We start from the raw sequence: 288,358 nt of genomic DNA, 5'->3' as shown, positions 1-288,358 counted from the left end.
AGATTTGGCAGGAAGGATATTTATTATTGATTTATTGATTGATTGAGATGGAGTCTCACTCTGTCCCCCAGGCTGGAGTCTAGTGGCACAATCTCAGCTCACTGGAAACTCCACCTCCCTGGTTCAAGCAATTCTCCTGCCTCAGCCTTCTGAATAGCTGGGATTATAGGTGCATGCCACCACACCCAGCTAATTTTTGTACTTTTAGTAGAGATGGGGTTTCACCATGTTCGCCAGATTGGTCTCAAACCCCTGACTTCAGGTGATCCACCCACCTCACCTTCCAAAGTGCTGGGATTACAGGTATGAGCCACTGTGCCCAGCCTTTTCTTTTTTCTTTTTAAAAATTGCATATATTTATGGAGCATAATATCACCTTTTTTTTTTTTTTTTGAGATAGAGTTTCGCTCTTGTTGCCTAGGCTGGAGTGCAATGGCGCAATCTCGGCTCACCACAACCTCCACCTCCTGGGTTCAAGTGATTCTCCTGTCTCAGCCTCCCAAGTAGCTGGAATTACAGGGATGTGCAAACACGCCTAGCTAATTTTGTATTTTTAGTGGAGATGGGGTTTCTCCATGTTGGTCAGGCTAGTCTTGAACTCCTGATTTCAGGTGAGGCACCTGCCTCAGCCTCCCAAAGTGCTTGGATTACAGGCATGAGGCACACCTGGCCACAATGTTTTGAAATATATGCACATTGCAGAGTGGCTAAATTGAACTAATTAACTCATATATCACCTTATATATTTATCTTTTTTGTGTCAGATGAGAATATTTAAAATCTGCTCTCAGTAATTTTCAAGTATGTAATACATTGTTGTGAACTACAGTCCCCGTATTGTACAATGGATCCCTTGAACTTATTCCTCCTAACTGAAATTTTATATTGTTTGTTTTTGAAATAAAAGTGTCACCCAGGAGTGGAGGCTCACACCTGTCATCCCAGTACTTTGGGAGTCCAAGGTGGGTAGATCACCTGAGGTCAGGAGTTTGAGACCAGCCTGGTCAACATGGTGAAATCCCATCTCTACTAAAAACATGAAAGTTAGCCAGGTGTGGTGGCATGCGCCTGTAGTCCCAGCTACTCAGGAGCCTGAGGCAGGGAAATCACTTGAACCCGGGAGACGGATCTTGCAGTGAGCCAAGATCACACCATTGGACTGCAGCCAGGGTGACAAAGGGAGACTCCATCTCAAAAAAAAAAAAAAAAAAAAAAAGTGTCTCCCCCCTGTGGTACACATGGATCATGTTTCCTTGGCTTTTTTTCTAATATAATTCTAATTGCCTTTTTCTGCAAAAAGCAGAGAAAGAAAATGAGGCCTGGCGTAGTAGCTCATGCCTGTAATCCCAGCACCTTGGGAAGCTGATGCAGTAGGATCACTTGAGCCCAGGAGTTTGATAGCAGCCTGGGCAACACTATAGGACTCTGTGTCTACAAAAAATAAAAAATTAGCTGAGTGTGTTTGCACACACCTATAGTCTCAAGCACTTGGGAGGCTGAAGTGAGGCAATTGTTGAGCCCAGAAGTTTGAGACTAGACTGGGCAACACATTGAGACTCCACGTCTACAAAAATTTTTAAAAAATAGCTATGTGTGGTGGCACCCACTTGTAGTTTCAACGACTCAGGAGGCTGAGGAGTTCAGCACCAGCATGGGGAACATTGTGAGACCCCCATCTCTACAAAATACTAAAAATTAGCTGAGTGTGGTGGTGCACACCTGTAGCCCCAGTAACTAGAGAGGTTGAAGCAGGTGGATTGCTTGAGCTCAGGAGTTTGAGGCTGCAGTGAGCTGTGATTGCACTGCTACACTCCAGCCTGGAAGACAGAGAGACCCTGTCTCTCTCTCTCTCTGTCTCTCTCTCTCAAATATATATGTATATATATTTGGTTATATATATACATATATATATTTGGTTATATATATATACACATATATATATTTGGTTATATATACACTTGTTTATATATATACACTCATTTATATAAACATATATAAAAAACATATATATATAAACAAATATTTTAACTTGGGTACATTCTCAAACCTTTTAATCATTCACCTTTGAAGTACTGGTTTGTCATGTTCTGAAGCTCCCTGTAATGGGATGGGTTTCTGATCACCCTTGGGCTGTATTGGGCTGACATCATTTAAATATCCCTGCATTTAGATTGGTTCCTGATAGGGAAACTTCATGTTTATTTCACGTGTAGGCTAATCGGTCTGTCTGTGAGCCCTGAGGAATTATGAAGGAAAACCATGCCTGTTTCTTCTTTCCCACTAGCAGTGAGAGAATTCCTGGGAGAGAGGCAATCCCTGGGGTGTTCATTACCAGCCTCAGCCACTGACGCACTGTCAGCCTGCAGGGAAGCCCTGGGGCTTCACTAACCACAGGCTGGGGCTGCCACACACCAGCTCCAGTGAGATCGGGGTTTTCATTTTCATCCAACACTTTCAATCCAGTTTCTGATGAAAGGACTTCTTACAGTCACCAGAAAGTGATTTTGTATATTCTTCCTCCAGAGCATTGCTACGTGGTTCACGAGTAGGGCTGCTTATGACAAAATATCAACTTTGGCAGTTTTGCAGAAAAAGAGCAAATAAAATAATGCATTCCTGGGAGAGGTGTGCAGCACATGGGCTGCGATGGGTCACAGGGACGGGTGCCTGGAAACCAGGGATCAAAGATGAGCCTCTGAAACCTTGGCTGTCTTTCTAGTCTGCACTAGACTGCACTAAAGGAAGAGACTTCACTGCTCTTCCTTTATAAAGATACCAAGTCTGTGTGTGTCATTTTAGGAACTGTGGCAAACACTGGGCACAGTGGCTTATGCCTGTAATTTCAGCACTATGGGAGACTGAGGTGGGAAGATCACTTGAGGGCGGGAGTTCAAGACCTGCCTGGCCCACATACCAAGACACCATCTCAAAAAAAAAAAAATTGTGTGGCAAAGTATACATAAGACAAAATTGACCATTTTAGCTATTTTCAAGTGTACAGTTGAGTGGCATTAAGTGCACTCATATTGTGCAACTGCCACCACCATCCATCTCTGGAAATTCTTTATCTTCCATACTGAAACTCTGTCCCATTAAACACTAACACCCTGTTCTCTACTTCCCCACCTCCTAGTAACCACCATTCTACTTTGTCTCCATGAATTTGCCTATTATAGAGGTACTCATATATGTGAAATCATACAATATATGTCCTTTAGAGTGTATTTCTTTTTAAAAAAAATGACTTTTATTTTAGATTCAGGGGGTTCATGTGTGGGTTTTTTACATGGATATAATGTATGATACTGCGGTCTGGGGGTTGAATGATCCTGAAGTGGCATCATTCATCTAGGGTGACACCTGAGGTTCGTTGTCTCACACTGAGGAAATCAAGGACAGGGACACAAGGAGTGAAGTTAAGGGAGGAAGTTTAACAGGTGAAGGAACGAGAAGAGCTCTCTTCTGCAAAGAGGGGGTCCTGAGTGTGTTTTCTGGTCTGCGACAAAACGTAATGGTTTTATAGATGAGCTTGATGACACCGTGTCTGATTTAGATTGCATGCAAGAGATTGGTTGGACCAGGTGTGTTATTTGCATAGGGTAAAAAAACTGGTTAGGGCTAGGCATGCCATTTGCACAGGGCACCAAAACCTGGCCACCTTCACCCTAATCTTTAATTATGCAGATGGATTCTCTACCTGGTTGGCACTATGTTGCCTGTTCCTTTAAGGTACACGTTGTGAAAAAGAAAAGGGAAGATGGAGCCTCCATGTTGAACGTGCCTGGCCCCCAGGTAGCCCTTTTCTATTGGCACAGCTGCCGGCATTCACCTGTGCAAGCTTCCGCCTTGTTTATCTAGGTCTGCAGCATGATTTTTCAGGCTGCTCTTTGTTAGAAAAGATATGATTTTGGAGCTTCCTTTTGTTAAGAGAAATTCCACCGAGGACTCTTTTACCCTCACTATTTGTCTGAATAATTTCTTTCTAGCTCCTGTATGAATCTCATCACCCAGGTAGTGAGCATAGTACCCAGGGGGTACTTTCCCAGCCCTGTCTCCCTTCCTTCCTCTCCCCTCTAGTAGTCCCCAGTGTCTATTGTTCGTATCCTTATGTCCATGAGTACCCAATGTTTACTTCCCACTTTATAAGTGAGAATAGGCCATCTTTGGTTTTCTGTTCTTGCATTAATTTGCTTAGAATAATGGCCTCCAGCTGCATCTTTGTTGCTACAAAGGACATGATTTTATTCTTTTTTATGGCTGTGTATTCCATGGTGTATAAGTACCATATTTTCCTTACCCACTCCACATGGATGGGCACTAGGGTTGATTCTGTGTCTTTGCTATTGTAAGTAGAGCTGCAATGAACATGTGTGTGCAGGTGTCTTTATGTCAGAAGGTTATATTTTTCCTTGGGTATATAAGCAGTAATGGGATTGATGGGTCTAATGGTAGTTCTGAGTTCCTTGAGAACTCTCCAAACAGCTTTTGACTGCTGGTGAATTAATTTACATTGCCATCAAGAGTCTATTTCTGTGTTTAGCATCCATGCTTTGAGTTTGCCAGAAGATGATGGATTTGATTCTACCCTGGGAGTAATGGTGCATGTATCTTATTCTTCCACTTCCAATGTGTACACTGGAGCTGTAGTTTTACACTTGGCAATGATGACTGAGGGCCAGATGAATCTTGGAATTTGATCTCAGAATGTGGCAGAGGCTACATCCTCATGACCCAGCAGGAAGAACATGCCTCCTGCATCCCATGGCTGAGGAGAAAGTGGCTTTTACAGACAGTTACAGGCACCAATTGTTCCACTTCCCTGAGAAGCTGCGTATTTTTTCATGCTGTTCTGAAGTATAGTTGCTGGAGGATTTGCGTAGACCAAAATGTAAGCTTATATTAGGTTGGTGTAAACATAATTGTGGTTTTTACAGCATTAAAATGGCTAGACTGGGTGTGGTGGCTCATGCCTGTAATCTCAGCACTTTGGGAGGCCAAGGTGGGTGGATCACTTGAGGTCAGGAGTTTGAGACCAGCCTGGTCAACATGGTGAAATCCCATCTCTACTAAAAATACAAAAATTAGCTGGGCATGGTGGTGCATGTCTGTGGTCCCAGCTACTTGGGAGGCTGAGGTATGAGAATCACTTGAGCCCAGGGGGGCCAAGATCATGCCACTGCACTCCAGCCTGGGCAATAAAGTGAGACTCCATTTTACACACACATACACACACACACACACATGCAGACAAAAATGCAATCACTTTTGTGCCAATCTAGTATAATTGGGGAATTGTTTGTTTGTTTGTTTGTTTTAATTCCAAAAAAAGCCTGTTCCCACTGGGGCAATGTGCCAGAGGAGGGGGAGGTTAGAACTGTTAAGCTTCAAGATGACCCTTATATCCTGTGAGTGTCCTTGGTATTCATTCTGCAGGTCATTATCAGTCTTGAGGGGGCTGCTACAACATTCTATGGAAAGAGTGAGCATTGCTGTGTCAGGAAATACTTACTATTTTTTTCTGCCTCTTTCTCTACCTTAAAAGTATATGCTCAGAATGAGTCGAAATATGGCCATTTCTTTTCCCTGAAATTGAGAGCCCATTGTTTACTTGGAATCATTCAATGTCTCCATTTGTTTTGGGTTAGATTGTTTGAATGGAGGATTCTACTACCAAACACTCATAAGATGGCTTTGAGCAGAAACAAGGTTGATCAGCCAATGTGTATACATTTCATGGCTTTACAATATTTCTTGGGATATTCTTGGGTTTAAAATATTGCCACACCTCTGCAGTGATAGATAAAAGAGCCTCTGTCCCAGACCTCAGGTCTCTGGATGTCACACACCAGATTGGGACTCCCAATCTTCTCATGCTGGTGATGCATTTTGACAAGGATCCTTCTCCTTAGTCAGTTCCTGTATCTGTTATTGAATATTTTGAATAGCATTAAATATTTTGTTGAATATTGAATATTTGTTGAATATACTGAATATCTTGAATAACATTCCAAGCAGAAATAAATATTGGGACACTGATCTGGCTGACAGTCTCAGATCTCAGTTCTGACCATATGAGTCTTGGGCCATTCATCATTGTGAAGACCCTACAAAGTAAGATGGATGTATGGTGAAGAATAACAAAAGATAAATAAAGGTGCAGTCTCGAAGTGAACTTGCCATGTCCCATGGAAGCATGAATGTGGTAAGCCATTGTTGTTTAACGTGGTTCTAGGCTAGGTGTGGCTCATGCCTGTAATTCCAGCACTTAGGAAGGCTGAAGAGGGTGGATCACCACGTCAGGAGTTCGAGACCAGCCTGGCCAATATGGTGAAACCCTGTCTCTACTAAAAATACAAAAATTAGCTGGGCATGATGGCATGCACCTGTAATCCCAGCTACTCAGGAAGCTGAGGCACGAGAATTGTTTGAACCTGGGAGATGGAGTTTGCAGTGGGCTGAGATTGCACCACTGCACTCCAGCCTGGGTGACAGAATGAGACTCCATCTCAAAAAAAGAAAAAAAAATGAAAGAAGAGAAAATGGTTCCAGCGTCCCCAAGTCTGCCCTTGAGAATGTGGATTGAGAGGAAAGGTGAATTCTTTCAGTGGTGTTCACAGAGTAATTGAAACGTTGGATTTCTCAGAGTGAGATAGTTTACTAAAGCCTACATATTTGAAAACATAAACGATTTCTTCATCAAATGTGCCCTTTAAGCCAGAAACAAACTCAGCTACCAACCACCAAACCCACCAACAAAAACAAAACCAAACCACTGCAGAGGTGTTTCACATGAGTGAAAGAAAGTGGTGATGGTGGTAACGACGATATGATCAAAACTGCTGTTGCTCCATGGAAAGACCTTTGAGATGAGTACGTGGCTGTGCAGTTTGCAGGGTATTTGCCTAAAACATCATCTGGCTACCACATGGAGGAAGAACACTGTTTGCTTTCCTGGCCTTTGTTTTTATAATTCTTCATTTTCTCTTTATGCTCTTAAAAATTATACATAATACCACTTTTAACATTTCATTCATTCTCCTTTTTTTTCTCTTAGAAAACAACAAGGGTTGGCTGGGCTCGGTGGCTCATGCCTGTAACCCTAGCACTCTGGGAGGCTGAGGCGGATGAATTACAAAGTCAAGAGATCCAGACCCTGTCTGGACTAAACCGTGTCTCTACTAAAAATACAAAAATTAGCCAGTCGTGGTGGTGGGCACCTGTAGTCCCAGCTACTCAGGAGGCTGAGGCAGGAGAACCGAGGAGGTGAAGGTTGCAGTGAGCTGTTATCTGGTCACTGTACCCCAGCCTGGGTGACAGAGTGAGACTCTGGCTCCAAAAAAAAAAAAAAAAAAAGAAAAACGGCAAGGGTTGTCATTAAGAAATAAGTCATATCACTGCAGGAGAACAAGTACAACTCTTAACAGGTCTCTCTCCCTCCCTCTCTCTCTTTCTCTCCGCAGGCTCGGGGTGGAGGATTCAAATGAAATTTTTCTTGAGAAACTGGCCTGCTCACTTGAGAAAATTGAATACTTTATTCAAAAAACATTAATTCTGCAGAACCAATTTGGCACACCTTTACATCGTTCACACTACCTTCCCTGCCCCGTTATTTAGAGAAATCTAAGAAATACAATCTATACATGCACACAAAGTTGGGAACAGTAGATACTAGGGAATACTAGAGGGTGGAGAGATGGAGGGGCCAGGGCTGAAACACTACCTGTGGGGTGCTATGCTCAGTACCTGGGTGATGGGATCATCTGCATTCCAAACCTCAGTGTCACATGATATACCCATGAAACAAACCTGTACCTGTACCACTCAAATCTAAAATAAAAGGTAAAATTATATATAAAAAAGGAATATGATCCACAGAATGTATCAGACAAAAGGTGTCTGTTATGGTGGCTAATACACTCGGGGTTCAGAAAGTCAGTGGTGGCCACACATGGTGGCTCATGCCTGTAATACTAGTGCTTTGGGAGGCTTAAGAAGGAGGGTTATGTGAAGCTAGGACATCAAGACTTCACTGCTACAAAAAGTAAAAACAAAAATAGCTGGATGTGACTGTGCACACTTGTGGTTCCAATAATTAGGGAGGCCGAGGTAGGAGGATCACCTGAGCCTGGGAGGTCGAGGCTGCAGTGAGCTATGATCGCACCACTGCACTCCAGCCCAGGCAATAGAGCAAGACCCTGTTCTTTTATTATTATTATTATTATTATTATTATTATTATTGTTATTATACTTTAAGTTTTAGGGTACATGTGCACAATGTGCAGGTTAGTTACATATGTATACATGTGCCATGCTGGTGTGCCGCACCCATTAACTCGTCATCTAGCATTAGGTATATCTTCTAATGCTATCCTTCCCCACTACCCCTACCCCACAACAGTCCCCAGAGTGTGATGTTCCCCTTCCTGTGTCCATGTGTTCTCATTGTTCAAATCCCACTTATGAGTGAGAACATGCGGTGTTTGGTTTTTTGTCCTTGCGATAGTTTACTGAGAATGATGATTTCCAATTTTATCCATGTCCCTACAAAGGATGTGAACTTATCATTTTTTATGGCTGCATAGTATTCCATGGTGTATATATGCCATACTTTCTTAATCCAGTCTATCATTGTTGGACATTTGGGTTGGTTCCAAGTCTTTGCTATTGTGAATAGTGCCACAATAAACATACGTGTGCATGTGTCTTTATAGCAGCATGATTTATAGTCATTTGGATATATACCCAGTAATGGGATGGCTGGGTCAAATGGTATTTCTAGTTCTAGATCCCTGAGGAATCGCCACATTGACTTCCACAATGGTTAAACTAGTTTACAATCCCACCAACAGTGTCAAAGTGTTCCTATTTCTCCACATCCTCTCCAGCACCTGTTGTTTCCTACTTTTTAATGATTGCCATTCTAACTGGTGTGAGATGGTATCTCATTGTGGTTTTAATTTGCATTTCTCTGATGGCCAGTGATGGTGAGCATTTTTTCATGTGTTTTTTGGCTGCATAAATGTCTTTTGAGAAGTGTCTGTTCATGTACTTTGCCCACTTTTTGATGGGGTTGCTTGTTTTTTTCTTGTAAATTGGTTTGAGTTCATTGTAGATTCTGGATATTAGCCCTTTGTCAGATGAGTAGGTTGTGAAAATTTTCTCCCATTTTGTAGGTTGTCTGTTCACTCTGATGGTAGTTTCTTTTGCTGTGCAGAAGCTCTTTAGTTTAATTAGATCCCATTTGTCAATTTTGGCTTTTGTTGCCATTGCTTTTGGTGTTTTATACATGAAGTCCTCGCCCATACCTGTGTCCTGAATGGTAATGCCTAGGTTTTCTTCTAGGGTTTTTATGGTGTTAGGTCTAACGTTTAAGTATTTAATCCATCTTGAATTAATTTTTGTGTAAGGTGTAAGGAAGGGATCCAGTTTCAGCTTTCTACATATGGCTACCCAGTTTTCCCAGCACCATTTATTAAATAGGGAATCCTTTCCCCGTTGCTTGTTTTTCTCAGGTTTGTCAAAGATCAGGTAGTTGTAGATATGTGGCGTTATTTCTGAGGGCTCTGTTCTGTTCCATTGATCTATATCTCTGTTTTGGTACCAGTACCATGCTGTTTTGGTTACTGTAGCCTTGTAGTATAGTTTGAAGTCAGGTAGTGTGATGCCTCCAGCTTTGTTCTTTTGGCTTAGGATTGACTTGGCTATGCGGGCTCTTTTTTGGTTCCATATGAACTTTAAAGTAGTTTTTTCCAATTCTGTGAAGAAAGTCATTGGTAGCTTCATGGGGATCGCATTGAATCTATAAATTACCTTGGGCAGTATGGCCATTTGCATGACATTGATTCTTCCTACCCATGAGCATGGAATGTTCTTCCATTTGTTTGTATCCTCTCTTATTTCCTTGAGCAGTGGTTTGTAGTTCTCCTAATTTATTGAGAGTTTTTAGCATGAACAGTTGTTGAATTTTGTCAAAGGCCTTTTCTGCATCTATTGAGATAATCAGGTGGTTTTTGTCTTTGGTTGTGTTTATATGCTGGGTTACATTTATTTATTTGCATATATTGAACCAGCCTTGAATCCCAGGGATGAGGCCCACTTGATCATTGTGGATAAGCTTTTTGATGTGCTGCTGGATTCGGTTTGCCAATATTTTATTGAGGATTTTTGCATCAATGTTCATCAAGGATATTGGTCTAAAAGTCTCTTTTTTGGTTGTGTCTCTGCCCGGCTTTGGTATCAGGATGATGCTGGCCTCATAAAATGAGTTAGGGAGGATTCCCTCTTTTTCTGTTGATTGGAATAGTTTCAGAAGGAATGGTAGCAGTTCCTCCTTGTACCTCTGGTAGAATTCAGCTGTGAATCCATCTCATCCTGGACTCTTTTTGGTTGGTAAGCTATTGATTATTGCCATAATTTCAGAGCCTGTTATTGGTCTATTCAGAGATTCAACTTCTTCCTGGTTTAGTCTTGGGAGGGTGTATGTGTCGGGGAATTTATCCATGTCTTCTAGATTTTCTAGTTTATTTGTGTAGAGGTGTTTGTAGTATTCTCTGATGGTAGTTTGTATTTCTGTGGGATAAGTGGTGATATCCCCTTTGTCATTTTTTATTGCTTCTATTTGATTCTTCTCTCTTTTCTTCTTTATTAGTCTTGCTAGTGGTCTGTCAATTTTGTTGATCCTTTCAAAAAACCAGCTTCTGCATTCATTGATTTTTTTTTGGAAGGGTTTTTTGTGTCTCTGTCTCCTTCAGTTCTGCTCTGATATTAGTTATTTCTTGCCTTCTGCTAGCTTTTGAATGTGTTTGCTCTTGCTTTTCTAGTTCTTTTAATTGTGATGGTAAGTTGTCAATTTTGGATCTTTCTTGCTTTCTCTTGTGGGCATTTAGTGTTATAAATTTCCCTCTATACACTCCTTTGAAAGTGTCCTAGAGATTCTGGTATGTTGTGTCTTTGTTCTTCTTGGTTTCAAAGAACATCTTTATTTCTGTCTTCATTTCATTATGTACCCAGTAGTCATTCAGGAGCAGGTTGTTCTGTTTCCATGTAGTTGAGCAGTTTTGAATGAGTTTCTTAATCCTAAGTGCTAGTTTGATTGCATTGTAGTCTGAGAGAAAGTTTGTTATAATTTCTGTTCTTTTACATTTGCTGAGGAGAGCTTTACTTCCAACTATGTGGTCCATTTTGGAATAGATGTGGTGTGGTGCTGAAAAAAATGTATATTCTGTTGATTTGTGGTGGAGAGTTCTGTAGATGTCTATTAGGTCCGCTTGGTGCAGAGCTGAGTTCAATTCCTGATATCCTTGTTAACTTTCTGTCTCATTGATCTGTCTAATGTTCACAGTGGGGTGTTAAAAAGTCTCCCATTATTATTGTGTGGGAGTCTAAGTCTCTTTGTAGGTCACTCAGGACTTGCTTTATGAATCTGGGTGCTCCCATATTGGGTGCATGTATATTTAGGATAGTTAGCTCTTGTTGAATTGATCCCTTTACCATTATATAATGGCCTTCTTTGTCTCTTTTGATCTTTGTTGGTTTAAAGTCTGTTTTATCAGAGACTAGGATTGCAACCCCTGCCTTTTTTTGTTTTCCATTTGCTTGGCAGGTCTTCCTCCATCCTTTTATTTTGAGCCTATGTGTGTCTCTGCACATGAGATGAGTTTCCTGAATACAGCACACTGATGGGTCTTGACTCTCTACCCAATTTGCCAGTCTGTGTCTTCTAACTGGAGCATTTAGTCCATTTCCATTTAAAATTAATATTGTTATGTGTGAATTTGATCCTGTCATTATGATGTTAGCTGGTTATTTTGCTCATTAGTTGATGCAGTTTCTTCCTAGCCTCAATGGTCTTTACAACTTGGCATGATTTTGCAGTGGCTGGTACCGGTTGTTCCTTTCCATGTTTAGCGCTACCTTCAGGAGCTCTTTTAGGGCAGGCCTGGTGGTGACAAAATCTCTCAGCATTTGCTTGTCTGTAAAGTATTTTATTTCTCCTTCACTTATGAAGCTTAGTTTGGCTGGATGTGAAATTCTGGGTTGAAAATTCTTTTCTTTAAGAATGTTGAATATTGGCCCCACTCTCTTCTGGCTTGTAGAGTTTCTGCCAAGAGATCAGCTGTTAGTCTGATGGGCTTCCCTTTGAGGGTAACCCGACCTATCTCTCTGGCTGCCCTTAACATTTTTTCCTTCATTTCAACTTTGGTGAATCTGACAATTATGTGTCTTGGAGTTGCTCTTCTTGAAGAGTATCTTTGTGGTGTTCTCTGTATTTCCTGAATCTGAATGTTGACCTGTCTTGCTAGATTGGGGAAGTCCTTCTGGATAATATCCTGCAGAGTGTTTTCCAACTTGGTTCCATTCTCCCCATCACTTTCAGTACACCAATCAGACGTAGATTTGGTCTTTTCACATAGTCCCATATTTCTTGAGGCTTTCTTCATTTTTTTTTAATTCTTTTTTCTCTAAACTTCCCTTCTTGCTTCATTTTATTCATTTCATCTTCCATCACTGATACACTTTCTTCCAGTTGTTCGCATCAGCTCCTGAGGCTTCTGAATTCTTCACGTAGTTCTCAAGCCTTGGCTTTCAGCTCCATCAACTCCTTTAAGCACTTCTCTGTATTGGTTATTCTAGTTAGACATTCATCTAAATTTTTTTCAAAGTTTTCAACTTCTTTGCCTTTGGTTTGAATTTCCTCCTATAGCTCAGAGTAGTTTGATCATCTGAAGCCTTCTTCTCTCAACTCGCCAAAGTCATCCTCTGTCCAGCTTTGTTCCATTGCTGATGAGGAACTCTGTTCCTTTGAAGGAGGAGAGGTGCTCTGCTTTTTAGAGTTTCCAGTTTTTCTGCTCTGTTTTTTCCCCATCTTTGTGATTTTATCTACTTTTGGTCTTTGATGATGGTGATGTACAGATGGGTTTTTGGTGTGGATGTCCTTTCTGTTTGTTAGTTTTCCTTCTAACCGACAGGACCCTCAGCTGCAGGTCTGTTGGAGTTTGCTAGAGACCCACTCCAGACCCTGTTTGCCTGGGTATCAGCAGTGGTGGCTGCAGAACAGCGGATTTTTGTGAACTGCGAATGCTGCTGTCTGATCATTCCTCTGGAAGTTTTGTCTCAGAGGAGTACCTGGCCATGTGAGGTGTCAGTCTGCCCCTACTGGGGGGTGCCTCCCAGTTAGGCTGCTTGGGGGTCAGGGGTCAGGGACCCACTTGAGGAGGCAGTCTGCCCCTTCTCAGATCTCCAGCTGCGTGCTGGGAGAACCACTGCTCTCTTCAAAGCTGTCAGACAGGGACATGTAAGTCTGCAGAGGTTACTGATGTCTTTTTGTTTTTCTGTGCCCTGTCCCCAGAGGTGGAGCCTACAGAGGCAGGCAGGCCTCCTTGAGCTGTGGTGGGCTCCACCCAGTTTGAGCTTCCCGGCTGCTTAGTTTACCTACGCAAGCCTGGGCAATGGCGGGCACCCCTCCCCCAGCCTCACTGCCACCTTGCAGTTTGATCTCAGACTGCTGTGCTAGCAATCAGTGAGACTCCGTGGGTGTAGGACCCTCTGAGCCATGTGCAGGATATAATCTCCTGGTGCGCCGTTTTTTAAGCCCATCAGAAAAGCGCAGTATTAGGGTGGGAGTGATCCGATTTTCCAGGTGCCATCTGTCACCCCTTTCTTTGACTAGGAAAGGGAACTCCCTGGCCCCGTGTGCTTCCTGAGTGAGGCAATGCCTCACCCTGCTTTAGCTCACGCATGGTGAGCTGCACCCACTGTCCTGCGCCCGCTGTCTGGCACTCCCTAGTGAGATGAACCTGGTACCTCAGATGGAAATGCAGAAATCACCCATCTTCTGCGTTGCTCACACTGGGAGCTGTAGAGCAGAGCTGTTCCTATTCAGCCATCTTGGCAGCCCCCTCCACATGGACAAATTTCAATAGCCAATTTGATCAAGTGGAAGAAAGCGTATCAGTGACTGAAGATCAAATGAATGAAATGAAGCAAGAAGTTTAGAGAAAAAAGAGTAAAAAGAAATGAACAAAGCCTCCAAGAAATATGGGACTATGTGAAAAGACCATATCTACATCTGATTGGTGTAACTAAAAGTGATGATGAGAATGGAACCAAGTTGGAAAACACTGTTCAAGATATTATCCAGAAGAACTTCCCCAATCTAGCAAGGCAGGCCAACATTCAAATTCAGGAAATACAGAGAACACCACAAAGATACTCCTCAAGAAGAGCAACTCCAAGACACATAACTGTCAGATTCACCAAAGTTGAAATGAAGGAAAACATGTTAAGGACTGCCAGAGAGAAAGGTCAGTTACCCACAAAGGGAAGCCCATCAGACTAACAGTGGATCTCTTGGCAGAAACTCTACAAGCCAGAAGAGAGTGGGGGCCAATATTCAATATTCTTAAAAGAATTTTCACCCCAAAATTTCATATCCAGCCAAACTAAGCTTCATAAATGAAAGAGAAATAAAAGCCTTTACAGACAAAAAAATGCTGGGAGATTTTGTCACCACCAGGCCTGCCCTAAAGGAGCTCCTGAAGGAAGCACTAAACATGGAAAGAAACAACCGGTACGAGCCACTGCAAAAACATGCCAAATGGTAAAGACCATTGATGCTGGGAAGAAACTACATCAACTAATGAGCAAAATAACCAGCTAACATCATAATGACAGGATCAAATTCACACATAACAATATTAATCTTAAAGGTAAGTGGACTAAATGCTCCAATTAAAAGACACAGACAGGCAAACTGGATAAAGAGTTAAGACCCATCAGTGTGCTGTATTCAGGAAACCCATCTCACGTGCAGTGACACACACAGGCTCAAAATAAAGGGTTGGAGGAAGATCTACCTAGCAAATGGAAAACAAAAAAAAAAAGCAGGGTTGCATCCTAGTCTCTGATAAAACAGACTTTAAACCAACAAAGATCAAAAGAGACAAAGAAGGCCATTACATAATGGTAAAGGGATCAATTCAACAAGAATTTACTATCCTAAATATATATGCACCCAATACAGGAACACCCCGATTCATAAAGCAAGTCATTAGAGACCTACAAAGAGACTTAGGCTCCCACACAATAACAATGGGAGACTTTGACACCCCACTGTCAACATTAGACAGATCAATGAGACAGAAAGTTAACAAGGATATCAGGAATTGAACTCAGCTCTGCACCAAGCAGACCGAATAGACATCTACAGAAATCTGCACTCCAAATCAACAGAACATACATTCTTCTCACCACCACATCACACTTATTCCAAAATTGACCACATAGTTGGAAGTAAAGCACTCCTCAGCAAATGTAAAAGAACAGAAATCACAATCAACTGTCTCTCAGACCACAGTGTAATCAAATTAGAACTCAGGATTAAGAAACTCATTCAAAACCACACAACTACATGGAAAGTGAACAACCTGCTCCTGAGTGACTGCTGGGTACATAATGAAATGAAGGCAGAAATAAAGATGTTCTTTGAAACCAATGAGAACAAAGACACAACATACCAGAATCTCTGGGACACATTTAAAGCAGTGTTTAGAGGGAAATTTATAGCACTAAATGCCCACAAGAGAAAGCAGAAAAGATCTAAAATTGACACCCCAACATCACAAGTAAAAGACCTAGAGAAGCAAGAGCAAACACATTCAAAAGCTAGCAGAAGGCAAGAAATAACTAATATCAGAGCAGAACTGAAGGAGAGAGAGACACAAAAAACCCTTCAAAAAAAAATCAATGAATCCAGCAGGTGGTTTTTTGAAAACAATCAACAAAATTGATAGACCACTAGGAAGACTAATAAAGAAGAGTCAAATAGACACTATAAAAAATGATAAAGGGGATATTACTACTGATCCCACAGAAATACAAACTACATCAGAGAATACTATGAACAGCTCTATGCAAATAAACTAGAAAATAAAAAGAAACGGATAAATTCCGGGACACATACACCCTTGCAAGACTAATCCAAGAAGAAGTTGAATCCCTGAATAGACAAATAATAGGCTCTGAAATTGAGGCAATGATTAATAGACTACCAACCAAAAAAACTCCAGGACCAGATGGATTCAGAGGAGAATTCTTCCAGAGGTACAAAGAGGAACTGGTACCATTCCTCCTGAAACTATTCCAATCAATGGAAAAAGAAGGAATCCTCCCTAACTCATTTATGAGGCCAGCATCATCTTGATACCAAAACCTGACAGAGACACAACAAAAAAAGGCAATTTTTGACCAATATCCCTGAACATCGATGCAAAAATTCTCAATAAAATACTGGCAAACCGAATCCAACATCACATCAAAAAAGCTGATCCACCACAATTAAGTTGGCTTCTTCCCTGGGATACAACACTGGTTCAACATATGCAAATCAATAAACGTAATCCATCACATAAACAGAACCAAAGACAAAAACCACATGATTATCTTAAGAGATGCAGAAAAGGCCTTTGACATAATTCAGCACTCTTCTTGCTAAAAACTCTAAATAAACTATGTATTGATGGGACATATCTCAAAATAATCAGAGCTATTTATGACAATCCCACAGCCAATATCATACTGAGTGGGAAAAAAACTGGAAGCACTCCCTTTGAAAACTGGCACAAGACAGGGATGCCCTCTTTCACCACTCCTATTCAATATAGTGTTGGAAGTTCTGGCCAGGTCAATCAGGCAGGGGAAAGAAATAAAGGGTATTCAATTAGGAAAAGAGGAAGTCAAATTGTCCTTGTTGCAGATAACATGATTGTATATTTAGGAAACCCCATCATCTCATCCCAAAATCTCCTCAAGCAGGTAAGCAACTTCAGCAAAGTCTCAGGATAAAAAATCAATGTGCAAAAGTCACAAGCATTCCCATACATCAATAACAGACAAACAGAGAGCCAAATCATGAGTGAACTCCCATTCACAATTGCTTCAAAGAGAATAAAAAACCTACAAATCCAATTTACAAGGGATGTGAAGGACGTCTTCAAGGTGAGGTCAATGAAATGAAAGAGGACACAAACAAAGGGAAGAACATTCCATGCTCATGGATAGGAAGAATCAATATCATGAAAATGGCCATACTGTCCAAGGTAATTTATAGATTCAATGCCATCCCCATCAAGCTACCAATGACTTTCTTCACAGAATTGGAAAAAACTACTTTAAAGTTCATATGGAAACAAAAAAGAGCCCGCACTGCCAAGACAACCCTAAGCCAAAAGAACAAAGCTGGAGGCATCACACTACCTGAGTTCAAATGATACTACAAGGTTACAGTAACCAAAACAGCATGGTACTGGTACCAAAACAGAGATATAGACCAATGGAACAGAACAGAGCCCTCGGAAATAATACCACACATCTACCACCATCTGATCTTTGACAAACCTGACAAAAACAAGAAATGGGGAAAGGATTCCCTATTTAACAAATGGTGCTGGGAAAACTGGCTAACAATATGTAGGAAGCTGAAACTAGATCCCTTCCTTACACCTTATACAAAAATTAATTCAAGATGGATTAAAGACTTAAATGTTAGTCCTAAAACCACAAAAACCCTAGAAGAAAACCTAGGCATTACCATTCAGGACACAGGCATGGGCGAGTACTTCATGTATAAAACACCAAAAGCAATGGCAACAAAAGCCAACATTAACAAATGGGATCTAATTAAACTAAAGAGCTTCTGCATGGCAAAAGAAACTACCATCAGAGTGAACAGACAACCTACAAAATGGGAGAAAATTTTTACAATCTACCCATCTGACAAACAGCTAATATCCAGAATCTATAAAGAACTTAAACAAATTTACTAGAAAAAAATCAAACAACCCCATCAAAAAGTGGGCAAAGGATCTGAACAGACACTTCTCAAAAGAAGACATTTATGCAGCCAATAAACACATGAAAAAATGCTCATCGTCACTGGCCATCAGAGAAATGCAAATCAAAACCACAATGAGATAGCATCTCACACCAGTTAGAATGGCAATCACTAAAAAGTCAGGGAACAGCAGGTGCTGGAGAGGATATGGAGAAATAGGAACACTTTGACACTGTTGGTGGGACTGTAAACTAGTTCAACCATTGCGGAAGACAGTGTGGTGATTCCTCAAGGATCTAGAACTAGAAATACCATTTGACCCAGTGATCCCATTACTGTGTATATACCCGAAGGATTATAAATCATGCTGCTGTAAAGACACATGCACACATATGTTTATTGTGGCACTATTCACAATAACAAAGACCTGGAACCAACCCAAATATCCATCAACGATATTCTGGATTAAGAAAATGTGGCACATATCCATCATGGAATACTATGCAGCCATAAAAGAGGATGAGATCATGTCCTTTGTAGGGACATGGGTGAAGCTGGAAAGCATCATTGTGAGCAAACTATTGCAAGGATAGAAAACCAAACACCACATGTTCTCACTCATACATGGGAATTCAACAATAAGAACACTTGGACACAGGGTGGAGAACATCACACACTGGGGTCTGTCATCGGGTGGGGGGAGGGGGAGATGGATAGCAATAGGAGATAAACCTAATGTAAATGTCGAGTTGACAGGTGCAACACACCATCATTGCACATGTATACATATGTAACAAACCTGTACTTTGTGCACATGTACCCTAGAACTTAAAGTATAATAAAATAACAAAGAAACCATCAGTCCCAGGTGACTTACCTGGTCATTTGTACTATATGTTTAAAGAATTAAATCAGTACATAGATCCCCTTTAACAGCAGAGGAGGGTATGCATCCCAGTCTTACTATGAATCAGGGACACGTTGTTGCCAAAATTAGAGAAATACCCACAGTAATAGAGATATAAATTAAATTATAGCAGATATAAAGGATAACGATACTTCATGAGCAAGTGGGGTTTCTCTCAGAAGTTCAAATTTGGTTTAGCCTTTAAAAATTTATGTAATATACCATATTCACATAATAAAATAAGTGCCATAAGCTCATGTAAGAAGGTATTTTTTAAAAATGATATTTGAGGGCCAACACGGTGGCTCATGCCTGTAATCCCAGCACTTTGGGAGGATGAGATGGGAGGACTGTTTTGTCCAGGAGCTACAGATCAGCCTGAGCAACATGGTGAAAGCCCGTGTCTAAAAAAAGTACAAAAATTAGCCGGGCATGGTGGTGCAACTGTAGTCCCACCTACTCTGGAGGCTGAGGCAGGAGGATCATTTGAGCCCAGGAGGTGGAGGCTGCAGTGAGCCAAGACCACACCTGCACTCCAGCCTGGGCAACAAAGTGAGATACTGTCTCAAAAAAAAAAATTTTTTTTGTAATTCCATACCCATTTACAAGGAAAGTTCTCTGCAAAGTAAGAACAGAGGGGAATTTCCTCAGTTTGATGGAGAACATTCTGAGAAACACCTACAGCTGACTGTTCTGAGAACAGTAAGGATGATACCATCCTTACTGGTGAAAAACAATGTTTTTCCTAATGTTGGAACTGTTTGCAGTCACTTCTTTTTATTCTTTCTTTTTTTTTTTTAAGTAACCTTTATTGGCTGGGCACAGTGGCTGTCACCTGTAATCCCAGCACTTTGGGATGCCAAGGTAGGCAGATCATGAGGTCAGGAGATGGAGACCATCCTGGCGAACATGGCAAAACCCCATCTCTACTAAAATACAAAAAATTAGCCAGGTGTGATGGCGTGCACCTGTAGTCCCAGTTCCTCAGGAGGCTGAGGCAGGGGAATCACTTGAACCCGGGAGGCAGAGGTTGCAGAGAGCCGAGATCACACCACTGCACTCCAGCCTGGCAGCAAAGTGAGACTCCGTCTCAAAAAAAAAAAAAAAGTAACCTTTATTACTGAAGTAGTACTCAACATTTTAGAAAATTAGGAGAAACCAGTAAGTAAAAATAGAATGTAAAATAATCACATTTTCACTACCTGAAGAACAGATCTTTTTTTATGTGTACATGTTTATATGCACAAATACATGTACACACCAGTCTGATGGTCAGGTTTATGTGTCAGTTTTTTGAAGCTACACTGCTGGATGACTCAAAGAAGCATGCACCCAGGTGCTGGTGTGGCAGTGTTTGGTGGATGCTGCTCTGATCTGCAGCATGTTGGACTGAGTCAAGCCAGATGTCCCAGGTGGCGTGATGGGCTTGACTCAGGCTGCAGAGAGGCCTTGGGGTTAGAACCAAGGCTCCTACCCGAAAGCCTGCCCAGCATTCCCACAGTCGTGTGCAGCAGTTCCTCACAGTAAATCTCTCAACATATACCACCTACTTAATCCATGAACTCTGACTGATACAAATATGTTATAATGTATATATTTATGTTTAAAAAATCTATTTTTTTATTCACCTTTCCATTTCAGCAAGCTTCTTTCTGTTTCCTCTAAAGTCCAGACCAAGGAGAGGCATGCCATGGGCCCAGCACTTCACTCCAGCCTCAGCCCACCTATGTGTGCTCGGTCACCCCCTGTAGGTGGCCTTTCACCCAGCAGAGCCTTTTCTTCCTCCTACTAAACAGCCATGGAGATTGGGCCATTTGCTTTGCAGAAAGTTCTCTCCTTCCTATTTTGTCGTGTTACTTTCCTATTTTGTCATTTAGCTTGTTCTCTGTTTACCTTATAGATAATTTAAAATAAAACTCATCTTTGACTTTTTTATCTCTGTTACATTTGCTTTTTATGTTCTTATATTTCTCATGTTTTCTTTCTGTTATATTCTAATTTTTAGAACTTGTTTATTTATGTGCTTTCTAGAAACAAGTATAAATACTTTTCCCTCTAAGAACTGCTTCACCTGAATCTCCCAATTTGCTATGTAACATCTCTGTCATTTCCAATTTTAATATTTTTAATTCCCACCCTGTTCTCCCCTTGTCCCTCATAGTTAGAAATGCATTTCTAATTCCCAGATTTGTCGTCATGTTTTCTAGGCACCCTTCCTCCCATCTGAATTGCATTGTTATTTCAGAAGATGACTCTTTAACAGTTTTTAGGCTAACTCTATAGTTCTGTGTGTGGTAAAGTTTTGATGACTGTTCCCTGTGACCCTGAAAAATGGTGATTTTTGGATGATTTGGATTATTTTATATGTGCTTGGTATCTCAAGCTTGGTATTGCTTTCAGATCTTCTCCTTCTAGATTTGGTGGGGTTACTTCCTTGGTCTGTTCTCTACTGAAAGGCACTTTAATATCTGCTCCGTGGCTGAGGCTCATGTTCTCTGTTCTGTTGATTTGTTTTCTTCTATTTTGAGACAGATTGGTTCTGTCACCCAGGCTGGAGTGCAATTTCAGCTCACTGCAACCTCTGCCTCCTGGGTTCAAGGGATTCTCCTGCCTCAGCCTCACAAGTACCTGGGATTAAAAGCACCCACCACCATGCCTGGCTATTTTTTTTTTTTTGTAGTGTTAGCAGAGATGGGGTTTCACTATGTTGTCCAGGCTGGTCTCCAACTCCTGACCTCAAGTGATCTGTCTGCCTTGGCCTCCCAAATTGCTGGGATTATAAGCTACCATGTCTGGCCTGTTCTGCTGATTCTTGCCCTTTACTCAGAGGCTTTCTTATTTGCATAAATGTTTGGATCGTCTTAGTTCTCCTAGGAAAGAAACTTTCTGCCATATTATAGTGGCTCATTTTATCTCCTGAAATGCATTCTGGCCTCAGGTCTGTACCCGGCATTGGTAGAAGAAGCCCAGTCTGATGTGTGCAATATGTGCCCAGTTTGTCTTTTCTGAAATGTTTGCCAGTTTTCATGGTTTAGGTATCGCTTAACTCATGCTGCGCTAGCTGGGTTAGTTTTTCCATTCCTGTCTGACAAACTTTGTCTTTAAATTGGATTTCTTAGTGCATTTCCTTTTTTTTCCTTAGCCCATTTATGCTGCTATAACAATGTCTGAGACTGGGTCATTTATATAGAACAGAAATTTATTTCTTACAGTTCTGGAAGCTGGAAGTTGGAAAGCCTGGTGCCACTGGAGGGCCTGGTCTCTGCCTACATGTGGTGCTTGGTGCTGTGTCCTCCCATGGCTGTAGGGACAGAGGAGTGAAAGGGGACTGCCTCCCAGGTCCAGCCCTTCATAGCAGTGCTCATCTACCCCTAAGGGCAGAGCCCCCTAAGCGGGATACTAAGGGAGAGCATGGCATTGAGTCTTTTGGTGAGTGCTGCTGCTCCAGCCACCTCTGGCCTCACGTCTGTCCCTCTACTGTGTTCCCATGCCCTCGTGCTTGGGAGCTCTTTGTTCTTCCCAGTCTGAAGGTGTTGGCAGCTCCCAGCATGTGTGAGGGCACTTTCATTTCTGGCCCTCTCTAATCCTGGGGGCCTCGGCACAGACTGTCTTCCTATATGCTTGCATTTTTCATCGTGGGCTTATCCTCCAGATGCTGAGGCAACGTTCAGGAGGAGGCTTTATTCGTGGGTCATCTTGACAGATGGGATTATTTTATCCTCAAGAGGATAAAATCAATGTCGGTCAGTCCAGACACACAGATATTTTCCAGGAGTGTGCAGACAGCAGTGGGCTGTGTTGGCTCTGATGGGGTCTGAAGTTGATGGTCCTGCCTGGAGGGCTGACCAGGCATTCACAGCAAGGGAGTGTCTTTGGATGGTTGCAGCTACCATCTGTTTGTTTGCAATGTGGAAATAATACCATCTGTTAGCTGAGGCTCATTAGAGGCTCCAAATAAAATAACATATGAAAGTAAAGCATTGTGCAGATGTAATTTGAAATGGATAGTTAAGCCTTAGTCATGACTTAGGGCTGGGAAACTGTCCTGAGTCAGGGTTGCTTGTGTGTGCTCAGCACACACGGTGCTGTGTGCTCCTTCCAGAGCACAGTGCAGACCCCAGGGATTGTTCCCAGTATGCAGACGAGGAGATTGAGGCCCAGGAAGTCCTAGACTTACAACTTCAGTCGGGAGCAGAAAGTGTGGGGGCTGGGCTTGAGGAGCAGCTGGCTGCCTGTGCCAACTTTTTTATGTCCATAATGTGACCCTGGGTTCAGAGGGTTAGAGCTGGCCCTGCATGGATGGGTGAATTCCCCACACCCCAAACAGCTTGGAATCCTTAGTTTCCCCTACTCTGTTGGTCCACAGGAGCAAAGAACAGAGCCTCATGACCCGTGAAGCATAAACTGTGTAAGACACTGATGACAGAGACAGCTGCAGGGAGGTGCACCATGACTGTGTCTGCCCTGTGACTTCTTAGTTGGAAGCCCTTCCTTGGAAAACGTGAGCTGTGAATCATTTGTAATAAACCTGTTAGTCTTTATCTGAAGGTAAATGGTGGTTTATGGATGCTTCTCTTTGGGAAGTGACTGACCAAATTCAGACCCTTTGCTGCTTTGTGTTTTCTGACAGGTGAGGTTCTGAACTAGGTTAATTCTCTGGCAAATCCAAGAGTAGGCATTGTGTTCTCTGTGGTACCCTTACCATCCTTCTAGTCAGCCTCAGGCTCTGTCTCATTTGCTCATGCATGCACACATACACTATGTGTTAGGAATGCCTGTGTACCCTGGCTTTTAACAGATTACACTGAAAAACACAAATCTGAGCTGATTTTTACTTAGAAATAGTTTGCCACAAATTCAGTTTAAGCAATTAAGCGTTGGAGCTTATAATTAAATGTTGATTTTCCCGTCTTTTGGGGAACATAGGTACTGCTTTTAAAAAATGCACTTTGGGCCAGGCATGGTGGCTTGCACCTGTAATCCCAGCATTTTGGGAGGCTGAGGCTGGTGGATCACATGAGGTCAGCAGTTCGAGACCAGCCTGGCCAAAAAGGTGAAATCCTGTCTCTACTAAAAATACAAAATTAGCCGGGTGTGGTGGCGGGCATCTTAAATCCCAGCTAACTAAGAGACTGAAGCAGGAGAATTGCTTAAATCCAAGAGGTGGAGGTTGCAGTGAGCTGAGATCGCACCACTGCACTCCAACCTGGGTGAGACAGCAAGATTCTGTCTCAAAAAAAAAAAAAAAAAGAAAAGAAAGAAAAGGAATTAGGCCAGACATGCTATCTCACGCCTGTAATCCCAGCACTGTGAGAGGCCAAGATAGGCAGCTCACATAAGGTCAGGAGTTGGAGACCACTAGTTTGGCCAATATGGTGAAACCCTGTCTCTACTAAAAATACAAAACAATTAGCCAAGTGTGGTGACACACACCTGGAATCCCAGCTACTTGAGAGGCTGAGACAGGAGAATCACTTGAAACTGGGAGGCGGACGCTGGGCTGCAGTGAGCTGAGATTGTGCCACTGCACACCAGCTTGGGCGACAGAGCAAGACTTCATCTCAAAAAAAAAAATGCACTTAGATTTGCAAACAGTCCTGAGTACATAATTTTTATGGGTTTTGCATCCTGAGTTCAGAATTATGAAGCATGTAAATGACGCCTGTTTTCAGATCTGTGATATGAGCCTCTTTCCATTCTCCTTCCCATTCTCCCTCTGGCCACTCCTTTGTCACCTGGATGTAAAATATTGCAGAAAAGGCTCTGTGAGGGAACAAAAGCTTGGTTATTCTGCAATAATTTTTTCATGTCTTAACATGCAATTGTGTTTTTCCTTGGAGTATTTAGTATGTAATTATAATGAGGACTGTAATGAGAACTATATCTGTAGGGCCCACAATAGATTTTTACACTATGAAACATCAAGTTTGTTTTTTCTCTTGAGAATGTCAGCTCCTAATTGGGGATTTATTCACCTAGTTTTCCATCTAATGCTTCAAAAAGATGATAGTGAAGAAGTAAGGAAAAGTCATATCCTGCTTAAGCACCTGGAGTACTGGAAGATCTGACTGCAGGCGGCAAGGAGTTCACATGGCTTCTCCCTGCTTTGTCTCTCCTCATCCTTCACCTTGATAATGTTGGGCCATTAATTTTTGCAAACCTGGTCGAGAGTATTGCTGGTTTATCCTGGACTAAATGCTGTCTTCCCAAAGCCTCAGCATCTCTGGGAAATTCAATGTTTTCCAACTCTCAGGTGAAATGGATTGCGTTCTTCAAAGACAGAAACTGGTTCTGAGGTCTGAGCCTGGACTGTCACTCTACTTTACCAGACATGCTTGATATTCTGCCTGGAACCTTTGCCCAGGCAGTTAACCTCATCTTTGTCTCTCTTCTGATGGAGATCTGCCTGTCAGTACCTGCATTGCACTTTGAGGCCCAGAGGACCAGAAGCCGAGATCTGGAAAGGCCCTGAGAGAGAGGACCAATAGCCCATTGAGGTATGAGGCAGAGAGTGGGAAGCAGAGCTGTGGCTGGTGAATGTACAGCACTCCCATAGGTGGGCTGTGGCTGCTGTGGGCTAGTCTGCTGTTGCCAGATTCGGCCATCTCTTGGCCATTTTTTGTCTGTGCACATGTTTGTGCAGAGTTAATCTAAAGACCTTATTTAGCTTTTGTAGGCATGTGATTATGCAGATAAATTGGTATGTGAGGGGGATTAAAGCTATGTTTGCATATGTTGCATTGCCTCCAGGGTTAGCAGTGGGATTTAGGGGTTGGGTGGGGTGGAAGAGGTGGTGGTGTGTGTTCCTTACTTGAATCTGGAATTTATGCCATTGTTCCATTTTTACATCTTTCAGAAATCAGCTGGTGTCACTGTACATATGTTTAGAGTCGTTGCTAAGGTGAAAAGCCCAGCAGCCCACACAGGGTTTCTGGAAGGCTGGGAAGCTGCGTGGCGGGGTCTGTTCACATTGGGGCCCCATCCCTCCAATCTGTGGGAATCTCCTGTTCCAACTTAAATTGTCTGCTTCCTTTTGTTTGATTGCCTGATTACCTAATAATTAAAAAAGAAAAATTGTGTGGCATATTTAATACAGAGAGAAATAGTCCCACAGCATTATTTCCAAACCGTGTCTCCTTTCCATGATTGAAATAGCAGTTCAGTGTTCTCAGCCAGTCTTAACTATCTCACTGAGGTTAGAAAAAAGCTGTGGACTTCAGGCTTTTCCCAGTGGAAACCTTGATTTATTTTCTAATATTGCATATAAACAGCAGTCCACATTACTTGAATTATGACTCATTATTTTTTCCTGAGTATATGTTAAAGGATTCTGAAGTCAATTATATTTAAAAAAATGTTCTTTCCAGGTATGTTGGTGAGTCATTCGTCTGCTTTGGAAGGTAGAGTGTCCATCCACGGTTCTGTCGGCTGTTGGCTGATGTTCACTCCCACATTGCTGCCCAAGTTTGGAATTGAAAAAATGCCTTTCTAAAGTTTTTTTGGGTCTGGACTCTCAGATAATTTGGTAAAAGCTATGGATCCTCTCCCCAAGAAAACGCAGATACTTGTACATTTTCTATGTGATTCCTGGGATTTCAAAACTCTCTGGGTCCTTGTGCCTCTTCTGAGATGCTCTTTTGCCAATGGAGAGCCTCCTGTTATTGCCTGAGTTTATAGTTTTTATTTAAATGAGATTTGTTAACTATATTTTCTGTTTTTGTAGAATGTAATCTTGTGACAGAAAAAGAGTATATGCAAAGTACTGTTTCCCCTTTTCCAACCAAGATCTCTTGATAAAAATTTTGTAACATAAGACATCTGGCCTAATAAGAAGTGAAAGAGGACATGTTTGTGAATGACCATACAGTATGACACTTCATCACATTTTTTACAAAGCATTTACACTTTTTTGCAGTTCCATTTCTAGTTGTAAACCTTAGATATGGATATGTAAAGAAACAGACAAATACGTATTTAGTGTTATATTCACAAAAAAGTTGGAAAAAATAAATGTCAGTCAACAGGAGGATGGATTTTTCAGACAATGAGGAGCACACTGCAATTGTCATAAATACAGTAGAACTGCCTGTATCTACACAGATAAATCCCAAAGCACAACTTGGAGAGAAAAGGTATGGCAGGAACTGTACACTATGTTACCTGCAAAGACATCAGCTGTCCTTGGTGTAGGCTTACCTGTAGTGTGAGTGCAAAAGTACTGATAGGAATGATTAGCTTCAAAATCAGATTTGCACTGTGGAGGAACTAGAGCAGGATGGGAGTTATATAAGGGGCTTCGAACATTATGTAATTTTTAAGTATTAAAAATCTAAAGCAAATATGGCAAAATGAACGGATGGCAGATGTGTCTGTATTATTCTTCATACTTTTCTGTGTGCTTGAAAAATTTTAAAGGAAACATTAGCTATTGTTAATTTGTTATAAAATGATATGGTTAGAAAATATTTTCTATGTAGAAATCATAAAACATAATAACCCATTCTATAAATTCAGGGTTTGTCTACATTCTGGAAATGGTTTGAAAAAGAGCCACCTTTACACTTGACTCTTTACAGACACTGAGTGCACTCAGGGCAGGTTGGGTTTCTTGGACCATAGCACTTTCACTTCTGACCCGTGCCGTGCTACCAACCAGTTTTCCCAGTTTTCAGGTTTTTTTTTTTTTTTTTTTTTTTAATTTCACTAGTGTAAGCCTTCAAGCAAAAGTGGGCTCTTCTTACTCCTTTGGTTGTACCAAGGAGGAATTCTTACATCTCTTGGTCCTTTTATTGCCTGATGCACGATTTCACCTAATTAGCAAAAACTTCACCTTCATTATGATAATGAACTGAAAAGTAGACCTTTTGGCAGGCATCAGAGAAAGAAGTTTCTAGATGGGATGTGGGTTGTGGTCCTGGTGTTCTTGAGAACCTGTAGTTACAGGGATCCTGGGGGTGCAATACGTACCTATCCGCAGTTACCCAGGACGTCTGTCCACCTGGTTTAGAGGGTTATGTCAGGAGCATATGGATACATCATTTCTCATTTCTACCTTGGTTCTAAGTCTGATGGTGACTTTGGGGGAAAGGAGGTTCCCATATGCTTTCATTGTGGGTTTATATCTGGGTGATTTAGTTGTTACTAATTAGGCTTATTTTGCTCCAAGTATTCACTTTGCAAAACTTAGAGGGCAACTGTTGTTTTGCTTGACTGATTCTCTAAATGGTGAGAAGAACAGAGATTTGTTATTTTTAACCTGTTTTTTCAAAAGCTCTTCTATTTCTTGCTCTGTCACCCAGGCTGGAGTGCAATAGTGAGATCTTTTGCAACCTCCACCTCCCAAGTTCAAGCAATTCTCCTGTCTCAGCCTCCTGAGTAGCTGGGACTACAGGCGCCCACCACTACACCTGGCTAATTTCTGTGTTTTTAGTAGAGACAAGGTTTCACCATATGGGTCAGGCTGGTCTTAAATTCCTGAACTTAGGTGATCCACCTGCCTTGGGCTCTCAAAATGCTGGAATTACAGGTGTGAGCCACCATGCCCAGCCCTATTTTTTTTTAAACAGAGTATGTGTGAAGTACAGGATTTCCACTACAGACAGGCCTTTTTCAAACCAGTGTTTGCATTTTGCAGGTAGTCAGTATTTGTCAGCGCCCCTATAAACCTGTTTTTGCAAAAGCATGGGCACTGAGCCGGCTGCAGAGGTAATGAAGCTGGTGCTTGGGGCCATGCCCTGGGATCCTGATAGGCCAGCATCCTGGGATGGCCATATTGGTGGCCCCTGGGGTTCCTGAATGGCACAGTGACATGGTGGTCCTGGTGTGTAGGGAGTCACTGTGATAATGGCACCAATTGACAATGGGAGGCAGGTCACAATGTTGCTTGTCACCCATGGGATAGTGAGCTTGGAATTCATGCTCAACAGGTGTTTGCAGCCTCGGAGCTGTGGTCCTAACTGAGGGAGATTCAACACACAGTAGAGTAAAAGTCAGGGTGAACTGTTGGCTCTAAAGAGAACAGAGGGAGAGGAATAGGCATTGCTTGGTTCAGCTGACTCCAGCCCCAATTTTGCGACTTGGTCAAGCTTATTTTGTGGTGCCCATCCACTGAGGAAAGACCTACACATTGTCTGCATGGTTAGAATTGCTTAGCCCATGTTAATATATTGCGCAGTAGAGTTAAAAATGATGAAAACTGAGTGAATGATGACAAATCCAGTGAGACCTATCACTTTGCTGTGCTTGGTCACATGGTGCTGTTGAATCCAAGCCACCTGAAGCCCTCTCCTTTTTGACATTTCATACAGAGCATTTGGCATGGCACTTTAATCCATTGATCTGTGTGTTTTGGAATTTTAATTTGCATTTGGGTTTTTTGTTTTTATTTTTGAGACAGGGTCTCACTCTGTTGCACAAGCTGGAATGCAGTGGTGTGATCTCAGCTCACTGCAGCCTCTGCCTCCCAGGTTCAGGTTATCCTCCTACCTCAGCCTCCCCAAAGTGCTGGCATTACAGGCATGAGCCACTGTGCCTGACCTATTACTAGATGTTAAGAGAAGTACACTGAATGCCTTTGGTAATGCTGAATAATAAAATCTTAATGGCCACTTATATGACAAATACTTCCTGAGCATTTCAAAAATACAATTTTGTGAAACTGGCAAAAAAATTTGAGGAGGTAAATAACAGTGTCCTTATATTATCAGTAAATTCAATGAGTCTGTGCTGTGTTGTTTTGAAGAGATTCAGCTTGCACTTATTACGGTGGCATAGTCCAACACTTGGAGATGGTAGTTGAAGTGTTCTGTAAAATTGCCATGAAGAAAGATGCAACAGGAAGGGGACACATGTGCACGTGCATACACACACAAACACAACACCCAGACACAGAGGAAGTGAAGAGAACCAAGGAGAAAAATTGCAACAGGTAAGAGGCAGCAACTTTTGTAGAGAAGAGGAGTCTCCTTAATAGGGTGCAGCCAGGGATTCCCTTCTATCAAATGACATTTGAGCCTAGACCTGGGAGAAGTTGAGGGAGTGAATCAAGTGGTTATCTGGAAGGGTGAGTGCTCTAGGCAGAAAGACAAAGAGAAAAGTCTGAGGCAGGAGTGAGATTTGCATACTTAAGAAACAGTGAGGTGAGAGCACAGCTGAAGGCAAGATATCAAGGATGCACATTCTAAGAGAGAAGGATGAACACTCTAAGACAGAAGGTTGAAGATGGGGTTAAGGGGATAGACCAGTCACTTGGCTTCTTGTCCACCATTGCAAAGACTTGCCTTTTGTTCTGAGAAAGGCAGGATGCCCCTGGCAGGCTTTGAATAGAAGAGTGACCTGCTCTTTCACTTATCTCTTTGAATGCTCTACTGTATGCTATGATCTGAATGTTAGTATCTCGCCAAAATGTGTATATTGAAACGAAATTCCCCATGTGATGGCATCAGAAGACAGAGACTTTGGGAAGGGATTATGTCTTGAGGGTTCCACCCTTATGAATGGTATTAGTAGCTTTATAAAAGAGATTGAAGGGAGTGTATTTGCCCTTTTCGCCATATGAGGTCACAGAAAGAATATGACATCTTGGAAGCAGAAATGTAGTTCTCAGGAAGCATTGAGTCTGCTTGTGCCTTGATCTTGTATTTCTAGTCTATCACTACTGTGAACAATAAATTTCTGTTATTTATAAATTAACCCAGTCAAAAGTATTAGCAGCATGCATGGACTAAGACACTGTGTGAGGAATAAACAGGTATAGGGACAGACTCAGGGACCAGTTGGGAAGTCACTTCAGTATCTAAGTGAAGGATGGAGGTGGTGGCAAGGGTCTGATTGAGGATACATTTTCAAAGTATAGCTGAGTCTCTCAGGAGTTGAAAGTCTGTCAGATCATAGGATGATACTACCACCACTCCGCAGGCAACTGGTGGCTATGGCTTCCTTGTGGCTTCAGACCATTGTGGAAACACCAACCTAATGGGTGCTAATTGGATCCTCTAAGTGTCCGGAGGGAAGGGCTGCATGATCTATCTGATAATGAAGAGAGAGGAAGCCAAGTATTTACTTGAAGCCACCATTATATTTTCTTTCTGTTATCTCTGTAGATTTCATTTTCACCAGACAAGCTAAAACTGCTAGATCTTCCAGCAACCTTATATCACACTGTTTTCCAATATGTATTCTGTGACAGTTAGTCACTTCATCATGGTAGGGAAATGTAGAAAGCCTGGCGTTTTCACATCTCAATGGATTATGTATCTGTAATTTGCAAAATAATAAATCACCAAGCCATAAATTGTTACTGCTATGTGCTGTTGACAAGAGATTTGAATCATAGGATTGCATTATTGGAAACTTAATAAATGGCAGTTTGTTTTTTCCCAAAGTGCAAGACAGATTGATTCCATACTAGATAAGTTAGAGAGCTATATTTTACTCAAAGTGTTTTCCATGAAAGTACTGGATGGCTTTGTTAGTGAGTCATTATTTTCCTTTTCTTACAGTGGTTTGGTAGCCAGTTCTTCTCTACAGAACCACAAATAGACTTGCTTTGACCATAATCTTCAACTTTGTAGGGATTAGGCTCATCTCAATTGTTTTGAGCAGCAGGAGTAACAGATCTTGGAGAAGGTCTGTTACCTTCTAAATCAAGGTTCAGCATAGCCAACACGTGCGCGCGTGCATGCACACACACACACACACACACCCTACACAAGAGCTCAATTGTTCTGAGCAGCAGGAGTAACAGATCTTGGAGAAGAGACACTAAATCAAGGTTCAGCATAACACACACATGTTGTGGGAAGTCAGGGACCCCGAACAGAAGGATGGGCTGAAGCCATGGCAGAAGAACATAAATTGTGACGATTTCATGGACATTTATTAGTTCCCAAAATTAATACTTTTATAATTTCTTATGCCTGTGTTTACTGCAATCTGAATATAACTTGTGAAGATTTCATGGACATTTATCACTTCCCCAATCAATACTCTTATAATTTCCTATGCCTGTCTTTACTTTAATCTCTTAATCCCATCATCTTCATAAGCTGAGGATGTATGTTGCCTCAGGATCCTGTGATGATTGCGTTAACTGCACAAATTGTAAAACGGGCTGGGCACGGTGGCTCACACCTATAATCCCAGCACTTTGGGAGGCCAACGTGGGTGGATCACGAGGTCAGGAGATCAAGACCATCCTGGCTAACACAGTGAAACCCCATCTGTACTAAAAATACAAAAAATTAGCCAGGCGTGGTGGCAGGTGCCTGTAGTCCCAGCTACTCGGGAGGCTGAGGCAGGAGAATGGCATGAACCTGGGAGGCAGAGCTTGCAGTAAGCCTCTGTACTCCAGCCTGGGCGACAGAGCGAGACTCCGTCTCAAAACAAACAAACAGACAAAAACAAATTGTAAAACGTGTGTTTGAACAATATGAAATCTGGGCATCCTAAAAAAGAATAGGATAACAGCGATTTTCAGGAAACCAGGGAGATACCCATAAGGTCTGACTGCCTGTGCGGCCAGGCGGAACAGAGTCATATTTCTCTTCTTGCAGAAAGCAAATAGGAGAAATATCACTGAATTACTTTCCCAGTAAGGAATAACCCTGGGGAAGAAGTGCATTCCCAGGGGTAGGCCTATGGATGGCCGCTCTGGGAGTGTCTGCCTGATGCAGTTGAAGATAAGGGATGAAACACACCCTGGTCTCCTGTAGTGCCCTGAGGCTTGCTAGGATTGGGAAATTCCAGCCTGGTGAATTCTAGTCAGACTGATTCTCTGCTCTTAAACACTGTTTCCTGTTAAAATGTTTATCAAGACAATACGTGCCCAGTGGGACATGGAACCTCATCAGTAATTCTAATTTCGCCCTGGTCTTGTGATCTTGCTCTGCCATTTGCCTTGTGATCTTTTATTGCCTTTTGAAGCATGTGATCTCTGTGACCCACTCCCTATTTGTACACCCCTCCCCTTTTGAAATCCCTAATAAGAACTTGCTGGTTTTGCAGCTCAGGGGGGCATCATGGAACCTGCTAATATATTATGTCACCCCCGGAGGCCTAGCTTTAAAATTTCTCTCTTTTTACTCTTTCTGTTTATTTCTCAGACCAGCCAACACTTAGGGAAAACAGAAAAGAACCTACGTTGAAATATTAGGAGCTCGTTCCCCTGATACAGACACACACACACACACACACACACACACACACACACACACAGAGCAGCTCAGTTGTTTTGAGCAGCAGAAGTGACAGATCTTGGAGAAGAGACACTAAATTAAGGTTCAGCATAACACATACACACACACATCCCAAAACAGACACTAAAGGTCCAGCATAATGCACAAACCAGCATAATGAGATTGTCTTGTAAGAATTTTCTACAGGATTCATCTGGGAGAAAAAAAAATCTGTTTTTTAATTAGAGTTGTCAGATTTGCTCTGCTTTTGCTAACATAGTGTGTTAGCCACCCTGATTACATTTAATGTTACTCTGACTAAGCTGATTAAAAGCTGTGTGTTTTGGCACACATTGGAAAAGGCTAAAGTGTTGTAATAGAAGACAGTAATGAAATAGAGCACAAACTTGTTCCATGTCACAGAATATCATGGTTCCTCCTAACTCATGACTACAATGACATGAATATTCATTTCTCATCGAAATCTGGATTTTTTAAAGACAATGTACAGACACATTTTAAGAGGCATCACTCTTTTATCTTTTTTTATTAGAGAAAAATGTACTTTTCCATGACTGTATTTTCTACATTTTTGGAACTGATGAAGGTTCACAGGCTAAACCTAAAACTAAATTATATTTAATGTTTAACAGATCACAGAAATGAGGTCTGGCACTTAACTAACAGACAAATAATAGATGATATATACTGATTACAGAATTATCAAAACATTGTCATGGTTTAGTGTAGCTCAAGTTATGCTTGTATCATAGAAAGTAGGTTCAAGTTATTTCTTCGGTCATCAGAATAACAGAGGTTGAAGAGACAACTGAATAAGTGCTAACTCTTCCTACAGCTGTTTCAAAAAAAAATTAAGTAATGTGATACACATTTCTGCAAATAAAGTATTCCAGTGCTTACATCAATCCTGAGTTTTTAAGATTAAATATGCACTACTTACAGTTTCTGACACAAAACTTTGTGATAATCCTCTTCAAAGCCCTTGGCAGCCTAAAAGAAAAAGTCTAGTCCACTAGCAAACCACCACTTTACATCTCACGTTTTAAACAGGGTTAATTAAATGTCAAAAGGAAACAGCTTTTAGTATTCAAAGGACGCTTATTTATTTCAAATTGAAAAAAAACTGTAATCATTACATGGAGCTCCAAATACCCACTTAAATTTTTTAATGCCAGATTTCAGTGAAATATTATTTTAGCAGGTCCAACAGTCTAATGTACTTTGCTTGGATAAAATGGGTTGATGAACATCTTAAGGTCAAGATGGAGCAAAGACCAAAAAAGATTGGCAGTCTTATGTCATGAAATATATTTTTTCACTGGGTAGTGACCCATTTAACAACAGACTATGTAACATGGCTTCCATTGAAGGGATAAGATAGTCAGTGATATGGCCTCAAATTAGAAAAAACTTAACTGTGTTTGAAAATACATACTATTTACTCAACAAATAGTTCAACAGTTCCTACTCCCTAAAATGTTGTATGTATTTGACTTAATCTGTGTACACTAAAAGGAATGAATAGAACTGTTTCTCATCCAGTGTCTTCCAATATCCCCCAAAGAATTAAATTTCCACGTGTATGAAAGGAAAGCCATCCCTCTGGCTTCAGCATTATTACAAGCATTCTTACATTCCACATCAACAATTAAAAAGGTAAGAAAAATTTGTCAAACAAATTACATTAAATACTTAATGTTAAATGCTATGTATGAAAAGAAGGCATTTAAAACAGTCTTGTCCTCCACTAATTCATATAACCTACTGTAACAGTTCCAACGAAGTTATAAATACAGATGTTTGACACGAGCATTCGTCTTAGATATCTACCCGAGTTGTCTGAGTTTGAGTTTGGGAAACTTTCTTTATTCCCTACATTTTCAGGGGAAAAGTTAATTTACTTTGACTTTTTAAAAAGCGTGTTTGGTGTTGTTAGGTGTTCAGCTATTTTGGAGGAGGTATGTCATGAAATCTAATTAGGAGAATTCAATGCCTCCACAAAAGGCTCCCAGGTCTTGGCTATACTAGTTTTTGTAAATGCAGCTGGACAGATGCACCCGCGGAGTTTTGTTTTTTTTTTCCGGTGGTTTCTTTTTTTTTGTTTTTGTTTTTGTTTTTGAGACGGAGTCTTGGTCTCTCGCCCAGGCTGGAGTCCAGTGGCTCGATCTCAGCTCACTGCAACCTCTGCCTCCAGGGTTCAAGCGATTTTCCTGCCTCAGCCTCTGGAGTAGCTGGGACTACAGGCATCTGCCGGCACCCGGCTAATTTTTGTGTTTGTATTTGCATTTTTTTAATTTTATTTTTTATTTTTTTTGAGACGGAGTGTCGCTCTGTCGCCCAGGCTGGAGTGCAGTGGCGCCGTCTGGGCTCACTGGAAGCTCCGACTCCCGGGTTCACGCCATTCTCCTGCCTCAGCCTCCCGAGTAGCTGGGACTACAGGCGCCCGCCACCACGCCAGGCTAATTTTTTGTATTTTTAGTAGAGACGGGGTTTCACCATGTTGATCAGGCTGGTCGAACTCCTGACCTCAATTGATCCACCCGCCTCAGCCTCCCAAAGTGTTGGGACGACAGGCTTGAGCCACCGCGCCTGGACATTTCCGGTAGTTTTAATGAGCCATCTGCTGCCTGAAGACAGAGTGGGAGTCTAGTTTCCCATCCCCCATCGCTGTCCATCTCTTCTCACCCTGAGCCTCTGAAGTATTCTCAGTGACTGTCAATCAGGTGTGCTGCTAAGAGGCATAGTCTTCAAAAAGAACGCTTGATCCCCTGCCTGACTACATACACAAACCAAGTTACATGAGGGGACTTGTTGGCATTGGCTTTCTTACCTCCTCATAGAAGTCGCATTAGAAGTAAAAGTGGGTGGGTCTTGTCAGCCCTTTAGTAACAAAACTGTGTACCTTATCACTAGTAACGAAAACACTAAGTATCTCTACCACTGGGATACCTTTGCATAGTTATGCCTTATTGCACGGTTGTGCCTCACTGGAGTCTGGCATTCAGGGCAGATGGTTAAGAGAGTCACACTTCACAGAACCACTTATAGTTCAAGGTGGTTGAGCAACTTGATGACTGTATTTGATGATTCTTATAAGTTCTATTTCTCTAAGCCCATATGATGACCATGGGGTAGCAAATGCACGTGTGGCATGATTGTATAGGCTAATATGAATGCCCTCCAGACACAAGGGTATACATTCATGGTCATGGGTGTTGGACAGCCAACGAGCAGAGGGCGTCTCCTATGGGCCCTCCTAGGGCTCAGAGTAGACACATGCCAGTTAATTCATCATTTAGTTTCCAAGTGTTTCTGACCCTCCAGGAAACTGGAAACTGTGTCACTGTTGGAAACGGTGAATAAATTGTTTCAAGTATTACAATTTGACTGAGGCTCCTTTTAAAAACTCAGTTAAGTATGTGTGCTTTTAATACATGGGTTGGTGGTGAGGGATGTCGATGTTCTTCTGGAAAGAAAGTCTTCTTAAGAATTTTGGGGGGGATTTTTTTTTTTTTTTTTGAGATGGAGTCCACTCTGGGTGCACACGTGCATGGATTCTTTTGTATTTTGCACTGTGTGTTCTCCTCCACCATGTTTTGTGACATTAAATCCCTTCCCTATCCGGGCTTTTTGGGTTTGGTTTTTCCATCACAAGTGCACAAACTGCAGCCTATGACCCAAATCCTGCCAGTATTCTAGAATCCACAAGCTAAGAATGATTTTACATCTTACTTTTGTTCTTTGTTTTTGTTTGTTTTTTTTTTTGTTTGTTTGTTTTTGTTTTTGTTTTTTTAAAGATAGGGTCTCATTCTGTTGTCCAGGCTGGGATTGTATTTTCACTTCAGCCTCGACCTCCTGGGCTGAGACTACAAGTGCACACCACCAAACGTGGCTAATTTTTTAAGTTTTTGTAAAGATAAGATATCACTGTGTTGCTAGGCTAGTCTCCAACTCCTGGGCTCAGGAGATCTTCCCACCTCGGCATCTTAAAGTGCTGGGATTACAGGTCTGAACCACCTTACCCAGCCTTAAAGTGTTTTTAGAAATCAAAATTTAAAAAAAAAGTTTTTCCTGTCATGTGAATATACATGAAACTTAAATGTTAGTGTCCACACATAAACATTGATGGGAAATGCAGCTATGTTGTGCACTGCAGCCTAGGTGACATGGTAAAACCTGGACTCTAATAGCTTGCACCCTGTGGTCATTCTCCCTGCTTCTGCTTTTCTCATTTGTGTGCATAGGTGCCTGTGCACACAAGCATGCATACAAAGCTTTCAGCATATCTTCTTCCATGTAAGTCTGCATGCAGAATTTTTGGTGTATTCCCAACACCCGTATTGGTGCACTTTTAAATTTTTGTTCTTCAAGCTTCCTCTGAATGATCAGGTGAGCTTAACATTCTAAGAATGAGTGTAGGATAATGTGGAAGAAGCCAAAGGGGGCCTTGGGAAGAGCTCCTTCTCCAGCTCTCCTTCCTATGCTTTCACACTTCTCTTTCCTCGTGCACACAGAGGGAGATGTGGCCACTGAAACTGTCCCAAACAACAGATACAGGGGGATGTAACCGCTGGAACTGTCTCAGGCATTTCCTCAAATTTACATTCCTATCTGTGCAACCCTTAGTTGCAAAGCCAAGGTCTTTCCAGGGATATGTACTGTAACTTGCGGTGCAAAACTGGTAAACAGAAATGAACAGTGTCTTTATCTGTGATTTTATAACAGGGATCAGCACAGGGCAGCCCTCAGGACAAATCTGGGCCGCATCTGTTTTTGTAAATAAAGTCTTATTGGATTACAGACACATCCATTTCTTTATGTACTGCCTGTGGCTGCTTTTGCACTACATTAGAGTCGAGTGGTAGTTGCAACGGAGACCACAGTGTGGCCCATGATGCTAAAAATATTTACTATATGTTCCTTTACAAAAAAAGTTTGCTGACCCATGGTGTATGTTGTAAATAAAGTTCAAGTGCCGCAAAAGAAATAGCACTTGAATATAAAATTTTCTTTTTAATTCTCAGCAAGGCAAGGTACTTCTATAGAAGAATGGGCCCTTACAGATGGAGCAGTGGTGAGCACACACCTGGACAAGGGAGGGCAAGGGGTTCTTATCCCTGATGCCCGTGGCCCCTGCTGCTGTGTTGTTCCCCTATTAGCTAGGGTTAGACCACACAGACTAAACTAATCCTCATTGGCTAATTTCAAGACAGTGATGGGGTGAGTGGTTTGGTGGGAAAAAATGGTTATAACAGAGCAGGTAATTGGATTGAGTCAGGGTGGAGCAGGTAATCGGAATGAGTCAGGGTGGAGCAGGTAATTGGAATGAGTCAGGGTGGAGCAGGTGATTGAAATGAGTCAGAGTGGAACAGCTAATCGACAAAGGTGGCTTTATGAGGAAGTTAAGTTTAAAAATAGAAGACAAAGAATTGAACCTACTGACATACTGATTCCTTGAAAAGAAATTTAGAACTTGTATCTAACAATCCCTCCTTTTGCATTTCCTTACAGCTCTTTCATTTCAAACTTTTTAATATGTCTTGGCTTAGTTGTTTTGCTTGGTTTTCCAAAAGAAGCAGCTTCTCTGGATAAGGCAGAGGATAGTTAGGGGAGGTTTTAGTAAGTGTTGAGCCTCTGCACCAATCCATGGATGCATGATATGACACGGCACCCGACAAGAATAAGTATACCCATTACGGTTGTGAGGGAAGTAAGAATTAAGGATATTACCTTTTTCCATGTACCGAATCACTATTGTAGTCATTCTGTAAAGGGGTCAATTACCCCTGAGTTTTTGGCAAACACATTGGACAGAGCAGTTAGACCTTGCAATGCCTTTGTTATACTTCCATGAGGGACCATGTTGTTTGGGATGAAGGTGCAACACTGAGTTTTAATCATGATGAAAACTCCTCCTCTTTCTGCTAATGTCATGTCTAAGGCTATCCTATTTTCCCAAGCCATCTGGCTATTACCCCTTAATTGCTCAGTTATTCCCTTAACAGCATCTCTAGTGTAGTTAATAAATCGCTGTTGGTTTGTAGTAGATGTAGTCTATCCAATCTATATTTTTATTAATTGTCGCTTAGCAAAATATTGACTCAAATCCTGCAGCTATTTGATTTCAGGCTTTAAATTGACTGGTATTCCCCATGGGACCCTAATTGTGTCTAAATAGATATGAGAGTCGAAGGACCCATAAGGGGCTTCTCTCACTTTACAGTGTCTTATTCTTTCCTTCCTCTTGTTGATGAAATGCCAGGGTGAAAGGGATAGCCAACTGGACTAAAGCACAAGTGCCAATCTAGTTATTTGGCAGAGTGTCCAGTAAAAATCCACTACAATACCACCAAACATCTGCTCAGGGACGAACAAGGGCTGACTGATTGATAAGCTCTTGAAAATTCTTAAGCTCACTGCATTCCTTCAGGTCTCCAAGTAACACAAAGTTTCCTCCCTGTCTGAGAGACACGAAATGAACTTAGTGTTGGGAGACGGAGGCTTGTTGGCCCTTGGGGGCTGACCTGCAGGGTGCCAGACTTCAGGATACAGTGAGAGAGAGCTTGGCATGACTTATTACTCCAGGCTGTAGAATCCAGGAAAAGAGCTACCATACAGCCCACACCCAGTCAACTGGAGGACCACCCTAGGGGAAAGGGGACAATCTGGGCCTCTGGCCTGCCATTCACCCAAGCATAACAATTGCTGTTGTTTAACATGCAGAAGGAATATTGGATCCATCCCAACTAGGCATTTGCATCTTGGTATCCTGTCTTAATTGCCAAAGTTTAAGTCTGTAAATTTTATGATAGCTATCTTGGTCTTGTCATTAGATGGAGGAGGAGCAATTTTTCTATCACGAGGGGTTTTGAAAGAAGGCTTAGAGAAAGGTTCAGGTGGTGGGGGATCAAAGTAACATATTTCAAAGAATCTAACGAGGTCTGCCCTTGGAATCTCAGCCCCCATACCATAAAACCAGCTTAAAGAAGGGAACCGGCTTAGGAATGGGGAAGAACTTTGAGGGTTTGAGATAATAACCTGTATAGAATTACACTGGTTTAGCTGACGGTTAGGGAGGGCTGTTCCTCTAGTAAAATGAATGTATGGTTTTAGGAAATTACAAAAACTGGTTGGGGCAGTCCATTCTTGCTCTTTAATGGTCCACAGATCATTGGACCAACTATGGCATAAAAGCTCTACATGGGGGAGCAAGACTCCTGGCTGACACTGAGGCCTTTACTGAAATCTCTCTGGATTAAATGGTCCCAATACACTAATGCTCGGTCTGAGGAGAGTCAGGAGGGACAGAGATACCTTTCTGAAGTAGAGAGCTGTCTCTGACTTGGCAAGTCCCCAAGGGTATAACAAGGCAAGCATTAAATGCAATAGTTTGAGGCAAAATTGACTAGGTTATGTTAATAACTAGGTCAGCAATAGAGCAAAGAAGAAAGAGAAATAGAATAGATGAAAGAGTTAAATTTTTCTTAGCTTTAGTTTGGTAGGGTTTTCCCCTGGGACTACACCCCACGACTCTGGAGGGGGTGGCGCTTTCTTGACTCGGGTGTGATGAATCCATCCCCTTCCACTGTATGAACAGGAGTCTCCGTGGTTAGCAGCACAAAGTAGATTCCTTCCCAGGCTGGCTGGGGTTTTCCTTCTTTCCACCCTTTGATGAGAATGTGATCCTCAGGCTGGTGCTGGTTTACCAGAAATTCTAGGAGTGGTACCTGTGCTAAAAGACTTTAGTTTTCAGGAAAAGGAAAGTGGAAGATAAACTAAGTATGTAATTTCTAAGAAATTGACCTTTTGTTTTAAATGTGGGGACGTCAGCAGTGGGCTTTATAGTCCTTGGTGCCTTCTTACTGAGAAATTTCCTTTAGCACCTATTTTTATCCTACCCCTTTACCTTTCAGTTCTCTTTTCCTCTGTGCCATTTTGTTTCTCTCCTACCTTAAGCATTTCACAGCTAACGGTTGTTACCTTGGTAATGTTAAATACGAATTCTGAATTCTAAATTTATCTTCAAAGAATATGTCAATGTGTTTAATTCTTTGCCTTCTACTTTTGAACTTAACTTCCATGTAATGCAACCTTTTCCAATTACCTGCTCCACCCTGACTCATTCTCCACCCTAACTCATTCTCCATCCTGACTCATTCTGATTACCTGCTCCACCCTGACTAATTTCATAGACATTTTTCCCGCCAAACCACTCATCCCATCATTCTCTTTAAATTAGTCAATCAGAACTAGTTTAACCTGTGCGGTCTAACCCTAGCCAAGAGGGAAACGACACGGCAGGAGGCTATGGGCCTCAGGGATAAGAACCCCTTCCCCTCCCTTTTCCAGGTGTGCGCTCACCATTGCTCCATCTGTAAGGGTGCACCCTTCTATAGAAGTACCTTGCCTTGCTGAGAATTAAAAAGAAAATCTTATATTTGAGTGCTATTTCTTTTGCAGCACCGAAACTTTATAATAATAACATGATTGTGAGGCCCTCCAGCATGTTCTGTGATGACCAGTGACTCCTATGAGCCATCAGTAGAAATCATTGTCCTCTTCCCTGACAAGAATCTCTGAAACTATTGTTATCCATAACCATGAGAATACATTTTCTCTGAAATACATAGCTGATATATTTTGGGTTGTTCAAGCCCAGTGACTGTATCTTATTTGTGTTATTGCCCAAAGCCATGTAGTAACCCCTCAAAACCAAACTACTTAATGGAGTGCCTTTGTTTTTTCACTGAGACCCAGTGGAGGGAATCCACCATCCCAGAGTGTCATTTCCTTTTCCACCTTTTCCCAGCAGGAACCTTTAAAAGCTCTCTCCATTGGAACACCTTAGAGGACATCCCATTTCTGAGACAGAAACATAGCTGATCTCCCTTACTATCCTGCAATTAACTGCTTGTTCCAGACATGACAAATGACTCTCATTTCCTTTGAGCAGTCAGAAGCAGATTTACGCATTTCCCTTTCTGTTTTCATCCTCTTATCTTGGCTTCCAGGTAAGTGGCCAAAGCTTTGTTTTTGAGAAGAATGATTTGGTTTTCCTCTCTCAGGTGTAAGCTGGGCCTGGACCACTCCATCCCCCACTGTGTTACCAGGTACCTGCCCCTGCTGCTGGTCCTCATGGTCAACCCCATCCTGTTCAGAAAGACAGTGATTGCAAGTAAATAGTAGGGAGGCTCTCTGGGTACACAGCCACTGGGAGTGGCTATGCCTTGGGCTCAGACAGTGACATGTCCTCCTGGAATTATCTGAAACCATTGACTTCATTCATCGTCCTTCAGAGACATCAACAGAATGCAGCTGCAGAAAGCAAGCAGGTTCAATAAATAAAATGTAAATGTGCAGCCCTCTGCCAGCACAAGTTCTGTGCCATTGCTTGTTAGCTCAGCACCAGGACTAAGTGACTTTTCATTTCAGTGCTGGGACCCTCCTGGGTTTGCTGCAGGACTGCCATTGGAGCTCCGTGGAGGTGTGTGAGGAACAGGAGAGGAGAGAAAAGAGGGAAGTCCAAAACTGAGTGAGGACTGAAGAGGCTCTAGTCCATAATGCATTTAGCTGATGTCTTTTCTCAGGAAAGAAAACAGGAAGCAGAGCATAGCAAATGAGTCAAGGGCAATGGTTAGAAAAGGTTAAGAGGAATGGAGTCCTTAACAACATGCTTGGAAAAGCCTCCTGGGCTGTGGCTGGGGAAGTGCAGTCCAGCCCCTACTTCTTCCTCTAGGAAATGAGTCCTGGAGTGAGCCGCCCACCTCCTCATGTTAGCAGTGGTGAATCCACATAGGTCTGAAAGATCCTCACTTCTTGCCTCCTTAAAAGAAAGAATTCCACTGAGAGGCATAAGGGAGAGTGACAGACTGAGCCATGTTTCAGAGCAAGAGGGAAAGTTTATTAAAAAGCTTTAGAAGAGGAATGAAAGGGAGTTAAGTACACTTGGAAGAGGGCCAAGCAGGCAACTTGAGAGAGTCAAGTGCACTGTTTAGACCTTGATGTCGGATCTTATATGTTGCCACGGTTTCTGGGGTCTTGCATCCCTTCTTCCATGATTATTCTCTTGGGGCAGGCTGTCTGCATGCAATAGTGGCCTGCTACCATTTGGGAGAGGCCACATGTGCAGTGTTTCCTGGAGTTTTGTGCATGCTCACCAGCTCAGTGTTCCTAGAGGAAGGTCATATGCCAGAAAGATTCTTCCATCTTGCCTCACATTGTGCATACTTGAGCCCACTTTCCCAACCCCTGAGATTTTATGGGGAAGCTGCTGATCGACAGTTTCCGGTGTTTCTATCTATTTGGAGACTGCCTTCTGCTGGTAGCAGCTGAAACCAATAATTATGTTAGAGAGACAGTTTACCAACCACCTGAGAATAACTTGATGGTCGCCTCACATTCCTGGGGACAGAGACCTTTTCCTGTCATACTCATATGTGTCTGAAAACCTACTGTAACAATCAAGAGATGCGAAAAATCTCTCAGTGGTATTGGAATTAGAAGAAGAAAGCTTGCTTTAACTAAGAGGTCCTTTGAATATCATCTGTTGACTGTAGAACTTTTTTTTCCTTTTTCCTTTCAAAACAGCATCTCACTCTGTTGCCCAGGCTGGAATGCAGTGGGACAATCATAGCTCGTGGCAGCCTCCACCTCCTGGGCCCAGTTCATGCTCCCACCTCAGCCTCCCAAGTAGCTGAGATTATAGGCATGTACCACCACACCTGGCTAATTTTTGTATATACTTTTTTTGTAGACATAGGCTCTTGCCATGTGTCTTAGGCTAGTTTCAAACTCGTGGGTTCAAGCGAGCCTTCCACCTTGACCTCCCAAAGTGCTGGGATTACAGGCTTGAGTCACTGTGCCAGGCCTGATTGTACAAGTTTTTAAAAACATTGTTTTATCCAGGCGCTGTGGCTCATGCCTGTAATCCCAGCACTTCTGGGAGGCCAAAGTGGGTGGATCACATGAGGCTAGGAGTTTGAGACCAGCCTGGACAACATGGTACAACTCTGTCTCTACTAAAAACACAAAAGTTAGCCAGGCCTGGAGGTGCATGTTTGTAATCTCAGCTACTTGGGAGGCTGACTCACAACAATCACTTGAACCCTAGAGGCAGAAGTTGCAGTGAGTAAAGAAGCCAAGACTAAGCCTGGGGAACAGAGTGAGACCACGTGAAACAACAACAACAACAAAAACAATTGTTTAAAGTTCCCTATCACTAGACATAAAAAATTACTGTGTTTCTTTGGACTAACCTCCTTGTACATACATTTAAATATAGTATACTAAATACAGCTTTTTTTAAAAAAACAAAATCTCAGTTATTCAAACTCATCAAATAAAATGAAATGACTTATATATGGTAAGATGTTAACAGTGGTTGTCTCTGGGTGGAGGGACCATGAGTCATTCATACTTCTCTAAAGTTTTTTATATTTCCTGACTTTTCTATAAGGCAAAATTATTTTCCACATTTTAACAAGTATGAATTATTTTTATAATAGAGAAAATGAAACTTTAACAATATAATTTCTGGACTAGAAAATTCAAATAATAAATACTTCTAAAAAATAATAAAAAGAGCCACCATATGACACCCCAGCCCAGAGTCTGTTTGAAAAGAACCGCAGAAATCACACACAAGTTTGCTTGAATCCATGACATCCTCATAAACAGTGGGTGACCTGGTGAGAATCAAGTCTTTTTTGTTTTTTTTTTTTTTGAGACAGAGTCTGGCCCTGTCGCCCAGGCTGGAATGCAGTGGCGCGATCTGGGCTCAGTGCAAGCTCCGCCTCCCGGATTCACGCCATTCTCCCGCCTCAGCCTAGTGAGTAGCTGGGACTACAGGCGCCTGCCACCACGCCCGGCTAATTTTTTGTATTTTTAGTAGAGAAGGGATTTCACTGTGTTAGCCAGCATGGTCTCAATCTCCTGACCTCGTGATCCGCCCGCCTCAGCCTCCCAAAGTGCTGGGATTACAGGCGTGAACATAATGTGCCCGGCCAGAATCAAATCTTTTTGATGTGCCACCAGCCCCCTCTAGCAGGAATGCTGCTCCAGAACTGCAAGGCTTCTTTAGAAGTTTTCCCAGCTGGTGTCTTGGCTCCAGGAAAGGCAGGTTTACCACCCTAGCAAAACCAGCTCTCCACCATCCTTGTCAGCCACCCAGGCTCTCCTCAAAATCTGGCTGTGTCATCCATGGCCAGTCCTCCCCCATTGCTCAATCTCTTTACCCACTGTTTGAGCAGCTCATCACACTTTCTCTGAGTTAACTCAGACCAAGATTCCTCCAGATTCACCTTAATCCAACCCTGGGAGGAAGATCTGAGTGCCATGTTCTCCCACAGCCCATAGTGCATGCGTATGTTTCAGAGACACAACAGTATTGCAGTTGCCTTTTTTTTGAGGTAGGATCTCACTGTTGCCTAGGCTGGAGTGAAGTGGTGTGATTATGGTTCATTGCAGCCTTGAACTCCTAGGTTCAAGCAATCCTTTCACTTCAGCTTGCCAAGTTACTGGGACCACAGGTGTACACTGCTACAACTGGCTTGTTTTAAAATTTTTATCATAGAGATGGGGTCTTTCTGTATTTCCCAGGCTGGTCCTGCATTTCTGGCCTCAAGCGATCTTCCTGTTTCAGCCTCCTAAAGCACTAGTTAGAGGTGTGAACCACACTTGCCTTCTTGGTAAAAGGCAATATTGTTATTGCCTTAAAGTGGCAGGACCAAGCCTGGCTCAGGCTTTCTTAGTTCTTTACAACCACATCTCTCATAGTGCCACAACTTCTGACTGCCTCTTTTCCATATAACTCTCATGTTCTTTTTTTCCCCTAAAATATTCTCCCAAACTCTGCATGTATCTCTTTTAAAATTGAGCTTGTTACTACCCTTCTTTGTACTCATATCTTAATGAGTGCTCCAAAGTAGTAGTGCTGCATCCCATTGCTGTCAGGCACTTAACATGACTGTACTGACCCATTCCCCATGTTGATTGAGCACCCTCTATATACCAGGTGTTATCTGGGGCATCGGGTACAGTCACTATGACACATTCCCTGTCCACTGAGACTCTCCACTGTAGTGGCAGAGACAGAGAATGAAAAACACAAATAATGATATGATATTCCATCCAGGTAATGGGAAGTGCTGTGAAGAAAAATCAGGGACGGTTGGGAGCATGATTTTAGAGAGGTTGTCCCAGAGTCTCCCTGAGCATGAGGTAACATTAGCATTGAGACCCGAATCAAGTGTAGGAACCACAAGAAAATCAGAAGAGCCTTACAGACAGAAAAATAGAGTTGCAGAGGCCCAGTGGCAGGACCAAGCCTGGAGTGGGAGGGAGAGAAGCAGTATGCCTAAGGGTGTGAGGAAACAGAGAGGGACTCATAGGAGGTTGTGATTGTCAGCAAGCCCCAAGGGTGGAGGGCTTTGGAGGCTCTTTGGAGGCTTTTTGGGGTCATTTGCCCTGTCTGTGGTTGGAAAGGCAACCCTCCTTCATGTTTTCCACCTCTGTATTCCCCACACACAGCTTGCAACCTGGGATGGAGCAAGTATTCTAGTATATTTGGGGATCGGAAGAATAATTCTGACAGTGGTTTCAAAGGGTCTAACAGAAAGAAGGTGTATTGCTGGAATGATGACCAGTGCCCAAGATTATTCTTTTGATGGGATTCACATTAGCTCTCACACTGCTGACTGATGCTCACATTTTTTTCCTTTTGTTCTGTATCCTTTTAAACCATGTCATATTCTGGAAGAACAACATGGGGAAATTGATTAATAAATGAAACAGGAACTAAAGGAAAATGATAATGAAATAGAAAGCCAGCTAGAATTAGCCCCAGATAACTATTTAAAATGGATGGTAGTTTGGCTTTGAGCTTCTTAGCAGGGGAGTAAAGAGAAAAATGTGAGCAATTATTAGACTCTTAATTATTTTCTAGAAAATACTGCATGCGAGAGCAAAACCATCCTGAAATCCACACCTGATAAAAATGTCTCATGAAGGAAATGCTGAGCACATTGGGACAAATACATTCCTGTATTTACAAAAACATTATTTGTCACTTTATCATCTTATGTAGGGTCATGATCGGAATGAGCTCAATTTCACAAAGGGTTACCAGGCATGTAGTACTGTGTATTTAAATGAGGCTGGATGTGTATCCAATTTGGGACTTGAGATGACAGTTTTCCATGAGTAGATGCTGATGGGGAGGAGCTGCTTGCTATAAACATGTGTCATTGCCCATGAAAACACATTGGGAGGTGGTGTAGTTTTTCACAGTTGTGGTCTCCCTCCCTTCCAGCACTTCCTGGAGTTGAGTGTAGGTAGCCAGCCAACCATAGGGTCCCTGTTGCCTGAGTTACCATCCCTAGTAGAAGCTGTACCAGCTGTCACAATAGCGCTCTCTGCTCCTAAATTAGAGAGCACACGTCCTGGGTCTCTAAAACTTTCCTAAACCAACAGTTTTTTTGCCTGCACATCTGTGCCATGATCAGCCATTAACTGGCCTAGAAAATTCTGTAGGACTTGTTTCATCTATTGTAATGATTTAATAAAATGTAGATGGAAAGATGGTGTAGGTTTTTTTTTTCTCATAGATGAAATGAATGCTGCAATTTTGACCAAAGTTGCCACATGAAAAACTCAGTGCAGTGAGTACTGAGAGCATTTTCCGAAGCTGAGGACAAACTGGCAAAGAGATGGACACTCACAATTTTTGTTTTTTCCTCTTCAGGTTCTGATGCCAGCACATTTGAAATCCATACTGCAAGTGAATCCTGCAACAAAAATAAGGGTGACCCTGCTTGCCAAACCCACAGAAACCTGTGAAGTGGATGTGCCAAGGGTCCAACCCCCATATTCCTCAGACTCTTCTATTGTCATTCTTTAGAACTTTGTTCTCATTTTTTCATCACTGCACTGCCAAAGTGTAGCAGCCCCCAGACATTGCCCTCATCACCAGTTACATGATCTTCTCGAAGAGCTTCTAGGATAAGAGAAATGTTTCATGCACATGCATGTGGTAATGGAAGAGCCCCCTCCGGACCACTCTGCTGCTTCTCTAGCCTATTAGTTGTCACTAGGAAGTTTTCTGAGGCTGGCTATAAAGCTGAGTGCAAGATCCATGTCCTTGGGAAAGTAGTTAAATAAAGTAATTGTGACTGAGCTCTCAGCCTCACTTGAATGCTGTCTTAACAACTGTTGTAGCCAAAGAAAATATATGCATAGCTTAATACTAAGGATGAGTTTTGAGAAGTGTGTCATTATGTGATATATAATGTTGTATGATACCACACAGTGTACTTACACAAACCTAGATGGCACAGTCTACAGCACAACTAGGCTAGATGGTAGTGCCTATTTCTCCTAGGCTGCAAACCTGACTGTACTGAATACTGAAACATGTGACTGTACCGAATACTGTCAGCAACTGTAACACAATGGTATTTGTATATCAAAACATAGAAAAAGTGCAGTAAACATGTGTTTTCTAGAGCAGATGCCCTCGACTAAGCTTACTGATGTCGCCAAACAGCAGCAAGGTAGAGAAGCAGCAAGATAAATAGGGAACCAGGGCCCCAGTGGAGCAACAGCAAAGCCTGGGCTGCTAACACCCACTAGAGGGCAAAGAAGGGAGAGTGGCTTTCTTTTTTTTGAGACAAGATATTGCTTCATTGCCCAGGCTGGAGTACAGTGGTGAGATCTTGGCTCACTGCAGCTTCTGCTTCCCAGTTTCAAGCTATTCACCTGCCTCAACCTCCCGAGTAGCTGGGACTACAGGCATACACCACTATGTCTGGCTACTTTTTGTATGTTTTGTACAAATGAGTTTTTGCCATGTTGGTCAGGCTGGTCTCAAACTCCTGATCTCAGGTGATCTGCCCACCTTGACCTCCCAAAGTGCTGCGATTACATGCATGAGCCACCTTGCTCAGCTGGGAGTGTATCTTTCATCATGAATTTAGCCTTTTGGTCCCAATGCTGTCCTGAATAACAACATAGTCTAACTGGAACCTGATTAATGCCCAGAAAATTGCCTGTGTTCTCATCTTTCCATCAGTTAAGGAAAGGAACTTCAAAAAGTCCATTAAAAAAATAGAATAAAAATGGAAATAAAAAATAGAAACTTCATTTCTCAACGTTGATAAGCTCATCAAGTTCAACACATTATGTAAACGACAGCAGCCATTTAATCCAACCCTAAAGAACTGAAGGTCCTCAGCACTTAACCATGTCAATGCAGTCTTTTCTACACTAACAACTGAAAAAAAAATACAAAAAAGATGCCCCTTAAAGATTAAGAAACAAGAGAAGTCAGAAGGAACCACATCAGGACTGTACGGTGGATGCCCAATGATTTCCCATGGAAACTTTTGCAAGACTGCCCTTGTTTGATGAGATTAATGAGCAGGAACCTTGTTGTGCTGGAAAAGGACACCCTGGTGAAACTTCTGGGCATTTTTCTGCTAAAGCTTTGACGTTCTCAAAACCATTTTTGTATAAGCAGATGCTATCATTCTTTGGCCCTCCAGAAAATCAGCAAGGAAAATGCCCTAAGCATGAAAAAAAAAAAAGGAAAAGAAAAGAAAAGAAAAGAAAGAAAGAAAACTGTTGTCATGACCTACTGACCACTCTACTTATGCTTTCACTTGGTAGCCATTCCTTTGAGTGTGCTTTGCCTTCAGGATTGTATTGATAAAGCTGTGTTTGGTCTCCTGTTACAATTCTTTGTAGAAAGCCCTCAGGATCTTCATCCCACTTGTTTCAAATTTCCACTGAAAGCTTAACTCTTGTCTGCAACTAATGTGGGCACAACAGTTTTGGAACCTGAGTGTAAAGTTTGCACAACTTGAATGTTCCAGTCAGATTGTGTAAGTTGAACCAGTTGAGATGTCTGTGGTGCTAGCTGTTGTTTCTGCTGTTAATCACTGGTCCTCATCAATTAGGGCATGAACAAGAATTTGTTTCTTACAAATTGATGTGCATGGTCTGCCACTGCAGGCTTCATCTTCAATATCATCATTCCTTATTAAAACAAGTTATCCATTTGTAAACTGCTTATCTCTTTGGGACACTGTGCTCATAAACTTTTTATAAAACATCAATGATTTCACAATTCTTCCCCCCAGACTTCACCTTAACTTTGATGTTATTGTTTCAATTTTAACAAAATGTTGCTCTGCTTTAATCAAACTGATGTCTCACACTTTATAGTGCTTCAAACTAGATACTATTCAAACATGTTGTAACAAGTTAGCATGAGCTTATTTTGATGAAAAAAGTGTTGTGAAATCCACTGCTTTTTCATATGTATGTTCTGAACTTTTTGAAGTTCCCTTGTGTGTATGTATAGTATTATTGTTTTACATTTTACAAAAATGTTGCAATATGCATGGGGATTATAAACCACCAGTAGGTATACAGAAAAGCAAGACAGAATATTTTCTCAGGATACTGCAGACAGCTCTGCCATGTGACACCTCCCTTTGTATCAGGAATATCGAGCGCAGGAAGGTTCTTCATGTGTACTTCTGGAGTCACAGGGTTGCAGATGGATTCTGAGCACACTATAAGGTAGTGCCTGCCCAGGGCTGCCCCAACTCTCTCCATAACTGTTTCTTCACCCTCCTAAGGGTCAGCCTGGGCTAGACTTCACACACCTTGACCAAAAGTATCAAGGAAATGTGAACACATTTTAGATTTTCTAGGGAAATGTGCATTCTTCATCTCAGTAGGGGCATTCTGTCTCCACTCCCCTGAGCTCCCAACATCAGAAGGCCTTCCTCTATTTGGGGATATCTTCCTACCTGATGAGGCACAGCCCTACCCCCCAGTTCAAAAGCAAAGAGGCTTTTATAGCCTCCCTTGCAGCTAGAGCAAGGCATGTGACCTGGCAGAGCCAATTAGGCACCTCTCTCAAGTTACCAGCTCACGTCCAAGGGAATGAGCTGCAGAAAAGCACTTCTGGAGAGGCCACGGCAGCAGGCAAGCCCACTCTGGGAGGCAGCGTTGAGTGTGCCTCCAGAGCCAGTCCAGCCTTCAGGGTGTGGGCAACACCCACTGCCATATCGATGATCTTCATGAGCCCAGTGTTGCAGCCTGCTTTTGGCAGTTCTTGTCTGTGTGCCCTCTGAGCCTCATTCTCCAATTTCTCAAAGCTTGCCAGTATCAGGCCCATTTATTCCTTTGGGCTTACATTAGCCAGAGTCGGATTTTGAAGCTCTCCAACAAGAATGCTGAGAACCGATTATTCAGCCAAGATGATGACTCCCAGTTGAGACACCAAGCATCACCAGCTGATACTCATGCATGTGGCTTTGACCTGAAGAGCACAGCTAAGTGAGAGGGTGACTGGATGCCTTGTCAAGGTGACTTGACAGGAACTGGGCCAAGCCTACGTACTGGGGATGGAAAAATGATCATCAGGATGTGTATTAGGGCAACACAGGAAATGAGGAGACAATTGGGCAAACACATGAAAAGATGAGAAGCTGGCCAGTCTTGGTTCTGAGTGACTTCCCTGTAAGACTGTTTGCTGCAGAGAATTTGGCTTGTTTTGTTATTACTGTTTTGAAGATGGCAAGTGCTCAAGTCACGTTTTGAAGATGGCAGGTGCTCGAGTACCTTGGGGGTGCTACAGGAATGACGGAGTGGAGAGAAAGTAATGGTGATGATTGCAGGAAAGTTCTTGAAGAGGTATGAGGGAACTGGAATGTACAGCAAGAAGTGTAGGTTGGCCTGTGAGAAGGAGGTGACAACAGAGGTGTAGCTTGGAGTGAAGATGACTGTTCCATCAGAGGGATTGTATTTGATTTTAGTTTACTGCCTAGTTTATCTGCCTCAACATAAAAAAAGTGTTTTGCTTTGTTTGGCAGGATCTCACTCTGTCACTTAGGATTAAGGAAAGTGGTGGTCTTGTCATGGGTCACTGCAGGCAGCCTCAACCTCCTGGGCTTAATGATCCTCTCACCTCAGCCTCCCAACCTGCTGAGATCACAGGCACTCGACACCATGCCTGAGTAATTTTTTTTGTAGATATGTGGTCTCACTATGTTGCCTAGGCTAAAAAACTTTCTTATAGTCTACTCATTTCACCCCATTTCAAAGTGAGACTATCATCATCATCATGTGCAGATATTGTTACAGAAGAGAGCATACTCCCACCTGTTTACTTCCTGCAGAGTGTCTCTAAATAAGTATCTTTTTCATGAGGATGTAACTATTCCTAACAAAAGCCCCGTTCTACAGAGAATTCACCTCACATTCTACCTGAAGGTTGCTCTTATGAATATCCTTCATTTCTGTCCCTGCTGTTCCCTCTCTCTGTTCTCCGGAAGGGAATGATAACCTCTTCTTGCTTTGCTTAACATGCCTTGGATGAGACACTCCAGAGACAAAGAACCCAGACTGGAAAGAGTGTTTGTTAAGCAAACTATTTGTTTCTTAGCTACCTATGACCTGGAAGCCCCCTCCCTGCTTCACCTGTGCTTCAAGTTGTCCCACCTTTTCTGGACTGAACCACTGTTCATCTTACACATGTTGGTTGATGTCTCATGTCTCCCTAGAATGTATAAAACCAAAGTGTGCTCTGATGACCTTGGACAAATGTCATCAGGACCTCCTGAGGCTGCCACAGGCATGCATCCTCAACCTTGGCAAAATAAACTTTCTGAATTAACTGAGACTGAGGCCTGTCTCAGATATGCGGGTTCTCAGATCTTTCCCAGGGAACCACCCATAAAAGCCTCTGCACCCCCAGCCATTTGCTTTGTCCTTGTGTGGAACAAGCAAGATTAGAGGGAAATGACTGACTGACTCACCTGCACAGTGAAACCTTAGAGTAAGCCATGTCTTCACCTCCTAGAATCTACTGCCTCCTTCATAGAATGCAGATGGCAATCAATATCCATTAATTAATTACATTATATAACAGCCACCTATTAAACTGGCATAAACAGAAACATGCACAGAGCAAATGTCAGTAAATGTTTGCCACATATTGGTCTGCACTGTGCAGAAGTCCATGCCGTAAGTTGCCCCATCCTGTAACTTTAGGTTCTTCAAATTACTCATGGCTAATTTGGGAACCCAACCAACCATCCCGCTGAGAGAACATTCATTTGCTTTAACTTTTCCCAATAGGTAGCCTAAATAAAATAGTGAAAAGGAAACACACTAAAAAGCCTACCTTTCAGCCAGAGGCTGCTGTCAACACCACATCACTGCATTCCGCCCCCTGCTCTCTATCTCACACAGCAATCCTGGATAGAGGTATGCAAAGTATTTCCTTCTGGAGAAAATACAGAACTCTGTCTTCATTCACTGGTGTCAACATGGGCCTAAGAGCTCCAGAGGGAGAGGAAGAAAGCACACCCACCAAGTTCTTCAGTATCAAAATAGAGCAATTTATTCATGATGCCAAATATGATCTGTTGATTCTGTCTTGAAACAAATGAGCTACAGCACACAAGGTGATTTTCTTTTCCCAAAGGGTGTAAGGGTGAGGTGGTGGGGGGAATGAAATGGGTTGATGTCATCTGAACAGAATCTGAAAAATGGGGACAGAGAACATGTCCGGCTATATATCTGACACACAATGCAAAACTTCACTGATTGCCAGAATAAACATTTCTGCATTTGACAAGAAATGTAAGATTGGTTTTTGTTAAATGATGGAAAAAAAGGTTAACAAACAGAAAATGAGTAACAAGCGGACCCTTACATTTGACAAAGTGCACTTCACTTGGCTCCATGACCTATTTCTTAAGAAGACAAAAGTCACGTCCTACATTGTCATGAGGGGTCAGAGGGTTTCAGCCTGTAATGTCCTACCCTTTTGGTCCCCCTTGGACAAGGTGTGTCATGTCTGCCTTCAAGGTCAAATTTGGTCTCTATGACTTAGGCATTCCTCACTGTGTTTTAAGAGCTGTAAACAACATTGAACAATAGCATTCCGCTCAGGCCATTCCTTGGTTACAGGGATGGCTCTACTAACATTCCAGCAGCACACAGGGTGAGGAGTGATGTGCAAACACTGGAGGCTATGGAAACAGCTGTCCATGGTGTTGTTCTGATGAGAACTGGGGTAGATGTGGCGGATGCTAGCTGCATTCTCATGCTTGGTCCTGCATGCAGCCACAGGAAGGACCTCTCTGGCCTCAGGCTAGAGAAGCCAGTGATGGAGCCTGGGGTCCAAGGCCTCCCAAACCAGGCTTCTACCTAGCAATTCATCCAGACTAAAGCCAATCCTTGGAAGAGACCCTGGCTACTGACCTTCATGTGAAGATTGTCTAGTGAATCGCTTGCAACACATCCCACCATTACTATTGCACAGTTGTTTCTGGTTTGTCAAGCCTAAGTCATGTCCTGATGACAGGCTGACCTCTGACAGCTGATGCTCTGCAGAGATGGATGTATTTTTATTTGGGAGGCATAAAGACAGTGTCATTTGGTCCTTGACAAACCATACCCTAACCCCAATGAGTCCCCGGGAGGGGAAATCATCACCTCATCTGTGGATACCAGCTCCTTCAAAGATGGGTGTTGTGAAACCACTACATCACTGTGGCCTGCTTTGCTAACTGTTTTGGAAATACAGCCCAAATAAGATACTCACCTTGGAAGCAGATATTTTGGTCTTCTGAGGCTTGAATAATTCACATATCCAAGCAAAGGCCAATCAATGATCTAGAATGATCAACAGACTCTGGCTTTTGTAGGGGTTGTGGTGAATTCCAAGTTCCATAGGAAGCCCTGGCCCTTCCCTGATGTCTGATTTTTGGCTCTGCAGATGGACACCACCCTCACAATAACACCCTGTCTCACTCCTGGAACACACGCAGCAGACTGCAACACTGCCAGTGAAGAAGCAGCCCCCACAGGCCAGGCCAACTTCCTCAGCCCTTCTTCTGCCCACAGGAAAAACAAATGGGAGAAGAGGCCTTTGTCTTTGATACCTTTTCGCCCTTGCTAATTAAAAAAATAAGTCAGTGTTGGGTTATGACAATAAGAGGACAAATGTCACCTGATACAATGAAATGAAGCCCTTCAAGGAACACCATTTTTAATTTTCTTTAAAAAAAAGTACGAAGATTCATTAAAAATATATGTGTGTATATATATATATATTTGTCCTAATCTTGATGAGAGAAAGAAATTATAAAGACGGCAGAAAGTGTTAGTGTCATTCTAAGTCAATATTTCCCTTCCAGGACTAAAATCTTCCTTCCACATTCATTTTTGTCATCGTTAGACCAAGTGACATGCAGGAGCCTCTGCAATTACTAGCCAGGCCAGCTCTTGGAGAAATGACCATCACTCATAACATGGCTGTGGCAAAGATGTAGCCAACAGGCCAAATCCAGCCAAGCTGTCAGTTTCTAGGGCTTCGGCAGTACCTTTTTGTTCTGCCAACACTCCCTTGAGGCTAGAGAGCATGTGGTCCTTCACTGCTTTCCTGACAGCTGCCAAAGTATGCACACACTGAAGGATGCAAGGTTCTTCTTCCAACTGGCATGGCTGGGACCTCCCTCACTGGCTACAGAGCAATCTCACTGCTGACCCCTAGGGGTAACCCTTGTCCACCTGGAGTTTTCTGACCACCTTTCCTGAGACTGAGGGGAAAGCCAGGGAATCCTTCAAGCCCCAACTGTGGCTTCTTCAGTTCTTTTTAAAACATAAATCAAACAAAGCTCTTTCTGTCTGATGGCCATTTTAGGATTTTAAAATCGCTTTAACATGAATTTTTTTTTCCTATAAGTATTCCAGGCTCTTTTCTCTTATAAGGCATTATTTTTCTTCTGTTAAAAAGTCCCCTGTCCTACCTTCTACATAAAGCACTTATTATGCACCAGTGTGTCCTTGACACCTAAGATCTGAAGCAACCATGACAAAGGTACAGAGGGAAGGAGGGAAGGGGGAGAGAGGAAGGGGGAGAGAGAGAGAGCGTGAGAGAGCAAGGGAAGGGTAGGATGGGAGAGGGGAGAAGGGGGAAAGCTGTCCATTGGAGATTTTGTCTTCACGTCCATGTGGCTGCATCTCTTGAGGGTGCACTGAAAAACCAGACCTCATCGAAAGGTGGAAGGGGGGCAGGGAGCAACAGAGGAAAAAGACAGGAAATGCAAAACAGTTTCCATCTCAGATATAAGAAGGCCCCAGATGACAGAATTCCAACTGATAGAAAAACCAGCCAACAAAGAAGATGCTGGAAAATGGAAAGTGTTGGGATTACAAACTCGCACATCTTATTGGTATACAAACTGGTCTTTGCACATCCTTTGTGAGAGCAATGGTGCTGTCCAGATTGTTAAGGAAAACAAACCAGAAAACACCCCAAGGAAGAGGGCTGGTGTTTTTTTTTTTTTTTAATTCCCTGTTTGATCAGAAGCATTTGCTTCTCTTTTTTTGGCACAACTTTTAAAATTTCTTTCTGACCAGCCATCACAGAGCCTCTTCCGTCACCTCGAGCTGCTGACTTGCTGCTTCCTGGGCTAAATGTCCTCGGTGGAAACCATTCTCTCCCCCTTTAATAGGACTGTTCATTTGCTTCTGTTTTTGTTTGCTTTTTAAAACTTCTTGAGGCCAGGCATGGTGGCTCACACCTGTAATCCCACATTTTGGCAGGCCAAGGTGGGTGGATCACCTGAGGTCAGGAGTACGAGACCAGCCTAACCAACATGGTAAAACCCTGTCTCTACTAAAAATACAAAATTAGCTGAGCGTCATGTCCGCATGCCTGTAATCCCAGCTACTTGGGAGGCTGAGGCAGGAGAATCACTTGAACCCAAGAGGCAGAAGATGCACTGAGCCGAGATCACACCACTGCACTCTAGCCTGGGCAACAAGAGCAAAACTCCAACTCAAAAAAAAACAACAAACTTCTTGATAAAGATTATGAAACATATACACTCCTGTGGCCTGGGACAAGTTGGTTTCAGAATATACTCTAACACAAGTCAAGTTCACACATTTTGGAGCTGATAGAATTGTGTTTGAACAGAGCTGCAACCCCATGCATTCAAGGCAGGTCATTAGAATTCTTTTCTTTTTTTCTATATTTTGTGTTTACTTTCACAGATCCAGAACACACACCTGGAAGGAAAGACAAAGTACTTGTCATCTTCAGAAATAACCCAAAGATGCCTTTAGAGTGAGAGGTCAGCAAACTACGGCCCTCATGCCCAGTCTAGGTCTCCACCAATTTTTGTGAGTAAAGTTTCATTGGAACATCGTTATGAAGGATCAGAGAAGCTCTCATAACAGACTGGCATATGGACATTGGACCAATCAAACCAAAGCAAACAGCACATAGCAGAAAGGCCAGGTTAAGAACAATTCTAGGAATTAACACAGTGGGAGAGACAATTGGCAGGGGTCCCAAAACAGACACCTGCAACTGTGGGGCAGATGGCAACACAAGCCCAAATACATGATCTCTGACGATATTTGGGGGCTACACTGATGCCTGGACAGTCAGCCAGACTGCTGTTGCCTCAGAGGTAAAGGCAATCTCAAGTCCAGGGGCAAATAAAAAATCCAGATGCCCCATGGGAGAAGAAGAGTGCCCAGGAGACCTGCTGGATGGCCACCAGAGGCCCAGACTTCTCAGCCTCAGCATGGATGAAAACTGGGACTGCCCTGTTCATGGTAGGAGTTTTAGTAGCATCACTGAGCTCTGCCCACAGGATGCCAGTGGCATCCCCAACTAAGCAGTCATGTACCACATAATGACCATTCCATCAACATACCTCACAGAACACGGTAGTCCCATAAGATTATTATATCATATTTCTGCTGAATGTTTTCTGTTTAGATAGGTCTAGATGCACAAATGCTTATCATTGCATTACAGTTGCCTATAGTATTCAGTACAGTCACCTGCTGTTCAGGTATGTAGCCTGGGAGCAATAGGCTTTACTGTACAACCTAGGTGTGTATAGGTCTTATCATTTAGGATTGAGTCAGTTTACTCCATGATGTTCAGACAAAGATAAAAGCACCTAACGATGCATTTCTCAAAACACACTCCCATCATTACACAACACATGACTACAGTGACAACTTAAAATTCCTCCACATATTGTCTAATGTCCTCAGAGGTGCAGAATCACCTTGGTTGAGAACCACCAATTTAACTGAGAAAATGTTAATTAGAAGGACATTCTGGAAGGGACAAGGAGAAGGCCATTCCCAGATGGGATCCATCCTAAAAGCTTCCCTCAGCACTGGGCTAGACCCTTCAGGACATGAGCAACACACATGCCCCTCACTTAGGCATCAGCTGCCTGACTTCACTTAGGCATCAGCTGCCTGATTTCACTTATCCCCCTCCCCCAACACCCTGTTCCCTGGTAAACCAGAGGTGTTGCTTACAGAGCCATCAGACGCGCTGGCGCCCACTTTATCTCCTCGGGCGTTCCAGCACACCTCGAAGATACCGCCAGTGCCTTGGTAGCTGTGGACGAGACTTCCACTCTGCAAGGCAAGGTAACTAACTATTACTTATAGTGAGAAGGGCACCTGCAACAGATGCAGGTGTGGAATGTGCACTTCTCCTGCCCCTAATATTTGATCATGAACATTTTCAAGCATGGTGAAATTTAAGGGTTTTTAATAAGTGCTCTGGGGGATGCAGAAACATGTCTTTTGGATTTCCCACAACAGGAAGTGAATCTGATTACTACTGCCCACAGAATCCACCATCATATTCAGATATTTGGGTGGATTCTGAGACTGTGCCCAGCGAGGACTGATGGAGGTGGGAGAACTCGACAGGTGTCTGGGAGTCATCTGTCACCTAGGCTGGAGTGCAGTGGCGCAATCTCAGCTAACTGCAACTTCAACCTCCCAGGTTCAAGTGATTCTCCTGCCTCAGCCTCCCAAGTAGCTGCGATTACAAGCATGTGTGACCATGCCCAGCTAATTTTGTATATTTAGTATAAAAGGGGCTTCACCACGTTGGTCAGGCTGGTCTCGAACTCCCAACCTCAGATGATCCACCCACCTCAGCCTCCCAAAGTGTTGCGATTACAGGTGTGAGATACCACACATGGCCAGCTCACGGACTTCCTATAGACCTGTAAGGCCAGGGGTCAGACTGACTTTATGGTCTGAGTTCTTCCTTCTCTAGCTCTTTCCCTGTTTCCATCACAGCTGTTTCTCCCAATAAATCTCTTGCCCATCTAATCCTGTCTTGGTGTCTGAATGAATACAATTGACCTGAATGAATACAATTCACCTACCAGCAAGGGAATTGACAGTAATTCATCATTAAATGTATTAACATGTTGGAAATTGAAATGTAATTTTATGTTTGAAAGAAAATTGCGTAACATATGTGTAACAGAAAACATTCCAGACCTTTGCTTCTGGTTTAAAAGAGCATTAACTTGACATATTCAAGAGGTGAGGAAAATAGAGGGCTTTGAAAGAGTCAAATAAGGCCAGGTATGGTGGCTCATGCCTGTAATCCCCAGCCCTTTGGGAGACTGAGACAGGAAGATTGCTTGAGCTCAAGAGTTCTAGACCTGCCTGGACAACACGGTGAGACCGGTCTGTACAAAAATTAATTTTAAAAGTTTTTATAAAAAAGAAGAAAGGGTCATATAAGCCTTCACTCATGATTCACTAATGGTGACAGGCAGGATAAATCTAAAGACCAAGACCAGGAGGGCTGTCTCAAAACCTGTTCTCAACTGGGCTCTTTAAAGGTAGTGTCTTGAACTAAGACAGGTGCACACCAACAGTATTATAGATAGATATTTTTATACTTACAGAACATTAAAGTGGGCTTTAAGATTTCTTTTAAGAGAAACGCTAAGCATTTCCTTGATTTACAAGAAACAGCTGAAATGATTCAGTGAGTTCTTGATGATAAGCTCCTCCTAACTGATTGTATCATTTTTTTTTGATGATTGACATATTTTCACAAATCCACCCATTACTATTTCTAGCAAGGATTCCATGAACAGAGACTCTTGCACACTAGTCCCGAGATGCATGCTTCCCGGAGGGCTACCTAGGGCTGTGGGGCTGGGCTTGGCATTGGGTTGGCTCTACGCAGGGTCCACCACTTCCCTTCCTTCCCTGAGAGGATGTGGTTCACATGAGGTCCCTGGGAAGCCTGTGATCTCAGTGGACCCCTTGCCAGTGAACATTGCTCATCACCCATGAGTACACAGGGGGAATGAACTTGAGGATGTAAATGCACCTGAATGTCAACCAAGCCAAAAACACCCAAAATGAAAATGCAGATGAATGGGGGAGGGGCCATGTGATCCCTCCTAAGATTAAAGGGACCCCTTGGTTATTTTCAATAGCTCCTAGAGCATCATCACTTCTCTCTCAGAATAAAATGAAGTGTTGTACAGTCCTTTCCAAACTGCCCTATACAATCCTTCATGCAGTGCAGTACTCGTTCCCATCCCTTTTTCTACTCTTTTTAGTGGGATTCTCCTACCCTCAGGTGTGGCCCAAGATACCCACAGCAGCCAGCCACCTTCACTCAAATCCTATGTCCTTTCAGTCCATGGCAAAAGGACAACCCAACATACACACCTTACTTACTCAAACAGAAACTTTCATTTGAAAAATCTAAGTGGCATGACAACAGCAAACACACATTCCTTCCTACTCCCGGATCTTCTCTATGGTGGAGCTGCAGGAGCTGGTGTGCGTGGAGGATGTTGAGTTGGCCTCACCCCTGTTAGCTGCTCCCCCACTCCCACCCTCCAACCTCAATATCTAGAAAGCAGCATTTTGGTGATAAGTGCTAAGAAGAGGAAGAGGAAGGTGGAAGGTATCGTGCCATGAGCTCAGAAAGTGAACAGAAGACAGTGGCTCCTTCAAGGAAGAACATGTGCCAAGGTGAGGGTTTGGAATCAAATGGCCAAGAGCCCTGAGGACAGCAGACACGATGCCCTTCCTTAGGGAGAAGAGCTGCTGGAGGTGTCTGGTGAGGGAAGAGCTCACAACCCACATGGGGTGCAAGATGGACAGCATCTACTGGGTCTGTCCGGGAAGCCTGGGCTTGCTCTACTCCCTCAAGGGCACTGCTTTGAACCAGAGACACTGGAATAGTGGCTGTTCAGGCATCCCTTACTAAAAGGATTCGTATGGGTCAGGAGCTTACCTGAGTATTCCAGATATGAACATACTTGTCAAAGGATCCACTAGCCAAGTACTTTCCATCGGGGCTGAAAGCTACACTGTAGACAGGCTCTTGATGCTTCATGAGTGTGTGGGTGCAGACACCTTGCTCCACATCCCACAGTCGCACTGTAGAATCAAATGAAGCACTAGGAGGATGGGAGAAAGCCAGGAGTTGAAGACCAGGCTGGGCAACATGGTGAGACCCTGTTTTTCTTTACATATATATATTATATATATATAATATACATAAAAAATATATAACATACATATATAAAATATACATAAGATATGTATATAAAATATATAAAAAATATAAGCTATATAAAAAATATAAGATATATATCATATATAAAATATATATGATATATAAAATATATGATATATAAAAAATATAATATATGATATATATAAAATATATGATATATAATATATAAGATATATATAAAATATATAAGATATATATAAGACATATATATAAAATATATAAGATATATATATAAAAGATATATATATATTCTTCAAGCAACAGGAATTTTTGTGTTTTCTGAGACGGAGTTTCACTTTTATTGCCCAGGCTGGAGTGCAGTGGGGTGGTCTTGGCTCACTGCAGCCTCCGTCTCCTGGGTTCAAGAGATTCTCCTGCCTCTGCCTCCCAAGTAGCTGGGATTACAGGTATGCACCACCATACCCAGCTAATTTTTGTATTTTTTAGTAGAGATAGCATTTTGCCATGTTGGCCAGTCTGGTCTCGAACTCCTGACCTGTCATCTGCCCACCTCGGCCCCCAAAAGTGCTGGGATTACAGGTGTGAGCCATGGCACCTGGGCCAAAACCATGGTAACCTCAAAGGTAGGATGGTTTTGGCCCCTTCAAAGTGAGCTACCACTTTGTTTCCTCTGAAGGGCTTCAACACAGGTGCACAGACACACTTGAGCAAAATTTCTTGTTATCGTTGTGTAGGGCGGAGCTGTACCAGTTGTGCTGCCGGCCCTTACCTTGCCAACATGATGCTGGAGTTTGGGTTGCTGGTGGCAGGCCCGGTGGGGCTCCACTTGATGGTGTAGATCTCTTTGCTGTGAGCCTGAAGATCGTGGACGCATGCATCCTGCTTCATACTCCAGATCTAAAGGACACACCGGCCACAACATGAGCAAAAGCCATTCCTGCACCCGGGAATGATGTGGCATCATTCCTCCGGGGTGCATAAGTGAGGCTAATGGCCCACGGCGGGATATGGGGTGTGCAGTGGTGAGAAAGGATGCGGGGAGGCTGGGATTCTCAGTAGGACGCTGACTGAGAAATTGGAGTTCACCGGATGACAGAGGAAGGGAACGTGGTCAGTAACAAATAATCCTCATGCAAGTGTGACTGTGAGACTGACGTCAAGTGCCCAAGGCTGTCTGAGATTAAACAGCCCACCCCTTGCCATGCTGACTCTACCTTCAATGTCATGTCATCCGAGCAGGACGCCAGCAACATTCCAGAAGGATCCCATTTGATGGCATTGACCTCGTTCTGAAACAGAGCGGAGAGTCTCTTGAAAAATATATCAGGACCTGTGAGTAGATGAGGTCGCCTTCCAGCAGGGGGCAGCAGCGCGCCACCGTCGCTGCAGAAGGTCTTAGGCCTCAGCCTGACATCAAAGAGCACAGCCCAACCAGCCGTCTAGTTTCCTCTTTTTCTCACTTTGCCTTTTTCATTTATGTAAAACCACAGCCCTGTACCACACATCACCAGCTACTCTCATCCATACTTTGTTAAGAAGAAAACCTTCCCTGCTAGGAAGGAAAGCAAGTGAAGAATTCATATACCATAAAACACAGCAAATAAAACCAGTTATTTTAAAAGCTGGGCTTTGAAAATTACTTTCGTACGCACTCTTCCTTTTTTTTTCTTTTTCTTTTTTTTTAACTTTTGAGGCAAGCTCTCGCGGTTGCCCAGGTTTGAGTTCAGTGGCCCGATTCTAGCTCACTGCAGCCTTGACCTGCTGAACTCAAGTGATCCTCCTGCCTCAACCTCTAGCTTGGACTAAAGACAGGCCCTACCACACCCAGCTACTTTTTTTTTCTCTTTTGATGGAGATGGGTTGCTGAAGCTGGTCTTGAACTCCTGGGCTCAAGCAATCCCCACCTTGGCCTCCAATGTAGGTAGCTGGGATGAGAGGCAGGCACCACCACACCCAGCTTTTTGTGTGTGTGTCTGTGTGTGTGTGTGTCTGTGTGTGTGTGTGTGTGTGTGTGTGTGTGTGTGTATTTTTTACAGAGATGGGGTTGCCCAAGGTGATCTTGAACTCCCAGGCTCAAACAACCCTCTGGCCTCAGCCTCCCAAAGTGCTGGGATTACAGGCATGTGTTACCATGCCAGGTCTCCTATGCACTTTAATCTAACAGTTCCTTCCCATGTCTACACCCATTACAAGGCATTGCTCTCCTGCCGGTGAGTGGAGGTGGAGGGAGGGATAAACACAAGAAGTGAAGCCTCAGCTATTGTGGAGCTCAAGCAGGATAAGGGCTGACTCAGGTGAAAGACGGGTGACCAAAATGCACATACAGGCAGACACACATGTGCAAGGGAAATGAGAGGCAAATGCTGAGCAGCAGAAGCCACACAACACAGGCAAAATCCTGGCCAGGGGCTCCTCATCCGCTGCAAACAGCCAAGTACCTAAAAGCACAGGGTGAGCGCTCTAACCCACAGGCTCAGGACACCTGGGTACGCTGAGACTAAACCCTGGAGGATAAAGGCAAAAGTACCCAGGGACCAAGGCAGAAAAGGACACACTGGGACAGACACACATAAAAGAATCACTTGTGCTGGGCACGGTGGCTCATGCTTCTAATCCCAGCACTTTGGGAGGCCAAGGTGGGCGGATCACGATCAAGAGATCAAGCAGTCAAGAGATCAAGACCATCCTGGCTAACATGGTGAAACCCCGTCTCTACTAAAAATACAAAAGTTAGCTAGGTGTGGTGGCGGGCGCCTGTAGTCCCAGCTACTAGGGAGGCTGAGGCAAGAGAATCGCTTGAACCTGGGATGGGGAGGTTGCTGTGAGCCGAGATCGTGCCATTGCACTCCAGCCTGGGCAACAGAGCTAAACTCCATCTCAAACAAACAAACAAACAAAAGAGAACCATTTGCAGCAAAGGTTCAGCTGGGGAACAGCCTGCCCAGGAGAAATGGGGCAGGATCTTTTCTGGGGGGGTGACAATAGGGTCCCATATGCCCCAGACAGCCCAATATCTGATGCCTATTGTCCTGGCATTAACTAATTTCACACTGAAAATTAATTTTCTAAATATTTTCAAACTCCTGAGGGCTCCAATTTGGATGGTAAACTGTATGGTCATGTTACTTTCTAAGGACACAGACACTGAGTTTTGAAGGGTGTGAACGGGACAGTGACAAGCCACCTGTGTGCTCTATGTGGTATGGGTGGCCCAGGAAATGGAGAAACAAGCGTGATGGCCAAGGAATAGGCTGCTGTGAAATCCCAGGGAGGGTGGAGGGGGCTGGCTGGAGAGGGGCCTGACAGAGTGTCAGCCTGCAAAGGTGTCTATGAGAATGGATGTGTCTTCCAGGAGCAGGCTGCTGGGATGGAGGGGAGGGCAGACAAGGCCTATTGAAGAGGGGGCTGTGAGCATGCTTATGTGTCTATGAGCATGGATGTCTGTTCCAGAAGGCTGCTGGGAGAATCTGGAAAGGGTGCAGCAGACCGGTTGGAGAGGAGGCTGACAGTGTGAGCAGGCTTAGGTGTCTATGAACATGGACATATGACCCAGGAGCAGCCTGCTGGGAGAGCCCAGGGAGGCAGAAGGGGCCTGCTGAAGAGGGAGATGAGAATGTGCTTAGTGCCTGTGAGCATGAATGTTTGTGCTGGGAGCAGACTACTGGGAGAGACCAGGGAGGGTGGAGGGGGCCACTGAAGAGGGGGCTGAGAGAGTGAGCATTCTTAAGTATGTGTGAGTGTGAATGTGGGTGCTAGGCTAGCAAGAGTGACTCTCACTGCAGCTGTGGAAAGGAAATCCCACAGGCCCAGAATGTGGAGCTGGTCACCTTGGCCTGTCTGCATCCAAACTCACATAAAGGAACACATTTTTTCTTGAGAGTTGATCCTACAGCCTCCAATCCAAGTCCCAGTTCCTGGGTTGCCTCCAGAGCTGGCTTGTAGGTCTACACTCAACCCCAGTGACTTGGAGCTTTGTTTAGGGCCATCAGCCACAGTATGACCCACTTAAAGGGTCAAGTCCCATGCTGGTGGCAAGGTCTGGAGCAGGACAGTTGGGAACCAGAAACAGTGTGTGCAGCTCTCTCAAAAACTTGAGGATAGTCCAGGGTTAGAGGAGAAATAAATTTAGATCAGAAAAAGAGTCAGTTTGGAGCCAGGAGATGTAAACAGGATAACAAATGCCTGTGCTCTAAAAGTGCCTTCCTTTGGGGTGGGGAACCTTGGCCCAGGGGTGGGGTGAGATGGGCACTAGGGGAAAGAGAAAAATGGAATTTACATCAGTTAAGTTAGTGACATGATGGCAAATCTCCAGGAACGCGATCGTCCTCTCCTGCTTTAACAGGGGATCCCCCAGCTCCTAGCAAGGAAAGATATTCTGGATGCTGGTGAGAGAAAGGCAAGACGCCATGGGCCCTCCTGGGATCACTGTTGATGTGCTCTGCATTTTCTGGGAGAGACAGGCACACAGGCCAACAGCCACTGTCAGGGCTGTGGTATTCACATGGGCAATGAGAGCTCAGGAGGTGCCATGAATTATCCCAGGGGTGTGCACAGGACATGTAAATGGGCCTGGAGGATGGAGAAGAGTCTGTATCAGACTGAGGGCTGCTGTGGGAGTCTAAGTCAGGGACTGTTCCAGGAAGGCCTTAGCATGGGTTGAGGTGCTTGGCTGCACATGTCTTTAGGAAGACAGAGGCACAGGGTGTTTTGGACACTAGCCCAGGAGGCTGAGACTAATAAATGTGTTTAATGGTATACCGGCGATTGCAGAAGTAAGGTAAGAGATCATAACAATTGGAGAATTTGAGAGATATCTGATGAAAAGACCAGAAAGAGCCTCAGAGCCCACAGTAAGGAATTTGTTAAGTTGGCTGCTATTCATATTGTTGTTCCTTGGTATACAACAGGACCTTTTTCAGTCTTTGCTTGCTTTTAGGATTTTCTTTGTCATTAAATTTGATGTTTGATAACCATATGCCTAGGTGGGTAGGTGTGGTTCTGTTCATATTTATTCTGCTTGAGATTTCCTGAGCTTCTCAAATTAAATGATGTTTTCCAACAAATTTAGAAAAAATTGGCCATTATTGCCTCAAATGATTTTCCTGTTTCATTCTTTCTTCTTTCCCCATTATGCACACATCTTTAGGCTGCCTGATATTGTCCCACAGGCCCGTAAGCCCCTATTCATTTTTCAGTCTTTTATGTGTTCTTCAAACTGGCAAATTTCTGTGATCTCTAACTTTACTTCTGCAGTCTTCAACCTGCTAGTAAACCCACTGATGAAGATGGATATTTTTCCCCACCCAAATCTCAGGTTGAATTGTAATCCCAATGCTGGAGGTGGGCCCTGGTGGGAGGTGTTTGGATCAAGAGGGCAGATCCCTCATGGCTTGGTGCTGTGTTCATGAGAGTGAGTTCTTACGAGATATGGTGGTTTAAATGTGTGTAATACTCCACAGCCCCTCTCTTTTGCTCCTACTTTGGCCACGTGAGACACCTGCTCACCTTTTACCTTCTGTCATGGTTGTAAGCTTCCTGAGTCCTCCCCAGAAGCAGATGCTTTCTATACAGGTGCAAAACTTTAAGACAATTAAATATCTTATAAATTACCCAGTCACAGGTATTTGTTTATAGCAATACAAGAACAGCCCAATACACCCACCTACTAAGATTTTCAATTGCGACATTATACTTCTCAGTTCTCAAATTTCCTTTTTTAAAAAATTAATTTAAACAGATCTCACTCTGTTGCCTAGGCTGGAGTACAGTGGTGTGATCGCAGTCACTGCAGCCTCAACCTCCTGGGCTGAGACAACAGGTGCACACCACCACACCTAGCTTATTTTTAAAATTTGTTTTGCAGAGACAGGGTTTTGTTGTATTGCCCAGGCTGGACTTGAACTCAAGCAATTATCTGGCCTCGAGCAATTATCTGGCCTCAGCCTCCCAAAGTACTGGGATTATAGGTGTGAGCCACTGTTCCTAGCCTTGATTTTTAATGACGTATTTTTTTCCATTCATTGCAGATGTGCCCCATCTATTCATTTATTGTGAACATCCCTTCCTTTATGTGCCCTATGTTTTTCTCATAGCTACCTTATAGGCTTTGATGCCAAGTCCACCAACTACACCATTTCCAGGTCAAATGTTCTCAACGCACACCCCAAAGTGGTTGAATCCATCCACCTGAATTGGCCACTATAGCTCAAGCAGCCAAGGGCTGCAGAAGAAATGGTCTGCTGCTGCAGTATATTTTAATTCTAGGCATACAAGAATTGGCTCCCACATCACCTTCTCATGAACTCGAGACCAGTGACAAGAGCTCTCACTTACTGTGTGTCCCTGGAAGGTTTTGACTGGGTGGTCACAGCCGAGCCTGCACACATGGATACACATGTCTGTGCTACAGGAGGCAAAGGTCATGTTGTTCTGCCAGTCCACATCAAGGGCGGGGGCTGCAGCAGGGAGGGAGGACATCTGCAGTTATTCACTGTGTGCATAGCTCTATGGATTTACAACAATGAACAGCAGAGTCAAGAAGCCTCTTTAGTTTACTTATTTATTTATTCTAGAGACAGGGCCTGCTCTGTCACCCAGGCTGGAGTGCAGTGGCTTAACGGCTCATGGCAGCCTCAAATTCCTGGGCTCAAGAGGTCCTCCCACCTCAGTGTCCCAACCTCAAGGAATCCTCCCGCCTCAGCCTCCCGAGTAGCTGGGACTACAGGTGTATGCCACCACACTAAGCTAATTTTAAAATTTTCTGTAGAGATGGGGTCTCCCTACATGGTCCAAGCTAGTGTTCAACTCAAGCAATCCTCCGGCCTTGGCCTCTCATGCCTATAAGCCCAGCATTTTGGAAGGCCGAAGTGGGAGGTTCATGAGGTTGAGATCAAGACCATCCTGGCCAACATGGTGAAATCCAGTTTCTACTAAAAAATACAAAAATTAGCCAGGTGTGGTGGCACACGCCTGTAGTCCCAGTTACTTGAGAGATGGAGGCAGGAGAATGGCTTGAACCCAGGAGATGGAGATGCAGTGAGCCAAGATTGGACCACTGCACTCCAGACTGGCCACAGAGCAAGAATCCTGTCTCAAAAAAACACCAAAAAAAAAAAAAAAAAAAAAAAAAAAAAAACAAACAGTCCCGTGTGTGATCACAGTTTCCTTCCTTCCTTCCTTTCAAGACCTTAAAGACCCTCTCCTGCCATGTTGGCAGGGATGACAAGATGTCCTAGAAAAAAGGCTTCATGACATTTCCTGTGCCCCAGGGCCTGCAGAATCTCCTGCTCCCATGGCACAGATAAGAAGGGCAGGTGAGAGAGCTGCCCTGCCTACTCTGCACCTGGCTGCTTCCAGCAGTATCACTGCAATGAGCTAATTTGATTCTACTTCAGACAGAAAGGAGAAAAAAGGAGAGGAAGAATTTCTTGCCCTATTTTCAAGATACCTCAATATATGTAAAAAAAAAGCCTCCTGAAATCCATTAATGCATCCCACTGACTGGGAGATAATTACAGTCAACAAGAAACCCTTTGGGGATGAAATAGGACATATGCCTCAGGGCCTGTGACCAACACTCTCCCTGACTTTGAGCCTTTCTCAGGTCCAGGTGGTTCAGAACAACGTAAAGCTGAACTCCCGTTGTATAATTACAGCTGTGGGTCTTGTTCTCTCCCTTCTGGTTTCTTTCCTAGGATGGAAACTAGAAATCTGGCAACTTCCCAATGCACCAAAATGTCCAGGGCCCTAGTTAAAAGCCAGGCTCTGGTTCTGTCCTCAGAAGGTCTGACTTCACAATGCTGGACCATGTCCTGAGAGGCACTGGAAATATGGGTGACAGCAAGGGCACTGAAGTCCTAGCAACTGGGCCTCATTCCTCATTCTGCCCCATTACTGACATGCAGCTGCAGGTCAATGGCTTCCTGGAGTCTCAGCTGCAGACGCAGATGTTGCAAGTTGTCCCAGACAAGGGGGGAAATGAGCAAGATGAAGCATCTCAGGAGATCAGCAAAGTGCCCAAGACATGGAATGAGCTGGGGGTGTGGAAGTTCCCATAGCAGGTGCAACCCTGCACTCTCATCCTTTTTTGAGTCTGGGGAACTGTGATTTCAACTGCTCACTCCTATCCTCTAGCAGAGAGTGGTGGGGGTGAGAAGCTGTGGCTGTGAGTGGCTATTTCCCTTCCTCTCAGATGCTCACTGGCAGCAGGGATCACTGGCATTCCTAGGGGCCAGCAGGCATGCTGTGCTCAGATCCCTGGCCTCTCTCCACTGCAGGGGCCATGCCAGCAAAGCACTCCCTAGACTCACTCCCACCTCATGACAGAGAACTGATAAGCAAGAAAAAAGGCCATGGGATGCCAAGATGGGAGGACACAGGGGAAGAGGTGCCTTCTCAAACAATCTCCTCTTTTCCCCTGAAGACTCTGAGCAACCCACTCTCTTATTAAGGATCATCATGAGACTTTTCATATGTAGAGGACCTCTGAACCCAGCTGTGTGCACAAAACCCTGATTATCAAAGGGACTAACTTAGGGATGTGAAAAGTACTGTGTTCAATTACATGTAAAATGCAGAGAAAGGCTCTCCCTTCCTAGGGTTCATGCTAATTAAAGAGGGTAATGCCTTAAGGAGCAGGGAGCTCTGGGTTTTGAGGGCTACCCATCAACATCTGACCAGCTCTTCTATCCCTGTGCTTCCCACACAAGCCAGTGGAAATTACTTTTAGCTACTGAGTGGGCTCCATGATGTACCAGGAGAGAAGGTGGGGTTATGGCAATTCTACAAGAATGCCCAACCAAGAACTCTCATTGGTTTTCCTAAATAGTATGGTCCATTCTGTTGTTTGCCAAGTTATATTTCCCAAGCTAGCTGCAAACACTGAATTAGCCAACACTGAAGAATTGCTTCTAGGGAAAATAGAGGGTTAACTTCTGCTAGGCTCTGGCCACAATGTCCTCAACAACTGACCAATACAGAAGCCCATCTTATGTGTCTTTTTTTTTTCCTTTGCAGATGTGGTCTTGCTCTGTCATCCACGCTGGAGTGCAGTGGCACAATCATAGCTCACTAGAGCCTTGAACTCTTGGGTTCACTTGATCTTCCCACCTCAGCCTCCAGAGTAGCTAGGCTGCTAGTGTGAGCCACCATGCCTGGCTCATTTAAAAACAATGGTTTTTGGCAGAGACAGGGTCTTGCTGTGTTGTGCAGGCTGGTCTCAAACTGCTGGCCTCAAGCAATTCTCCCATGCTGATGTCCTAAAGTGCTGAGATTACAGGAGTGAGCCACTGTGTCCAGCTGTGTGCATTTCTTAAAGGCAGTCAATGCTGAACTGAGAAGAATCCAGCTTTCTCTGAATATCGATTGCCCTGGCCCTTCCTCAGTCTCTAAATGAGAGGTGCGACCCTCCATGAGTTTATTGTCCATTAGTGCAGGGACCCCATTCACTTCCCCATCCAGCTTCACCCCCAGGCAGAAGGTGTGTGTAGGAAGATATGGGTGTCAACAGTAGTCTTTTCCACAGCCGAGATCATCTCTTTCATTGCTTCCTCAGGAGCATGTTTCATGACAGTTCTTGACCCATTTTCCTAGTTCTTGTTTACAACATTGCCTGAGGTAAATGGCAAATTCCTGGTCCAGTCTCTGCTTCAGGCATGCAATTAATATACCTGGAAATGTGACAATGTGGTGAGCAGTCCAGAAGATGGTGACCAGCACTTGATGACTCTCCCATCTAAAAGGAAGGCCCCTTGTCCTCAGGCAGTTGGCCCTACTCTGAGTCAGCTCCAGCAGCCAGGATGCTTGGAACCATATGGGTGAATGGCCAGTAAGAGGGCTGAGCTATGCTGGGGGACTCTGCCCTCCCTGCCATGCATAGGCCAGTGTGCTTCAATAGCCCTAATTCTTCTGGGCCCAGTCCAACATTTTCCTTCGGAAATACTAAGAGATTTACAGGAAGCTTCAAAGGTAACACAGACAGGTCCTCTGTCTCCTTCATCCAGGTTCCTATAATAATTACTTTTTGTGTAGCTGTAGACTTGTATAAAGACTGGAAAGTTGACATTGATGCAATTTGCCTATAGAGTGCTCTGTGTCATTTTTTCACATGGGTAGATGTGTACGGCTGCAATTGAGACCCACAGTGTTCCATCCTCACTAAGATCTCCCTCATGCTACTGTATCAGCAGGCCACTGTTCCTCACACCCTTCCCAAACTCCTGCACCACTGCTCAGTCCCTGGTTTCTCTCTCTCTCTCTTTTTTTTTTTTTTTTTTTTTTTTTTTTGAGATGGAGTCTTGCTCTTGTTGCCCATGCTGGAGTGCAGTGGCACGATCTCAGCTCTTGAACCTCTTCTTCCTTGATTGAGGGGATTCTCCTGCCTCAGCCTCCTGAGAAGCTGGGATTGCAGGTGCCCACCACCAGGTCGGCTAATTTTTTGTTTTTAATAGAGACAGGGTTTCACCATGTCAGTCAGGCTGGTCTCAAACTCCTAACTTGAGATGATCCACTTGCCTCAGCCTCCCAAAATGTTGAGATTACAGGCATGAGCCACTGCACCCAGCCTCTATCATTTTATCATAGTGACAATGTTACATAAATGGAAACATGGGGAAAACACAAGCCTGCCACAGCCACAGAAGGCACTCCTCACAGCTCTTCACAGCTGTGTTCCTCCTGGAAGAGTGAGCTTCTTTCTCTTCATCTTGAACTGCCTGACACCAAACAGCAAGCAAGAAATGCCTAGACATATCCTACCTACTGATGGGAATTGGATCTACCTCGTGGCCAGCCAGATTATAGGTAAGAAGAAGCTCATGCAATTCAGAACATGCAGTTTGTGGTCTTGTTGGGCCAGCGGGGAGAAAATCCTTCCATCAGTCTCTGGGGTCACTTTGGGAAGGATTATTTTCTGCTGAAAGACAACACAAATTCCTAAGATAGAAGAATTAGAGAAACTTGGCCATGTGCGGTACCTCACACCTGCAATGCCAGCACTGTGGGTGGCCAAGGCAGGTGGATCACCTGAGGTCAGGAGTTCGAGACCAGCCTGGCCAACATGGCAAAACCCCATCTCTACTAAAAATACAAAAATTAGCTGGGTGTGGTGGCGGGTGCCTCTAATTGCAGCTACTTGGGAGGCTGAGGTGGGAGAATTGCTTGAACCCAGGAGGTGGAAGTTGCACTGAGCCGAGATTGAGCCACTCTACTGCAGCCTGGGTGATGGAGTGAGACTCAGTCTCAAAAAAAAAAAAAAAGAATTAGAGGAACCTCACTGATGTTTACCTTGGGCATATTTTTCTCTGAAAAACAGAAGTCAGATCTTTCTGCATTAGACATCCCCCCTTACTCCCCAGGTCTGCATGTCTGGTATTCTAGGGATGTGAATTTGTTACGGAACCCTTCCTGTCCGCAAAGGTAGATTTTGACATTTAAGCCATGTGATGGAACTCTAGCAGTAATGGCATTCTCACTAGACAGCTGCTTTGATTTGCACAGTCTAGAACACAGAGTAGCAATTGTCTGGCATGGAGATGACATAGAGATCACAAGCTGTAAGTGGGGTTGCCAGGGGGCAGGGGAAAGACTGAATAGGTAGGGGGTTTCCATTTTAGGGTGAAGAACATTCCTGGATGAGGTCATGCATGTGCTGCCTCCATTTGGAGCCATTTGTCTCCAGTATGCTCAGCACCATCTACCTCATCAATGGTGTTCAATTAAAGCAACACCAATAAAGAATTTCACCAGCAGCCCTAGAGGTGTATTTGGTGTAGGTCCAAAGCTGTACAGGATTGGCCACAGAAGAGATTCTCTCCCTCTCCAGGACAGCAGAGCAGAAACAGTGTCCTCACTGGGTCTCCCTTACTCTCTGAGCTGCCTGTATGAGGAAGCTCATTGAGTCCCTGCTACAGTACTGCGTGGAATAACAGATGTGGACGCCTACACATCATGCCTCAACAGGACTTTTGGCTTATGATCTTGTTTCCTGCAGGACCCATGTCCTCTGCTTGCAGTCCTCCCCAGGCACTGAGATGGGCTACGCCATCTTGGACAGTCCTGGAGGTTACCCTCCCATTCAGAACATCATTTAAGCACCCCAACTGTCCAACAAGAAAGACACTCAGATATCCTCCTGGACCATGCTCCAGGGACAGCTGATAAAATAATCAACTTTTGCTGCATACATTGAGGGATTCCCTCAAGATGGATCAGACATTCGTCATTAATGGAAGTGTCACCTACCCCCTTTTGTCCATTTTAAATCAGTCTAAAGTCATCTGGGTAGCTGAGATTACAGGTGTGTGGCACCATGTCCGGCTACCTCATCGTCCTGTCCCAACCCATCCCGTCCCATCCCATCTCATGTTTTGTAGAGACAGGGTCTTGCTATATTGCCCAGGCTGGTCTTGAACTCCTAGACCACGTCTAGGAGTCTCACTTGAGACATGAGACTCAAGTGGGCCTCACGTCTCAGCCTTCAAAAGTGCTTGGATTATAGATGTGAGCCACTGCACCCAGCCTAATTTTGAATTATTTTCAAATTACAAAACACAAACATAAAGACTCACCTGAATGAAAAGGAAACTGCTGTTTGGCTTCTCCTGTGTGAGCATCCCAAATTATTGTTGTCTGTGCTCCGCAAACAAAGGAAAAGTTAGTAATTACTCCCACAAAGTTTACTCTAGTAACATGTATCATACAAGAAAAGACAGTGAGCCTCTCTCCTTATAAACCAGGACTGTCCAATACAGATAGAAAGCAAGCCTCATGGGTTAATTTTAATTCTCTAGGATCCATATTAAAAGTTAAAAAAAAAACTGGTAAAATTCATTAACAATCTTTTATTTCACTCCCATACGCCTAAAATAATACCATCTCAACATGTAATCAGTGTCAAACTCTTACTGCACTATCTGCATTCTTTTTCTTCCATCCTAACTCTTTGAAGCACGCCATGTTTCACACTTAACAATCTGGACAGCCACATTTGATAAGCCCATCAGCCACAGATGCTGGTGTCTGTTTTAAGGTCAGGGCAAGCCTAACCAATACTTGCAAGAATACCAAAATTGGTGGAGATTCTTCCTCATCCCCAAGTGCAGAAAACTGTTGAAAAACCTAGAACAAATCATCTCTAAAGATATTTTGGCACTTTTCCAAGTGCAGGGCTGCATAAAAGGTCATTTCTAAAAATGCCCTTGCCTGTGATTCCAGGAACTGGGGGCACTAGAAATGGGGACAGAGCCACTGGCTTGCACTGGGGCTGGGCATCAATGTACAGGTCTGTCAGGATGGAGAAAAGGTGATTTCCACCTCAAAAAATGAAGTAGATCATGAATTCTTATGGACTTATACTGATGCTGGGAATATTATTTAGAGAAGCAGTTCAATGAATAGCATTAGAATGTTGTCTTCATCAGCTGGAATTTTCAACTTAATTATAAAGTTTACATCTCTCTGTCAGTCAAGATTTTGCTTTAAGACTGAGTCCTATTTTATGTTGACTGTGAGCATTTTTAAAGGAAACTAAGAAGTGTCTTTGAAACTTGCTAATCTTGGGTTTTGGGTCAGCCCTCAACCAATTAGCATTACTTTATTTGTTGGCATATAACTTAATTTAGCCATGTCAAAGCCATCTAACATTGCAGAGAATATATAAACTCATCATACTTGTGCCTGTGTCCTATCTGGGCAGTACTGGATGAGTTAACGAGAGACAGAGAGAGAGAGAGAGAGAGAGAGAGAAAGACCTTATGAATGAATGATTTCTTAACCTAGTTATATCCTAGTGCAGGGGTCTGCAAGCTTTTTCTGTCAAAGGCCAGGTAGTAGGAATTTCAGGCTTTGAGGGCCATCTGGTCTCCCTTATAACTGCTCACCTCTGCTGTTGTAGCATGAAAGCAACCACGGACAAGTGTCAACAAAGGAGTGTGACTGTGTACCAATAAAACTTTACTTAAAGAAACAAATGAGGGGCCAGACTTGACTTGTGTGGGCCACAGTTTGACAAATGCAATTATGACTTCTCTAGGAGTGGGACAATGTTTAGAGGTCAAGACTGTCATTTTATAATAACTTCGAACAGAAAGCTGTTACTTAAGGTTTTCAAGTTATCCCGAAATCATCACAAAATGCAAAGTCTCGTGGAAGCCTGAGCATTGTTCAGTTGTAGAAACACAAATTGATGTAAAAACAAACATCTTTTATTTTCTCTCTCAATTCTACATAATGATTCTTTTCTGAAGCCATGGCTTAGAATTCTTGCTGAGTCTTGGGAATGCACAACTGTTCCAGGAAGGCTGTTTGGGGTCACCATTCCAGCTAGCCCTGCCACTGGACATAGGAGGAAAGTAAAATCCACAGAGGCCAAGATTTCTGGATAACTCAGATTCAGGGCTGTGATAAAGTCTGCATCCCCTTCCTCTTCACCCTGGGTTCCCACCCTACTGATGGCTTTTAGAGGAACCTGGAGTTAATGCCACCATGGCTCCCCGTAGACCTGCCCAGGGGCACAGCAAGTCAATTCTAAACGGCTTCGTAGGCCATCTGGGGAGTATGCCCTTGTGCCCAGGTTGCTAGATTCCTGCTCTGAGAAATCTACTGTCTACTTTGAGAAGCAGCAGTTGATCAAATGAGGATACCTGAAGCCTGAGAAACACACACAGCCTGTGCTACTCAAGTTCCTCAGTGGGTGAAAGTTCAGGCAGTGCAGGCCTCACATCACATGGCTCCTTCCAGCAACTAACAAATGCAATGTGGAGATCTTCCTCTCTCTATCACTGAACCATGTAGCTCAAATAAAGTGAAGTTTTGCACAGAGGTCTGCAGAACAGCAGAATATATTAAGAGATGATATGCTACATCTCTTAATATATGAAAGATCAAAACCACAAAAATAAAGCCTAAACAAATCGTTTTCATTTCTTAAATGGAAGCACAAAGCCTAAGAGATCCAAGAAGCCAAGATTTTGAGATTTAAAAAAATCATTGGCCAGGCAAAGCGGCTCATACCTGTAATCCCAGAACTTTGGGAGACCGAGGCAGAAAAGTCACTTGAGCCTAGGAGTTCAAGACCAGTCTGGCCAATATAGCAAAAGCCTGTCTCTACTGAAAATATAAAAATTTGCTGAGCATGATGGTGGGTGCCTGTAATCCCAGCTACTCAGGAGGCTGAGGCAGGAGGATTACTTGAACCCTGCTGAGGCGGAGGCTGCAGTGAGCTGAGATGGTGCCACTGCACTCCAGTCTGGGCAACAGAGTGACTCTGTTCCCCCACTCCCCACCCCCCTAAAACAGAAAAAGAAAAATAGTAAATAAGCACCTATAGATAAAGGGGCATATTTTAAGCTAATACTCACTTTGTCTACACCAGCACTCAAAACATAATTCCCCTTTTTGTTCCATTTCAGAGCGAAGATGGGGCCTTTATGTTGGCCTAAGGTGCTGGCCAGGTTACCTGTTAGTAAAAACAAACATGTTGATTCTGTTGTCATGGTCTGTTCAATCAAGGGTTATGTATGGCAGCTCCTCTTACCTGACCCATGCAGGAGGGGTGCAGGACTTACCATTTTCTGTCCATATTCTTGCGAAACCATCATATGAACCCATAGCCAATAGTGTTCCATCACTCTGAGGGCCAGAAAGAGATACAAACTCAGAAAAACAGCTTAGGAGTGGGAGCACCAAAGAAGCTCAGAGAGCCTCTCTCAGGATCCCAAGTCCAGAGGGTTCTTCAGGCAATAGTTGGTGCCATGCAATGTTAGCACACCCTGCTCTTAAATCAAATATGCGGCATGAAGACCAAGGAGACAAGGGAGCAATGAAAACACAATGGAACCATTCACCACTTTGTGTTCTCTAATGAGTGACGGAACTAAAAACACCATGATGAAAGTTATCATGACGCTTTGCAGGAAATAAAAAGCAGTGGAACTGTGTGCATTCCATGTGTCAATGCACATGACACTTGTTGCTGAAATCCTAAGGTGAAGAGGCACCTTTCCTAGACTGCACCTCTTGTCTCCCCAGGAGAAATACCTCATAGCTCCCAGCCTATTTCCCCACCATGAGACCACAGGCTCATTTTGCTAAGACATGTTCACGATGCAAAGATATGGCTACCAAACAACCAGCTCACTGTCTGCCTGACGTGGCCTTATTAAGAGCTGTTAGAAGCCAAGACCACCTCTGTGGCTAGCCCTCCAGGTTGGGCCTGAGTACATGGGACCACCTGCCTCCTATGTCTGCACACATTCCATCACTGCAGCCCATGCCTGGCTGGCAGATTTTACCAATTTCAAAGTGCCCAGGGGGTGGAAGATGCTTACGTTCCAGTCCAGTGAGGTGACATCTTTATTACTTGGGACGTCGTGCCCCCCTTCTCGTATACAATGTCTCAACACGAGCTGGGTGGAGCCCCCGTTGCTATTCTCATTCAGGTTCCATATCCTTGCAGTTGAGTCTCCAGATCTACAGAATAAAAACACAGAAGCCTCCGGTATTTGGTTCAAATGGGATGAGAAGCTCACTGCAGCTTGCTCTCTGGCCAGGTGACATTGTAGGCATGTGCTCTTCTGTCTTTATCATACCAGTGGATCCCTGTTTCCCTCCTTGTCATCTTTGCATTTGGTAAATTTAACTGCCTTGTATTGCTCCTCACTCCATGGAGAAAATGACTCGGAACTAAGGCTTCTTCACAATACGAGACACGTATAGAGGTGGCTCAAAGAGCAGCCCATTCCTGGGTCTGCCCACATTGGGATAAGAAGTGGAGTGCACGTTCCTCAAGGCAGAACTCCAGGGAAGGGCAAGCAGCTTGCGTCTCCCTGACCCTGGAGTGCCCCCATCCTGACTTCCTTACCCAGAGGCTAGCAAATCACTGACAGGGTTCCAGGCACAAATGAACACCTCAGACTCGTGGCCCCGAAGGACTGTGGCTTTGTTGGGTGGAATCTCAACATCCCCATCTATTTCCATTGGCTTTGAGTGATTATCTGTCATAGGAAACACAAAGAGACATATGGCTTACCAATACAAGAGGAAGGCATTTAAAGGGCACTTTTGTTTCCAGAAACACCTTGTTTTTACGTACTAAGTAACACTACCTCTAACGAGTCTAACTAAATTGTGGCTTTTGTGCAGTTTAGCAAACATATCAGGTTGCTTTATAATTTCACAGTCTCTAAACCTCACTGAGAAATAAAAACAGAGAATCTGACCTGGTGTGGTAGCTCACACCTATAATCCCAATGCTTTGGGAGGTCAAGGACAGTAAACTGCTTGAGGCCAGGAGTTCAACACCAACCCAGGCAATTTTGCAGGACCCCGTTTCTACAAAAAAATTGCAAGATTACCCAGGCACAGTGCCATATGCCTGTAGCCCCAGCTACTCAGGAGGCTGACATGGGAGGATTGATTGAGCCCAGGAGGGAGAGGCTACAGTGAGGCATAATTATGCCACTGAACCCAGCCTAGGGGACAGAGCAAGGCCCTGTCTCTAAACTGCCTCTCCAAAACAATTATTTACTCTTTGTGAGTGAGGCCAGCAAATTATAGCTCATGGACAAAATCTAGCCACCAGCTGCTTCTGCATAAATAAAGTGTGGCTAGCAGATAGTCATTCCGCAACTGCTGTTCTCATGAAAAGAGGGGATTAGGATACAGACACCCACAGAGGTACAACCACGTGTGGACACAGGGAGAAGACAGCATCCACAAGCCAAGGAGAGAGGCCTAAGAAAGGAACCATCCCTGCCCTCACCTTGATCTCAGACCTCCAGCCTCCAGAATCATGACAGCAAATTCTTAAACTGCCTGGTCTGTGGCCTTTTGTTAAGGCAGCCTGAGATGACTCTCATAGCTGCTTTTGTACTATGACAGACTTCAGCAGCTGTGACAGGCTGCATGACCCTCAAAGCCTGAGACATTTACTGTCTGTTCCTGTATAGAAAGTTTGCTACCCCCAGTTTATGCTCATGAGAAAGCAGCAATATAGCCTGATGATCAAAGAATTAGCAACGGTTAACAGTTTCACGATATGGTGAGGAATTAAGCATGTTTCGTTATGTCCTTCATCAAGGCATTTTGACTGAAAACTTGGGAAAGAGAAGCAATGTGATCTTAGGTTGGTTACCTGCCACTGAGGAAGGAGTATTTTCTACATTTAAAAAATAAAAAAATCTCTTGCCATTCTGCTTGGCTCAAGAACCCTAATAAAAAAAGTTACGTAACAGTGAAACTCTTCAATGTTGGTGACTCTTTCATTCTCTGAAGGTGTCATCTGGCAGGAAGAGAGGAAAAATGTCTTTCCCCATATAACAGAGTTGTTCATGGCGATGGCAAGAGGGCAATTGGTATACTAGATAGCTATGCAGTGGTTGGGGTCCTGGTAACTGAGAGGAGGCACAGCTGTCAGAGGCTGCACTCTTACCAAAATGCAGCCTTCAAAAACTCCTGCCTCAATAGGCCAGGCTGTGGCTCACAAACAGGGTGCAAGGTCTCATTAGGTGGTCATGGTGGCTGTTCTAGAATTTCTGCCAGGGTGGACTAGTTAGGACTGGCCACATGCACAGGGGAGACAAAGCCAGGCACTCAGGGGTAGCGACTAATGCATTGACACAGTCTAGACAGAAGGTTGCAGGGAGAAGCACTAAGCACCCATCCAATGCCTATAGTTGGGAGTTGGTCTCTGGGGGAGGTATAAACCAGGTAAGCAGCCCATCTGGAGCAGTGGTCAGTGGGACGGCTAATGTTCTGGGCAAGGCACATGTATGTCACAGCACAATGGATTCCAAGCATGGATCCCAGGAAAAGGGCCCGATTGTCTCAGCTGTACTTTTTTTTTGTTTTTGATTTTGGGGTTTTTTTGTTTGTTTGTTTGTTTTTTTGAGATGGAGTTTCGATCTTGTTGCCCAGGCTGGAGTGCAATGGCACAATCTCGGCTCATTGCAACCTTCACCTCCTGGGTTCAAGCGATTCTCCTACCTCAGCCTCCCAAGTACCCGGGATTACAGACATGCAACACCACACCCAGCTCATTTTTGTATTTTTAGTAGAGATGGGGTTTCTCCATGTTGGTCAAGCTGGTCTCGAACTCCCGACCTCAGGTGATCTGCCCGCCTCAGCCTCCCAAAGTGCTGAGATTACAGGCATGAGCCACCGCGCCTGGCCTGCTCTAGTTTTAAATAGCTCTTCTGGTGTGAGAGTTTGTTGGTAGAAGGTGCACTAGGTCTGAGCAATTTTTACACTATGACTATTCAACTGCTAAAAAATAAATTTAAAAAATCCAATACCTGTCTTTATAGGACACCAAGCATCTCTGAGGGGCTGCTGATAAGAAGGCTGAGTGTCCACTTTACACTGGTGTGTAAAGTGACCAGGAATGCTGAACTGAATGCTGCCTTTCTTTGATCTTATGCACAGTGGGTTCTATAGAGGCTCATGAATCACACCTCCTCTTCTACAGGAATCAGACAAATATCATCTAATAACCATGTGTACAAAGGTGGCTTAGGATGACAAGTACCAGCTGGAAGTTTCCTGTGTTTTTGATAAAACAAGACATTTCATTAAAATGTACCTTTCTGTGGCATCGTTTCTGCATGTAGGAAGTTCCCACTGGTAAATACCATCATTCCTTCCAAATGTCCCCTGCCTTCAAACACCAAGCCCATGGGCTCAAGTGCTGTTTTCTTATTGGAGCCACTTTCTTTTGAAAATTTTCTTTTTAGAGACAGGGTCTGTGCTGTGTCACCCAGGCTACACTGCAGTGTCTTGCCTTGATGGCTCACTCCAGCCTCAACCTTCCCAGCTCGAGCAATCCTCCTGCTTCAGCCTCCTGAGGAGCTGGGACTACAGACACATGCTGCTACCCCCAGGTAATTTTTAAAACTTTTTGTAGATACGGGGCCTTGCTATGTTGTCTTGAACTTCTAGGCTCAAGCGATTCTCCCACCTGAGCCTTCCAAAGCAGTGTGACTACAGGCATGAGCCACAGCTCCTGTTCCATATCAGAATTCTCAGTCCAGGCAGAACCACCAGGACTTCAAATTGAAGGAGCCTAACCTGGGAGTGCCATAGATTAATGGTTTTGGGCTCCTGGGTAGGTTCATTTATGATGGAGACAAACCTTAAATGCCATGGTCAGGAAAACCAGCCTGGAAAGTGGCTACTTTTCTCGCAAGTAGCAGGAAAAAAAGTTCTTTCTACTTTTAATTTTTTGAGACAGTGTTTTGCTCTGTTGCACAGGCTGGAGTGCAGTGGTGCTATCGCAGTTCTCTGTAGACTCCACCCCCTGAGCTCAAGTGATCCTCCCCACTCAGCCCCCTGAGTACCTCGGACTACAGGCATGTGCCACCCCACCTGGCTGATTTCTACATTTTCTGTAAAGCCGAGGTCTTTCTCTCTTTCCCAGTCTGGTCTTGAACTCCTAGATTCAATCAGTCTTCTTCCTTGGGCCTCCCAAGTGCTGGGATTATAGGCAAGAGCCACCGCATCTGGCCAAAAAAAAAAAAAAACAGTTCTTAGCCGGGCGTGGTGGCTGACGCCGGTAATTCCAGCACTTTGGGAAGCTGAGACAGGCAGATCACCTGAGGTCAGGAGTTTAAAACCAGCCTGACCAAAATGGTGAAACCTTGTCTCTACTAAAAATACAAAATTAGCTGGGTGTGGTGGTGTGTGCCTGTAGTCCCAGCTACTGGGAGGCTGAGGCAGGAGAATTGTTGAATCCTGAGAGGTGGAGCCTGCAGTGAGCAGAGATCACACCACTGCACTCCAGCCTGGGTGACAGAGTAAGTCTCCATCTCAACAACAACAACAACAACAACAACAACAATAACAACAAAAACAGTTCTTGAGGATTAAAATAAAACTGGACTTCAGGTCTGGCCTCAGACTGCTGAGACATAACAGTGGTGGAGAGCACAGGCTGCCTTGCTGCAATACAAGGGCACTCTGCCAATGGAACAGTGGAAACACTGCAGGTAGCCCCAGGCCCAGGAAATAGAGCAGAAGGTCTATCATTCAGGAAGGTGTCCATTGGAGGAGGAGCATCAGTGGTGGGCACACCGACTATTTATAAATGGGAGTTCCTCTGCACAAGCTGTCTTGCCTGCCACCATGTAAGGCATACCTTTGCTCTTCCTTTACCTTCTGCCATGACTGTGAGGACTCCCCAGCCATGTGGAACCACGAGTCCATTAAACCTCTTTCCTTTATAAATTACCCAGTCTTGGTCCTGCCCTTGACACATGGGAACTAGAGATCTGGGTGGGGATGCAGCCAATTCAAGGTGAGATTTGGGTTGGGATGCAGTCAAACAACCATATCCACTGTGAAAACAACTACAGCCATTTTCTCAATTTTGAGAATCTGAGGGTTGTGCCCCATGTCACTGCATAGTCAGTGTGAAGAACCACATGCAGGTCCTAATGAAACAAAAGCCATCTACCTGCAACTGGCCAACTTGGTTGAAGGCATGTAGGTGTCTCTACTCTGTCCACAGCCAGGGTTAACATGGACTCCACATTAGAGTTTCTGTTTTTTTAAAAATTGGTACAGAATAAAACTGAACTTCAGGTCTGGCCTCAGACTTAACAGTGGTGGAGAGGACAGGCTGCCTTGCTGTATTGAAAATTTCTTCCTTCATAGACGCCAACTTCGGAAACTTCATGAATACAAATTACTTTCTGTGATGTAAGACTGTTGTAATTGTCCGTTCTCATACTGCTAATAGAGACATAGCCAAGACTGGATAATTTATAAAGGAAAGAGGTTTAATGGACTCATGGTTCCACATGGCTGGGGAGTCCTCACAGTCATGGCGGAAGGCAAAGGAAGAGCAAAGTTATGCCTTACATGGTGGCAGGCAAAACAGCTTGTGCAGAGGAACTCCCATTTATAAAACCGTAAGATCTCATGAGACTTATTCGCTACTACCAGAATAGTAGTGGGGAAACTACCCCCCATGATTCAATTATCTACACCTGGTCCTGCCCTTGACACAAGGGAACTAGAGATTTGGGTGGGGATGCAGCCAATTCAAGGTGAGATTTGGGTTGGGATGCAGTCAAACAATCATATCCACTGTGAAAACAACTTCAGCCATTTTCTCAATTTTGAGAATCTGAGGGTTGTGCCCCATGTCACTGCATAGTTAATAAATGACCTGTAGGTACAAGCTGGGTATTCTCTTACTCTCCTTTTCCTGCCCCACAATCATGGACTTTATAAATAAAAAGCCAGAATATCTTTTCATTGACCCAAAGCAGACAACCTTTATGTCACACTATTTTAATAGAAGAGACATTAATAGTCTAGGAGAGCTTTCATTAAATGCTAGATCTGATTCTCCAGCCAGAGAGGCACTTTAAGAATTTGTTCACTGGTGCACACATGTATATACACACCCTCCCACCCACTAGTGCACCATTCATGGAACATTTGCATGCTCTGAACTTACATACATGCTGAAGTGGCTTCTCTATGGGTTTATAGAGCAGTAGTATGTCCAAGTGGGGCAGGTTCTCTGGGTAGAAATTCAGACTCACTGACTTACCATGTACTTGCTGGCAATTACCTAACAGGGAATGATGTTCTGGGATTTTGCAAAGACCAAATAAGCTGATGCTCAGTTTTTGGGGCCCAGTGCCCTCGGCAGGAACCATGAACTCAATGATTATACCACAATTTGGCCAAAAACACTCAACATGGAGGGCTGGAGGCTGAGACTAAATTTGTCCATGAATTAAACACTTTTGTTTATGATGGGCCATAACCATGTATTATAGGAGAGTTCTCAGACTGGCAGTGCACACAATTTCCTGAAATTGAAGATGAGAGTAAAGAAGGTCTGGTTGAAGGGTTGTGATGGAAAACTGGAACGGGAGCTCTTCTGGGTAGATTGAAAGCAAACAATAAAGAGCAGCTACTAAGACATTTATATCAGGTAGGTTTTTAAGAAGGCATTCAGACTGACCCAGATTTAAAAGAAAACAATGAACCCAGAGAGGCCCACCAAACTTCCAGAGCCTGCGCACTCACTGATTTCATGTGCTCCATTCTCTTCCCCGTTCACTGTGGCCTCTCGGTTCTTTGGAGGATTTTGCTGGGAAATAGCAGCTGGGGTCATGGTTGCCGCCTTTGCCATTGCTGATGCCTCTGTGGCTGCTGCACTGGCTTGCTGCTGAGTGAGCTTCTCTCCAAATGCCTGCTGCCGCATCTGCACCACATCAGGAATCACAGCAACTATCAGGGACAGGGACTCTATAGGGCGGCTGTCGAACACTGTGCCATCCTGGGGAAGCAAGCCAAGGGACAGCCATCAGCTCACAAGGGTGAGGGCTCTGGGAATGGTCTCTACTCTCTGGGCAGGAGAGGCACGGGGAAGTGGAGCATAAATAGCTGGCTCCCAGCAGCCAGGGGGCCACGGGGGAAGTAGCATAGACCCTGTTAGATATGAGTTCTAAATTTCTTTTCAAAGAATCAATATGTCAGTATGTTCAATTTTTTACCTTCACTTTTAAACTTAACTTCCTCACAAAGCAACCTTTTTCAATTACCTACTCTACCCTGACTCATTCCAATTACCTACTCCACCCTGACTCATTCAGATTACCTGCTCCACCCTGACTCATTCCGATTACCTACTCCATCCTGACTCATTCCGATTACCTACTCCATCCTGACTCATTCCGATTTTCTGCTCTGCCATAACCATTTTTCGTGCCAAACCAATCACCCTGTCACTCTCTTGAAATTAGCCAATCGGAATTAGTTTAGCCTGTGTGGTCTAACCCTAGCCAATTGCGGAACGACACAGCAGGAGGGGTCACGTGCGTCAGGGATAAGAACCCTTCCCCTCCCTTGTCCGAGTGTGCGCTCACCATTGCTCCATCTGTAAGGGGTCACCCTTCTACAGAAGTAACTTGCCTTGCTGAGAATTAAAAAGAATATTTTATATTCGAATGCTATTTCTTTTGCGGCACCAAAACTTTATATATAACAATTTCGGGGCTCGTCCGGGATTACATTTCCCCACTGGGGACTGTCTCTGACTCTCTCTGGTGAGAAGTCATGCCCCACCCCTTGTGGCGGTCTCAGGGGTGAAAAATCAGAACCCACCCTGTGCGAGGAATAACCTGAACGCTCAGCAACACGCGGGAAAAAAAATTAAAAACTTGCCAGCATCCTACCTTAAAGGATCCTCACATACTGTGGCGATTACTCTGTGCACAGACCAGGGAAAGAAAAGCCAGGGGAGCTGGTAAAGTATTTCCTTGGTGGTCGGGACCACGATGAGAAAGCCGCAGGGGGTTCAGTGAAGTACCCCTTGGTCGGGGGCGGCTTAGAGGTTAAAAAGAGGTGAGACATCCCCACTGTGGGGGACTGAACCTCACACAAACTTCCAGTAGTAGAAAAGGCAAGAAATTTCCAGTGGGGAAATTGAGCCTCAGCCCAAAACACAAGAAATTTCCAGTGGGGAAATTAAGCCTCAACCCAAAAGGCAAGAAATTTCCACTAGCGGAAATTGAGCCTCACCCCAAAAGGTGAGAATTTTTCAGTAACGGACATTGAACCTTGAACCTGACCCCAAAACCATCAAGAAGGGAAATACCCCAAGCAAGACAGGGAGCAGGGAGGATAAAGATGGTAACAAAGATATCCCCCCAATACCTTCATAGGTCTCATGCTAAAACACTGGAAGGATAATGAAAGGACTAAACATAGGAAAAAGCAACAAATGATAAAATAGTGCTCTTTTATTTAGACTCAGGGACCCATCCTCAAATCCTCAATTTTCTGGCAAAAGTTTGGGTCAAACGAGGATGTAATGTGTCAGCTTCTAATCTGACACGTTAATGCTAAAAGTCCAGTGTCTCAAGAAGTAGGCTACGCCCTTTGTTGGAGGCAAGGACTTGCCCTCCTTTTTCCCTTAATAACAAGTAGGGAAGAACCTAATCTGGCACCTCAAAATGAAAAATCAGAGGAGCCAGCTCTCATGCCTAAAGATTCCAGCACATGGGATCCCCTAGTCTATGTTCCCCCATTCAGTGTCCCCAGTCTTTCCCCTCAGACAGCCACGGCCACCTCAGATCCCATTCCAAATTCCCCCTCTACTCACATGAGCCCTCCTCCTCATAACCCTGACTCTTAGGAATTACCATTCCACCAGCCTGTTCTCTCCCAACCTAAATACCCCTCTCTAAAATGACTCCAGCATGAGGTAGATGAATGTAAAAAAGATATTCAGAATTTTCCATTTCCCTCTGTACCTAAGAGGTCAGCTTGGACCCTCTTCCCTTTGAAAGAGGTACCACAAGGCAGGGGAGGGGGTGGGGGGGCAGGCATTGGCTTTGTAAATGCCTCCCTAACCAGTTCGTAAGTCCAGAATTTTAAAAAGGGGCTTAAACTGCTACTAGATGACCGTTATGGAGTGGCAGACCAAATTGAACAGTTCTTAGAACCTCATTTATACACTTAGGTCATGTTAATATCCATCTTGGGTGTTCTTCTTTCAGGGGAAGAAAGAATAAGTAGCTCCACTTCCGCTGGTCCCTCCCCTAGGGGAAGGAGAAGGAGAGGGGAGAACAGCGGTATAAGCAGCTGGTAGAGGAAGCGAAACAACAGCAGAGAGAGAGAGAGAGAAAGAGAGAGGAAGAGACAGAGACACAAAGAAGGGGTCAAACAGACAGAAAGAGAGAGACAGGAAGTCAAAGAAAAAGAAAAAGAGAGAGATAGAAGTAGTAAAGAGAAAACAGTGTACCCTATACCTTTAAAAGTCAGGGTGAATTTAAAACCTGTAATTGATCATAATGAAGGTCTTCTCCATGACCCTGTAACATTCCAACACGACCTTGTTGTCAGTATAAACAAGAGCGTAGCCCTAAAGCACTGAGGCCACTGAAAACCTGTAGCCTTCCTAATCAAAAATCCTTAACCCAGTAAACCCAGAATGGCCCAAATGCATTCAATCTGTAGCGGCAAATGCTTTGCTAACAGAAGAAAGTAGAAAAATACTTTTAGAGGAAACCTCATTGTAAGTACACCTCACCAGTTCAGAACTATCCTAAATCAAAAAAAAAAAAAAAAAAAAAAAAAAGCAAAAATGTAGCTTACTAACTCAAAAATCTGAAAGTTTGGGGCTATTCTGTTAGAAAAAGATCATTTAACATTAACCACTGATAATTCTCTTGACCCAGCAGGTTTCCTAACAGGTTATCTAAATCTTAATTAATTACCATAGAAAGGTCCAACCAGACCTAGGTGGAACTCCTTTCAGGTCAGGACAGTAAATGGTTCCTTCGGGGTGACAGAAGGAAAAAGACATAATGGGTATTCAGTAAGTGATAAGGAAACTCTTGTAAAAGCAGAGTCAGGAAAATTGCCTAATAATTGGTCTGCTCAAACATGTTATCTGTTTGCTCTCAGACAAGCCTTAAAGTACTTACAGAACCAGGAAGGAACCATCTATACCAATTCTAAGTTAATTTGGACTAAACAATCTCATTAATAGCAAAGGATAATTGAAATCACAAACTTACACGGTTTTCAACAAAAGTAAAATTTGCTAAAAGTGAACAGTGTAACATGTATTATCCTAACTTCTAATCTTGTGGCCTTAGGCAGTCTAGAACACAGACATGAAGCAAGTTGCTTGGAAAAGAATGGTTATCAACGTTGAGAAAAAAAAAAAAAAGGCAGGGGGAGAATTTATATAAAAAGGAATGTTATATAGTAAATTCTTGTCCTAAAATAAATTAACTAGTTATTTAAAGAAAGGGATGGATGCAACAAGTCAGAAAGCTAAGGCAGGTCAAAGAATTGTCTGTGAAAGTCGTGGAAAAAAAAAAGGTATAAAAGGGAATTTATGCAAGAAATATTGTATAATTTAAAAGTAAATAGGACTCCTAAACGTGGAACTACAGAAAAAACAGTTTATGTGCAAAGTGTATAAGGAAAGTAAAATATACCTTTGGTAAAAGGATTATAAGGAGGCATAAGAATGTGGATTTTTACCTACATTAAAAGGGTAAAAATATATATATTTTGTTTTAACAGTTTAAGCAAGTTTTGAAACGTTAATTGTAAAGGAAATTCTGTGTGTAAATATATTGGATAAAGTTAAAGGGGTATCATTCAGTTTTTTTGTGAACTGGACATTAAAATAAGAGCACAACAGGTTTTTCTTAAAGCATTAACCTGCTCTTTAACAAAAATCATGAAAGGTTAAGAAGAGTCTATGAAAATCTTACCTTATGGTCAGACATTAAAAATTGAATAAATATGCCTACAAGGTTTTATTAAAACTAAGTTTAACACTAATAACACCCTAATATAAAGGCGAAATTTAGCTTATCTGGTATAAAAACCATACAGGAAGCACTGTCAAATATAAAATGGTGTTTGGCTTTCTTTGGTCTAAAAACTAATAAAAATAGGTGCTAAAGGAAATTTCTCAGTAAGAAGGCACCAAGGACTATAAAGCCCACTGCTGACGTCCCCACATTTAAAACAAAAGGTCAATTTCATACTTAGTTTATCTTCCACTTTCCTTTCCCTGAAAACTAAAGTCTTTTAGCACAGGTACCACTCCTAGAATTTCTGGTAAACCAGCACCAGCCTGAGGATCACATTCTCATCAAAGGGTGGAAAGAAGGAAAACCCCAGCCAGCCTGGGAAGGAATCTACTTTGTGCTGCTAACCATGGAGACTCCTGTTCATACAGTGGAAGGGGATGGATTCATCACACCCGAGTCAAGAAAGCGCCACCCCCTCCAGAGTCGTGGGGTGTAGTCCCAGGGGAAAACCCTACCAAACTAAAGCTAAGAAAAATTTAACTCTTTCATCTATTCTATTTCTCTTTCTTCTTTGCTCTATTGCTGACCTAGTTATTAACATAACCTAGTCAATTTCGCCTCAAACTATTGCATTTAATGCTTGCCTTGTTATACCCCTGGGGACTTGCCAAGTCAAAGACAGCTCTGTACTTCAGAAAAGTACCTCTGTCCCTCCTGACTCTCCTCAGACCGAGCATTAGTGTATTGGGACCACTTAATCCAGAGAGATTTCAGTAAGGCCTCAGTGTCAGCCAGGGGTCTTGCTCCCCCATGTAGAGCTTTTATGCCATAGTTGGTCCAATGATCTGTGGACCATTAAAGAGCAAAAATGGACTGCCCCAACCAGTTTTTGTAATTTCCTAAAACCATACATTCATTTTACTAGAGGAACAGCCCTCCCTGCTAACTGTCAGGTAAATCAGTGTAATTCTATACAGGTTATTATCTCAAACCCTCAAAGTTCTTCCCCATTCCTAAGCCCGGTTCCCTTCTTATGGTATGGGGGCTGAGGTTTCAAGGACAAACCCTGTCAGATTCTTTGAAATGCGTTTCTTTGATCCCCCACCACCTGCAACTTCCTCTAAACCTTCTTCCAAAACCTCTCACAATGGAACAATTGTTTCTCCTCCATCTAATGACAAGACCAAGATAGCTATTGTAAAATGTAAAGACTTAAAACAAACTTTGGCAATTAAGACAGGATGCCAAGATGCAAATGTTTGGGTGGAATGGATCAAATATTCTGTCCACACATTAAACAAAAGCAAATGTTATGCTTGTGTGCATGGCAGGCCAGGGGCCCAGATTGTCCCCTTTCCACTAGGATGGTCCTTCAGTCAACCAGGCATGGTCTGTATAGTAGCTCTTTTCCAGGATTCTACAGCCTGGGGTAACACGTCATGCCAAGCTCAGTCTTGCTATATCCCAAAGCCTGGCACCCTGAGGGTCAGCCCGAGAGCCATCCAGCCTCCGTTTCCCAACACTAAGTTCACTTCATGTCTCTCAAACAGGGAGAAAACTTAGCATTCCTTGGAGACCTGAAGGGATGCAGTGAGCTTAAGAATTTTCAAGAGTTTACCAATCAGTCAGCCCTTGTTCATCCCCAAGTGGAGGTATGGTGGTATTGTGGTGGACCTTTTGTGTGGTGGTATTGTGGTGGACCTTTACTGGATACTCTGCTAAGTAACTGGAATGGCACTTGTGCTTTAGTCCAATTGGCTATCCATTTCACCCTGGCATTTCATCAACCAGAGGAAGGAAAAAGAAGACACTATAAAGTGAGAGAAGCCCCTTAAGGGTCTTTTGACTCTCACATCTTTTTAGATACAATTAGAGTCCCACAGGGAATACCAGTCAATTTAAAGCCCGCAATCAAATAGCTGCAGGATTTTTGTCAATATTTTGGTGGGTGACAATTAATAAGCATGTAGATTAGATCAATTATATTTATACAACAAACAGCAGTTTATTAACTACACTAGAGATGCTGTTAAAGGAATAGCTGAGAAATTAGGGGCTGCTTGCCAGATGGCTTGGGAAAATAGGATAGCCTTAGACATGATATTAGCAGAAAGCGGAGGAGTTTGCTTCATGATTAAAACTCAATGTTGCACCTTCATCCCAAACACCACTACCCCTGATGGAAGTATAACAAAGGCATTGCAGTGTGTGACTGCTCTATCCAATCAGTTGGCCAGCAACTCAGGGGTAAATGACCCATTTACAGGATGGTTAGAAAAGTGGTTTGGTAGAAAGGAATGACAGCCTCAATTCTTACTTCCCTCACAGCCGAAATGGGTGTACTTATTCTTGTTGGGTGCTGTGTCATACCATGCATCCATGGGTTGGTGCAGAGGCTCATAGAACCAGCACTTACTAAAACCTCCCTTAACTATCCTCCACCTTATCCAGAGAAGCTTCTTCTTTTGGAAAATTAAGCAAAACAACTAAGCCAAAACATGTTTAAAAAAAAGTTAGAGAAGAAAGAGCTGTAAGAAATACAAGGGGAGGGGTGGTTAGACATGAGTTCTAAATTTCTTTTCAAAGAATCAACATGTCAGTAGGTTCAATTCTTTACCTTCTACTTTTAAACTTAACTTCCTCATAAAGCAATCTTTTTCAATTACCTGCTCCACCCTGACTCGTTTGAATTACCTGCTCCACCCTCATTCTGATTACCTGCTCCACCCTGACTCAATCCAATTACCTGCTCCACCCTGACTCATTCTGATTACCTGCTCCACCCTGACTCATCCTGATTACCTGCTCTGTCATAATCATTTTCTCAGCCAAACCACTCACCCCGTCATTCTCTTTAAACTAGCCAATTGGAATTAGTTTAACCTGTGTGGTCTAACCCTAGCCAATAGAGGAACGACACAGCAGGAGGGGCCACGTGAGTCAGGGATAAAACCCCCTTCCCCTGCCTCGGGTGTGCACTCACCATTGCTCCATCTGTAATTTGGATGTAATTTGGGTGTAAGGGCACACCTTTCTATAGAAATAACTTGTCTTGCTGAGAATTAAAAGAAAATTTTATATTTGAGTGCTATTTCTTTGGAAGCACTGAAACTTTATTCATAACAACCCAGAGCCCAGGAGCGTGGGGTGAATGATTCCATGGTGGGAAAGGGGAAGGGAACATGGCAAACTGTTAAGAACTAGGTGTGACCACTGTTCGGAATGTCAAACCCAGTTGGGGCATTCAGGACAAAAAGGCCATTTATTCTGGACAAACTGTGGTATCCCTGATGCAGTGATTCTCAGTGAGGGGTGACTATGCCTCCTTGGGGGTAATAGGCAATGTCTGGAGATAGTTTTGGTTGTAACAACTGAGGAGGAGGAATGCTCCTGACATCTGGTGGGTGGAGCCTGGGGATGCTACTGAACACCCTACAGTGCCCAGGGCAGCCCCACTACAAAGACTCAACCAGCCCCAAATACTGAGTGCTGGGGTGGAGAAGCCCTGTCCGGGTGCTTCCTGACTGTGCAAAATCTCTGCAAATGTCCACCCATTATACGGGAGGGTAATGCTTCAGAAGCCCACACCATTCAGGCCTGGATTGGAAGTCCATCTGTTCATGAGATTTAATAAAATAGGCACTTGCTGCTACTTCAAATGACTCGTTGGGTTCAGGGTTAGACTAACTAGAGCCTTGACATAATTAACAACATCATTTCATTCTGATTCACGTTTTTTGTTTTTTGTTTTTAACATTCTTTGATTCTTTGATTTCCATCTACCAGAGAAAACTTTCCACACACATTTAAATATACAGGAGGAAGTTCCTTCCTTGTGCAGCATGCCAAATACTAAAATCACATGAAACTGAATATGCCTTGGGGTAGTGTCTGGTGCACATGCAAAGACGTTTTTATACTCCCCGAACTTGAACAACCTCAGAAACAAGGAAGAATTGAAAGGCTCGTGTTTCAGTTGAAGAATAACTAAATGAAACACCATCCCAGAAGATTTCTGATTACAAGACACTATTTGAAATAAGGAAAGCAATACAACCCATGTAAACAACTAGCCGCATCACCTCAGGCAACCTTGGCTCCTGATTCTGGCCATGGAGTAGGCAATGGTGACTGGTCAAGACACTTTCATACCCTGCTCCTCCTTCATATGTGCACACCCAAATAAACAAGCACATCACAAAATGCAGTAACTGTCTAAGACGGTAAAAACACGTACTCTTTTTTAAACTCCAAGAGCGCACTCTCTCTCTTTCTTTAGAGACAGGGTCTTCTTCTATCAACCAAGTTGCTGTGCAGTGGTGTGATCACAGCTCACTACAACCTCAAACTCCTGGCCTGAAGCGATCCTCCCACCTTGGCCTCCTAAAATGTGGGGATTATAAATTTGAGTCACCTCCCCTGGCCTGACTTTAATGACTAGAAACCACTGAGATAAATGAGATGGTGTTTTATTGGTCCTCAGTGTCCTGGCATCTGGAGTGCCAAGGAATGGAAGCTATGAAGGTTTCTCAACAGGGGAAAGGCAGAAGGCAATGAGCAGAGGAAAATGGAGTCACAGCACCCTGAGACCTGAGATCTTGCTGGCCTCAAGCACGTGTCCTCCTAGTGAGGCAGGAAAATAGGGTGTGCATGCAGAGAACATAAGGCTTATTCACACTTCAGCTATGACAGGAAATTTCCTCTCCATAGCGCATATACTGAGTAAATGACTTGTAACTTTACTTCTTCATCTCCATTTACACATGGTACACACCAGTGGAATCCTCTGGGGGTATTTAAACTTTCAAAAATTCTGTAATGGGGCCCTTGAGCCCCTGTGCTTTCAGGGCCTCTCCTAAACTGTGGAGTGTAATTTCATTTTCAATATATCCCTTTATTCTGTTACCTGGGGGGGCGTCCTTGCTCCCAGAGCTCCCAAGATGGTGGCAGGCCGCTTCCAAAATAGCAGTGGGCCACTTCCAAGATGGTGGCAAGCCTCGTGTTCCCTGACCTGGGGTTCTTGGCCTCACAGATTCCAAGGAATGGAATCTTGGGCCATGCAGTGAGTGTTATAGCTCTATTAGAAGCCGTGGGTCACAGAAGAGAACCATGGAACCTAGTGACTAGTGTTCAGCTCGATTAGGATGAACCCAGGCACTTAGCCGTGCAGGAACAATGGCAAGCCTTTAGCCTGATCAGGAGTAGCAATGGGCACCTCACTGAATCAGAAGCACAGCAGACACCCTGCCAGATCTGGAGGGATGGAAGTCAGCGGTAGGTCTGCGACTGTAGCAAACAGCAGTGGTGGACTGCGAGTGAAAGCTCAGCTCAAGCCATAACACGGACCAGAAGAGTGCACTTGCAAGATTTAATAGAGTGAAATAGAGTGGAAAGAGAGCTCTCATACAAAAGGAGGGGACCCAAAGAGCGTAGCCATTGCTGGCTGGAATGCCTGGGTTTATATCCTGACCACTGCCCCTCCCCCTGTGCTCTCAGGTAATAGATGATTGACTATTTCTTTACCTCCTGTTTTAGCCTAATTAGCATTTTAGTGAGCACTCTTTACTATCTGACTGGTCGGGTATGATCTAAGTTGCAAGCCGCTTAAAGGTGAATGCAGTCACCTTCCCAGCTAGGCTGAGGAATTCTTAGTTGGTCTAGGAAATCCAGCTAGTCCTGTCTCTCAAATCCTTCCTTGCTTTGTTTGTGCATCTTGTCCAATTTTTTTCTTCAATATGCCAAGAACTTGGACACACCCATCAATAATATATTTTGGTGAGCCAGCCAGGAGAAACTCCAGGAGAAGGTAGCCCCAAAGTTTGAGATTTATGTTTCTCCTTCTCCTTTCTGCTCCGTACAAGAGAATCTTTCTCCCTCTCTTTTCCCTTCCAACTCCGGACCCTTGGGCAGCAGTGCCTAAACATGGAAGCAACTGCAGGTTTCTGGCTCTGCCAGTGAAACTAATGGGTTTCCATGTGGAGAAGCCTGACTGCCACTGCTGGTTTGCTTAAGAGACCAGGGTCTTTTTTGTTTTTTTTCCCCTTTCCTTTTCAGTCTTTCAGTGGCTGTTTTTTAGTAGCTCCTTGAAGATTGAGGGCGATTGGCTGGGGCCACTCCCTGCTACTGCCTGAAGGCCTAGGAATGAATGGGAAGTTATAACTGCCCTGCCCAGAAGGGAGATGGACTTTTTTAAAAAAATATTTTCTGGATGTGGTCCTGATCCCTACCTTCGGCATGGCTCAGAGAGAACTTGCATATGTTTCTGGTAACTTAAAGCTTCTTTTCTTATGCTAAATTATTTTCTTCCCCTATTAAACTGGCTAAGGGCAAAAGAAACCCACCCAACCTCCAGTTCTTATCATTAAAGTTCATGGAATGGCAAGCATGGGAAAGTGTGCTAAGTATGCTAAAAGGTGGGGATTACACCTAGGTACCAAACAAATGCTCATAGTAGGCTCTGGAGGGAAAGCAGGCACTGGTGCCCACCTAAGGTCAGAGACATCTGACACTCTTAAGATTGGGCCCCACAGGAAGACACTCCAGGGGATCCTGCAGACCTTAACCTGCTCAAAGGGGACACTCTTGGCAGAGGTTCTGAGGTCTAGTCATAAGCTCTTCTTAGAATTTTCTCTCACAGTTGCAATGCTGCTTGTTTAGAAAACTGTTCAGAATCTGAAGTTTGGTGTCAAATGGGAAAACGGGATGGCGTATGTATCCAGGCTTTTGTGCTGCTGTTGTTAGCAGGGGGCTTGGTTAACATGTGATGCCTCCTTTCATATACTTTGGCCCCAGTGCTCTTTGGAATCTGGGAGGTTTGGACTTTAAAAATCAAACTGCCACAGAGACTGCTTTACCAGAAATTTTGATGCACAGCCTTCACTGGATTATCTATGTAAAAAGTAAAGCAGAGGCTCCTCTTCAAAAACTTTCCTCCCCATCTAATTAGGAATTAATAGTAACTTCTCTTAGAAGCAAAATTTATTCAAAGACCTGTGCTAACATTCTTAAATATCTGCTAGTCCTAATAAAGAAATCAATGTACTTTATGTTCTTAGCTCCCAGAATTTAGCCTAAATATTTGCCCTGGCATGCTTATGCTGGTCCAAGCAAGCATTAGGTCATAGCATGTTCCTCTTCCTTATTTAAACGTCTTTTTACCTTTCTCATCATTCCACAAGTTACTTCTTGCTTCCTTTGTTCTCCTCTACCTTTGCCTCTATTAAAAAGTTCTAAGTTGCTAGCCAATAGGGACAAATATAGAATGTGAGGTCCCATTCCAGCCAGTGGAAACCGGACATGGCAGTTAAGGTGGATGCGTCAGGTTATAAATAACCCTGTCTCCTTTGTTCAGTGTACTCTCATGGCAAAACTGCTGGCAAGTCTACCCTTTCTGCAGAAAGTAAAAAAATGGCCTTGCTGAGGAAATTAAATTTATGTTTATGTGCTATTTCTTTATGGCACTGGGGAACAAGCATTGCAAACATCTATTGGGGCAAAGTAACAATGGCAAGCTTCTATTGCTATCTCATGGCCAAGGTTCTAAGGGATTGGATCATTGTTTATGTATGTGTATCCATGTCTAGATGTGTTTATTTGTATGTAGACTTATTGTTATATGTTGTGTCTACCAAACTGACTTATAAAAGAGCACTCATAAATTAAGTAAATAAGTCTAGGCAATTTTTAAGTTCATGTGACTTAACTGTAACTTTACTAAACAAGCTAGTTTTACAATCATTGGTGGAACAAAAAGAGAAATGCCCTCAGAATTGTCAGCATATATTTTGTCCAAATTTTATGTCTGTCTTTGCTACCTGTGACCTGGAAGACTGAAGCCCTCTCCCTGCTTCAAGGTGTCATCCTGCCTTTGTGGACCAAACCCATGTTCATTTTACATATGTTGATTAATGTCTGATGTCTCCCTTGTTAAACTAAAAATTAAGTACAGTGAATAGGATAATTGTTTTAGGTAAACTTTTAATGTAAATTAAAATTTTAAAAGTTATTTTTGATGATCCTTTAATATCCGAGTTATTTCCAATTAAGACAGGGTCGTAAAATAGGGAAACATGTTTCTAAAATTGTGGAATTGTTCTTATCTATAAATGCTTGCAAGTGATAGTTCAGGATTTCTTGCTTTTTAGGATTTCACTAAAGTTTTAGGTTACTAAGGATAAAAACTCTAGGTAACATGTAATTCTGTATAGAAAATGTGCCAGAAAGGGTTATGTTACTAGTGGAAAAAACAATACTTTTGTCTAATTCAGAACTTATCTAAAAGTTAAGTTCAAATTACACATTTGAAAAGGTTAATTATGAAACAATGTAGTAAGTAATCATTTACAAAGGGATAAAAATGTGGAAAAGGTTGGGTATTTTGGGGTTTTTTTGAGATGGAATTTCGCTCTTGTTGCCCAGGCTGGTATGCAATGGTGCAGTCTCGGCTCACTGTAACCTCTGCCTGCCAGGTTCAAGCAATTTTCCTGCCTCAGCCTCTTGAGTAGCTAGGATTACAGGTGCCTGCCACCCTGCCTGGCTAATTTTTTGTATTTTTGGTAGAGACAGGGTTTCACCATGTTGGCCAGGCTAGTCTAGAACTCCTGACTTCAGGTAATCCACCTGCCTCAGCCTCCCCAAGTGTTGGGATTAGAGGCATGAGCCACCACACCTGGCTGGAAAAGGTTTAAATAATAAAATATTATTTAAGACATTCTTAGAGACATTTGGCTAATTAATACTTTCATAATTAAAGCTTTTAGTCTTGATTACTGGTCATGTACCTAAAGCGAATTTCTCAGTTGCACAGGATGCATAATGATATTGGTGAGCTTGAAGATATTAAATTGTGTGTCAAGAATAAAATATTCAATATGCGGGTTTTTTAAAAGCCTAGGTAACACTGTAGCCTCCCAGGTAAATTGAGTAGGAACATTTAGGTTTGGTCTGCTGTTTGTTTTTGCTTCTAGTTTTCATTCACTTGCTGTCTATTCTCCACAGGCTTTGCTTGAGTGTATGTGTATATGTACATTGTGTGTGTGTGTGTGTGTGTGTGTGTGTGTGTGTGTATCCATGATGTCTTTTAGTTCCTATTGGAAAGCTTCTTTTTCGTTCCGCGAATATTTTGTTTCCTATGTATTTCTAGCAAGTCATCATTTGTTCCATTTACCTTGAATTTCCAAGCTACCTTTATTGGGCCTGCAGAAATTAATGGAGCACACCAGCTTTCGATTCTTAAACTAACTTTTTGGATTTTAGGCCTCCTGATACTTTAAGTGTGTTGAGAATACTCTCATCAATAGAATATAAGTTATATTTCTCTCTCTCTCTGCCTAATTTCTTGAAAATTTTTAAACTATTTGGGAATATTCTTTTTTTTTTTTTTTTTTTTTTTTTTTTTTTGAGACAGAGTCTCTTGCATTTTGCCCAGGCTGAGTGTAGTGGTGCAATCTCAACTCACTGCAACCTCTGCCTCCTGGGTTCAAGCGATTCTCCTGCCTCAGCCTCCCAAGTAGCTGGGATTATAGGCATGCGCCATCATGTGCAGCTAATTTTTTATTTTTAGTAGAGATGAAGTTTCACCATGTTGGCCAGGCTGGTCTCGAACTCCAGACCTCAAGTGATCCACCTGCCTCCAGCTCCCAAAGTGCTGGAATTATAGGCGTGAGCCACCACGCTGGCCTATTTGGAATATTCTGGATTCATGGCATTGTATTTGTTTGCATACAGTCAAGCAGGGTCACTAGAGCTGACCAGAAACCTGCCATGCCGGCAAAAGGGTAAGAATTTCTTACCAGTGAGTCTCTGGTCTCTGTGGTAACTGGTTAAATGAAAGGCAAAAGTCACTGTTTATCTTCTCTGGAAGTTTTAATCAATGCAAAAGAGTTTAATTAATTGATTTAATAATAATAAAAAGCTTAAATCAAATATTTCGTCTGAAAAGTAAAAAGTGCAATGCCTTGGGCAAGGACTTCATGTCTAAAACACCAAAAGAAATGGCAACAAAAGCCAAAATAGACAAAAGGGATCTAATTAAACTAAAGGGCTTCTGCATAGCAAAAGAAACTACCATCAGAGTGTACAGGCAACCTACAGAATGGGTTTACAATTTACCCGTATGACAAAGGGCTAACATCCAAAATCTACAAAGAACTTAAACAAATGTACAAGAAAAAATAAAAACAACCCAATCAAGAAGTGGGCAAATGATATGAACAGACACTTTTCAAAAGACATTTACGCAGCCAACAGACACATCAAAAAATGCTCATCATCACTGATCATCAGAGAAATGCAAATCAAAACCACTATGAGATAGCATCTCACACCAGTTAGAATGGCGATCATTAAAAAGTCAGGAAACAACAGGTGCTGGAGAGGATGTGGAGAAACAGGAACACTTTTATACTGTTGGTAGGACTGTAAACTAGTTCAATCATTGTGGAAGACGGTGTGGCAATCTAGAACTAGAAACACCATTTGACCCAGTGATCCCATTACTGGGTATATTCAGAAAGGATTATATATCATGCTAGTATAAAGACACATGCACATGTATGTTTATTGCGGTACTATTTACAATAGCAAAGACCTGGAACCAACCCAAATGTCTATCAATGATAGAATGGATTAAGAAAATGTGGCATATATACACCATGGAATACTATGCAGCCATAAAAAAGGATGAGTTCATGTCCTTTGTAGGGACAGGGATGAAATTGGAAACCATCATTCTGAGCAAACTATCACAAGGACAGAAAACCAAACACCGCATGTTCTCACTCATAGGTGAGAACTGAACAATGAGAACACTTGGACACTGGGTGGGGAACATCACACACCAGGGCCTGTTGTGGGGTGGGGGAGCGGGGAGGGAAAGCATTAAGAGAAATACCTAATGTAAATGACGAGTTAATGGGTGCAGCACACCAGCATGGTACATGTATACATATGCAACAAACCTGCACGTTGTGCACATGTACCCTAGAACTTAAAGTATGATAAAAAAAAAAATGTAATGCCTTTTACTTAGTTCATATGACTTGAGTAATCTTTGGGAAATAAAGACAATTTTAAAAGTTATTGGTAAAATACAATTCTCTTCAAAATGTAAATAAATATATGGTCTAAATTATGTCCAAATATTAGGTTTGCTAAATGCTTTAAGTTTATAAGCTGCTTCTTTGTCTTTTGAGAATTGTTTAACTTGCCTGCTTTCCAGCTAGGTAAGTCCTGGGGACATGTGGAGTTGGCCACACCCCTAGCTATGCTGGAAACAATCAGATCTTATCAACACCTAGCACATAATTAACATAACAGGTTTTATGTTAAAATTAAATTGCTAAGAATCAACATTGTAACATGCAATTAAGACTGCTAGAAACAGTTTTACATGCAAGGTGTGTAAGAACAGTATAATTTTTTTTTAAAATAAAAGGTTATATGAAAGGTTTTCACTTCTTTAAAATTTCCGAGTCATGATTTTGGCAAAATACATAATTTATGGTAATCTGAAATTCAAAAATCTAACTTCAGTTTCAATGTCTTTCCTAATGCCTGGCTTTTTGGATGGATCACAGGGCCCCTGAAAACATCCAGAAAAGAGGTAAACAGGATTATTTGACGTTTAGATACACAGGACTGCAAAAATGATGTTCAGTCTTTTTTAGGTTATATTTTTGTGAATAACACTAATATATGTTCCAAAATTGTACTGCGTTTGTAAAATTTTAATGTCTAACTATGTTTATTATGTTGTTGTTGTAAACCACAGAAATAACCAAATTTCCTTGTATAAAGCTGCTAACCGAAGCAGAACAAAAAAATTAATCAAATATCGGCCGGGGGCAGTGGCTCACACCTGTAATCCCAGCACTTTGGGAAGCCAAGGTGGGTGGATCACAAGCTCAGGAGATCCAGACCATCCTGGCTAACACGGTGAAACCCCGTCTCTACTAATATACAAAAAAATTAGCCTGGCATGGTGGTGGACACCTGTAGTCCCAGCTACTCGGGAGGCTGAGGCAGGAGAATGGCGTGAACCCAGGAGGCCGAGCTTGCAGTGAGCCGAGATCGCACCACTGCACTCCAGCCTGGGCCACAGAGCAAGACTCCATCTCAAAAAAAAAAAAAAAAAAAAAATGAAACAAACAAACAAAAATCAAATATCAGGAAAATACTTTGTTGGATTTTCATGTTAAAGCAGCTGATACTGAAATTTTTTAAATACGCAATTCGAATAAATTCCACATTCTCAGTCACATTACCTATGATAACCCATTAATCAGTGCTATACACCTAATTTGGAAAAACGTGATATTCAAGAGGATACATCTAATGTTAATTAGGCATGGACTCACGGAGAACCAGGAGGATGCCCACCTTGTCCCTCCTGAGTCCTTAAAGCTCTTATTACTAAAAGTTCTGCATGCCATGACTCAGCATGGAAAAGATAAAATAACCCAAATTGAATACATTGGTGTGGTAACTTACAAATTCTTCAGGTACATTTGGTCAGCTGGTGGGCCATGTTATAAAGGAATTTCATTTAATTGTTATTTTCAATGCATGTTCTGGTTGAAAAGAAGTTTTCCCCTGCAGGAGGGCTGATGTTATAACAGCAAATTATTATGCTACGGAGTATTTTCAGCAGGTAAAGAAAGCTTTTTATGATTTGGATCTTCTGAGAACATCAAAGAAAGACTGCTTTTGCCATCCACACTACAATGTACATTGTGCACATGTACCCTAAAACTTAAAGAACACTTTTACACTGTTGTGTTTGGGACCTCGGGCTTTGGGCTTATGGTCTTGCAACTGAGAAGCGTCCCTCCATGCTCTTGGAACTGCACACCTGTTGGAACTCTTAAGGTAAAACTAACCAGGGAAATTTCTCTCAGGAAAGAGATGGCATCCTTGATGTGAACAGCTTTTCCCAAGTTCACAGATTAAGACTTCTACTATCAAGAAACTCTTATCTTTGAATATTTTCTTTTGCTTATGCCTCTATGAACAACTGGAATGGAAAAGGAGTCTCTTATGTGCACTTACAGGACATACATTTATTTTTGAAGGAGTTTGTAGCCAGCCTTATATATGGATGTTTATCTTTGATAGATAAAGGATAAAGGCCTAATGCAGGTAAGAAACTTTAATGGTACATACTTTGCCTTGTAATCAGTCAAAAACAAAACATTGGTTCACTTCTCTTAATGTACCTCATGGCTTAAAGAGAACACTGCCAGGAGGCCTTCAACTCTTCTAGAAGGGAATCATTTGTTAGGTCCTTTTTCAGGGGGTTAAAGTAAAACACCAATGACTAAAAATGTGTTTCCCATAATAGGCTCTATGGCACATTCTATGGTAAAGTCTACAGTTACACAAGAGACTTTAAATCCTCCTGTGAAAGTTATGCTAAATAATAGAATTGGCTGCACAAAGAATTACGTGTGCAGCTCCTGGCACTTGCGGCCTATGGAGAAATACATCAAATGAAGAGTATACAGATTCAGTGGTAGGAGATTGATGAACGGACTGCTTAGAAAATGAATTGACTATTTAGCTCATTCTTTGATCTACTTGATTTTAGGAGGTTTGGCTTATGGGGACCTTATGTAAAGAACATACTCCAACGTCTTGGTATTATACTCCCAATAGTCATAATAATAGTCTCCCTGATGTGCTGTGTTCTCTCAAAGGCTTTAAATGCTTTCCTGTAGCCATCTCTAGAATGTCAAATGGTCTCTCTTCAACTGGAATGACAAGAACTGAAAGAAAGGTGCCACCATGAGGACAGTATAACCTATGAATAATGTGCTGAGACTGGAAATCCAAAATTATGGTAAATAAGAGTGGTGATAGAGCCCCAGGTTTTGGTCACACTTTTACCTAAGTGAGAACCTGATCAAAAAAGGGAATTTTTAAAACAAAATTCTGGGAGATCATTGTTTTGGACTAAGCTTGTGCAATAGGCCCCAACAGACAAAACCGAACCAAAATGCAGTCATTTGTGCTAAGACTTTAAGGAAACACATAGATCCCAGAACACACCACAAGCCAGTTTTTGCTTTCCTCCTGCAAATCTCTATAACAAACATTCCTGACAGCATAAGTATCCACCCCCTGAAGTTCCCATTATATCTTTTAACCAAATGCATTTCCTCTCTCCTGGAGACCATCAAGCTTCAGATGATCATGCAACAACAGTTCCCTCCACTTCCAGGTGAAGACAGCACCCCTGGCCATTAAGGAGCTATCCTGCCTCCACTAGACACAGCAGGGTGAGAGTTCCATGATCCCCAATAGCTCAGAACTACGGCACAAGCCAGCATGAAGCAGTTACAGAAAAAAGACCATTGGTCCCTCTGCCTCACATAAATATTTATAAGGATCACATTTCTTAGGGGGGAATGAGGCAGGGAAATAGGATCTGGAGGCAGGGAACATAAGGTCGATTCGCACTTCAACTATGACAGGAAATATCCTCTCAATAGAGCATATGCCGAGTAAGTGACTTTGTAACTTTACTTCACCCTCTCCATTTACATAGGGTGTACACCAAGGAACCAATGTATCCTCTAGAGAGTATTTAAACTCCCAAAAATTCTGTAATGGGATCCTTGGGCCCGAATGCTTGGGCTTGGGCTCCCCGACTGTGGAGTGTACTTCCATTTTCAATAAATCCCTTTGTTCCATCCTTGATTATTTGTGTGTTTTGTCCAATTCTTTGTTCAAGACACCAAGAACCTGGACACCTTCCACTGGTAACACTAGGATAAGGACACTGGTTGGTGCTGCGCAGGGTAACTTGAAGATCCCAGGAATCCAATATGAAGAAGGGAAAGAGATGGACGGGTTGCCAGGGAAGAAAGAGCATGAGAGAGCACAGACACCAGAGTTTTTACAGCTATGGCTTTGTGCAAAATGGCAGGCAAAAATGTAAGAAACAAATGAGCTAGGTACAGGGGCTCATATCTGTAGTCCCAGCACTTTGGGGGACAGAGGTTGGCGGATCAGCTGAACCCAGCAATTTCAGACCAGTGTGGGCAACATGGCAAAATGCCTTCACCACAAAAAATACAAAAATTAGCTGGGTGTGCTGGCATGCACCTGTAGTCCCAGCTAATTGAGAGGCTGAAGCAGGAGGATCATGTGACCCCAGGAGGCGGAGGCTGTGGTGAGTTATGATTGTGCCACTGCACTCCAGTTTGGGTGACTGAGTGAGACCCTGTCCACCCCACACCCGCCCCCCACAAAAAAAGGAAAGAAGAAAAGAGAACAGGATATATTACTTTGTGATTTTTCTAAAAGAGGTTTTTAAATCATGAAAAGAAAGCAACATAACATGCTGCAAAGGAGAAAGGTTTTTAAGGGTGAGACCGGTTCCCAGAAAGACAGGATAGAGGGAATCCTGGAAAAATCCAACTGCCAGGTAGAAAACAGAGAAGTTAGGCAGAATCATGCATCTGGGTCAGCGTAGGAGAAAAATGGAGCTGGGGACTGAGGAATCAATAACACGGACTGCAGGCATAGTGGCGCATGCCTGTGGCCCCAGCACTATGGAGGCTGAGGTGGGAGGATCATTTGAGCTTTGGAGGTTGAGACTGCAGTGAACTGTGATAGTGCCTCTGCAGTCAAGCCTGGTTGCAGAGGAAGACCCTGCCTCAAAAAACATTAATTTAATTTAAAAATAAAACAGACACAGGTGAAGGTGGCAAGAAAGAGAGTGGATTCCAGAAGTTCCCAGAAGTTGAGAAGATCTTCACTATAGATTCCTGAGACTACAGCAGAATGGGGCAAGACAGGGAAAGGGGTGTTGTTTAAAACCAAAATTTGTATAAAACTGGCACAATAGCTTATTGTGGTACAATCTAAAAAGCGGGATGGGATACCAGCCAAGTGCAAAATTTTAATGTGGGTTTATGATTCCATCCTCCCACCCCATCAGCTCTACAGCGATCCTTGAGGTTCTCTTTAACACAAGAGCTATCACCTCTCTGCCCTGATGTAGCCTCTGGTGATGCCCTCTGTCAGGTTCCCAGGAAACACAGCTTCAACCTACTCCAAGAAATGAAGAAGACAGAGCAAATCATAGTATGTGCAAGGCAAAAGTCCACTCTGAAGCCCAGAGCAGTTGAGGGTTTGCTGCATCATTTTCAGATGTGGCAATGTAATTGTTTCCATCATTCAGCAGCCAGTGATTCCACGTTTAAATAAAATACACAGACCCATGTGGGAGGGGCACTGGAAACTCGTTACTATGTATACACACAACACATCAATAAGGTGTTAACACAAAGTGGGGTGGAAACGAGTGTTCTTCCGTTATTTATTTATTTATTTATTTATTTATTTATTTATTTATTTATTTTAGATATATGGTCTCACAGTGTTGCCCAGGCTGGAGTGCCCTCGGGTGATCACAGCTCACTGCAGCCTTGACCTTGTGGGCTTAGGCAGTATCATTCTCTCGGCTCAGATTCCTGAGTAGCTGGGACAACAGGTATGTACCAGCACACCCAGCTAATCTTTAAATTTTTCTGTAGAAATGGTGTTTCGCCAGGTTGTCCAGTTGGTCTCAGACTCCTGGCTCAAGTGATCCTTCTGCCTCAGCCTCTCAAAGTCCTGGGATTACAGGTATGAGCCACTGCACCCTGCCGCCGAATTAATCCCAAATGCCTGAGGGAAATGCATTTTAGCTTCTAATGTGTTCCAACCTCTTGCACCTTCCCAGGGCTCTGCTGTTTGGGGGCCAGGCCCAGCAGCTACATACCTTGTTGATGCTTATCTCAGCCTCTACATACTGCAGTCCCTTCTGGAGAATGGAGATGAGGGCAGACGGTGGCACTAGTGTCCCATTGATGTTGGACTGGCTGATGTGGCTCTCGATCCCAAACGTGAAAGCCGAGTGAGAAAAACCTGCGGCAAGAGAGGAAAGCTGACGTTGAGTGAGACCCAAATTGAAGGAGGGACGCGCAGCCATTGAGATCTGAAAGTGGCCTGCAGATTTCAAACACATTTAATTTGTGGGCTAAGACAGCACTGTAGGATGCCCAGGGGCCCTTCTGATTTGGGCTCAGTAAGGTGGAAAAGGGCAAGGGGAGAGGGAGAGGTTTCAGATTCAGGAAGACCAAAATTGGTATCTTAGAACAAGGGCCTTTAATGGTAGAACCACTTCAGTATTGTTAAGAATAAAGCAGAGACCAGGGCAGGCATGGCGGTTCACATCTGTAATCCTAGCATTTTAGCACATCGAGGCAGGTGGATCACCTGAGGTGAGGAGTTGGAGACCAGCCTGGCCAATATGGTGAAATCCTGTCTCTACTAAAAATACAAAAATTAGCTGGACGTGGTGGTGCACACCTGTAGTCCCAGCTACTCAGGAGGCCGAGGCAGCAGAATTGCTTGAACCTGGGAAACGGAGGTTGCAGTGAGCCAAAATTGTACCACTGCACTCCAGCCTGGGTGACAGAGTGAGATTTCATCTCAAAAAAAAAAAAAAAAGGAATAAAGCAGAGAACAGACAATAAAGAGTTTGCTCTGCGTGCCCCAGTTGGACATTCCTGTTAAAGAAATTTGACTCCAGGATCCCCCGACTCCATGGTTCACATGACTTTGCAGAAGGTCATGCTGAAGCTTCTCTGTGTCACCCCCTGCAAGCACACAGGGCACCTTTCTTCAGCCCAAGATGAGGGAACAGCAAACACTGAACCCAAGTGCACTGGGGGCAATTGCATTACAACCCAAAGTCCAAAGACAGAAACAAGCCCGTTGTGCACTGATTGGTGTGGCACTGAATCATTTTCTCAGAATACTGGGAATTTTATCTTTTCTAATAGATACTGGCTCTTTTCCTTTTCTCCCCCAGTGCATCATCTCTTTCACTGCCACTGTAGGAAGCTGCTGATCAATGACGCTTGGCAATTTAAAGGTGTTTTCAGATCAGCTTTGAATAAAGGCTCTTGATGAAGCTGTTGGGGGGCGGGGGGTCAGTACTGAATATACAGAAAGCCATGCCTTGCTCTTGTGGATGATACCTGCTTCAAAGAAAGAAGCCAAGGCCACTGAGCATCTGTGGAAGTCTAGGGGCGATGGGGAAGCTGTGACAGCCCTTCATCAAAGAGAGGGAGGTGGCATCCTACTGCCGGCAAGTCTAGGGTGCTGCAGGGAGTTTCCTAATACAGGCAACCCTAGCTGGCAGGGCTGGGTCACTTTGCCTGGTGCAGAGGTGGTCTGGGGGTGCACTGAAATTCCTCACTGTGTTTTTGAAGGACATAAGCCAAGTTTCTTTACAAGAACCTAACCTTCTTACTTGTTTCTCTCTGTATATTCACCTTCCTTTTCATCTACCCATTCCTACCAAATGAAGCAACCCACCCTTGTATTCACCAATGACTCTACTCCCCGCCATGCTATACCATGTTTCACCTGCAAGCTTTTATCATTGAGGTCTTTGGCAAAGTGTGGAATAGAAAAACCCCCAGTCAATGGATGAAGCAGGACCTCACTGCATTCTTGGCTCAAGACTCCATTGCATGAAATCTTCCTTATCTACTCTGGGCCACAGTGATTCCTCTCTCATAGACATCATGACTCTCATGGCTGATGGGGGGCCACTCAAGTGGCTCCTACTCAATGGGTTTAAGCCTCTCTGCACCATTCTATCACTGCCCCTTTCCCCTTGATAAATCAGGTGTCTGAGATCTTTTGAAGATAACTGACAGCCTCCCATTGCTCAGTTTGTAGGGGTGGGCCTGAGATCCAAGCCAGGGTAGCCAGTAAACACTCTTAGCCATCATGAAACAGCATCAAGAAACATCTACTGAATTCAGAAGAATACAGCATTAGGTGCTGATTACGGCTCCTGAAAAACAAACCTCATGGCTGACAAATCAACTGTGGAAGAAAAGTCTCATGCTTCTCGCATATTTTATTCATCCAGTCTCACTCATGCATTCTTGCAACCACACTGGGCCACAGAACTGACACCTGCAGTCACATGCCCTGTGAAACAGAGCCGATTCTGACCACATTACCATCTTCAACCAAACCTGAGTACTCTGTAAACTATCTCAGTCTTTGCAGTAGCTGTTGGGTGTTGGTACTGTTTTTCTTTCACATAGAACGACAAACACTGGAAACATCAGGTCAAGGTTCATGTGATAAGAAGATGAAACAAAATGTGAACCATAGGCTATGTGACTCCGAGATTACACTTTTTACCTTTCACTTCAAGACCCACAGGCAGAGGAACAAAAATTCTTGAATTCCCTGCATGGACACAGACTCCATTGCCATCTGGCTGTCCAGCTAGAGTACTGGCAGCTCTGAACAGCAGTCAGCCTGGGTGCAACTCAGGCAACTAGTAAAGAATGGTGTGCAATGCTCACTCTAACCCAAGGCAGAGTGTGCCCCTGATTTCTGTCTCATCTGGATTTTTAATGTTGAGTACATGGTTTGGCTGCATACCTTTAATTCTCTACATAACTATGCTCTCCAATGCAAGTTTCATTTCTAGACTGTGTGGACAACGGTATTCACATTCAACTAAAGCTTATTGGAACAAGGAGATGAACCAGCAAAGACGGACCAAGGGTGGGTAGTCTGAGACTTCTGCAAAGAGAGCTGAAAGTTGTCTGCTGGAAGGAATTTCTTGTGCAGATACACAATGACAAATGCGCAGCATAAAGTTATACAGGAGTACTGTTACCTTGAACATCTTTCATCAGCTTGGGTCCTCTTTTGGAAAGGGCAGGTTGTCATGACTGGAAATAGGCACTTTCATAAACACCTAGGGGACGTACTGTTATCAGAAGTCCTCTTATCTGCTGAAATCTTTACTAGTTGTATTTCTTGGAATGCATCTCTATATGGGCTCTAAATCAGTGGTTTTTTCAGTCCATTTGCTTTTAAGACTTTCTTATTGATTTTTGGCCTTGTGATCTTGTGAAGGTAAGCAGGCGAGTGGAATGGAGAAAATGTCAGAAGCAGGCAGGATGGCTGGGTTCTGTCCTTGCTCTACCACTGGGTGCCTGGTCCACATTGCCTCATTTGGCTGCATCTGCATTTTCTCCTCTGCAATGTGGAGATAAAAAGTACCTCGAGGTGCTGATGAGGCACACACAAGGGACAGGAGCCATTCCCCAGACAGGGTCAATCAAGAGAGAAGACCGTAGCAAGTAGAAATGTCACTTTCCCAGGTTTCCTTGTTGGTACAATGAGGATGTCAAATGAAATGGCCACTAGGATATTTTCTAGTTCTGATATTCATTTAGGGACAGCATAATGCCTGCCATGTTCTGGATGTTTGTTTTCCTTTCAGATTTGTATGTGCTAGACAAATCTCTAGAGTGATGGTATTAAGAGGTGGGGACTTCAGGCAGTGATTAAGGCATGAGGGCTTCACTCTCATGAATGGGATCAGTGCCCATATAAAAGAGGTTCAGGCAAGCTCCCCTGCACATTCCACCATGTGAAGACACAGAAGGAGCCATCCCTGAGGAACAGGACCTCATCAGAAAGCAAATCTCTGGCACCTTGATCATGGATGCCTCCAGAACTGTGGGCAGTACATTTCTGTTGCATATGAATTACCCAGTCTAAGGTGTTGGTTACAGCCCAAACAAACTGAGACAATGCCCAAGGACTAGGTAATAGAGGAGGCCTGACCACTTCCTCTTAGGCCTGATTCATCAGCATCTTAGGCTATGGTTGCTGAGGCCAAGTGCCAGGGTGCTGTGGAAGGCACTTGGAAGACACAGCACCTCCACAGAAGATGCTTCTCTTCCAGGGCCAGCCCTGCCTGCACTCCTGCCAGCATCTCACCCCTCCAACTTAGGGTCCAGAATTAATGAACACATTAATTTGCAGTCTGCCAGAGTGGTGAGACTTTGGTGCCTTGTGCCTCCTCAGCTTTTCTGCAACTCTGAACACATCTCTTCTGCCCAACAACACACACACAGGAACACAGATGAGAACAACACACACACAGGAACAAAGATGAGAATGTTAGTGACAAACAAAGCACCCACGACTGCTCCAGCGGCAGGTGCAGAAGTAGTTAAGGGGCAGGAGAATAATCAAAGTGCAAGAGAATAAAGAGCTTGGTGGTACCTCAATGAAAGATAGTGTGAGGGTGATGGGTTGGGTTCCTTAAGTGTCACATCTGGGCTAGGCTGGAGATATTTCTGAAGCCAGCAGCCTTGCCACCCACTTGGAAGGCATATTCCTGATGAATCTCTCTTCAGCAAGGTTTCTCAATCACAGCATGGCTGACTTTTAGGCAGGATCATTCTTTGCTGTGTGCACACAGTCCCATACATTGTAGCATGTTGAGCAGCACCCCTGGCCTCTACCCACCACAAGCCAGTAGCATCCACTCCCATTGTGACAATCGAAAATGTTTCCATCAACCCCACCACGGTGGGGAGGTGACACCTAAAAGGCCACTACTCCCAGCTCTACTCTCCTCACATTTCAGCTTGGTTCTAGGTTGTTGCTACTGAAAAGTAAGCCACTCTTTCCATGCGATTGTGCACAAACCTTAGAGTAAAAGAGGACAATCAGACGAGGTAAGATTATTCCTAAGGAGAAAAGAAGAGTATAATCAAAATAAACTGAGAAAGCCTTAAAATAAGAACCACAGAAAGGATGGAAGGATCCTTCACATAAAGCCCTGTCCATTTGGAGTGAAAGGTGCAATAGTCTCACAAGAGAAGAAATGGTCTTTACAAAATTTATCTCATCTAACGAGGCAATAAAAACAGATTTAAAACAAGCCAAGTACATACTTTGTTTCTTGCAATGATGACACTGCTAAACCATACCACTCAGAAATGGCATCACAAACCATTTCAGTTGTACAGTGAACCACTATACCCAGTTAATGTTGGCTTGATTCATCAGCAAAATCTGCTAAATTACTAGTCACTACTTTTTAGAAATACTGCTTATTTGGCAGAGAAAAGCAGACACCTAATTCTCAGGCAGCTGTCGTGCTGGTTTTGCATCTTCAGCTGAAACAAATACTAAGGGCACCAATTTGTGGCATTAAATCTGGAATTTTCATTAAATATTTAACAGGCATATATAATTGGAGTCTTGATAGCTCATGAAAGCCAGTGAGCACTGTATGCTATTCCTAAATTGTCTACATCATGCGTTTGCAAACTGAGGCCCACAGGCCAAGTTTGGCCCAGTGATTGTGTATCTAAATAAAATTTTATTGAGCTACAGCCACACCCATGAGTTGATGGTTTTCTATGGCTGTTTTCACACTACACAGGGGGAACTAAGTAGGTGCAACAGAAACCACTAAGGTGAAGAAAAGTGTGCCGACCTGCTTTTATATACAGTTGACTCTCCATATCCAATCATTCCACATACACCAACGTAACTCACCATACATAAAAACAAAAAATAGAAAAAAATGAGAAACAATACAATAACAATACAAATAAAAAACCAATACAGTATAACAAATGCAGCATTTACATTGTATTAGGTATTATAAGTTATGTAAAGCTAATTTAAACTTCACAGGAGGATGTACCTTTGATATAAGTTTCAGGTGAAGATAAACATAGTTATCTGTTAACTACTATGCCATTTTATATCAGGGACTTGAGTATCTATGGATTTTGTTATTAAAGGGGGTCTGGGAACCCATCCCCCATGGATGCCCAGGGATTACTGTACACAAATAGTAGCAGTAAACAAATGTCATGCCCTCCTAGACGCCCTGCCTCCATCCTCTCCATATCTCTCCTATCTGCCTTTCTTTTCTCTTTGCTTCCACTCTGGTCCTGGGCCCTCTGTCTACAAGCCCTTTGTTCATCTCTTCTCTTCTGATATGCCTGACAATAATCGCAATAACAATGATAGCTGGTGTCTAATGAGTGCATTCTCGGCATCAGGCAATAGCTTGTGAACTTCACATGTGCTGCCTGATGCAACACAAACCCATTGCAGTAACTTTCCTGATCACCATGAGCTGCCTACTGCTCTCCTTTTCCAAAGCAGCTGAGGGTCGGCAGGCCTGGGTGAGCTTCCTCACCTCAGAATGGCCTTCCAAACCTCATGTACCCCATTCTAAAGCCATGCCAACTCTCACCGTGCTCCAAGCATAAGCCTGCATTCCCATTTGACTTCCAGGTCTGGACCAGTAATTCTCAAGTGAGGCTGGTTTTGTCCCCAAAGGGAAGACATTTGGCAACATCTGGATGAGTGGGTGTCTATGTGCTACAGGCATCCGGTAGGTAGAGGCCAAGAATATGGTTAAACATCCTGCCATCCACAAGGCTGTCTATGTGAAAAAATGATCCAACCCCAGATTTCAAAGTGCAAGGGTAAGAAACTCTGCTTTGGAATTCCCTTGTCACCCCCTGCCCACCTTGCTAGTGATTACAGCTGCAGCCAGCATGCCCTCCTTCACAGCAGCCTTCCTCATGCTCTCGATAGATGTGATGGCTCTCTTCTCTCGGCTCCCCTAGTGCTCCTCACCATCCTTGTGTATTATCATGGTATCATGTGCTACATCCCATGTTTCCCATGCAGCTCCTGGCTTCTGAGAAGGCTAATGCCCCTTGAAGGCAGGGAACCCATCTTAACTGACTTTATATCACACAGTGACCCTCCTCACTACAGCAGCTGGTGCTCAAGATGAATGTGCTGAAAATACTCATGATGAATTGCTCAGACAAATTGGTGAGCCAATGTCAATGAAGGGTGATAAGAAACTGAATAAAACTGAGTCCTCAGTATTTTCAGAATAAATGACTCCCACATAACCATCCTTTGAATGCACACACTCCCATCCCTACTCTGGACTCCCGGCAGCCACTGATCTGGTGTCCACCTGTATATTTTCAGCACCTTAAGCATGTCCTATAGATGGAATCATATAGTCTGCAATCTTCTGACATAGCTTGTTCTTTTTTTCCTTTTTTCTTAGTATTATACTCTAAGGTCTGGGGTATGTGTACAGAAAGTGCAGTTTTGTTACATAGGTATACACATGCCATGGTGGTTTGCTGCACCCATCAACCTGTCATATACATTAGGTATTTCTCTTAATGCTATCACTCCCCTATCCCCCCACCCCAACAGGCCCTGGTGTGGGATGTTCCCCTCCCTGTGTCCATGTGTTCTAATTGTTCAACTACCATTTAGGAGTGAGAACATATGGTGTTTTGTTTTCTGTTCTTGTGTGAGTTTGCTGAGAATGATGGTTTCCAGCGTCATCCATGTCCCCACAAAGGACATGAACCCTTTTTTCTGGCTGCATAGTATTCCATGGTGTATATGTTCCTAATTTTCTTTATGCAGTCTATCATTGATGGGCATCTGGGTTGGTTCCAAGTCTTTGCTAATGTAAACAGTGCCGCAATAAACATGCGTGTGCATGTGTCTTTATAGCACAATGATTTATAATCCTTTGGGTATAAACCCAGTAATGGGATGGCTGGGTCAAATGGTATTTCTGGTTCTAGATCCTTGAGGAATCACCACACTATCTTCCACAATGGTTGAACTAATTTACACTCCCACCAACAGTGTAAAAGCATTCCTATTTCTCCACATCTTCTCCAGCATCTGTTGTTTCCTTTTTAATGATCACTATTCTAACTGGTGTGAGATGGTATCTCATTGTGGTTTTGATTTGCATTTCTTTAATGACTAGTGATGATGAGCTTTTTTTCATATGTTTGTTGGCTACATAAATGTCTTGTTTTGAGAAATGTCTGTTTACATCCTTCACCCACTTTTTGATTTTTTTTTCTTGTAAATTTGTTTAAGTTCTTTGTAGATTCTGGATGTTAGCCCTTTGTCAGATGGATAGATGACAAAAATTTTTCCCATTCTATAGGTTGCCTGATCACCCTGATGATAGGTTCTTTTACTATGCAGAAGCTCTTTAAGTTAATTAGATCCTATTTGTCTATCTTGGCTTTTGTTGACATTGCTTTTCATGTTTTAGTCATGAAGTCTTTGCCCATGCCTATAACCTGAATGGTATTGCCCAAGTTTTCTTCTAGGGTTTTTATCATTTTAGGTCTTACGTTTAAGTCTTTAATCCATCTTATATTAATTTTTGTATAATGTGTAAGGAAGGGATCAGTTTCAGCTTTCTGCCTATGGCTAGCCAGTTTTTCCAACACCGTTTATTAAATAGAGAATATTTTTCCCATTGCTTGTTTTTGTCAGGTGTGTCGAAGATCATATGGTTGTACATGTGTGGTGTTATTTCTGAGGCCTCTGTTCTATATATCTGTTTTGATACCAGTACCATTCTGTTTTGGTTACTGTAGCCTTGTAGTATATTTTGAAGTCAGGTAGCGCAATGCCTTCAGTTCTGTTCTTTTTGCTTAGGTTTGTCTTGGCTATATGGGCTCTTTTTTGGTTCTGTATGAGATTTAAAGTAGTTTTTTCCAATTCTGTGAAGAAAGTCAATGGTAGCTTGATGGGGATCACACTGAATTTATAAATTACTTTGGGCATTATAGCCATTTTCATGATATTGATTATTCCTATCCCTGAGCATGGAATGTTTTTCCAGTTGTTTGTGTCCTCTCATTTCCTTGAGCAGTGGTTTGTAGTTCTCCTTGATGAGGTCCTTCACATTCCTTCTAAGTTGGATTCCTAGGTATTTTATTCTCTTTGTAGCCACTGTGAATGGGAGTTCACTCATGATTTGGCTGTTTGTTTGTCTGTTATTGATGTATAGGAATGCTTGTACTTTTTGCACATTGATTTTGTATCCTGAGACTTTGCTGAAGTTGCTTATCAGCCTAAGGAGGTTTTGGGCTGAGACAATGGGGTTTTTTAAATATACAATCATGTCATCTGCAAACAGGGACAATTTGACTTCCTCTCTTCCTAATTGAATACGCTTTATTTCTTTCTCTTGCCTGACTGCCCTGGCCAGAACTTCCAATACTATGTTGAAAAGGAGTGGTGAGAGAGGGCATCCTTCTCTCTTGCAGGTTTTCAAAGGGAATGCTTCCAGTTTTTGCCCATTCAGTATGATATTGGCTGAGGGTTTGTTATAAATAGCTCCTATTATTTTGAGATGTTTCATCAATACCTAGTTTGTTGAGAGTTTTTAGCATGAAGGGTTGTTGAATTTTTGTCAAAGGCCTTTTCTGCATCTATTGAGATAATCATGTGGTTTTTGTCATGGGTTCCGTTTATGTGATGAATTACGTTTACTGATTTGTGTATGTTGAACCAGCCTTGCATCCCAGGGATAAAGCCAACTTGATCGTGGTGGATAAGCTTTTTGATGTACTGCTGGATTTTTTGCCAGTATTTTGTTGAGGATTTTTGCATCAATGTTCATCAGGGATACTGGCCTGAAATTTTCTTGTTTTGTTGTGTCTCTGCCAAGTTTTGGTATCAGGATGATGCTGGTCTCATAAAATGAGTTAGGAAGGATTCTCTCTTTTTCTATTGATTGGAATTGTTTCAGAAAGAATGGTACTAGCTCCTCTTTGTACCTCTGGTAGAATTTGCCTGTGGATCTGTCTCGTCCTGGAGAATTTTTGGTTGGTAGGCTATTAATTATTGCCTCAATTTCAGAGCCTGTTACGATCTATTCAGGGATTCAACCTCTTCTTGGTTTAGTCTTGGGAGGGTGTATATGTCCAGGAATGTATCCATTTCTTCTAAATTTTCCAGCTGATTTGTGTGGAGGTGTTTATAGTATTCTCTGATGGTAGTTTGTATTTCTGTGGGATTGGTAGTGATATCCTCTTTATCATTTTTTTATTGTGTCTATTTGATTCTTGTCTCTTTTCTTCTTTATTAGTCTGGTTAGCTGTCTACCTATTTTGTTGATCTTTTCAAAAAACCACCTCCTGGATTCATTGATTTTTTGAACGGTTTTTTATGTCTCTCTTTCTATCAGTTCTGCTCTGATCTTAGATATTTCTTGTCTTCTGCTAGCTTTTGAATTTGTTTGCTCTTGCTTCTCTAGTTATTTACATTGTGATGTTAGCGTGTCAATTTTAGATCTTCCTTGCTTTCTCTTATGGGCATGTAGTGCTATAAATTTCCCTCTACACACTGCTTTAAATGTGTCCCAGAGATTCTGGTATGTTATGAGACAGCTTTTTCTACTTAGCACATTACTCTGGAGGTTTCTTTAGCTTATCGCACATATTCACAGCTCCTTCCTTTTCACAGCTGAGCAGTGCTCCGTGGCACAGAGACAACACAGCTTGCCTCACCCATATCCACTGAGGGATAATAGCCTTTTTTCCAGAATATTGCTATTATGACTAAAGCTACATTTTCTGCTTAATTTTTTTCATAACCAAATTTTGTCAGATACCAGTGTAGCTAACAAATGACACTGTCTGTGCTAGGGACTTGCCCCAAACACTGAACACAACTATGAAAAAGCCCTTATCATGTAATAATTACTGGGAATTCACACTAATTATAATTCACTCTAAGTTATAATGTAATTCCTGTGGTTCTCTCTTCTGAGACTAATTTTCTAAACTTAACGCATCTACACATGGACCATCTCACTGTGACCTGTCGCCCAAAACTGTGGTAAAAATACACATTTATTTTGTGGAGACAGGGTCTCACTGTTGCCCAGGCTGCAGTATACTGTCATGATCCCCATTCACTGCAGCCTTGAACACCCGGGCTCAAGCAATCCTCCCACCTCAGCCTCCCAAAGTGCTGGATTACAGATGTGAGCCTCCATGCCTAGCTAATTTTTGAAATTTTTTTCGTGGAGATAGGGTGTTGCTATGTTGCCCAAGCTTACTTGAAATCCTGGCCTCCAGTGATCCTCCCACCTTGGACTCCATCTTAACCATTTTTAAGTGCACAGTTTAGAGGCATTAGGTGCATTCATACTGTTGTGCAACCTTCGCCACCAAATGTGTCGAGAATTTTATTCATTTTGCAAAACTGAAACTGTACCCTTAAATACAAACTCCACACCCTCCGTTTCTCCCCATGCTCCAGCAACTACCCTTCCACTGTCTGTGTCTTTGGACTAGACTCCTCAAGGTATCCCTTACAAGTAGAATCCTATGGTATCTGCCATTTGTGACTGGCTAATTTCACTTGGTATAATTTCTTTGAGAGTCATCCATGCTGTAGCCTGTGTCAGAATTTCCTTCCTTTTCAAAGCTCAGTCATGATATTCCACTGTATGGATGCATACATGCTTTTGATGGAATTTCCTCTGTCAATGGATATCTGTGTTGTTTCTGCTGAGGTTTTTTAAAGCACACTGTACTACTCCCCTAAAGTGTGAGGTCAGTCTTGGAAGGAGGGAGCATGTCTTTCCATTCAGCTCACCTTGACACCACCGCCCTCACAACAGCAGCTTACAGATGTGACAGGAGGAGACTGACACAGAACAGACCTTGGTCTCCACTTGGGCAGAAACTCCAGAACCATGAAACGCCAGGCCAACAGGAGGTGACAAGAACCACTCACTCAACTGACAGCCCTCTGTTCAGAAGCCTAGGATACGAGGAGCACTGGAACACACGAACACCTCAGGGAAGTGCTTCCCCTCCACCTTACCTCACTCTAACCAAGACCTGCACCAGTTGTGAAGTTGCTGGGTCATCTGCTACATACTCCTTATGGAGAGCCCAACCTCACTGTGTGTTGAGTGCTCAGTGTAGCCTTTTATCTTTGTGCTTGGGCTTGCTGTGGAAAGAGGAGGCCACTGAGATCTCATTCACTCTTCTTTGTACTCACTCCTCTTACAGTAACTCATCTGAATGACATCATCACCAGAGAGAAGTACTGCAGGTGAAGTATGTCACATAGCCAGGAAATCAATGTATCTATCTAATCTAATCAATCTATCCTATCTAATTTATCTATTAATATCTACTCTTCTGATATATTATTATCTGTCTCTTATCTATGTATCATCATCTTTCAAATATATTAATATCTACTCTATCTAATCCATCTATTTAACCTATTAATATCTACTATCTATTTATTAATAACTACTGTGTCTAATCTATCAATCTATTGGCCTATGTATCTATATCTATCATCTGTCTAATCTATCAATATCTACTCTAAACTATCTACCTAATGTATCTATTAATATTTATGTATCTATCTACCTATCTATTCTATCTATTCTATCTAATCTGTCTAATCTATCTAGCCTGTCTCTATCTATCTATCTATCTATCTGAAAGATAAGTAGATTTAGAAGTTAAATATATAGGTGGGGAAAATGCTTCACTGGATTTTTGATGACTTGTACAGCATGGGTATGTGGGCAAATGCACAGAGATCTTTCCTGGCTGCCATATGGTCCAGCCGGTAGGAACCCTGTTTTCTGAAAGCCAGAATAGACAGGCCTCTGTCCTGTGCAGATTCTGGAGTCTACCCACCAGAGGGCTAACCAGACTGTAGAGTTTTCTGTTTATATGCAGAAAGTTACACCAACTGCACTGCTGAAGGAGGGGAAGGTGTGCAAACCAGGATGCTCTGTCACTCAGCAGACCTGGGCGACATTCACGTCTGCCCATGGAAACTGTGACCCTGACAGATTCATGAAATTAGCCCAGAAGGCTAACTGCAAACCCTCAGAAAAAGAATCAAACTTCATGAGTGTTCTGCAGATATATACACCAGAGCTAATGTCTTTTTACATACTTTCCAATACGCCTTGAGCAACAGGCAGACAAGCTCTGCAACAGAACTCATCTCTGTAAAACCATTCATATTTGTCATGTGTCTTGCCTCCGCCTTAGTTGGAAAAGAATGCACTGGTTTCTGAAACCTACAGTTAACCACATGAACCAGCAATCCCACTCCTAGATATTTACCCAAGAGAAGTGAAAACCTATGTTCACACAAAAGATCTGTATGAAAATGTTTTTTGCAGCTTTATGTTGGAATCCCTAAAACCTAGAAAGCACCCAAATGTCCTTCCACAGGAGGATGGATAAACAAATCACTGAAAAGGCCTTCAATATGAAATGTCACTTAGCTATTAAAGAAAGAATGGCTGGTGCACACAATAGCATGCATGAATCTCAAATACATGAGGTTGAATAAAAGACGTCACACTCTCAGGGCCACACAATGCATGATGCCATCTCTATGCCATTCTTACGAGTGCAAAACTCTATGAACAGAACACAGAGTAGGCTGCAAGGTGCAGGGAAGGAATAGAAGAGGGCTCAGAACAAAGGGACACTAGGCAATTTTGAAATGACAGAACTGTCATGTGTGTTGACTACACTCAAGACAGCTCCTCACATTCCGTTCTTCCTTCCTCTTTAGACAGTATTTTCCCCTTCTTTAAAAAATCATTTTGGTTGGGTGTTGTGGTGCATATCTATGATCCCAGCACATTGAGAGGCCAAGGTAGAAGGATCCTTTGAACACAGGAATTCAAATCCAGCTTGGGGAACATAGTGAGACACTGTCTCTACAAAAAATATAAAAATTAGCCAGGTGAGGTGGCACATGCCTATGGTTCCAGCTACTTGGGAGGATGAGATAGGAGGATCACTTGGTCCCATGAGGTAGAGGCTGCAGTAAGTCACGGTCGCAGCACTGTACTCCAGCCTGGGTGACAGAGGAAGCCCATCTGACAAAACAAACAAACAAAAAATCTTTTCACACATACCTCCCTTCCCCTGAATCTATCACTTGATTATGTTGCAGGCAGTTCTTTCCCAGCTAAATTCAGTTTGAATCTGTGGTTCTGTCCCATGTTCCTCATAATGCCTTGCAAGTCTGTGTGAATTATCTTATGTATGCTAAAAATCTGGGTATGGAAGAACATGTCTTCTTTATAGTTTGGACTTTGGGTGATGAAGTCCCAGAGGAAATACTTATTATGTTTACAGGAACTCATCTGACAAATTTTCTCTCTTTCCATACTAAGTGGAAAATGGACTTCCACTTCCCTGGCTGTGTTCAGAAATATGTGGGGGCAAACAACTCACAACTCCCCCAGCATTTGGGGGAGCTGCTCACTACAGCAGGTGCAGGCTGTGCACATTTCTAGGGGCTCGCTCCCTTGCTTCTCTGCTCCTGGGATGGTAACATGAGCTCACGGGAAAGGCACATGGTCACCATGTGATTCTTAAAAGCTGCCCAGATAGCACAAGTGACCAGGCAATGGATCCCGTAAGACAGAGGCCAATAGAGTCACCCGTCAATGCCAGACTGCTAAACTCATGCAAACACAACAAATTCCTTTTGGCACTAGAACTTGGTAATGCATAAGTCGTCTACTACTTAAAATTTTTGCCTAATTAGTTTCCTTTTTCTGACTGCCATGAGTGCGCTGCTTTGAGATGCCACCTATGGATAACATCCACGGAGTGCTTCTCATGGCAAAGGCCCTGCAGGGCAACAATGAAAATCCACTAATCCACACAGGTTAGGAAATATACATGGTTTGCTAAAAGCCAGATGACCTGACATCTGCCTGTTGTGGGCAGAGGAACAAAACAGATCCATTTTTGAGGCTCCTTCCTGAGTTTGAAGAGCTGTGTGTCTTGGGTCCTTCTTCAACACCCTACTCCCCTGCTATCTGAGCATATCAGTGCTCCACTGAAGATTCCCTTTCTTGCAGCCTAATGCATCCTAACTGACATCATGGATATTGGTAGAGGGGAGGAAGAGAGACACTGGTGGTGAAGGAGATGAACAGTTGGACAGGAATGGCATCTATTCTGCTGGGTCCAGGGCTCAGAAGCAGGACTCAGGCCACAAGCTCGGTGACTCTGGAGAACTTGTCCATCACTGCACCTGGAAGGTGAGGTTGAGGATTCTGAGCAGATCTTCCAGGGAACCCTGCCCAGCTGCACTGCAGGTCAACACCTACTCCCTTCCTCACCACCCCCACCCCCATACCCACTTCCTGCTGCACACAGGTAAGGATGGATGAGCAGGGAAGGAGGAATGCCAGTTGCAGTAAGATTACTGGATATGGGAACCCAGAACTTACTGAAGACTTCTAATGGAGAAAGTCAGACTAGAGGTATTTGAGGAATGAATCATTTTCTGAGGTGCAGAATCTGTTTTTAATGAGTTTGGTGGGGTGCAGGAATGACAGTACAGGTGCTTGAGGAGGGAACATGATCAAGGAAACATTTTCCTTTTTCTTTTTTCTTTTTTGAGATGAAGTGTCGTTCTGTCGCCCAGGCTGGAGTGCGGTGGCATGATCTTTTTGTTTGTTTGTTTGTTTTTTGAGACGGAGTGTCACACTGTCACCCAGGCTGGAGTGCAGTGGTGCGATCTCGGCTCACTGCAAGCTCTGCCTCCCGGGTTCATGCCATTCTCCTGCCTCAGCCTCTCGACTAGCTGGCACTTCAGGAGCGTGCCACCATGCCCGGCTAATTTTCTGCATTTTTAGTAGAGATGGGGTTTCACTGTGTTAGCCAGGATGGTCTTGACTCCTGACCTCCTGCTCTGCCTGCCTCGGCCTTCCAAAGTGCTGGAATTACAGGCGTGAGCCACTGCAATCGGCCTTCCTTTTTCTTTAAGGTAGAAGGGAAACATTGATAGGCTGAGGAGAAGGTGCTCTTTCTTGATTGCGGCTCAATAAATATTGACCTAACCAAAACTTCAGGACTTGAGGTAAACATAGAAAACATCCCAAGAATGAACACTTCTTTGCTCCCTTCTTCCTTTAAATACAACCTTGTGGAGTACTCCAAAAAGTTCCAGTGGCTGGGCGCAGTGGCTTACACCTATAATCCCAGCACCCTAGGAGGCCAAGGTGGGTGGATCATTGAAAACCAGGAGTTCCAGACCAACGTGGGCAACATAGTGAAACCCTGTCTCTACAAAAATTACAAAAATTAGCCGGGCACGTTGGTATGCCTGTAGTCTCAGCTACTTGGGAGGCTGAGGTGGAAGGACGGGCTTCAGCCTAGGAGGTTGAAGCTGCAGTGAGCGCCAGCCTGGGCAACAAACTGAGACCCCATTTCAAAAAAAGAAAGTACCACAATACACACAATAATTGGAAGAAAGTACAACAGTGTCTCTCTTCAATACCAACTCCACCTAAGGTATCTTACTTCAGCAACACTGTAGAATCAGGAAATGAAGCTCACAGATGTTACATAAAGTTGACATTTGCCAAGGTCTACGCGTTATTGTGCTCTAGCTCTCCATCTCAACTGCCTGGTTACAGAAGCTTCATAAACAAGCACTGAATAAGGAAGACGATCTTTCTGGGGAGAGTTGGTGGCTTCTGCCAAGAGGCCAGCAAAGCTCACACTTGGGGACCCTCGGGACCAGCAAGCAGCATGGCTCTGTCTCCGTGCACATGCACTTTTTACACCTGACAGCTCCAGCCTGGAACTTGTTTACATGCCGTGAGTCTCTTTGGCCTTCATCACGTCCTTGTGCAAAGGTGTTGCTAAATGCTAAACTACATGCCATGAGTGAACAGGGAGGCAGGTTTTGGTATGCATGATTTCCATTTGCAGCCACCTCTGGGAAGCTTTGAGCTCTGAGACAGGAGATCACCTGTGCTAGTCTAAGAGCCAAGGTTGAGGTATTAGCACAGGGGTTATTATTTCCCTGATTCCCAGGGGTGAGGCAGTACCTATTTTGTTTTGTATACCAATTGCTTATACTGCGTCTGACAAAAGCCAATCCAAGGTATCTGATATATATGCAGAAAGCGCATGCACTTCCCATGAATAATGGTAGCTGGGAGCACAAGGGACAGAAACCCAGGCTTGATGGGGAGGGCACTTATTTACAACATGTTACGTGCCTCACATACTTGATCACGTTTGCCTGGGCAGGAAAACCAAGGCTCAAATGAACAGGCCTCACTCAGACTTGTTTAACGATCACATCTTGAGCCATTCTGGGTGGCTCCAATGCCTATATTGTACCCTACACAGCAGTGAGAGAACCCATGCCCAAGGGACCACAGACTGGCTTCCTTCAAATTGAATACATACATCTCTGGGAGGGGGTGCCAAGGAACTGGGAGTTCCTTTTCAAATAATCAAGTTCCATACTGTATATTCAATCTGGTATTAAGGGGACAAACCTTAAAAAGACTCCAAAACAAATCCTGGTGTTTGAACTGTGCCCCCACCCCCACAAATTCACAGGTTAAAGTGCTCATCAACAGTGCACCTCAGAATGTGATGCTATTTGGAAACAGGGTCAGTGCAAATGTAACTATAACTGGATTCAGAATCAATTACTAAAATTAGGTTATCCTGGAGTAGAGTAAATTCCTAAACCAATCTGACTGTCTTTACCACAGGGAAATGTGGTCAAATCTGAACACAAGAGACGAGGGTGATGCCCCTACAAGCCAAGGAATCCAAGGACTGCGGCAAGGCCCCAGGAGCCAGGACGGGCACAGGAGACTCGCCCTCAGAAAGAGCTGACCTTCCCACATCTTGATCTTGGACTTCTGTCCTCAGGAACTAGGAGACAACGTATTTCCTTTTAAGCCATCCCAGTTTGCAGTATTGCATTATGGCAGTTCTAGGAAACAAATCCACTGGCTCTGTATATTGGTTAGGAAAACAGCTGTGTGTAGTAAACATGTAGAGATAACAAAGTCCACTAGGGTCATTATCGTTGAGGAAGGTGGGATGACATGGCTCCACAACCTTCTCTTCTCCCTGTTAGCACTGAGAACTTTCTTAGCTGTTCTTCTTCTACAGCCTGGTTTTGAATCAAGGGTTGATCATTCTGCTCGTAAGATGCTCAGGATGAATTTCCTCCCAACAGAAAACCAAGCCTCTTACCTGACTCCTGGAGATACCGATAAACCAGAAAGTTCACCTCGTCACTGGTTATGCTCATCTTAGCCTCACCTCATGGCGATGAGGTATTGATGAAGTTGGAACCACCCTCTGTTTGAAAAAAGAAGACAGTTTTGAAACACTGCCTGTGTGTTTCTCTTTTTTTTGTGTGTGAGGTGATTAAAGAAAATACTATCTATGCTATTATACACATGAAGGTAATTAATATATGATGCGTTATATTTTGTAATTATGTAATTACATAAACATTCCATAATTATACATAAGAAAAAAAAAAGACCAGGTGAAATGTTTTCCAAAAAAACAAGAGTTGACCTATTTCCTAAGGCCAGGGAAGGCTCAATTAGAAACCTAATTAAACTAATGAGCTTCTGCCCAGCAAAAGAAACTATCATCAGAGTGAACAGGCAACCTATAGAATGGGAAAAAAATTTTGCCATATATATGGGAAAAAAATTTTGCCATCTATCCATCTGACAAAGGGCTAATATCCAGACTCTACAAAGAACTTAAACTAATTTACAAGAAAAAACAACCCCATCAAAAAGTGGGTGAAGGATACGAACACAAACTTCTTGAAAGAAGACATTTATGCAGCCAACAACCATATGAAAAAAAGCTCATGATCAATGGTCATTAGAGAAATGTAAATCAAAACTGCAATGAGATACCATCTCACACCAGTTAGAATGGCAATCATTAAAAAGTCAGGAAACAGATGCTGGAGAAGATGTGGAGAAATAGGAATGCTTTTACATTGTTGGTGGGAGTGTAAATTAATTCAACCATTGTGTAAGACAGTGTGGTGATTCCTCAAGGATCTAGAACTAGAAATACCATTTGACCCAGCAATGCCATTACTGGGTATATACCAAAGGATTATAGATCACTCTACTATAAAGACACATGCACATGTATGTTATTGTAGCACCGTTCACAACAGCAAAGCCTTGGAACCAACGCAAATTCCCATCAATGATAGACTGGATAAAGAAAATGTGGCACATATAAACCATGAAATACTATGCAGCCATAAAGAAGGATGAGTTCATGTCCTTTGCAGGGATATGGATGAAGCTGGAAACTATCGTTCTCAGCAAACTAACACAAGAACAGAAAACCAAACACCACATGTTCTCACTTACAAGTGGGAGTTGAACAATGAGAACACATGGACACAGGGCAGGGAACATCACATGCTGGCACTGGGGTTTGGAGAGTGGGGAGGGAGAACATTAGGAAAAACAGCTAATGCATGCTGGGCTTAATACCAAAGTGATGGGTTGATAGGTGCAGCAAACCACCATGGCACATGTTTACCTGTGTAACAAATCTGCACATCCTGCATATGTACCCAAGTACTTAAAATAAAAATAAAAAGACATAAAAGGAAAAAAAAAACAGTGTGTTGCTCTAGGTCAGAGTCAGCAAACTGCAACCCAGTATCAATGTCTATAAATAAAGTTTTCTTGGCACTGAGCCATGTTCATTCATCTCCGTAGGGCCTTCATAATGCAATGGCAGAGTAAAGCAGCTGCAACTGCCTGGCCCACAAATCCTAAGCCCCTTACTATCAGGTCCATCACAGACCACGTTTGCTGAGCCTGCTCTCAGTCCTTCTCGATTTACAACAGATTTTCCCACCTCTACTTCAGAGAACAACTGCCTAGTCCCTTCTGGGTGTGGAATCTTCCTGCCTAAGAACCTCAATGGTGAACGCCCCTAATGTGAACATTCCTCATAATCTTACCAACCAGTTTAAGACTGAGAGTCAATAAAACACAATTACCCAGGTCTGTTATGGATGACTTTGAAAGGAGGACATGTGTTGAAACCACACACATCTCAAGGAAACAATTATAAGCCTTCACTTTCTAAGCCGCAGTGCCCAACACAGGCAGAAAGAGTATGTTAGACAAGTTATTCCCAGCCTTACTGATGAACAATAGCAACAGAGTGCCCTTTTTCAGGATAATCCCAAATTACCACCTGCATCTATAAACTGCATAAGGTATGAAAGGCCACAAAAACACTCAGTCATTTATAAGGCCAAACACAGACACCTCACGCACAGGAGAAATTCAGCACATACTAGATTGAATTAAACTGAAGCTTAGGTTCCCAAAGTACTGAAATTAATACCCAGTCAAAACACTGATGAGAGAAAGGACCCCCTCCCATCATCCCTCTCACATTTAGAATATGGTTCAATGGCATTTCAAAAAATATTGACTGACATAACAGCCACTTTGACCACTTTACATTTTGAGGAACATAACAATAGTTCCTCAGAATGTTCAACAGAGGTACCAAATGACCCAATTCTAAGTAGATACCACAAAGAAATGAAACGTAAGTCCCCACAAAAACTTGTATATGTGTATTCCTGACATCTTTTTCATAGTAGCCCAAAGGGAAATACAACCCCAATTTCCATCAACTGATGCATGGATAAAACATGTTCTATTCATGATCTAGCCACACAATGAGATATTATTCTAATGTAAAAAGGAATGACACATGCCACAATGCACATGAACCTTGAAAACATTATACTGAATGAAAGAGCCAATCAAAAAATTCAAATTCACTAATATATTACAAATTTTGTTTTTATTAACAAACAACACCTTTCAAATATTTAAGTCAAATAACACTCAAATACCTCTACATGTTTAACTTGTTATAACAATATACGTACATCTTGCTTTAAACAAAAGTACCTCAAACAGTAAGCTTCCTATTTTAGTTAAATTTAAGCCTACAGTTTAGTTCTAGTTGGTTCTTTCAAAACAGTAAAGCAAAAATCTCCCTCAAAATTCCATCCTTATGCTTTCAAGTTACCAAATTTCTATAGTTTTAAAAAAAAAAAAACTAAAAATGCCTTAGAGAAAGAAGCAGAAAATTAAGTAGCAACTAAGTAAAATAAAACTATAATCCTATGTACCAAAAGGTAATAGGATAACTTTAAAAGAACTTTTGGGGTGCAGGTCTTAGTTTTAGTTTGGGTATCGGTTTCAACTTTTGACACCTGGCCACATAGAACTGTTTGGTTTGCTAATCAGGAAACCTTAAGCGTCTCACCACATTTACACACAGTAATCTGCATGATTTTCTAATAAGTTTCACGGTTAACTAGCAAATCAACGCAGACAGACACAAATCATATTAAAAAACTAATGGAGCACAAAATGAAGACAAAGGAGTCAAATAAAATCTATACTCGTGTGCCCAATTACAATTAACAAGCCTGCATAATTATAATATTCACAAGAGAGGTTGATTTTAGAAGGTGTTATCCTCGACTGGTAAGACCCAGAAAAGTTTGTTATTGCTCATTCAGGATCCAAAATTCTCAGAAGGCAGTAAAAAGGCGAATTCCTCATTTAGAATTGACTTTGCAGCTCATAAGGATTTAATAATGGTTTCTCTAATGGCTTCAATTTCAGCAAGGACAAAGATGTGCCACTTTCCCCGAAAACATAATTTAAAAGAGAAGGGATTGCGTTTTGGCAAAATGCAGTTTTGCTCCTGAAATATGTTTCAGGTACAAGGACAAGGATCCAATGGCATGCTGGGCTGCTTACCTTTATGGTAACTTCATGTGTGGACCTCTGAACCAGCAGGCTTCTCAGCATCCAGTCATAGAAATGGCAAGCCGTCTGTGGGGACCAGCCTAGGGAGAAAGGGAAAGGTTTAGAACAAAAGACTTAAAAATCCTTAGGGTGTTTTTACCTCTCACCCCTCCCATTCTTTTAGGTTTCTTTTTCATCCTAACTCAAACTTAACACATCTTATTAGTTCTTAACTTCTGTGTTAGTCTAAAGCACAGATTGCAGGGTTTTGTTTGCAAACTAAAAAAAAAGGAGAAATTAAAATGACCAGTCAGGCATTATTATGCCTGTAGAAGTTCTGAAAGAAAAGTCTCAAAATAGATAATATTAGCTCAGCTATTGCTACTGCTATTATATAAATATTTAAATTAATTTTAAATTAAATTAAGTTTAAAGATAAATTAAGGTTCCTTGAACCTTATTCCCTTATTGTTGTTTTTGGAACAGTGCCTTATGCAACTGATACATGAACCTGTGCACACCACTGGGAGAAGATATCACACTGTAGCAAGATGTTTCCCATTGTTGGGGCTAGCTTTCCAGTAACCCCAGAGTGCATGTTGGTGCGCATATAACCATTCTTATATACTGTGCTCATAAAAACACAGAAACAGGTCAGAATCTTTTTCCTTCGGCTCCTCTAAAATAAAGGAAAACAAAGGCACCAACTGACATCTCAACTTCTCATGTACTGTTCTTAGACATTTTTATTTCACAAGGGTTCATTTGCACTGATTTTTCAGTAAGCCAGGTTTATATCTCATAAAGCAATCATCCTCTATATTAAAAATTGTTTTATTTTTTAGTCACTATAAATGCCAACCATTTAATGATATTTACCAGCTTTCTCATAAAATTTATTTGATTGTGAATGAATCCAGCCTCCTAGAGAGTTTTTGTTTTTCTTTTTGTTTTTGTTTTTGTTTTCCTTGAGACAGAGACTCACTCTGTCAACCAGGCTGGAGTGCAGTGACACTTTCTCAGCTTACTGCAACCTCCGCCTCCCAGGTTCAAGTGATTCTCCTGCCTCGCTTCCTGAGTAGCTGGGATTACAGGCAACCGCTGCCATGCCTGGCTAATTTTTGTATTTTTAGTAGAGACAGGGTTTCACCATATTGACCAGGGTCTCAAACTCCTAGGCTCAAGTGATCCACCCACCTCAGCGTCCCAAAGTGCTGGGATTATAGCCATGAGCCACTGCACCTGGCCACCCGCCTAGAGAGTTTAAATTACCCTCTATCAACTACAAATTCAAGAACTAAGAAAATTAAAGGCTCACCATTTTCTCTAAATAGTCTTAAGTGATAATAAAAAGGTACCAGGTTTAGTATACTTGAAGTCTACCAGCGAAGCTATGAGTGGTGTTTGTTATTAGTGAACTCATATGGAACCTCATGAAGTACTTTCAGGAACTGCAAGTAAATTATTCCCACTGGGTCATGTTTACAGTTATGATGTTTAAATAAAGGAGATTTAAAAAAAAGTTCTACAGTCAGGTTCACAGGACCATGAATTGCATTAGAGTACATTGAAAAACAAAAACAAAAACCAACCAAAAGTAATAACCAGGACAATTTGTAAAAAACCAACTACTTAAGTAAAGCAATGAGAGTGAAACTAAATTCATCTCTAACTCTTTGAACAGAAATGAAAGGGCACCAGAGAAGCAGGCACAATGGCAACTTAATTTTGTTTATAAAACAAAGATACTTTCACTTATGAAAAAAAAATCTGCAGTGGAGATGAAACAGGGCAATTCTCCTTAGAGTGAACTGGTAGAGACCAAATTACTATTTTCAGAATTAGGTTGTAAATTACCAGGGGGAAAAACAGCCTCATGACAAAATTGGTAAATAGCATGAAGTATCAAAATATGAGCAGATGTCATAAATTCCAAATTGCTTGTAAATTAAAACATTAAAACCCACAATAGTTCAAGAAGTAATTAATACACAAACAGCTCTTATTACAAGCTGTTCAGAAAAAAGCTTGGAATCCAATTCTTATTCTTTGGTCCAAAACAGATGGTAACCCACATAACAGGGTCCTGAAACTTTAGATTATCTTTTATATGTGTTGTTAAACTCATTAAGTGTAATTATCATCTGGGTGTCATCAACACCAAAAAGGAGAATTATGACTTTATTTAATAACATTCTTCTGGTTATGCAACATGTCAAAAATAATTTGTTTATAGCTAGAAACAATAAATTAAAATGAGAAATCAGACCTTCCAACACCTGTTCATTACTGATTTTCCCATTGTTATTATTATTACAAATTATTAGTACAGAAATTGAAACATTATTAAAAAACAGCCACAGCAAGAAAGTTTACATATGGCCAAATATTTGTTATGAAATGGAAATGATTTTAACAAATGCCGTATGCTCTTTATTTTTACAACTAAATGCTGATTATGTGACAAATACAAAAGAGATTTTAATGTTCCAGTAGTCCTCCCCTCTTGGCATGGTGTGCCGTGCATGTATAGTGACAGTCCCTCCACATTGAATGTGGAGAGGTTTTGAAGGGGCTCTCCAAGCTGATACAACACAGCATGTGCCTGCTTCTCCATAGAAAGTAGGTTAAGAATAGAGTTTGTGGTGCTACGTACATTTCTTCAAAAAACTGAATTAGATAAAATGCAAAGATTTAGAAACTATGATTCCACCAGGCCTGCTCCTCCCCAAAAGACTTCTCTTTTTCTTTCAGTCACACAAGCACACCTCACTAACAGACCCTGGGTGTTCCACTACTGAGTTCTTGCCAATGGTAGGTGAGAAGAGCTGGGAAAGGATGCATACAACTTGTGCTCATGGGGGTTGCTTGAGAGCCTGTCTGACCCTTAGGAAGGCAGGATAGTAACACAAAAGGAACCTTGATCCCCCGATGCTCTTGGGGATTTGACACCTACCCTTCTGGGACTATTGTCTGCCTTTGTACCAATACATGAGGGGTAAATGCATTTTGTTTAAATTACTGTATTTTGATGTTTAGTCTATTCCCCAAGTAGAATACAGAATCTCTGGGTGATGATCTCCATTTTCCAATGCTGTCCTGTGTTTCCTTCCATCACATCATTCATAACACACATAATACCTTTTCTACCCAAACAGGAGGAAGAGTCCTGTCTTCCTCAAGTTCCATTTCTACAATCTAGGCTTGACACATAACACATACTTGATAAAAGTTAGCTTAATGAATGAAGGATGTACTATATATAATCAATGAGAATATTTCACTAGCTGATCACAAATGTTAATACGTAGATTTCAGAAGCCCTCTACCACATTCATTTCTTCATGAGGTTTGCCATACTTTTATTGTGAAAAATCAGAAGAAAATGCAACATTTTCATGTGGATATTAGAATTCAGAAAGTTTCCTCTGGAGTTATTTTACTGTCATCTTTAAAGATGTTCTTGGGGGAAGCACAGAAATTTCAAGATATAGTTTTAAAGAAAAGGACACAGAACAGTCTGCTGCTGTTTTCCTATGTTTTCTAATTCTATACCTTCAAGTGCAAGCAATGTATCAGTCCGCTGGTGTCTGTATTTGTGAGTAGGCAGTCTTTGTATATTTCCTTGAACTGGTGCATCACCAACACTGTCATTTCACTGGTCGTTGTGTCTGGAAATAGACCTAGGCATATGCGAGCCAGCCACATGCAGTTCATTTTCCACCTTTTAATTCTTCACACAATTATTGCTTCATAGAGCTGAAAAGTTACAAAGGTCTAGCCAAATGTTGTCCAAACTCAATAGCACCCTCAGCTACATTTCATCCTATATGCAAATCAGCTGGTTTCTTCCTATTCAACTATAAAGACTACACATCACTTTTCAATCATGCTTTGTGAATTTCTCTGCAGATCTGCAAACCACCATAAGGGATTTTTAAATTGAATACAAGAAATAACGGTCTAAAGCACTGAGAGACTCTTGTTTTTAATACTATGTTTTCAAATTTAGAAAGGGGCATTCCTCGAAAGCAGTCATTTTGAGAAACTATATTCTTTTTGTATCAGGAAAAAATTAGCAACTTTAAAGACTCCCCTTTTGACGCAGCCTTCAGAGCCCATTCATATAAGAAAAACCAGAACAGCACACCATAGGCCCAATATAGACATTCCCTTGGACATTCACCTACATGGTTTTTGTTGTTGTTGTTTTCAGCTGGGGTAAAAATAACTTAATGTAAATTTAACCATTTTATTATTTTTCTTTTAAAAAATTTTATTGTTTTTAAAAAACAGAGATGGGGTCTCACTATATTGCCCAGGTTGGTCTCGAACTCCAGGCTTAGTAGTCAGGAGACCACCTCCCCACCTGGCTAATTTTTTGTATTTTTAGTAGAGACTGGTTTTCACCATGTTAGTCAGAATGGTCTCGATCTCCTGACCTGGTGATCCACCCACCTCGGCTTCCCAAAGTGCTGGGATGACAGGCTGAGTCACCATACCAGGCCCAGGGCTTCACTCTTTTTATAGCTGAATACTATGCCACTGTGTGGCTGGACCGCACTGTGTTTCTCCAGGCAGCAGCTGACAGCCACCTGGCTTGGGTCAACCATGCTACTATGAGCATTCGAGTCCTTGGGGCAACTGGCTAGCAGTGGAATTTCCTGGCATCGTTCTGCTTTATCCTTCTTTACCTGAGTCTCCTCCTCCCCAAGAATGAAAGGTGCACAGAATGGGCAGAGGGAGGCCAAGCTGGAGCAACCAGAACCTGGGAAAAGGAGCAGATGGCCTAGTGCCAGCAGGCAGGGTGGCCAACAAACGGGATGGACACACAAGGAGGAGCCAGGAGCCTGCCTGCCTAAGAGCCATAGCCAGCAGTGACTGCATACCGGAGTACTGCTTGGCAAACACTGACAAACTCACGCTGTGTGCAGGGCTGCATCTGCTCACTACCTGGCTGCCACTGCACACTGAGCATTCCTCTACATTGGTCAAATCCTTACTAAGCATTTGCCCCATGACAACAAAGGATGCACCATTTTCTGCTTGGAGCAAACAGTTACTTTCCCACTCAGAAGCATATGTGTTACACATGCAATCCTAAATAAAAGCATGGGATTGGCATCACATTTCTGTATTTTACTACAGTGTTCTGGAACAGGATTGACAGTGCCCGCTGTTGCCCCCTCCCCACATCCCCCGCCATCTCCCAGGGGATATTAGGCAATGTCTGGAGATATTTTGGGGTTTCACAACTGGAAGTGGAGGTACTACTGGCATCTCTTGATAAAACAGAATCAAATTTGTATGATAAAATCCCTTTGGGTGCTCACGGCGAGGCCAGTACAGTACAACACTGAGGCCCCCCGCCTACAGCCATACCAACTCAGCAGCCACAGGAGGGAGGTGCCAGGACACAGCCCCTCCTGCCCCCATCCCACCTTAGGTGGGCGGACATCTTGCCTGCAGCCTCGAAAGACCCTACACTGGAATCACTCAGCTAACTGAGGCCAGCACCACCAGCTTTCAGAATCTAACAGCTTGTCACAGGCAGGTGGGAAACATACCTAGGCAAGCAGCCTTCTCAGCCAGCACCTCATCAAATGGGGGTAATGATTTGCAGGGTTGTTGTTAGGAAAAATGAGAACCAAATGAACTTGGAAGCCAATCAACTGGAGATTGATTAAGTAGGAGAGTGTTTGCCAAGGCATGCTCTTCAGAGCGACATTTCTCAGGCTGTTCAGTAGTTTAGCATGTGTCATCTGAAAAATGGCTCCACACTTCAAAACCATTGGCAACAGTGGGTTAAATAAAGTTATTCAAAAATAATAATAGGTTGGGCACAGTGGTTGATGCTTGTAATTGCAGCACTTTGGGAGGCTGAGGTGGGAGGATGGCTTGAGGCCAGGAGTTCAGGTTCAGCTGGGGCAATGTAGCAAAACCTCGTCTCTGTTAAATTATGATATTAACTAACACATATATATCACCTGTTACATGCCTGGCTGTCTTCTGAGTGCTGGGAGCTTATTTAATCCACCTAATAAATAATTTTAAATATTTCACATGCTTATTCTTTGCTGCCACATCCCAGGGCATAGCAACCAACATGTGCACATGTGTACAATGAATGCTCAGTCAGTCCTCATGATTTCCTCACAGCTCCGGGTAGTGGGAAGCATGTATTCTGTGAACCCCTCCATCCTGTCTTACTGCTGATTCATTTGTCCAGGTGTCTGAGTGCCCATGCAGATGACGATACTCCATGCTCAACATGCTAGGGTTTGCCAAACTCTTCCAGGTTTCTCTATGAAAGACATCTCCATATGCTGAAATTCTAAAGACACTTTTCTAACTGACTCTGAATACCCTGGTCACTAAACATCCTAATAAGCTGAGATTTTATTGTTAGAAGACTCTGCGTTCTCTAATGTGCATTTTTTAAAGACTCTGCAAGCCTGAAATCTAAAGGTGACAGTACTTGACTAAAATGAATGCAAGTGTGCCAAGACGGTAAAGACTTATAAAAGTACATGGTACTTTTAATATCATAATAGTGTCAAAAAGCAGGGCAGTTCTGCATGAGCCTTACCCATTGGGAATCAAAATCAGGCCAACATCCTCATTTCTCTTTCTCCTCAACAAACTATGAGAAAATGGGTATGGGGAGGTGAAAAGTCACAATGCATTCATTATTTCCTCGTATGTTACCATCTCAACTTTTTTTAAAATTCACTTCTGGAATACTGTTTATCTAGACCAGTAATTTTTTGCCACTGTAGTACTTCTCAGGAGCACATCTGTTTCTTAAGAGTCACCCACCCCTTCCCTTTGACTGTTATAATCATGACAAATAAAACATGTTTTGTATTATTTTTTAATAATCAATAACTATTTTACAAACAAATTCTAAAGGCCTAAACTTTAATGTTCTTTAAAAATAAGCATACCTGCCATAAGTGAACTAGAAAACTATAACCAAGAAAAAACCTAAAAATATTTTTCGCTCAAAAACATTCTGCTTGGTTAAATGATAAAAATTGCTGTCCTCTGTTTTACTAACAAGCATTGCTATAAAGAAACACCTGAGACTGGGTAATTTATTAAAAAAAAAAGAAAAAAAAGAGGATTAATTTGCTGAAGGCTTTGCAGGCTGTAAGGAAGCATAACACCTTCTGCTTCTGGGGAGGACTCACGAAACAACCATGGTGGAAGGTGAAGGGAAACCAGGCACATTCACATGGGAAAAGCAGGAGGGAAAGAGAGAGGAAGAAAAGTGCTACACACTTTTAAACGACCAAATCTCATCAGAACTCACTCACTATACAGTACCACCAGAGATGTTGCTAAACTATGAGAAGTTACTCCCATGATCCAATCACTACCCACCAGGCCCTACCTCCAAAACTGTGGATTACAATTCAACGTGAGATTTGGACAGGGACACAGATTTAAATCATATCATTACACACCTGGCCCCTCACTTTTCACATTTTAACATACAATTATGCCTTCCCAATAGTCTTCCAAAGTCAACTCATTACAGCATTAACTCAAAGTGTCATCTGAGACAAGGCAAGTTCCTTCTGCCTATAAGCCTGTAAAATCAAAACCAAATTAGTTACTTCCTAGATAAAATGGGAATATAGGCATTAGGTTATATTCTATCCTGTTCTAAAAGAGAGAAATTGGCCAAAAGAAAGGGGCTACAGGCCCCATGCAAGTCCAAAACCCAGCAAGGCAATCATTAGATTTTAAGGAGATTCTCCAAGAATCTCCTTTGACTCCCTGTCTCACATCCTGGGTGCAGTGGCACAAGAAGTGGGCTACCAAGGCCATGGGGAGCTCCACCCCTGTCTCTGCAAGGTATAGACCCTGCAGTTGCTCTCACCATCTGGTGTTGAATGCCTACCATACTGGGGTCTGGAGGATGGTGGACCTCTTCTCATAGCTTGTTGGGAATAAGAACTTGGAGTCGCAAAGAAAACAAGCACTTAGACAAAGAACGTCTCAGCAAGGAAAATTTACTTCTGCACAAGGGTGCAACTCATGTATGGAGCAATGGCAAAAGCATACAGACCAAAGGAAAGCAGGGGTTTTATTATCTCTAATGCAGCTTGTGCTTCTGTGTCTTTCCCCTATTGGCTAGGGTTGGACCACACAGTCTAAACTAGTCCCAACTGGCTAAATATTTAAACATTCTTAGATAAGGTAAGGGAGGTGAGAAGAGAGAGAAGGAAGGTCAATTACGGAGGGACTAGGAAGGTAACCTATTCTCTACTAAGGAAAGGCATGCAGGCTGGGGTTGTAGCAAGTTCAGGCATGGCTAGGCATATTCAGACAAATTGGGGCACAGGAAAGGCAAGGGGTTATTTGGAATTATAGGATAGAGAATGGGGAAGCTGGATAAGCTGTTTGAAGAGGGAACATAACTGTATCTAACACAGCTCCACTAGGCAGTGCTCCAGTGAGGACTCCATATCAGGGCGCCAATCCCACCTTTGCCCTTTGCAATGCCCTAGCAAACGTTCTCCATGATGGTTCTGGTCCTGCATCAGGCTTCTGTCTGGACATCCAGGCTTTTTCTGTATATCTTCTGAATCTAGGCAGAGGCTACCAAGCTTCAACTCTTGTACTCTATGCACCTGCAGGCTTAACACCATGTAGAAGACACAGGCTTACAGCCTGCAGCCTCTGAAGCAGTGTCTTAAGCTGTACCGGGGCCATCTGAGCGAAGGGTGCAGCTAGAGTCAGAGACAGAGCAGCTGGAATGCAGGAAGCAGCGTACTGAGGTTGTGTAGGACAGCAAGGCCTTGGGCCTGGTCCAGGGAATCATTTTTCCCTCCTAGGATTCGGTACGTAATAGGAGGGGCTGTCATGAAGCTATCTGAAATGCTTTCAGGAGCTCCATGTTGAGTGCTCTTTTCATTTTAGACCAAGCAATTCACAATTCACACTAATTTGTATTGGAGTCGGTAGTAACCTACTTCTGCACAATGAGAATAAACAGAAATTAGACAACTGAAACACAACTAGTGTAGAAGCCTTATGAACAATTTGCATATACACAATGTACCCATCACCAATCATTGCAAGCTCTTCATTTTATTAATCTTTAATACTTTTAATTGGTCTGAAATTTATGCAGTTACTTGGACTGTACCTATTAATAGAATTTTCCCCATTGCCTTGGTTATCAGCCCTTGCTGTCCTTTTATTCAAATTTCTGCAGCATGTTTGAATTCCTCCCCAGAAAATAGGCTTTTCTTTTTTATCACGTCATAGCTGCAAATTTTCCAAACTTTTACATGCTCTTTCCCTTTTAAATATAAGTTCCAGTTTCAAGTAGATTATTTTTGCTCACGCATATGAGCATAGCCTTTTAGAAGCAGGCCACATCTTGCATGCTTTGCTGCTTACAAATGTTTTCCACCAGATACTCTAAATCATCACTCTTAAGTTCAAAGTTCCACAGATCCCTAGGGCAGAAGCACAATGCCACATCCCAACCTCCTTGCTGATGCATAACAAAAGTGACCTTTACTCCAGGTCCCAGTAAGTTCCTCATCTCCATCTGAGACCTCCTCAGCCTTACCCTCACTATCTATGTCATCATATTTAACTCCAACTGGAAACCACTGGCAATCCGTAATCAGGTAGGTGTGTTTATGTAAACAGATGTGTGTGTGTTCTAAGAAAACTATCTGCAAAAACAACCTGCAGGCCAGCTGGCCTATGTGCAGTAGTTTGCTGATCCCTGCCTTGGAGCTAACTCATATTCAGCTGCGCACTCGTAATGCATTACTAAATTAGAATAGATAACCTACTGATATCATCAATGTGACTTCAGACAACTAACATACAGAGGTGCTTTATCCCAGAAGCAGCACACATGTGTACTTGGTTACTTAGAATGGCCACACTGAAAGAGCCGCAAGTGCATGAGGGCAACATCAGGCTGGCTTTTGGTTCCTGGGATGCTTCCATAGCTGCTGCCAGCTGTCGTTGGGACAGTCATGCAACATCACTTTTTGTTAAGGTGGTGCTTTCAGAATACAAGTGCAAAAGCCCTCATAAAAACAACCAACTGTTCAGTATGTAAAATTAGGCAGAGTAATCTTGTTGGTTTAAAAATGACGTCTGTAATTTTTTAGGTTGCTATTAAAGTTAGAGAAGTAATGCAGTTTCACTGGGGAAATTTTAGGTGGTTCTCAATTGGGGTCATGTTGCCCCCCAGGGGGACAGTGGGCAATGTCTGGAGACACTTTTGGTGGTCATTATATGGTATGGATGTTGCTGGCATCCAGGAAGGAATGCCCAGAGATGGTGCTGGACCTCCCCTGGTGAACAGGACGGTCCCACCACAGAGAGTTCTCCAGCCCTACATGTCTACAGTGCCACAGTTAAGAAAACTTGATGTAAAAGTAAAACATTAAAAGTCTTCTAACTCTTTGCAAGTCCTCTTAGTCTTAATGCACAGGCAGCCTCTGTTCCAAGCTTCTTCCACAAGTTCTGTACAGTGTATTCTTAGTTTTAACACAAACATAACATCCTAACTATAATATTTTAATTGGGTCATGAGAACTACATAGTGACTGTTTTCTTTTTTTCTTTTTTTTTTTGAGACACAGTGTTACCCTGTTACCCAGGCTGGAGTGTGAAGTGGCGCAATCTCTGCTCACTGCAACCGTCTGGGCTCAAGTGAATCTCCTGCCCCAGCCTCCTGAGTAGCTGGGATTACAGGCACCCACCATCACTCCAGGCTAATTTTTGTGTTATTAGCAGAGGCGGGGTTTCACCATGTTGGCCAGACTGGTCTTGAATTCCTGACCTCAACTGATTCACCTGCCTCAGCTCCCAAAGGGCTGGGATTATAAGCATGAGCCACCATGCCCAGCCATATCAACTGTTTCCATGCTATAATTCTTGAACAGCAAGGATGGTTATGCCTCATCTGTACTCAATAATTTTTTCACATTCTCATTTGTCAAGAAAGTGTTTATTACGTCCATTAAATAAATTAACCATCACATCAGTCCCATTTGTTTTCATTTTGTAGACAAAAGGCTGCTTTCTTAAGAGTGTAAGTGAACAATGTAGACTGGTTTCACAGCTAACAAGTGGTAGAATGTGAACTCCAAGTTCTGGCTTCATTTTGAGTGCTTTCATCATTTTAGACCAAAGCAATTCACAGTTTAAACTAATTTAGATTGAAGCAGGACAACAAGAATAAAAAGAAATTGGGAAATTGAAACACAATTATTGGGGAAGTCTTGGAAACATGGACATAATTTGCATATACACAATGCAATGACAAATATGGACATAATGGACATTTGAACATAATTTGCATATACACAATGTACCCATCACATATCACTCTAAGCCCTTCATTTTGTTAATCTTTAGCTCTTTTAGATGGTCTGAAATTTATGGAGTCTCTTGGACTATACCTTCAAACCCCCATGTTCCATTAATTTTAGGATTTTCTTTCTGTTGTTGGTTTTTTTTTTTTTTTTTGAGACTGGAGTTTTGCTCTTGTTGCCCAGGCTGGAGTGCAATGGCACAAACTCAGATCACCGCAACCTCCACTTTCCAGGTTCCAGCCATTCTCCTGCCTCAGCCTCCCAAGTAGCTAGGATTACAGGCATGCACCACCATGCCTAATTTTATATTTTCAGTAGAAACAGGGTTTCTGCATGTTGGTCAGGTTGGCCTCAAACTCCTGACCTCAGGCGATCCGCCCACCTCAGCCTCCCAAAGTGCTGGGATTACAGAAATGAGCTACCGTGCCCAGCCAATTTTAGGATTTTCTAAGATACTTCCTTTCCTATAGTAAGCCTATGGTGTTTACAAAATTGTAGCTGGAACAAGAGTGAGTTATCACAGCGTTCTGCTTTTCACTCATGTATGCATGTTTCCCATTATGTAAAATTTAGACTCATACATTCTCAGATCAACACTTAGTATCTTATTTATAGGTAAGAAGACCAAGTTTCATGGAGACCAAGTAGGTCAGTCATTTCTCTCACCAAGAAAGCAACAGAGTACATGGTTGGAGGAGTAAATGAATTTCACTTTTTACCTATAGAATTCAGTTAATTTTCCTCTCACGTAATTCCCAGATACCCTAATACCTGTTAAAATCTGTTCTGTATTGGTGGCTCCTGACTTTGATATGTAAAAGCTTCCCTAGTTGCATTACAACTGCTGGAAACTTGCAAAACCACTAGCAACTATTCTTAATATAAATGACTGTAAATCATAGTTAAACACATACAGTGCTTTTTAAATTGTGGAACCTTACATCAGGCCTAATTTTGTGTAACCACAACTGCTGATTAGGAATATTTTTCAATTCATAAAATAAGCATGTCCATGCTTGTAAGAATTCTGATTCCTCAGTGGCCTTTCTTGTTATGCAACACAGATAATTAGAATAGATTTCAGGTGTGGGTGACACGTGATCCCCTAAAAACCAGGGCTTGGGAAGAAAGGCAGTTTGGCTCTCTCTGATACAATGGCTAAACAGTGAGGTTTTCTTTTATCTGGCTTTTATTTGCCTGAATAGCAACGACGCTGTTTTATGCTCATGGGCCATGGGCACAAAAAGGCAGTTTAGAGCATGAAATCACTGGGAAAGCAAACACTTCAGACATTTCCTTGAAGCAAAACCAAGAAATCTATTGTTTCATTAAAAACCACTTCCACCATGATGAAACACTTGGATGTAAACTCTGTGAGATGGGCAGGTATTATTGACCTCGCTAAACTAACAGAACAGGCCATGGAAGGACAGTGCACTGCATGAGGTGACAGCCAGTGCAGGGCCTCACATTAACTCTGTCAAACAGACTTCTCTGTCTACTAATCAGAAAGGACTACCAAATCTCGAAACAGAAAAAGAGCTCACCATTAAAAAAATTTCCAATAGTCAAATATTTGTGCTGACTGGCGATCAGAATTTCCCAACTACTAAGGGCTCTGGCTCTGATTGTCCCCTTTGACTTCAGAGTCTGGGCGTGGAATGCTGAGGTCACAAAAAACATACGGAATCAATTCTTACCAGATCAGGAATATGTATGTCCAAGTATGTCATGGTACAAAGACAAACATGCAGAATGTGTGTCATGCTTCATGTTACATGAGTTTAATCTTCACTAACACCCTGATCTCCACTGCATCACCGTCCCTAGATATCTCAAAGACAAGCTGACCTCTGGATACAATGGCAAGGGAGGTTGGAATCCAAGAATGATCCCAGGTGGTCTGACCCTAAGTTCCATCAGCTTCCTGTTATACCACATGACCTATCTTAAAATAAAAAATAAGAACAAAAAGCCCAACTCCTTCTTCTACTAGTTTGCATTTTCCTTTCTTACCTATATCTTGTTTGCACATCTCAACCACACTCTACTCATACCCAGTGTGAGTCATCTTTCTCTCCTCTAGATTCCAGCATGGCCTTGTTTTCCAGAAATTACACTCTAACAATCCAAGCAAACTCTGAGAAGCAGCATGATCTTGGAGTGAGGCTGTCCTTGGCTAAATCCCAGAATTTCTTGCTGACAATTATGGGTCCCCTAGTCAATAACTCAACCTCTCTGTGCCACTAAGCGAGCACAGTGCTGTACAATTACACTGCATGAATTCACATATTCAAATATAGGTAAAGCCATAAATGTAGACTTGTAAAAAACAATATAATCACACAGTGGGAATAACTGCACACACTGCTCACTGGAATACTGGTGTGTTTCCTTTGCTCTATTAATATTCTCAGACCTTAAACACAAACATAGGCCAGGCGCAGTGACTCACGCATATAATTCCAGCACGCTGGGACACTGAGGCAGATGGATCACTTAAGCCCAGGAGCTCAAGACCAGCCTGGACAACACAGGGAAACCCCATCTCTACAAAAAATACCAAAAATTAGTCAGGCATGGTGGTGTGGCCCTGTGGTCCCAGCTACTTGGGAGACTGAGGCAGGAAGGTCACTTGAATCTGGAAGGGAGATTGCAGTGAGCCAACATTACACCACTGCACTCCAGCCAGGGCAACAGAGTGAGACCCTCTCTGAAAACACACACACACATACGGACACAAACACACAGAAATACACTTTTGGTGTATTTTTTATCACAATTAAACAAATGCAAATTTTAAAACCACAATGAACGTGCAAACATTTTAATCAGTGGCTCCCAAAAGGATGAATTTAAGCTATTTATTTAAAAGGAACCTAAAATAGTCATATAAGTAAATGTATAAAATGAGTGAAACTGTCATTTCAAATGGAACATAATATTTATCTGTAGCCTTCTTAAATGGAAACAGATTACTTGGTTCTCAAAAGTAATTTTTAAAATGAGTTAGTGTGTTTGAGAAAGAAAAAATAAAAAGGTCAGATGAAAAAAAGAATTCAGATTAGACTGAGCTCTAGCAGATGTTAAAATTCTTAAAGTTTCTTTTGTTTATAAAGAGAACATTAAAATGTTAGCAGCTTTCATATTTAAGTAGCACTGTTCTTGTCATATTTAATTATATGCATCCCTTTTTTAACAACATCTTCATGTCATATTTCCCAAATCCCACCTTTCTCTTTTCTAGTGTTCCCACTTTACCAGTCTAATAGGAAACAAGCTGCTTCTTCATGCAAATACAATTAAAACACAATTTCAAAAGAGCATTTTTTCATGTTTTTTTTTGGCTGCATAAATGTCTTCTTTTGAGAAGTGTCTGTTCATATCCTTTGCCCACTTTTTGATGGGGTTGTTTGTTTTTTTCTTGTAAATTGGTTTGAGTTCATTGTAGATTCTGGATATTAGCCCTTTGTCAGATGAGTAGGTTGTGAGAATTTTCTCCCATTTTGTAGGTTGCCTGTTCACTCTAATGGTAGTTTCTTTTGCTGTGCAGAAGCTCTTTAGTTTAATTAGATCCCATTTGTCAATTTTGGCTTTTGTTGCCATTGCTTTTGGTGTTTCAGACATGAAGTCCTTGCCCATGCTTATGTCCTGAATGGATAGCCTCAGTTTTCTTCCAGGGTTTTTATGGTTTCAGGTCTAACATGTAAATCCTTAATCCATCTTGAATTAATTTTTGTATAAGGTGTAAGGAAGGGATCCAGTTTCAGCTTTCCATATATGGCCAGCCAGTTTTCCCAGCACCATTTATTAAATAGGGAATCCTTTCCCCATCGCTTGTTTTTGTCAGGTTTGTCAAAGATCAGATGGTTGTAGATAAGACAATACACAATTCCCAATTTCCTACAAAAACAGTCTTAAAGTTGGCTTCCTAGTTTAAACTTAGCCTGATTTGTAATGTGCCTGTTCAAATTTATCACAGGTCCTAAGATCACTCTCATGAATTCAATAAAATAATAAGTTAAATGTAAATTATATTGGTATGTGCAATAGCATTAGGTAAGTATATTAAGAAGTTCTGGGCTGATATTTCTGCCAACAAATTAAATACCGAACAAAGTGTTGCCCTTAAATGATATGTCGAAGGAGATATTTTTTAAATGCAAGAAGCTAATGGAGGAGACAGATGCTATGTGAATTTAACTTTTAACAAGTCACACCCAGGCTTCAGTGCAGAGAACAGCTCTTTGAAAAAAATAAAATAACATAAAAAATAAATTGAAAATACCCTACACTTAACAAGTGTAAGATCTACACGATTTTATGGAAATATCACAAATTAAAAATAGAAGACTATGCCTCCTAATTGGGTACAAACCTTGTCCAAAAACAGTGTCTGAAAAAAGTAACTAGATTTTGATGATTTTCCTCAGTTTGGTTCTTCTATTATACAGATATTTACCTCTTAGTCAATGAGAATAGGCAGTTCCTTAATAGGCACGATAGGAAGCTACGTTTTGGAATGCAAACAGAGAAGAAAATGTACCTGAAATGGGCAAGATGAAAGACTTGGTTGGAGTTTTTACACTCTCCATGTCCTACTGAAGAAACTCCTCCTGGGGGCTTAAGCAATGGATTGGTGCTTACATGCAAAAAAGTGACAGAAGTAATGTGTAGGACTGTGTGATTAATTAGATGGACAGCTTGATGCATGTACTCAGAGCCATAAGTAAGCTTGTCGGACTTTATTTTTTTTTTGAGACATGATCTCATTCCATTACCCAGGATGAAATGTAGTGGTACTATCTCAGCTCACTGTAGCATTAAACTCTCAAGCTCAACCAATCCTCCCACCTCAGCCTCTTGAGTAGCTGGAACTACAGGCATACACAATCACACCTGGCTAATTTTTTTAAGTGAGTATAGATAGGGTTTCACCATGTTGCCCAGGCTGGTCTTCAACTCCTGAGCTAAAACAATCCTCCCACCTCGACTTCTGAAAGGGCTAGGATTACAGCCATGAAGCCACCATGCCAGCCTCACAGATTTGTTCTTGAAGGGTCACAGCAAATCCTGATACATGGCCATACAACTTCTGTACTATAGAGAACAGGTAACGGGTGTAGCTGTGTTCCAATGAAATCTCAGCTACGTACAGTGAAATCTGAGTTTCACTTAATTTTCATGGATCATGACGTACTATCCCTCAGTTTTTTTCAGCCATCCAAAAATATTAAAAGTATCCTTAGCATACCAACTGTGCATAAGTAGCAAGGGCTAAATCCGGCATGCAGGCTGCAGCAGGTTAACCTTTGCATCAGATCACAGGAGTCACGGTTGGACCCTACTTTTATCACATCTCACAAAGAATTAAACCTTCAGAAAAACAAAATGGCAGGCCATCAAAAAAGTGAAGAGAATTACCATCTGATCCAGCAAGTCCACTTCTAGGTTACACCCAAAGGAACTGGAGACAAGAGACTCAAACAGACACTTCAATGTACACAGCTCCATTATTCACAATAGCCAAAAAGTGGAAGCAACCCATATGTCTGACAAATTACTCAATCTTTAAAAAGAATGAAATTCTGACAAATGCTACAGTGCATGTGAACCTAAAGGACACTATGCTAACTGAAATAAGCCCAACACAAAAGGACAATTTATGTATGATTACACTTATGTGAAGTCACCATAGTAGTCAGAACTACAGACAGAAAGTAAAATGGTGGTTTCTGGAAGCCATGGAGAGATCAAAATGGTTATGACCGTGAAAATGGGCATCAACCAGTTTGTTTTCAAACTGACAAGCCAAAAATATATAGCATCCGCTTTCTTTTTTTTTTCCTCATAAGCTGGATTCAAACTCTTAACTAAAATAAAAAATGTACAGGACTCAGTTCTTTTCAGATTCAAAAGTGTCATTTTGATGTATTTCCCAGTACAGTCAAGGCATTTCTTACAAACAGTTTCAGAATCGTGATAGTTTCTAGAACCTCTGAATGTTCATCAAATTTAGAAATTCTCAAGCCAGCTTCCATCCCTAAAACAACTGAACTATGCGGCAGCAGAAGGGCACATTTCAGTTCATCAAATCTGTATTAATCCATGTGGTTGGGAAATGAGCTGGGTATTCTTATGTCAAGGTTAACCACAAAACGCATTTTTAAAATTAATACATTATGCTATTATGTAATGTTCAAGACTATGCTGTGGTTGTTAGCAAAAACTTCAAAAGTCCAAGAAAAACAACAGATAATCAGGTCTAATTTAGCTATATGTGTCATTTCTCTCTGCCTCAGATGAAAACTACAGTCAGAAAAAAAGGAGGAGGGATGGAATTTAAGAACACGTCTTAGTCTAAGCCCCATCTCCCTTATTTTAAAAAAGGGGGAGTCAGTGAGAATATGATGGTGATATTAATGCATATTCTCTGCAGAAGTCTCTGGATGGCAAGTTCCCTATATCCTTATCTCCTAAGAGCTTCTGAGTGCCTATGAAAAACACAAGGAGGTATTAAATGACTCTGGAAATAGTTTGGAGACCTTGTTCTAAAAGGCTTCTTCCAGACATTTGAGTGCCCCTGGCTGACTGCACCACTATCTGTCTCCCCAGTGAACACATCCAGTCCCCAGCACTATATCCCAGATGTCTCCAGCCCCTGCCCTCTAGAGCTCCTTACTCATCCCTGCATGGCCTGCATGACTTGGCCACTTGGAGGTCCAAGCAGCATCTTAAATGTGGCATGCCTACAGTGGAGATCTCCACCCTCCCATCCACAGCATCTCGTTCCTTTTCTAGCCCGTGGTCTCCATAAGTCACATCTCCACAGTCACATGCCACACCTTCACTCCCCTAGCCAGGACATATGTCCAATGATATTTGGTGCTGAAGGATGTCCTGAATCTGTCTTCTTCCCTTCTTGGCTCCACTGAGCTATGCTAATGGAAGGTGAAGTTATCTCCCTGCCTGGGACAAAATTGGAGTGATCACAGTCCATCCCGCATCTGGCATCCAGCCACTGATTAGTGTGGTAGGAAGCTGCTGGGTGGCTTCTAGTCCACACTCTCTGTCTTAGTATTATTGAAGTAGGAAATTAAGAAAACAACAGAATAGTAGCATAAGTAGTAATAGTAAAGATTATAGTAATCGTAACCAAAATAATAATAACAGCTCATAGACTGAATTGCTGTATTAATCAAGGCTAAAAAGAATTTAAGTAGCTCCCGAGAAGTTAAAGTTAAAGGAGAATATTAACTGCCTGTCCCAAGAAACATTAACCATATCTACTCTCCTCATATTTCACAGGCTCTGTAAACTCCTGTTTCTTTCTTCCCTGCAAAGATGCAAAGTCACAAGGCAGATAAGCATAAGCTGCAAACGAAGATATCCCAGAGATGTAAGATATGTTGCAAAAGTGTCACAGCAGCCTTTCTTCTCACTTCTGTAAGCCTGCTTCCTGCTTCACACAGTGCCTGCCTCAAGATACTTAAAGGGAACTCATTTTCTTTGTTCTGGGCTCAGACTTTCAGGACACATGTCCACAAAGCTAGTGTACACCTCAAATAAACACTTTCCTGCACTCCACTCGGTCTCTCTGGTTCCTTAATTTCCCACATTACGGCCTACAAGGCACTGCAGGGTCTGCTCACCACATCCACCTCTCACCTCAGCTCCCTGTTGGTCACTTACTCCACCATGCTGGCCTGGCTTCTGTCTTTTCCCTCAGGCGCCTGGGTACCTGGTCTTTGCATGTGCTGGCCTCTTCACCTGAAACTCTCTTCTCCTGGCTCTTCCAGCCACATCCTACAGACCTCAGTTCATCTGTCTCTTCCTCATAGAGGCCTTCTTACATCTAATGTGGAATCTCCTCCAACCCATGTTACACTGTTCATCTCTATCACAGGATGTGTTACTGTCATCAAAGTATTTTGTTTCTTTGTTTCTCTGTTTGGTACCAGTGTCCCAAATACCAGGCAAGCTCCATGAGGGCATGGGCCTCTGCAGCCATGACACTTAGCTTGGAGTGTGCATGACTTAGGAAAGAAACTTAAAAAACAGTTTGGTAAGTATGAGTTCCTGGATAAATATACTAACTTAAGAAAGTTCAGAGCCGGTAGTGGATGCCATAACTCCCTGGAACACTGCATTTTCCTTCTTGAGGACTCATACGATATTTCTGGTCTTGTTGAGTTTTTATAATGAGCGTGAACACTAACCATAAAGTGGATGGAGAAGTAGAAGCCACATGGTACCATATCCCTGCCAACATACATGGGTAGAGTAGATGGGCTTGCAGCGAGAGCTATTGTCCCCATTTTGTCTACATTTAAGGGATGAGTAGCATCATAATGTAGACTTTACAACTGAGTTATTCTGACACACATGCTATTACTAGACTTCACACATTACTGGAAGGTCTAACGATAAAAAGATATATCTTTTATTTTTCCCCTTGATCAATGTGAAACAAATTAAAAACCTCCAGTCATTCTAGTTGAATACTACACTTATCTAGGAAACAAAAAGTGGTTTTCTGTGTTTGAAGTTTTTTTTTGTTTTTTTTTTGAGACGGAGTCTCGCTGTGTTGCCCAGGCAGGAGTACAGTAATGCAATCTCAGCTCACTGCAAGCTCCGCCTCCCGGGTTCACGCCATTCTCCTGCCTCAGCCTCCTGAGTAGCTGGGACTACAGGCGCCTGCCACCATGCCCAGCTAATTTTTTGTATTTTTAGTAGAGATGGGGTTTCACCGTATTACTCAGTATGGTCTCAATCTCCTGACCTCGTGATCTACCCGCCTCGGCATCCCAAAGTGCTAGGATTGCAGGTGTGAGCCACCGTGCCTGGCCTGAAGTTATTTTTAACAGACTCAGTTATTGCAAGTTCTGTGAGATACCTGATCAAGGTCCAGGTGAATGTCTGTGGGCCTCAGAAGTCCCAGGCGATTGACAAGTGGCTCACATAGCTAGCCAATGGCCTCACACCTCGGTGCCCTCTCTATCTCTCAATTTGGGGGCTACTGACACGCTGGGCTGCATGGGGGGTTACAAGCTCACAGGGTTCCCCACAGAGGATCCAGGCAAGGACCCTGCCTGGCTGAGGTTCCCTCACTTATAAAATGGGGATGACCATGCCAACACCTGGGCCACCCTCCCTAACAGACTGTCCTGAAGGACATAGGCAATGGTGCTACTGATGGGCTTTGTGGGCAACAGCACAGCGCCACTCAAATCCCAGAGTGCTGCTAATTAAGACCAGGTGACCCCAAACAAAATGCCTGAGCCAGAGACTGCGTGTGACGGCTCATGTCTGTAATCTAAGCAGTTTGGGAGGCTGAGGTGGGCGCGACACTTGAGGTCAGGAGTTTGAGACCAGCCTGGCCAACATGGTGAAACCCCATCTCTACTGAAAATACAAAAATTAGCCAGGTGTGGTAGTGGGCATCTGTAATCCCAGCTACTCAGGAGGCGGAGGCAGGAGACTCACTTGAACCTGGACGGCAGAGGCCGCAGTAAGCTGAGATCGTGCCACTGCACTCCAGCCTGGGTGACAGAGTGAGACTCAGCCTCATAAATAAATAGCCTGAACCAGGTTTAGTCTTAGTTGCTGCTATTATTATTGTTATAATCAATCCTGTTTTAGACATGACTTCCTGACCCTTAAATTTTCAGCTGTCACTTTAAGATTTAATTAAGTCCTGCCCCTTACAAGAATTGGGGAATCAGCACTGGGGAATCTATGCCTACAGATGCTTGGGCAAACAGCATTGGGTGACTGCATGCATCTAATCAATGATGACAGATCGAATTCGACTGTCCTTGTTTTAGCAAGTGGAATATTAGTGGCCACATTAGGTTCTGCTTGGACTAATTAAAAACCACCCATAAGACAGGTCGGCTTTAAGAAGCCATTATTTTATAGGATGCAAATGATGCTGCACAAAGATAGAGTGCTTTCCTTGTATGTTTATCTTGGTGAGAGAGTATTAGTTCTGTTTGCCCACAACTGAAACTGGCAATGTGTGGGCACACACATGCCCCATGATACTGAGTTCAGAGTGAAAGTCATCTATGTGGAACCACCTTCTGAAAGAAACTTAGCAAGAAGAATGGCTACTTCTCTATTCACAGTTTCTGTACACAGTGCACATTGTAGCATGAAGAAGACTCCTATTCTGTAGGAGAAAATACTGAGAAAAAAAATGGAATCTTGAGCCCTGAAAGGAACCCAGTGTTAAAGAAATATGGCCATTTCTCCAAGGATTTTCTCAGTCGATTGAATTGGCCAGGAAAATGATTCATGAAGGGAGGCAGGGAGAAAAGACGATGGCAGTAAGGAAGAAAAGGAAGGGAGGAGAGAAGACGGGGGAGAGGAGAGGAGGGGAAGGGAGGGGAGGGGAGGGGGTAAGAAAGGAAGGAAAGAAGGGAAGGAGGGAGGAAGAGAAGAAGGGAAGGAAAGGCTTGAATAAGTAGATGCTATTTGTGAGTGATGAGGAAAGAAAAACACAGAGTCAGAGAGAGAAGAAAAGGAAAAAAAAAAAAAAAAAACAAATGAAAGCCATCCTCTTTCATATTCTACTTCTATTTTCAACTATTTCCTGCCTTGGGAAATTTTGGTTGCCCATCTCAGGTAGGCTTGGAAAGCAGGGAAGGTGAGAACTCTCCAGGGAAAAATTAAAGCCGGAAGTGGGGCTGCCATCTAAGCCTCAGGTCTCAGAGCCACGGTCATGTCACTGTGAAGACAAAAACATGCTGGTACCACCAAGCTGCATGCCAAAGCAAAGCTCTGCCTTGTTTCCAGGTAACAGAAGTGCCTAGGTGACGTGGTGCCAAAACCAACACTGCCTCATCCCACCTTCAGCTCTCCACTAGAGGAAGCCACCTCCTCACTGGACATCTGCCGTGTCTAGAACATGTAAGGGCTACAAGCGAATCTCAAAGATTCCCTCCCAACTCTAAAATCTTAGGAACCTGCAATATGTCCACTAAGGCAGGCTGAGTGTCCAGAACTTGCTCTCAGGAGGCTCATTTGTTCAAATCTCATGGGCCTCAAATCACTGTTGAGAAAATTGTTTGCCCTTAGTACTGTGCTCTGTCCTCATGGCCTTGTCTTCTGGGACCAGTGCCTTGGACCCATAGGTATTCAATAAACATCTGCCCAATGAACAAATGGATGAATGATCTTAGTGCTGTGAGAGCCAAGACCAACAAAGGGACTGACATCATGAGTAAAAGGGAAAATGTAAACTTTGTGAACGTGTTTGGAGAAAAATATTCTCATTAACTTTTTAAGTTAATTGTGCACAAAGGACTGTAAAGAAGGTTATTCAATTGTTTCGTTCTTTTGAAAGGGAAATGCCAACATTTCCTACATGTCTTGAGGCAGAAGGAGCACAGAGATGCAGCAGTGGTTGTGAAATTACCTAGAAGATTAATACTAATTTATGGTGTAGGTGGGAACTGAGGAGGTTCGACCATTAGGGGCTCAGTAACTGTATGGATTTGATTGGAGGCAAAACTATTTTTCTGTGCAAGAATACAATTAAGAGTAAAAAATAGGTATGTGATTCATTCATTCATTCATTTTTTTTTTTTTAATTTTTGGGATAGTCTTGCTCTGTCATCCAGGCTGGAATGCACCGATGTGATCATGACTCACTGAAGCCTCAAGTGATCCTCCCAACTCAGCCTCCTTAGTTCCAGGAATTACAGCAATACACTATCACGCCTGGCTAATTTCTATTTTTTTGTAGAGACAGAGTCTCAATATATTGCCCAGGTTAGAGAAATAATACTTTCTAATGAACTGACTGCTAAGTTGTTAAAGGAGAGTCTCCATTTGTGGGCTCTGATGGCTCCAAAGAGAGGGCATGAATGTGGCTAAATCAACAACTACTTTTCCTAGCATTTTCTGATGGATGACTACGGACTCAACAGGAGCTATTCTCTAACCAAGGTCCCAATTTATGCATGCAAAAGATAAACAGGAACGCGATAGGCAGCTTCTCAAATGGCACACATGAGCTCCGGCTTTTGGCATTTACATTCCAGTACCGGCCTGTGCCATATTTATCAGGTTGGTCCCTGAGACGAACGGAATTGCTGCACATGATGCTGCATCACTTCTGCTGCTGTGACACCCTTACTGAGCTTAGAATTGATCCTCTAGCCCCACACGAGGTCTCAGAGGCTGCAGCACAGGCTGCAACCTTGTGACAGACCCTGAGCCAGAACCACTTGGCTAAGCTGTACCTGGATTCCTGATTCTCAGAACATGTGTGAGATCATCAGTGTTTGTAGTTTTCACCTGCTGAGTTTGGGGTTATTTGTTACACAGCAATCAATAGATAACTGATACAGGGGCTGAAACTGGAGTACACTGGTAGAAATGAGAACACATGTCACAGAAACTAACCCAATGCATTTGCTCCCCATCCAAGCCAATAATTGTTTGAGTTGTCTGCCTTCATGCAAGCATGCTAACAAAAGCCCTATTGAACAGACTGCCACCATAAGGTAGTCTTTAGTTAAATTTTAGTCTAGTGGGTTAATAATTTACCTTCCAGATTCATGCAGCCATAGAAACCAGACTGATTTTTTTTCTAAATCTCCAGAGAATAATTTGTTCTGCTCACCTAAGCATTTACATGTCTAAATGGAATAAATGACATTTTTTCTTAGAAGAAAAGCCCCTGCCTAAAGTTCTTGACTTACAATGAGGTAAATCCTAACCTTCTCCGATTTATTTTAGCAAATTCCTTTTTTTTTTGGTGATCGCGTCTTGCTCTGTCACCCAGGCTGGAGTGCAGTGGCAAAATCTTGACTCGTTGCAAGGTTCAAGCCTCCCAGGTTCAAGCAATCCTCCTGCCTCAGCCTCCCAAGTAGCTGCGATTACAGGCACCTGCCACCACAACCAGCTAATTACTGTATTTTTAGTAGAAATATGCTTTCACCATGTTGGCCAGGCTGGTCTCAAACTCCTGGCCTCAAGTGATCCACCTGCCCTGGCCTCCCAAAGTGTTGGGATTCTACGTGTGAGCCACCACACCTGGTCTGAAATTCTTGACATAAAAAATGTAAGCAGCTGTTCTATCATATTGTATGAGCACAGAAGAGTAGCTTTACCTGAAAGAAAGACATCCTTTGTGGCTTTAAACTACTGGTATTTACCTTATCTAACAGAATTTAAATTTTTTTCCTCCAAAGTGAAATTCCAGTTTCTGTGTAGTTTGTTTATGAGTGTGACATCGTACCCAGGATGGATGGAACTGACAGATACTCTAAAAGCAGCTGAATCTTCTGTGTGGGTTCCAATGAGAATGTGAAATCATATCCCTACCTTCACAACTGCCACTGGAAGCTGATCCTGCAGGGCCCTGAGTCAGGTCACCTGTTTATCATGTGATGCCACCACCACCAAGAGAGAAAATTCCAGGGTCAAGCCTTCACCTAACACTGAGAATTTTCTTTTTTAAAAGTTTCTGAGATGGAGTTTCCCTCTTGTTGCCCAGGCTGGAGTGCAGTGGTGTGATCTCAGCTCACTGCAACCTCCGCCTCCTGGGTTCAAGTGATTCTCCTGCCTCAGCTTCCCAAGTAGCTGAGACTACAGGCACACACCACAATGCCCAGCTAATTTTGTATTTTTAGTAGAGACGGGGTTTCTCCATGTTGGTCAGGCTGGTTTCGAACTCCTGACCTCAGGTGATACACCTGTCTCGGCCTCCCAAAGCGCTGGGATTACAGGCGTGAGCCACCATGCCCGGCAAGAACTTTCAAATACAGAACTCTTCTTAGCAGACATTTGCTTGGTTTAACATTTCCCTGAAAAAAGCCACAGGTCTTGAAAGATGTTTCACTTGGCACCCAAGACTCTCCCAGGAGAGCATTTCTTTCTAAGAAAACCACACAAGACTCAGTGGAAAAAACCTTTGATTCCAGACACAGAAAATGCAAGGGCAAAACGTCTTCTCTTCCTGACCCTCTGGCCAGAACAGGGCCAGGTTCAGAAGCTCTGCTGGTGGCTGTGACCTCTCAGTTAATGTTTGATGGCTGAATCAGAGAGGATTCCAGGGACACAGGCCAGCAGCGCTCAGCCAACATTCCAAGTGGAACAGCGGCCATGTACACAGCATTCCCCTGTCCCATCACATGGAAAAACAGCCCACGCACACCAAGTGGTTGGTCAATAGCAGGGTCCCAGACCCAAAGCTACCCTGAGCTGCAAACTCAGACATCTACACATCAAAGACATCTCCCTACACCTGTGAACCAGCAAACATGAGAAGTTACCTCTTTAGGGAGAAACAGTTTATGACAATCCACATCAAGTCCTGCTTCATTTCTTCAAAAACTGCCCTTCTGTTAAGAGAACAGCTGGCATTCCCCTGGCAAAAAAAAAAAAAAAAAAAAAGGTGAAATAAAAAGTCTACCCTGAATTAGCCAGGAGTGGTAGCACACGGCTGTAACCCCAACTACTTGGGAGGCTGAGGCAGGAGAATCACTTGAACCTGGGAGGCAGAGGTTGCAGTGAACTGAGATTGCACTACTGCACTCCAGCCTGGGCAACAAGAGCGAAACACCGTCTCAAAATTAAAAAAAATAAATTTTAAGTCTACCCAGTTAATTTCTACTTCTGCATCTGGCTTTTGACCTTGCTGCTAAACAGGCTTCTGTTTATCAGGACCCATGATTCTATATTGCCCTTTCACACAACACTACCCTCAGAGTACTGCCTTGTTACATATTCATTTTACTCAGCACAAAGAATTCCTTCAGCCACCCTGCCAAAGTGTCTAATGGCCAGTGGGCCTGGGTCATGTATGGTCACGTAACCAGCTTGAAGTACACCAGGGGAATTGGCAGAAGGGTGGTATGGGATGGGGTGGGACATAACTACTGTAATGGGGTGACCTGGGTCCACAAAAATGACATGCTGGAGTCCTAATCTGCAGCACCTCAGAACCTCATTTGCAAAAAGGATCACTGGAGATGCAGTAAGTTAAAGTAAGAGGAGGACACACTGCAGCAGGGTAGGACCATAATCTACCATGACTGGTATCCTTGCAAGAAGACAGAGACACTCAGGGAGGTCACATGCCCACCGAGGCCAGAGATGGCCCACAAGCCAAGGACCACCAGCAACACCAGGAGCTGCAAGAGCATGCAGGAAGGATTTTCCTTGGATCTTCCTCGGCCCTGCATTGATTCTTCATTTCTGGTCTCCAAAACTGGGAGACCATACATGTATTAGGCCATCCAGTTGGTGGCAACGTTGCTATAGCAGCCCAACACAGTAAGCTTGAACCCTACTCTTCCAAGGAAACTGCAGGTAGGAAAAGATCCCTCTGCTGAGCTCTGGCTCTGGGTGTCAACCTCTGCAGTCCCCTCCAGATGGTTACCAGGCTCAGCCCGGGTCCAGCATGTCCCCACTGTCTCCCTCCATGTGCTGTGAGAGTGTACAAGATCCAAACTCATGGACTTGATATTTTAGTGATGAAAAACTATTGTCCACAAATTCACACATATAAAAAAGCACATTTGTATATGCAACAGTTATCTATACACATGAGCATACATGCATTTACAGATCTTTTAAAAGAGTACAATTGTTATTGTGTATGAAATCACTAGGTAATTATTCTAAAACAAATAATTCTAAAAAAAGGTGGTGAGTGGGTTTCACATCAATAAAACAGATCCTGGAACAACAGTTTAGCCGGGACCCGAGGAGCCTGTGGCACCAAACCACAGAACGCATGTGAAAACATTACTATAATGAGCTCTTTCTCCATTCGCATTAATGACTCCTCCTGAATAATTAATTAAAAATTGTGTCGTGGCTTATTTTAAAGGAGAAAGATATACTTCAGGGAAGCCTGAATCCGAGAGCCAGCCATTCACCTGCTTTGAGGCTCACCTTCCAGATGTCTGAAAAGTAAACAAATCTTCCTTTACTTGGAGACTTCTCCAATATATCATTCAATGATTTATGCACTGGGGCTTCTCATTCACAGTGACTGCTCCCAGGTGGATGAAGACAAGCATTTCAATATTTAATCAAGAACTCAGTTTGATTTTTTAGGAATTCTACATTCTATCGCTATTATAAAATATAAGATACTTAAAATCATTGAGACTTTCCTTACATTTCCAAAAGGGAGAAAACTCAGTCCATCATCATTTATTAAGACAGCATATATAGCATAAGAAGTAAAATTTAATGTATTTGTATATGGTCAAAAGATAGAGAAATTTTAGACAATGCTAACCAATACTCATCATCCATTTAGTGTGAGAAAATCACCTGTTCACTTTACCTAATTAAGCAATGGCCATTTAAATACGTACATTAACATTCAACTTCAAGCTACTCCAAGCAGAAGAACCCTGCAGCCAGGACCAGCCACTGTTGTTGATCTGATTTTCATGTTTCCTAATTCATAACCTCCCATGACAAAGCCTTCTGAGCCTCCATCTCAGAATCAAGAAGGGCTTCTCTGGAAGTCATGATCTTCAGCAAACTAACACAAGAACAGAAAAACAAACACTGCATGTTCTCACTCATAAGTAGGAGCTGAAGAATGAGAACACACAGACACAGGGAGGGTAACATCACACATTGGGGGCTGGTGTAGGGGTGTGGGGGGAGGGAGAGCATCAGGACAAATAGCTATTGCATGCTGGGCTTAATACCTAGGTGATGGGTTGATAGATGCAGCAAATGACCATGGCACACATTTACCTATGTAAAAAGCCTGAATGTCCTGCACATCTTGGGACTTAAAATAAAATTAAGTTAAATTTTTTTTTTTTAAAAAAGAAGGGCTTCTAAGGGATGCAAGGTGTGGGTGAAAATTATTCAGCATAGTCAAGAAACCAGACAACTGGTGGCAACCTAAGCTGAAATGCAGATATTCCCTATCTACAAAAAGAAAGAAAGAAAGAAAGAAAGAAAGAAAGAAAGAAAGAAAGAAAGAAAGAAAGAAAGAAAGAAAGAAAAGGAACTTGGAGGACACAGCCAGGATTTCTACCTAGTCATCATTCATTTTACGTTTCATAACCTTGATGTCACATAACTGAAGTTTAATGGTAACGTGAGCCATTGTAGACAGTTCTATATATGACAGCTGTACACAGTATAGAGTATCACTGTGCTCCTAATCTCCTCTCAAAAAGACAGCAATTGGATGAAATAATGAGAAAAGGAAGAAAAAATCATGTTGCAATTATGCCTTTGAGTTTTCATAAACAGAAATTGTCAATATTTCTATCTAAAATAAAGACACGGTCCCAGGCCAAGTTGCAATTCCAAGGAACTCATTTACTGGGATTCCTTCCTGCCCATCTGCGGGCCAGAGGGATGGAAAAGAGCGAAGAGCAGAATAAAAGAGTCAGGGGATGTCCCAGAAATGTAAAATGAGAGGCGCTAACTCCAGGCTAGTCACCACTACCAAGGAAATCCATCTGCTTTTGTGTGCCTCTGTTTCTCTCTCCTTTTCACTGCAATGACCGTGCCCTGCTGAGAGAGACCCTCCTCCACCAAGTGCACCCTGGCAGCTTTTCCTAATCTGGCAGCAATGTTTATGGGGAGAAAGCAGAACCTTTCAATTGATGGTGTTACGGGTTCAAGAGTGCTCCTCCCAAGGGGTATACTGAAATCCTAATACCTGGCTCCTGAGAGTGAATCCTTATTGGGAAATAGGGTCTTTGCAGATGTAAACTGGTTAAGATAGGTCTGATCTAAGATAGGCTTAGGTCAGAGCTCTAAGCCAATATGACTGGTGTCCTTATACAAAGGGAAATTTGGACACAGAGGTGCACACAGGAAGAAGGCCATGTGGAAATGAAGGCAGAGATATGCATCATGCAGCTACAAGCCAAGGGACACCAAAGCCTGCCAGCAACCACCAGAAGCTAGGAGACAGGCACGGAACAGATCTTGCCTCATAGCCCTCAGGAGGGCTGCTTCCTAATACTTTGATTTTGGACTTCTCTTTTAGCCTTAGAGGAACTTTGTTATGGCAGCCAGAGCAAACTTACGCACATGGCTTGGGCTTCCTCTTTCTTCACTGACCAGAAACAGCATGAGCTATTTATCAAACCCATCCAGATCTGACCAGACTTGGACATCGTCCAGTGCCACTTGGGCAGAGAGAGGTGATGCCCAGTGTGGCATACACCTGGACCAGGCAGAAGTACAGGCTCTGCATGGACTAGGCAGACATATGGGCTCTGGCATCTTAAGAAGACATTCCCCAAGGTTTCAGAGGTCAGATTTTTTTCTTTTCTGGGTAACGAGAAAACTAGCTGAAGCACAATATTCTTTCCCTTCTCCATTTCTGTAAGTTGAGGCATTGCCATGCTGGCTGCATTTCATGGACCGAAATATATGTAAAAGACTAGTAACACTGGGTGAGTTTCATAGGCCCACCAAAACAAAGTACCACAAGTGGGGTGGCTTAACCAACACTTACTCTCTCACAGTTCTGGAATACAGAATTCAGAGATCAACGCACTGGTAGGGTTAGTTCCTTCTAAAGGTGGTGAGGGAGAATCAGTTCTGTCTCCTTGGCTTGGAGGTGGCTGTTCACATGGCCTTTTCCCTGTATGAGCGTGTCCAAATTTTCTCCTTTTCTAAGGATGCCACTCACCCTCCCTTTAAGTTGGTTAAGATCCCACCTCCAAATAAGCTCACAGTCCAAGATCCAAAAGGTTGGGATGTATTTAAATACATCTCCGTTGAAGTGGACCCAACTCAGCCCATTAACAAACAAGGACAGTGACTAATGCATGAAACCCAATCAGGGGCCATCCTTAACAATACTGGAGCCAGGGTTATGGGCTGTCTCATCCCTGCTTTCTTGGGCACACATGTCAGTAGAACATCAGAGCTCACATCTAAGAAGAATATCCTTGCACCACCAGGAGTGAGCCATGCTGATGGTTGTCTGGCAGCACTGTTCCTAAAGGACAAACTTGGCTCAAAGACTTCTGGGTATAAATATTTCCCATAAATTTGGAGTATTTCATGCATTATTTCTTTTCAAAAGCACTCTGTCAGTGTCTGTAGCTTTTGGCATTTAGAATCCAGTCTGGCCACTGAGCAGCTGGAAATGCATGTGGGCCAAAGGACTGTGAAGAAGTGGGCTTTCATTGCCATTCCCAATTAATGCCACCAGGAGGAAAAGTGCTCACAGCATTTTAGGAAGGAGATGAAAGGCAAAGATTTCTGCAAAGATTTCTGCATGGTCAAAAGGAACTTCAGTGGCAGAGGTGGTGTAGACTTGAGTCTTCTGAAACAGACCACTATACCCACTTTCTAAAATAAAGCAGGCCGGGCGCGGTGTCTCACGCCTGTAATCCCAGCACTTTGGGAGGCTGAGGCAGGTAGATAACGAGGTCAGGAGATCAAGACCATCCTGTCTAACACAGTGAAATCCCGTTTCTACTAAAATACAAAAAATTAGCCAGGCGTGGTGGTGGGCACCTGTAGTCCCAGCTACTCGGGAGGCTGAGGCAGGAGAATGGTGTGAGCCCGGGAGGCGGAGCTTGCAGTGAGCTGAGATCGCGCCACTGCACTCCAGCCTGGGTGACCGCGCAAAACTCCATCTCAAAAAAAAAAAAAAAAAAAAAAAAAGAAATGGCCAGTTCAGTTCCATGATGCCACCCCTGCATCTGTCACAGGTGACCCATTTGTACTGAGCAAGAGTAACATTTATCTTAATGCAGGCGTCTGGTTCTACTCAGTGCTGTTGACAGAGCTCTACTGCCACTTTCTGTCTCCCCACATGCTCCTTTCTCTAGGCTCACGCCTGGCAAAGTTGGTGACACTGACAATGTGTGCTTCTCAATACCAGTGCCACCTTTAAATGGCAGCATTCTGTGTGGGGGGTTACTGTTGGCATTTTAAGATTCTGGGTTGGAAAAATCACTTAAGCCCAATAGCTCAAGGCTGCAGTGAGCAATGATTGCACCACTGCACTCCAGTTTGGGCAACAGAGTAAGACCCTGTCTCCAAGAAGGAAAAAAAATTAAAACTTTCACCTCAGCACTTAACAAGGATGATTTACAAAAGAGGAACAGGAACTTTGTAAATGCTTTCTAATTATCATGGGGTAAAAAAGCAAGCATAAAAGTGATGACAGCACTTCTGTACAGCACGGTCATCCCCACTTCCTCATCAATCTCCCATTAGTGGAACCCATAGCAATGCTGGTAGAAAGGGCATGCATGGTCTAGGGTCAGCTTTCCCTAAATTCAATTTTGGAGAAAGTGCAGAGGCAAAGAGTTTTCTGTTTCTCTCTTAACAATAAAGTTATTAGACCAAAGCATGAAAGATTGCTGCTGTGTGATTCATGACAAGCATCAACTTCATATTTTTACCCTTAATACAAATTAGAGTCGCAGAGGGAAGAAGAGAACACTGCCTGAGAAGCTACACGGAGTCAGACCTGACCTACTGTCCTGCCCTTGGCACTGCCAGGCTGCACGACTGCTCAAGTGCCATCTCTTCACTTATAAAAAGCTGGGTCTGCACTGTCCACATCATATGTTAGGACTGTACCAGCCTTGGGAATAGAAAGCAGGGCTCCTCCACCACGGTGTATCTGGCGCTGGATGATTTCTTTTTATGAGGCTGTCCTGTGCACTGTGAAATGTTGAGCCCCACCTCTACTCATTAGATGCCAGTAATACCCACTGTCACCACAAAAATATGCCTCCAGACACTGTGAGATGTCCCTTGTGGGATGGGAAGGATACAAAGTCACCCACTTTGAGAAGCGCTATTCTAAAGGAATTCGGTATCAGTGTTTTCAGGCATCTAAAATCAAACCCAGGTAAGGCTGGCTCTTACAGAAGCTCACTATGCCTCCTACGAGAACTGCGGAACTCCCCACCCTCATCCATCAAGCCAGACTGTTTATCGGTCTGCTCTGTCCAAGAAGAGTAGCCGCTGGTCACATTTTTGATTTTTTTTTGAAATGGAGTCACCCAGGCTGGAGTGCACTGGCACGATCTCGGCTCACTGCAAGTTCTGCCTCCTGGGTTCATGCCATTCTCCGACCTCAGCCTCCCGAGTAGCTGGGACTACAGGCATCTACCACCATGCCTGGCTAATTTTTTTGTATTTTTAGTAGAGATGGGGTTTCACTGTGTTAGCCATGACGTCGTGATCTCCCTGCCTCAGCCTCCCAAAGTGCTGGGATTACAGGCCACATCTTAAACACATGCAAATTAAGTAACATTCACAATTCTGTTTCTCAGTCACAATGGCCACACTTTTCAAGTGCCCAAGAGCCGAATGTGGGGCCATATTCACAGGGCAGTCCTCTTGAAGGTGCCACTCTTGGTCACCCAAGACATTCCATACACCATGCATGTTTCTCTGAGACATCAGGAAAAGACTAACTGATGGGCAGATTCAAATGAACACTGGGCACATTTAAAAATCAAGGCCTCATAAAATAAGGATAGGTCTTTTTTTTGGTATTTATTTATTTATTTATTTATTTATTTATTTATGTTTTTGAGGCAGGGTCTTGCTCTGTCACCCAGGCTGGAGTGCAGTGGTGCAATCACGACTCACTGAAGGCTCGACTTCCTGGGCTCAACAGATTCTCCCACCTCAGCCTCCCAAGTAGCTGGGATTACAGGCGCGCACCTCCACGCCCAGCTAATTTTTAAATTTTTATGTAGAAACAGGGCCTTACCATGTTGCCCAGGCTGGTCTCAAACTCCTTAGCTCAAATGATTCTCTTACCTCAGCCTCCCAAAGTTCTGGGATTACAGGTGCTAGTCACCAAACCCTGGAGTCTTTTCTGTTTTTTATGTAGTGTTTTTCAAAGATCAAAGAACTAGATTTTCTAAAAACTGACCATCCCATGTTATACAAGCTTATAATTTTAAGAACTGTAATTTTTTTAACAGAAAGTCAAGAAAGGTGTTTATCCCAAGTTTACATGTAATTAATGAAAAAAGTATGAGCCCAAAAAACATGCAAATTGGCTTTAAATTATGGGAAAGTCCACATGGTTGACATGAATTCCAATTATTCATCCAAGCAAGGTATCTGTCACTGTCTTAATGACATGCATCAGCACATTACTCAGGTCAATCCCTCCTGATGGGTGTGGTTCTGAGTTTGTGCTCCCCAGTTGCCCAGGTCCATGCATAAACCTGTTCCTAGAGATTACACTGCCTGCAACAGTCCTGGCATCTACCCAACACATGCACTGCTTGGGAGAAAGCCTACCACTAGCCACCTCCACCCCAACACACACACAGGGCTGCAAGAACAATAAATGAGGGCTTCGAGCAGCATCTGATCTGCACCAAAACCTCTCCCCAGGTGTTTACAGCCTCAAACTGGAAACAACCCAAACACCCTTCCATGAGAAAATGGAGAAATCGACCTGGGTACGTCCATGCCATGAAAAGCCACTCAGAAAGAAAAAGGATCGAGCTATCGATCTGCATAACTGGGATGGATCTCACACATCAGGATGAGTGGATGAAGGCAGTCTGAAGACCATATGCTGTATGATTCCATTTACCTAACACGCTTGAAATGACAATATTGGCTGGGTACGGTGGCTCACACCTGTCCTCTTAGAAGTTTGGGAGGCTGAAGCAGGCAGATCACCTGAGGTCAGGAGTTCAAGACCAGCCTGACCAGCCTGGCCAACATGGCAAGACCCTGTTTGTACTAAAAATACAGAAATTAACAGGTGTGGTGGTGGGCGCCTCTAATCCCAGCTACTAGGGAGGCTGAGGCAGGAAAATTCTAGAGCCCAGGAGGCAGAGGTTGCAGTGAGCTGATATCATGCCACTGAACTCCAGCCTGGGCAACAGAGGAAGAACTCCATCTCAAAGAGAAAAAAAAAAAAAAAGAAATGACAAAATTACAGAGGTAGACAATACAGTGGCTGCGAACAGTTAGAGGAGTGGCATAAGGAAGTTTCCCTGTAGTTACGGAATAGTTCTGCACCTGGATTATGGTGGCGGGTGTATGAATCTATACGTGTTGTCAATTCCACATAACTTAGACAAATGGTCCCCGACTTACAATGACCTGACTTAGCATTTTTCAACTTTAAGATGGTGCAAAAGTCACACTCATTCAGCAAAAACCATACCTCAAGTACCCATGCAACCATACTGGTTCTGACTTTCAGTACAGTAGTATTCAATGTATTTTATGAGATAACACTATAAAGTGGGCTTTGTGTTGGATGATTTCGCCCAACTGTGGGCAAATGTAAGTGTTCAGAACGAGTTTAAGGTAGGGTATGATGTTTGGTAGGTGAGGTGTATTGAATGCATTTTTGACTTTAGTACTTTCAAATTATGATGGGTTTATCAGGACATATTCAAAAGACGTTCATTCCAGAAATAGAAGATTTTTCACTGAAAGTGGTCTGAAAGGATGCTCTTAATTCAAAGAGCTCCAGGTGTCATTGTAAAGTGGGTAAAAAAAAAAAACCCACCGAGATGTCAACTTCTAGGACCCATCCTATGGACGTCAGGATTCTCTCTACTCAGACTGGCGGCCACACAGACACTAGACTGAAGAAAGATGCCTCCGCAGAGGCCTGCTCACAAGCCATGCTACATCAGATGCTGCCAAAACAACCTGGTTCTGCTCTGTTTGGTTTTGTTTCAGAGACAGGGTTTGGCTTTGATGCCCAGGCTAGAGTACAATGGTGTGATCAGAGCTCACTTCACCCTTGAACGAGCAAACTTAAGCAATCCTCCCCACTCAGCCTCCCAAGTAGCTGGGACTACAGGCAGACCCCACCATACCTGGCTCATTTTTAAATTTTTGGTAGAGATGAGGTGGGGAGTCTCACTATGTTGAGCTGGTCTTGAACTCCTGGCCTCAAGTGATGCTCCCACCTCAGCCTCCCAAAGTGTTGGGATTAGAGGCATGAGCTACAGCACCTGGCTGGAGTTTGCTTTAAATGGGGGGTTGGGGTGGAGCTCTCTGAAGAGGGAGTTCTTGGATGGGGTGAGAGAGACCAGGCTGCAGACGAAACAAGTGCAAATATCCTGTGGTAAGAATGAACTGGGCCCAAGGGTGGAAGACCAGTGGGCATGACGACAGAAGCAGGGGGTGGCAGATCCCAAGCACAGAAGATTTTGCAGCCCGTGGAAAGGAGTTAGGTCCTACACACACCCCGCACCCTATAACCTCTTCCTCACCCATCATCAGGCTTAACTTAAAAAGGAAATCTGACCATTTTTCTGCTTAAAACTCCCACAAGAGCTTCCTGTCACATCTAGAACAAAACCCAGTGAAGCTTTGCTCAGAAGAGAAATGATGCTGGCTGGCTAGCAGTGGAGATGAGAGGAACAGGAATCTACAGGATCCTAAGGTGTTTGATGAAACTGAGGGACCCATGAAGGGGGCACCAAGGAGAACTCCTAGGTTTGGGGATAGAAAAAGACAACTCACAGCGTGTTGCCACCCCTGGGATGCAGGAAGGCTGAAGAGACTCCTGTGTGGCTACTGACTTTGAAATGTCCATTCCGTCTCCAAGTGGGGTGTCATCTAGGTAAATATACAAATCTGGTTCACAGATACGGAGGCAAGTCTGTGGGTGTTCGTATAAGCACCATCTGAAAGTTATGGGCCCGTGCATGAGCATACAATGCAGGCTTCTCAGCATCGACACTCCTGACATTGCACCACATAGTCCTCTGTGGTGGCCCGTCCTGTGCACTGGAGGAGGTAAGAAGTATCCCAGGGCTTCACCCACCGAATGTCAGTAGCACCTCCCTCTCCAGCTATCACAGCCAGAAATGTCCCCCAGGCATTTCCAAATGTCCCTGAGATGGCACAATCACTGTTGAGAACCACTGGTCAAAACTGTAAGCCAAGGATAAAACCCTGAGAGGAGGAGGAGCAGCCAGCCAGAGAGAGAAGTGCCCACAAGAAAGGAGGAAATTCAGGCTGGCGCCCTGTCCTGCTGCTGGCTGCTGGTGACAAATGTCACAAAATGCTCAAAATGGACAGCATGCTGACCACCAGAGCATGCTGAGATAGAGCAAACTCACGCCCTGGACAAGCATGGAGCCAACCAGAGAGACCTCCAGGGACAGCAATGCATGCAAACCCTACAGTGATGTCAGCTTACAATGAGGAAGCAGAAGTGGAGAGGCATTCTTTTATAATTTTTTTAAGAGACGGAGTCTCACTATGTTGCTGAGCCTGTTCTCAAATTCTTGGGCCCAACGGATCCTTCTGCCTAGACCTCCCAAAGTGCTGGTAAAAGAGGCAAGAGCCACTGGGCCCAGCACAGAGAAGTCATTCTGAAACCACACAGGTGTGTCCACTGCACAGTCTCTCTGTTGGCAGGCCTCAGGTAACAAACCAGACTGAACCCCACAACAGCAGCAAAATATGTGGGTCCTTTGTGAATTTTCTTTGAAGAAAGTCCTGTTTTCATATTTGTGTAACATTGTCCCAGTGGAGGAAACCTACAGGGGGTAGCTGGCACTTGGGTTGGCCTGAGAACTTAGGAGAGGAGGAATAGAAAGAGGTTCGAGTGGTACCAAAGGCAATGGATGGGGTAAGATAGAGGTGCTGAGGTTTCTAAAAATGTGGGGTGATGCTCTCAGTGCTCAGGAAAAAGGATGTGGCCTGGAAGGAGACAGAAGGTGGTCAGAACAGAGTGCCCCATCCAGCCAACAGAAGAAGGGGCCACCTGGGCAAGACGGCCCTGCAGACTGCAGATGGCACTGTCTATACTGAACAACCGACTTGGGTGGGACACCAGCATCCCCTAAGCTGGGGCAGACATTAACCCTCATAGGCTGAACCATCTGGGGTGAGGAGGGTTGATCCCAGGGGAGGGGACAGGACAGTCAGAACATAGGGACCCGTGAAGAAGCAGCTCCGCACCCAACCAGTACAGGCCAATTTCACTCTTCTGGCCACTGCTTTAAGAACAGCCGCAGGGGCAGTGCACGCTGGCTCCACAAGTGCCCTAGTAACAAGAGTTACAAGACCGGGAAGCCAGGGTCTTCCCTGTCAGACATGCTAATGCACCAGCCTACACCCCCCACCCAGTTCTGGGCCATAAGGTAGTGAGGTACAGGGGCAGCTCATAGAAAGATCATGGAAACTACATTTCCTGCCTCTCTTTGCCATTTTCTCTAAGCTTATTAAGGGCATACACCCCTTGCAGAGGATGCTGAGAACTTGTAACGGTGTGAAAATCCTAACAAACTCCCATGATGCATCAGATGCCCTAGCCCTTCCCCATTTTATCTTGCTCCTCCAGCATTACTGGACACACGTGTGATATTTTAAAAGGAAAGCACAAAACAGAAGAACAGAGTTCCAGGCCCCATTGTGCTTCCACTTATTTGTAAGAAACCCTCCCTGGACTAGTTTCCTCGGCTGTGAAATGAAGGTTTTACACTATTTATGAGGTTTCATCCACATCAAAAAGTCTGGGATACCATTTTCCTGTTGATTTCCTGTGTAAATTCTAGAGGAAAACACATAACAAAGAACTTACAAAACAACTCTGGAGGGAAAACGATTTGTCCTGCAGCCAACCGAGCACTGGAATACATATAAAAGGTGCAATATTTTTGCCATAATGATTAATATTTTCAACTCTAGAGAAGTTGTACCATAAAAGCAACATGAGACACCTAAAATACGTTTTTGGAAGCCACGAATCATGACAGAGAAGCTGTGGGTTCCTCCTGATCCCTTTTCCTTTCTTAGTAAACCCTGAGTTAGTCGGGCATAAAGCCAGACTCTGACTAATATATGTACCAGTATAAGCATCAATGGTACTATAGTGCCAGAGGATTCTGAACCACTTCATTTGCTCCAGGGTTCAAGTTCTATAAAAAGAAGCTACTGTTTCCTGTATTACCAATATCAAACAGCATGTTTATTATATATTGATGTGTATTTAGTAATGCACTTTAAAATCCTTGAAATCAGTGGTTCTAAAAGAGAGGAGATTTTGACCCCCAAGAGACACAGGGCAATGTCTAGAAACATTTTTAGTTGTCAGGATTCAGGGAGGAATGCCACCGGCATCTAGGTTAGCATCTGCCAAAATTTCTACAATTCTACAATTCTACAGAGGGTATACCATATACCAGCGGTGCCCAACCTTTTTGGCACCAGGGACTGGTTTTGTGGAAGACAATTTTTTCCACCAACAGGGGGTGGTGGGCAGGGGGAGGTTTCAGGATGAAAGTGTTCCACCTCAGATCATCAGGCATTAGTTACATTCTCATAAGGAGCATGACACTTAGATCCCTCACACATACAGTTTGCAATAGGGTTCACACTCCTATAAGAATCTAATGCTGCTGCTGCTCTGACAGGAGGCAGAGTTAAAGTGGTAATCGCTCACTAGCTCACTGGCCCACATGCAGCTCACCTCCTGTTGTGCAGCCTGGTTCCTAACAGGCCATAGGCCAGTACCTGCTCTATACTTTTATTTTTCAAAGGGTTGGCAATCCCTGCTCTACACTTTTATTTTTCAAAGCACTTTATTCTTCACAAAGTAATACACATATAAAGTTTTAAAAAGTAAGTGCAGGTGAAGCAAAAAGACTCCTTTTATTAATTACAAGTCTTTCAGCATCATCTATCCCCATTTTCACTTCCCAAAGCAACCACTTTCAAATCTTAGAACTATTTTTGGTGATGGTGGTGTTCCCTGTATATAGACTTCCATGGTTTGTTTGTTTGTTTGTTTGGAGACAGGGTCTCACCGTCACGCAGGCTGGAAAGCAGTGGCACTGTAATAGCTCACCGCATCCTTGACTTCCTGGACTCAACCAGTCCCCCCTCTCGGCTTCCTGTGTAGTTGGGACCACAGGGGCATGCCATCATACTAGGCTAATTAAAAAAATTTTTTTTAGAGACATGGTCTCACTGTGTTGTCAAGGCTAGTCTCAAACTCCTCAGCTCAAGCAATCTTCCCCCTCTGGCCTCCCAAAATGTTGACACTACAGGCATGAGCCACCACACCCAGCCAAACTTCTATGTTTCTAAATAATTTGCTGATGATACTCCAATTAAGAAATCGATTTTCGATACCACTTACTGATTTTCATACATACAGTAAGGACTTTTGTTTTTCTATATTCCCACGGCCAATTCTGTACTGACCTTCCCATTTTCAATGGTAAGTTTTCAATATTCTCATATAACCTGGTTTTGGCTATATCATATATTACACATGTATTTTCACAATATTATAAATGGGCACTACTGAGCAGTAATCATTTCTTTCTTATATACTTTTTGCATTCTCCTGGAGTTGTCAGTTGCCTTTGTTTTTATTCCAGTCTTTTGTGTACCATTTGATAATTCTTTCAACACTCTCTAACAGTCTCAATTACACTTTTCACAGGACCAAAACTCTCAGATAATTGGTCAGTGTTTCCTTTCTCCACCAACACCCTCCCCATCCCTCCCACCCCTAACCAATAAACTCACACCAGACTTTCCTTTGGAAATTTCTTGTTTCCTGCTCTAGTCTGTAGTCTGTACTGCAAGAGCCACTGCCCTGAAAACACCCAACGTTTGAGAATTCCTTCTTCCTTTATCTGCAGGATCCTAAACCTCCCTCATACTGGGTTAACTCCCTCACTTTGGTGGAATATATTCTTTATTAGTTTTCTAAGAATTTCCATGTGAAAGTTAATTTTTACTGATATCCTCAATGTGGACAAACACCTTTATTCTACCCTTAATTAACAATTAATGATGAATAACTAATTATTATTATTAATTGATGTGAATAACTTCAAAATTTGAAGGAAATCATTAATTAACAATTAGGACAGGAACAACTTCAAAATTCTCAGAGTAATATTATTTTCAAAGAAGTCCATGTTAGGTCTTTTTTCTGACTTCTAGTGTTAATGTTAAGCAATCTGATGTAATTTTGATTCCAATATCCTTCATTTGCTTTTTTTGAAAAATTCAGGAAAGTGACAGATCTTAATATTCTAAGATGTTATGATGATGAGCTTTGATGCGGTATAATATTTTGATGTGGTTAATTTGTATGCATTGTTTTGTAGTTCCTGGTGTGAAATTTCTTTCTTCTTCAGATTTAAAATATTTTTCCCTCTCTTCCCTGGAATTCCAACTAGGCAAATGTCTGAATTGTTCCTCTGGTCAAGTAAAACTTTCTGCACTATATCTTCCTTTTCTAATAAGGTACGCACTGGACACAAGTGGCTACTGAACATTCAAAATGTGACTAATGTGACTGACAAACTGAATTTTAAATTTTACTTAATTTTAGTTAAGCTTAAACAGTCACATGCCGCTAGTGGCTGCCATATTAGAACAGCACAAATACAACGACTATGACAAAAATGCTTTAAAAACAGAAAAATCAGGTCTGCCTTCAGCACCAACTCTCAGGTGACATTCCACTTAGTTTCAGAGGAAAAAATTTAGTATAATTTCCATATCCCACCATTACTATTTTCATAATAATTCTATGATTTTATTCCTTATGGTTCCTTGCAGGAGCTCAAGGACCTTGTAGAATGGTTATCACATAAGCAGGAACATCCCTTTGTGCATAAACATGGGTCTTATGCCCCCGAACTATGAACAATGCTCATTTCCACTTTGGGGAGCTACTGAGGTACTTAGGAAAAGAGTAATATATAGGCTAATAGAATCAAGCACCAAACACCTAAAATGAACAGCAAGGCCCCTGACAGCAACTTCCTTGTATGGCAAGCCAACTACTCCATGTGTCTTTCCACATGCTGTGGTAAGAACCAGTTCTTCTGTATACTGGATGCTCTAGAGGAAGCTAGGAGGCCAGCCAGGGCATTCTCCTTGAATGCTTTTATTCATTCCATAAATACCGCAGATAAAACAAATCCTTTTCCAGGCATTCTAGTGCCAAGAACCTAGATAGAAAGTAGAATAAAACCAAACTGCAAATCTTCTGTATACCCATTTCAAACCACATGAGCCTATCGTTCTATCCACATGACTGGGAATCACTTTTCAATACAGCTTTCATATGGTTTGGCTCTGTTGTCCCCACCCAAATCTAATGTCAAACTCCAATTTCCTATGTTGGAGGTGGGACTTGGTGGGAGGTGACTGAATCATGGAGGCAGTTTCTAATGGTTTAAAATCATCCCTGTAGTGCTATCTTGTGACAGAGTTCTCATGAGACCTCATTGTTTAAAAGTGTGTAGTGGCCAGGCATGGTGGCTCATGCCTGTAATCCCAGCACTTTCAGAAGCAAATAACTTGAGGTCAAGAATTTGAGACCAGCCTGGCTAACATGGTGAAACTCCCTCTCTACTAAAAATACAAAAATTAGGTGGGTGTGGTGGCGGATGCCTGTAGTCCCAACTGCTCACGAGGCTGAAGCAGGAGAATCGCCTAAGCCTGGGAGGTGGACGTTTCAGTGAGCCGAGACTGTGCCACTGCACTCCAGCCTGGTGACAGAGCAAGACTCTGTCTCAAAAAACAAAGTGTGTAGCATCTCTCTATTTCTTTCTCTCTCTCTGTATCTTTCTTTCTCTCCCCACCCCCATCTAGAATACAGCAAGCATACAATAGGTTTGTATTTAAAACAAATACACAACAAAATCAAAAGCCAAAGAAAATCACTTTTTTTCTATGACAAAGAGAAACAGACATAGTAACACTGTATGTAAAGGGAAACAAATATTCAGGAAAAATCATTCATTTTTCTATGTAAAGATTAACGGAGAAATGTCTTAGTCTACTCTTTAGATAAGTCATTTCATATCCAGTAGTTCCTATAGAACATGGAATCTTTTTATGCTTGTAGCATTTACAAATTCAGGGTTAAACATACGAGCTATTCAAATAAGGAGAACAGCAGACACTAAAGACGCACAAACTTGACTTCCTCTTGTGAGGCTTATGTCTTATGAGGCTTAATAAAAAATACTGCACTTTTCACTGGGCACGGTGGCTCACACCTGTAATCCCAGCACTCTGGAGGCCAAGGTGGGTGGATCACTAGGTGAGAGGTCCAAGACCAGCCTGGCCAACATGGTGAAACCCCATCTCTACTAAAAATACAAAAATTAGCTGGGCGTGGTGGCGGTTGCCTGTAATCCCAGCTCCTCAGGAGGCTGAGGCAGGAGAATCACTTGAACCTGGGAGGCAGAGGATGCAGTGAGACGATATCATGCCACTACACTCCAGCCTGGACAACAGAGTGACACTCTGTCTCAAAAATAATAATAATGATAATAATAATAATAATAGTGCACTGTTGTACAACTAACTGGCAAAATCACTACTTCTAAATAAAATACCGACAAAGTTTTAACAAGCTATCAGTTGCATAGTATGTTTCTAAGCATTTGCTATTATTTAAATTACAGTGATAAAATAAATTTTGTGTCATAAAACTAATCTTTAGAGGGAGAAACTAATCTTTAGAGACAAAAAAAATCACATGTAAAGATAATACATTTTAAGTAGGATAAAATGATCTTTCAAATTCATCAAATTGTCAATCAAGAGCAATTCAAATCTCTCCCCACAGATCCAACTCCAATCTTTAGAAAGATAATCCTCACATAATACAAATCTATTTTTTGTTCACGGATAACATACTGCATCATGAGGTAGAAAAGAATCCTAATTAATCTCTCCCTTGTGTCTCAAAGCGCTGTCTACATTTTGCATGAGGACGAAGCATGATTCTAAATGTAATTGTCAGGCACTTTATTTATTCACTGTAGTTATGATAAAAGTTTCTGAACACCATATGGTCCTGCTATTCACACTTCAGTTTCCACCATTTGCAAAACACATCTGACTCCCTCTTCACCTGGAAAGGTCAATTGTATTAGCTTCAATATCATATAACAAAACAGCCAGCAAATCCCTTTGGCAAAGCCATTAAACACAAGCAGACAAATTTATTCACTTACCTTAGCACCTTACAACCTAGGACATCAATGCCTATAAAGAGGAAAAAAAATGATTAGCCAATTCAGGAACTGGGTGCTAATGCACACACATATACAACATGTACGTGCATGCACACACAGGCACATGTACATGTCTATTCAAAAACCAAACTTGCTCCAACTGCCACCCTCCATATTCAGACCATCAGGAAGAGCTGCTATGGGCAGCTGCACACGTATCAACCACACAATGTTCCACTTTCACTCCAGAGAACATGTTTCTGTGCTCATTCTAGCAGAAGAAATTAGCACTCACAGAAAACCCGGATGTCACTCTTCCGGCCACAGTGCTCCTGTCTCCGTTGCAGTATAAGTCTCCTGGACTTCTTCTCTGTAGCCTATTTGGGTGGTGGTGAACAGTTCCCCAGTTCTCTCCTTCTGCATTACTCTGTACCACCAAACAACCCCAACACTCATATAAATACTGGAGCTTCACTCTACTCATAAAGACACTCTGGAACTCCTACAAGGCAGAGACCCGAAGTAGCCAGCTTTCTGATTCTCACCCCTCTGGAAATGATTGTCTTCATAATGACTTCTAAGCCCCAACCTTTACCAAGAGTGGAAATGTTTTAAAAAGGTGATAGGTGGGGGGTGTCAAATGTCCTAATGATGAGTCATCGGGAATTCTGTTCTAGCCTACACCGAGTGGGTCAGCCCTGGCCCCAAGCATTTAGGCCTGTGTTCCCAACTGTGGATAATTGTGCCCCCTCCAAGAGACATTTGACAATGTCTGGAGATGTTCAAGATTGTCATAACTTGGGGTGGATGATGTTTCTGACATCCTACATTGCCCACATTGGTAAGAATGACATAGTTCTCTGGGACTTGTGTATTTCACTTTGGGTGGTGGGAGGAATTAGGAGGACCTGATTGTGCAGGTGTCATCTGTCAACAACAGGAGGTGGGATGAACATACATAAGAGGTTTTCCACCCCCAAAGAACCCCAGCAAATCAGCTTCACAAATAGCCCTGCAATCTGTCTACACCTGCTTAATGAACACTGTGTAATCTGTCTAGACCCACCCCTCATCTTTGGTCTAGGCTAGTAGCAACGTCCCTTAAATGGTTTCCCATTCCCCAGCCTGGCACCCTGTGAGAAAACCCATGTGTCCATCTCTTAACAACTCTCTGCTACAATGGCCCACCTCACCCTCTGTGACACCTTACCAGTTGTCCACGCAGAGGTAAGTCTTCCAGGTACGAACCTCTGATTCCAGAATGAAAGTAAGAAGCAACACAGGGAGCTTGGCCTCAGAGCCTTTTCTGGTTGTGACATGAACAGATCCTGTCACTCTATCTGAGATGCAGCTGGCCTGACAACAAACAGCATGCATTCTGGGCCAGAAGGACTGCGGGGGAATCACCACCCACCCCATGCCAGCGATAGTATTCTTGGGCCAGATGTCTTCAGTACCTCCTGTTCTCACCTGTACAGAGAGGATAACTGAACTCTCCCAACAAAGTTAGCAGATGCCATCATTCACACATGGAAAGAGCACAGAATCCCCCTGGCATGCAGAGAACACTATACCAACATCGCCTAGAATTGTCTTTGTCATGAAACTCCACAGGTGACAGAACTAGTTTGCAATCTTGTCAGTTACTAGGTGTGGGATCCCAGACAAGAACCCATGAGTCTCATAAAAATGGGATGAAGGATATCTAGGTTAGGCAGACGATGGAAGGAATAGAGATATTACATGTAAAACACAGAGCCTACCATCTGGCTCATCAAAGCAATAAACTGGAGGGCATTTTTGTCAGCTATGATTAACAGAGAACAACTGGGACTGCTGCACTGATGATAGAAGAGGTTGCAAATATTTCCTTTGTATAATTTGAGAAATAACTAAGCACTCTTTCTGCAGCAATGTGTTATACATGTTTCATGGGACACAAAAAAAACTTTTACTTCCAATACCTCATTTTCATTTCCTGCTTTTCAACAAACATTATGAAGGATATTCAGCTGGGTGTGGTGGCTCACCTATAATCCCAGCACTTTGGGATGTTGAGGAGGGCGGATCACTTGAAGTCAGGAGCTGGAGACCATCCTGACCAACACAATGAAATGCTATTGTCTCTACTAAAAATATAAAAGTTAGCCATGCATGGTGGCACACACCTGTAATCCCAGCTACTCGGGAGGCTAACACAGGAGAATGGCTTGAACCCAGGAGGCAGCAGTGGCAGTGAGCCAAGATCACCCCAATGCACTCCAGCTTGGGCAACAGACTGAGACCCTGTGTCACACACACAAACACACACACTCACACACACACACACACACACACACACGAAGTATATTCAAGGCTATGAGGGGTTTAGAGGAAACTGTTCCTCAGCAGTAACGGAGATATAAAAGAATTTCCACTACAAGCCTAATAATTTTTTTTATTCCAGTAAAATTCGATAATGCAGGAGCTCCATTAATCATTATGAATCTTTTCTAAACTCATATTAAGGAACTTTATCATTCAGTTCTGAATGTTAAATTCGGCTGCTTTTAAGACTATGTATCATAGTAAATTTAATAGAGTATTCATCATAATAAATTTAGAAATATACTTTGTCCTGATATACTTCAACAGGAAGCAGCTAGATTAGCATAAGATGTCGTTAAAATACCGGAATTCAAAAGTTACTGCAAACCAACAACCTCCATGAAGCCACAGCACTCTCCTCTACTGAAACACTTTTATCTCCCCGCTAAGGAAAAGAAGAGAAAAAAGTTGGCATGGCTTCCAAAAGCACATATAAAATAGCAAAAATAAAGTAATTCGGTGAGGAAACTGTGGCCAAGAGAAGATCATGCTAAGACAAAGGAGATAAAGCTGATAAGGGGAAGGTGGTACCCAAAGTTTGCAATCAGACAGAACCTGCAATCACTTGGAAGGTAACTGTAAAACTGATTCAAATTTCCTAGACCTCAAAGAAGGAACTATAGTTAGATTCTGGATTCACAGTATCTAAACAATAAAGAAGATACAAGTATCCGAAACACAGCTCCTAGACTTCTGACACGTGCAAAATTTCTCTCAGAAAGAGGAAGTTGTACACTGCATACAATGCTATCCTCAGTAAACACACAAGACAGTTCCTTGGGATACTTCTTCAAATAACCCCCAGTGTGTGATAATTGTACAACACCAAAGTCTAGCTACGTAAACCAAATTTATAAGTCAGTAAACAATACAGAAGTGTACAGACCTCGCTGCAGCCTGGTTTACTCCAGGGACATATCTTAGAAGCTCTCAGAGTCCCAGCTGGGCTGCTGGTCTCTTGTGGGTTGCAGAAACACCACTGCAATATATTGTAAACACCTGGTCATACCAATAAATGTATCACTTCTAAAGTATTATTTTTAATGGTTGGCTAGTAATCATACGGCTAGATCCTGCTGTACTACCCAATCTTTCACCACTATGTTCACCCCCTTGAAACTGCAAGTAACATGGCAAAATACAATTAAAACCAATTTTTAAGTGTCAAAAAGTTTCACAGATCACCTAGATAAAGAAAGCAAGCTGCACTTTTATTATGTAAAATTATGTAATCTTTCAGGAAAAAATACCAAATGACAAAAATACAGAATGACTGTAAATTCAGCAACACCTTTAAAATAATATATGTTTCTATTAATCACACTCGTGTCTACAGAGACATCCGCAAAATGCTTGAGACAATTGACTTCAGTGTATCAACAATGCCCAGTGGGCCTGTGGACAAATTTCCAGATTTCTGGAGAAATAATTACAAAACATCTAGCTTTAAAATTGTTTCACAGATTTGACTGGGAATCCCAGGAAAAACTTAATAAGCTAATGAAGGCCGGGCACAATGGCTCACACCTGCAATCCCAGCACTTTAGGAGGCTGAGGCAGGCAGATCACCTGAGGTCAAGAGTTCAAGACCAGCCTGACCAACATAAAGAAATCCCATCTCAATCCCTTAACAATTTGGCTCAAACTTCCCTTGCGGCACTGACAGTAACATGCTTTGTCCTCCACTGTTGTGCTATCTCACTTCCCACTAATGATGCTTCAAACTTCAGCCTGGGCTGAAATCAAATTTAGTCTTCAAGTCAGGGCCTTGGAAGTGTAGAATAAACAGCAATGTCTTGGTTGGCAGGGGGCTGTGATGCACACTGTAGGATGTTTAGCAGCATCCTGGGTCTCTACAGATCCTGTGATAGCAAGGCCTGTATTTCTGCTGCTCTTGACTTGAGCAAACACCTAATAATTAATAGGAGTTTGGAATACTGTTAAAAAATTCACAACAGCATTTACACACGCTTCTTAGGATGTTAGGTGGAAGTATCTGTTGGAGTAATTTGCCCCAATTCCTTGTAAAACTCCCCCTGCTAGGCCCTACCAGAATGTTAAGTGGGGGCAGAGGAGGAGAGGGCAGGTAAACTTGCAATTGTTTTTACCTTCTTAAGAACAGCAGATTATCCTTATAAACATAACGAGTTTAAGCCTCAGCAACATCTGCAGAGAATGTTCTGTGTTCAGCTACTGTCACAAAGGCTGGTGGACTCTCCATATGTGGATGATAATCCTTTACCCCTGTTTCTTGGCTGTGTTAAGAAGCGAGGATATATCACTGTCAATTTTGATACTGGAACTTTTGGGTTTGGTCAGAATTTTCTATCACCTGTCCTGACACTTGGCACAAAGAAGATTTTAGACAAGCTCAATCAAATAGTTTATTTAAAAACAAGCATCAACAGAGAGTCCCATACACAGCTTGGACAATGTCCCTTACACCCCTGACCCATTGAATGAGAGCCACTCAGGGGCAGGAGCAGTCACTTGCACAACCACAAAATGAGGGGTCACACTCTGACAGCTCTGCCTCCTCTTTCTCATGGCCTCCTGTGTGAGGGCTGAGATGCCCTACTCAGTATGTGAGCCAGCAAGAGGAATGAGGGGACGGAATGGGGGAAGATGATGAGGAGGGGCAGAGGGAAGAGCCGAGTCTCTGTGAATAAGGAAAATACCCCTCTGATTTCAAAGTCACCCTGCTGCCTTGAAAAGTAACAATCACACAGGGCTTGGATATAGCTAAGCTCATGACAGCCACCGCACAGAGATTCCTGGCTGGCTAATTTCCCCTTCCTTCCCCTCAACAACAACAGACTTACCCATAACACACTCACATGCACATCCAGAAGAGCCACAGAATCAAATCCAGGGAGGAACTGAGGGTGACCAGCAGGCATGGGTGGCCAGAATCCCAACACAGGGATTTGTGTCCAAGGCCCCCATTTTCTATGCCTCCACAGCAATGGGGAAGCCACCTCATGCATTGCAAGCTGCACTCTCCTTGTTGGTCCACAGAGATGGTAATGCCCATCCTGCCTCCCTCACAGGGAAGAGTCCAGGGCAGGCAAGATGAAGGTGTTTTGAAAACACACAGAGCACACACAAATGTTCAGTATGGTGACACGTGGCAGGAGACAGACCACAAGGGCTGGCAGTCACTCCCCCTGCGAGGCTGATTCTTCCCTCTCTGCAGCACCCAGGGATCGAAGACTGAGCTGTCATGTGATTCACACCATGCTGTGAATCCAGCTGCTATCCACTCTTGCTCCAGTTCTTCCAAAGTGGGAGGAAGGGCCATGGCAGAGTTTTCACAAGCTCAGATCATGATGAAAATGTCCAAAGAAAGACACACTGCCCACAGTCTTCATCATGGCCCTGCCTCCTTCAACTCTAACACCCCATTCTGAAAGAAAATACTGTGGAAGTAGAGCTACTAAAATGCTATGTTTACATCTATCTATATGCTCCAGGAGCATCCCAAGACAGTTATGTTGCTGCCAGCTGTAACGGTGTCAGAATAGCTTCCAGGAGCAATTCATTCAGAAATAAATCATCCAGTGTCAGGACAGGGTGAGTGGTGCCAGACAAGTACAGCATGATAGGGATTGCCTGAGGGTAGGAGAAGCACAGCTGGAAAGGATCAAAGCAGGATCAAAGCCAGAAGCCAGTCCATTCAGAATTTTTATCACTTACCAAGTCACTTATCAATTTTGATCATCTATCAAATAAAATTACAGGCAAGTTTCCAAAATTTAACCAGCCAAAATTCATACTACCAGTAATAAATTTTAACCCAAAAAGTTCACTGTACCACCAGAGCCACAACCATCCACGGCAATGACAAAACTGGTCCCCACACTGCAAGAAACCCAAAACTATCTTTCTCCTTCCTAACTTGAAAATGCTATTGCAAAACCACTGTCATCTGCAATCTAAGAGAGCACCATCTAAGAATATACGGCTTTTGCGGGGCTCAGTGGCTCACACCTGTAATTCCAGTGCTTTTGGAAGCCAAGGCAGATGGGTCACCTGAGGTCAGGAGTGCCAGATGAACCTGGCCAACATGGCGAAACCGCATCTCTACTAAAAATACAAAAATTAGCCCGGTGTGGTGGCACACACTTGTAATCCCAGCTACTTGGGAGGCTGAGGCAGCAGGATCGCTTGAACATGGGACGCAGAAGTTGCAGCGGACTGAGATTGTGCCATTACACTGCAGGCTGAGTGACAGAGCAAGTCTCTCCTCTCTCTCTCCCCCGCTCTGTCTCTCTCTCTCTCTCTCTCTGTTCCCCTCCCTCCCTCCCCCTCTCATACTAATGGCTTCAGGCTGATCAATTTCAAACCATTCTTATGTGAAAAGGGTGAATTATTAGAAAATGCCTTGAGAATATGATATAGGACCAAAAATCCTCATTCCCCACCCCTAGTTTTACCAATCCTCATACCAACACTATCTATGGCTGGTTTCTTAAGTGTCACTGATCCTTGTATGCCCACTAATTCCATTTAAAATACTCACTCTATACATTCTTTTCAGAATCAAGAAGAAAGGTAGTCCTACATACTCAACAATGATGTTTATACCTAGACAAGTAAAATATAAAGGACACTGTCTTTTAATATTAATTTTGACAAGAAATGTGAGCCAGCTTCCATCATTTGGATATGAAAGAGTGCATCATTATTTTCACAAAACCAGAAAGATTTCTCTGATAGAATTCATCATCACGTCTTTATGAGTTTGTGCTGACTGTCACATAAAGGGGGCTGTGAGACATATGGACCTGAAGACTATTACACACACACCTGAAGACTTTAATGATGAGGTTTGCAGAGGAGACCTCAGGCTAGTGTGCCCAAGAGGTGGAATTCAGACTTCTTTCCAGTTAAGTTAAAATTCTGGAGGCAAAAACGTTTATTCCTCTGCACACTTGAAAGCCTGGCTGCAAGCCACACACACGTTACACATCCAATCCCTTCCCTCTATAAACTGAACCACATCTGTGCATAACTTCATTGCCTTATAGGGGACTGGAAGATTCCTCCCTGTCTGTCAAATAATGACAAACATAACATCACTCACACATGCATACCAGGCAAAGCATTCTTGACAATGAGGGTTTCCTAGCTCCTTTTTAGGGGAAAAGTTGGGTAAGAATTCAAGTGGGATGTTTTTTGGAAGCCTGCGTCTGCAGTGCAGTGAAAAGATAGAAGTCTTCTACACAGTGAAAAGACAGAAGTCCATGTCCCTTGCTTCTTAAAAATAATAATAAAAGTACTTAGGCCAGGCACAGTAGCTCACTCCTGTAATCCCAGCACTTTGGGACGCCAAGACAGGTACATCACCTGAGGTCACACATTTGATACCAGCCTGGCCAACATAGTGGAACCCCGTCTCTACTAAAAACACAAAAATTAGCCAGGCCTGGTGGCAGGCACCTGTAGTACCAGCTACTCAGGAGGCTGAGGCAGGAGAATTGCTTGAACATAGGAGGTAGAGGTTGCAGTGAGCTGACATGACACCACTGCACTGCAGCCTGGGTGAAAGAGCAAGACTTCATTTAAATAAATAAAGTAAATAAATAAATAAGTGTACTTAATGTTGACCAGATGCTCACCAAGCCATGTTCTAAGCGCTTTCACATGTATCAGCTTTTAAAGTGATTCCACCTATACAAGCTCCCTAAAGTTGTGAAAATCAAAAAAGCAGAGACTGGAATAGTGGTTGCTGGGAGCTGGAGGCAGGGGAAACAGGGAGGGGTGAAGAGGGGAGATCCATTTTGGATATGTTTTTTACTAGAATTTTTTAAATGCTATAAGAATATCGTATTAAGGGAGGTACCAACATCCCCAGCAAACACTGACGGCCAGGAATTAAACCAATGGGACTAATGGCAGTTACCCACAATCCTGAGTCCATTTTAGTGAAAAAGGAGAAAAGGGAAATACTGAACACTGTATTTTTTTTAATTAGGGTATTAAGAACTGTTGAATTATACACCTAAAATAGGTGTTTGTTATGTGAATCACATTTCTATAACCCTTTTTTTTTTAAAATCCACAGTAGTCAAGAATGGGTGCATCTTATTATATGTAAGCCACACTGAAATAGGATGAGCACGAAAACAAATGTTGGTAAACAGAAAGCACATAAAGAACTCTATAAAAATAGTAGGTGGCCACTAAGTAACAACTGTATGTCAGTAAGTAAAAAATAGTCACTTAAATGATGAAAGAAACTAAGATGACAGGAGCCTCACAACCCAGTTTTTCTGAGGACCTTATTTATACTTATTAGGATGCCTGTACAGATCTTGCTGTTGATGTGAAATAGACATTGTAGACCCAGTGAAAGTGAGAGAAATGGTCACCCACCATTTTTCATTTCCACATCTCTCTGGCTAGTCTTTAGTGGGATCAGACAGCAAAGCAGAAAGACAATATCATAGAACACTGACCCAGTCCACAGGCTGCTGGGCAACCCTTCTCCTCACCTGCCTCCTGCCCTTGCTCCGACATGGTTCTGGGTTCCTCCCTCAGAGCTCAGCACTGCCCAGGCACTGGGCCCAACAAGCCAGTGCTTTACTGTCACTGCCTCTACCCACTCCTGAGCTCCTGGAGCAAGGTCTCTCCAGGGTGCCAGCATCCCTGGCTCTGTAGAGTCTTCACGGTACAAAAGTGAACCCAATTTAACCACAGCCCAGAGAAGTCCACAGTTGCTTCCTTTTTCGAAGCAGCTTGGAGCAGGACACCCAGAAGAGGCAGTATCCTGGTCTTCAGCTCTCATAACTCAATCATGCTGGCCTGCTAAGCTAGCATCCCTCACCTCCACATTTATGCTGATGCATAAATACCTACCATCACTATGCCTTTCTTTACTTGGGTTCTGTCTGCAATATGGTCTGTGTTTGCCTTAGAAACTGTCCTGCCTTCACTTCTCCCCAAAGAACATCTGGGCATGTCTCAGGAGCATTTGAAAACTGTATTTAAGTATCTCTTTCACAGATGGTTTTCATTCAGAGGGAAACCAAAACTTCCCCAAAGATGAATATTTTCCTAAGTTACCACCCTAACATCAGAACACTTCCTTGAACTGCAGCATTATGTTTATGGAATTTTGTGTAGACACAGGTAAGAACGAGAATAAATGTTCTGAAAAAGTGAGGAGGGGGAGAAAGAAATAGAAGGTATGATAATGAAATTAGAAAATAGAGAAAACCAGGCCAAAGGGTGCAGAAAGCCAGCATTCACTCACGTCTTCAACACACAGTTAGTTGCACACAGTTGTGCTGAAAGTTCATGCTTTTTTATAAGCTGAATTATGAACCATTCACACCTGATGCTGCTTTCGACTCCCTTCCTCTTTTTACCTATTATCCTCAGTTTTTGTTTCTAACAGCTTTACTAACATATAATTCACACACCATGAAATTCAACCTTTTGAATGTACAATCCAGTGGTTTTTAAAATATTCACAGAGTTGTGCAACCTCTAATTCCAGAACACCTTCATCACTTCCAAAAGAAACCCTGTGCTGGCTAGCAGTCACCCCAAGCTCTCTGTCCCCAGCCCTAGCAAGCAGGAATCCACTTTCTGCCTCTACAGGTTTGCTTGTTCTGGACAGTCAGCATGTTACCTGCCCACTCCCAACTCATATGGTGAAGTCCTAACCCTGAGGACCCCAGAACATGACTGTTTATTTGGAGTTAGGGCCTTGAAAGAGGTGATTAAAGTAAACCAGGGTCATTAGGTTGGTCCCTTATCCAAAGGGACTGGTGCCCTCATAAGAACAGGAGATGAGGGCACAGACAGAAGAATGACCTTGTTAGGACCCAGAGAGAAAACAGTGTCTACAAGCCCAGAAGAGAGGCCTCGGGAGGAACCATCCCTGCCGGCCCCGTGACCTGGGACTTCAAGCCTCTATGACTATGGGAGAATGACCAGCTGCAATTTAAGCCACCAGGCCCGTGGTGCTCTGTTACAGCAGCCGAGGACACTAAGGCAAGTGCACAGGTTCCATGCCAGGCTTGTGGGAGGCATGGGAATGCTGAGCAAAAAGATTCCCTTTCCAATTGCTGGAGAGAGAGCAGAAGGAGTGAGGCTCATGGGCTTGCCCCCTAAACCCTGAACTCCAGCCTGGGCAACAAAAATGAAACTCTGTCTCAAAAGAAAAAAAAAGTCACACCATAGGCTAGGCATCATGGTTCACAGCTGTTATCCCAACACTTTGGGAGGCCAAGGTGGGCGGATAACTTGAGCTCAGGAGTTCAAGACCAGCCTGGCCAACATGGTGAAACCCCATCTCTAGTAAAAATACAAAAATTAGCAGGATATGGTGGCGCACGCCTCTGATCCTAGCTACTCAGAAGGCTGAGGCAAGAGAATCACTTGAACCCAGGAGGCAGAGGTTGCAGTGAGCCAAGATCATTGCACTCCAGCCTAGGCAACAAGAGCGAAAGTCTGTCTCAAAAAAAAAAAAGTCACACCACAATGAGTATAACAGAGAAGAAACCCCTATAGTAATTTTCTTCAATCTGTAGGGTAAATGTGTCTTTTGTCCTTCTCCCTCAATAGTCCCTCTCCTACACTTAAACTCTCGTGATGCTGGTCTGTGCTGCAGCTGTAGTAACTCCTCACATCCTGGCCACTCTCAGTCCACTGCACATTTTGGTGCATTTGTGGCTGCTTTCCAGTATCTGCCTCCCCTCAACTCTATCAACTCCAGGAGGGAAGAAAGCAACTGTCCCTAGTGCAAGTACCTTCAAGCATGGGCCTGCGCAGAGGCCACCACCCTGTGCTTATGGAATAAATAACCAATGCCTTCAAATAACCAATTCATTCATTGAGCAAAAAGGGAACCCCACAGAAACAAAACAAAAATCTCCTTCCAGAACATGCCTAGCAATAAATCTATCATCCTTGAAAAGGGATAGGATCCACAGCTATACTATCCTGAACACCCCGATCTCATCTAAACAAGGCACACAATTTTTATATGCACCTATGCACATTAAAAAAGAGAGAGAGAGAGAGAGAGAGAAGACTGCTCTGAGAAATACATAGCTCTCAACATCTGAGTGCTGAAAAACTACACAACCAGTAAGATCTAGACCTGGGGTAGGCAAGCTACGCCCAGAGGCCAGCTCAGAGAGTCAGATTTCACTGAGTCAACTGGGTATTACAAAGAGGTTGTGCACTCTGTATGTCATCTCTCTCTCACTTACATACACACGTGCAAACACTGTATTTCTCACACAGACCCCTTCATCTTGAACTATAGGTGCAGCTACACACCTTAGTCTTATTTTTAACACAGGAAGCAACAGGACTAGAAACAAAAATTACATGGGAATATTCCCATACACAAGAATACTAGATGCCTCAGCATTCAACCCTTTCAGGCAAAAAGAGGAAAACTAAATCTAAGGCATCTAACACTTTCAACCAGGCATTGTTTTAACACAAAATCTCTTTAGGAAGAAACTATTTTCTACATGAACAAATCAAGAAAAATATGCAGGCGAGGCACCGTGGCTCATGCTTGTAATCCCAGCACTTTGGAAGGCCGAGGCAGGTGGATCACCTGAGGTCAGGAGTTCAAGACCAGCCTGGCCAACATGGAGAAACCCATCTCTATTAAAAATACAAAAATTAGCCAGGCATGGTGGCACATGCCTGTAATCCCAGCTACTTAGGAGGCTGAGGCAGGAAAATCCCTTGATTTGCTGTGAGCTGAAATTGCACCACTGCTCTCCAGCCTGGGCAACAGTGTGAGACTCTGTCTCACCAAAAAAAAAAAGGAAAAATATGCAAAGTGTCTGTCCATAAACTCGATTTACATAGACATGTAAACGCTGGCTAAATTGGTATTGTTTTATATACCAAATATGCTTAAATTCCAATGCACATTTACGTAAAAGAAAAATATCTTGGGCTCCCAAAAACTCAAGCTAGGAAGCGCAAACTCAAAATAATGTAACCACTGGTGTCTCACCTATCTGTGACCTGGGAGTTCCCTCCCGCTTCGAGTTTTCCTGCCTTTGCTTCAAAGTAAAGCTTGCGAGAGAAGAAAGAATTGAGGATATGATTCCTTTCCATTTACCTACCCATTTTCTAGACACCCTGTGAAGGGGTCATTTACCCCTGAGTTTTTGGCTAACTCATTGGACAGAGCAGTTAGACCTTGCAGTACTTTTATTATACTTCCATCAGGGGCAGTATTGTTTGAGATGAACACCTTTCCAGACTGTTAGAAATAAAGTTTCAGTGCCACAAAAAAAATAGCCCTCGAACATACATTTTCTTAGCATGGCAATTTTAGTTTTATAGAAGGGTATGACTCGCAGATGGAGCAATGGTGAGAACACACCTGAGCAAGGAGGGGAAGGGGTTCCTATTCCTGTCGCAGGTAGCCCCTACTGCAATGTCATTCCCTGATTGGCTAGCGTTTCAGTTTCTGATGTCCCTGAAAGCTGTGTAATAGATTGTGAAGAAGAGGCAGGAGCAGAGTTCAAGGAAGGAATGGGAAGTTCACATTGTAAAAATGTAGTAGAGTCTGTAATGGCTCAGTCAAGGCAAAATGTTGACTATAATCAGTTACAGGAAGTAATATATCCTGAACCATCAAAATTGGGGGGAAAAGGTCCAGAATTATTTGGGCCATCAGAGTTTAGACGATGATGGCCACCAACTCCTTCTCCCGCGGTTCAGATGCCTGTGACATTACAACCTCAAATGCCAATCCAGACACAGTATCCACAATATCAGCTGGTGGAAAATAAAACCCAACCACCGGCAGCTTATCAACACCAGCCGCCAGCCGAATTTCAGTATCGGCCGTCTCCAGAGGTTCAGTATAGAACTCAGGTGGTGCGCCCAACCCAAATAGCAGGGCACTATATCAACATCCCACGGCAATGGTGTTTGATCCTACAGTACCACCTAGTGGACAAGATAGTGCACTCCATGAAATCATTGATAAAGCCAGAAAACAGGGAGATCTTGAGGCATGGCAGTTCCCAGTAATTTTACAACCCACCCGGCCGGGAAAGGGAGTCAAGCAGGAGCGTCTGTCCGAACTGAGTGTAGATATGAATCTTTCACCATGAAAATGTTAAAAGATATGAAGGAAGGAGTTAAACAATATGGACCCAACTCTCCTTGTATGAGAACATTATTAGATTCCATTGCTCTTGGAAATAGACTTATTCCTTAGGATTGGGAAATTTTGGCTAAATCTTCCCTTTCACCCTCTCAATTCCTACAGTTTAAAACCTGGTAGATTGATGGAGTACAAGAATATGTACAGAAAAATCAGGCTACTTATCCTGTTGTCCATATAGATGCAGATCAATTGCTAGGAACAGGTCCAAATTGGAGCACTATTAACCAACAATCAATAATGCAAAATGAGGCTATTGAACAACTAAGGGCTATTTGCCTCAGGGCCTGGGAAAAGATTCAGGACCCAGGATCTGCCTGCCCTTCTTTTAGTTCAATCAGACAAGGCTCTAAAGAGCCATATCCAGACTTTGTGGCAAGGTTGCATGCTGCAGCTCAAAAATCCATTGCAGATAATAATGCCTGAAAAGTTATTGTAGAAATAATGGCTTACCAAAATGCACATCCAGAATGTCAATCAGCCATAAAGCCATTAAGAGGAAAGGTTTCAGCAGGAGTTGATGTAATTACAGAATATGTGAAGGCTTGTGATGGGATTGGAGGAGCTATGCATAAGGCAATGCTATTGGCTCAAGCAATTAGGGGGTTGCTTTAGGAGGACAAGTTAAAACATTTGGGGGAAAATGTTATAATTGTGGTCAAATCAGTCATCTAAAAAAGAATTGCCCAGGCTTAAATAAACAGAGCAAAAGTAAACAGCCACCTGGCCTGTGTCCAAAATGTGGAAAAGAAAAACACTGGGCTAAAAAATGTCCTTCTAAATTTGATAAAAATGGGCAACCATTGTCAGGAAATGGCAAACAGGGCCAGCCCCAGGCCCCGCAACAAAGTGGGGCATTCCTGATTCAGCCATTTGTTCCTCAGGGTTTTCAGGGACAACAACCCCCACAGTAAATACCACCATTTCAGGAAATCAGCTAATTACAACAATACAACAGTTATCCCCCGCCACAGCAGGCAGCACGGCAGTAGATTTATGTTCTTTATGATTATGTAAAGATTTACGATTTCTTTACTCCCTGGAGAGCCCCTGCAAAAGATTCCTACAAGGGTACATGGCCCGCTGCCAGAAGGGAGAGTAGGCCTTATTTTAGGAAAATCAAGTCTAAATTTGAAGGGAGTCCAAATTCATACTGGGGTAACTGACTCTGATTATAAAGGGGAAATTCAGTTAGTGATTAGCTCTACTGTTCCCTGGAGTGCCAATCCAGGTGATAGAATTGCTCAGTTACTGTTCTTGCCTTATATCAAAATTGGGGATAGCAAAACAGAAAAAACAGGAGGGTTTGGAAGTACCAACCCTGCTGGAAATGCTGTTTATTGGGCTAGTCAGCTCTCAGAGAATAGACCTGTGTGTACAGTTACTATTCAGGGAAAGCAGTTTGAAGGAATCATGGATATGGGGGCTGATGTTTCTATCCTTGCCTTAAATCAATGGCCAAAAAATTGACCTAAACAAGTCCGTTACAGGACTTGTTGGTGTGGGCACCGCCTCAGAAGTGTATCAAAGTCCATGATTTTACATTGTTTAGGAACTGAGCATCAAGAGAGTACAGTTCAGCCTATGATTACTTCTATTCCAATTAATTTATGGGGCCGAGACTTGTTAGAACAGTGGCATGCAGAGATCACTATTCCAGTCTTCCTATACAGCCCCACTCCAACTTTAGATTTTTGCTACTGCACACTCTCCAACAGGCATTATTGTTGAAAATACAGATATTGTGGAGTGGCCATTCCTTCCCCACAGTAAAGACTTTTACATTGTACTTAGATCAAATGGCTACATTAATTGGTCAGGCAAGACTACGAATAGTAAAATTGTGTGGAAGTGACCCAGATAAAATCATTGTCCCTTTAAACAAGGAACAGGTTAGACAAGCCTTTATCAATTCAGTCTGCATGGCAGACTGGTCTTGCTGATTTTGTGGGAATTATTGATAATCATTACCCAAAAACAAAAATCTTCCAGTTTTTAAAATTGACTACTTGGATTTTACCTAAAATTACCAGAAAAAAACCTTTCAAAAATGTTCTGACAGTGTTTACTGATGGTTCCAGCAATGGAAAAGCAGCTTACATCAGGCCAAAAGAACGAGTCATTGAAGCTCAATATCACTCAGCTCAAAGAGCAGAATTGGCTGCTGTCATTTCAGTGTTAAACAAGATTTAATCAGCCTATTAACATTGTTTCAGATACTGCATATGTAGTACAGGCTACAAAGGATGTTGAGACAGCCCTAATCAAATATAGTATGGGTGATCAGTTAAATCAGCTGTTTAAATTGTTACAATAAACTATAAGAAAAAGAAATTTCCCACTTTATATTACTCATATTCGAGCACATACTAATTTACCACGGCCTTTAACTAAGGCAAATGAACAAGCTGACTTCCTAGTATCATCTGATTTCATGGAAGCACAAGAACTTCACGCCCTGACTCATGTAAATGCAACAGGATTAAAAAATAAATATTATATCACATGGAAACAAGCAAAAAATATTGTACTACATTGTGCTCAGTGTCAAGTCTTACACCTGCCCACTCAGGAGGCAGGAGTTAATCCCAGAGGTTTATGTCCTAATGCATTATGGCAAATGGATGTCACACATGTACCTTCATTTGGAAAAATGTCATTTGTCCATGAGACAGTTGATACCTATTCACATTTCATGTGGACAACCTGCCAGACAGGAGAAAGTACTTCCCATGTTAAAAGACATTTATTATCTTGTTTTGCTGTCATGGGAGTTCCAGAAAAAATTAAAACGGATAATGGGCCAGGATACTGTAGCAAAGCATTTCAAAAATTCCTAAATCAGTGGAAAATTACACATACAACAGGAATCCCCTATAATTCCCCAAGGACAGGCCATAACTGAAAGAACTAATAGAACACTCAAAGCTCAATTGGTTAAACAAAAAATGGAAAAAGACAGTAAGGAGTATAACACTCCCCAGATGCAACTTAATCTAGCACTCTATAGTTTAAATTCTTTAAACATATATAGAAATCAGACCACTACTTCTGCAGAACAACATTTTACTGGTAAAAAGAACAGCCCACATGGGGGAAAACTGATTTGGTGGAAAGACAACAAAAATAAAACATGGGAAATAGGTAAGGTGATAACATGGGGGAGAGGTTTTTCTTGTGTTTCACCAGAAGAAAATCAGCTTCCTGTTTGGATACCCACTAGACATTTGAAGTTCTACAATGAACCCATCAGAGATGCAAATGAAGGTGCCTCCATAGAGACAGAAAACCTGCAATCGAGCATCATCACCTCGCCAGGTGAAGAAAATGGTGATATCAAAAGAACAGATGAAGTTGCCATCCACCAAGAAAGCGGAGCCGCCGACCTGGGCCCAGCTAAAGAAGCTGACACAGTTAGCTGAAAAAAGCCTGAAAAACATGAGGGTAACATAAACTCCAGAGAATATGCTGCTTGCAGCTTTAATGATTGTATCAATGGTGCTAAGTCTCCCTATATCTGCAGGAGCCGCTACAGCTAACTATACTTACTGGGCCTATGTGCCTTTCCCACCCTTAATTCGGGCACTCACTTGGAGAGATAATCCTATTGAAGTACATGTTAACAATAGTACATGGGTACCAGACCCCACAGATGACCGTGGCCCTGCCCAACCTGAAGAAGAAGGAATGATGATAAACATTTCCATTGGGTATCATTATCCTCCTATTTGTCTGGGAAAAGCACCAGGATGCTTAATGCCTACAAACCAAAACTGGTTGGTAGAAGTACCTACTGTCAGTGCCACCAGTAAATTCACTTATCACATGGTAAGTGAAATGTCACTTGGGTCACAAATGAATAATTTACAGGACTCTTCCTATCAAAGATCATTAAGATTTAGGCCTAAGGGAAAATCTTGCCCCAAGGAAATTCCAAAAGAATCAAAAGACCCAGAAGTCTTAGTTTGGGAAGAATGTGTGGCTGATACTGCAGTGGTACTACAAAACAATAAATTTGGAACTATTATAGACTAGGCCCCTCGAGGCCAATTATATTATGACCGTATGGGCCAGACCCACTCATGTTCACAGGCTCCATCTGTCTGGCCCGCTAATCCAGTCTATGATAGTGATTTAACTAAAAGGCTAGACCAGGTTTATAGAAGGCTAAAATCACCCTATCCATGGAAATGGGGTGAAAAGAGGATTTCTTCACCCCGACCAAAGTTAGTCCTGTTGTTGGTCCTGAACACCCAGAATTATGGAAGCTCACTGTGGCCTCGTACCACATTAGAATTTGGTCTGGAAATCAAGTTATGGGAACAAGAAATCATAAGCCATATTATACTATTAACCTAAATTACAATCTGACAATTCCTTTGCAAAGTTAGGTAAAACCCCCTTATACGCTAGTTGTAGGAAATATAGTTATTAAACCAGATTCCCAAACTATAACCTGTGAAAACTGTAGATTGTTTACTTGCATTGATTCAACTTTCGACTGGCAGCATCATATTCTGTTAGTCAGGGCAAGAGAGGGTATGGGGATCCCTGTGTCCATGGACTGACCGTGGGAGGCTTCTCCATCTGGACATATCTTAACAGAAGTATTTAAAAGAGTTCTAACTAGATCTGAAACATTCATTTTTACCTTGATTACAGTGATTATGGGTTTTATTGCAGTCACAGCTACTGCTGCGGCTGCTGGAATTGCTTTACACTCCTCTGTTCAAACTGCAGAATATGTGAATAATTGGCAAAAGAATTCCTCGAAATTGTGGAATTCTCAGACTCAAACAGATCAAAAATTGACAAATCAAAGTAATGATCTTAGACAAACTGTCATTTGGATGGGAGATAGGCTCATAAGTTTGGAATATCTTTTTCAGTTACAGTGTGACTGGAATATGTCAGATTTTTGTATTACACTTCAAGCCTATAATGAATCTAAACATCACTGGGACATGGTTAGATGCCATCTACAAGGAAGAGAAGATAATCTTACTTTAGATATTTCAAAATTGAAAAAACAAATTTTTGAAACATCAAAAGCCCAGTTAAATCTGGTGCCAGAAACTGAGGCAACGGTGAAAGCTGTTGATAGCCTCACAAATCTTAACCCTGTCACTTGGGTTAAAACCACTGGAAATTCCACTGTTGCAAATTTTGTATTAATTCTTGTACGTCTGTCCTCTCTGTTGTTAGTCTACAGGTGTATCCAGCAGCTCCGGAGAGACAGCAACCAGCGAGAACGGGCCATGATGACTATGGCAGTTTTGTCAAAAAGAAAAGGGACATATGTAGGGAAAAGAAAGAGAGATCAGACTGTTACTGTGTCTATGTAGAAAAGAAAGACATAAGAGACTCCATTTTGAAAAAGACCTGTACTTTGAACAATTGCTTTGCTGAGATGTTGTTAATTTGTAGCTTTGCCCCAGCCACTTTGACCCAACCTGGAGCTCACAAAAACATGTGTTGTATGGAATCAAGGTTAAAGGGATCTAGGGCTGTGCAGGATGTGCCTTGTTAACAAAATGTTTACAAGCAGTATACTTGGTAAAAGTCATTGCCATTCTCTAGTCTCAATAAACCAGGGGCATAATGCACTGCAGAAAGCCGCAGGGACCTCTGCCCTTGAAAGCTGGGTATTGTCCAAGGTTTCTCCCCATGTGATAGTCTGAAATATGGCCTCATGGGATGAGAAAGACCTGACCGTCCCCCAGCCCAACACCCATAAAGGGTCTGTGCTGAGGCGGGTTAGTAAAAGAGGAAAGCCTCTCGCAGTTGAGATAGAGGAAAGCCACTGTCTGCTGCCTGCCCCTGGGAACTGAACATCTCAGTATAAAACCTGATTGTACGTTTGTTCAATTCTGAGATGAGAGAAAAACCGCCCTATGGTAGGAGGTGAGACATGTTTGCAGCAATGCTGCCTTGTTATTCTTTACTCTGCTGAGATGTTTGGGTGGAGAGAAACATAAATCTGGCTTACGTACACGTCCAGTCATAGTACCTTCCCTTGAACTTAATTATGACGTAGATTCTATTGCTCACATGTTTGTTGCTGACCTTCTCCTTATGATCACCCTGCCCTCCTACGACATTCCTTTTTACTGAAATAATGAAAATAATAATCAATAAAAACTGAGGGAACTCAGAGACCAGTGCTGGTGCAGGTCCTTTGTATGCTGAGTGCCGGTACCCTGGGCCCACTGTTGTTTCTCTACTTTGTCTCTGTGTCTTATTTCTTTTCTCAGTCTCTTATCCCATCCGACTAGAAACACCCACAGATGTGGAGAGGCAGGCCACTCCTTCAGTCTCCCTCTTGAATTTTTACAGTTCTTTCTTCAAACTTCCTTAACATGTCTTGGTTCAGTTCTTCTACTTGATTCCTTAAAGGAAGAAGCTTCTCTGAATAAGGTGGAGAAGAGTTGAGGAAGGTTTTAGTAAGTGCTGTCTCTATGGGTCTGTGCACCTGCCCATGATTCATGGTATGGCACAACACCCTACAAGAATAAATACAGCTACTATGGCTGCAAGAGAAGTAAGAATTGAGGTTGTGATTATTTTCCATTTACCAAAACATTTTTCTAGCCACCCTGTGAAGGGGTCATTTGCCCCCAAGTTTTTGGCTAACTCATTGGACAGAGCACTTAGACTTTGCAATGCCTTTGTTATACTTCCATCAGGAGTGGTGTTGTTTGTGATGAACGTAGTACATTGAGTTTTAATCATGAAGCAAACTCCTCCGCTTTCTGCTAATATCATGTCTGAGGCTATCCTATTTTCCCAAGCCATCTGGCAAGCAGCCCCTAATTGCTCAGCTATTCCTTTAACAGCATCTCTAGTGTAGGTAATAAAGTGCTGTTTGTTGTATAAATATAATTTATCTAATCTACATGCTTATTAATTGTCACCCACCAAAATATTGACAAAAATCCTGCAGCTATTTGATTGTGGGCTTTAAATTTATCTGGTACTCCTTGTGGGACTCCAATTGCATCTAGATAGATGTGTAGGTTAAAAGACCCATAAGGGGCTTCTCTTGCTTTATGATATTGCATTTTTCTTTCCTCTGGCTGATAAAATGCCAGTGTGAAAGGGATAGCCAACTGGGTTAGAGCACAAGTGCTGCTCCAGTTACTCAGCAGAGTGTCCAGTAAAGCTCCATCACAATGCCACCACACATCTGCTAGGGGAAGAACAAGGGCTGACTGATTGATAAGCTCTTGAAAATTCTTACACTCACGGCATCCCCTCAGGTCTCCAAGGATTGCTAAGTTTCCTCCTTGTCGTGAGAGACACGAAGTAACTTAGTGTTGGGAGACAGAAGCTGGATGGCCCTCAGGGGCTGGACTGCAGGGTGTCAACCTTTGGGATATAGCAGAGAGAGAGCTTGGCACAACTTGTTACCCCAGACTATGGAATCCTGGAAAAGAACTACCATACAGCCCATGCCTGGTCAACTGGAGGACCATCCTAGTCGAAAGGTGACAATCTGGGCCTCTGGCCTGCCATGCGCACAAGCGTAACAATTGCTTTTGTTTAATGTGTGGACAGAATATTTGATCCATTCCAATCAGGCATTTGCATCTTGATATCCTGGCTCTATTGCCAGTTTGTTATAAATCATTTACCTGCTACAACATCTACTCTGGTCCTATCATTGGGTATGGAAAGGATGACAGTTTGATCAGAAGAAGTTCTAAACAGAGAAGAGGGGCTAGGGGGTGAAGAGGGTGAGGGATTAATACAATGCATTTCAAATGAGTCTATGAGGTCTGTGCCAGCCAAGTTAGCTCCCATGTCATAGAAGCAACATAAAGTGGCGTCAGGATCAGGAGAGGTAAGAATAGAAAGCTGCATCAGATTGCATTGATATTATTGAAAATTAGAGGGAACACTTTCTTTGGTGAAATAGAGTAATGGTTCTAGAGAGGTGCAGCCCTTTGAGGAAGTCCACCCTTGTTCCTCAGTGGTCCATAGGAGGGACAGTGCTATGGAGGTCCAGAGGACCTCATTAGTGCTATGGACCACTTGTTCCTCAGTGGTCCATAGGAGGGAGCTAGAAACTAGTCCACATTTTGTTCCTAAAATGTGAGAAACATAAGGGAGTTGGTCTCTATGAAGCAAGAGTTGCAGAGGTCAGATGTGCCTTTGGAGAGACAGATATTTTTCTGAGGAGGCCAGTTACCTTTGGTTTTGGAGATCCCTGCAAGGTATGGTGAGCAGGCATCAAATGTGATTGTCTGAGGAAAAGGTGACCTGGTTTCATTAATAACAAGGTGCTCAGCAGTAGAGCAAGGAAAGGAGGAGTTATAAAATAAATGGAGGGTTAAACTTTGCTTAGCTTTAGTTTGGTAGAGTTTTGTCCTGGGACTATGGCCCATGACTCCAGAGGGGACAGTGCTCTTTTGACTCAGGTGTGATGGGTCCAGCCTCTTTCTGCTGTCCAAACTGCAGTTTCAGTAGTTAAGAGCACTAAGTAATGTCCTTCCCAGGCTGGTTTGAGCTTTTTGCCTTCCAGCTTTTGATGAGGACATGATCCCCAGGTTGATATTGTTGCCTAGTGAACTCCAGGGGTGGCAACTGTGCTAAGAGACCTTTAGTTTTATGGAAGAGAAAATAGATGACAGACCAAGTGTATAATTTTTAAGAAACTGATCTTTTGTTTCAAAATTTCTAGAAAGACTCAAAGAGCAAATGAGGAAATATGTAGTTCTAGAATTAGAAAACCCCTCTCAAATGAGGGATGTTAAAGCTTCATTTTGTAACTAATAGTTGGCCACATATTAACAAGAAATTACAAAGGTAGAGAACTGGAAAGACATACCTATGAAAGAGCTTCTAAGAGAAGCCCAAAAAGTATATTTAAAAGAGATAGAGGAAAATAAAAGCAGAAGGCAAGAATTCTGCTGTCCACCACATAAATAAATGACACAGGGATAGACACCAGATACTTTGTGGAGACAGAATGACTTAACCTTATTGTTTTCCCTTCCAAGTATAGTAAGAGCAAATGGATAGCAGAACAACTGTGTCTAAATTCTTTACCTGCTCTTAGCAAAAGCAAAATCCCACAGAATGATTGCCTGCCATCTTTATCTATTTTTCAGGGAAAACAGGCCACTTCTGGAGACCACAGAGCAGCATTTATCTGTCAAATACTTGGAAACTATTTGTTTAACAGTGACAGTCAGTGACCAGTAAAAGAAAATCCTAAACAAGGTCATGATGTAATTTAAGACCAATTTCCCTACTGTCCGAATAATCACAGTCTTATTACTTTCAATTTAACCTGAGTCACTATTAAGTTTACCAAAGTGCCACAGAGTTAATTTTTAAAGTTTGTAAAGGTTTGAATGTTTATATAAGTGCATCATGAAATTTTGTGTAAATCCAGATGAACTGTGGTTATAGTACTATAAATTAGAGATAGTCCATAAAGTTGGGTTGAAGGAGATTGAAAACATTTCCTTTGATGAAAATAAAATAATTAAATGACTTGGGCTTGCTTATGATCCAAGAGGGAGAATAAAGAGTCCTCTGTCCCTCCAAAAAGAAACTAGCAAAAAAAGACATAAAAAGCTCTTTGGTCTCTCTTCATGTGCTGTACATTTTTTTCCATTTTAATGTTTTGTGTAGATAATTCAAAGTTTGCACTATTTCTTTCTTGGAATAAGTAAGAATTTATTCAATATGGTATATTTCTGAGATTTCAACTTAAAACAATCCAACTCAGTAGTATTTCTTTCTAATATACATCCTAACTAACCAACTGATAAAAAGGCAAGACTTAGTTACTGTAGTATTGGTTCTCATCTGTAGAGAACTGACATTAGAGCAAATTTTATGTCTCCCCTTTGAAAATAAACTTTGTTAACTGAAGGCATAATAAATTTCCCACAGAGGCGGTTCCAAGATGGCTGAATAGGACCAACTCCAGTCTACAGCTCCCAGCATGAGCAACGCAGAAGACAGGTGATTTCTGCATTTCCAACTGAGGTACCGGGTTCATCTCACTGGGGCTTGTCGGACAGTGGGCGCAGCGCACCAAGCATGAGCCAAAGCAGCGTGAAGCATTACCTCACCCAGGAAGCACAAGGGGTCAGGGAACTCCCTTTCATAGCCAAGCAGAGCTGTGACACACAGCACCTGGAGAATTGGGTCACTCCCACCCTAATACTGTGCTTTTCCAATGGTCTTAGCAAACAGCACAACAGAAGATTATATCCTGTGCCTTGCTCAGAGGGTCCCACGCCCATGGAGCTTTGCTCATTGCTAGCACAGCAGTCTGAGATCAAACTGCAAGGTGGCTGCAAGGCTGGGGGAGGGGCGCCCACCATTGCTGAGGCTTGAGTAGGTAAAACAAGCAGCCTAGGAAGCTCGAACTGGGTGGAGCCCACCACAGCTCAAGGAGGCCAGCCTGCCTCTGTAGACTCCACCTCTGGGGCAGGGCATAAACGAACAAAAGGCAGCAGAAACCTCTGCAGACTTAAATGTCCCTGTCTGACAGCTTTGAAGAGAGCAGTGGTTCTCCCAGCATGCAGCTGGAGATCTGAGAACGGACAGACTGCCCCCTCAAGTGGGTCCCTGACCCCCGAGTAGCCTGAGAGGCACCCCCCAGTAGGGGCGGACTGACACCCCACATGGCCGGGTACCCCTCTGAGAGGAAACCACCAGAGGAACGATCACACAGCAACGTTTGCTGTTCAGCATTATTCGCTGTTCTGCAGCCTCCACTACTGATACCCAGGCAAACGGGGTCTGGAATGGACCTCCAGCAAACTCCAACAGACCTGCAGCTGACGGTCCTGACTGTTAGAAGGAAAACTAACAAACAGAAAGGACAGCCACACCAAAACCCCATCTGTACATCACCATCATCAAGGACCAAAGGTAGACAAAACCGCAAAGATGGGGAGAAAACAGAACACAAAAACTGGAAACTCTAAAAATCAGAGCGCCTCTCCTCCTCCAAAGGAACGCAGCTCCTCACCAGCAACAGAAAAAAGCTGGACAGAGAATGACTTTCACGAGCTGAGAGAAGAAGGCTTCAGATGATCAAACTTCTCCGAGCTAAAGGAGGAAGTTCGAAGCCATCACAAAGAAGTTAAAAACCTTGAAAAAAGATTAGATGAATGGCTAACTAGAATAACCAATGCAAAGAAGTCCTTAAAGGACCTGATGGAGCTGAAAACCATGGCAAGAGAACTACGTGACGAATGCACAAGCTTCAGTAGCCGATTCGATCAACTGGAAGAAAGGGTATCAGTGACTGAAGATCAAATGAATGAAATGAAGTGAGAACAGAAGTTTAGAGAAAAAAGAATAAAAAGAAATAAACAAAGCCTCCAAGAAATATGGGACTATGTGAAAAGACCAAATCTACGTCTGATTGGTGTACCAGCAAGTGACGGGGAGAATGGAACCAAGTTGGAAAACACTCTGCAGAGTATTATCCAGGAGAACTTCCCCAACCTAGCAAGACAGGCCAACATTCAAATTCAGGAAATAACACGGAATGCCACAAAGATACTCCTCAAGAAAAGCAATGCCAAGACACATAATTGTCAGATTCACCAAAGTTGAAATGAAGGAAAAAATGTTAAGGGTAGCCAGAGAAAAAGGTCGGGTTACCCACAAAGGGAAGCCCATCAGACTAACATCAGATCTCTTGGCAGAAACTCTACAGGCCAGAAGAGAGTGGGGTCCAATATTCAACATTCTTAAAGAAAAGAATTTTCAACACAGATTTTCATATCCAGCCAAACTAAGCTTCAGAAGTCAAGGAGAAATAAAATACTTTACAGACAAGCAAATACTGAGAGATTTTGCCACAACCAGGCCTGCCCTAAAAGAGCTCCAGAAGGAAGCACTAAACATGGAAAGGAACAACTGGTACCAGCCGCTGTAAAAACATGCCAAACTGTAAAGACCATCGATGCCAGGAAGAAACTGCATCAACTAACGAGCAAAATAAACAGCTAACATCATAGTGAAAGGATCAAATTCACATACAACAATATTAACCTTAAATGTAAATGGGCTAAATGCTCCAACTAAAAGACACAGACTGGCAAATTGGATAAAGAGTCAAGACCCATCTGTGTGCTGTATTCAGGACACCCATCTCATGTGCAGAGACACACATAGCCTCAAAATAAAAGGATGGAGGAAGATCTACCAAGCAAATGGAAAACAAAAAAAAGAAGGGATTGCAATCCTAGTCTCTGATAAAACAGACTTTAAACCAACAAAGATCAAAAGAGACAAAGAAGGCCATGACATAATGGTAAAGGGACCAATTCAACAAGAAGAGTTAACTATCCTAAATATATATGCACCCAATACAGGAGCACCCAGATTCATAAAGCAAGTCCTTAGAGAACTACAAAGAGACTTAGACTCCCATACAATAATAATGGGAGACTTTAACACCCCACTGTCAACATTAGACAGATCTATGAGACAGAAAGTCAACAAGGATACCCAGGAATTGAACTCAGCTCTGCACCAAGCCGACCTAATAGACATCTACAGAACTCTCCACCTCAAATCAACAGAATATACATTTTTTTCAGCACCACACCACACCTATTCCAAAACTGACCACATAGCTGGGAGTAAAGCACTCCTCGGCAAATGTAAAAAAAGCAGAAATTATAACAAACTGTCTCTCAGACCACAGTGCTATCAAACTGGAACTCAAGATTAAGAAACTCACTCAAAACCGCTCACCTACATGGAAACAGAACAACCTGCTCCTGAATGACTACTGAGTACATAACGAAATGAAGGCAGAAATAAAGATGTTCTTTGAAACCAAGGAGAACAAAGACACAACATACCAGAATCTCTGGGACACATTCAAAGCAGTGTGTACAGGGAAATTCATAGCACTAAATGCCCACAAGAGAAAGCAGCAAAGATCTAAAATTGACACACTAACATCACAATTAAAAGAACTAGAGAAGCAAGAGCAAACACATTCAAAAGCTAGCAGAAGGCAAGAAATAACTAAGATCAGAGCAGAACTGAAGGAGATACAGACACAAAAAACCCTTCAAAAAAATCAATGAATCCAGGAGCTAGTTTTTTGAAAAGATCAGCAAAACTGATAGACCGCTAGCAAGACTAATAAAGAGAGAAGAATCAAATAGACGCAATAAAAAATGATAAAGGAGATATCACCACCGATCCCACAGAAATACAAACTATCATCAGAGAATACTATAAACACCTCTACACAAATAAACTAGAAAATCTAGAAGAAATGGATAAATTCCTCGACACATACACCCTCCCAAGACTAAACCAGGAAGAAATTGAATCTCTGAATAGACCAATAACAGGATCTGAAATTGAGGCAACAGTTAATAGCTTACCAACCAAAAAAAGTCCAGGAGCAGATGGATTCACAGCTGAATTCTACCAGAGGTACAAGGAGGAGCTGGTACCATTCCTTCTGAAACTATTCCAATCAACAGAAAAAGAGGGAATCCTCCCTAACTCATTTTAGGAGGCCAGCATCATCGTGATACCAAAGCCTGGCAGAGACACAACAAAAAAAGAGGATTTTAGACCAATATCCCTGAAGAACATTGATACAAAAATCCTCAACAAAATACTGGGAAACCAAATCCAGCAGCACATCAAAAAGCTTATCCACCATGATCAAGTGGGCTTCATCCCTGGGATGCAAGGCTGGTTCAACATATGCAAATCAATAAACATAACCCAGCATATAAACAGAACCAAAGACAAAAAACACATGATTATCTCAATAGATGCAGAAAAGGCCTTCAATAAAATTCAACAGCCCGTGATGCTAAAAACTCTCAATAAATTAAGTATTGATGGGACATATCTAAAAATAACAGCTATTTATGACAAACCCACAGCCAATATCATACTGAGTTGTGCACATGTACTCTAGAACTTAAAATATATACATAATAAAAAAATTAAAAAATAAATTTCCCACAGATTTATCAAGAAACATTTTATTAGAGATCTTATGGTAGTATCTCAGTTCCTACCACAGCTTTTTAAAGGATGAGACTTGCATTTCACTAAGTGACATATATAATATTTTTCTACAGTTTTGAAACTGAATTAAAGGAAGGTGGTGTATTACAATGTGTAGTGAGGTATAAAGGGCTAGTTCATTCTGTCCCAATTAGAACTTAGAATAAAATAACACTTTTTTCATGAGACTTACCTCATTTTTGTTAGGCTATGGATGTTTTGTCCAGTTCATCTGTCCCTTGGATTAAGTAGATATTGCTCAAGGTGCAGGCAAAAGTGCTTCAAGGACAGAGATTATATAGCAAGTTGATTTTCTAGGAATTCTTTGAATTCATTTGTGTAATAGCTAGAACACACTCCTCTTCCTTCCTTTAACAGATGACCTTTTAGGACTTCTATCTTCAAGAAGAACGTTTGTTTGGAATTGGTGGAGCGTACTCACAGTTCGTTTATAGTATGGGAAAATTAATAAGAAAATCCCCACTTGCATTCAAATAATAGTGTTGATGTTCAGTGCACTGACTCATTCAACATGTCTGAACTAGAAGTAAATTTAATTCTGAAAAGGACTATCGGTTAGGAAATAAGTATTTGTGTACACATATACTGTGGTAACTTTGGATTCATTTTAAGTCTGATAAAGTTAAGATAAACTTTGTATTAAAAATAAAATTATGCTAAGTGAATAAAAACTGTCTTAGATATTTTAAGCTGGGCATCTTTGTTAGCATAGTATCTGGAACATAACTACTTATTTCTTTGGAAAATAATTTACTTATTCCAAAAGGCTTAGAAGGAATTCTCAAAATTGTTCTAACTGGCCATTAAAAGTAAGGAATTTGCATGGTACAGCTGAAGATCTGGGTTGACTCATTAAAACTTAATTGTATTTTTTAACATTAAAATATTTTTTGGCTCTCCCTCATTTTTTAAACTAAGATAATTAGTATTTTAACCTAGAACATATAATGGCAAATTAAATTTTAATTTGACACTCATCCCAAAATAAGAAAAACTCCTTGGGCTTTAAATTCAGTATGTAGTACTTTTTTTATTGTCGAATTTCTTTGTTACATCTTTGTGGCCAAGAAAACCTGCGGAAATCTGTATTCATTTTTGTGGTGAGGGATGGAGGAGAAAAACAGGAGACTTGCTCTAATTATGCATATACATTTTGATGGTGTAAAGGCAGTTGTAGACTGTATGTATAAATAACAAGTTAACACTTAGTATTCTGAATTGTTCTAAGAACAGTGGCCTGAAGCCATGACTTGCTTTGTGGAGCTGCTGGCTCTTTAACAGTAGCTGATCTATTGGATTTAAACTGAGACTGAAATTGAGATTTGTAGTTAGGTTATCTAGATTAGGATTTTAGCAATGGAACCAATGATATCTGTTCCTGCAGTGGATCCATTTAATTTCTTATTTGAAGTACTCTCACTTAGCAAGGATTTTCTATTCTGAATCTTTGTGTTAGGAATTTAAAGACTATTGTCAAAAGCTATTAGTGATAAACACAAGTACATGCAAAACAATTTACAGATGGGTAAAAATTTCAAATTGTGGGTTTTTGTTTTTGCTTTTTAGTTTCAAAGATTAGTTATGTAGTAGCAATATCATAACCAAAGCAAGTAGGAAGTTGGATGGTTTGCAGAATCTTCAAGTAGTCTTAAATACTATAATGTATCAGATTGTTAACCAGGATTTTTTTTCCTGTATTACTGCTAAATGTATTACTATATTAATGCACTTTTGCATATATAAATTTCTTCTGTACATTCTGTACTTATTAAAGCCTGTTTTCCCTAAAGCTGTGAGGGAATAACAATACCTGTTATCATAAGTCATTTCTATTTTGAGTTCCTTCTTGTATGTGAAAGTAGTTCAATAGTGAAATCTAAATGAGTGTGTATGGTTGTAATTAAAACTTGCAGTGTGGCAGAGCTGTCTTTTGAAACTGAATACCAAAATGAAAAGTGTTTTGCTTAAGAACTTTTTTTTTTTTTTTTTTTGACAGAGTCAAGCACTTTCCCCCAGGCTGGAGAGCAGTGGCGCGATTTCGGCTCACTACAAGCTCCGCCTCCCGGGTTCAAGCGATTCTCTGGCCTCAGCCTCCGGAGTAGCTGGGACTAGGTGCCTACTACCACGCCCAGCTAATTTTTTTTTTTTTTTTTTTTTTCAGTAGAGATGAGGTTTTACCGTGTTAGCCAAGCTGGTCTCAATCTCCTGACCTCGTGATCCACCGACCTTGGCCTCCCAAAGTGCTGGGATTAGACACGTGAGCCACCGCACCCAGCCAAGAACTCTTATAATTATATCATATTGTTTCTTTTGATGTACGCTGAGTTGTTACAAACCCCACTCACTGCTGCTTACTACTTTATTCTTCTGAGTCAGCTCCTTTCGTGCTCTATCCCAGAATATTTACCAACAGAGAAGAACTGCTCTCTTTTCTTTTGCTCACAGTTTGGTTATGGCTTTATAAACTTTTACTTGCTGGAAGCCCCAGATACCCCAAATGTCATTGGCAAAATATTTTTTTCTGGAGAGATCAGATTTCTAGAGAGATTAGCATTCATAGTAAGTGAAAATTATGTCTAATTTTTTAAATCCATACTATTACTGGGAAGTAGGTCTAATTTTTGTTGACAAAAATAGAGCTATTCCCCTTATATACTGATTTAGAATCTTAAGTTAGAATTCTATAAAATAAATGTCTGAGCAGTTTTATGCCTAGAAGAGTAATTCAGCTTTTCAGCAGCAACTTTATCTTTTACCACTAGTGGGAGATGGATGGTTGCTTTCTCCTTTAAAGAATAGCTGCTTTGCTTTGTTTTTAATTTCTAAAGCTGGAATAGACCTTATTCTCAAAATTCCTTGAGTGTTATTAAATACTTTCATTTATTAATCAAAGGTAAGTTAACTAAGCTTGTTTAATGGTGCCAATCTTTTGCTTTTCTGTAATCTTCAATTTTTAATAAATGTTAGTTGAAAAAATAAATAAAGCAAACCAGTCCCATCATTTGTCTTTAGCAAAAATGGGAAACTGGAGAGAGAAAAATTATGTTTCAACACTACAGTAGACCTGTTAATTCTAGTCTTGCCTAACTTTTTCAATTTTTATTATTATCTACAGTTTGGACCAAATTCTAATTTTTCTTAGCTGCAAGTGTTCAAAATAATACTTTCAATTTTCTTCCTTCTTTTTTCCTTTCTTTGAAATTTGGAGTCACTGAAAACTAAGCTGTGTTTTAAAAAACCCTGTGAACTGAGGCCAGACAACTTAAACTTCAAAAGAAAATAAAAGCAACCTATTTACATAAATAAATCACTTTCATACCTGCCTACTAAAGCATGGACTGTAGAGTAATATGGCCTAGAGTGATTTTTCAGGATTGTTGTTTTTTCTCCCTTCCTCTGGCTATGTTCTCTTCACAGGACATGAAACTTCACAACCTGCTAAAAATGAGCTTTCCGGCCTACCCATCTAGGCATAATTCCTCTTAGCCACGAGAGATCAGATGAAACCTGAGCCCAGAGACTCATTTTCTTATAAAATGCTTTGTCCAAAAGATTTTTTAAAAGGGGGAAAATGTGACTGGAAGATATCTTGGGCCCCAAAAATCATTAAGGAAAACTCAAGCTGGGAACTGCTTAGGGCAAACCTGCCCCATTCTATTCCAAGTCACTCCTCAGCTCACTGAGATAGATGTATATCTCATTCACCTCCCTTGGAAAGGCTAATCAGAAATTCAAACTAATATAACCATTTGTATCTCACCTGTGACCTGGAAGCTCTGTCCCTCCTCCCAGTCTTCCTGCCTTTGCTTCAAGTTATCCCTGCCTTTCTAGACTGAACCAATGTACTTCTTAAATATATTGATTGATGTCTTAAGTCTCTTTGTAAATGTATAAAACCAAGCTGTGGCCAGGAGCAGTGGCTCATGCCTGTAATCCCAGCACTTTGGGAGGCTGAGGCAAGTGGATCATTTGAGGTCAGGAGTTCAAAACCAGCCTGGCCAACATAGTGAAATTCTGTCTGTACTACAAATACAAAAATTAGCCAGGTGTGGTGGTGGGCGTCTGTAATCCCAGCTACTCGGGAGGCTGAGGCAGGAGAAGTGCTTGAACCCAGGAGTTGGAGGCTGAAGTGAGCCAAGATCACGCCATTGCACTCCAGTTGGGCAACAGAGCAAGTCTCTGGCTCAAAAACAAAACAAAACAGAACCCAAGCTGTGCCCCAACAACCTTGGGCACATGTCTTTAGGACTTCCTGAGGCTGTGTCATGGGGCATCCTCAACCTTGACAAAATAAACTCTCTAAATAAACTGAGACCTGTCTCAGATTTTCTGGGTTTACATTTATATTTTGGCTCAAGTGAGTTATTTTGTCCTCCTTAAACAGTCCAGGGTCAAATGCAAATCACCATTTAGGAGACTAGGCAATTTTTCCATTGAAATTTGGATAATTTCTTTTTGAAAAGCAAAATTTTGCAATATAAGTTTCAGCAAAAACATCTCCTTATTAAACAATTATAGACCACCTGGACACTCCAGGGAAAGTCTAATAACATCTTAATATGTGGTTCCCAGTGTTCCTGCAGTATTTGCTATTACAAGAGTTATGTGTTCACTTCTCTTACGGAGAAATTTGTCCAGATACCTAGGAATGCAGGATCAAAAGCATACAGTCCATTCAGCTGTTAGGTATAATGGTTTAAATATTGAAAACAAGTAAAGTGAGACTCTGACCTCAAGTCTAATGGGATTTGGAAAGAGAATAAATGCAGCTATACTCTTAAGACTGCCTAAGTGGGACCGACGGTGTTCTGGGTTTCCATGGAAGGTAAGTGGAAAGAGGAATTTCTCACAATTGAGGAAAATCAAGAATCCCAATAAATCCCACTAACTTGTCTGTAATTTGGATGCCTTATCTCAACCTCCTGGGCCACTCCCTGGTCCAAGGAACCTGTGGAACATCACTGTCCTCTAATAGCCAAACCACCTGTCTTGCTGATTCGCTCCAAGGCCAGAGCATTGCTTGAGCCCAGGAGTTCAAGACCCATGTGGGCAACATACTAAGACCTCATCTCCATTAAAAATACAAAATTAGCTGGGCAGGGTGGCTTGTGCCTGTAGTCCAAGCTATTGGGACAATGAGCTGGGAGGATAGCTTGTGCCTGGGAGACTGACAAGGGTTACGGTGAGACATGATCATGGTACTGCATGGCAGCCTGGGAGAGTGAGATACTCTGTTATAAAAGGAAAAAGGAAAGGTAAAGTAAGAAAAGGTAAGAGCAGGGCATGGAGGACGAGGGCAGGGCAAATGGTCGGGTGGCAAAGGGATGGGGGGAAAAGCTGTAGGGAGGCAGAAAAGGAAAGAGAAGAGTGAAGTGGAGGGGATGGAATACGGAAGGGGAAAGGGAAGAAGAATGGGAAAGGAAGGGGAAAGGGGAGAGAAGAGGAGAAGAAAGTGGAGGAGAGAGGAGAAGAAAGGCAAGGAGGGGAGGGGAGGAGAAGAGAGGAGAGGGAAGGGCAAAAGAGAGAGGAGAGGAAAGGAAAGGACAAGGCAACAAAAAGGAAAGGAAAAAAAACAAGAGCAGAGAAAAAAAGGAGGGAAGGGAAAAATGGTAAAGAAAGGTCTTAGAAAAGGAAAAAAAGGAAAGTAGAAAGAAAAGGGTAAAAAGGAAAGGGGAAAAGAAAGGGAGAAATAAAAAAAGGAAAAAGAAAGGGGTGTAAGGAAAGAAAAAAATGAAAGGAAAAAAGGTTTAAAACACACATATTAAACAACTATAACAAAATCTCAAAGAAATATTTGTGCAGGGAAGTTCACAGAAGCATTATGCATTACAGTCAAAAGGTGGAAGCAACCTAGGTAACCATCCGCAGAGGAATAAAGTGACCTATCCATACAATGGAATAGTACTGAGCATTAAAAAAGAAAGACATTCTGAGACATGCTACCATGTTGATGAACCTGGAGAACACTATGCTGAGTGAAATAATCCAGTCACAAAAAGATAAATACTGCAGGATTCCACTTCTCTGAGGTCCCACAGTTGTGAAGCACATAGACACACAAAGTCAATGGTGGGTGCCACAGACTGGGGAAGTAGGGGAAGGAGTAGGTAGCAGGTATGGAGTTTCAGGATTACAAGACAGAAGGACTTCTGGAGGTTCGCTGCACAACACTGTGAATGTACTGTTACTGAACTGTACACTTAAAAATGGTTAAAATAATACAATTTATATTACATATATTTTAACAGTAAGAAGAAAAACACTATTCAACAAATTGCTTTTGATATTTTGACAACTGCACTGTTAATAACATTATTTGCAATTCTATTTTTTATTTGTTTTAGAAAGTGATTCTGAGACCTCTGTGGCTTCACTCAGTCACCTCAGTGACTAAAGAAAGTCAGGTGCACACATAGGTTATGGACCCTGGTGTAAAACAAAGGGGCCAATAAAGACTCTTGACCCTTTGAGTCTGAGGCTCAAAACAAGGAGTTTGGAGTTTGTGCTTGCTGCCCCACAAGGGCACAAGTTGGGGCCTCACTGAAGTTTCTGCCCCCACACTGGCTGCTGAGCCACTGGTGTTTTGAGTCTTGAGCATGAGGATAAAGGGGGCACCAGAGTGGAAAAAGACAGGACCCTGTCAAGTGTGAGTGATGTGGCCCAGCATGGTGCAGGGTGAGTGACACAACTCAATGTGAGTGGCATAGCCTAGAATGGCCCACTGTGGGTGACGTGGCCCAGTGTGGTCTGGTGTGGCTGACATGGCCCAGTGTGGCTGACACTGCCTAGTAAGGATGACTTGGCCCATTGTGCCCTTAGCCAGCTGTGGCAATGAGGCTACACAGATACAAAATATTTCCATATGGTAGAAAGTTCTACTGGGCATTCTGAGTTAGACCATCTTCATGCTTTAGTTGGTTTTGGTTTATTCTCCAGATATTGGTTTTTAAAGCTTTAGTTTTGGGGGCTTTGGTTGGTTGCTTGGTTTTTGTGGTTCAAACAGCAATCAAACAGCATGACTTTTCTTTCAATAAATACCATTGGTATCCTTATGGCTCAGTTCTCCATTCACAATCAAATTCGGAAGGAAAATACAGTATCCTTGGGATGCAAAACCCCAGATACAGAGTGCTGACTTTTCCTATCACCAGGTTTTGCAGGGTACACTGCAGGATTTGAGTGTGCATGCATTTGGGTATCCGCAAGAGGTCCTGGAACCAATCCCCCAAAGATATTAAGCAATGACTGTAATGAGTGCAAATAAGCTCTTAAACAAAAGGCCTTGAATCAAGTACACTAAATGAGGCTGCTCTAATTCTAGGTAGGGGTCATGGCAGGAGGAAGTCAGTCCTGGCCAGCAGCCTCCCCATCCCCAAGCATGTACTCTGCTCCCCAGCTATAAAATCTGAAAGCCTGGGTTGCTTCCTGTATCCAGTAGACCCACCATCTCTGTCTTTCCTTTCTCCCTTAGAACACCAAGACCTTCACATTAGTCATCTCTAGGCAAAACTTTAAGATAAATCATCTTCTGCTTCCAAATGTTTCACATTTATGACCTTCCCATCTGTCTCTACTCTCCTTTTCCAAGGCTAAACCCTCAAAAATCTCCCTCCTGCAAAAATTATGTCCTGTGCTTCCATTCTTTATCTTATCTCTTGAATCTCTTTCCCTCTCCTGCCCAAGAGACAGTGTCTCATTCTGTTGTCCAGGGTGGAGAGCAGTGAATGATTATAGCTCACTGCAGCTTTGACCTACTGGACTCAAGCAATCCTACCAACCTCAGCGTTCCAAAGCACTGAGATTACAGACATGAGCCACTGCCCCTGGTCCTCTCAAAGCTATTTTACTCAACCAGTCTCCCCTAGTATAAAAAGTCTTTCCCCAACACCTGCTTTCCTATCAAGTGCTGTTCCATTTCTCCCCTTATCTGCAAGGAGAACCTCTCCAAGGAGACGTGCGTTGACAATACCCTCATCTTTTTATCCACTATCCCATTTATGCCATCTTCAGCCAGCCGCAAATGCACCGCCCCTACCCTGGAAGCCAACATGAACACTAAGGCCTCTACGTTGCAAGGACACCTCTGCAGCCCTGATAACTCTAGGTCTCCTCTTGCCTCTCTTGTCAATCTCTGCTCACTCTTCAGGATCTCTTAGGAGCACACCCTGTCAAGGAACTCCTCCTCTTCCAGTCTCCCTGGCCTCTAGTCCCAGGCCATCTCACCAGCTATTAGCCTCATTTCAATTCCTATGTCCAGAGCTCCCTTTTTACACCTTTGCCTTGTGTCTTCCAAGTACACCACAGTCCCCCGGGGGTCAAAGTTCTGCTACTTATTCTGGAAGAGGAGGTGGTTGGTAAATAGCTGCTAAATCCAGCATCAAGGTTCTTGACTCCAAGTGTGATTTGCCTCCTTTAACTCTTCCATGCACATATTCCAGTTTATGGTTACCTAAAAGGAAGGCAGGCTGCGAGGATTATTTATTTATTTACTTAATTTATGATTATTTTTTAACACTATGTCTTGCTCTGCACCAAGGATGGAATGCGATGGCACTATCTTGGCTCACCACAGCCCCCAACTCCCGGGTTCCAGCGATTCTCCTGCCTCTGCCTCCCAAGTAGCTGAGATTACAGGCGCACACCACCACGCCAGGCTAATTTTTTATTTTTAGTAGAGAAGGGATTTCACCATGTTGGTCAGATTACTCTCGAACTACTGATCTCAGGTGATCCACCAGCCTCAGCCTCCCAAAGTGCTGGGACTACAGCATGAGCCACCATGCCAAGGAGAGAAAAGTATTTAGAGCATCAAGTAATGGAAACCAGGGAAGATTAAATCCCTCAATGGTGAAGGAAGATTACGATAATCAGCCCCACCCACAACACCAACTGCCCAACCCACAATGTCAACACTCACTGAAGACCATCTTCCCATAAGCTCTGCTCCTACCAAGAAATACTCCAGACAAGGAGATCAAAGGGCCACATGTCCACCTCCTCAAAGTTATTCTTAGATCTTGTCAGAGTAGGACTGGAGAAATGAGAGACTTCCCACTCCACAATTGTTCTGGCAGCTTTTAAAGTAGGTTAGCATGAAAAATCACCTGAGCTACCACTGCTGTTTTGTTTTGTTTTGTTTTTTTGAAATGGAGTTTCCCTCCTGTTGCCCCAAATGGAATGCAGTGGCGCAATCTCGCTCATTGAAACCTCAGCCTCCTGGATTCAAGCTATTCTCCTGCCTCAGTCTCCAGAATAGCTGGGACTACAGGTGTCTGCCACCACACCCGGCTACTTTTTGCAGTTTTAGTAGAGACGGGGTTTCTCCATGTTTGTCAGGCTGGTCTTGAACTCCTGACCTCAGGTGATCTGCCCACCTGTGCCTCCCAAAGTGCTGGGATTACATGCTGAGCCACTGCAACCAGCCGACAGAAGCTTTAAATTTGCCTGCATGATTTATCTTGGCTTCCTATACCTGACAGGAGAAGCACAAACAAAAATATGCCCCAGGATCCCCTGATCCCAGAATGAGGACATAAACCTTAAACCTTAAACCTAGCCCAGAACCTGACCAGGCCTTCCTATTCCCAAATGAGCCCATGAGAGACACAGCTTAACACCGAGTAGTGAGCAAGAAAGAAATAATTTAAGCCTCTGAATTTGGAGGCCATTTGTTGTGCAACATTAGCCTGGCAGAAACCTGATCAATACACTCCCAAATTATTTTTGAACCAAAATGCTGATTAACAAGCTGATTATCATGGTTGAGTCTTCTGTCTCTAACTCCACCAGTCTTCTTCCACCATTCTGTGAAGCCACAAGCCCAGAGGCTCTTGATTCCGGCCCCAGAAATGCAAACATGCATCAGGAAAAGTCCTGGGAGCCAGGCCCCATGAGCCACCTCTCCTTGCATCATGGTGGTCTCATTCCTTATCCACAGCTGACACAGGTGACACAGACTCTGAGACTCCAAGTCCAGAAAAGTGGCTCTGGCAGAGTCCCAAATAAAGTCCCAAACCAAGGGTGGCAGGACCCAGACCAGGAGGTACTTGAAAAGGAATGAGGACCTAGACCCACAAGTGTGTCTCTGAGCTGCTCAGCAATCTCGGAGCTTTCCAAAATGGAAAGCAAACCTTGGCTCACTCAGAGGTAAGTCAAGACTCAGAGAGCAGGCATGGTGGTGCATGCCTGTAATCCCAGCACTTTGGGAGGCTTTGGGAGGCCAAGCAGGGAGGATCATTTGAGCCATAGAGTTCAAGACCAGCCTGGAAAACAAAGTGAGACTCTACCAAAGTGTGTCTCTATCAATCAATCAATCAATCAATGAAGACCCAGTGAGTGAGCAGGCATACAAACCAAATGGTTCAACAGTACTGGATTTTTGAACTATTATTATGAATTTTTTTTTTTTTGAAAGGGAGTCTGTCCTCCAGCTGGAGGGCAGTGGTGCGATCTCCGCTTACTGCAAGCTCCGCCTTCCCGGTTCATGCCATTCTCTTGCCTCGGCCTCATGAATAGGTGGGCCTACAGGCACGGGTCACCACGCCCGCCTTTTTTTTTTTTTTTTTTTTTTGTATTTTTAGTAGAGATGGGGCTTCACCATGTTAGCCAGGATGGTCTCGATTTCCTGACCTGGTGATCTGCCCGCCTTAGCCTTCCAAAGTGCTGGGATTACAGGTGTGAGCTGCCGCGCCCAGCCAGATTTCTGAATTAAGAGACAAAAAAACACAGGAGGCCGAGGCAGGCAGATCACCTGAAGCGGCTGGGAGTTCAAGATCAGACTGACCAATGTGGAGAAATCCCATTTCTACTAAAAACACAAAAAATTAGATGGGTGTGGTGGTACACACCTATAATCCCAGCTACTTGGGAGGCTGAGGCAAGAGAATCCCTTGAACCCAGGAGGTGGAGGTTACAGTGAGCCGAGATTGCATGCCACTAATTCCAACCTGGGCAACAAGGCCTAAACTCCCTCTTAAAAAAAAAAAAAAGGAAAAAAAAAAAAGAGACAAAAAAAACAAATGTTAAATAACCTATAAATCTTGCAGGCAAAGGAAGTAAGTCTCTCCTTGAAGACTGACAAAGTAATAGGCAGAATTATGGCCCCCCAAAGATCCCCATGTCCCAAACCCTGGGATATGTAAATGTATTTCCTTATATGGAAAAAGGGACTTCACAGGTGTGATTACATTAAGGATCTTTAGATGTGGGAGTTATTATTGAGTGGTGACGCCAGCTGGGCTTCTGGGTAGGGTGGGGACTTGCAGAACTTGTTTATCTAGCTAGAGGATTGTAAACGCCCCAATCAGCGCTCTGGGCCTAGCTAAAGGTTTGTAAACACACCAATCAGCACTCTGTAAAAATGCACCAATCAGCGCTCTGTGTCTAGCTAAAGGTTTGTAAACACACCAATCAGCACTCTGTAAAAACACACCAATCAGCGCTCTGTGTCTAGCTAAAGGTTTGTAAATGCACCAATCAGCACTCTGTAAAAACACACCAATCAGCATTCTGCAAAACGGACCAATCAGCACTCTGTAAAATGCACCAATCAGCGGGACGTTGGCAGGGAATAAAAGCTGGCCACCAGAGCCAGCAGTGGCAACCCACTTGGGTCCCCTTCCATGCTGTGGCAGCTTTGTTCTTCTGCCCTTCACAGTAAATCTTGCTGCTGCTCACTCTTTGGGTCTGCACTACCTTTATGAGCTGTAACACTCACAGCAAAGGTCTGCAGCTTCACTACTGAGGTCAGCGAGACCAAGAACCCACAGGGAGGAACAAACAACTCTGGACGTGCCAGCTTTAAGAGCTGTAACACTCTCTGCAAAGGTCTGCATCTTCACTCCTGAAGTCAGCAAGACCACGAACCCACCGGAAGGAAGAAGTGCTGGACACATCTGAACATCTGAAGGAACAAACTCTGGACACATCATCTTTAAGAACTTAACACTCACCTCAAGGGTACATGGCTTCATTCTTGAAGTCAGCGAGACCAAGAACCCACTGGAAGGAACCAAGGAAGCTCTACATTATGGATCTTCCAGGTGGGCCCAATGTAATCACAGGAGCCCATAAAAGTGGATAGCCTTCTCAGCTACAGTCTGAGTGATATGTGCCTATGGAAAGAGAGTTGAAGAGGTGCTATGCAGCTCCTCTGCAGATGGAAGAAAGGGCCACAAGCCCAGGAATATCGCCAGCCTCCAGGAGCCAGAAAAAGCAAGGATGCCAATTCTCCCCTAGAGCTTCCAGAAATGTCATGGCCCTGCTGAAATCTCGATTTTAGCAGAGCAAGACTCATTTCAGACTTCTGGCCTTCCAAACCTTGAGATAATAAATGGTGTTAAAGCCAGTGAGTGTGTGGTAATTTCTCACAGTAGTGACAGGAAACTAATATGATCAATTATAACGTCAACCAGGAAAGTAAAACGGTCTTCAGTATTATCAATAAGCCTTGAGTTGAAGGTACAGATGCCACAGAAAGTCGTGTCCCATAAATGGTTTCAACAAATCACCCTCTGGCTTCTCCAATCCAACCTGGGAACAGTAATTTTGGTCATACAGAGACAACAGGTTGATAAATTCAAAAAAAGTAAACAACCTTATGATTATGTTTGTGGGTCATTCAGGGTTGTGGCTTTGGGAAGACCACAGAAGACAGCCTAACTCTTGCTGCTGGGAATCCCATGACCTCAGCCCTGGAGGGAATGTCACACAAGCCCCTTGGGAAATGCAAGCTTCCTAACTCTCATGCCAAGAAGGGACCTTCTGACTCCATCCAAAAGATGCAGCACAGGAGAGACCTGCAGGGCCAGTTTTAACTGACCAAAATTGTTTTCTACAATGACCTTTAGGTACAGGAAAGTGGGAGAAATGTGGAGGAGATAAAGAAAATGGGAAGGGAGAAAATTACAGTTCATGCTAGAATGGAAGGTGAACTATAAACAATTTTGTGAACAATGTTCCATTTGTGAATGATTTTTCATTTTAAATGTAATTGGAGGGAAGGGTAGCCTGTGTCTCCAGCTGCCTTATCTCAGAATATCATCCTGCCTTCCTTAATCACCCAGGGTTGGTTGGTTGGTTTGTGTGTCTTCTTATGAAATGGAGTCTCACTCTGTCACCTGGGCTGGAGTACAACTGCATGATCTTGGCTCACTGCAACCTCCACAACCCATATTCAAGTGATTCTCCTGCCTCAGTCTTCCGAGACTGAAATTATAGGCGTCTGCCACCATGCCTGGCTAATTTTTCTATTTTTAGTAGAAACAGGGTTTCACCATGTTTGCCAGGCTGGTGTCAAACTTCTGACTTCAAGTGATAAACCTGACTCGGCCTCCCAAAGTGCTGGGATTACAGGCATGAGCCAAAGTGCCCAGCCCACCCAGGGTTTTGACAGAAAGTCTGCCACAAAGGTAGAATTTCATAAATTCTACAACATGTATGAAATTCAGGAATAATTGCAGTGAAGCAATCAGGTACAAAAGGTCACAGTATCTGTGAAACGTCCAGAGGAGTAAACCGATGAAGGCAGAAAGTAGATTCAGGGTTACCAGGGAGCACAGGAGAAGGGGAAGTGGCAGTAATGTCTTAATGGGTGTAGGGTCTCTTTGGGGAGCAATGAAAATGTGTGAGAATTAGATGGTGATTGTTACACAACTTTGTAAATATACTAGGAAATTCCTGAATTATACACTTTAGGGAAGTGTGTTGAGTGTATGCTCCGTAAAACTGTCAGTAAAAAGGAGAAGAAGAAACTAGGATATTAACCAATGATTACAAGTCACTGCAAATCTAAAATTTAACCATCCTAAAAAGATAAGCCTCCTTACAGAGCCTGGAATCCTCCTGGAATCCGTTCCATACCACATCTCATAAGTGAAGAACCTGAAAGGAAAGAACTGAGGTCAACAGCAAAGATGAGAAGCAGTGACCAGAGGTAACTGCAGATTAAGCTCAAAGGCAAAGTGGAAGAGCAGGGCTTTATCATCAAATTCAAGAAAATGCTTTTGCGAAAAAGGGTCCACGCTAACTTAAAGCTGCTCTCTGAACCAAAAGTATTATCTTTCCCCCGAAATAAAAGAACAACAAAACAATGATAACAAACACACTGGTTATTACACATTTTCTGGTTAACATTCTAGCTGCTCCAAGCCTTGTTTGATCAGAAGCCTGAAGGGCAAAATTGTCTCCTTTGGTGCACTGACTTGGATCTCCTTGTTTTTCACAGGACAAAGAGATGAAGAAAATGGATTTTGTTTGCCTGTGAAAGGCAAGCTCAGTAAGTAGCTATACTTGGCCCAAAAGTTCCAGGGGGCAGAGCAGCACCTCAGATGCCCTGGTAACCAGGCACAACTACAAGCCTATATCACCTGACCATACCATCAGAAGTCCATTGCCAGCATCCACAGCAGAGAGAGGGTACAATTTGGCCCAACGATGGCTGACACCTATTTGGAGGAATGTCATGGCTTGTGTTTCACACACATCAGCACCCAAGCCACCTACCCTGAGTTATTCTTGGAACAGTGTAGGAGAGAAATATCTGGAACAACCAGCAAAGGAAAAACTACCACAATTTATATAAGACTTCCTTTAAGGCAGCAGCCCTCAAAGTCGGTGCGGTCCTTGGACCATTACCATGGGTGTCAACTGGGAGCTCCTTAGAAAGGCAGTGTCATAGACACGCCCCTCATTCACTGAATCACAAACTGGGATTGGGAATTGGGATTCAGTGTTTTAGTTGGTGTTCTGTTTATTTCATTTTTTGTTCTGAGACAGAATCTCGCTCTGTCACCCCAGTAGGACTGCAGTGGCACAATCATGGCACACTGTAGTCTCAACCTCCTGGGCTCAAGGGCCTCCTGTCTTAGCCTCCAAATAGCTGGGGCTACAGGCTCATGCACCACCACACTCAGTGATTTTTTAGAGCTGAGGTGTCCCTATGTTGTGAAGGATGGTCTTGAGCAATCGACCTTCAACCTCCCAAACTGACAGGATTCAAGGCATGAACCATGGCACTGCACTGTACTCTGTGTTTTAACAAGTTCTGCAAGTGGTTCTGATGCATAATGAAGTTTGAGAACCACTGGACAGCCACATAAACATTTACAGCAGCATTATTCACAATTGTCACAATAAAAAACAAGGTAACAACCCAAACATCCAACAATAAACAAACCAAGGTGCATGCATAAAGGATGGAATCCTACCCAGTAATACAGAGGAATGGGTTAGTGACACGTGCAACAACATGAAGCACCAAAATCATGATGCTGAGGGAAAGATGCCAGGCAAAATAATGAGTACAATTTCAGTAACGTCAAGGTGCAGAAAATGCAAACTATTCTATAGTCACAGAACACCCAACAATGGCTGTCTAGGGAAAGGGGTACAGAGATGGGGAGCGACATTATAAAAAGGCACAAGTAAACTTTGCAGAGTGACAGAAATATTCTTTGATTGTGGTGCTGGTTTCACAAATATTTGTGTCTACATATGGATGAAAAAATGTGACACCTATAATCCCAACACTTTGGGAGGTGCTTGAGGCAGGAGGATCTCCCTTAAGTCTAGGAGTCCAAGACCAGCAGCCTGGGCAATTTGGAAAAAAACCTTCTCTACCAAAAAAAAAAAGAAAAAGAAAAGAAAAGAAAATTAGCCAAGTATAGTGGCATGCATTTAGTCCCAGCTACTTGGGAGGCTGAGGTGGTAGGATCGCTCGATCACAAGGGTTGAGGCAAAGGCTGCAGGACTGTGCCACTGGGCTCCAGCCTGGTAACAAAGCAAGATCTTGATATAAAAAGGAAAAAAAAAGGATTGGGTGTGGTGGCTTACACCAGTAATCCCAGCACCCTGGGAGGCCAAGGTGGGAGGACTGCTTCAGCCCAGGAGTTTGACATCAACCTGGACAAGAGTGAGACCCCATCTCTATGAATAATATACCAAAAAAGAAAGAAAAGATGGGCTAAACTCTACCTTAATGTCTAGCTTACTGTATTTCAATATACCTCCATCAAGATACAAAAATATGGAAAGCAGACAGAGTGAAACTAATAACAGTCCATTTAGATAAAAACAGCAGACTACATATTTGTGTATGGACAGTTGAAAGTGGTAGAGAAAAATCCATAATGTTGCCCTCTAGACAGAACTGGTGATTCTGCTAGATAAGGAAGGAAAGAACTCTACAGTGCTTGGATTCTTTGAAATAAGTATACAATTAGCTATCACCTGGGAGTGGAGCGTGGTTGGGGAAAATGAGCTTGGGGCAGGCAAAAAGATACCTAGGAGCACAAATCAAAGCTAATGAGAGGGAGGAAAGCAGATGCAGCAAGCTTCAGGGGAGAAGGAGAAAAAGGCCCAGCCAGGCAGGAAAGGAGGAGAGTTAGCACTCACTAATAAGTATTAAGTAGAGAAGGGGGGCAGGTGTGGACACTCGTTATTCAGGGAACAGACACAGATGAACATGACCATCAGATTGAAGCCAAGGGACGGTCATGGTTTCTCTGCCTACAAAACATTTTACTTTTCACTGGTAAATGAATGCTTCTAACAGGTTTGAAAGTCTTTTTTTTTTTCCTTCAAAACTCAAGCTTGAAAGTCTTATCATTTTTGCTTTAGAGGGAAATCCCTATTTCCATGGAATATTCCCTATTTCCACGGAATATATGCAGACTAAAAGACACTTGTATTTCTTTCATAAGCTCCATGGGATTTTTATTCCTTCAACTTCATTATGGAGAATGTAAGTACCTCATTTACAGCTATCAGCAGGTGCAAAACTTCTAAGGCCAGATTTCTTAACCTCCCCAGTGCTGACCTTTTGGAGCTGGATAACTCTTTGTTGGCAGAGGAGGGGACCATCCTCTGTATTGAAGGAGGCCATTGCTGGCCTCTACCCATTACATTCCAAGAACACACCTTCTTCCTTTATAATAATCAACCTGTACATTGGGAGCTTTCTGCCCTGGATTGAGGACAACACAGCAAAGGTATATCCTGGGCCAACATCCAGCTTCCCTCCAAGCATGAGGTTCACAGGCAGGTTCTTTCACGATGAAAGACAGGGGCAGCATAAGGGGTGTGTGCCCTCAGCTTTCCAGGGACTTAGGCCATCTTTCTACAGGTAGCTCATTTCCCACCTTCTTTATGCAGCATTTCCTACTGTTAACACAAAAACAATGAGCTCCCTCAGTATGCCACATTTCCAGCTAATTACTTCCCATGGGATTTCACATTTAGAGCCTGCAAAAAGTCCATCATTATCCTGATTTTACAGATGAGAAAACTGAGGTGGAATGCCCATTAGGCTATTATACTTGCCTTCTTTCCCCTTTCCCCACCTACCCTTCCTGGTGAGGAGAGTGCGAGGCAAAGTGACTAAGTCAGGTCTCACCATCTGGGAAGTTCCACCAAGCACATAGAGATACTCATTCTTGGAAACACAACACTAAAATATCCAGAAAAGGGCCAGGAGCGGTGGCTCATGCTTGTAATCCCAGTATTTTGGAAGGCCAAGGCAGGCAGATCACCTGAGGTCAAGAGTTCAAGACTAGCCTGGCCAATATGGTGAAATCTCATCTCTACTAAAAATACAGAATTAGCCGGGCATAATGGCACATGCCTGTAGTCCCAGCTACTTGGGAGGCTGAGGCAGGAGAATCCCTTGAACCCAGCAGGCAGAGGTTGCAGTGAGCTGAAATCTCACCATGCATTCCACCTGGAAGACGAGAGCAAAACTCCATCTTAGAGAAAGAAAAAAAAAAAGTCCAGAAAAGTGAGTCTATAGAGATAGGAATAAGATTTGTGGTGGCCTGGGGCTGGGAGATGGGAGCAGAAATGGGTGACAGCTGTGCAGAATTGATCTCGTTGTGTATTCAAAATGTTCTAAAACTGGCCTGGCATGGTGGCTCAGGCCTGTAATACCAGCACTTTGGGTGGCCGAGGCAGGGAGACCACCTGAAATCAGGAGTTCAAGACCAGCCTGGCCAATACGGTGAAACCCCATCTCGACTAAAAATACAAAAATTAGCCGGGTGTGGTGGCATATGCCCATAATCCCAGCTACTCAGGAGGCTGAGACAGGAGAATGGCTTGAACCTGGAAGTGGAGGCTGCAATGAGCCAAGATCACACCACTGCTCTCCAGCCTGGGCGACAGAGTGAGACTCTTGTCTCAAAACAAAACAAGAAAGAAAATGTTCTAAAACTAGATTATGGTGATGTCTACAAAACCAAGTAAATTTACTAAAACTCATTGAATGATACACCTCAAAGAGGTGACTTCTATGTCACTTATATCTCAATTAACAATGTTTAAGAAAACATTTAATTTTAGGTCAGGCTCAATAATTCTAAGTTAAATGAAACATCACAAGCTGACATCTTGGCAAGCCAAGGGCAAACATTTACGGCAAAGCCAAATGAAACAAAGTAACACAGAGCTTGCAAAGGGAATGACTGCCCAACCTGAATACACAATGTATCTAAGACAACTCCAGGAGATACAGAAAGCCAAATACCAGCAAACACTTCCCAACCCAGTGGTGTGGAAGGAAAGAATTTCCACTGGGATGAACATCCGGGCCAACAGAAACCCATCAGAAAAATTTATTTGTTGTCCAAATATAGGACATTGAATGGAAAAGTAAATAAAACAGGGAACTAGAAAAGGCTGAACATTTACTTTTAGACAGCAAACTATGAATCCAGCCCAAACTTCCCTTACAACATCACGCAGAAAAAGCAGATTAATGATCCCCAGGCTTGGTCCTCTGTTTGCCAGACACGTAAAGAAAAGAAAATTCAAAAAGGACAACTTACCCTGTGTTTTTATTGCAGTTAAAGATGAACTGGGAAATAATTAAAACATACAACCTCTTTTTGCAACTAGTGTTTCTAATTTTGTAAAACATGTCCAGGATGTTCAAAAAATTACAAAATTTAACTAGAAACTATCTAACTACTGGGTGGGTATGACCAGTGCTGACTGAGATAAAAATGAAATGTTCCCATGAACTAATCTTATTCTACATTTTGTTTGAGTACACTAACGTAACTAAAGTAATTTTGCTGACTTCAAATTTCCAATTATAAAGCTTCGCATACAATTATTCCAGCTAAAATTGATTTCCGTATAAAGATGAAAGCTGCTAATTTTAGTAAGCCTATTTTCCTAATGAGAAGTTACTGCTGTCACTGATATAAATTATATAGATAGTAATTCAACAATGCCATAAATAGTTTTATTTGTTTGTGTGTTTGTTTTTGAGATGGACTTTCACTCCTGTAGCCCAGGCTGGAGTGCAATGGTGTGATCTTAGCTCACCACAACCTCTGCCTCCTAGGTTTAAGTGATTCTCCTGCCTCAGCCTCCCCAGGCTGGGAGAAGCTGGGATTATAGACATGCACCACCACACCCAGCTAATTTGTATTTTTAGTAGGGATGGGGTTTCTCCATGTTGGTCAAGTTGGCCTCGAAGTCCCGACCTCAGGCGATCCGCCCACCTTGACCTCCCAAAGTGCTGGTGTGTCCGGGATTTATTCCTTCTGGTGGGTTTTGGTCTCACTCACTTCAAGAATGAAGTCGCGGACCTTCACAGTGAGTATTATACCTCTTAAAAATGGTGTGTCCAGAGTTTGTTCCTTCAGATGTTCAGATGTGTCCAGAGTTTCTTCCTTCTGGTGGGTTCGTGGTCTCGCTGACTTCAGGAGTGAAGCCGCAGACCTACACAGTGAGAGTTACAGCTCTTAAAGGTGGTGCAGACCCAAAGAGTGAGCAGCAGCAAGCTCTATTGTGAAGCTCAAAAGAACAAAGCTGCCACAGCATGGAAGGGGACCTGAGTAGGTTGCTGCTGCTGGCTCCGGTGGCCAGGTTTTATTCCCCTATTTGGCCCCACCCACATCCCGCTGATTGGTCCATTTTACAGAATGCAGATTGGTCCATTTTGTAGAGTGCTGATTGATGCACTTACAATCCTTTAACTAGACACAGAGCACTGATTGGTGCGTTTTTACAGAGTGCTGATTGGTGTGTTTGCAATCCTTTAGCTAGACACAGAGTACTGACTGGTGTGTTTATAATGCTCTAGCTAGACAGAAAAGTTCTCCAAGTCCCCACCCCACTCAGAAGCCCAGCTGGCTTCACCTCTCACTGGGATTACAGGTGTGAGCCACTACATCCAGCAAACTAATTTGTTTTCATAGTTTCTCTGGAGGTTAGCATATTCAGAGATTCCATGTCCCTGGGGCTTTTACCATTTGGCCTTATTATTCATTTCCTTAAGTACCTCTTGCACCTCAAACACCCAGAAACTCTACCTAGACAGTTGCCCTTCACAAGCACAGGAAATAAAGTCATCACTTAGGAAATAAAGTCAACTCTGGTGCAGGCTTCAGAGGTCAACCTGCTTAGGGTCATTCTGTGAGATACACTTTTGAGATACTACATATGGTGATTTGGCTGGCAAATAAGCAAATGAATAATTACGAGTGTTGTCACCCAACAACAGAGACAGGAGAGGATTCTAGTTCACAGCTGAAGCAATTCAGTGGTTTTCCACTGACCTGCTTGCAATATGAAGTCACCTGTGTAAATCTCAAAGCATCTGGCTAAACGCAAAATACATTATGCCATCTCTTTTCTCTTATAAGGGTGGGGCTGTGGGGGCATACAAAGTATGTCCCCAAATATACTCTGCATTTGCTTTATTTACACTTTATTATAACGGTCTTATGGGGACCTAAATGCACTGGTCTCTGGAGAGTGGAGACAGGTGCATGAAACGAGATACTTAAAAATTCTACTTTCTCTTTACAGTGAACAATGAAGTATTACTATAAAGAGAAGTAACAGGGTTTTTTTTAAAGAAAAGTAGACATAAATATTTCACTTTAGCAAAAGATGAGCATGAACCATGCTCAGCTATGCGTTATCCTGTTGGTGATGGTAGCGGCGGCCCATCTGGAGCAGCTGCTTGGAAAATGCTAGCTGAAGCAGGGCAGGCCTGGCTGAGGCCGCACACTCCATAGTGTTCCCATCAGGAGCTGGGAACACAGAGGCCCACCCTTCTAGGTGCAGCTGCAACCACCCAGCCACAGTTGTACCCGGGCATACCACTACTCTCAGGGGCCCAGGAAGGCACTGCCCCCACAGGCTCAGAAGTGCCTGATCATGCTGCCTGGCCTCTCCCCAATCCCAGCACCTGCTCCAATTTCAGAGCAAAGTTGAAGCCAAGCCTGAGTGCTGTTGTGACCCAGCTGGGTGTGTACACACTTGAGGCAACACTGACATGCTCAGCCTTTGCCACCTTGACCCCCTCCAGACTTTGGGCACTGATGAGCACAAGAAGGAGGCTGGAAGGCCAAGGGTAGCTCAGTGCAGGCTTGCAGGCACCCCTCAGCTTGGACAGCCTAGGCACCATGGACAGCATGTTGATGGACATGGGAGGCAGATAGGTTCCTAGGCAGGAAAGGGTGGGTTCCTGGTGAAATCCCACCTTCAGGCCAGGGATGGCCTGAAGCCTGGGGACCAGGCTGCCAGTTCGGGGTGGAGTCTGTGGCCAGAAGTCAGAGCTTATGGTGCTTTCTTTGGGTACATTCATGGACCCCATGGATCAATGAGCACACACTTCCTCTCTTCTGAGACCATAAAAACTCCGGACTCAGCCAGTATCAGCTAGACTTTAGGATGACCTGCCTGTGGAAAGGAGTTACCCACTTTAGGTCTCCTGAGAGCTGTTCTGTTGTTCAATGAAGCTTCTCTCCACCTTGCTCCCCTACCAACTGTCTACGTACCACATTCTTCCTGGATGTGGGATAAGAACTCAGGACCCACCAAATGGTGGGACTGAAAGATCTGTAACACAAACAGGGCTAAAACACACCCCTCCCTCCCTGTTTACCATGTTGCAGGCAATGAGGAGAGATGAGTTGTGGATTTTCAAAGTGGGATACCCAAGCCAGGGCTGTGATACCCTCTTTGGCTTTCTGCAGTTCCTCATGTCTCCAATCTTCTGGGTGCCACCACGTTCTCCTTGTCCAGATGCAGACGCCCACAACAAAAGCCACATGTGGTACATCTGGTCTAGCCACAGTCTCACACGGAGCCAGCACCCCACATTCACACAGACACCCCAGTGCCCTGTGCCTGGCTCACCCTTGGCAGGCATGGGATCCAGGCCAGTAGCACAAGCCAAGTACAGCCTCCCAGGCCAAGTGGGTGGAATGAACCCAGCAGGCCTGAGCAAAACTAAGGCAGAAGGCACCACCTCCCACAAAGGTTTTCCTCGGGCAAAGCAACACCCCAAGGAACCTGTGACATCAATACATACAAATCTACAAGTATTGTTCCCTGTAGGCTTTTTAATGCACTGCACCAGTATATAAGCATCATTTCATATAACAAAGTTACACTGCAAATGCATTATTCACAAAGGAGAAAATAGATGCAAACCCCAAAAATAATACATAAAAACAAAAGCTGGTATGTCAATCCTCTCAGTTAAACTAAAAGTTAAACAAACTAAAAATCTGATCTGGAAACCTGGAACTACTTGAAGTTGGCTGGCATTTAGCCTGATGAAAACCAAATCTTCAGCTATTCTCAGCAAATGGGCTCAGCCAAAAGACCTTAAGTTTGGCGGTGAGTCCTATTTCTCACCTCCACAACCCATAATGTGGTCTGAATCCTGTGTGTAATTTCTACATTTATTCACTCTGTAACACCAGTAACGTAGCAGCAACCAAATGACAATTTTCTCAACAACAACAACAAAAAAAAACTCTAATGTGAAATGCAAAAACAAAACTGTTAACAATAACCACAACAGACGAAATACGTGTCTGGAAAAAAAAAAGCCAGATTTAAGGCATACAAGAACTTTTATAACAACCCATTTCTGGCACTATTTCATGTTGCTATCTTTTAAAGTCAACCATCTCTGCAGCAAAATGTCTAACTCTCCACAACACCAACAGCACCTTTCAATGAAAGTGACTGATTTATAAACAGAATTACAGATTATGAAAACACTGGAGAGTCATAAAATGCTTAGCATTTTTCCAAGATTTCCTCATGCACCAGCAAACAAGATACTGTCATCTAGTTCTAAAACATATTTTTTCAGCTTTAAAACAACACGCAGGCCAGGTGCAGTGCCTCACACCTGTAATTCCAGCACTTTGTGGGGCCAAGGCGGGTGATCAACTGAGGTCAGGAGTTCAACACCGGCCAACATGGTGAGACCCCATCTCTAATAAAAATACAAAAAATTACCTCGACGTGTTGTGGTGGTGCACACCTGTAATCCCAGCTACTTGGGAGGCTATGGTAGGAGAATCCCTTGAACCTGGGAGGCAGAAGTTTCAGTGACCCAAGACCATGCCGTTGCACTCCAGCCTACGCAATAAGAGTGAAACTCTGTTTCAAAATATAAAAAAAGGCTGGGCACAGTGGGTCATGTCTATAATCCCAGCATTTTAGGAGGCCAAAACGGGCAGATCACAAGGTCAGGAATTTGAGACCAGCCTGGCCAGAACGGTGAAACCCTGTCTCTACTAAAAATATAAAAATTAGCTGGGCGTGGTGGCACACCTGTAGTCCCACCTACTTGGGAGGATGAGGCAAAACAATCACTTGAACCCAGGAGGCAGAGGTTGCAGTGAGTCTAGATAGTGCTGCTGCACTCCAGCTTCAGCAACAAGGCAAAACTCTGTCTTGAAAAAAAGAAAATACATAATTTGGAAAACAAAAAAATAAAAAATAATAGGCCAGACACGGCGACTCACATCTGTAATCCCAGCACTTTGAGAGGTCTAGGCAGATGAACCACAAGGTCAGGAGATCAAGACCAACCTTGCCAACATGGTGAATCCGTCTCTCCCAAAAATACAAAAATTAGCCAGGCATGGTAGCATGTACCTGTAGTCCCAGCTACTGGGGAAGCTAAGGCAGGAGAATTGCTTGAACCCGGGAGGCAGAGGTTGCAGAGAGCTGAGATTACACACTGCACTGCAGCCTGGGCAACAGAGCAAGACTCCATTTCAAAATAAATAAATTAGTTAAATAAATACATAAATAAAATTTAAGAAAACAACATACAGAATACACCAGATCCAAAAAGTGCAGTCCTGTCACTCCATGTTCTTTCTTCAATAAGTCAAATCACTAATATCTGTACTTCTCTGGAGCAATGCCTGATCTTTAAGCTGGTGGATATCAAAGTTACTTAGTGCACATACATGCACACGCAAGCTCACACATACCTGAGCAGCTAAAGCCAAAGGAAACGGGAGTACAACTGTGTCCCACCTGCATCCAGGGACTTTAGTATCACCCTCTCTTCTAGCCTTTGGGGACCTACATCAGTGATCTTTTTCATGTGTGTGTAACCTTATCAGTCAAAGTTTTAAGCAGGTGCTGCTAAGTCATGTAATTTATTTATTAAATATATAAAATACTCAACTAATATCATATGTATGTTTTCAAAGAAAATATGTATTTTTTGCAACTGTTGGATATTTTTAGAGAGCATTTTCATAGTTTCTCCCTGCACACCAATAAATCTTGCTGTGCACCTGCCAGAGGGCATAAAACTCACCTGGGAGACACTTTCAAGAATTAAAACCTGAGGCAAGTCATTTCTGTCCCTGTCCTTTCCCCAAATTTGGAGACTACCAACTTAAAGAAATCATACTGAGTCCCATGAAATTTATCAGAGCACAGCATGTCGTGTGTATTAGTCTGTTCTCATGTTGCTAATAAAGATATACCAAGACTAGGTAACTTATAAAGGAAAGAGGTTTAATGGACTCAAGTTCCACATGGCTGGGAAGGCCTCAAAATCATGGCAGAAGGGCAAACGAAAAGCAAAGACATGTCTTACCTGGCGGCAAGCAAGAGAGAATAAAAGCCAAGTGAAAGGGAAAACCCCTTATAAAACCATCAGATCTCAGCCAGGCACAGTGGCTCACGCCTGTAATCCCAGCACTTTGGAAGGTCCAGGAGGGCAGATCACAAGGTCAGGAGTTTGAGACCAGTCTGGCCAACATAGTGAAACCCCATTCTGATAAAAATACAAAAATTAGCCAGGTGCGGTGGCACATGCCTGTAGTCTCAGCTACTTGGGAGGCTGAGGTGGGAGAATCACTTGAACCCAGGAGACAGAGATTGCAATGAGCTGAGACCACGTCATTGCACTGCAGCCTGGGTGACAAAATGAGACCCTATCTAAAAAAAATAAAAATAAAAAACTCACTATCAGCGAACAGTATGGGGAAAACCACCTTCATGATTCAATTACCTCCACCTGGTCCCATCCTTCACACAGGAGGTTATTACAATTCAAGGTGAGATTTGGATGGGGACACAGTATCAACATGTAATATCCACAACCTTCTTTTTATCAGAGCACAGCATGACATGTAATACCCACAAGTTTCTCTCCCTGTTCTCATATGGTCTATGATAATTTCTGTCATGTACTGCCCAGAAGAGATTAATCATTCTTATTTTCACCAGCTTCTGAGCTGGGTGCACCTCAAAGATTGCCTCTTCTGGTTAGGGTTTTTGAAGTATCCTAATACAGATCACTGGAAGTGGCTGAAATTGGGACAGAACCACCAGTGTGTCTTGGTGAAACAAAGCAAGCCAAATGTGACTTTTTTCCAAAATCAAAATGGGAATTAAACCAAATCATGTCTCCCAGACTGATGTGTGACTGACAGAACTTGGCAATTGCCATTTTCAAGTTTATAATTTTGAATTCTTGAGTTTTTATCTACATGGAGCTGGCATTACAATTGTATAGAACTAGAATGCATGATAAGATTCTCTTGAAAGATTTGAAGGCAAGGACCCAAGTTTATTCTGACCCCCAAATGAACCAAATGGCAGGGACTTCAATTCCCTATTCAGCTGCTTTTAGAAAATACAATCAAAAACTGTGAAGCCACCTGGACTTTTATGGCAGCTGGGAATTACGTTTGCATACTGGCACTACCAATTTTTGCATGGCAGACTCTGATGACAGAACTCCACTCAACTTTTTCTTTTCTTTCTTTCTTTTTTTTTTTTTTTTTTGAGACAGAGTCTCACTCTGTCGCCCAGACTGGAGTGTAGTGGTGCAATCTCGGCTCACTGAAAGCTTTATCTCCTGGGTTCACGCCATTCTCCTGCCTCAGCCTCCTGAGTAGCTGGGACTACAGGCGTCCGCCATCACGCCCAGCTAATTTTTTTGTATTTTTAGTAAGACGGGGTTTCACCGTGTTAGCCAGGATGGTCTCAATCTCCTGACCTCGTGATCCGCCCGCCTCAGCCTCCCAAAGTGCTGGAATTACAGGCGTGAGCCACCGCACCTGGCCCAACTTCACTTCTCATCTTCCCATGGATGACAAGATATATGAACAACTGAAGGAGCACAGGTGTCCAGGTTCACACTAAGTATCACCCACAGTGCACCAGAAATGGAAATCATGGCTCAGTCCTACTGAATTTTTCTCCAGTTCTTAAAATGAGTTTATATGGTATCACTATATTAAAGTATTTGTTGTCCAAGTGTGGCAGCTCACACTTGTAATGTCAGCACTTTGGGAGGCCAAAGCAGGAAGACTGTTTGAGTTCAGGGGTTCGAGGCTAACCTAGGCAATACAGCAAGACCTGTCTCTACAAAAATTAAGAATTTTTTTTTTTAAAGCAGGGCATAGTGGCATGCATATGTGGTCTCAGCTACTTTGAGGAGTATCAGTTGAGCCCTGGAAGTTGAGGCCACAATGAACTGTGATTGCCCCACTGCACTTCAGCCTGAGTAACAGGGCCTGTCTCTAAAAATAGATAAGTAAATCGTTTGTTATAGGCCCAGCGTGGTGGCTTACGCCTGTAATCCCAGCACTTTGGAAGGCTGAGGGGGGTGGATCACTAGGTCAGGAGATCACGACCATCCAGGCTAACACGGTGAAACCCCGTCTCCACTAAAAATACAGATTAGCCAGGCATGGTGGCAGGTGCCTGTAGTCCCAGCTACTCAGGAGGCTGAGGCAGGAGAATGGCATGAACCTGGGAGGCAGAGCTTATAGTAAGTGAAGATCCAAGAACGCACTACTGCAGTCCAGCCTGGGCGACAGAGCAAGACTCTGTCTCAAAAAAATAAATAAAAAATAAAAGTAAATAAATGATTTATTACTGATGTAAGAAATAAAGTGCCACCACATATATACGTAAACTTCTTTTTCTCCAAATTCCTATCTATCAGGCAATTCAGCCAAGCAAAAATGCTTGCAGCATTGAATAATACTGCCCATTCACAGCCGGGCGCGGTGGCTCACACCTGTAATCCCAGCACTTTGAGAGGCCAAGGCAGGCAGATCACGTGAGGTCAGAAGTTTGAGACCAACCTGGCTAGCATGATGAAACCCCATCTCTACTAGAAACACAAAAATTAGCCAGGCATGGTGGCACACACCTGTAATCTCAGCTACTCAGGAGGCTGGGACAGAAGAATTGCTTGAACCCAGGCGGTGGAGGCTGCAGTGAGCTGAGATCGCACTGAGGGGTGGCTACATGCTAGCAGCCCTCGCTTGCTCTCGGTGCCTCCTCTGCCTAGGCGTCCACTCTGGCCACGCTCAAGGAGCCCTTCAGCCCCCTGCTGCACTGTGGGGGCCCCTCTCTGGAACTAGCGGAGGCCGGAGCCGGCTACCTCTGCTCCTGGGGAGATGTGGAGGTAAAAGCGTGGGCGGGAGCCGGGGCTGCGCGCGGTCTCGGCCTGCGCGCGTTCTGGGTGGGCTGTGGCCTCCGCGGCCCCGCACTTGGCGCAGCTGGCCGGCACCTGCCGGGCTTCGTCGGGGGAGTAGGCTCCCTCTGGGCTGCCGGAGTGCCCGGGCTGGGTGCCACAGAGTCCTGCAGCACGTGCCAGTGAGAGGTGAACCTGACTGGGCTTCTGGGATGGGTGGGGACTTGGAGAACTTTTCTTTCTAGCTAAAGGATTGTGTAAACACACCAATCAGCACTCTGTGTCTAACTAGAGGTTTGTAAACGCACCAAGCACTCTGTGTCTACCTGAAGGTTTGTAAACGCACCAATCAGCGCTCTGTGTCTAGCTAATCTAGTGGGGACTTGGAGAATTTTTGTGTCTAGCTAAAGGACTGTAAACGCACCAAACAGCACTCTGTCTACCTAAAGGTTTGTAAATAAATGCATCAATCAGCACTCTGGGTCTGACTAATCTAGTGGGGACTTGGAGAACTTTTGTGTCTAGCTAAAGGATTGTAAACCCACCAATCAGCACCTTGTCAAAACAGACCAATTGGCTTTCTGCAAAACGGACCAATCAGTAGGATGTGGGTGGGGCCAGATAGCCAGCAGCAGCAACCTGCTCAGGTCCCCTTCGGTGCTATGGAACCTTTGTTCTTTTGCTCTTTGCAGTAGATCTTGCTGCTACTCACTCTTTGGGTCCACACCGCCCTTATGAGCTGTAACACTCACCATGAAGGTCTGCAGCTTCACTCCTGAGGCCAGCAAGACCAAGAACCCACCAGAAGGAACAACTCCACACGTGCTGCCTTTAAGAGCTGTTTAACACCATGAAGGTCTGCAGTTTCACTCCTGAAGTCAGCGAGACCACAAACCCACCAGAAGGGAGAAACTCCGGACACATCTGAACATCTGAAGAAACAAACTCCGGACACACCATCGTTAAGAACTGTAACAGTCACCGTGAGGGTGCACGGCTTCATCCTTGATGTCAATGAAACCAAGAAGCCACCAATTCCGGACACAGCACCATTGCCCTCCAGGTGACAGAGTGAGACTCCATCTCAAAAAAAGAATACTGCACATTCACACAGACCCTAACAACAAGCAGGTCCATAATTGGAATGAGTCAAGCTACCCAAAAGGGACATGTATCCTTCTTCTTGCTCCAACATCATGGTGCTAGGGATACAGTTCCCAACAAACATGAAGGAAGGTTTTGGCATCTTGGAGAGCTGACTAGGAAAGTTACCAAGACAGGGAGAGCCTAACCTTCTCCCTCCTCTGGTATTCTAGCCTAAGCAGGTGTTCCTGAAAGGAAAGAGCCCTGTGCAGGCTGTCTGGGGTCATAATCTCAGTTCCAGGCTCAAGGGAAACATGCAGACAAAACTCTCATATTTTCTTTAAAGCATTCCAGTTACATCCACCAAGATAGGAAAAATGACATGAATTTAGGGTAGACACCCAGGTCAAGAATAAACACTGTTGGGAGCTAAAAGCCTGAGGATTGTGACGAACTCAGCATTCCAGTGGAGGCTATATGATCAAACAGCAAACTGTTTATCATGAATGCAGGATGTGTGCAAACTCACATCTGCACCTGCTGCCAGAAGGTTTGCTGAGGGCAGTCACTCCCTGGTAGCAGGCTCATTGAAGTTATCTACTTGAACATCTGGAGACTACTGTTCAGAGAATGCAGTCATGCACACCTGCATGACCACAGTCAAGCAGCTGACCACAACCACCCCCTTCTCCCTATCTCCTTTACTCAATAAATATGAAGGGCTCTAGGAAGTTCAGTAGAAGCAAGGAGCCCCTGACCCCTTCTTCCAAATATACTCTTTTTTGTCTTTATTCCCACGTCCCCCTTTGTTATGGTCCAGCAAGGTCCACAGCACAGCACTGTGAGTTTTGCCATAAGCATTGTTTGTGCTGCTTTCACAGGGTCTCCTGGGGCTGGAGAACTGCCGCACTGCCAGGAATCACTCAGTGGCACCCAGCGGCACAAAGAGCCTTCTGACTTGCTGTGGCTTCCTAAACTAAAATGTGTAACTTACCAATGTTTACCAAAATACTGCTTATTTTAATCATGGGAAAACTGCTCATCTAGGCACAGGACATAAACAACTGTAAGTTTATCCCAATGTTTATTTAACATAAAATGATCATCCTTAACCGGTCTGAAAAAAACATGGCCTCCCAGACCTTGAAATCCAAATTTTCACACCTGGGAGGGAGGGGAAGGCTTGAGGCCACTCTTTCAGCCCTTTAACTCTACATAGGAGGACATGCACATATTCTGTGACTTCACACAACCACTTCAGGCAGAATAAAAGACCCCGAAATACCAGAATAAGGATTATTCTAGAAAACGTCACTTCATATGAGATCACAGAAAGCGACATTATGACCCAAAGTAAAACACAGGTTAACAGCTTCTCAGAAGCTCAGAGGTAGCAATCCATTTTATTTCTACAATAAATAAATGCAAAAACAACTTGATATTTTTAGTCTGTTTTATATTCATATGATTAACCCACTGGGAAAACAGCAAACATTCTTCATGAATATACGTCCTGTTTTTAAAACTAAAGTCATGACTGTAATTTTCTGTTACACTTTGCATGTGAGGTGTCTTTTGGTAGGACTATGCAAAAAGGTGAGGATAACACTCTCTAAAGAGGACATCAAAAAAGACATCCCATCTCAACCAATGAGGCAGCGAGAACTGGCACAGAAAAAAAAGGAAAGCTTTTAGCAGCCTCAACAACACACCTGATTTTTTTTCACTGTGGTTTCTTACACACATTAAGAAGCTAAGCTGTTCTTTTCCTTTCTTTTGGTGTTGCCTGAAGTGTGCAAAAGCATAAAGTTCATGTGTCATCAGAGAGAGGAGTCAAGGATGGTACTGGAAGACTGGAGGGATTCACCTAGGGCATTCTACCATGTGTTCAAGAAAAGAGGATTACTTTGGGCCATGTTAGAAATAAAGCTCAAAGTCATAAATGAAATAAACACGCCAACAATTGGTTTCTCAGCAAGGCAAAGTTTACCTCTGCAGAAGGGTGCTGCTCATTAGTTTGGTCACCATGAAAGCACTCTGAACAAAGGAAAGCAGTCACTTTATCTTTAATTCATTGGGCTCCTACTGCCATGTCCAGTATCTGTTGGCTAGAGTTGGACTGCACAATCTAAGCTGAACCCAATTGGCTAATTTGAGAAGTGCAGGGATGTGGTTACAATAGTGAGAAAACAGTTTTAGTGGAGACAGAGAGTGTTTCGACCGGAGGGATGATTTACAGAGTGAGGAGCAGATGTGGAATGTGGACTCTATAGATAAAGACCAAGAGGAAGGTTGTTTCCCAGGGCAAAGGAACACAGAGAGTAAGGGAGTCTGGCCTTGAAAGCAGGGAACAAAGGACAAGGAAAGTTCAACAAGTTAACCCTTTGAAGAAGAATGTCTTACTGTATTTAACAGGCCATGATGTTGCCTTCTGTGGCACCTACAGGCAGGTGCCCCATGTTTGGGGCTGGGGGCAGAGTGACTGCCGAGAAACATGCTGTGGAGGATAGCACCATGGACATCTCTGGGCTTAGGGGAATGTTCTCTCTCCTGATTATGACATCCATCTATACACACATCAAAACACATAAAGCTACACAACCAAAGAGCCAATTTTACTATATGGTAATTTAAAAAATAAAAGTATACAGTTATAGTCCTAAAATTTAAGAGGGAAAGCCGGGCGTGGTGGCTCATGCCTGTGATCCCAGCACTTTGGGAAGCCGAGGCAAGTGGATCATGAGATCAGCAGTTTGAGACCAGCCTGACCAACACGGTGAAACCCCGTCTCTTCTAAAAATACAAAAATTAGCCGGGCATGGTGGTGCCCGCCTGTAGTCCCATCTACTCAGGAAGCTGAGGCAGGAGAATTGATTGAATCCAGAAGGTAAAGGTTGCAGTCAGCCGAGATCATGATTGCGCAACTGCAATCCAGCCTGAGACCCACAAGAGACAGAGCGAGACTCTGTCTCAAAAAAAAAAAAAAAAATATTTAAGGGAGAAAAGGTAACAGGAAAAAAAAGCAAGCAAGTTACTAGACATCCTAACTGATAAAGATACCTTTCCAGACCCAAATCCAAACTCAGAAAATAGGAAAATATAAGCATATTGGGCTCCAAGCATTATAATTCTATCTGCTTTAGTGGAGTATAGTTGCTCACAACTGTAATCTTAGCACTTTGGGAGGTCAAGGAAAGAGGATGGATCACTTGAGCCCAGGACTTTGAGACCACCCTGGCAACATAGACGACTCCTTCTCTACTAAAAATTAAAAAACAAAAATTAAAAAAACGCAAATATGGTAGTACAGACCTCTAGTGCCAGCTACTCGGGAGGCTGAGGTGGGGGACCTGCTTAAGCCCAGGAGGTGAAGGCTGCACTGAGCTGAGATCGCACCACTGCACTCCAGCCTGTGCAACAGTGAGACCGTCTCAAGAACAAATAGATAAGTAAAAATTCAAAATACATGAAAATATAATTCTAGCTCATTTAATATAACAAGCCTGGGAAATCTTTCTCCCCACACCCCCCACCCCACCCACCTTCTGTCTCAATGAGAATACTAATGCTACAGAAACTCTCCGATGTGCTCAAAGATGCACACAGTGCATGGCACAGTGGCTACAAATGAGGTTTCCCTCATAGCTGTACCCGGCCCCCATGTCCAGCCGAAACACAGAGTCCCTGAAAACAGGCATGACTCGGGGCAGCTCTGGGGCTCACTTGGACATGGGGACCAGAGGCTGGCTCAGGATGAAACATGCCACACAGCAGGACCTCACTTTAGAAGCCTTTTTCCTAAAGACACTTCAAAGAGGGCCTCCACTAAGTATAATACAGGTCCGTATCCAGCTGCCCCACCCTGTCTCATTTCAATAGCTGTAAGAAGAGAATGAGATGAAGGTGGCACACTAACTCCCTTCTGAGATTTCTTAGTGACCCTACACCACTCACAATTCACTGAGCACAGAGAGAAACCTTGTGCAACTTGTTCATAAGCAACTCCAAAGTATCAAGGAGCTGACCCTCCTTGTAAGTAAGACCTAGTACCTCTGTGATGATATTAATAAAGCCAAAAGGAAGGGGCTGAGAAACATGCACTAAGGGGGTACTTACATGTAGGGCTCTAGGAGACCTGTGCTGAAGCAGAGCTCGGACAGCTAGCAATGCCCCCGCTCCACTGCCTCCCCATTGTCCACTGTGACACCCGCTGACCTCATTTGTGATCATTCTGCAAAATCCACTTCCTACCTCCTCCTTCGCTTTCTCCTGTGAGCATCTGAAACTCTTACTGTATTGATCAGCAGCTGTGGTGATTTATTTACTAATACGTCACCCTAAAACTTGTGTGTCTTGACAACTACAGAAATTGATGTTTATTTTTCCTTGGCATCCACCTCCCCATCTCCCCCACAGGCCTTGACCAAAACGGGACTGAACAGTTCAGTGGTCCCCAATCTTTTTAGCATGAAGGAACACTTTCATGGAATACACTTTTCCATGGGGTGGGGTGGAGAATGGTTTCAGGATGAAACTGTTCCACCTCAGATCATCAGGAATTAGTTAGGCTCTCATAAGAAGCACAAAACCTAAATCCCTTGCATGTGCAGTTCACAACATGGTTCTCACTCCTATCAGAATGTAATGCCACTGTTGATCTGACAGGAGGTAGAACTCAAATGGCAATGCTCACTAGCCTGCTGTTCACCTCCTGGAGGTTCCTAACAGGACAACAGACCTGTTCCGGCCTGAGGCCCAAGGCTGGGGACTCTTGGTATAGCTGACTATACAATTGAGGTTCTCCTTGGCACTGGTGGCACTTGAGGCCAAACCATTCTCTGTGGTGGAGCCATCCTGTGCACACAGGGCACTGGGCAGCATCCCAGGGCTCCACCCACCAGATGCCAGGAGCTCCCTCTACCTTTTCCAGCTGTGGGAGCCCAAAAATGTCTCTAGACATTAGCAAATGCCCCCTTCAAAAGTGACGGAAAAAAGTGTCCCAAATAAGAGCCACTGGTTGGCTGCAACATTCCAGAACTCAGTGTTGAAAACATCGTTCCAATAAGCAAGCATATTGTCTACCTTCATTCCTTTCTTCTTCTTCATTTATTTACTTATTCATTTGTTTATATATTTTTGAGACAGCATTTCGCTCTCGTTGCCCAGGCTAGAGTGCAATGGCATAATCTCAGGTCACTGCAACCTCCACCTCCGCAGTTCAAGTGACTGATTCTACCTCAAGCTAAGTAGCTGGGATTATGGGCATGTGTCACCAAGCCCAGCTAATGTTCATATTTTTAGTAGAGGTGGGATTTTTCACCATGTTGGCCAGGCTGGTCTCAAACTCCTGACTTCAGGTGATCTACCCGACTCAGCCTCCCACATTGCTGGGATTAGAGGCTTTTTTTTTTTTTTTTTTTTTTTCGGAGACAGGGTCTCACTGTCATCAGGCTCGAGTGCAGTGTTACGATCTCGGCTCACTGCAACCTCCGCCTCTCTTTCTCCATTGGAAATCTGAAACTCCTCTTCTCAACCCAGGATCTCTTTGCCCTTTAGACACGTGGAGTTCTTCAGCCCTTTCCCACATCCAGCTTTTCTTTTGGTTCTGGTGGGTTTGTCAGGCTGGCCAGTGTGGTCCATTTGGTCAAGCCCCACAGAAAGGGTGGCCAGGAGTGTAGCAGGCAAGACCCATGGGGAAAAACTCGAGTGCCATCTCTGACTCAAGAGGTCAGTTACTTCCTTCACACGAAAAATAGTTATGGGGGAAAAAAGTTTACCTTTCCAATTAGAAAAAAAGTTTACAATATGCCTTTAGTGGTACTTCCCGGCAGGAACTGATTTTTCAATGTATGTGGTGGTGAAGGATTAACAACTTTTCAGGATGTAGCATACTAGCTTTTTTTGTTTTTCCCAAGTGGAGAAAAAGGCAAATGGAAGGCATCAGAAAAGCAGCACAATGATGGTCTCCTCACTGAGCAGAGAAGCTGTGATGATGAGCCAGGCCCGGAGGCCCACGGGCACTGCTTCGGAGCAAAGCACCAGAATCCGGACTCCCAGCAGAAAACTGGAAAGGGGCCAGGCCCAGGTTCTAGTGGAAGTGTCCTCCTATCCAGCAGGAGTGGGGCAGAGAATCTGAATTCCTGACACTCAGGACCTGCTGGAGATGGCCTCTCTCGGCTGGGAACATTTTTCTGCCTCTGGAGAATATCAGCCACCCAAGTTTCCAAGTGCTTTCAACCAAAGGCTGACAGGAGATGACACCAGAGTCCTGACAAGACACCAAAGAAAGAACAAATGGCAGGGGAGTTAATCTGGGAATTCACCTCTCTAAAGACACACAGTTCGGTTTTTCCCCTATCCTCACTGACAAATAAAATTTCTCATTCATTGCCATAAAAAATACAAAGACCCATACAAATGACATATCTACCAAGTAAGAAAAATAACATACTGACTCAAGACTGCTGTGCAGAAAACAGCTAACAGTCGTGATTTAAGGTTTTTAAAACACTTGGACTACTGGGAAGTCTCACCTTGTTGGAAGGATTCTTTATTAGTCTTTTAATACAGAAGACTTTGATCTCAAGAGACTTAACCTCGATACTTAGGCCTTAAACTTAAAGAACGGGAAGGGAAAGCCCAAGGTATCCAGAGTATGTGAGGGTCTGAAAATAACAGATATGGCACTACAGTACCTGGGCACAGGACTGTTACTGACAGAAGCACCTTTTATTTTACTTAAGCCTTCCACCTACACCATCCTGAGGGATATTTACCACAATCTGCTTAGGTTGGCAACATGGGGACTGGCAGTGTCATTTTTTAAGATGGGGAAACTGGGACACACAGCAGCTAAATGTGTTGCCCAAAATTCAACACTCAGTGAGGGACTCAAGCTTGGAGTTCTGTTGTTTAAATCAAAATTGGACCAAACCACCTCAATCTAAAACTAGAGGTTGTCAACTTCAGGTTAATAACCCATTTGCTGAAATCATTTTCCTGGCCAAATCACTGGCTGAAATGAGTCATTTTTTTAGAAAAATGAGCCCACCTGTGAGTTATTTTCAATTTCACTGGCTTCGCACCTTCCTCCACAAAAAGCACAACTCTCTTGACTGCTGTTTTTTGGTTGTAGTTGTTTGGGGTTTTGTTTGTTTGTTTGTTTTGAGACAGAGTCTTACTTTGTTCCCCAAGCTGGAGTGCAGTGGTGCGATCTCGGCTCACTGCAACCTCTCCACCTCCTGGGTTCAAGCAATTCTCACGCCTCGGTCTTCTGTGTAGCTGGAATCACAGACATGCACCACCACACTCAGCTAATGTTTTTTTTTTTTAATACAGAACATGTTTTCACCATGTTGCCCAGGCTGGTCTTGAACTTCTGACCTCAAGTGATCCACCCACCTCAGCCTCCCAAAGTGCTAGGATTACAGGCATGAACCACCACACCCAGGCATGACTGCTGCATTTGGTTTTGTTTTATTTTGTTTTTAAGATAGATTATTCCTCTGTTACTCAGGATGGAGCGCAGATGTGTGCTCACCACAGCCCAGAACTCCTCAGCTCAAGAAATCCTCCAACCTCAGCCTCCCGAGCAACTGGAATTATAGACTCGCACTACGATGCCCAGTTAATTTTTTAAATGTTTTTAGTAGAGATGAGGTCTCAAACTCCTGGCCTCAAGCCTTCTTCCCCGCTTGGCGTCCCAAAGTGCTAACATTACAGGCATGAACCACCATACCTGGCCAACAGTTTTCTTTATTAAGGTTTCACTGCAATAACTACAAAGTAACATACTCCAATAGAACTTTCTGCAAGTTTCCTGCTATCCAATATGACCGCGCATGACCACCTAACCTCATGCAGCCCCACAGTACATGAAATAGGGCTAGTACAACTGATAAAACAGAACTGTTACTTTCAATTAAGTCTAAATAGCCATATGTGGCAACTGGCTACTAAATGCAATGATAAAGCTATGGAAGAAACCATCTGATCCCCTGTGGTAGACTTTCTGTGACTCTGTTGATACATCTACATATACAAACACATACACACACAAACATACATACATGTATTTCTATAAGCATATTCAATGTAGAGTCTCCTGTGTGTGTACAATTTATAGATCTTTTGTTTCCCAGTGGGAAGATCCACACTAGATAGAAAAGCAAAGTAACACCAAGCTTAAGAGCTGGACTTTGGGGAATTCTAGTTCTGTTTTTTAAATTTACACATGAAAAATGATGCTTAAAAAGGCTGCAGGAGTTCAAAGTTACACAATTGCTCAAGGGCAAAGTAAACATGGTGGGCCCCTTCACAACTTAAGGACTAATGGGGACAAAGGTAGTTTTCTCTCAAACATACCTAGGTCATTGGAATCTGTCATTGTGGAGATTAACTCAGGGGCTCTAATCACCACTTTGTCAGCTCCCAAAAGCAGTACAGTCTCTTAGAAAGCTCTGTGAGAGAGACTCCTGGTGCCATCTCACAGATGAGAAAACCGAGCCTCCACTAGATAAAACAGACTCAAAACCAACTAGACTCCAAAGCCCCACACCATAATATATCTCCATGCAGTCCATTAAAATGCCCAAACTTTCCAGAGCAGTTAGATGATTTGTGTATCAACATGTGAAATGTAAAGGGAGACAGTCATAATTACTGGACTGATCAGCCTTGGGTAAAAGAAGACTAAGAACACCTAAAAACTCTTCCCACTCAGGATCCTAGTAGTACGCTGCAGTTGGTGACCAGGGCATCCTCTATCCTACCCCCAATCTAAAGTCCCCAAAACAGGGCTTTGCTTTGTTCGTGGTGTGCCCTGGGCCCAGCAGAATACCTGGCACCTAGCAGTAGATCAATGTATTTTTTAATGAACTGTTACCTTAAAAGGCAAAAAAATCTTCTAACTAAAATCCAAGATTATGTTGTACAGAACCAATGGTACTCCAGAATTGTAATCATTCACTTCTAAGAGTGTCTACAGTAATTTTTGCACACAGTGTTTTTTTTTTTTTTTTTTTTTTTTTTGAGACAGAGTCTTGCTTTGTCTCCCAGGCTGCAGTGCAATAGTGCGAAAGCAGCTCACTGCAACCTCCACCTCCCAGGTTCAAGCGATTCTCCTGCCTCAGCCTCCCAAGTAGCTGGGATTACAGGCACCTGGCATCATCCCTGCTAACTTTTGTATTTTCAGTAAAGACGCGGTTTCAGCATGTTGGCCATGCTGGTCTTGAACTCCTGACTGCAGGTGATCCACTCGCCTTGGCCTGCCAAAGTTCTGGGATTACAGGTGTGAGCCACTACGCCCGGCCCAGTTTCCTCTTTAAAACTGCTAGCAGAGGACTCCTCGGAGCCCAGTAAAGGGGCCAAATGCCTGGGAGTGAGGGAGCCAGGGTGGCAGAACTACACCATAAATTTCCATTTTTGCCCTACAGGTGTGTGTTCTACTAGGCCTGCAATCGCCTTAAGGTCCCCTTTTAATAAATGGATCCAGTGATGAACAACTTTTGTTGTGTCAGTTACCCAGCTCGGCGGCTTTCCACAAAAATCTGTAGCATATGTGAGACATGATTACTCTTTAAAATAAATGCATCATACTCAACATTTTCCTGTATTTTATTTTTCCTAATTGCACCTTTTCTAGGAAGGACTTCTAAATTTTTCATAAAATTGTCAAGAGCCACTTACCACACTGAGGCCACTGTCTGGGGAGTCCTGCCCCTCGCCTTCCAGGCTGAACCAGGGATTCTGGCGTGCCAGCAGAGGAAAACACCTAGAAGGCAGGTCAAGCCACTCATGACCATGCAAAACAGTTGCAAATAAAACAGAGGGTGGGATTTTGTTTCTTACTAGGTTTTGCTCCAGAACACCACCGATTCGAAAATAATCACATCGGTCCCTAACTTTGTGGAATTTTCGACGCACTTAGCTTGCTACAGCAACATGAGGTCGGTGCAATGAGTGAGCCCCTGCCTCCGGCATGACCACGCACAGTCGATGTACGTGAAGTCCAGGCCCTAGCCCAGCGCCGGCGGGACTCCAACGACCCACAGTTGTCACATATCCGGCGATCACTGACTCCCGAAAGCGGACGGCCCCGCCCCCTCCGTGAGAGAAGGTACCACTGGGAAGCAAGGCCGGACCCAGGATCTGCCAGACCCCGACCCGCCAGAACCTAGGATCAACAGGTCTGCGCTTTACCCTGGCGCCGCTCTGCAGACCCCAAACAGACCGGGGGCGCGGGGGGGGTTGCCCCCAGACTTGACTGCGCGCTGGGGCCAGAGAGATGGGCGGGGGAGGGGAGCTTCCGAATTCCTTGACGGTTTTGCGACTCAGAAACTGAGCAGACGCCGCGGGCCCGAGCCGCCTAGCCAGCCGGTCGCCCCGCTCTGCGCGACTGCGCTTCCACCCAGGTCGGGGCAGGCCGGCCCGAGTCCCGTGGATGAAAGGGACTCCCCTCCACCGGGGCGTGAAAAATCCCGCCACCTGCCCCTTCCGCCCACCAGCAGTGGCGCTGGGCCCAGCAGATCCCAAGAGCGGCAAACAAAGGGGCACCAGGAAGAAACCGAGTACTTTCCTAAACTTAGCAGCCGCCTCCCCCTTCCCCAAAGGAGCGTCTCCCGCCAACCTCCGTACACTCCCCACACGGCGCGCACGCACTTTGGGGGAGCGGAAACCTCCCGGTATTGTTGAGTCCAGGGAGCGCTCCGCACCCTAGTCCAAGTGCTGCGGTAACAGCTGGGGCCCTGCGTCTCCAGGAGTTCGTGGCGAGCGGAGCGTCTGGACGGCCGGAGCCGCCGGCAGGACCGCAGGGAGTCAGCGCCGTACGCAAAAGTTTGCGGACCCCGCGCCCGGCCCACCAAACACCTAGCACTCACCTCGTCGCTAGCAGCGCAACTGTGGCGGCGGCGCGTACCTGGCCGTGTTCTGAGCCTCTCTCAGGAGGGCAGCCTGTGAGGCCCGGCCGTGCGGCGGCCGAAAAGAGCCCGGCGCACCGGAGCAGCCGCGTGCCGCCCCTGGGCCGCCTCTGCCCCGCCGCCGCGGAGTCCCGGAAAGGTCGCGGGTACTGGAAAGTTTAGGTAACCAATGGCGACTAGAGAGCACTGCGGTGGCGGCAGCAGCGGAGCTGGGGTGTTGGCGGCTCCTCACTCCCGAGCGCGAATTGGGGGCACTGGAGCGGGCGCGGCGGCTGCAGCGACAGAGGGCGGGACTGCACGGCGGCGCAAGGGATTGGCACTGGCGGTGACCACCACTGGGAGCGGCCGCTAGCATGCAAACGCGGACCGGGAGGACTGAGAGCGAGAGGGCACCCACTCGCCGCGGCCCGCCCCTCCCCAACAGCCAGCTGAGGGAAACCCGCCTCCCACCAGCCCCAGCTCCAGCGCCCCAGTGGTTTAGATCCGGAACCAGCCCTTCCCCTAAGGAGGGTGGGGAACTGCGAACCGGCCCCTCCCCTATGCCGAGGGTGGGCGAGGGGAACCTGGGCCACTGCTAGACTGTTGCCTTCCCCCAACCGAAAAAGGAAGCCGCCCTCTGCCCCCACGGAACTCCCGTCACCTGTCCGAGGGTGTATCTCCGTCAAAATCGTCTTAGAAGACACCCCAGTTGTCATTTCCCATCTCGAAAAAGGGGACAGGCAGAGGCTCCCCCCTTTGCAAAACACCTCCCAGAAAAAGAGCCAGAAATTCTTAGGGACAAACTGGCGTAAAAGCCAGGAGCTGGGGTGTAGGAACTGAAGAGGAGGCTGGGAGACTCACCTCCACCGCCACTCCCAGGCTTCAGACCTCGGGCGTTTGTAAGGTGCTTTGCGTTGCCAGTGCTTACACGGACGGGCCCTGGTGTACTCAAGTCCCCAGCGCTCCTTCCTCCCTTCGCGCGCGGCCTTAATTCAGTTAAACAGATTTCCACTCCCCCTCCCCAGCACCTCTGAGGCCTGCCGTGTTGAATATTTTTAAATAAGTTTGCCCCTCCTTTTAGTATATGATGAGCTTTGTGCTAAGATCCCAGTACACTCAGCAATTTATAACCTCACTTGCTCCTCCTCCCGCGTTAGACGCTCAGGTTGTGGGGGGACGGGAACCCGAGATGAATTTTTAAGGGGTCGATCCTCCAACAAAAAAGCTCAGGTTGTGGGGGGACGGGAACCCGAGATGAATTTTTAAGGGGTCGATCCTCCAACAAAAAAGCAGACCTGAAAATTACCCTGCGAAATATTGCTGTAAAAACATCAATGATATGAAATCACGGTTGCTACACCATCATTAGAGCACATCGATAAAAAAATACACATACACAGTCTCCATAATTGTGAATCAGCAGAACAGATTGTGTCTTATTATGTCTTATCAGCTGCCATTCAAAGGTCTCCAGACAGACTTGGGACCTTCCACTGAGCCTGCCCTTCATTGCTCCCGGACTCCCTGGGCTTGTGTAAACTGATGCTGAGGTATTGCATGCAATCGAAAAACGAAGGGTGCAAGAGAAAACCCAAGCGAGCTCATGATGCAACCCTACCCTGGCTACACGTGCTTCCCTTCCCCCACCGCCTTCTGGTGGAAGCGCTGTATTTTTTCCGCCTGTAGGGTCACTTTGCGGTTAATTGATTCTTCTATAGCCTTGCTCGTTCAGTTTTGGAAAGTAAAGAGTAGAAGTCTTTACAGCTCTGGACTTAACAAGGACGCAGCCCTCGGCTACCGCACCCTCTCAAGTAGCTGCACAGCCAAACCGTCCTCCTAGCCTGCCACCCCTGCTTAGCGCTTGGAAATTCCAAACTGAACTTGGTTAAAAGACCTCTTTGTATGTTCTAATTACTTGGCAGATGTCAATCTTTTAAAGTAGGAGAAAGTGATGGAAATCCTCACTCTAAAACGGGAGCACAGGGTAGCCAAGTTTTGCAGCTGATCTTCTGTAGCTAACTGCAAAACAGCTCAGAATCCATCCTGCCTGTATCCCACCGGGTTTACTGCCCTTATAGTCAATAGCTTTTATCATAGGCTTATAGAACACCAAAGGACACTGTAACACTAAGGCAGGAAGACAGAACTCCTCTATTTATCATGCAATCACCAAAATTCCTCTTTCTGAAATGTTAGGTGGGCGGTAGATAAGTGATAGACTGTGTTATTTAATGCTTCGAATTTTTCAAATGTGCAGTCCTACCAGGTGGGAGAAAACAAGAAAATAAAGTTGGAAGGAGCTAGTGCATTCTGACAAAGCGAGCCACAATAATTTCCACAGATACCCACTGCACTAGAGATGTGTGTTCCCGTTATTTTCTGTGTGTGTGTGTGTGTGTTCCAGTTATTTTCACTTACTAATTGGAGGCAGGGGAAAAACAAATCTGTTTGCAACAAATGTCACCAACAGTACCTGGAAATTTTTTTTTTTTTTTTTTTTTTTTTTTTGGAGACTGACTTTCCCTTTGTCTCCCAGGCAGCAGTGCAGTGGCACTATCTCGGCTCACTACAACCTCCGTCTCCCGGATTCAAGTGATTCTCCTGCCTCAGCCTCCTGGGTAGCTGGTGTTACAGGCATGCAGCACCACACCTGGCTAATTTTTGTGTTTTTAGTGGAGAACGGGTTTCACCATGTTGGCCAGGCTAGTCTCAAACTACTGACCTCAAGTGACCTGCCCTCCTTGGCCTCCTAAAGTGGTGGAATTACAGGCATGAGCAATCATGCAGGCTGAGTATCCAGAATTCAAATTAAAAGCCAGTAGGGGCTGGGTGCAGTGGCTCATGCCTGTAATTCCAGCACTTTGGGAGGCCCAGGTGGGTGGATCACCTGAGGTCAGGAGTTTGAAACCAGCCTAATCAATACGGTGAAACCCCGTCTCCACTTAAAATACAAAATTAGTTGGGCGTGGTGACTTGCACCTGTAATCCCAGCTGCTCAGGAGGCTGAGACAGGAGGATAGCTTGATCCTGGGAGGTGGAGATTGCAGTGAGAGATCAGGCCACCAGCCTGGGCTACAGAACAAGACAACATCTTAAAAAAAAAAAGGCAGTAGGAATCCACAAAAAGTCTGGAATGCAGTGGTGTGGTCTCAGCTCACTACAGCCTCCTACCTCAGTCTGCCAGGTAGCTGAGTCTACAGGCGAGCACCAGCATGCCTAAGTGTTTTGCATTTTTTGTAGAGTTGAGATCTCACCATGTTACCCCAGACTGTGTCAAACTGTCTGCCTCACATTCCCAAATTGCTGTGATTAGAGGCTTGAGCCATAGCACCCCACCTCAACTAATCTTTGAGCAAGGAGCAAAGGCAGTTCATTCTTTTTAACTCACGGTGCTGGAACAACAGGACATCATATGCAAAAAAAAAAAACAAAAAACAAAACTCTAGACATAGACTTTATACCTTTCACAAAAAATAAAATAGACAATAGCCCTAAATGTAAAAGACAAAACTATAAAAACTCCCAGAAGATAACATAGGAGAAAACCTAGACAACCTTGGGTTCGGCAATTACTTTTTTTTTTTTGGAGACAGAGTCTCTCACTTTGTTGCCCAGTCTGGAGTGCAGTGGTGCCATCTTGGCTAACTGCAGCTTCTGCCGATTCAAGCAATTCTGCCTTAGTCTCCCAAGTAGCTGGGATTACAGGCACCTGCCACCACAGCCAGCTAATTATTTTTGTTTGTTTGTTTTGTTTTCTATTTTTAGTAGAAATGGGGTTTCAACATGTTGGCCGTGCTGGTTTTGAACTCCTGACCCTAACTGATCCGCCCACCTCAGCCTCCCAAACTGGTAGTGTTACAGATGTGAGGCACCACATGCAGCCTGTGATGACTTATTAGATAGAGTAGCAAAAGCATGATGCATCAAAGAAAAAATAAGCGATGTGAGCCACCCACTGCTTTGAGAGCATGAGGCTCAGGAGTTCAAGATGAGCCAACATGGTGAAACCCCATCTCTACTAAAAACACAAAAATTAAATTAGCAGGCGTGGTGGTGCATGCCTGTAATCGCAGCTACTGGGGAGGCTGAGGCATTAAAATTGCTTAAACCCTGGAGGCGGAGGTTGCACTGAGCCAATATGGTGCCACTGCACTCCAGCCTAAGTGACAGAGCAAGACTCCATCTCGGACAAAAAAAAAAAAGAAACGATGTTAGACATCAGTAGAACTTTAGAAGTGTACAAAAGACATTTAATACAGTGAAAAAAACACATCACAGAGTGCAAGCAAATATTTGCAAAATCCATATCAGATGAAGGCTTGTACTTAAAATGTGTAGGTCAGCATGGTGTCTCACTCCATAATCCCAGCGCTTTGGGAAGATGCTTAGGTAGGACTGCTTGAGCCCAGGAGTTTGAGGCTGCAGAGGGCTGTGATAAACACCACTGCCCGCCTGCCTAGGCAATAGTTAGGTCCTAATTTTTTAACTATCTGTGTGTGTGTATGTATTATGTATATAAGTATGTGTATATACATATGTATGTGTATGTATGTGCATATATAATTGTATGTATATGTATGTGTATATATGTATGTGTGTGCATCTCTGTGTATATATACATGTATGTATACATACATATATATGGTATGTACATAGTGTGTATATATATTATTCTACATATATGCACATTGTATTAGTCCATTTTCACACTGCTGATAAAGACATACCCAAGACTGGGCAATTTACAAAAGAAAGAGGTTTAATTTCTCTTACAGTTCCATGAGGCTGGGGAAGCCTAATAGTCACAGTGGAAGATAAGGAGAAGCAACTCATCTCTTACATGAATGGCAGTAGGCAAAGAGAGAGAGCTTGTATAGGGAAACTCCCATTTTTGAAAACCATCAGATCTTGTGAAACTCATTCACTCTCCTTAGAACAGCACAGGAAAGACCTGCCCCTATAATTAAGTCACCTCCCAATAGATTCCTTCCACAACACATGGGAATTGTGGGAGTTCCAATTCAAGATGACATTTGGGTGCCAAACCATATCGCATATAAACATGAATATAGGCCGGGCGCGGTGGCTCACACCTGTAATCCCAGCACTTTGGGAGGCCGAGACGGGCAGATCACGAGGTCAGGAGATCAAGACCATTCTGACTAACGCGGTGAAACCCCGTCTCTGCTAAAAATACAAAAAATTAACCCAGCATGTTGGCAGGCGCCTGTAGTCCCAGCTACACGGGAGGCTGAGGCAGGAGAATGGCATGAACCTGGGAGGCGGAGCTTGTAGTGAGCTGAGATCACACCACTGCACTCCAGCTGGGGCAACAGAGCAAGACTCAGTCTCAAAAAAGAAAGAAGGAAAGAAAGAAAGGAAGACAGGAAGAAAGAAGGAAAGAGGAAGAAAGAAAGAAGGAAGGAAGGAAGGAAGGAAGGAAAATAGAAAAGAAGGAAGGAAGGAAAGAAAGAAAGAGAAAGAAAGAAAGAAAGAAAGAAAGAGAAAGAAAGAAAGAAAAAGAAAGAGAAAGAAAGGGAGAAAGAATAGCAAATGCATTGGACTTATTGGTGAGATATTTGTGTGCCAGAGGCTGGGAAAGAAATCTTACTAAAATTCAGGGACTTTCTACCTCCGTAAGATTCCTAGGGGTCCAGTGGTGTGAGACTTGTCAAGATATTCTTTTTACGGTGAAGGATAAGTTGCTGTATTTGGCCCCTCCTACAACCAAGAAAGAGGTACAATGAGTAGTGGACCTATTGGATTTTGGAGGCAACACATTCCTCATTTGGGTGTGTTACTCCAGCCCATTAATCAAGTGACCTAAAAGGCTGCCAGTTTTGAATGGGGTCCACAAATGGAGAAGGCTCTGCAACAGGTCCAGGCTGCTGTGCAAGCTGTGCTGCCATTTGGGTCATATGACCCAGCAGATCCAATGGTGATTAAGGTTTCAGTGGCAGATAGAGATGCTGTTTGGAGGCTTTGCAGGCTTCCATAGGTGAATCACAGCAGAGGCCTCTAGGATTTTGGAGCAAGACCCTGCCATCTTCTGTGGGTAACTACTGTCCTTTTGAGCGATAGCTCTTGGCTTATTACTGGGCTTTGGGGGAAACTGAACATTCAACTATGGGTCATCAAGTCACCATGCAACCTGAACTGCCTATCATGAACTGGGTGCTTTCTGAGCCATCTAGCCATAAAGTGGGTCATGGACAGCAGCATTCCATCATCAAATGGAGGTGGTATATATGTGATTGGGCTGTAGTAGGTCGTGAGAGCACAAGTAAGTTACATGAGGAAGTAGCTTAAACACCCAAGGTCTCCACCCCTGCCACCCTGTCTTCTCTCCCCCGTCCTGCAATGATATCCTTATGGGGCATTCCCTAAGATCAGTTGACAGAGGAAAAGAAGAGTATGGCCTGGTTTACAGAAGATTCTGCACGATATACAGGCAACACCCAGAAGTGGACAGCTGCAGCACTACAGCCCCTTTCTAGGATATCCCTAAAGGATAGTGGCAAAGGAAAGTCTTCCCAGTGGGCAGAACTTTGAGCAGTGCACCTGGTTGTGCACTCTGCATTAAAGGAGAAATGGCCAGATGTGAGGTTCTATACTGATTCATGAGCTGTAGCCAATGGTTTGGCTGGATGGTCAGAGACTTGGAAGAAGCATCATTGGGAAATGGGTGAAAAACAAATTTGGGGAAGAAGTATGTGGATGGAACTTTCTGAGTGGTCAAAAACTGTGAAGATATTTGTATCCTATGTGAGTGCCCACCAATGTGTAACCTCAACAGAGGAGGATTTCAATAATCAATGGGATGGAATGACCTGTTCTGTGGACACCACTCATCCTCTTTCCCTAACCACCTCTGTCATCGCCAAGTGGGCCCATGAACAAAGTGACCATGGTGGCAGGTATGGAGGTTATGCAGGGGCTCAGCAACATGGACTTCCACTTACCAAGGCTGACCTGGCTATGACCACTGCTGAGTGCCCAATTTGCCAGCAGCAGAGACCATCACTGAGCCCTTAATATGGAACCATTCCTTTCTCAAGGTGATCAGCCAACTACTGGTAGGAGTTGGATTATATTGGACCACTTCCGTCATGAAAAGAGCAGAGATTTGTCCTCACTGGAATAGACACCTACTCCAGATATGGGTTTGCCCATCCTGCATGCAATGCTTCTGCCAAGACTACCATCTGTGGACTCACGGAATGCCTTATCCACTGTCATGGTATTCCACACAGTATTGCCTCTGACTCACTTTATGGCTAAAGAAGTGTGGCAGTGAGCTCATGCTCACAGAATTCATTGGTCTTACCATGTTCCCCATCATCCTGAAGCAGCTGGATTGATAGAACAGTGGAATGGCCTTTTGAAGCCACAATTACAATGCCAACTAGGTGACAATACTTTGCAGGCCTGGGGCAAAGTTCTCCAGAAGGCCATGTATGCTCTGAATCAGCATCAAATATATGGTACTGTTTCTCCCATAGCCAGGATTCATGGGTCCAGGAATCAAGGGATGAAAGTGGAGGTGGCACCACTCATCATCACCCCTGGTGACCCACTACCAAAATGTTTGCTTCCTATTCCCACAATATTATGTTCTGCTGGCCTAGAGGTTTTAGTTCCAGAGGGCGGAATGCTGCCACCAGTAGACACAACAATGATTCCACTAAACTGGAAGTTAAGATTACCACCTGGACACTTTGGGCTCCTCCTCCCTTTAAGTCAATAGGCTAAAAAGGGAGTTACAGTGGTGGCTGGGGTTGACTGACCCAGATTATCAAGATGAAATCAGTCTACTATTTCATGACAGAGGTAAGGAAGGGTATGTATGGAATACTGGAGATCCACCTGAGGTCAGGAGTTTAAGATCAGCCTGGCTAACATGGCAAAACTCTGTCTCCACTAAAAATACAAAAGTTATCTGGGCACGCAGCCAGACACAGTGGCTCATGCCTGTAATCCTAGCACTTTAGGAGGCTAAGGCAGGCGGATCACCTGAGAACAGGAGTTCAAGACCAGCCTGACCAACATGGTGAAACCCCATCTCTACTAAAAATACAAAAATTGGCCAGGCATGGAGGCAGACACTTGTAATCCCAGCTGTTCAGGAGGCTGAGGCAGGAGAATCACTTGAACCCAGGAGGCAGAGGTTGCAGTGAGCCAAGATCACATCATTTGCACTCCAGCCTGGGGGACAAGAGCAAGAATTCATCTCAAAAAAAAAAAAAATTAGCTGGGCACAGTGGCATGAGACTGTAATCCCAGGTTCTAGGAAAGTTGAGGAAGGAGAATCGCTTGTACCCGGGAGGCGGAGGTTGAAATGAGCCAAGATCAGGCCACTGCACTCCAGCCTGGGCAACAGATTGAGACTCTGTTTAAAAAAAAAAAGGAATACAGGAGATCCATTAATCTCTTCATATAACCATGCCCTATGATTAAGGTCAATGGAAAACTACAACAGCCCAATCCAGGCAGGACTGCAGATGACCCAGACCCTTCAGGAATGAAGGTTTGGGTCACTCCACCAGGAAAAAACCCACAACCTGCTGAAGTGCTTGCTGAAGGCAAAGGAAATACAGAATGGGAAGTAGAAGGTAGTCATCAATACCAGCTACAACCATGTGACCAGCTGCAGAAACAACCACAGTAATTGTCATCAGCATTTCCTCCTTCTTTTGTTAAAAACATGTTGGTGCATGTATACACCTGTACTAAGAAAATATCTTCATTTTATTTTCTTTCTCCTTTATCATGTGACATAAGATATATTGACTTCATATGACCATTTAAGTATATTAACCTTATGTAATAGCATTTGGGTTGGGGATTGGTGCATTTCCAGTCGTACGAAGGATAATTGTATTATGTTAGCCATAATTATGACCTAACATAATCTCAGGAGATGTGTATGGGCTCACGTTGACAAGGTGTGGACTTGTGATGGTTAATACTGAGTGTCAACTTGACTGGATTGAAGGATACAAATTATTGATCCTGGGTGTGTCTTTGAGGATGTTGCCAAAGGAGATTAACATTGAGTCAGTGGACTGGGAAAGGCACTAGTAATCAGCAGCCAGTGCAACTATAATATAGGCAGGCAGAAAGGAGAGACTGGCCTAGCCTCCGAGACTACATCTTTTTCCCATGCTGGATGTTTCTGCCCTCAAACATGGAAGTCCAAGTTCTTCAGTTTTGGAACTCGGACTGGCCATCCTTGCTCCTCAGCCTGCAAAGGGCCTATTGTGGGACCTTGTGATCATGTGAGTTAATACTTAATAAACTCCCTTTTATATGCATATATATTCCATTAGTTCTATCTGTGTAGAGAACCTTAATACAACCAATCTCCCAGGCATGTGTCCTTAACTTTGGCAGGTAAATATAAGGTGGGACACTAGGGTGAAACAAGTTTAAGGGAGTGCCAAAAATGCAGTCATCAAGATATATAATATTATAATGCCATATTTTATTTATTTATTTTTGACAGTTATGAAATGTATGTTTATTCTGAAACTTCTAACTAGTTGTACAAGTAACTCATGACAAAGTACCAGATTAATTTTACTTTATCTCTTCAGGCCTGGGGTTTTTCAATGACTTCAAATTTGGGATCTTCAAATTTGAAGTGGGGAACCTATTCATGTCTACTTTATCATATATTTGCTCAAGCTTAAAAGCTCCCTCTCCAGCACTTGCTGATACTGTGGACTGGTATCAACAGGTCCTCCAGATGTCTGTCGCTTAGATTTGTATTCTCTAATCTTGTCCATAAAGAGTTTCTGTAGAGGATCAAGTTCTTATTAAATGCCACTGCAGTGGCTCACGCCTGTAATCCCAGCACTTTGGGAGGCCGAGGTGGGCAGATCATGAGGTCAGGAGATCAAGACCATCCTGGCTAACATGGTGAAACCCTGTCTCTACTAAAAATACAAAAAATTAGCCAGGCATGGTGGGGGACACCTGTAGTCCCAGCTGCTTGGGAGGCTGAGGCAGGAGAATGGCATGAACCTGGGAGGCGGAGCTTGCAGTGAGCCAAGATCACACCACTGCACTCCAGCCTGGGTGACAGAGCACAACTCTGTCTCAAAAAAAAAAAAAAAAAGCCACCGCAGTAACACCAACGTTCCTTCGCAAGTGGACTGAGCCTGCTGACCAAGTGACAGAGGAGAACCTGAAGATCCTCTGAAGAATCATGCTGATTCTTTTTCTTTTTTTTTTTTTTTTTCTGAAAGGGAGTCTTGCTCTCTGGCCCAGGCTGGAGTGCAGTGGCACAATCTCAGCTCACTGCAACCTCTGCCTCCCAGTCAGGCAGCACTCCTTTCACCAGGGCACTAGCTGTGGGGAATCTGTCCCTTACAGACCCCTGACCCAGCGATGGAAGAATAAAGTACACTGACACATAGATACTCTGCTTTGCCAATCCAGCTGAGGGTCCGAGGCCTCTCACAGACTCCAAGGAGAGTCCTGTAAAGAATGGCAGCCATAGCCCTCAGCAGTTTGCACTCTAGGCATTTATTTAGTACAGAATTAACAACAGAAGCTTTGAGTAAACACACCTGTGGATAATTAACATGGTTAAGAGAGTATTCTACGAATGTTTAACCTCAGATACCGAGGTCTAAAGTAAATACCATTACAGACAATTTTCCTGGTCGACCTCCTTGCCCGCCTGCCCACAGAGGGCCATCTGGCTCAATGGTTAGTTAATGGAGGTAGGGTAAACAGACTTAACTGTGGAAACCTCTATTGACCCTAGTATTTACCCTATGACCTAATGCTCTAAGGTAAGAAATGGCCACCTTCAGCCTGTTCAATTATTACAAGCTATATAACCTTTCAGCCTTCCAAAAAGGTCGTGACTATTCTCTATAACCTTCCCTAGTATTTCCCTTTAATATTTCTGCCACCATCCTGAGTGATTTCCCTAATACTTCCCTTTAATATTTCTGCCACCATCCTGAGAGAATCCCAACACCTGGGTTCAAGCAATTCTCCTGCCTCAGCCTCCCAAGTAGCTGGGATAACAGGTGAACACCATCATGCCCAGCTAATTTTTTGTATTTTAGTAGAGATGGAGTTTCAGCTTATTGGTCAGGCTGATCTTGAACTCCTGACCAGGTGATCTGCCCGCCTTGGCCTCCCAAATGGCTGAGATTACAGGTGTGAGCCACCGTGCCAAGTGGAATCAAGCTGATTTTTTTTTCCTTTTTTTTGAGACGGAGTTTCATTCTTGTTGCCCAGGCTGGAGTGCAATGGCACAATCTCAGCTCACGGCAGCCTCCACCTCCTGAGTTGAAGCAATTCTCCTGCCTGCGCCTCCCGAGTAGCTGGGATTACAGGCATGAGCCACCACGCCCAGCTAATTTTGTATTTTTTTTTTTTTAGTAGAGACCGGCTTTCTCCATGTTGGTCAGGCTGGTCTCGAACTCCAGACCTCAGGTGATCCGCCCGCCTCGGCCTCCCAAAGCGCTGGGATTACAGACGTAAGCCACTGCACCTGGCCCATGCTGATTTTACATTAGGTGGACTCAGTACCCAGCTGCAAAAGCTGCGGCAGTGGCCACACGGTTCTACTTCCGGCCCTGGTTCCGCCTCCCACATGCCTACCGCCATCGCAATGCATTCTGGGCCACTGTTTCAGTCGCTCAAGCCTCACTGGACAGGAAGCTCTCTTCCTGTTGCTTGGATGGTCCTTTAATGCCATATTTTAAAAGGCAAAAATTATGCAGATATTCCATTGTGAACAAAATACCAAAATATTAAATAAAGCTTACTGTATTTGATGATGATGATGGATTCTAAAAAGCAGAAATGGCCAGTGCCTCAGGCCCAGCCACCCATTCAGACAAGGTGAAGGTGATTGGAAAGACTTGCCCAAATCAAATGTACGCTGAGAGGAGCAGAAACTAGTCAGCAAAGGAAGAACTGAGTGGATAGGAAAAGTACTAGATCAAAAGGGGCAGCAGATTTTGTTCTGGCAAGGCTTTTATAGTTTCAAAACATATTCAAACATTCTGTCACTGATTGTCATAGTAACGTATGAGGTGGTTGGGGAAATATCATGATCATTTTACAAAGGAGAAAAGTTGATTTTTGGGTTAGGGGCTGCATTAGCTTCCTGTCACTGCTGTAATATATTACCACAAACTTAGTGGTTTAAACAGTTCACATGTATTATCTGATAGTTCTGGAGGTCCAAAATCCTGAAAGAGTGTCACTGGGGATGATGGTTAATTCTACGTGTCAACTTGGCTGGACCTCAGGATGTTCACATAACTGCTTAAACATTTTTTCTGGATGTCTCTTTCAGGGTGTTTCCAGATGACATTTAGCATTTGAATCGCTGAACTGGGCAAAGTAGATCATTCTCCCTGGTGTTGTGGGCACCCTCCCAACCCACTGAGGGCCGGAACAGAGCACATAGAGAGAGGATAGCTGTATTTGCCCTTCTTCTGACTGACAGCTTGAGCTGGGACATTGAAGTGTCCTCTGGGCTCGAGGTGCTCAGGCCTTCAGACCTAAATTGGAGTCTACACTATTGGCTCTTTATCTCTCAGGCTTTTGAACTATTCCACTAGTCTTGCAGCTTGCAGACAGCAGATCATAGGCTTCTCAGCCTCCATAATCTCATGAGCCAATACCTTAAAACTGAATGCCTTTATATGTATCATATGGGTTCTGTTTTTCTGAAAAGAAAAACACATTGGGTAATATCAAGATGTCAGCAAAACTGTGCTCCATGGCCAGGTGCCATGGCTCATGCCTGCAATCCCAGCACTTTGGGAGGCTGAGGCAGGAGGATCACCTGAGTGATCATGTGGTCAACGTAGAGAGACTGCATTGCTTAAAAAATGAAAAATATGGCTGGGCACGGTGGCTGATGCCTATAATCCCAGCACTTTGGGAGGCCGAGGTGGGCAGATCACCTGAGGTTGGGAGCTCAAGACCAGTCTAACCAACATGGAGAAACCCTGTCTCTACTAAAAATACAAAAATTAGGTGGGCTTGGTGGTGCATGCCTATAATCCCAGCTACTCAGGAGGCTGAGGTGGGAGAATCGCTTGAACCCAGGAGGTGGAGGTTGTAGTGAGCCAAGATCATGCCACTGCACTGCAGCCTTGGTAACAGAGTGAGACTCTGTCTCAGAAAGAAAAAAGAAACAAATGAAAAAATATTAGCCACGCATGGTGGCATGTGCCTGTACTCCCAGCTACTTGGATGGCTGAGGTGAAAGAGGATTGCTTGAGCCCCAAGAGTGAAGGCTGCTGTGAGTTATGATCATGACATTGCACTCCTGCCTGAGTAACACAGGGAGACCCTGTCTCTAAAAAAAAAAAAAAAAAAAAACCGACCAAAAAAAAAAAAAGGCCAATGTGGTGGCTCATGCTTGTAATCCCAGAACTTTGGGAAGCCGAGGCAGGGGAGTCAGTTGAGGTCCGGAGTTTGATGGCCATCAAGGACACTTGAGAGGCTGTGTTCTTACTGAGAAGACTTGCAGCTCTGCACACAGGTGGGTCACTAGAAGTAGGTCACCATTTCCACTGTTGAGAGTAATCTGACTGAAGCTAATGCATTATTTAGTTGATTTATAGAAATAGGCAGCCTATAGGGTATGTTTTGAGGCACACACTTTAGTCCCTGGGAGCCCCAAAGAGCTAAGTGTTCCATAAACAAATGTGACAGGTGTCCTGTGTCAGGCCTAGCAGCAGACCATCATTCTTCTGTGCATCATGTTGCTCTCTTCTTTCCCTCTGTGGAAGGAGTGAGACTGCCTTAGGGGCTTTGGTCTGTATCTGTGGACTCTCAGTGATTATCTGGCCCAGATCATACACTTGACCCAACAAGGAAATTCTGTCCCCATTACTGAATTTCCAACTTTTGTCAGATAGACAACCTTTTCTCAGTTTCCAAGACTTTAGCCTTGAAACTTTCTGTGACTACTTCTCCTCTGCACCAACACCCAACAAATCCCCACAAGCTTCCCATCCAGCCCCTTTTGCCTTTGCCACCCATATTCATCTACCCTTTTCTTCCAGCCCCACTGCCCCTGCTTGGGACCTCTTTCCCCACAACTGGACTCTTCCAGCATTCTTTGAATCATCTCTGCCTTTACCCAGCTTTAACTATAATGTGTCCTTTTTCTCTTGGGTTGCTCTGGCATCTATAATGACTCCCTGCTCCTCCCCACCTACTTCAATCCTCTCACCTCAGGTTCCTGAGTAGCTGGAACTACAGGCATGTGCCACAATGCCCTGCTAATTTTTAAATTTTTTGTAGAGATGTGGTTCTCACTATGTTGCTCAGGCTGATCTTGAACTCAAGGGCTTAAGCAATCCTCCCACCTTGGCCTCTTGAAGTGCTGAGATGAAAGCTGTGAGCTACCATGCCCAGACCACTTTGTATGTCTTTGTCTAACACTGAAGGATGGAATTAGAAAACACCAAGAAGAAAACATGAATAATCTTATATTAAGCACTTGAAATACTACATCTTTCTGCCAAAGCTGGTTGAAAAAAATACAGTAACATGCAGCAGAAATAACTCATGGAAGACAAAGGTATGGTGGGGTGGGGAAGAAAAGGACGAGCGCAAAACAGAATATTCCAGCTGGTGGGTCTAGTTAATGGTTCTTTTCAACTTTTAGTCACTCATTTCATATTCAGTTGCAGTGTCTATTGCACCAGCCTTGGGCTAGTTTGCATTTTGGTCTGTAATACCAATGCAGAAATAATCAGTGTGTCTTACCTGTTTCCAGATGACACAATTCTATATACAGAAAACACCATCATCTCAGCCTAATAACTCTGTAAACTGACCAACAACTTCAGCAAAGTCTCAGGATACAAAATCAATGTGCAAAAATCACAAGCATTCCTATACACCAATAACAGACAAACAGCCAAATCATGAGTGAACTCCCATTCACAGTGGCTACAAAGAGAATAAAATACCTAGGAATGCAACTTAGAAGGAATGCGAAGGACCTCTTCAAGGAGAACTACAAACCACTGCTCAATGAAATAAAACAGGATACAAACAAATGGAAGAACATTCCATGCTCATGGGTAGGAAGAATCAATATCGTGAAAATGCCCATACTGCCCAAGGTAATTTATAGATTCAATGCCATCCCCATCAAGCTACCAATGACTTTCTTCACAGAATTGGAAAAAACTACTTTAAAGTTCATATGGAACCAAAAAAGAGGCTGCATTGCCAAGACAATCCTAAGCCAAAAGAACCAAGCCGGAAGCATCATGCTACCTGACTTCAAACTATGCTACAAGGCTAGAGTAACCAAAACAGCATGGTACTGGTACCAAAACAGAGATATAGACCAATGGAACAGAACACAGCCCTCAGGGGCTTTAAATTCATCACAAAGTGATAGGTGTGAGGGTTCTGCTGGACAGAAACACAGGGACTTTATGGTGCTATCTCTCGAGTGAATTCCTGGGAACTAGGGACATTGCTTGCCACAGTACCTTATCAGTTAATTGGACTCTTTGATATGCTAAGAGTCAGCTTACACAAGTTAACTCCTTGAGGAAGGGGGTGGGTAAGGAGTCCTTGATGTCTTGCAAATGAAGGAGCTAAATGGAGTCCATCAGGTTTTCTCAGCTAAGGGAGAGTCTATTCATATTAAAACAAGGTTATATAGCTAATGGAGAGTCTATTCATGTTAAAAACAAGATTAGGTATTACATTCCTCACTTGTGTTTTTGTGGAATAAAATTGTTGATTCCTCAGTTATAACAAGGGAGTCATATTGGGTTTTAAGATACATAAGCTTGACAGAAGCTATGCACTGTTTTTACAAAATTAAGAAACCAGTTTAATATATACAGCTTGAAGATTAAGCCTAACAGCAGGAGGAGAAGGGGTCCAGCTACCTGTGACTAGAGTAGTTAGCCATGGATTCCAGTTAAACATGCTTTGATACCAGGGGATGTTATTTTCTCGCTTTTGTTGGTGTCTATCTAGATTTTCTCGAATATTTTGAAGAGTATCTTTTATGACTCCAGACTGATTGGCAGAGAAGCAACAACTCTCTCCTAGGGCTGTGCATAAACCTTCTTGGGAGAGGAAGAACTACTTCAGCCAGAGACTCTATTTGGGTATGCAGTATATCTATGGCTGGATGGAGGTTGCTTAAATCAGCATCTACCTGTTGAGACAGAGACATTAGTCTAGTTTCTCCTTGAACTAGGGCAGCTGTGCTGATGGCTGCTGATCCAGCTATGCTAAGGCTGGCCAGGAGGGGAGCTAGGAGCAGGGCGGCTTAGTGAAACCTGGGATGCAATTCAGTGGGAGTGATGAGGAGTTGTCCTTCTGGTCCACTGTACACAATACCTGAGGAAGTACAGGAATTAACGTGCACAGGAGATGTCCTAGTTCAGTTCCATTGATGCAGCGAGTGAAACTTGAAGTGCAGGCTAACTAGGTATTGTTAGGTGCCCGATAAGAGACTGAAGTACTTAAGGAAGTAAGCAGGGATTGATTACAAGTAGCCTGAAAGGGAGAACCAGATAAGTTATATCCAGTGCTAATTAGACAAGAAGCATTCCTAGACATGACACATCTCCTAGCATAAGGGCATGGGGTCATGCATGACAAGATAGTGGAACACTTTTAAGCATGGCTTCTACTCCTAAGCCCACATAATAAGGGGGCTTGTCCTTCAGGCATAGCCAACAATCTTGAGCTAGTTTAGGCTGGGTGAGATTAAGGAGGTGAAGTACCCCCCCAGTATGGACATCAGGCTGGGTTGGAGATGTCGTTGCAGCTGGGGTTTAGGAACTAGGAATGGTGGCAGAAGAGTTAAATCGCTTTTGTCTGGGTGTTTTTAGAACATAGGGTTGCCTAGATCAGTTAAAGGCTTAATTGGCTTAGGAGGCCTCCATGAGATTAAGATTTTTTTTTGGATGGTGAACATAGTTCCAACATCAAATCCCAGGATATAAAGCCTTAATCCTCATGACATGCCATAGTACCATTGAGCTGAATTAGGGTTGTGAACGATTATAGTAAGAGGATTACAATTTTTTGTAGTACACAGTCTAGGACAGGAAGCACAAGCTATGGAAAGAGTTGAAGATCAGGTTAATCCCCCAGGATAAGTGGCTAAAGTTACCCATGTCTAGTCAGGGCAGAAAAACTGGTAAGTATCTCGACAACTAGAGTCAGGGTGATTTCCAGGACAGAGGTAAAAGTCAACATTTTGGGGTCCTTTTTCTGCACCTTTGGAGCTCCCACATCCAGTCTGGCTCCTGGAGTGTCTAAATCCTGCTGCAAGGTTGAAGTTTCCTGCTCCTATGACCAGCAGGTTGCATTGGTCTTTGTGGGTATGGGTAGGTTCTGGAAACAAAGCACATAAATCAACTGCAAAAGAAACTTCCTTGGAGGTTCCTGCCTTCCACGTAGGGTTTGCAAATACACGTCTTGTGAAAGAAGTGAGGAGAAAAGAACAGGAAGGCGCAGAGGACATAACAGGTGGAAACAGACAAGAGAGGTAAATAAAAAGAATTAATCTAATGGCTTCACTTGACTTAGACACAATTTTAGGGGCTTGGCCTAGGCTTGGGAACTTATGTTTCCTGCTGTCCTTTGCTGGCTTTTTTGATATGGGAGTGATGAATCCAAGCTGGAATCCACCTTCAGACCCATAGGTGTGGTGAGGATGACAGTATGAGGTCTTTTCCAAGCAGGAGTGTATCCTTCTTTCTGGAACTTTGTAACAAACACCAGGTCACCCAGCTGGAATGAGTGGCAGGGCCCCATCCTGTCAGGACCTGGATTGGAATGAGCTCCCCAGACAAGTGGCTGGATGATATCTCACATCTTTTTTGGAGAGACTGTAGGTACTGTAATAAATTAGCTTGTGAGATTTCTGCTAAATGAGTGTCCCTTAGCTTAGGCAAGATAGGCGGTGCCTTCCCATACATGATTTCAAAAGGTAAAAACCCAGCCTGGTAAGGAGTGCATTTTACTCTAAGAAGGTCTAAAGGAAGGAGTCTTACCTAATTCTCACTGGTCTCTAAGATTAATTTTGTAAGAGTACTTTTTAGGGTGTGATTCATGCGTTCTACCTGTCCAGAGCTCTGGGGTCAATAGGCACAATAGAGCTTCTATTGAATGTTTGATGCTTTACTGACTGACTGAGCTATGGACAAGGTGAAGGTCAGTTTATTATTGGAACTTATGGCAGCAGGCAGCCTATATCGAGGGATGATTTCATTGAGTAAATACCTAACTATTGTGGTGGCAGTCTCATTTTTGGTAGCAAATGCCTCAGTCTATCTGGAGAAAGTGTCTACTAGTACCAGAAGGTATTTGTACCTAGCCTGGTATGGTTTTATCTCTCTAAAGTCAATTTCCTACCTTTCTCCTGGTGAGTTTCCTCAGAGGCTGTGGCCTGAGCTGGGTTTAGGGCTTTGCCTGAGTGCACACCATACACCAGAGAGCTGCTTGATCTGCTACGTTCTCAAGGTGAGGGATCTTGAAACGGCTCCTTAGGAGCTGGGCTAGTTTTGCTCCTCCTAAATGGGTGGTAGAATGCAGATGAATGATTAAAGTTTCCCGGCGAGCTTGTGGTATGAAGATTCTGGAGTCAGGAAATATCCACCAACCTTTCTGATTTTTATTGGCCTGGAGATCTGAAGCCAGTTTTATTTCTTCTGCTGTGTATAGGGGATCGGTAAGTCAGGCTGTGGAAAAGATATGGCAGGCAATAAGGTTAGAGGCATGACTGGAAGTCATACTGCCTCACATGCTGCAGAATCTGCTGTCTGGTTACCACGGGCAATGGCGGTGTCTTCTCTTTGATGTCCTTTGCAGTGAATTACAGCCACCTGCTGACAGAGCCATACAACTTTAAGAAGGGCTAGAATTTCTTCTTTGTTTTTGGTAGTCTTTCCTGCTGAGGTGAGTAGCCTATGCTCTTGATAGAAGGCTCAGTAACGAATGCACAGTAACGAATGCATATCTACTGTTAGTGTAAATGTTAATACATTTGTCTTTACTTCATCAGAGAGCCTGTGTGAGGGCAACCGACTCAGCTCTCTGAGCTGAGGTGCCAGCTGGTAGAGCTTGGGCTTACAGACTATCTCTCTGTAGTAACGGCTGAACAAGCCTTTCGTACTCCCTGTTCGAGGAAGCAGCTACCATTTATAAACATGCTGGCATCTGCCTTCTTTAGGGACACTTCTTGGAGATCAGGTCAGCCAGTTTCCCTAGTTTCTAACAGTTCCTGGCAGTCATGGACAGGTGTAGTGAAGTTTGGATCAGGGAGTAAAGTAGCTAGATTTAAACACCTTATGGAAGAGAAAGTCAAAAGAGGCTGATCTAACAGTAAACTCTGATACTGCTGTAGCAGGAGAAGCTACAGACAAAACCTCTCAGACACGGAGTTGTAGAAGGAAGGGCTTTATTCAGCTGGGAGCATCAGCAAGCTACTGTCTTAAAATTTGAGCTCTTCAAGTGCACAATTTCTGTCTCTTCTAAGGGCTCACAACACTAAAGATTTCACATGAAAGGGTCGTGATTCATTGAGCAATCTGGGGGATACACGATGGGGCTGCATGCACTCGTGGTCAGAGTGAAACAGAACACAGCAGGGAGTTTAACAATGTTCTTTTATACAATGTCTGGAATCTATGGATAACATTGGGTTCTAAGTCATGAGTTGATTTTTAATAACTAGGTTTAGGCCAGGCAGGCCCAGGCCTGGTTTTGGGTCTGGTGCCTGGCACCAGGCTGCTGCCTTTGATTTCACTTCCTTGCTTTTTTCTTAAAACAGGTGCTAGTATAAAGCAATATAAAACAATATGAGAGGGTCTCTCTCTTCCCTCACTGCAGGATGCAAGCATTCAACATCCTGGAGTTGTTCTAAAATGCTCCTGGTGACTCTTCAGGCCCCTGGACAACTTCAGTCATCTTAGACAAGTTTATGGGTTTCCGAGCGGCTCTCTTGATGCCTGCAAGGAGATACCAGTGAAAATTGTCTAAAGCTCTCTTCTCACATGAGGAGTTTGGGTCGCAATTAGGCCACGTAGAAGGAAAGACCTCCTCAAGGAAGTCTCTGGTTTCGTCTTCCAGCCTATTGGCTGATGTGAGGAAGTCCATTTAGCTCCATTTTATTATTAAGAACCTAGCACCACCAGTGACAAGTCAGCCAGGCACACTGATTTTGCTTAACTTTCTTCTAAAAGTTCAGGTGAAAACAAAAGTTCCCTAAGCAGACATTAATAGCTGCAAAAATACATACAATATCTTGCTATGAATTAAATCGACTCTAATGAGGCTTCTGAGGATATTAAATGTTTTAAACAGAACAGTAGTTAAAAATGGAGAGCATATGTAAATAATCTGGGATTTTTTTCCTTCAAAGTTATTTTGGGGCTGAAAATTGCAAGTGGAGGAAGATAACTAAGTGATACTTAAACCAGTCTTTCTCTTGATCTTGTTTCATGGTCTTCACCTAAAGCTCTAGGGAAACAGTGAGTGCTCCAGGTTGTTGAGATGAAAGGTCTAAACAGATGACTGAGAATTGGTGAGTGAATGTGGGCCAACTTGTGAAGGAGCAAAATTTCCCATGCTGCTGGCTTTTTAACTATTTCTTATCTCATTTCTCCCAACCCCAAGGTATATGGAACAGGCTTGGCAGGTTGGGCAGGGGTCTTCATGATCCTTGTCCTTTTGTGGGATCCTGGCCTCTTAATTGTGGGTAGGTCCTATGTTTTGCTTCTAACAAGGAGAATATGGCAGAGGAGATGGGATGCCACTCCCGTGATAAGGTTCCCAGAGACATGCTCTTGAAGAAGCAAACATCTATGTAGCAAGGAAAAAAAGGCAGCCCCAGGAACCCCCCAGCCAGCAGCTAGCAAGAAACCAGTGCCCTGAGTCCTGCAGCCAACAGGAAATGAACTCTTCCACAACAGAGGGAATGCTCTTTTTTTTTTTTGAATCAGGGTATTGCTCTGTCACCCAGGCCAGTGTGCAGTGGTGCTATTACAGTTCACTGCAGCCTCAATCTCCTGTGCTCAGGGCATGTTCCCACCTTAGTGTACTGTGTAGCTGGGACTATAGGCATGTACCACCATTCCCAAATCACTGTGACTCTTTCATTTGGCCAAACGATAACTCCAAAAAACAATTTTTTTTTTTTTGAGACAGAGTCTCACTCTGTCACCCAGGCTGGAGTACAGTGGCATGATCTTGGCTCACTGCAACCTCCACCTCCCAGGTTCAAGTGATTCTCCTGCCTCAGCCTCCAGAGTAGCTGAGATTACAGGTTTGTGCCACCACACCCAGCTGGTTTTTGTATTTTTAGTAGAAACAGTGTTTCACCATGTTGATCAGGTTGGTCTGGAACTTCTGACCTCCTGACCTGCTTGGCTTGGCCTCCCAAAGTTCTGGGATTACAGGCCTGAGCCACTGCACCCAGCCCAAAAATTTTTTAAGCAGAAAAACCTTTACTCTGATAGAGGACTTAACTTTCCAAACAATGATACCCAAAGAAGATAGCATGAGGCCAACCGAATCTCTCTCTCTTCTCTCCTCCCCTTTTTTCCCTGCCATTTACCCAAATGGATAAACACCTTTTATTATGTTTTAGTATTACATAAAAATCTTTTTCAAAAGAGAAAACTAAATTTCATGTTTTCGTTAGTGCATCTTTGATGTTAAAGTTAGTTTTTTAAGTTATTTTTTTAAATAGAATTTTATTTTATTTATTTTTATTTTTGAGACAGAATCTTGCTGTGTCACCCAGGCTGGAGTGCAGAGGTGCAATCTCAGTTCACTGCAACCTCTACCTCCTGGGTTCAAGCGATTCTCTTGCCTCAGCCTCCTGAGTAGCTGGAGTTATAGGTGCCCACCACCAAGCCCAGCTAATTTTTGCATTTTTAGTAGAGACAGGTTTCGCTATGTTGGCCATGCTGGTGTCAAACCTCTAACACCATGATCCCTCCACCTCAGCCTCCCAAAGTGCTGGGATTACAGATCGGATCCATTGTGCCATGCCTATTTTTTTTTATTTCTATAAATATAATCTTTTTTTTTTTTTTTTTTTTTTTTTTGAGACAGAGCCTCACTCTGTTACCTAGAGTGGAGTGCAGGGGCACTACCTCAGCTCACTGCAACCTTCACCTCCTGGGTTCAGATGATTCTCCTGCCCCAGCCTTTGGTGTAGCTGGGACTATAGGTGCACACCACCACAGCCAGCTAATTTTTGTATTTTGTAGAGACAGGTTTTCACCATGTTACCCAGGCTGGTCTTGAACCCCTGACCTCAGGTGTTCCACCCACCTCAGTCTCCCAAAGTGCTAGGATTACAGGCATGAGCCACTGCACTTGGCCTTAAAATAAAATTTTATATTTCCATCGAGTTTTAATTAGTTTGACCATAAGGTAAAATTTTCATAAACTTTTTAGAACCCGTTACAATTTTCCATCAAACAGCAGATCAATTTCCTAAGAAAACTCTGTTATTCAGACACATGGGTCCAGATTCTGGCCCCATATCAGTATGATTTTAATGCTTCAACCTACAGAAAAAAAGCTAAATAATTTCTTTCAAATCTTAGTGAACTTGTTTATACCCGCAGAATTTTGTTTATATGAACAGGCATTTCTCAAAAGAAGATATTTATGCAACCAACAGACATATGAAAAAAGCTCAACATCATTGATCATTAGAGAAATGCAAATAAATGCAAATAAAAACCACAATGAGATACCATCTCATGCCAGTCAGAATGGTGATTATTAAATGTCAAGATCAAAAGATCCGGTGAGACTGTGGAGAAATAGGAAGGCTTTTACATTATTGGAGGAAATGTAAATTAGTTTGGCCATTGTGCAAGACAGTGTAGTGGGGCAGAAATACCTTACAGCCAGAAATACCATATGACCCAGCAATTCCATTATTGGGTATATACCCAAAGGAATAAAAATTATTCTACTATAAAGACATATGCACACATATAATTATTGAAGCACTATTTACAACAGCAAAGACATGGGACCAACCCAAATGCCCAACAATAATAGACTGGACAAAGGAAATGTGGCACGTATATACCATGAAATACTATTCAACCATAAAAAGGAATTGCAGGGACATAGATGAAGCTGGAAATCATCATTCTCAGCAAACTAACACAGTAACAGAAAATCGAACACTGCATGTTCTCACTCATAAGTTGGAGTTGAACGATTAGAACACATGGACACAGGGAGGGGAAGACACACAGTGGGGCCAGTCGGGGGCAAATGGAGGGAGAGCATTAGGATAAACAGCTAAGGCATACAGGGCTTAAAACTTAGATAATGGGTTAATAGGTTTAGCAAGCCACCAGGGCACATGTGTAACATGTTCTGCACATGTATCAAAGATTTTAAAGTAAAAGAAAAAAAAAGAATAACACCCCAAAAACAAAAACAAAAAATAGGTAATACTAGCTTACTTTCAATAGCAGAAAACAACAAAATCTTTTATAACACAGCACTCCTTAATGTTGCTATTATCACAAATTTACATCTTAAAACATTTGACATTGTATGTTCATCAATATAAATTTGTAATTATTGTTTGAATCATTTGCTTTTAATACAAAAAATAAATTAAAAGCAAAAAATGCAATATTATGTTTTTGCAGTTACTCATGGTGATGTTTTCCTTCATTTTTATTTATTTTTTCATGTGGCTTTGAGTTGCTGTCTAGTATATTTTCTCATTAGCATTTCTAATATGGTAGGTCTGCAGTGACAAACTCATTTTTCTTTTAATCTGTAATGTCTTTTTCTCCTTCATATTTGAAGAACTATTTTGTGAACTATTAAATTCTCCATTGATATTAACAATTTGTTTTAGTATTTTAAATATGTTATGCCAATGATTTCTGACCTCTATGGTTTATGAAGTGATACTGTCTGTTAATTGAATTGAGGATTTTTGTGTGTGTGCGATGAGTCAGTTTGATGCTTTCAAGACTCTTCTTAATTGACTTTTGACAGTTTGAGTATAATGTTTCTTTGTCTTTAGCATCATCTTTTTTGTGATTCATTGAACGTATATTTGTAGATTTATGCATTTCTTGAAATCTGAAGAGTTTTTAGCTTTTGTTTTTGAAATATTTTCTGGCTGTTTATATTGTTATGTTCCTTCTGTTACTCTTATTATGTGAGTGGTTGTATTCTTAATGGTATTACAAGTGTCTCAGCCCTTGCTCATATTTCTTCATTCCATACTGGTTTTCTTTTTTTTGTATTTAAGAGATGGGTTTCAGTCTGTCATCCAGGCTGGTATGTAGTTGTGCAATTATAGCTCACTGTAACCCTCAACCGTAGGCTTGAGTGATCCTCCTGTCTCAGCCTTTCTAGGAGCTAGAAATACAGATGTGTACCACAATGCTTGGCTAATTTTTATATTTCTTGTAGCAATGGGTTCTTGCTATATCGCCCAGGCTTGTCTAGAACTTCTGGGCTCAAATGCTCCTCTAACCAGAGTTTCTCAAAGTGTTCAGATTTCAGATATGAATAAGTGCACCCAGCTATCCTATTTCCCTTCTGCTCTTCAAAATGAACAATATCAAAGACTACCTTCATGTTTATCGGTTATTTCTTTGATCTGTTAAAAGGTGTTGAATCATTCTGGTGAAATTTTTATTTCAACTCTTGACTTTTGTTTGTTTTCATAACTTTCATTCCTTTATTGAGATATTCTGTATTTGATAATACATTGTTTTTGTTTCATTCAGTATTTTTCTTTATGATTTTCTTTAGGCCTCTGGTTATATTTTAGATAGATAATGTTAAGTCTTTGTCTAGTAAGTTCAATGTCAGGGCATTCTATGAAGCAGACTATTAATCAATTTTCCCCTCTGAATGCATTTTGTTTCTTTTTAATCTTCAACTTTCATTTTATTTTCAGAGAGTAGATGTGCAGGTCTGTTATACAGGTGAACTGCAAGTCCCTGGGGTTTCATGTACAAATGATTCCACCACCCAGGTGATGAGCATAGTACCTGATAGGTGGTTTTCTTTATTCTCACTCCCATGCCACCTTCCAACATCAAGTAAGCCCAATGTCTATTGTTCACCTGTTTGAGTTCATGTGTACTAAATATTTAGCTACCACTGATAAGTGAGAACATATGATATTTAGTTTTCTGTTTCTGCATTAATTTGCTTAGGATGAGAGCCATCTGCTTCATCTATGTTGCTGCAAAGAATAATTTCATTTTTTTGACTGTGTAGTATTTCATGGGTATATATACATCACATATTCTTTATCCAATCTGCCATCAGTGGGCATCTACATTGATTTCATGTGTTTGATATTATGAACAGTACTGTGATAAATATATGTGCAAATGTGACTTATATGGCAAAACAAATTATATTCATTTGGGTAGATGGCTAGTAATAAGATTGTGGGGACAAAGGATATTTCTGTTTTAAACTCCTTTGAGATAGAGTCTCGCTCTGTCGCCCAGGCTGGAGTGCAGTGGCACAATTTTGGCTCCCTGCAAGCTCTGCCTCCTGGGCTCATGCCATTCTCCTGCCTCAGCCTCCTGAGTAGCTGGGACTACAGGTGTCCACCACCACGCCCAGCTAATTTTTTGTATTTTTAGTAGAGACGGGGTTTCACTGTGTTAGGATGGTCTCGATCTCCTGACCTCGTGATCCGCCCCCCTTGGCCTCCCAAAGTGCTGGGATTACAGGCATGAGTCACTGCATCTGGCCTGTTTTAAATTCTTTAAGGAATCTCCAAACTGGTTTCTGCAGTGGCTGAACTAACTTATATTCCAACAGCAGTCCGTAAGCATTCTCCTTTCTCTGTGACCATGCCAACGTCTGTTATTTTTTTACTTTTTACTGATAGACATTCTGATTGATGTGAAATGCTATCTTACTGTTGCTTCCATTCACATTTCACCAATGTTAGTAAATGCTGAACTTTTTATTTCATATGCCTGTTGACCTCATATATATCTTCTTTTGAGAAATCTCTGTTTATGTCTTTTGCCCATTTTTAATACAGTTGCTTGTTTTTTTATGGGTTAGTTTAAATTCCTTACAGATTCTAAATATTAGACCATTGTCAGATGGACGATTTATAACTCTGGGTGCCTGAGTTTAGATGCACATATATTTAGAATTGTTAAGTCTTGTTGTTGAATTTAACCCTTTATCATTATTTTAAAGCCTTTATTTGTCCTTTTTGATTATTGTGAGTTTACAGTCTGTTTTGTCTAAAATAAGAATAGCAACTGCTCTTCTTTTTAGATTTTGCCTTGCTTATTGGATCTTTTTCCATCCTTTTATTTTGAGCTTGTGAGTATCATGGCAAATAAAATGGGTCTTTTGAAAACAGTATACTGCTGGGTCTTGCTTCTTTATCCAACTTGTGACTCTGCTTTTTAAGTGGGATGTTTAGCCCACTTGCATTCAAGGTCAATATTGACATGTAAGATTTTATTTCTATTTATTTATTATTTATTTACTTTATTTATTTATATTATACCTCTGGATTACACGGGCAGAACGTGTAGGTTTTTTGCATAGGTATACACATGCCATGGTGGTTTGCTGCACCCCTCGACCTGCCACCTAAATTAGGTATTTCTCCTAATATTATCCCCCCCCAGCCCCCCAGCCCCTGACAGGCCCCAGTGTGTGATGCTCCCCTCCCTGTGTCCATGTGTTCTAATTGTTCACCTCCCACTTATGAGTGAGAACATGCAGTGTTTGGTTTTCTGATCTTGTGATAGTTTGCAGACGATGGTTTCCAGCTTCATCCATGGACAGAAACTCATCCTTTTTTTATGGCTGCATAGTATTCCATGGTGTATATGTGCCACATTTTCTTAATCCAGTCTATCACTGAAAAAGTTTTTTTTAATGTTAACTTCAGATAAAGAACAATTTCCTAGTATAAGCATATCCTCATGCAATATCTGACACATAATGAACAAATCATTGTTTATCTGAAATTCACTTGTGACTGGGCATCCTGTATTTAATCTGGCAACCCTACCTATATGGCAAGTTGCACAAGCAGGAGCGCTACACAGTGGCCCAGTGTAAGAACTACCCAGAGGAAACTCAAGGATAGAAAAGAGGAGGAAGAAGAAAAATCTTAAGGTAAATTAGCCTGACTCTAAGTTCCTATTTGAACAATGGTGTAAATGAATTTGCTGAGTTCAATCATTATTGCAATAGTTCACAGTAACGAATCTCCATTATGCACTGAATAATTTATATCAAGAAAAAGCAAATCTTTAAAAGAGCCATCAGTGTTTCTCCTTATAAAAATCTCCCTCACTTCATCAGCTTTTCTTTTTTATTATTATTATACTTTAAGTTCTGGGGTACATGTGCAGAATGTGCAGATTTGCTACACAGGTATACACGTGTCACGATGGTTTTTTGCACTCATCAACTCATCACCTACATTAGATATTTCTCCTAATACTATCCCTCCCCTATTCCCCACCCCAACAGGCCCCGATGTGTGATGTTCCCCTCCCTGTGTCCTGTGTTTTCATTGTTCAAATCCCACTTATGTGTGAGAACATGCAATGTTTGGTTTTCTATTCTTGTGTCAGTTTGCTGAGAATGATGATTTCCAGCATCATCATGTTCCTGCCAAGGACATGAACTCACCACTTTTTATAACTGCATGGTATTCCATGGCATATATGTGCCACATTTTTTTTATCTAGTCTATCATTGATGGGCACTTGGGTTGGTTCCAAGTCTTTGCTATTGTGAACAGTGCCTCAATAAACATACGTGAGCATGTGTCTTTATAGTAGAATGATTTATAATCCTTTGGGTGTATTCCCAGTAGTGGGATTGCTGGGTCAAATGGTATTTCTAGTTCTAGATCCTTGAGAAATCACCACACAGTCTTCCACAATGTATGAACTAATTTACATTCCCACCAACAGTGTAAAAACCTTTGTATTTCTCCACATCTTCTTCAGCATCTGTTGTTTCCTGACTTTTTAATGATCACCATTCTAACTGGCGTGAGATGGTATCTCATTGTGGTTTTGATTTGCATCTCTCTAATGACCAGTGATGATGAGCTTTTTTTCATATGTTTGTTGGCTGCATAAATGTCTCCTTTTGAGAAGTGTCTGTTCATATCCTTTGCCCACTTTTTCATGGGGTTGTTTTTTTTTCTTGTAAATTTGTTTAAATTGATTGTAGATTCTAGATACTAGCCCTTTGTCAAATGGATAAATTGCAAAAATTTTCTCCCATTCTGTAGGTTGCCTGTTCACTCAGACGACTGTTTCTTTTGCTGGGGAGAAACTCTTTAGTTTAATTACATCCCATTTGTCAATTTTGGCTTTTGTTGTCATTGCTTTTAGTGCATTAGTAGTGAAGGCTTTACCCTTGCCTATGTCCTGAATGGTATTGCCTAGGTTTTCTTCTAGGGTTTCTATGGTTTTAGGTCTTATGTTTAAGTCTTTAATCCATTTTGAGTTAATTTTTGTGTAAGGTGTAAGTAAAGAATCCAGTTTCCACTTTCTGCATATGGCTACCCAGTTTTCCCAATACTATTTATTAAATAGGAAATCTTTTCCCCCATTGCTTGTTTTTGTCAGGTTTGTCAAAGGTCAGATGGTTGTAGATATGTGGTGTATTTCTGAGGCCTCTGTTCTGTTCCATTGGCCTATATATCTGTTTTGGTACCGGTACCAATACCATGCTGTTTTTGTTACTATAGCCTTGCAGTATAGTCGAAAGTCAGGTAGCGTGATGCCTCCAACATTGTTCTTTTTGCTTAGGATTGTCTTAGCTATGCACAGTCTTTTTTGGTTCTATATGAAATTTAAACTAGTTTTTTTCCTATTCTGTGAAGAAAGTCATTGGTAGCTTGATGGGGATAGATAGCATTGAATCTATAAATTACTTTGGGCAGTATGGCAAATTTCATGATACTGATTCTTCCTCTCTATGAGTATGGAATGTTTTCCCATTTGTTTGTGTCCTCTTTTATTTTCTTGAGCTGTGGGTTGTAGTGCTCCTTGAAGAGGTCCTTCTCATCCTTTGTAAGTTGTATTCCTAGGTATTTTATTCTTTTTGTAGCAATTGTAAATGGTAGTTCACTCATGATTTGGCTCTTTGTTTCTCTATTATTGGTATATAGGAATGCTTGTGATTTTTGCACAATGATTTTGTATCCTGAAGTTGCTTATCAGTTTAAGGAGATTTTGGGCTAAGACAATGGGGTTTTCTAAATATACAATCATGTCATCTGCAAACAGAGACAATTTATCTTCCTCTTTTCCTAATTCAATAGTCCTTATTTATTTATCTTGCCTGATTGCCCTGGCCAGAACTTCCAATACTATGTTGAATAGGAGTGGTGAGAGAGGGTTTCCTTGTCTTGTGCCAGTTTTAAAAGGGAATGCTTCCAGTTTTTGGCCATTCAGTATGATATTGCCTGTGGTTTTGTCATAAGTAGCTCTTATTATTTTGAGATATGTTCCATCATTGCCTAGCTTATGGAGAGTTTTTAGCATGAAGGGCTGTTGAATTTTGTCGAAGGCCTTTTCTGCATCTGTTGAGATAATCATGTGGTTTTTGTCATTGGTTCTGTTTACATGATGGAATATATCTTTTGATTTGCATATGTTGAACCAGCCTTGCATCCCAGTGAAATAAACATGTTCTTTGAAACCAAAGAGAACAAAGACACAATGTACCAGAATCTCTGGGATATATTTAAAGCAGTGTGTAGAGGGAAATTTATAGCACTAAATACCCACAGGGAAAATCATGAAAGATCTAAAATCAACACCTTAGCAACACAATTAAAGGAACTAAAGAAGCAACAGCAAACAAATTCAAAAGCTAGAAGAAGATAAGAAATAACTAAGATAAGAGCAGAACTGAAGGAGATAGAGACACAAAAAACTCTTCAAAAAAATCAATGAATCCAGGAGCTGCTTTTTTTAATGATCAACAATATAGATTGACCACTAGCCAGACTAATAAAGAAGAAAAGAGAGAAGAATCAAACACATTCATTAAAAAATGATAAAGGGGATATTACCACCAATCCCACAGAAATATAAACTACCACAAGAGAATATCATAAACACCTCTATGCAAAAAACTAGAAAGTCTAGAAAAAATGGATAAATTCCTGGACACATACACCCTCCCAAGACTAAACCAGGAAGAAGTCGAATCCCTGTATAGACCAACAACAAATTCTGAAATTAAGGCAGCAATTAATAGCCTACCAACCAAAAAAAGTCCAGGGTCAGACGGAGTCACAGCCTAATTTTATTAGAGATACAAAGAGGAGCTGGTACCATTCCTTCTGAAACTATTAAAGTTAATAGAAAAAGAGGGAATACTCCCTAACTCATTTTATGAGGCCAGCATCATCCTGATACCAAAACCTGGCAGAAATATAACAAAAAATGAAAATTTCAGGCCAATATCCCTGATGAATATCAATGGGAAAATCCTCAAATAAATACTGCATGATATGTGAGATTTAATCCTGTCATTTGTTAGCTTGTAGTTATGTAGACTTGATAGTATAGCAGCTTTTTAATGTAATGTGATTAAGTGTGTTTTTGTGGTAGTTTTATTTCCATGTTTAACACTCCCTTGCAGACTTCTCCTAAGGCAGATCTAGTGGTAATAATTTCTGTCAGTATTCGCTTATTTGAAAAAGACTATAATTGTCCTTCATTTATAAAGTTTAGATTGTTAGAAATGGAAGAATATTCCATGCTCATGGGTAGGAAGAATCAATATTGTGAAAATGGCCATACTGCCCAAGGTAATTTACAGATTCAATGCCATCCCCATCAAGCTACCAATGACTTTCTTCATAGAATTGGAAAAAACTACTTTAAAGTTCATATGGAACCAAAAAAGAGCCCGCATCACCAAGTCAATCCTAAGCCAATCCTAAGCCAAAAGAACAAAGCTGGAGGCATCACACTACCTAACTTCAAACTATACTACAAGGCTACAGTAACCAAAACAGCATGGTACTGGTACCAAAACACAGACATAGACCAATGGAACAGAACAGAGCCCTCAGAAATAATGCTGCATATCTACAACCATCTGATCTTTGACAAATCTGACAAAAACAAGAAATGGGGAAATGATTCCGTATTTAATAAATGGTGCTGGGAAAGCTGGCTAGCCATATGTAGAAAGCTGAAACTGGTTCCCTTCCTTACACCTTATACAAAAATTAATTCAAGATGGATTAAAGACTTAAATGTTAGACCTAAAACCATGAAAATTCTAGAAGAAAAGCTAGGCAATACCATTCAGGACATAGGCATGGGCAAGGACTTCATGTCTAAAACACCAAAAGCATGGCAATGAAAGCCAAAATTGACAAATGGGATCTAGTTAAACTAAAAAGCTTCTGCACAGCAAAAGAAACTACCATCAGAGTGAACAGGCAACCTACAGAATGGGAGAAAATGTTTGCAATCTACTTATCTGACAAAGGGCGAATATCCAGAATCTACAATGAACTCCAAAAAATTCACAAGAAGAAAACAAACAACCCCATCAAAAAGTGGGCAAAGGATATGAACAGACACTTCTCAAAATAAGACATTTATGCAGCCAAAAGACACATGAAAAAATGCTCATGATCACTGGCCATCAGAGAAATGCAAATCAAAACCACAATGAGATACCATCTCACACCAGTTAGAATGGCGATCATTAAAAAGTCAGGAAACAACAGGTGCTGGAGAGGATGTGGAGAAATAGGAACACTTTTACACTGTTGGTGGGACTGTAAACTAGTTCAACCATTGTGGAAGTCAATGTGGCGATTCCTCAGGGATCTAGAACTAGAAATACCATTTGACCCAGCCATCCCATTACTGGGTATATACCCAAAGTATTATAAATCATGCTGCTATAAAGACACATGCATATGTATGTTTATTGCAGCACTATTCACAATAGCAAAGACTTGGAAGCAACCCAAATGTCCAACAATGATAGACTGGATTAAGCAAATGATAGACTGGATTAAGCCTTATCATAACCTCATTTTAATGCAAAATTACATTTCTACCAGCGATACAACAGGTGACTAATCACCCATGCAATGACTAGAACCAATCACAAGTGAGGCAAAACTACAGTTCTGAGAAGTTTAAAGCCCACTTTCTGAAAAGACATGATGTTCTTCTCCTTACTTTTAATGTCAGTCCTTTCATTAGAGAAATAATGTATTTTAACCCCCTTCTGTTCACTAGTAGAGAATTTCATTTGTGAACCATGCTCTCATTTCTCAATTTCCTGGCTATAAAGCCTGAAATACTTGACACTCATTTTTTATTTCTTGTATTGGCTTCATGACAAGAACAGGGAAAGACCCATCTTTTTTAGGGGACAGGCTTTGACAGTAGCAGAACTGGCAACCCAGATAGGATCCCGGACAAGATAATCCACGTCTCTTTTTGGGAAGTCATGTTACTTCCCTAGAGATCCAGCACTGCCATCTGAAAGTTTCAGCGAACAAAGAAGGTAAATTGATTCTAACTCTAGGTGCCAGAAATCAGCTTCAGGGAAGGTAATGTATCATTGTTGTGTGGTCATAAACAGGCAGACAAAGGGTTATACAGCTGTACTGGGAAGGACACCCTGAGCTAAGGATGGCAGGAATGCTCACCCAAAATGAAGGTTGTGCATGGGAAACCTGACACCATGTCATAATCTTATCCTCAGTAAAAAGTCCCTGTGGAAATCCTTGAAAGGGGAAAAGAGGACTTGTTGCTGGATAATTATTGTGGTCCTTTGGTGATGTCATATTTTCTTACTTTTTCTTGTTTTGGTGTCCTTATGTTAGGATCTACACATCTGCCATAACAGATGCTTCTTACAAGTTTTTGAAATTGCTCTGATAGGGGAGAATTTTTTCCTGAAGGTACACACACACACACACACACACACACAATTGTTTGAGACATTTGGCTTTGATTTTGGGTACCTGCAGTTGTGTAATCTCTGTATGATTTCTTCAGTACTAAACAAGTTCAGTGGTGTCTCTGATTTGCTCAGTGGCTTAAGGTATGGTTATTAGTTGACGTTATGGTGAAGTTTTTCTGGGGACTGTGATACCAGGTAGGTTAATGCCCCCAGTAGCAGTGGTACATCAAGCATCCCTGTTCATAGCCATCAATGCAGCTTAAACAGGCACCAATGTTACTGGGTCCTGGAAAGTCAATTCTTGGACCACTGGACGGCTTGTTTAGACACTGGTAGTGAGAGCAATGATCTGGGTGGCTAGGTGGATTCTCAGGTCCCCGTCCAGCTGGTATGATATATGTTATAGCAGTACCAGTGGTGGAGGAACACATAGGGAACCAGAAGCCCATGTTGGTGTTGCTGGTAGCTGTGATGTATTGGTTAGGATAGTTCTCTAGCTTGCTGGTGGCATGAATGGATGGGTGTCATCTGTGGCAATATCAATAGATTGGCTCCGTCTGACTACAGACCCTGGCAGAAGTGATCAGATGTGATTGGTGATGGGCTGGGCCAGGATATTTCCGGGCTCCTGGATAACATATTAGAGCCCTGGGTCTGGGGCTTCTCTTTAGGGCCCTGGTAGTATCTTCGCACACTGGCTGTGACAGACAGGCATTACTGGAGGAATGCTCTAGTGTGGGATGATATGGTTGGTGCATTGTGAGCCTACCACCAGGGAGAGGGGCCTCTCAGGTGGAACAGCATGGGTAAGAAGCTAAAGAAGCTGTGGGGAGTTAAGACTTTTCATGCCCTAGTCTCACAGTAGCCCACAGCAGAGTGGTGGGAATTGTCTTATGTTTGTCTAACAGTCTGGTCTCACCTGTCCTTTCTTGGTCACATGGTAGCTGCAGCCATGTCTGTTTGGACTCAGCCCCAGTGTGGAGCACATCCTAACCTTAAATTCTCAAGATGGTGCCATGAACCCATGAGTAGAAAGGGCAGGGTTTCTCTCTGGCGAGTTGCATGAGTAAGAAGTTGTGAGGACTGTTGACTTATCACACCCTGGTCCTACAGTATGCTGTAGCAATAGGGTAAGGATTGTCCTAGTGGTCTGTGGGAGTGTCCCTTCTCTCCTCTCCCTTTTTGGCCCAGTGGCAGCAGCCATTTCAGTTCTGGCCTCTGGGCAGGAGTAGATCCCAGCATGTAGATTCTTAGAATCGTGCCAAGCTGTAGCTGCTCTGGGCTCATGTCTGTGGGATTCTAGATGTGTTCCCTTTCTGGAGCAATGTCTCTGTGCAATGTCTAGGTCTCTCCCTATGTTAGGCCTGAGGCTTACATGGATCAAGGGTATCTCCCATAGTCAATAACACTCTTGCAGAAGAGTGGAACCCTGGGGATTTCTCTTTTACTCTTTTTCCATATTTAGGAGCTTCTCTTAATCTCTGGCTGGGCAAGCTACCTTAAGCCCTTTTATTATGTGCTTTCAGTTATTCTTATCACTTGTCTGTTCAACCCTAGGATTCTCTCTTAGACAATGTGTTTAAAGTGTGAATATCACTGGCTATTGGGTTTTCTCTCCATGGAAGTTGTACATATTAGCAATATCTAATCAGCTATTTTGATCCTCTTCCTCAGGAAGTAGTCAATACAATAACATATTTTCTTTTTAAAATTCAACTTATTCATAAATGAAATTTTTGTTTATATAAAAAATTTTCTACTGAAATTTTGTCCTCTCTTCCAAAACAGCTGATAATTTTTAAATGTTTAAGGCAGACCTAAATGGAGAGATTTCAAGCAGAGTTATCCATATGTTAAGACTGTATGAATTAGGATATTCAGTTGGGAAAAACAAATAGAATCATACTGTTTTTGTGATACTGGTCATCAAACTCTGGATAATTCTCGACAGTGAATCAGAAACAAGAATTCTGTTGTTTACATTGAACAAATATATAATTTCTTATCATTCAAAAATATGAGACAACATAAAAAAATACATTGTTAAAGCCAAAGACCTCTACTTTTTGTTTTCAATCATTTCTTTAGTAGAGCTCACCCATAATTTTGTAGAAAAATTTCTTAATCCTTTTAGGAACTTCAATAAACATAAATAAAATGAAATAAAAATAAAATAAAATAAAATAAATTGAAGGAGAATATGTATTATACTTCCCTTCTCTCTCCTTTTACTCCCTCACTCTCTCACCTCTTCTCTACAAATACGCTAAAGCCTGTTTTCTTAAAACTTAGTGTTACAATTTCCTTCAAAGCGTATTCTTGCCTTCAATATACAATTCACCAATAAATATATTCATAAATACAAATACACCCTGGGTACTGCTGGCATTTAGAACTATATTCTATCTTGGGTACAGCTGGCATTTAGAACTATATTCTACGTTCACTTTAACTCATCTGTGTTGCCCTTTATAATCTTCTACATCTTTCTGTATAGCAAGAAGTAGAAGGTGATAGGTTTACCTTTCTTCCTTTTAGCTTGAAAGATTTACCTTTCTTCATAAAAATTATTCATTTCTTGCTAATATCCCCACATCATCCTAGAATCTTATTTTCATCTTTAAAAAATTTCTAAGTGCCATGTGGTGAATTAGGACAGGTAATAACTTTCCATTTACTAAGGATGTCTCTCTCTAATTTTCATGCTAATTCTATTAAAAGGGTTTTATTACTGTTCCCAGTTTATATATGAAGAAACTGTGGCTCAGACAGGCTAAATAACTTGAAGGTTGTCCCTTGGTGAAACTTGGGTAAGGTGAACCCACATGCATTTATATCATAGCATTAACTATTATACACATGATTTTCATACATATTTTGTCCTTGAATTTAATTCTTCAAATTTGGCTCATGTATATGGTATAATATTCATATGCAAAAAGTTTATAAATATTAGCTAAGTATTCAAAGAGATTCAGCTATAATATTAGTTGTATCTGGGTATTACTATTTCCTTTATTAATTTAATATTGATAGACATCATTCATTATCTCTCGATGCTAGATTTTTAATTGATCAGATATAAAATAAAATCATAAATGTTTGTGGTTCACTAAGATGAAAGTGTTATAAAAAAGCATGCGTTTAATAGATCACAGTCCTCAGAGACGGACAGACTTTTCTTGTTTTTGCTTAGGCAAAGTAGAGCTTATTAAAAATATGAAAACAATGCAACTAAAGAGACACTAAAGAAAAAGAAAATCTGTTTCATGCATGAAAGAAAGCAGAAATGGGCTAGAAGTACACGGGCAAAGAAGGCCATCATACTTAGAAAGGTTGATACGCTATGTAGGATGAAGTAGCCAGGGCAATATGCCTTATGATAGGTGTTCCTAAGTATTTAAATATATTTTGATGTGTGCTGACCAATGTGTAAAATCCCTCTTGTCTTGCCTTTTAGATCATGCATAAAAGTTTTGCTACTATGATAACCTTGAATTTGTTTAGATAATAAATAGTTGCAGATCACACCAGAGAGACTTTTGGCGCTTTTCTGAACACCAGAGTGGTGACAAATGAGTAGCAACAGGGAACAAAGGACATACCTTTAAGGAAAGCAAAAAATACAGTTGTAGTGATTTTAAAATTTTAATCGATCACAGGCAATGACATAAGATCCTCTTAAACATAAGTCTGAATGTTTTGGCATGTGCAAGCTACAAATTTGCTGACTTAAAAACAGTGCAATGAAGTTCCTTTTGCCTGTTAAACATATTATTGACTATAATGAAGAACTATATGGACTAATCACAATATACTACCTTATATTTAGCCATGGTTGCAAAAAAATTATGATGATACAGGAATTTTTAGTCATATTCAACACATTTTTTCTTCACAAATCTGATTGGTTGTTGTAGATACCTTGAAGGATATAAATTGAGCTCATAGTTAAAGAAAATCTAGAGGACCAAGCCTCCCTGTGTAGCACAAAGAAAGTTTCTCTGAATATATTTAAAGGTATGTGGATTTTACATATTATTTTGTGTCCTTTTTATTCTGCTTCTTTTCTGTAATTCATATTTAATAGATGCAAATAAATTCCATGTTTCTAATACTTTATGCTGTTAAGAATCAGTTACTTCTGTTGGATTATAATTAAATTTGACTCTCATTATGTAATTTTTTTTTTTACTTTATAATGCTTCAAAGCATTTGTCTATATGTGTATTTAAATTTTAATTTTAGAAACCAAAAGGAGTTCCTGGAAGCCAAACTCACTTGTAAACTAAATTGAAATAATACTTTAAGGCTATCTTTATTACTTTTAACACTTTTTTTGTTAAATACATCAAATAATACCTTATTTCATACTAAAACCATCATCTAAAACTTTATCTCTTTTTAAAAATTATTTCAAGTTTAATAACACACATTTAGGATACAACATCAATGTAGTACTCATATCAGCATTACTACATATTATATTCACTGTCTTTACCAAAATTAATGTCTTTTTACTTAAAGATTTTTAAAGTTAGTCAATAATTTGAGCCATGAAGCATTGTGCATGTGTTTAAGTGAACAAGTTTTAATTCATATCTCACATCTCTAATTTGTAGAGTAATTAAATTAGAACATATATCAAAGGGAAGATACCATGAAATAAAATAGAATCTTTGAGATATAAATAATCCAAAACTTACTGAAGAATCAATAAATTCACAGATTATTGTTTTCTTTGCCTTTCTGTTTAACCTCATCTTTTGCTATGCAGACCCCCTGAGCTCAGACATTTTACCTGCCTGAAGCTCTATAAGGCTAGAAATCCCTGTCATTTCTTAATCTGTTTTGGCAAATAACTTAGATTTTTTTCCCTCAAATCATCAGTCTTTGTTTTTAACAATATCAATACCTAGATGGATAATATAAGAAATATTTCTCAGCTCCTCATTTTAAAATAATAAAATGCTATGTAGTAATGGGTAAATACCTACCTTGACGGGCTCTTGAACCTTAAGAGCCAAATTTGTTCCTTTGATTATTAATTAAAAATTATACTTAGCTTATATGGCTTTACAGGACCATGCAGACAGACAGGAATATGGCATTCCAAATTACATAACAACATGATTTATTTTCCTCAACTTGTTCAGTTTCCAACCTAAATGAAAAATGATTTTATGCTAACTACTGTGACTCCAAAACAATAAAATGGACTGAGAACTTGAAATCAAATAAGAAAAATTAACCTTGCAAAGAATATCCTACTTGCTACCCACAGACAAATGCAGATTATGTTTTTTAAGGCACTTTATGGTGCACATGTTTGAGAAGAGATGAGAAAAGCACTTGCTGATTTTCATTTCAGAACCATCAAGAAATGGGGACCTGGATTTTGTTTGCCTGCCTTGTGGGAGCAGCTTTTGCCATGCCTGTGAGTAAAACATTCTTTGCATAAGTTGTGTCCAATTTACAAACGTGGAAATAAGAATTTGTCCCCCAGCTGGGAAACTTTAAGGTTTAAAACAGTTTGAGCTAAGAGGCCCCAAAACATCTGTGCTGAAGAAACACTTTGGGGAATGAAAAAATAGATTATCTCTTCCTAGCTTATTTTGCTTAGTATAATGTCTTTCATGCTCATTCGCATCTTTGTAAATGTCAAGATTTTATTCCTTTTTAAGGCTGAATAGTGTTCCATTGATTAGCCTCATTTAATCTTTCCACCCTGTAAATATATATCAAAACATCATATTGTACACCATGAATATATATAACTATTATGCACCCACAAAAATTTAAAAATAAATCTATTAATTAAATAAATAAAATAGCTTCTGAGATGCCTCCACTAGAGGTTCTGATTTGGTACAGCTGGGGTTGGGCCCAGGACTCTATTTTCACAAGCACCCCAGGAGATTCAGTTGATACCATTAGCCTGGAAATATCACCACCCATTTCTACATGGAGGAAGTTTTTGGTTTTTGTAGGTTTTTTTGTTGTTGTTGTTGTTGTTGTTGTTGTTGTTGTTTTGAGATGGAGTCTTGCTCTGTCGCCCAGGCTGGAGTGCAGTGGCACAATCTCAGCTCACTGCAACCTCTGCCTCCCAGGTTCAAGCGATTCTCCTGCCTCAGCCTCCTGAGTAGCTGGGACTACAGGAATGTGCCAGCATGCCGCGCTAATTTTTTGTATTTTTAGTAGAGACGGTGTTTCACCATGTTAGCCAGGATGGTCTCGATCTCCTGACCTCATGATCCACCCGCCTCGGCCTCCCAAAGTGCTGAGATTACAGGCATGACCCACGGCACCTGGCCTGGAGGAAGCTTTTGAAAGGGACTCTTGAAAGGTCTCCAGAGAAAGTGCTTAATCAGCCTTATAAAAATATTACCAAAATGCCCGTTTGGTCTAAAACCTAATTCCTCTCAAGTTTCCAGATATCTTCTTGCCCTCCACATATTACTGCTGTTACCACTTGAAGGGTAAGATTTCTGTGTTAGGAATCCACTTCTAGAAACATCTTGACTATTCTCAGAAGTCCTACCCCTTTGGGTGCATCTGATAAGTATGTGGCTTTCTTGTGGTTGTCCAGGATCCCACCTACACCCAATATATAGTGATGTATTTTGTATTTAAATGTATTAAACACCAGGGTGTCACTCTCACTCTGTCTGGACACAGGTGCATAAAGGCAGAGAACTTAGATCATATGCATGCCAAGCAGCCTGCATATACTTTTTGGTGGCATAAAGAGCAGTTGATACAACCAGAAGCCAGCAAGCTTCCACACCTACCTCCTCTCTTCCTCTCTCACCCACAAAACCAAGATTCTGTGCTCTGCCTTCCTGAAATCCTGCACTGTGGCAATCCCTAGTCTTCTCAGGAGTCCCGGCATTACGAATTCAGCCCTTTTCCTGCTCTCTAAGATGGTATCGATCAAAAGGGTATAGGACCTGAATAAAACCATTCACATGCAGATGAGAGTGAATAAACCCCTCCTATGAAATGTGAGAATTTTGAAATAATATAATATAGCCAGTCCTAAATGAGGTCAATATCTGAGGGAGATTTTCTTCATGATTGTCTCTCTTCTTCACGTGGACCCCGGGTGCAACCAGAGTTCCACAAGGCAGGCGCCAAACACTTGGCTTCCACTTTTGAGAGGATAGACAGTCCTGATTCAGATTATCATTCATGTGGCCTTTTATTTTTAACTTAAAAATTTTTTTCTGCCATAAAAACACTGGGAGAATCATAAAAAAGATTGGCCTAAATAAACTCTTTCATTTTTCCATTGGATTTATAATGTTTCTACTTTCTCCACCCATCTTGTTCTGGCATTCATTAATTTCCACCTTGTGGTTTCTTTTGTGGCTTCTTTTGTTGTATGGATGTGTTGTTTACTTTGCCTGTCAATTATGAGAAATCCCTTAGATACTTACAGTACTTGACCACCTCCTGATCTACAAGGGAACATTTGTGAGACAACTGCTTGTTGATATTTCTTTACCGTGTAAAAGAAACATACTTCACTCCCCAACATGGGATGAGTTTTATCAGCAAGTAAACTGTTAGACAGGATAAGGTAGAATTCATTGACAGCACTGGGGTGGGAGAAGGATGTTGTTTGATCACTGGAGAATAAATGTGTCCTGGTTTCTGCTTCCAGGTCTCCAACTTTAAGACTATAACCCCAGGGACAATCATTTAGCTATTCTAGACCTCTTTAAAATAAGAAGTCTCCTCTCCTACATAGCACACTTGTTTTAACGAAAAACAGACCTCAAATATATTCTGTACTATATAGATTTTTTAAAAGTAATTTTAGTCTCTCTTAATGTTAACAATTGCATATTGACTTAATCTCTTACTCTCTCTTCCCTTCCTTCACACTCTCCCTTCCTCTCTCTTTCTCTTCTCCTCCCCTCCTCCCTATAAAAGCTACCACCTCATCCTGGGCACCCTGGTTATATCAACTTCAGCTATGAGGTAATTTTTCTCTTTACTAATTTTGATCACTGTTTGCATTAGCAGTCCCCTGGGCTCTGTAAAGAATAGTGGGTGGATTCTTCATCCCAAATAAAGTGGTTTCTCAAGTGGTCCCAATTTTACAGTTCCTACCATCAGCTTCCCAGTTTAAGCTCTGATGGTTGGCCTCAAGCCTGTGTTGCTCCAGCACCCTCCTGCCTGACCATTCGGATTGACTCTTTCCTCCTAAATATGGCTGTAAGTTTATTCATTCATGAACCACTGCTCAGGAAGGTTCCATGAAAGGGCAAAAAGTCAACTCTGACTGACCAGCTTGGTTCTATCCCATCCGGTAAAATGTAAAGATTAGGTAAAATTACTAACTTTGGGCAAATAATTTCCTCTCTTTGGAACCCTGGTTTTCTCATTTGGACAAGGGAAATTACTGTAATATTCACATTTCAAAATATTGGAGAATAATATAGTTAACAATTATAAAAACTGCTTTGTCAAGTATAATATGAGCAAGGTAACTGATTTTTTTTATTGATTACATGCTGTATTACCATATAAAGAATCCCCAAACCTAAGGTTAACTAAGTGTGTATACTGTTCAGAAAGGAATAAAATTCTTACTTCTCTCATAGGTTCAGGTAACAATCTGTGAGTTTATTTACTTACACAAGCTGCTGACAAATGTTAATAAGAATCTGAGGCAAGGTTTTCTGTTAAACCTAAAAGATTGACAAATTTGATCAGTAAAATCTGTGTTTTTAGGTTGAGGGACAGTGTTTGCACCGCTTTTTTCCCCATTGTGACATCAAAGGAAAGATGAAATTAACATTATGTCACATTATTGCGGCATAATTTTATGTTTGCTTTGCTCTTACAATGAAAAGCAGGACCTATGGAAATAAACAGATTTACTCCCTTTGTAACTTCAGTCAAGTTAATGAATCTCTTTAACTTCCCATGACCTTATCTAAAAAGTGAGAGTAACAATACTTGCCTCCTAGCATATAAGGAAAGATGAAGAATGTGTGTGATGGATGTAAACACAGTGCCTGACACACAGGAAGTACCCAACAAATGTTTTACCTTCTTCTTTCTCTTGTAGAACTCACATTCTCAGGCTATCAATGTTGACAGGATTGCTTTAGTGAGTCTATATTTCCTACCGCATCAGTGAATTTCTGCATGGGATGAAAGTAAATTAAATCAAATGGATTCTAATATATCTTTCTCTTAAGGTGCTCACCCCTTTGAAGTGGTACCAGAGCATGATAAGACCACCAGTATGTAGACATTTTGTTCTTTATTCCCTGAAAATATTAGGCATGCATTTAAATTCCCATTTTAAGAAAATACCATGTGTACTCCACATACAGACACTAATGGGAAATTTAGTTTGTAAAAAATCATGTCTGTGTACACAGTTACAAATTTTTGCAAAGGAAAGATAAATACAATATTCCTATGGCCATAATGGCAAAGACAACACTGCTGCTTCTCTGGTTGGAGTCACGTGAGCCAATGGTAAACCTGCATCTCTGTTTCTCACCAGTACTCTTCCTATGGTTACGAGCCCATGGGTGGATGGCTGCACCACCAAATCATCCCCGTGGTGTCCCAACAGCACCCCCTGACTCACACCCTGCAGTCTCATCACCACATCCCAGTGGTGCCAGCTCAGCAGCCCAGGGTCCGCCAGCAAGCACTGATGCCTGTTCCTGGCCAGCAATCCATGACTCCAACCCAACACCATCAGCCAAACCTCCCTCTGCCTGCCCAGCAGCCCTTCCAGCCCCAGCCTGTTCAGCCACAGCCTCACCAGCCCATGCAGCCCCAGCCACCTGTGCAACCCATGCAGCCCCTGCTGCCACAGCCACCTCTGCCTCCAATGTTCCCCCTGCGGCCCCTGCCCCCCATACTTCCTGATCTGCATCTGGAAGCTTGGCCAGCAACAGACAAGACCAAGCAGGAGGAAGTGGTGAGTACACCTTGAAGCCACTACAATGCAAATCCTGTGAAAATGGTGCAGCAAAGTTGGCCCCAGAGTTCTAAGGGGTCCAACAACTCAGGGTCTAGAGTTGTAGTAGTTACAGATCTATGATTCTATTAGTCCAAGTAATATGTTGTATCTTTACATTATAAACAAATTTATCTAAATGGCTTGGTAATTAAGAACACAGTTTTTATGATAGGTTTAAATTTTATTATTATTGAATTTCTACCAGACTGTATATTATGACAACCCATTAATAGAAAAATATATTATTAAACCCTCTTAATTTTAAGGGCAACAGCAATAAGGGAATATCAGTTCTTTCATTTCAAAGATTTGACTCACAAGAAGAGGCTAGAATTGCAGTGAAGGCTTAAGATAAGATGGGGTGGGTAATTTTTAGAGTGCATATATTTGAACAAGCTATGAAAGGTAGATGGGAAATCTCTTTAAAAAAACCTATACGAAGGTTTCCCATTTTCAGTAGTTTTCAGTCTAACTTGGAGGAGGCTAAACTAAACATGCTGTTAGAGTCCTTTTTAGTGCTGAGATTCTATAGATGATTAAGCTTTTAAAAAGAAGTTACCTCAATTTATGACTGAATCTCCCATTACAAGAAGCACTTACAAATGAATGGGAATAATCAATAAAAAAACTTTATCCACATCCATAAAATCTTATTTCTACGTATATAAGATTATGTGATCTATCACTTATATGTATCCAACTGTAATTCCAATTTATACAAGCTATTGATGATATACTACTGAGAAGCAGAGAAAAGTGAGGTGGAAATGACCAGGATAGACAGCCAGGACAGCTAGGTTCAAGTTCTGGCTTTGCCCTCAAAAAGGAGGCACTATTGTAAAAGTTACTTCAAATGTGTGAGTATTTTCGTTTCTTTTAAATGGGGGAAAATGACAAAATCAGATCATTTTCAAGCCTCTGTCCAGGTATAAATGTGATAACTTCTGAATTAAAAAATCATAATATATGTTATAAATGGCTTAATAATTGTGAGCATGTTTACAGAGAATATGGGGCAGAATTTTTGAAAATTGATTGAGGCTGGGTGGGGTGGCTCACACTTGTAATCTCAGCACTTTGAGAAGCCCAGACAGGTGGATCACCTGAGGTCAGGAGTTTGAGACCAGCCTGGTCAACATGGTGAAACCACATCTCTACTAAAAACACGAAGGGAAAAAAAAAAGTTAGTTGGGCGTGGAAGCAGATGCCTGTAATTCCAATTACAAGGGAGGCTGAGGCAGCAGAATTGTTTCAACCGAGGAAGTGGAGGTTGCAGTGAGCCAAGATCGTGCCATTGAGCTACAGCCTGGGTAGCAAGAGTGAAACTCCGCCTCAAAAAAAAAAAAAAAAAAAAAGAAAGGAAATTGATTGAATCCCAAGTAATCTGACGACTATCATTGGCTATTCTAGTCTAAAGCACATGTTCTCTCTGTGCATAGAAAATGCATTTATTTATCTCCTTATTAAGAATTAACACCGTGGATTTATAATGTGCTCACACCTTGACAAAGCTATTTATGGAAAGGTGACTTTGGGCAGATAGTTTGAACTCTTTAAAACTCAGTTTCTTTTCGTATAAAATTTGAGTATAAATAATAGTTTCTTAGAGTTGTTTTAAGAAAAATAAAATAGCATGGTGAGCTTGGAACCTGGCATGCAAGAATTACTCAAAGAAAGGTAGCAATTGTTATTTTGTTATAAAATAATAGGCTTTAAGTGTTCCAAAGGTAGAAGAAGGCTTCATGGACACCTAATATCTAATGACAACGAATGAACAAAGAAACTTTGGAAATTATAGAGTTCAACTTAAGTGGTTGTACATTGGTTTGACAAAACCGAAGGCATACATGTATTGTAAATGGTACTCACTGGAAACAATTAAATTATTTAATTGTTCCTTTTGCTATTTTTTTCAGGATTAAAAGACCAGAATATGAGACAGGAACTGAAGTAAACACTTTAGTTGCTTTCAGGGATGACACAAGCACACAATGATTTTTGCTTACAATCACTTAACTTAGCAAATTCTGTAACTAAAAATGTACCAATAGTAGACAATAAAATGTTTTAAAAATCATTCATGTCTTTGTGTTGAATGAAACTTAAATTTTCCTATCATTTGAGACAACATATTATGAATGAGTATTCTTGAATAAGGTAAGAACTGCTCATTTACTCATACAAATTCACCATTTGGCAAGCAAATAGGGACTATATTTCTTTTTAGAGAAAACTGAAATTATACTACGTCAAATCTTTTTAAAAAATGAAGTTTACACATCAGTTAAAATCGTTGATAAAATAAAAATGTATGAACATATACAATCACTGAAACCTGAACCAAATGAAGGGAAGTTTATATGACAATTTCTTTGCATTTAAAAAGATAAACTTTTGAAGACTGTATTACAAAACAAATTAGGATATGGAATACTGGTTGTGTACTTCACACCACATCAGCAATCAAAATCTGGTTTTTTGATCTCATTCTATAGAAAATGATTTTTAAATAAAATTATGTGATATGCATAATAATATACTGAATTGAAAATTATTTAAGTAATTTGTTTTCTTAAGAGATGTTATTAATGGAACTTCAAATAGGGAATTGCAGTTATGTTATATACAAGTCATTTATTTCACTTCATAAACTTTAAGATGATAAATTGTATTGCACAGCCTTCAAAATGTTAACAGATGCATAAAATGGACTCCAAACAGGTTTTCTGTGCCACTCATATTTACATTTGAATCCCTTTTTTTTTTGCCTACACCCACACGGAATTGTAAACAGTCTTTGCGGGGTTTATATTACATGCACCCATGGTAACTTTATTTCAGTACCCTTATGATTAAGACCCCTTAATCATTTTCTGGAATGGATAAACACAACTTTACTGGAAGGGTGTCAATATTCAAGCAAATAACTTCATTTTAAAGAACTTAGATTCAATTTTTTAAAGGTAGAAATTTTTTAAAGGTAGAAAAACTTTTAATCAATTGGCCTGGACCAATTCTAATCAATTGAGTCCACATAAGCACAGTCTAGGGCAGGGCACTACTCTATGTGCTGTTGAAAATAGTTAGGTCCACATCCTTAAGGAATCTAGAAATTACGAAAGGGATAAAAGAAGCCTACAAATAACAACTAAAAATGCCAAATGGCCTTTTCTGTCATAGTAATAATACTATGACAGAAGTACAGTCAAAATGTTCTGGCTTTTCTCAGCACTCCTTCCTTGCTGGCAGGACTGGAATCAATCCCAGCATTCAGCCTTCCATGAGCTCAGGAGCGAGGAGTTCCCTTGCTACCCCGGGGAGCCCCCACCCCACAGCCAAGGGAGGTGGTGAGTGAGCTTGATACCCAGCCTGGGAAACCATGTCCCACAGAACAGTGCAATCCACAGATTGAAAAGTGCCATTCATGAACTCATGCCACTGGGGCCTAGGGTCCCAATTCTGGAGCCCTGAAGATTCTTAAAAGCCTCTCAGCTAGAATCTGCTTAAGCCTGTTGAGTTCCTTGGGGGAGGGCTGACCAGCACCACAGCTGCAGCTGCCTACTGCCTAAGCAGTTTGTAGTCTGTGAGGGAGGGGCAGCAGCAAGCACTGAGACTGATGGCTGCGTAACACGCTAAGCTCCGCAAGTTGGGGAAGGGTGGCATCCATCTCTATGCCCCAGGCTATGCTTTTCCCCTGCTGGAGCCAGGGAGGCTGGACAGCTGGACAGCTTGGTCCCAAGAGGTGTCCCACACAATCTAACTGTGGCAGACTGCAGACAGGGCACCTCTTCAGGCCTGGTCAACCCATTCTTCCTCAATGAGTGGGCCTCCCTGGAGGAATCCAGCAACTCCAGCCAGAGGCTCAGTTGTTGGAGATATCAGAACCCTCGTCTCCCTGGCTCTGAGCCCCTAGAGGTGTGGTCACAGTCTCTGGGGACAAGCAGACTTAGCCTTTCCTCCTGGCAGATCTGAAGAATCCAGGCAGCCCAGATGAGTGATTTTCCCTCCAGCAAAGCATACCCCTACACCAAGAGACAGTCAAAGTGCTTCATTAAATGGGTCCTGTTCCCTGTGCTACTCAACTGGATAAGATCCACCAACAAGGGTTTTCAGATCCCTATAGAGGAGCTGTCCTACTGGCATCAGGTTGGTGCCCCAAGAGGCCAGAGATCCCAGAAGAAGGAGCAACCACCCATCTTTGCTGTTTCCCCGCCTCTTTGAGTAACATCTCCAAGCATGGGAGTGTACCACATGAATAGGGCGTGAAGTGAACCCCCAGCAAATCACAGCAGCCCTACAGACGAGGGATCAAACCATTGAAAGAAATACAAACAGAAACCAATAACAACACCATCAATGACCACAAAAAGTCCCCACAAAAAGCCCGTTCAGGCTCAGCAGCCTCAAAGTGTTAATAGACAAACCCATAAATATGAGAAAGAATCAATGAAAAAAACGCTGAAAACCCAGAAGGCCAGAGTGCTTGTCCTCCATATGATGGCAATGCCTCTCCAGCAAGGACACAAAACTGGATGGAGGATGAGATGGATAAAATGATATAAGTAGGTTTCAGAAGATGGGTAATAAGAAAGTACACTGAGCTAAAGGAGCATGTTCTAACCCAATGCAAAGAAGTTAAGAGCCTTGATAAAAGGTTAGGGGAGCTGCTAACTAGAATATCTAATTTAGAGAGTTACATAAGTGACATGATGGAGCTGAAAAACACAGCATGAGAACTTTGTGAAGCATACACAAGTATCATAGCCAAATCAACCATGCAGAAGAAAGGATATGAGTTTGAAGGCCACCTTGCTCAAATAAGGTTTGCAGACACGATTAGAGAAAGAAGAATGAAAAGAAACAAGCAAAGCCTTCAAGAAATATGGGACTATGTAAAGAGACTGAATCTACGATTGATTTGAGTACCTGAAGGAAATGGGGAGAATGGAATCAAACTGGAAAACTCACTTCAGACATTATCCAGCAGAAATCTCCCAACCTAGCAAGACAGGCCAACATGCATATTAAGGAAATATAAAGAACAACACTAAGATACTCCACAAGAAGATCAACCTCAAGACATATAATCATCAGATTCTCCAAGGTTGAAATGAAGGAAAAAATGTTAAGGGAAGCCAGAGAGAGAGGCCAGGTCACCTAAAAAAGGAAAGCCCATAAGAGTAACAGCAGACATATCAGCAGAAACCTTGCAAAGCAGAAGAGATTAGGGGCTAATATTCAACATTCTTAAAGAAAAAATTTTCAACTAAGAATTTCATATCCAGCCAAACTAAGCTTCATACGTGAAGGAGAAATAAAATCCTTTCCAGAGAAGCAAATGCTGAGGGGTTTCATCACCACCAGGCCTGCCCTTGCGAGAGCTCCTGAAAGAAGCACTAAATATGTAAAGGAAAACCAGAACACCAACTGCAAAAACACACTGAAATATAAAGACCAATGACACTATGAAGAAACTGCATCAACTAGTGTGCAAAATAACCAGTTAGCATCATGATGACTGGACCGAATTCACACATAAGAGTATTAACCTTAAATGTAAATGGGCTAAATATCCCAATTAAAAGACACAGACTAGCAAATTGGATAAAGAGTCAAGTCCCATCAGTATGCTTTACTTAGGAGACCATCTCCTATGCAAAGACACACATAGTCTCAAAATAAAGGAATGGAGGAAAATGTACCAAGCAAATGAACAAATAGGAAGCAAAAAAAGAGCAGGGGTTGCAATCCTAGCCTCTGAAAAAAACATACTTTGAACCAACAGAGATCAAAAAAGACAAACGATACATAATAGCAAAAGGATCAATTCAACAAGAAGAGCTAACTATCCTAAATATATATGCACCCAATACAGGAGCACTCAGATTTATAAAACAAGTTCCTATAGACCTACAAAGAGACATAAACTCCCACACAATAATAGTGGGAGACTTTAACATCCTACTGTCAACATTAGACAGATCCATGAGACAGAAAATTAACAAGGATAATCAGCTTGAACTTGAACTCAACTCTGATTATCTAGTGGACCTAATAAATATCTATGGAGTGCTCCACCCTAAATCAATAGAATATACATTCTTCTCCGTGCCACATGGCACTATTTCTTAAATTGACTATGTAATTGGAAGTAAGACACTCCTCAGCAAATGCAAAAGAAGTAAAACCATAACAAACAGTCCTTCAGATCACAGTGCAATCAAATTAAAACTCAGATTAAGAAACTCAATAAAAACTGCCCAATTACATAAAAGTTGAACAGTCTGCTCCTGGATGACTCCTGGGTAAATTAAGGAAGAAATCAAGGAGTTCTCTGAAACCAATGAGAAGAAAGAGACAACATACCAGAATCTCTGGGACACAGCTAAAGTAGTGTCAAAAGGGAAATTTATGGCACTAAATGCTACATCAGAAGGCTAGAAAAATCTGAAATGACACCCTAACTGTCAGGCCTCTGAGCCCAAGATAAGCCATCATATCCCCTGTGACCTGCACCTACACATCCAGATGGCCTGTTCCTGCCTTAACTGATGACATTCCACCACAAAGGACAGGAAAATGGCCTGTTCCTGCCTTAACTGATGACATTAGCTTGTGAAATTCCTTCTCTTGGCTCATCCTGGCTCAAAAGCTCCCCCACTGAGCACCTTGTGACCCCGCCCCTGCCCCGCCTAAGAACAATCCCCTTTGACTCATTTTCCTTTACCTACCCAAATCCCATAAAATGGCCCCATCCCTATCTCACTTCACTGACTCTCTTTTTGGACTCAGCTTGTCTGAAACCAGGTGAAATAAACAGCCTTGTTCTTCACACAAAGACTGTTTGGTGGTCTCTTCACACAGACAGGAGTGATACGAATGAAATTAACATCATAATTAAAAGAGCTAGATAAGCAAGAGCAAACTAATTCAAAAGCCAGCATGAGACAAGAAATAACTAAGATCAGAGCAGAACTGAAGGAGAAAGAGACACAAAAAACACTCCAAAATTCAATGAATGCAGGGGCTGTTTTTTTTTGAAAAAACTAACAAAATATACTGCTGGCTAGATCAATAAAAGAGAGAAGAATCAAATAGACACAATAAACAATGATAAAGGGGTATTGCCACTGACCCCACAGAAATAGAAACTACCATCAGAGAGTACTATAAACACCTCTATAAAAATAAACTACAAAATTTAGAAGAAATGGGTAAATTCTTGGACACATGAACCTCCCCAAGACTAAACCAAGAAGAGATCAAATCCCTGAATAGACCAATAACACGTTCTGAAATTGAGGCAATAATTCATAGCTTACCAACCCCAGAAAAGCCCAGGGCCAGACACATTCACAGCTGAATTTTACCAGAGGTACAAAGAAGACCTAGTACCATTCCTTCTGAATCTATTCCAAATAATTAAAAAGGAGGTACTCTTCCCTAACTTCATGTTATGAGTCCAGCATCATCCTGATAACCAAAACTTGGCAGAGACACTACAAAAAAAGAAAACCTCAGACCAATATCTGTGATGAACATTGATGTGAAAATCCTCAATAAAGTACTGGCAAACCAAATCCAGCAGAACATCAAAAAACTTATCCATCCACAATGATCAAGTCAGCTTAATCCCTGAGATGCAAGCCTGGTTCAACATATGTAAATCAATAAACATAATCCATCACATAAATAGAACCAAAGCAAAACCATATGATTATAGCAATAGATGCAGAAGAGGCCTTCAATAATAGATGCAGAAGAGGCCTTCAATAAAATTCAACATCCTTTCATGTTAAAAACACTTAGTAAACTAGGTGTTGATGGAAGATATCTCAAAATAAAAAGAGCTA

The 288,358-nt window shown here is 42.7% G+C and overlaps 2 protein-coding genes and 3 pseudogenes across 5 annotated transcripts, besides 2 other annotated features; 2 read left to right on the top strand and 3 right to left on the bottom strand.

Moving 5' to 3' along the window:
• Positions 40,064-41,263: an enhancer, noted in NCBI's record as "MED14-independent group 3 enhancer chrY:6975278-6976477 (GRCh37/hg19 assembly coordinates)". NCBI's record gives its function as "activates an origin of replication core promoter dependent on BRD2, BRD4, P300/CBP and CDK7 cofactors, and independent of MED14, by STARR-seq in HCT116 cells {active_cell/tissue: HCT116}" and the evidence as "EXISTENCE:reporter gene assay evidence [ECO:0000049][PMID:35650434]".
• GPR143YP (G protein-coupled receptor 143 Y-linked pseudogene) lies at positions 41,995-48,102 on the top strand (annotated as a pseudogene).
• On the bottom strand, positions 56,817-237,803 carry TBL1Y (transducin beta like 1 Y-linked). 3 transcript variants are annotated; one of them, NM_033284.2, is made up of 19 exons: positions 237,518-237,803; positions 236,328-236,412; positions 170,257-170,287; positions 152,602-152,696; positions 126,963-127,051; positions 123,358-123,465; positions 105,375-105,520; positions 84,351-84,603; positions 78,172-78,304; positions 77,639-77,780; positions 76,877-76,940; positions 76,670-76,767; positions 73,880-73,940; positions 67,647-67,768; positions 62,528-62,602; positions 62,083-62,210; positions 61,068-61,233; positions 58,310-58,411; positions 56,817-57,028 (listed from the first exon to the last, which is right to left on the bottom strand). In NM_033284.2, exons 6-19 carry the CDS (start codon positions 123,413-123,415, stop codon positions 57,008-57,010), a joined length of 1,569 nt encoding a protein of 522 aa, NP_150600.1. In that variant the 5' UTR covers positions 123,416-123,465; positions 126,963-127,051; positions 152,602-152,696; positions 170,257-170,287; positions 236,328-236,412; positions 237,518-237,803; the 3' UTR covers positions 56,817-57,007. The 3 variants fall into 3 exon arrangements, with proteins under 3 accessions (NP_150600.1, NP_599021.1, NP_599020.1); NM_134259.2 differs by lacking the exon at positions 152,602-152,696; NM_134258.2 differs by lacking the exon at positions 170,257-170,287.
• Positions 83,886-85,085: an enhancer, noted in NCBI's record as "P300/CBP strongly-dependent group 1 enhancer chrY:6931456-6932655 (GRCh37/hg19 assembly coordinates)". NCBI's record gives its function as "activates an origin of replication core promoter dependent on BRD2, BRD4, P300/CBP, MED14 and CDK7 cofactors, with strong dependence on P300/CBP, by STARR-seq in HCT116 cells {active_cell/tissue: HCT116}" and the evidence as "EXISTENCE:reporter gene assay evidence [ECO:0000049][PMID:35650434]".
• Positions 197,884-198,074, bottom strand: FAM199YP (family with sequence similarity 199, Y-linked, pseudogene; annotated as a pseudogene).
• AMELY (amelogenin Y-linked) lies at positions 236,748-282,582 on the top strand. Of its 2 annotated transcripts, none has more exons than NM_001143.2 (7): positions 236,748-236,827; positions 274,429-274,528; positions 275,880-275,945; positions 278,447-278,494; positions 279,724-279,768; positions 280,038-280,463; positions 282,422-282,582. In NM_001143.2, the coding sequence occupies exons 3-7, from the start codon at positions 275,892-275,894 to the stop codon at positions 282,425-282,427; spliced, it is 579 nt and encodes a 192-aa protein (NP_001134.1). In that variant the 5' UTR covers positions 236,748-236,827; positions 274,429-274,528; positions 275,880-275,891; the 3' UTR covers positions 282,428-282,582. The 2 variants fall into 2 exon arrangements, with proteins under 2 accessions (NP_001134.1, NP_001351743.1); NM_001364814.1 differs by lacking the exon at positions 236,748-236,827 and adding an exon at positions 279,591-279,632 and having other exon boundaries at positions 274,473-274,528.
• ATP5PFP1 (ATP synthase peripheral stalk subunit F6 pseudogene 1) lies at positions 247,033-247,370 on the bottom strand (annotated as a pseudogene).

Source organism: Homo sapiens, chromosome Y (genome assembly GCF_000001405.40).
Source record: "Homo sapiens chromosome Y, GRCh38.p14 Primary Assembly".
Taxonomy (NCBI): domain Eukaryota; kingdom Metazoa; phylum Chordata; class Mammalia; order Primates; family Hominidae; genus Homo; species Homo sapiens.
This window is presented reverse-complemented; position numbering and strand designations above follow the sequence as displayed.

Coding starts and splice junctions, on each gene's coding strand:
- TBL1Y (NM_033284.2), bottom strand. CDS start 123,415: ATGAGCATAACCAGTGACGAGGTGAACTTTCTGGTTTATCGGTATCTC. Junction 84,604..105,374: donor CTGAGATAAGCATCAACAAG/GTATGTAGCTGC, acceptor TTGCTTCCCCAG/GATGGCACAGTGTTCGACAG. Junction 62,603..67,646: donor AAACCTTCCAGGGACACACA/GTAAGTGAGAGC, acceptor GCTCTGTTTCAG/AACGAGGTCAATGCCATCAA.
- AMELY (NM_001364814.1), top strand. CDS start 275,892: ATGGGGACCTGGATTTTGTTTGCCTGCCTTGTGGGAGCAGCTTTTGCC. Junction 278,495..279,590: donor ATATCAACTTCAGCTATGAG/GTAATTTTTCTC, acceptor TTTCTCTTGTAG/AACTCACATTCTCAGGCTAT. Junction 279,633..279,723: donor ATGTTGACAGGATTGCTTTA/GTGAGTCTATAT, acceptor CTTTCTCTTAAG/GTGCTCACCCCTTTGAAGTG.